Source organism: Triturus cristatus, chromosome 8, assembly GCF_964204655.1.
Source record: "Triturus cristatus chromosome 8, aTriCri1.1, whole genome shotgun sequence".
NCBI lineage: Eukaryota > Metazoa > Chordata > Amphibia > Caudata > Salamandridae > Triturus > Triturus cristatus.
This window is the reverse complement of record NC_140591.1, coordinates 100,500,780-100,789,137: the sequence shown is the minus strand read 5'-3', so window position 1 is coordinate 100,789,137 and position 288,358 is coordinate 100,500,780. Positions and strand designations below refer to the sequence as shown.

Below are 288,358 nucleotides of genomic sequence, written 5' to 3'. Positions count from 1 at the left end.
ACATTTACCATAAATTCTGAAAGTTAGCACTCTAGTTGCTCATTAGATCACTGTAGTAAAACTACTGTTCACCATGGAAGTCTGCTCCTGGTATTAAAAGTGCATGTTTCAGTCTGCATGTCAGAATTTTTTAATGAAATAGAAGAGGATTTGAGAAGTCACTCAAAATGTGCCCTCATTTTCTTTCTTCAGCATTAATCATAATTTCTATGGGAAAATGAACCCCCTCATTGTGTTCCTTTTTAAATTAAATGTTTTAAGTGTTACCAGTTTATTCCAATCAAGATGGCTTCAGGTGTGCCATACTTTTGTCATATGAAGTTTCCTAATTTCCTCATTTACTGCAGTCTCCTCAGTAGGAAATACTTTCAGTTTTTTACTTTGATTCCACCAAGAAGGCATTCAGATGTGTCACACATTTGCCATAAATTCAGAATGTTAGCACTCTTTTTGCTCATTAGATCACTGTAGTAAAGCTACTGCTCATCAGGGAAAACTGCTGCTGGTATTGAAAGTGCATGTTTCAGTCTGCATGTCAGATTTTTTTAATGAAATAAAAGAGGATTTCAGAAGTCAAAATGTGCCCTAGTTTTTCTTTCTGCAGCACTAATCATACTTGTTATGGAAAAATGACCCCCCTCATTTTGTTCCTTTTTAAATTAAATGTTTTAAGAGTTACCACTTTAATCCAAGCAAGATGGCTTCAGGTGTGCCATACGTTTATCATAAGTAGGACTGTTAGCCTTCTAGTTGTTCTTTGGAACACTCTGGGAAGCTGCAGTAGAACACAAAGGAATCAACTGACAGTCTCTGCCCTTGTTGGATGTACATGTTTTACTGAGAATGTCAGACTTCATTCTCACATGACTGAGAAAGATAATGTGAATTTACAGAAAATAAGCTCTGTTTAGCTTATAGATCACCTTCCAAACCTCTGTGGGAAAAGCATGAGAAAATATTTTTCTCTCAATCATGATATCCCAGCAGAAGGCTTTTTCACATGGTGAAATCACCTTAGAACATACCACAATTCCTAAAATGAGTATGGTACCTTCAACAAATGATTTATAATGTAACTAAAGTCTTAAAACCTTCTATTAACTGCAATGCTTTTTAATGAGGTGCTATCATGTATATTGGTCCCAAGATGGCTGTCAACACTTCTTGGATGAAGTGCTGACAGCCAATCAGATCTCGGGATGAGATGTGTGGTTAGGCTCCGCCCACATATATATATGATTTTACTTTTGATTTTCTCAGGAACTACTGAACAGATTGACACCAGACCTGCAAAAGGCACTTCCCTGAGCTGAGGACTACCTCTCTGCCAAATTTCAAGTAATTCTGTTCAGCCGTTCGGGCTGTACCTTGGACTAAAGGTCCCTATGGAAAATTGCATGGGGAAAACGCGTTTTGGGACCCCCCTTTTTTCTCAGCCCCCTGCTTGACGAATCCCCCCTGAGACTTTCAGGGTAGGAGCGGTGCGCCCCACGTATTTTGAAAATTTTGCGAGGATTCGTCAACCGGCGCCAAAGTTATTCCAAATACAATGTTGCGGATTTCCTATGGAAACACGGTCCTAGCTATAACTATCTACTGGCGACCGCCAGTAGGTAATATATATATATATATATATATATATATACACACAAACACACACACACACACACACACACACACACACACACACACACACACACACACACACACACACTAGTGCCAAGGAACGGTCAATTGATACCCCCCAAATGGAATAAAATCCTTGGGCGCAAGCACCCATATACATAAAACTCCTCCCTAGGTCGAACTCATTTACTATATATCAACACAAAGTCCGCGGGTCCACTAAAATAGAACTGAGAGCTAATGGCGACAAAAGAACGCATTCAAAGAAAAAGTCTTCTTAAAGAGGACAGAGTCCCATCACCCACCAAGGTGGCATGCTAAATCATTTGGGACCTCCTCTTAACCGCACCTGGTGCAGTTAAGGAGCTGCAACTCCTTTGTTCGTGTCTAAAGGAGGAGCTCGCGGATGTTTTAGATATGAAAACAGAGGATTGTATCTCCTAAAGATCAATGAAGCTGCCTACAGTGTGGTGAACAAAGTGTAAGAAAAGTGCAGTGTGTATGAACAGTGTATTAAAATTGACTACCTAAAGAAAAATATATTTGAGTATCTAAAGGTGTCAAAGAATAAAAACCAGAAAAACGTGTTCTCTGTAAGTCTCCGAGCACGTTAATGACAAACGCGGTCTACATGTTTCAGCCAACTATGATCTGACAATATGACCATGGCTTTCATCAGGACCATATGGTAATACTACTGTAAAAAAGTGGATAAAGTGCAAAAAGTCACAAAGCAAAAAGATATAAGGAACAATACAACCTACAGATATACCTGCTTATTCAGAAATAGGCTGAACTGCAGGGGTACAGAATGATCACCTGTTAGAAAAGGCAGAAACAGGAGAAAACACAGATATCATATGTTATGTTGGGTCATAGCACTCAGTCACTCAAACAACAGTATGTGTAAACAATTGTCATGAAAAGGTCACCAAATAGCCTTCTTACCCGCAATGAGTCGGGGATATAATCCTACACTCCTGGTAACGACTCAGGGCGTGAGGCAACGCTCTATTTAAACATAAAAAGAAAAGAAAAAGCTAATACCATAGAGGAGCCAGGTATAAGGTGCTTAATTCCTCTCAGTAGCAGTGCTACAGATAAACATAAATCAAGAAAACCAGGAAATCACTCAACGAGACTGTCAAGGCCCACGTACTAGACCTAGACTCAATAGGTTGTGCTACCATCACTAACAACAAATCAAAGGTGGAGCAACCTATAGTGAATAAACATCAGTAAATATTATCCAGCCCTTGGGACAGAGCAAAATTGGACATAGCAGGCAAAAAGCCAAGACCCACCATTAATGAGGGATGACTACTACAAATATTGGTGCATCCATTTCTCAAAAATCAAGCGGTTTAAGGCTTAAGATGTGACGCCATGAAAAAATGATTAACCACAAAGCATGCAGTCGCTCTTGCAAACAAACTCATCTGGAAAAGTCTACCTAAGCTAATGGCGAGCTGGCTGCCTTACCTGTCCGTCGTTACCCCGGACGTTCTTCCTGATCGTTCCGAGTGGTAACCGGACGGGGACAGGCGCGTCTTTTAAAGAGCTTGAAAATGCTAGACACCTGGGAACCAGCATACGAAGCGTAGGAATGAACCCCGTCACGTGACTATGGCATATCTGCGTCACACGCTCATGCGTATGTGAATCAATCTCAGGCATGCTGGGAAATGTAGTATCTGATGTCAATACTAAAGTGTGGCATGCTCAAAGAGGCCAAAAGAATATTTTATGAAAGATGTTTGGCTGTAAGTAGGGCGCATAGTTGAAATCCACCCGACAACCTGCACACATGACTATATTCAGTCACGTAACTCGGGCATATCGGCGGCACATGCTCGTACGTCACCGAACAGTGACCGGTATAAGCGAAGGTATAATATCAAGAAGCGGTTGAAAAATTCGACGTGCCCCGCATAAAGTGTACTTCTCATTATTGCACTGTAAGTAAGAGCCCTAGTCAAAAAGCGTACACCAGTCTATACTCACTAGAGATGCCATGGACCCTCTGAACAGGCTATATACGCGTACATGCTGCTCTCATAAGAGGCTCATAATAGCGCTATAATTGTGGGTGCAGTTCTCGAACCTAAACTCAAACCATGGGCGAGTAGGTAATCAATGGCAATGTTCCAAAAGAGGAAATCAGGAGTGTAACCAAAAGACCAAAAGACACACAACTGCCTCTAGGAGGTCAAACACCTCTACAAATGGAGTACAGGTGGCCAAAATGGAAATGAAATGTACAATATCACACCTCCGCTAATGACTAGTGCAATAGTGTTTGGAAATCTTATCACAGTGCTGCACACTAGGGACAAACCACCCAACCAAGGCAAATGTATACTTTAGCGCAGTGCGGTCCAAGGAATTGCATCATTAAGCCCAACCACATCACTATGTAATTTGAACATCCAGCGCTGGTCATTTTTTAACAGAAAGAACGATATGTCTGTGACATGTGTGGGAATAAAAGGTTGTTCAAGGATAGCCAATGATACTTCATCAGGTTTGTGATTGAATTCCACAAAGTGGTTGGTCAAGGGAGTCGATTGTTTTTTTACACCTAATGGTGCTCTTGTGTTCCATGATTCTCAGCTTGACTTTCCTAGTCGTCATCCCCACGTATCTCTTGTTGCAAAGGCATGTGATTAAATAAAGCACCTTATCACTGTTACAATTTGTGTGTCTTGTTTGTCGCCAAGGTTTAACAGTGCCAGTATCAATCTCAGTAGTATGTTGTGTTTGTGGACACACAGCACAACTGCCACAAGCGAAATGTCCCTGTACAGGTGGCATATTCCAAAGAGTATTCAAAGGGGCAACAGCTACACTCCTAGGACGTGTGTGGACTAGCGTGTCACGCAAATTAGCACTTCTCTTGAAAGAGAATAGTGGAGGTGGAAGTTGGATAGGTCCGATGTTTAAAATGCGCCAGTGTTTCCGTATAATCTTTTGTATTTGATTTGATTGAGTACTGAAAGTGTTTACACAAGTGTTCTGCTCGATTTTCCCGGCCTTCTTGTGTTGAAAAGTAATTGAATGTGACTTCAGTCTCTTACCATTCAAGTCTAAGGGTTAGAGTAGTGAATGGAGCCTATTTACTAGGCACTTCGACATGATCCTGTGCTCTTCCCCATAGATCAGGGCTTGCACACATAGCCTAGGGGATAGATTCGTTAGTATTAGGGATAACCTGTCCTGCAGTGAGGGTATTTCATGGAGCCGTGCTGAATTCAGGCCTGGTAGGCCTCAAACGGGAGAGACTCCATCTTTCTTTCTGCTCCGGCAGCTTGGGATGCTTCTAGGTCAAATGTAATGTTTTAGTTATGAGGTGTTATTCGCTTGGAGAGAACCGGTTCAGGCCGGCCCTTATCGAAGGATTGTATTTTTCTTCATGCCGAAGACACTACATCAGGCCGGCCGGCTGGGAACGTGTCCTTGGTACGGGGAGGTACAAGAATTTGGTGGGCGGCAGGTTACGGGCCGGAATTTTCCATGAGGAAACGCACCTCTATATTAGTGAAAGTCTGAGGCAGTTACATGTTCAGTCCGTAGGCGGCATCTGGCCGTTAGCAGTAAAGCTACTACTTATTCCAGGGAAGACAGACGCCATCTTGAAGGCGGAGAAGAACCGAGAGACAGACACTCTCCTAGCAGAATAGCCAGAGAGGAGAGAGTAGCCGATAAGGAAGAGGTCCCAGTGACTCGGAGAAGGGTGAAGAGAACAGCGCATAGTGGTGCAGACATGTATCCGTGACTGCGGAGGTGTGACTTCCAGGCGAGCCGAGGCACAGACGAGAAGGGAACCTAGATGACCACTGAGTGCAGGCTACACACTACTAAGGTGATGTCGACCCTTTCTTATTAGAGTGTACGACTTAATCTTTCACTTTTCTTTGCAGGTTATGTGTTATATTGTAATGTTATGTGATTGCGTATGTAATGAGTAATAAAGTACCCAGTTTGTAGTGAACCAACATGTGCTGCGTGTTCTTGTATGAGAGGGTAGCCTATTCTTCTAGTCAGCTGCGGCTACATGAACAGATGTTAACCCTGATCAGGTAAGTGGTAACTGAATAAGGGAAAGAGGAGCCCCTCGAACCGGAGAACAGGCTATGCTGGAACTGGCAGTCCTTGTGTGATCTGATGAATAGTGAGACTGATTCCCTTTGTGTATGTTATGGTGATCATAGGATGAACTGTTGTATGAGACTGCCGTCTGGGTAGAGAGGTCTGGATTCGTATGGGATCGCGAGGCCGCCACTTGTGATACTGTCGTATGGGCAGAGAGGTCTGGATTCGTATGGGATCGCGAGGCCGCCGATTGTGCTGAGACTGCCGTCTGGGTAGAGAGGTCTGGATTCGTATGGGATCGCGAGGCCGCCACTTGTGACACTGTCGTATGGGCAGAGAGGTCTGGATTCGTATGGGATCGCGAGGCCGCCGATTGTGCTGAGACTGCCGTATGGGCAGAGAGGTCTGGATTCGTATGGGATCGCGAGGCCGCCGATTGTGCTGAGACTGCCGTCTGGGTAGAGAGGTCTGGATTCGTATGGGATCGCGAGGCCGCCACTTGTGATACTGTCGTATGGGCAGAGAGGTCTGGATTCGTATGGGATCGCGAGGCCGCCGATTGTGCTGAGACTGCCGTCTGGGTAGAGAGGTCTGGATTCGTATGGGATCGCGAGGCCGCCACTTGTGATACTGTCGTATGGGCAGAGAGGTCTGGATTCGTATGGGATCGCGAGGCCGCCGATTGTGCTGAGACTGCCGTATAGGCAGAGAGGTCTGGATTCGTATGGGATCGCGAGGCCGCCGATTATAAGAGGTCTTGGTATGTATAGTAGGAATTCCCTGTTCTTAGGTGATAGATATATGTGGTTGCACTATTGTAAATAGGCCCTAGGGAGGGGGTAACGTTCTGGCTGGGTTAGTGAGGCTCTGATGAGCGGGTTCTATCTGATCCGAAAACCCAAGCAGAACATTTGGCGTCACGAACCGTTTACGAAACCTGTGTGCGTTGTGGTTGTATCGTGTTTGCTTTCGGCGCGTGCGTGGTTTCGTTTGTATATTATTTGTATATAATTGTGTGTAGTTTTCTTTTCTCTTTCTTCTTTCTCTTTTTCTCTTTTTCTTTCTTTTCCGAGATGTTTTCTAGAAAGTCGAAATCTACTTTTAAGTTGCCCGTTGATATTCCCGGCTGGGATTCAACGCCTTATGAAGCCTTGGCCCGTGAGTGGGCTGATTCTACTGGTTTGAGTGAGAATTGGAATTCTTTTTTGGAGCTGGCGGAGCCGGCTAATGTGATTACTTGTTTACAGAAGGCGCCGGTATCTAAGGGTGATGAGCTTCCCGTTTTGGGGCGCAGAGGTTGGATTGTTCTGTCTGCGTACAGGATTCTGCATGAGAGGTTGTTGAAGTTACAGACATTGCATAAGGATGTGGAAGCGAACTTTGTTGAGATTCAGAATGCTCATACTTTGTTGCGGTGTCAAAATAAGTTGCTTGCTGACAAACTTGAGACGTACCAAACTATTGCCGAGAGGGCGGCTGTGCGAATTGCTCGTTATAAATACAAGAATCGGCGTGGTCGGGTTTCGACGCGAAAGGTGCGTCTGGTCGTGGCGAAAGCCGGACTGGATTGGAATCCTGATGAATGGGATGGTAATATCTGGAACTCGAGTGATTCTCCTTCCTCGGGTGAGGAGTCTGCCAAGCGCGAGTCCTCTCGCTCCGGCCGTGATTGTAAGTCTGCTTCTTGCGCCTCTGATGGTGCACCCCATGATTGCGCTCGTCCTTCGAGTGGGGTCGATGCTTCTTACACTGATTGTTCCTCTATGTGTACTGGTCGAGCTCCTTGTGTTGCTCGTCCCGCGGTCTCGGTGCATCCAGTTTTTCGGCAGAAGTTGCAGCAGGCTCCCGGTGCTCCGAATGGTATTGCTTTAGACTCTTTGGAGGATTTTACTCAACAAGAAATTAGTGATATTTTGCAGCGATTTCGGCAGCGAGCTGGTGAGACCTTACTCACATGGATGGTGCGCCTTTATGAACTAGGCGCTGCTGGCATTATGTTGGATGCTGGCGATTGTTTGAAGTTTTGTTCCTTGAGTTCGGATTCTACTGTACAGGATCATTTTCATAACTTTAATGTTGGTGGTCAAATTTCTTTGCTTCAATTGGCGACTGAGGGTTGTAATCAAAAATATCCTACTGAGTCTGACTGGCCTGTGAATGACAAACCGTGGTATACTTTGCGCGATGCTGCACAACGTCTCAAAGAGGAGGTGATGAAAACGGAAATTTTTCTGAATACTGCTGACAGGTTGCTTGATGGTTTGTTGACATCTTCTGTGCGGAATCGTATTATTCGTTCTTCCCCTGTTGCTTATAAGCAGGTCATGATGACTTTATTGATTAATCAGACTGGTAACATATTGTCTATGGTGCTGGAATCGGTACGCCAACTCGGTGAGTTGGGTGAGTGGTTTAAACCTGAACGGCAATCCCGGCCTGACACTCGTACTCCTGGTGACAATAAACTTACTAGACGTGATATGTTTTTTGGTCTTATGGCCGATGGTGTGCGGAAGGAGGACATTGACGGTGAGACTACTTCTCGTTTGTGGGAAATGTTTCGCAAACGTGGCTTGGATCGAAAGGAGGGTGCCCGGCGTGTTCGGACGACTGAGTGTGATCGTGGTTTTTCTGACGGTAGCGGTGATGACGACCGCCGTGGGCGCTCTGATCGTCGTGATGATCGACGTTGTGTACGTGATTTGTCCCCCCGTCGTGAGAGAGACAGGGAGAGAGAGGGGGAAAGAGAGAGGGGGAGAGATGATTATGTTAACAGCAGACGTAGAGATGATAGGGATCAATCCCCTGAGTTGAGAAGGAGAGAGGATCGACACAGATTGGCCGATCGAAACCCGCAGTACAGTGCAGAGGACAGGAATCCATTTCGTAATGGAGATGGATATGAACAGGAGGTATCGATACCTGGGAAACGTGAGAGTCTTTATCCTGATTTATCCTGGTACACAGAACGCAGTAAAAATGACTAGGAAATAGGTCAAACTCCAGTACACAGATGGGCTCACAGAGATAATAGACCCTATGTAGATATTGATATTTATTGGAGACATCGTAATGTCCAAAGGGCCCGAGCATTGGTAGATACAGGAGCGGAGGCCACTCTTATTCATGGAAAATCAAAGAAGTTTAAAGGTCAGCCTTTTACAATTACCGGATTAGGTGGAAAGGAAACTCCCGCAGTTCAAACTTTACTTGAAATGAGAATAGGTAGAATTCCTAGAAAAGAATACCCTGTATTAGTGGTACCACTCTTAGAATTCATAATGGGAATTGATATTTTGAAAGGAATGACTTTGCACTTAGATGATGGATGTTACCAATTTGGAACTAAACATTATATATCGTCCAGGCCTGTACGGGTTGGTCGTTTAAGAATACCCCCCATAAAAGTTCCCCAGGCGACAAAAGTGGTTCGTCAGAAGCAGTATCGTATTCCAGGTGGTCATGAAGAGATTAGTTCCACTATTCAGGAGTTGGTGGATGCAGGAGTTATAACCCCAGTTACTTCTGCTTGGAATAATCCTGTTTGGCCTGTACGTAAGAGTGATAATTCTTGGCGCATGACTGTTGATTATCGAGAATTGAATAGACACACACCCTCTTTGACTGTTGCAGTACCGGATGTTATTACCCTAATTGAAAGAATCCAAAAACATCCAGGTACATGGTATGCGTCCATTGATATTGCTAATGCTTTCTTTTCGATTCCGATTGCCCCTGAGTGTCAGGAACAATTCAGTTTTACGTGGAACGGGCGTCAGATGACGTTTAGAAGTCTTCCCCAGGGCTATGTGCATAGTCCTACGATATGTCACCGGCTGGTGGCAGAGCATTTGACTGAGGTACCGGTTCATCCGCAAATTCAGATATGTCACTATATTGATGATATTTTGATCCAAGGCGAAACACAAGAGGAAGTTCAGACCCAATTGGACAGAGTCATTGAGTGCCTGCGTGAGAAAGGTTGGGAAATCAACCCGGATAAGTTACAAGGTCCGTCCCAGGCTGTGAACTTTTTGGGTATTAATTGGCATGAGGGGCACCGAGAAGTGATCCCTCAGGTTAAACAGAAAATTCTTGATTTTGCAGTTCCGAGGAATAGGAAAGAAGCCCAAAGCTTCATTGGTTTGTTTGGTTTTTGGCGCCAGCATATTCCTCATTTGAGTCAAATATTGGCCCCTTTGTACCAGGTCACTCGTAAAAAGAATGCATTTGAATGGGATAAACCACAGCGAGATGCGTTCAGTCTGGCAAAAGAAGCAATTCAGCATGCTCTGGATTTATGGCCTGTATGTGATGGTGATGTGGATTTGAATGTGTCTGTACAAGGCCTTTATGCGAATTGGAGTTTGTGGCAGAAACAAGGCAAGAGTAGAGTACCGTTAGGTTTCTGGACCAAAAAGTTACCTGATGCTGGTGAGCGTTATACACCTTTTGAGAAACAGTTACTTGCATGTTATTGGGCTCTGGTGGATACCGAGCAATTGACTTTGGGACATGATATAGTTTTGCGACCTGAAATTCCTATCATGCAGTGGGTTATGAGTTCGCCGAAAACTCACCGAATTGGACACGCTCAAGAGGCGAGTGTGATTAAATGGAAATGGTATATACAAGACAGGGCACGTGTGGGACAAAAAGGAGTTGCATCTTTGCATGAGCAGGTGGCGCGGGCGCCATCGACTGAGACTGAGAGTGAATGTTCCGTACCTTTAGTACAGGAGTCTCCTGTTAAGTGGGGTAGACCTTTTGATGATTTGTCCGCAGAGGACAGAAACCATGTCTGGTTTACGGATGGTTCAGCAAGGTTCATAGGGACGAAACGGCATTGGAAGGCGGTGTCCTATAATCCGATCACACAAAAATTGCTGAGTACAACTGGTGAGGGTAAGAGCAGTCAATTTGCTGAACTCTATGCTGTTTATCAAGTTCTGAAACAAGAGTTACCTGGCACATGTCATATTTTCACCGATTCTTGGTCTACTGCCAATGGACTGGCAGTTTGGTTACCGACTTGGCATTCCCATAGTTGGAAAATCCATTCAAAAGAACTGTGGGGAAAAGAATTATGGCAGGAGATTTGGGAAATGCTCCCACAGAGTACTGTTACAATCTTCCATGTGGATGCTCATACCCCGATAGACTCTCTTGACAAATTCTTTCATAACATTGCAGATGAGAAATCTAAAATTGCTGAGGCAGTGGTGGACAGGCAAGATTCTGATATTGCGGGATTGGCGAAATGGGCCCACCAGAAAGCAGGACACTTTGGAGAGAAAGCCACTAGCAGGTGGGCTGCTGATCGAGGAATTTATATTCCCCTAGATTTAATCAAAAATGTTATTCTACATTGTCCCATTTGTCAGCATATCAGGCAGCGCAAAGTGCCCCAAACTGTTAAAGGTCATTTACATCGCGGGAAATTGCCCGCTCAAATTTGGCAGATTGATTACATCGGTCCACTTCCTATGAGTAGGAATTGTCAATATGTTTGCACTATTGTTGATACATACAGTGGCCTGTTGGTGGCCCTTCCCTGTAAGCAAGCTACCCAATTGAATACTATTAAAACATTGGAATTGATTATGATGTATTATGGTGTGCCATTCCAAATTCAATCTGATAATGCATCCCATTTTCGTGGAAGATTGGTACAGGAATTCTGTGTGGAAAACAATATTGAATGGGTGTTTCATATACCATATTATCCACAGGCCTCGGGTCTTGTGGAGAGGTTGAATGGACTGCTGAAAGATCAGTTACGTAAATTAACAGATGACAAGTATAAGAATTGGCGAGACTTTTTGCCTCAAGCGCTATTGATTTTGAATAACCGTCCTTTTCTAAATGCTGAATCCCCACTTATGCGTTTGTTTCCTCCGAATGTTGATGCTAAGCCCAATGAAATCAGAGAGACTGTGATGTACTGGGAGATTACTCCCGGAGCTTTGGCTCCATGTAGAGCGACCCCAGGGTCGGCAGGTTTAGACTTGCATGCCATGGATGACACCGTTATAAAAAGTAAGGATCGAGTCATCATTGAAACTGGTGTTGGTGTTCATATACCAACTGGGAATTTCGGATTAATCGCCCCTAGATCGGGGCTGGCTGTAAAAGGCATTCAGGTGCTTGGAGGAATCATTGATAGTGATTATCAGGGAGAGATTAAGGTGCTCCTGCTGAATAGCAGTGAGGTTGACTTACTGATACACCAAACTGACCGAGTGGCTCAATTGCTAATAATGCCTGTTTTCAGTGGTGAGATCACAAAAGGCACTGCCCCAACGTTGCTAACTGTACGAGGCCAGAAAGGTTTTGGCTCCACAGATAATCCTGGGGCCAGAGTTTGGGTGCAGTCGCCTAAGAATCCCCCTGAACAAGCAGAAGTCATTGCAACCGGTCAAGACAACACCATTTTAGTTATGAGACCAGGGAAAGATAGCTGGGAAGCAGTCCCGGCTGACAAATGTTACTTACGAGAATGAATAATGCCTGTATTTGATTCTCTTTCAGATCATTCTTTGGACTGTTGCTGCAGGATGTGTCGGCGTTGGAATCCTTTTGGGCTGGTACGACGAGAGAGGAGGGATCCCATCAACCCGGGCTGAGTTGAGAACCCGAGTGTCGCGTTCCTTCGCTGCGTGGGATTCGTCGTCGAACTTTTGGACTACGTTAGCCAAACGAGTAACTAAAGCCCCTCATTTCTGCTTGACACCGATGAGATCGGTGACTGACATTCTAGCGACTTGTTTAGTTGCTGTCCCTGCTTCATTGGAGACTTTGACTCATATTTTTAATATATCGAATGCTCGCCCCAATGTTCTTCTGGGCGATTTTGCTACCCATGAGTATTGCCCCTTGTGTACTGTACTGTCAGACCCGATACCCCCCATCCAGTCCCAAATAGTTACCTATAATATCACACAGGGTGATTTTTGTTTTTTCCTTACTTGTGATCCTAGTGCGATTTCTGAATGTATGCGTTTAAGATTGAAAGGTGCCACTTCATTCACCGCTCATGAACGTACTTTGTGCCTTCAAAGGACACCGAAAACATGTACTTCTGTTCAGAATAACATGACTTGCAAGAGTTTGGTAGTTACCGCCAGTCATTATCGCACGATGTTACTACCTGCCGGATGGCTTTTCTCATGTGGTAATACTTCCTGGCCATATATCCCCGCAAATATTTCTGGAGGCCCTTGTGCCATTACTAGACTGAGCTTGTTGATGTTTTCATCACATCCGAATGCCAACTCTCGTGTGATTCGAGATACAGTGAGGTTACAGGAGGATTGTGACTCATCTTTGCATTTATATTCCAAGTCTGAATACCTTAGCCTGGCTATTTCAATTGTTGGTGTTCCTGCTTTGGCAGTTTATAATGCCAAATCTATTGGGAAAATGGCCTGCTGGATGGTAAAATCCATTAATCATACTTCTACAGTCCTGTCTGACATGCTATTAGACGCCCAGGGTGAACGTAGAGCTATCTTGCAAAATCGAGCGGCCATTGATTATCTTTTGCTTAAACATGGACACGATTGTTCTGATTTTGAGGGTCTTTGTTGTTTTAACTTGTCGGATCATACAAAATCCATTCAAGCTCACATTGATAAACTACATGACTTGACAGAAGAAGTTAGAAAACACATTGACCAGGGCTGGTTTGACTGGCTCTTTAATTGGTTACCTGATTTGCATATGTTACGTCAGATATTAGGAGGTATTCTGATTACTATCGGCATTTTGATTTCTATCTGTTGCTTTATTCAGTGTATTCCTTCACTATTTCAATTCTGCACACCTGGTACTAGACATAGATCAGTTAGTCTTGTTTCATGTTATTCTTCCACAGATATTAGTTCTGTTTAATGAATGTATAATAGACTGAAGTCAAGGGTGAAATGTTCTGCTCGATTTTCCCGGCCTTCTTGTGTTGAAAAGTAATTGAATGTGACTTCAGTCTCTTACCATTCAAGTCTAAGGGTTAGAGTAGTGAATGGAGCCTATTTACTAGGCACTTCGACATGATCCTGTGCTCTTCCCCATAGATCAGGGCTTGCACACATAGCCTAGGGGATAGATTCGTTAGTATTAGGGATAACCTGTCCTGCAGTGAGGGTATTTCATGGAGCCGTGCTGAATTCAGGCCTGGTAGGCCTCAAACGGGAGAGACTCCATCTTTCTTTCTGCTCCGGCAGCTTGGGATGCTTCTAGGTCAAATGTAATGTTTTAGTTATGAGGTGTTATTCGCTTGGAGAGAACCGGTTCAGGCCGGCCCTTATCGAAGGATTGTATTTTTCTTCATGCCGAAGACACTACATCAGGCCGGCCGGCTGGGAACGTGTCCTTGGTACGGGGAGGTACAAGAATTTGGTGGGCGGCAGGTTACGGGCCGGAATTTTCCATGAGGAAACGCACCTCTATATTAGTGAAAGTCTGAGGCAGTTACATGTTCAGTCCGTAGGCGGCATCTGGCCGTTAGCAGTAGAGCTACTACTTATTCCAGGGAAGACAGACGCCATCTTGAAGGCGGAGAAGAACCGAGAGACAGACACTCTCCTAGCAGAATAGCCAGAGAGGAGAGAGTAGCCGATAAGGAAGAGGACCCAGTGACTCGGAGAAGGGTGAAGAGAACAGCGCATAGTGGTGCAGACATGTATCCGTGACTGCGGAGGTGTGACTTCCAGGCGAGCCGAGGCACAGACGAGAAGGGAACCTAGATGACCACTGAGTGCAGGCTACACACTACTAAGGTGATGTCGACCCTTTCTTATTAGAGTGTACGACTTAATCTTTCACTTTTCTTTGCAGGTTATGTGTTATATTGTAATGTTATGTGATTGCGTATGTAATGAGTAATAAAGTACCCAGTTTGTAGTGAACCAACATGTGCTGCGTGTTCTTGTATGAGAGGGTAGCCTATTCTTCTAGTCAGCTGCGGCTACATGAACAGATGTTAACCCTGATCAGGTAAGTGGTAACTGAATAAGGGAAAGAGGAGCCCCTCGAACCGGAGAACAGGCTATGCTGGAACTGGCAGTCCTTGTGTGATCTGATGAATAGTGAGACTGATTCCCTTTGTGTATGTTATGGTGATCATAGGATGAACTGTTGTATGAGACTGCCGTCTGGGTAGAGAGGTCTGGATTCGTATGGGATCGCGAGGGCGCCACTTGTGATACTGTCGTATGGGCAGAGAGGTCTGGATTCGTATGGGATCGCGAGGCCGCCGATTGTGCTGAGACTGCCGTCTGGGTAGAGAGGTCTGGATTCGTATGGGATCGCGAGGCCGCCACTTGTGACACTGTCGTATGGGCAGAGAGGTCTGGATTCGTATGGGATCGCGAGGCCGCCGATTGTGCTGAGACTGCCGTATGGGCAGAGAGGTCTGGATTCGTATGGGATCGCGAGGCCGCCGATTGTGCTGAGACTGCCGTCTGGGTAGAGAGGTCTGGATTCGTATGGGATCGCGAGGCCGCCACTTGTGATACTGTCGTATGGGCAGAGAGGTCTGGATTCGTATGGGATCGCGAGGCCGCCGATTGTGCTGAGACTGCCGTCTGGGTAGAGAGGTCTGGATTCCTATGGGAACGCAAGGCCGCCACTTGTGATACTGTCGTATGGGCAGAGAGGTCTGGATTCGTATGGGATCGCGAGGCCGCCAATTGTGCTGAGACTGCCGTATGGGCAGAGAGGTCTGGATTCGTATGGGATCGCGAGGCCGCCGATTATAAGAGGTCTTGGTATGTATAGTAGGAATTCCCTGTCCTTAGGTGATAGATATATGTGGTTGCACTATTGTAAATAGGCCCTAGGGAGGGGGTAACGTTCTGGCTGGGTTTGTGAGGCTCTGATGAGCGGGTTCTATCTGATCCGAAAACCCAAGCAGAACAACAAGTCAGTCTGTTCAAGGATTTTTTGGGTACAGAGGGTTCCAACAAGGCTTCCCAGTTGTTATTTGAAGCCCGTTTGTACGATTGCCGTATAAGTCTAGGAGGATATTGTCTGGCTTAAAGGTTCTGAGAAGGTGAATCGGCATGCTTCCTAAAGCTATCAGTCGTGGAGCAATTCCGTCTCAACCTCAGAAATTGCCCAAATGGTAAGCCAAACTCATTTACTTTCACAATGACTCAGGCTAACACGTTGCACCTTAAAAACAAGCATTGGCATAGCCAATAGGTCTCGCCTTTGGGACCTTATAAGTGTTTAACTATGCAACAGTTAATGTTGTTGCACCAAGGATATTATGCTGCATAACTAAATACTTATAAGGTCCCAAAAGCGAGACCTATTGGCTATGCCAATGCTTGTTTAATTAAGCAGTATTGCACAATAACTATAGCAATTGCGTAAAAAGCGCAGATTACATCTATAGGCAATTTAAGTTGTTACTTTTATTTATTCTTAACAACTTTCATCTTCTACATCATTTTTGTAGGTATTCCATTTATAAATGTGATTTCATGAAGTTGTCATCATAGTTTTAATATAGCGCCGCTCTACTGTGTTCTGACAGATGTAAGTTACATGACACCGTAGCCACTGACACAGAATAAACATATATCTCCTCACAGAACCTGTCATTTTCAGACTGTCATCGCCTTTAATACTTTAAAAATATGCCTTTGTTGGTAAAATAACCACGTTAATCAATTAAATATGTAGGGTTACTGGAGATCCAGATTGACCTGTACAGTTCTGATGTTTTTTTTAATGAAACTGGCGTTTTTGTATATAAACATGATGTTACTAATATTTTTTCCACATAGAAACATGAAACAGATAGCTTTATTTCATTTGAAGAGTAACTGCATGTTTGTCAGCTAGAAAACGACATGGTGCTTCCTTGCAGTGCTGCTGGACAATGAATGCACAATGTAGGCTTACAAGAATAAAATAAGAACAATGTGCTAATAACTTAAAAAGCGTGGGAAATCCTCGCGCACCCCCTAACCCGAGTATTTGTTTTTTTAGCTTTGGCAGGCAAGAGCTCTTCGCAGAAAAGCTGCCGCCATTGTCCTCCGAATTTACATTAAACATACCGCGTTGTGATATGGTTCGCATGTTTAAAATAAAGTCGGCGCAGCCAGGCTGCCTCGAACACGGGCACCTACGTGCCATCTGTGTCAGTCCTATTCCTGGGTGCCCCGGCCCTGCAAATGAACTCGGTGAATGGTAGATGTCAGGCATTGCGTGATGGGCCATCATCAATCAACCATTGTCAGTTATTTATGTCTCAGTGAGCAAGCCTTTATTTAAAGCAAGCAGCAAGAATGCTGCCAGACCACAGGAACAAGCCCTGAGCTGTTTGCAGGTGCTGCTATTCACAGCTGTCAATTAAACCCCTGACATTGCCATAATGGCCGAGAGGCAAAGCATATGCAACTGACAAATATTATTTTAACAGAAAAATAAAAAAAATACGAACAAGTCAATTCAATTCATCATTCTCTCTGAGACGTGCCGCCTTCCTGCTTGGCGGAATGTGGAGATATCTGAGAGGCAGCACGAGGCATGAGAAGAAAATGAAACAAGCAGGAAAAAAGTGATTGCGCTTGAAGGGTGCCGCAAACAATGCACGGGTGCCGTGAAAATGACACGCCCGTGCGGCCCGTGAAAGTGATCGCGGACGCGATCAAGCACGGCGGAGGTAAGACACATGGCGGCTGCGCGCGTGCATGCTCACGTGCACGCAAGCTTTAGCCCACAGGCAGTACTTGGAAAACCCGCATACAAAATGTCTCAGCCAGATCAGCGCATGCGCTGGATCAGGCGAGACCTAATGAATGAACTCTCTAATAACCACATGCAACTCAACACCACCAAAACAACAACCACTAATTTGAATGATGTCCCTCCTAAATCTGCAGGAAAGGGAGACCAGTTGGAGACTAGCTATGATGCAACAATGCTGATATTTAGTGCTATACAAAGATGAATAGTGTATAGTCCATAGTTTAATATTTGTTCTCCTCATGGTTGCTTCAATTTGTGCTGCTGTGCTTTCGTTGTGTACGATCTCAATGAATGCTTAATGTAACAGCTAAGTCGCACACATGCCTCTTAACTCACCCTCATCTAACAACTTTACTTGCTTGGGAGGTATTTTCACCATCCCAGAAAATTCTTTAAGTAAACTTCACCACCCTCATCTTCCAAACAATCACATACCTTTATTGACTTCAACAAACTCATCCTCCCAAAATCACCTGCCTTCACATTCTTTAAGAACAAAGAAGCTTGAGTGGAACGCCACTATGGTCTCAAATGTTATTGACGCATCTGGAAGAGAGGTGAATCCAAGTGCACCACAAGAGGCTTGTAAAATTACTACTAGTGACTTGTGGCATAATCATTTTACATAAATGTTTATGCAACAGAATTCAGATGTAATAAAGAAACATTTGGCAGGCATTCATAGTAGGCACTATGGAGCAGATAAATGTTATTGAAATTTCACCAATATAACTGCAACTGCATTTATATAGTGCTTCAGGCCCCAGGAGAGGTGCCCATCCCATTAGCAGACAGGTGGTATCAGTCGCAGCCGGCATGACTTGAGGGTGGGGAGGGGAGACATGGAGAAAATGGCAGAGTGAGCATAACTGATTTGGTCGGCTTCAGAGGGCCGACCAAACAGTCAAGGCCACCAAACATTGGGCTAGCGGCAACTCCCCTGCCCTGCTGCAGGAAGACCCACCCACCCACCAGCCCCCAAACAAATCCTTCTGCTTTCTAGGAGTGCGAGAAGCAGTAACAAAGTGGTATACCAATTTATGTTACTGCTTCTCACACTGCGAGAAAGCAAGTGGGGCGATGCTCCTCCGCCCACGTGGAGGAGCTGCCCCTGTGCATGCTACACTGTTGGGGGATGGGAGTGCTTAGATGGGAGTGTTGAATTGCAAAGTGGTCAATGTGGGTGCTGTGCTTAGGTGAAGAGAATGGTGCTCTCATACTGTCTTTGCTTGCTACGGTTATGCATATAACAGTGTGAAGAGTGACAGGTGTAATGCGTGCATGTTCTATTGTTGCTAATGCTTGAGCAGGCCTCTATAGAATTCACCTAGCAGGGGCAGTCCAAAGCAGGCAAGATCAACATGCAGTCACGGCTCAGTGTTACAGAAAAGTATATTGTAATTGGATTTATCTAGCGCTGACTACCTCAGACTATGCGTTGAAGAGATTTACAGAGAGTAGTGCGCTACTATGGAGCCCAAGGTTAGCTCGCCGTTAATCCAGTGGTTATTGCTGCTTACTGCAATTAGTCATGTGTTCTCAAGAAAAAATTGCATACATATAATCCAGTTACGTTGTGTTATTCTAATACCGGTTAGGTATGATCATTAGTAGGGACTAGGTAGCTTCAGGTGAACGATTGGTGAGATAGATAGGCTGCCAGAGATTAGACAATGTTAGATGGTAGGTTTTTAAAGAGAAGAGGTTGTGATTTATGAAATGAGGTATGAGTCAATTGCATAATTACAATAAGAAGGACTAGGGCAGGCAGGAGTGAGAGTAAGAGGAGACTACAGTCAAAAAAGTACGGTATGCAGAGGATGGAAGGTATGAAGAGGGTCATATTGAAGATAAAGTGCACCACAGTCAGTTTTTCATGCAGGATTTTAAGCAGTGGCAGCTCTCTCGGAATGGGGGAGGGGTTAAAAAAATGACAAAACTGAACTTACCTTGTCCACCGTGCTGCTGCATGCCTCTCCCACCACCGCACACTTCTCCTCTGTCTGGTGGAAGTGCTGCAGATCAGAACTTCTAAATTCTCCCTACTTCCACGGACAGAGTAATTCCACAGTCATACGCACATACACTCATCATGCGCTGGTGGGGCCCATAACACCATCATTAATTCTATCATTCTATCCACACTGAATATGAGAGAGAACTCCTTGATCAATCTGCACCTAATCGGAGGTCAATGCAATCAAATTGAATTGTCTCGAGTCACGATTTAAACAGTTTAAACACATATGAGATCTCAATAATATGACAAAGAAATAACCACCCGACACTGTAATTTAACAAACTATTTTATCTAACTTAATTCATAAGAAAAGCCATTCAATTGCAAAATCATTATTCTCATATTTACCTATTCTGGCTAAATGTCGTACTCTAAGTTAGGACAGGTCTCTCAGTAAAGAATCAAAGTCTCTCGAGTCACCGTCCTTTCAATCAGCATCGATCCTCTTGAGCATAAGTTCAGGAAGAAGTGGCCTTAGACCCTCTCTAGTCATATTTATACCAAAACTTACATATTAAAAGTTACAAACAAGCTCTAAAACGTCCGTTGAGCAGAGCGAGCAGGAAAGGATGTTAGCTTTCAACATTAGAAAAATCTCCGCTCTCGGATATCTCAAAAATAAAAACAAGGAAATAGGAAGTCCAAACTAGTTTTGCAACATCCATGGATGCTCTTCTCCGGAATTGTATCACTCACAGTGAAGCCACCGCAAGTTTATCAAAAATGTTCATTTGTGACAAATGTTCTCCTCCAAGGATATTTGGCGACCATCCCAGAGTTGTCGTCTTTTCATAACTTTTAGCTCAGACAGAGGCCGAAGTCTCATTCAATGAGGCCTCCCTTCATATTTCCTCTACTCACATGCAGGCTGTAGATGTCGGCCATTTTCTCAACAGGCCAAAATGGACAACTTAATTAAAAAGAAACATAAAACAACGTTACTACATTGTATTGATTATACAGTGTTAATTCCCACTAATACCCTTATGTGTATGTATTTATCTAGCCATTTGCGACATAAAAAAGCATTAAAGCATATTATTTTAAAGCGCAAACACATAACAAATAGCACATTAACCACACTTATTTAATTAATTTGCTCACCAACTTAGTTCACTTATTAATTTAGCCATGCAATTGCATTCCCACGTGTAATTCTTTCATTAGTAAGGTTGATTAATAAAAAAAACTTAACAAAACTTAGTATTTAACAATTAATTATTAGTATTTTTAATTATGACATACAAAAATATAAGCTGATGTTTGGGTTTAAATAAAAAACCCTGCTCCAGCAATCCCCCCTTTGGTGATATATCATCACCACAAAAATCCAACCCAAAAAATTTAGTTCCCCTTTTAGGAAAAATTCAAATGTCTTTTTGTTTATTCATTAAACACCAGTTTCTCTTTCATCATCTCTTTTAGTTTCTAAGTACATGCTCTCTCTAAATTCTTTCAATTCTATTTCTTGTGGGTCTCTTTTTGACCTCTTTTGTCTCTTTTCAACATTTTCTTTTATTATTTTCTTTTTATTCCTCCTATATCTACAGCATAAACACCCTAATCTAAGAATCAATAAAGCAACAATCACACATGTCAAAGGAAATAATATCTTACCAAAAATGGTACTACCTATCTTAGCAATAAAATTCTTAACAGCAATCAACTTATTAGCCATTTTAGTCCAGATACTTTCAGCTTCCAGTGGTACTAATTCTTCATGCAAATCAGTAATATTTTTGATATAAACCTTTAGATCTTTGCTTTCATCAGGAATGTAAGTGCAACAATGTTGAACTTTCAGCATTCCACAGACTCCACCCTCTTTTGCCAATAGAATATCAAGGGCAAGTCGATTTTGCATAGACATGGCGCGTAAGGCAACCATCTCTGTATTTACCAATAGAAACCCTCCAGCGGTGCTTGTCGATAAGCGATCCACCACTGTTGACAGCTTCCGAATTCCATATGCATTTAATGAAATTCCCACTGCTGGTATCAAAGCTCCAAAAATATCTCCTACAATTTCTGACCAAGATTCTCTCTTAAAACGTGTTAGTAGATTAATTTGTTCTGCATCTTCTATTCTATCCATATGAAAAATCTTTGGAAAGACCAGGCCAACATAACATGTGCCATACCAATGGTCCGGCAACCTGTAATAAGCCTTATTCCCACAAATATAATACACTCCCGGGAAAACTGGACCTTCTCCTCCTTTAAATCCCCATCCCGTTGCAATAAAGTATGTATCATGGCACTCACTAGTCCCAACAAAATAATTATCATACTGGGATTTCCTTCTGGTAATGCATAGTTTACCCTTCTGGGGTGCATCTAAAGCCAAAGTTGGACTGGCCCCATTCTTCAACTCCTTTCCCATCTCAATGTTCCACATTGTCTCACTCATTTTATATCCTCCTGCCTTTTCATGCATGTTCGTTCTCCTTTTCTCTACCATGTCTAGGAAAGCTTTTTCCTCTTTCTTCAAACTACAAGTTAAATTGTTTCTAAAAATTTAATCTAACGTTAATTCTTCTGTTTCAATAAAAATCTCACCAAAAATGTTAGCTTCTTTAGCAGGATTCAGTTTCTTATTCATAGGCAATTGCCCAAAAATGTTATCCTTATTTGACATCTCATAATCTATTTTCCCTAACAAATAAAAAATACTACTCAACACACTACATGAAATTCCATACGTAGCTGGAAGATGATGATAAGTAACTCCCTCTGAAAAGGATGCAGGTAATTGCATACAGACGTAGCAATCCCTTACCTCCATTGTCTTCACGTATTCATACAATAATTTTGAAAAAACATTGCTAGAAAAATCATTAATTGATCTATCCTTATGTATGTACATATTGCTAATTCTAGTTGGTACTACTTTCTGTAAACTCTTCCCTATGTTAGTCATATTCTCGGTATGTATTCCCAAGATATCTACTGTAACCCTAAAAGTAACTAATAAAGCAAGCACACTCCATAGTAGCATTAATAGTCCTGTACAGCAGCAGCACATTCTGCACCATCTTTTCAGGAAGGTACATCTACTTTGATTATTTTCTGTGTTAGCCATCTTATTACTTTGACTGTGTCTTTTGACTTAGCCTCTACTACTCCACTACTGAATCTCTAGAACACTAGATTATTACAATCTGTTAATTTTCAGATTTCTTCTTCTTCACCCTTCTCCAAGTGACTCCTTTAGTTCACTCAATTTGGATTTTCATCACTTTTTACTTCTTCTTCATCAACATCAAATTGTATCAGATCCTGAACATCTGTCTCTTCTCCAATGTCAGACAAAATAACTTTCAGGATTCCAACAGTTTCCTTCTCCTCAACCACTTTCAGTAAGGTCTCCTCTGGATTTCCTTGACTCTCTGCCTCTTCTTCTTCTTCAGGCAATGCCACATACGTCCATTCCGGTGACCTGTACTTCTGGTTAGGCTTTCTAATTCTTTTGATCACTTCTGGTTCCTTTGGTTCTTTTGGTTCTTCTGCTTTCGCTTGATTTTGGCTTGACACTTCGTTCACCTGTTCAGCTTTCGATTAATTCACTCGTGTCAGTCGATATCTCAGCCTCTTTATCTTGTTAGGCCAAAGATCTCCTTTCACACTTCTTTTCTGTTTCACTTCTCTATTGTTTCTTTCTCCGATTCAAGTTCTCTTTCTCAGAACTCGACCCTCTGGTTTCTCATTCTCACTCTCATCCGATTCTGTCTCATTTGCCTCTTGTTCATCAACAATTCTCTCTTTTTCCACAGTCTTCTTCTCCACCAATCGAGATTTCCCTGCTACTGTCCCTCCTCGGGTCTCCGACACGCAATCTTCTTGCTGTCTACTTGTCCCTTCACCTAGCTTATCAGGAATGTTCCCTACACCTCCTCGGGGGTCTTCCGCAATCTGTCCCTCTCTATCTTCTTCTGACCCTACTTCTTCAGAAGTTGTCTCAGATGAATTCTCAATCTCCTCATTTGACTCAGGTGTAGTCTCTGTGGAATTGCTCTTTTCTTTTCTTCCTTTCTCTTTATTTTCTCCACTGCTTGTTAGAACTTCAGGCACTCTTCCAGAATCCGAACTCTCCTCTGAGGTTCGCAATGTTCCTCTTGCAACTCTTGAAACTTCTTCTGGTAAGAAAAAAGAATCACCTGACTCTCTTTCTGACTCTCTTTCCCCCCTTTCAGGATTCTTTTTTCTTCTCACTGTTTCAGTGTCTGCATCATCACTAGAATCTGACTCTTCAAAGTACTCTTTCCCAGTCCCATCCTTTGGATTTGGAACTCTCAGAGTATGACTTGCATGAATCCAGTTCTTCACTCCAGCACACTTCACAGCAGTCGTCGTAGTCAGAATGACTTGTCTTGGCCTTCCCCACCTTGGAACCAAGCAATTTCTTCTCCTGTGCACTTTTATTCTCACCCAGTCCCCTGGGCTCAGATCATGGGCTTGCTTCTTTTCAAGTGTAGTGGCGTCTTCTCCAACCTGGTGAAACACAGAATGAACTGCGTCACCCAGGCCTTTACAGTAATCCAAAATCATGTCATCAGTAATAGTCATCAGCTTGTTAACGGGCACGAATGCATGTCTCATTGCTCGTCCCATTATTATTTCATGTGGACTCAACCTCGTAGTTCTGTCTGGAGTAGATCTAATAGTCATCAACACTAGAGGCAAGACATCAGGCCATTTCATTCCAGTGGCTAAACACATCTTGCCAATTCTGTTTTTGATTGTGCCATTCATTTGCTCAACAACGCCAGACGCCTCTGGCCTGTATGCACAATGTAGCTTCTGCTGTATACTCAATGCTTCACAAATTAAACTCATGAGTTCATTGTAGAAGTGTCCTCCTCTGTCTGACTCAATTGTCACTGGGAACCCGTACCTAGGAATCAACTCTCTTAACAGCAACTTGGCCACTGTTATTCCATCATTTCTCCTAGTCGGATATGCCTCCACCCACCTTGAGAACAAACAGACTACCACTAGAACATACCTCAATCTATTGACTTGGGGCATTTCAATTAAATCTATTTGCATTCTGGTAAAAGGACCTCCTTCTCTGCCTATTGTTCCTAGGCTCACCACTGTTTTCTTTCCAGTATTGAATTGCTGACAAATCAAACATCTTTGACAGATGCTTTCTGCTATCAGCCTAAACTTTGCATTGTACCAGGTCTGTTTAAAGGACCTAATCATAGCATCCCTCCCCAGGTGTCCCTGGCCATGATACATTCTCGCCATTGTTGACAACATAGAATTTGGCATGACTGGTCTTCCATCCCTATAGATCCAAACATGATCTTTTTCTCGTGGTGCACAACCTGCCTTGATCCAATCTCTCATTTCCTCATCTCCTGCTTCATCCTGCAACTGCCTCACCTCATCCCATGTTTCCAGTACATTAGTAAACATCACAGAACAAAAAGACATCTCCTTCTCCTTTCACCTGTTAATGGAATGATTGTTCTTTGCACAATACTGTGCTATGTCATTTGCAAACCGATTACCAAGAGTAACAAAATCATCACCCTGTCCATGAGCAGCACATTTTACAACTGCTAGTTCTTTAGGCAGCTGTATCGCCTCAAGCAATTTCCCAATCACTTCAGCATTCTTTATAGCAGTTCCACTTGAAGTCAAGAAACCTCTCTGTAGCCAAAGCTGGCCAAAATCATGAACCACTCCAAATCCGTACTGACTATCAGTCATTACAGTCACTATCACATTCCTCCCAATCTTACAAGCTTTTGTCAGCGCCACCAATTCAGCTACTTGAGCAGACTTAACTCCCTTCAAAGGTGAAGCTTCCATAACTTCTGAAACTTTACACACCGCATATGCTGCACTCAGCACACCTTCTTCTGTTCTCAGACATGATCCATCCACAAACAACACATGATCACTCTCAGGCAGTGGCAGATCTCTTATGTCTGGTCTCGGTTTTGTGCAGTAATCAAGCACATCCAAGCAATCATGATCAACATCATCTCTCACACTCACATTTTCAGCATCTGGCAAAAGTATCGCTGGATTCACATTCACACATCTCTCAAGAGTCACATTTGATGCTCCCAGAATGATTTTCTCATATTTAGTCAGCCGACTATGTGGCATATATTGAGTTCTGCTTCTTGTCAAAAGAATTGCCACATCATGAGGTACGAACACCCGTACAGGATATCCCATTATTATACCCTCACTCTGTTCCAAGCTTCTGCATGTAGCAGCTACTGCTTTCAGGCAACCTGGTAAACCCACAGCTACTGGGTCAAGTGTTGATGAGAAGTACGCAATTGGCCTTCTCAATCGTCCATGTTTCTGGATTAACACTGAAAGTGCACATCCATTCCTCTCACTACAGTACAGTTCAAACTCCTTCTCATAGTCTGGCATTCCTAGAGCAGGAGCTTCACACAATATGCTTTTTAATTCTTCGAATGCTGCCATTTGTTCTGCATTCAATTCCAATGGGTCTTTCACTTCACTTTTGGTCAATTTAATCAATGGCTTTGCTATCAGGGAAAAATTACTTATCCACTGACGACAATAACCCACCATTCCCAGAAACATTCTCACTTCTCTCTGGGTAATTGGGGCTCTCATTCCTCTGATAATTTTGATCCTGTCAATGGTCACTTTTCTTAGACCTTTTTCAATATTGTGTCCAAGATAATGTACTTCTTTCTTGCAAAATTGCAATTTGGCTGGAGATACCTTTAATCCTCCATCAGCCAGATGATTCAGTAAAGCTATGGTATCTACTTCACATGCTTCACGTGTCTTCGATGCCACAAGTAGGTCATCGATATATTGTACTAGTACTGAACTTTCAGACATGATCAGACTTTCCAATGATTTCTTCAGCAACTGATTGAATATGGAAGGGCTCTCTGTATACCCCTGTGGGATTCGGCACCATGCCAAATACGCTGTCCAAACCGAAATGCAAAAATCGGCTGGCTGTCATGATGCAATGGAATTGATAAGAAAGCATGGCACAAATCAATTACTGTGTACCATTCAGCATCATGAGGAATCTGATACAAAATCACTGATGGATTTGGCACAATGGGACAGCATGATACTACAATTTTGTTAACTTTTCTCAAATCTTGCACTATTCTGAACTTCCCATTAGGTTTTTTCAGTCCCATTATTGGTGAATTACATGGGCTACTCAGTAACTCTCTCAAAACACCTTGCTGAATCATTTTGTCAATTATAGGTGTTATCCCTTCAATTCAATTATCTCTGGTGTCAGTCTGTATTGTGGGATATTAGGATAAGAGATTCCCTCTTTTACTGTAATCTTTACTGGATCTACATTATTCATCAATCCCACATCCTCTCCAGTAAAATCCCAAACTGCTGCTTTTACTGTGTGTCACAACTCTTGAGGCAAATCATCTGGATTAAATACAGCATATGTTCCAACAATCTCATTTTCTCTATTATCTAGAGTTACTCTGTATAAAACATCCTCATCTGGTGTCTCAAAGGCTATTCCATCCGGAGTACAAAAAATTGTGCAATTCATTTTACACAATAAGTCCCTACCTAACAAGTTCACTGGACTAGTGTCACACACTACAAACCTGTGCATGTCCGAAAATTTCCCTATCCTTACCCTTGCTGGTTCAGTAAGACGAGTCTTAATCTGTGTATTAGACACACCAACCACTTGGATTGCTTCGTCCGAGAGAGGAAGATTTCTTATATCTGCTGACCTGACAGTTGATCTTGTCGCTCCTGTGTCTACTAAAAAAGTAACACTTTCCCCATTTATTTTCCCATCTACAAATGGTCCTGCCTGGTCTATTTCTAGAGTTGCTCCAAGTATGCACTCCTTCTCCTCTCTTCGGCACCGTCAGTAGTCCCCGTCAGACTCACTCCCCTCATTCTTTAGCCAGTATTGTTGTACTGGATTTTTACGTCTCGGTTTGTTTACCTGTTCATCATTGTAGAATCCCGAGTCTTGATTGTATTTCTGGGATCCTCTGTTCTGCGGCAAGGGCGGTTTGGGCTCCTGATTCTGCTGCTTGACAACCTTCTGCTGTTGCTGCTGACGATTACACCCCTCGTTCTGCACCTGTTGATTCAAGGATTGATTGTCATTATTCACTAATGGTGGATTTGTACACTTTGATCTCCAGTGCCCTAATTTTCCACAGTTGTGGCACGGAAATTTCTTCTTCGCCTCTTCGATGTTCCCCTTTCCTTTTCCTGTACCATATCTGGGCCTATTTCCTGGATTATTTGCTTGTTCAACCAGCTGTGCTTCTTGTCTTTCTGCAACCTTCACCTGTGCCCACATCGCTTTTTCCTTCAGCTTTCTTTGTTTTGCCTCAATTTCATCACTGAAGTACTTCGCATGTCTCAAGATCTCATCAATCTTCTTACTCTGCCAATCAACTGTGTGCTCATGTATCATTTCACTGATTTCAGGTCTCAAGCCATATACAAATCTGTATACAAAATGACTCAAATCCTTATCACCCAGATGTTCATCTCCACTGAACTGTTTAAAAGCCAGTATCAACCTTTCATAAAAAGCATGAACTGATTATTTTGCTTCCTGATGTGTTCGATCTATCTTAACCCAATCTGTCTCTTTAGGGGGTACCTTATTCTTCAGGAACACAATAACCTGCTCATATTTTTTCATTACCTCCGGGTCTGGAGCTCCTGTTCTTTGATCTCTCGGGTATTCCTTAGCAGGACAATCTACAACTATTTTACATTCTGCCCACAAGTCTGCTGGAACAATTATATCAAACAGACTATTCAGGTCAATCCACAGCACCTTTGACAATTTCACAAACCTATCTACCTGCCTATACCACTCGACGGGCTTTTCTCTCAGTCGAGGGAAATCATTCGTAAATGACAAAATATCTTGCCTAGTCCATGGGACATATCCTCCTCCAGGAATCTCTCTCATAGGATAGGCATCCACTGTTTTTTCCTTTTCTTTCATGGGAAACGCTGAGTAAGTCCTGTCCACTGTATCTTCTCTTTTCTTGTACCATCTATCCTTCCACCTTTCCACATCACCCTATTTTCGCAATAATCCAATCATTTCCTTAATCTGCCCTGTTCGGCCAACATCATTTAGATTCTCAATGTCCTTATCCGAAAAATCCACTCGGTAAGGCTTCTGTAATGCTTTCACTTTATCCATGTCAATTCCCATTTCACTCGCTATTCCTTTTAACCTGTCATGCATATTCCTAGCCCTCCATGTGATACTCTTACACATAAATAACAACTCTCCATCATGATGATCTTTTAACGTCTCTGTAGGAATTGTTCCTGCTATAAGCTCCTCCAGTTCTATACGCAACCTGGCTACATCAATTGCCTGAGAATCTTTGTCCCTCCTTTGGAGAACTCTCATCCAATCATTCAAATCCTCAGCTGTTATTTCTGTAGTTTTCTTCCCTGCACTCACTTGTCCTGCCATCCTCTGTGATTCCAAAATTGATCCTCCCATCACAACATTTCTTTCTACACAACCAGTATTCAATCCCGAATTAGGCTGTACATTTAACTCTCCACCACATGTGTCATGTCTCAACGGTCTCAAATGATTCTCTTCCGTCCTCATTCCTGACTCTCCCGGAGAACCAACTAGTCCATTTCCTATATATGGAACTGTTAAACCACTTTCACCCATTCTCTGCTTATCAAAAATAGGCATAACCGGACCTATGGTTACAGGCACTGTAACAGCTTCTAGATTCTTGGTTAATTCTCTGATCTTCTCTGTCAATTCAGATGTTGTTCTTGCTAACTCTCTTGTTTTCTCATCCTCGATTTCATTCTCTCTTCCTCTCTCTCGCTCTCTCTCTCTTTCCTTTTCCGCGAAAGAGCTACCACTTTTCAGATCAGGTGTCACAACTTCTGTTTTAATGATTTGCAAAGTATCTCTCATTGGGGTAGCAACTGGTGTTCTCACTTCTGGTTCTTGTCTATATGGAGGTGGTCTCTTGTAAATCATATCATCCAAGACTTCATCCTCATAGTCATTAGCCCCATACCTTCTCAATTTTGCATCATGTACCTTTTCCGTACCTTTCCTCCCTTCTGCTTCCTCAACAGTTTTCATCGGATATAGTCTCTCTGACATACTAGCATCTCGCCATCTCCTCATTCGATCATGATGAGTTTCACGATCATATTTCCTCCCAAACATATACCTATAATTACCTCCACTCCTCTGCTTTTCTCGCTCATGCACCTCATCTTCCCATTCTACCAATGCCTCGAACTGTGTCGGCCTTGGTCTAGGCTCTAGACACATCATTTTTTCCCTTAAATTTCTCAACACGGCCAGATTAAATGAACCATGTTCCGGGAATGCTAGAACACCATCTTCTCTAGTATACCTAGCCCAATTGTCTAACCAAATACAGGTATGATACCCATATTTCGCAACCATGAAGGATGCAGGAGTTCTTGTCGGAGGTAGTAACTCACCTTCTCTAGTTATTATATCCTTATCAAACCATTTTTTAATTTTACTGAACAAGGATTTCTTTTTCTTTTCCTCTGTTTGGTGATACATTTTTGCGTTTACCACAACTCTCTAGTCCTTTCTACAACTGTACGATCTTTTGTCCAATAATTGCGCGACTCACACTAACGCACCAATCCTGGAGCGTCTACGTCACCCTGTACTTCTTCCAATCCCTGCGCGGCTCACACCAACGCACCAATCACAGCGCTTTCGCTGTTCTAACCCACTGTCCAATCACAGCGCGGTCTTTTCTGACGTCAGTAGTCGCTGCAGTCGCTTCTACTCCTGTCTCCTGTCACTCGTCTACCCCTCCTTTACAAAACCTTCTCAGTAGACTTTGTTTCAGATTCTAGTCATATTTATACCAAAACTTACATATTAAAAGTTACAAACAAGCTCTAAAACGTCCGTTGAGCAGAGCGAGCAGGAAAGGATGTTAGCTTGCAACATTAGAAAAATCTCCGCTCTCGGATATCTCAAAAATAAAAACAAGGAAATAGGAAGTCCAAACTAGTTTTGCAACATCCATGGATGCTCTTCTCCGGAATTGTATCACTCACAGTGAAGCCACCGCAAGTTTATCAAAAATGTTCATTTGTGACAAATGTTCTCCTCCAAGGATATTTGGCGACCATCCCAGAGTTGTCGTCTTTTCATAACTTTTAGCTCAGACAGAGGCCGAAGTCTCATTCAATGAGGCCTCTCTTCATATTTCCTCTACTCACATGCAGGCTGTAGATGTCGGCCATTTTCTCAACAGGCCAAAATGGACAACTTAATTAAAAAGAAACATAAAACAACGTTACTACATTGTATTGATTATACAGTGTTAATTCCCACTAATACCCTTATGTGTATGTATTTATCTAGCCATTTGCGACATAAAAAAGCATTAAAGCATATTATTTTAAAGCGCAAACACATAACAAATAGCACATTAACCACACTTATTTAATTAATTTGCTCACCAACTTAGTTCACTTATTAATTTAGCCATGCAATTGCATTCCCACGTGTAATTCTTTCATTAGTAAGGTTGATTAATAAAAAAAACTTAACAAAACTTAGTATTTAACAATTAATTATTAGTATTTTTAATTATGACATACAAAAATATAAGCTGATGTTTGGGTTTAAATAAAAAACCCTGCTCCAGCAATCCCCCCTTTGGTGATATATCATCACCACAAAAATCCAACCCAAAACATTTAGTTCCCCTTTTAGGAAAAATTCAAATGTCTTTTTGTTTATTCATTAAACACCAGTTTCTCTTTCATCATCTCTTTTAGTTTCTAAGTACATGCTCTCTCTAAATTCTTTCAATTCTATTTCTTGTGGGTCTCTTTTTGACCTCTTTTGTCTCTTTTCAACATTTTCTTTTATTATTTTCTTTTTATTCCTCCTATATCTACAGCATAAACACCCTAATCTAAGAATCAATAAAGCAACAATCACACATGTCAAAGGAAATAATATCTTACCAAAAATGGTACTACCTATCTTAGCAATAAAATTCTTAACAGCAATCAACTTATTAGCCATTTTAGTCCAGATACTTTCAGCTTCCAGTGGTACTAATTCTTCATGCAAATCAGTAATATTTTTGATATAAACCTTTAGATCTTTGCTTTCATCAGGAATGTAAGTGCAACAATGTTGAACTTTCAGCATTCCACAGACTCCACCCTCTTTTGCCAATAGAATATCAAGGGCAAGTCGATTTTGCATAGACATGGCGCGTAAGGCAACCATCTCTGTATTTACCAATAGAAACCCTCCAGCGGTGCTTGTCGATAAGCGATCCACCACTGTTGACAGCTTCCGAATTCCATATGCATTTAATGAAATTCCCACTGCTGGTATCAAAGCTCCAAAAATATCTCCTACAATTTCTGACCAAGATTCTCTCTTAAAACGTGTTAGTAGATTAATTTGTTCTGCATCTTCTATTCTATCCATATGAAAAATCTTTGGAAAGACCAGGCCAACATAACATGTGCCATACCAATGGTCAGGCAACCTGTAATAAGCCTTATTCCCACAAATATAATACACTCCCGGGAAAACTGGACCTTCTCCTCCTTTAAATCCCCATCCCGTTGCAATAAAGTATGTATCATGGCACTCACTAGTCCCAACAAAATAATTATCATACTGGGGTTTCCTTCTGGTAATGCATAGTTTACCCTTCTGTGGTGCATCTAAAGCCAAAGTTGGACTGGCCCCATTCTTCAACTCCTTTCCCATCTCAATGTTCAACATTGTCTCACTCATTTTATATCCTCCTGCCTTTTCATGCATGTTCGTTCTCCTTTTCTCTACCATGTCTAGGAAAGCTTTTTCCTCTTTCTTCAAACTACAAGTTAAATTGTTTCTAAAAATTTAATCTAACGTTAATTCTTCTGTTTCAATAAAAATCTCACCAAAAATGTTAGCTTCTTTAGCAGGATTCAGTTTCTTATTCATAGGCAATTGCCCAAAAATGTTATCCTTATTTGACATCTCATAATCTATTTTCCCTAACAAATAAAAAATACTACTCAACACACTACATGAAATTCCATACGTAGCTGGAAGATGATGATAAGTAACTCCCTCTGAAAAGGATGCAGGTAATTGCATACAGACGTAGCAATCCCTTACCTCCATTGTCTTCACGTATTCATACAATAATTTTGAAAAAACATTGCTAGAAAAATCATTAATTGATCTATCCTTATGTATGTACATATTGCTAATTCTAGTTGGTACTACTTTCTGTAAACTCTTCCCTATGTTAGTCATATTCTCGGTATGTATTCCCAAGATATCTACTGTAACCCTAAAAGTAACTAATAAAGCAAGCACACTCCATAGTAGCATTAATAGTCCTGTACAGCAGCAGCACATTCTGCACCATCTTTTCAGGAAGGTACATCTACTTTGATTATTTTCTGTGTTAGCCATCTTATTACTTTGACTGTGTCTTTTGACTTAGCCTCTACTACTCCACTACTGAATCTCTAGAACACTAGATTATTACAATCTGTTAATTTTCAGATTTCTTCTTCTTCACCCTTCTCCAAGTGACTCCTTTAGTTCACTCAATTTGGATTTTCATCACTTTTTACTTCTTCTTCATCAACATCAAATTGTATCAGATCCTGAACATCTGTCTCTTCTCCAATGTCAGACAAAATAACTTTCAGGATTCCAACAGTTTCCTTCTCCTCAACCACTTTCAGTAAGGTCTCCTCTGGATTTCCTTGACTCTCTGCCTCTTCTTCTTCTTCAGGCAATGCCACATACGTCCATTCCAGTGACCTGTACTTCTGGTTAGGCTTTCTAATTCTTTTGATCACTTCTGGTTCCTTTGGTTCTTTTGGTTCTTCTGCTTTCGCTTGATTTTGGCTTGACACTTCGTTCACCTGTTCAGCTTTCGATTAATTCACTCGTGTCAGTCGATATCTCAGCCTCTTTATCTTGTTAGGCCAAAGATCTCCTTTCACACTTCTTTTCTGTTTCACTTCTCTATTGTTTCTTTCTCCGATCCAAGTTCTCTTTCTCAGAACTCGACCCTCTGGTTTCTCATTCTCACTCTCATCCGATTCTGTCTCATTTGCCTCTTGTTCATCAACAATTCTCTCTTTTTCCACAGTCTTCTTCTCCACCAATCGAGATTTCCCTGCTACTGCCCCTCCTCGGGTCTCCGACACGCAATCTTCTTGCTGTCTACTTGTCCCTTCACCTAGCTTATCAGGAATGTTCCCTACACCTCCTCGGGGGTCTTCCGCAATCTGTCCCTCTCTATCTTCTTCTGACCCTACTTCTTCAGAAGTTGTCTCAGATGAATTCTCAATCTCCTCATTTGACTCAGGTGTAGTCTCTGTGGAATTGCTCTTTTCTTTTCTTCCTTTCTCTTTATTTTCTCCACTGCTTGTTAGAACTTCAGGCACTCTTCCAGAATCCGAACTCTCCTCTGAGGTTCGCAATGTTCCTCTTGCAACTCTTGAAACTTCTTCTGGTAAGAAAAAAGAATCACCTGACTCTCTTTCTGACTCTCTTTCCCCCCTTTCAGGATTCTTTTTTCTTCTCACTGTTTCAGTGTCTGCATCATCACTAGAATCTGACTCTTCAAAGTACTCTTTCCCAGTCCCATCCTTTGGATTTGGAACTCTCAGAGTATGACTTGCATGAATCCAGTTCTTCACTCCAGCACACTTCACAGCAGTCGTCGTAGTCAGAATGACTTGTCTTGGCCTTCCCCACCTTGGAACCAAGCAATTTCTTCTCCTGTGCACTTTTATTCTCACCCAGTCCCCTGGGCTCAGATCATGGGCTTGCTTCTTTTCAAGTGTAGTGGCGTCTTCTCCAACCTGGTGAAACACAGAATGAACTGCGTCACCCAGGCCTTTACAGTAATCCAAAATCACGTCATCAGTAATAGTCATCAGCTTGTTAACGGGCACGAATGCATGTCTCATTGCTCGTCCCATTATTATTTCATGTGGACTCAACCTCGTAGTTCTGTCTGGAGTAGATCTAATAGTCATCAACACTAGAGGCAAGACATCAGGCCATTTCATTCCAGTGGCTAAACACATCTTGCCAATTCTGTTTTTGATTGTGCCATTCATTTGCTCAACAACGCCAGACGCCTCTGGCCTGTATGCACAATGTAGCTTCTGCTGTATACTCAATGCTTCACAAATTAAACTCATGAGTTCATTGTAGAAGTGTCCTCCTCTGTCTGACTCAATTGTCACTGGGAACCCGTACCTAGGAATCAACTCTCTTAACAGCAACTTGGCCACTGTTATTCCATCATTTCTCCTAGTCGGATATGCCTCCACCCACCTTGAGAACAAACAGACTACCACTAGAACATACCTCAATCTATTGACTTGGGGCATTTCAATTAAATCTATTTGCATTCTGGTAAAAGGACCTCCTTCTCTGCCTATTGTTCCTAGGCTCACCACTGTTTTCTTTCCAGTATTGAATTGCTGACAAATCAAACATCTTTGACAGATGCTTTCTGCTATCAGCCTAAACTTTGCATTGTACCAGGTCTGTTTAAAGGACCTAATCATAGCATCCCTCCCCAGGTGTCCCTGGCCATGATACATTCTCGCCATTGTTGACAACATAGAATTTGGCATGACTGGTCTTCCATCCCTATAGATCCAAACATGATCTTTTTCTCGTGGTGCACAACCTGCCTTGATCCAATCTCTCATTTCCTCATCTCCTGCAACTGCCTCACCTCATCCCATGTTTCCAGTACATTAGTAAACATCACAGAACAAAAAGACATCTCCTTCTCCTTTCACCTGTTAATGGAATGATTGTTCTTTGCACAATACTGTGCTATGTCATTTGCAAACCGATTACCAAGAGTAACAAAATCATCACCCTGTCCATGAGCAGCACATTTTACAACTGCTAGTTCTTTAGGCAGCTGTATCGCCTCAAGCAATTTCCCAATCACTTCAGCATTCTTTATAGCAGTTCCACTTGAAGTCAAGAAACCTCTCTGTAGCCAAAGCTGGCCAAAATCATGAACCACTCCAAATCCGTACTGACTATCAGTCATTACAGTCACTATCACATTCCTCCCAATCTTACAAGCTTTTGTCAGCGCCACCAATTCAGCTACTTGAGCAGACTTAACTCCCTTCAAAGGTGAAGCTTCCATAACTTCTGAAACTTTACACACCGCATATGCTGCACTCAGCACACCTTCTTCTGTTCTCAGACATGATCCATCCACAAACAACACATGATCACTCTCAGGCAGTGGCAGATCTCTTATGTCTGGTCTCGGTTTTGTGCAGTAATCAAGCACATCCAAGCAATCATGATCAACATCATCTCTCACACTCACATTTTCAGCATCTGGCAAAAGTATCGCTGGATTCACATTCACACATCTCTCAAGAGTCACATTTGATGCTCCCAGAATGATTTTCTCATATTTAGTCAGCCGACTATGTGGCATATATTGAGTTCTGCTTCTTGTCAAAAGAATTGCCACATCATGAGGTACGAACACCCGTACAGGATATCCCATTATTATACCCTCACTCTGTTCCAAGCTTCTGCATGTAGCAGCTACTGCTTTCAGGCAACCTGGTAAACCCACAGCTACTGGGTCAAGTGTTGATGAGAAGTACGCAATTGGCCTTCTCAATCGTCCATGTTTCTGGATTAACACTGAAAGTGCACATCCATTCCTCTCACTACAGTACAGTTCAAACTCCTTCTCATAGTCTGGCATTCCTAGAGCAGGAGCTTCACACAATATGCTTTTTAATTCTTCGAATGCTGCCATTTGTTCTGCATTCAATTCCAATGGGTCTTTCACTTCACTTTTGGTCAATTTAATCAATGGCTTTGCTATCAGGGAAAAATTACTTATCCACTGACGACAATAACCCACCATTCCCAGAAACATTCTCACTTCTCTCTGGGTAATTGGGGCTCTCATTCCTCTGATAATTTTGATCCTGTCAATGGTCACTTTTCTTAGACCTTTTTCAATATTGTGTCCAAGATAATGTACTTCTTTCTTGCAAAATTGCAATTTGGCTGGAGATACCTTTAATCCTCCATCAGCCAGATGATTCAGTAAAGCTATGGTATCTACTTCACATGCTTCACGTGTCTTCGATGCCACAAGTAGGTCATCGATATATTGTACTAGTACTGAACTTTCAGACATGATCAGACTTTCCAATGATTTCTTCAGCAACTGATTGAATATGGAAGGGCTCTCTGTATACCCCTGTGGGATTCGGCACCATGCCAAAATACGCTGTCCAAACCGAAATGCAAAAATCGGCTGGCTGTCATGATGCAATGGAATTGATAAGAAAGCATGGCACAAATCAATTACTGTGTACCATTCAGCATCATGAGGAATCTGATACAAAATCACTGATGGATTTGGCACAATGGGACAGCATGATACTACAATTTTGTTAACTTTTCTCAAATCTTGCACTATTCTGAACTTCCCATTAGGTTTTTTCAGTCCCATTATTGGTGAATTACATGGGCTACTCAGTAACTCTCTCAAAACACCTTGCTGAATCATTTTGTCAATTATAGGTGTTATCCCTTCAATTCAATTATCTCTGGTGTCAGTCTGTATTGTGGGATATTAGGATAAGAGATTCCCTCTTTTACTGTAATCTTTACTGGATCTACATTATTCATCAATCCCACATCCTCTCCAGTAAAATCCCAAACTGCTGCTTTTACTGTGTGTCACAACTCTTGAGGCAAATCATCTGGATTAAATACAGCATATGTTCCAACAATCTCATTTTCTCTATTATCTAGAGTTACTCTGTATAAAACATCCTCATCTGGTGTCTCAAAGGCTATTCCATCCGGAGTACAAAAAATTGTGCAATTCATTTTACACAATAAGTCCCTACCTAACAAGTTCACTGGACTAGTGTCACACACTACAAACCTGTGCATGTCCGAAAATTTCCCTATCCTTACCCTTGCTGGTTCAGTAAGACGAGTCTTAATCTGTGTATTAGACACACCAACCACTTGGATTGCTTCGTCCGAGAGAGGAAGATTTCTTATATCTGCTGACCTGACAGTTGATCTTGTCGCTCCTGTGTCTACTAAAAAAGTAACACTTTCCCCATTTATTTTCCCATCTACAAATGGTCCTGCCTGGTCTATTTCTAGAGTTGCTCCAAGTATGCACTCCTTCTCCTCTCTTCGGCACCGTCAGTAGTCCCCGTCAGACTCACTCCCCTCATTCTTTAGCCAGTATTGTTGTACTGGATTTTTACGTCTCGGTTTGTTTACCTGTTCATCATTGTAGAATCCCGAGTCTTGATTGTATTTCTGGGATCCTCTGTTCTGCGGCAAGGGCGGTTTTGGCTCCTGATTCTGCTGCTTGACAACCTTCTGCTGTTGCTGCTGACGATTACACCCCTCGTTCTGCACCTGTTGATTCAAGGATTGATTGTCATTATTCACTAATGGTGGATTTGTACACTTTGATCTCCAGTGCCCTAATTTTCCACAGTTGTGGCACGGAAATTTCTTCTTCGCCTCTTCGATGTTCCCCTTTCCTTTTCCTGTACCATATCTGGGCCTATTTCCTGGATTATTTGCTTGTTCAACCAGCTGTGCTTCTTGTCTTTCTGCAACCTTCACCTGTGCCCACATCGCTTTTTCCTTCAGCTTTCTTTGTTTTGCCTCAATTTCATCACTGAAGTACTTCGCATGTCTCAAGATCTCATCAATCTTCTTACTCTGCCAATCAACTGTGTGCTCACGTATCATTTCACTGATTTCAGGTCTCAAGCCATATACAAATCTGTATACAAAATGACTCAAATCCTTATCACCCAGATGTTCATCTCCACTGAACTGTTTAAAAGCCAGTATCAACCTTTCATAAAAAGCATGAACTGATTATTTTGCTTCCTGATGTGTTCGATCTATCTTAACCCAATCTGTCTCTTTAGGGGGTACCTTATTCTTCAGGAACACAATAACCTGCTCATATTTTTTCATTACCTCCGGGTCTGGAGCTCCTGTTCTTTGATCTCTCGGGTATTCCTTAGCAGGAAAATCTACAACTATTTTACATTCTGCCCACAAGTCTGCTGGAACAATTATATCAAACAGACTATTCAGGTCAATCCACAGCACCTTTGACAATTTCACAAACCTATCTACCTGCCTATACCACTCGACGGGCTTTTCTCTCAGTCGAGGGAAATCATTCGTAAATGACAAAATATCTTGCCTAGTCCATGGGACATATCCTCCTCCAGGAATCTCTCTCATAGGATAGGCATCCACTGTTTTTTCCTTTTCTTTCATGGGAAACGCTGAGTAAGTCCTGTCCACTGTATCTTCTCTTTTCTTGTACCATCTATCCTTCCACCTTTCCACATCACCCTATTTTCGCAATAATCCAATCATTTCCTTAATCAGCCCTGTTCGGCCAACATCATTTAGATTCTCAATGTCCTTATCCGAAAAATCCACTCGGTAAGGCTTCTGTAATGCTTTCACTTTATCCATGTCAATTCCCATTTCACTCGCTATTCCTTTTAACCGGTCATGCATATTCCTAGCCCTCCATGTGATACTCTTACACATAAATAACAACTCTCCATCATGATGATCTTTTAACGTCTCTGTAGGAATTGTTCCTGCTATAAGCTCCTCCAGTTCTATACGCAACCTGGCTACATCAATTGCCTGAGAATCTTTGTCCCTCCTTTGGAGAACTCTCATCCAATCATTCAAATCCTCAGCTGTTATTTCTGTAGTTTTCTTCCCTGCACTCACTTGTCCTGCCATCCTCTGTGATTCCAAAATTGATCCTCCCATCACAACATTTCTTTCTACACAACCAGTATTCAATCCCGAATTAGGCTGTACATTTAACTCTCCACCACATGTGTCATGTCTCAACGGTCTCAAATGATTCTCTTCCGTCCTCATTCCTGACTCTCCCGGAGAACCAACTAGTCCATTTCCTATATATGGAACTGTTAAACCGCTTTCACCCATTCTCTGCTTATCAAAAATAGGCATAACCGGACCTATGGTTACAGGCACTGTAACAGCTTCTAGATTCTTGGTTAATTCTCTGATCTTCTCTGTCAATTCAGATGTTGTTCTTGCTAACTCTCTTGTTTTCTCATCCTCGATTTCATTCTCTCTTCCTCTCTCTCGCTCTCTCTCTCTTTCCTTTTCCGCGAAAGAGCTACCACTTTTCAGATCAGGTGTCACAACTTCTGTTTTAATGATTTGCAAAGTATCTCTCATTGGGGTAGCAACTGGTGTTCTCACTTCTGGTTCTTGTCTATATGGAGGTGGTCTCTTGTAAATCATATCATCCAAGACTTCATCCTCATAGTCATTAGCCCCATACCTTCTCAATTCTGCATCATGTACCTTTTCCGTACCTTTCCTCCCTTCTGCTTCCTCAACAGTTTTCATCGGATATAGTCCCTCTGACATACTAGCATCTCGCCATCTCCTCATTCGATCATGATGAGTTTCACGATCATATTTCCTCCCAAACATATACCTATAATTACCTCCACTCCTCTGCTTTTCTCGCTCATGCACCTCATCTTCCCATTCTACCAATGCCTCGAACTGTGTCGGCCTTGGTCTAGGCTCTAGACACATCATTTTTTCCCTTAAATTTCTCAACACGGCCAGATTAAATGAACCATGTTCCGGGAATGCTAGAACACCATCTTCTCTAGTATACCTAGCCCAATTGTCTAACCAAATACAGGTATGATACCCATATTTCGCAACCATGAAGGATGCAGGAGTTCTTGTCGGAGGTAGTAACTCACCTTCTCTAGTTATTATATCCTTATCAAACCATTTTTTAATTTTACTGAACAAGGATTTCTTTTTCTTTTCCTCCGTTTGGTGATACATTTTTGCGTTTACCACAACTCTCTAGTCCTTTCTACAACTGTACGATCTTTTGTCCAATAATTGCGCGACTCACACTAACGCACCAATCCTGGAGCGTCTACGTCACCCTGTACTTCTTCCAATCCCTGCGCGGCTCACACCAACGCACCAATCACAGCGCTTTCGCTGTTCTAACCCACTGTCCAATCACAGCGCGGTCTTTTCTGACGTCAGTAGTCGCTGCAGTCGCTTCTACTCCTGTCTCCTGTCACTCGTCTACCCCTCCTTTACAAAACCTTCTCAGTAGACTTTGTTTCAGATTCTAGTCATATTTATACCAAAACTTACATATTAAAAGTTACAAACAAGCTCTAAAACGTCCGTTGAGCAGAGCGAGCAGGAAAGGATGTTAGCTTGCAACATTAGAAAAATCTCTGCTCTCGGATATCTCAAAAATAAAAACAAGGAAATAGGAAGTCCAAACTAGTTTTGCAACATCCATGGATGCTCTTCTCCAGAATTGTATCACTCACAGTGAAGCCACCGCAAGTTTATCAAAAATGTTCATTTGTGACAAATGTTCTCCTCCAAGGATATTTGGCGACCATCCCAGAGTTGTCGTCTTTTCATAACTTTTAGCTCAGACAGAGGCCGAAGTCTCATTCAATGAGGCCTCTCTTCATATTTCATCTACTCAAATGCAGGCTGTAGATGTCGGCCATTTTCTCAACAGGCCAAAATGGACAACTTAATTAAAAAGAAACATAAAACAACGTTACTACATTGTATTGATTATACAGTGTTAATTCCCACTAATACCCTTATGTGCATGTATTTATCTAGCCATTTGCGACATAAAAAAGCATTAAAGCATATTATTTTAAAGCGCAAACACATAACAAATAGCACATTAACCACACTTATTTAATTAATTTGCTCACCAACTTAGTTCACTTATTAATTTAGCCATGCAATTGCATTCCCACGTGTAATTCTTTCATTAGTAAGGTTGATTAATAAAAAAAACTTAACAAAACTTAGTATTTAACAATTAATTATTAGTATTTTTAATTATGACATACAAAAATATAAGCTGATGTTTGGGTTTAAATAAAAAACCCTGCTCCAGCAGAAGCACCGGAAGCACCCAGGCTTCCGAACTCTCTCAGCCAATCACAACACTGCAGGAGCAGCTTCGAGATTAGTCTGAGCGTCCTGTTTGGAAGCACAGGCAGTGCCTGGGAGGCTGGGCATGTTCTCCACAGGGCTGTGCAACACAGCCCAATGGAGAACATGGCAAGTTCGCATGACGGTTTGGCCGGACCCTGGAGGGACGGCTAAACTGCCATGCGCACTTAGATGAGTGCAAACCACTACTGCCCTGGCATCACAGAGCCAGCCCCGCCCTTTCTCCTCCACAGAAGAAGAAAATGATATTAACGTCCTGTTATCATTTTCTTTTTTGCACTGCTGAAATAGCAGTGTGGCAACGCTCCTACACCACTGATTTTAAGAGTATACTGGGAAACTGCTTTCTGAGATAGCAAGCAACTGGAGAATGTAAGCTGTAGAAAGAAACGTTATACATAGTGCTCCATTACTGGGGCAGGCACAATAAACGTGAATCCGAGCGTACACGTCATTGAACTATTAAGAGTCTTAGTTTGTTGTCTGCCAAGCCTAGGACACCCCTTTTAAATATAGTCGGGAGTATCCCAGCCTTAGACCACCAAAGAAACTCACTCAGGTATAAAGTAACTTATTTAGCAGAACCTGAGCGAAATACCATTTGCCTGGTAAGTGTTTCTCAGACAGCTCTATGTCGTCAACCCTACATGACATATGTGGTATTTGTACAACGTGAACCTAGCCAACAGATACTTTTCCACCCAGGCGCGCAACACCCATTGGACTCAAAGGGCTTCAGCCACCCCCGTCGTGTGTGGCAGCCCAGGATGAGACAGCTTCACGGGCAGACACACAGCCGCACCCGAGCACTTTACAGGTCTTTAAAAGACCATTTGCATGTTAATGAGGCCTTGCTGTTGTCTCACCCCTTCTAAGAGCCCCTGCAGCTCCACTCTGCCTATTGCTTAAAGATTCAGCCTCCCCCCCCCCCCCCCCCGAAATTTGGCTCTAGTTGCGCCTCTGTTTCCACCCTTTGTGGGCATATTCGCTAATGACTACCTAACATGACCACTGTAATGCTGTGTGTCAACCCTCATATCAACATTTGGGGGTTAGACACGAAACTACGTGAGCTAACACGGAAAAAACTATAGAAATGCAAATGCTTAAATAATAATAAAATAAAAAATAAACAGAGATATGTAGAGCCTGGATCACTAGCTCCGGGATGGAACCACAATTTTCACTACAACAGTTGAACCGAGGGTTCAAAAAACAAAACTCTAGCCACTGAGAAAGCTAGAAACCTTTGGCGGCTGGTTTTTAGGTCGAGGACTACCGGTCTGCCGAAGGCAGAACCGGAAGTCGGGAGATTTAATGATTTCTAGAGTGGCTATTTAGCCCGCCTCTCTTTTAGCTTCTCCTCCATTGGCTGGCTTCCTAAACGGAGGCCAGCCATTGGAGGAGAGAGCCGTCCCTCCAAATAGGCTCCGTCTTTTTCAGATTCGGGGGCGTGTTTTTTGCTGTTCTTTCCACTTTTTAGCCACGCCCTCTTTAGAACAGCAGGAACACGCCCCCGAATCCGAAAAAGTTTTGGAGCTTCCATCCGCCATTTTTCAGGTATCGTCTCGTCTGGCCGTGAGGATCTTCTTGCTGTTGTGCACGAGTAAGGTAAGCCATCTGCGCAGATCAGAGGCTGCTGTCCGCAATCCGATGCCATTCGCACACCGCCGCCGACAAAATCTCAATTGCTGGTGTGCTACACGAGGTCAGTGATCCCCATGCAGTTTTATTACATCGGACCACCTTTCCAGCGATAGTCCGCTTTACAGTGATGCCGCGATTTACCCCGCCTGAACATCTCTAGGGACGCTGCACCTAGACAACGCATGGCTCTCGGTCCTGGGGATTGTGAAAATGTAGGTTTAAATTCACTTGTTGAATACTCCCTGCCTGCTGTGCCACACGCGACCCTGGGTTTACTAATGAAGCTTACAACGTTATGTATGTGACACACTTTCAAACTCAGGATAAGCTCTGACATTCTTTTTCCGTTCCCCCCCCCACCCCCCCTCATATGCATGCGCAGATCAGAGGCTGCTGTCCGCAATCCGATGCCATTCGCACGCCGCCGCCGACAAAATCTCAATTGCTGGTGTGCTACACGAGGTCAGTGATCCCCATGCAGTTTTATTACATCGGACCACCTTTCCAGCGATAGTCCGCTTTACAGTGATGCCGCGATTTACCCCGCCTGAACATCTCTAGGGACGCTGCACCTGGACAACGCATGGCTCTCGGTCCTGGGGATTGTGAAAATGTAGGTTTAAATTCACTTGTTGAATACTCCCTGCCTGCTGTGCCACACGCGACCCTGGGTTTACTAATGAAGCTTACAACGTTATGTATGTGACACACTTTCAAACTCAGGATAAGCTCTGACATTCTTTTTCCGTTCCCCCCCCCACCCCCCCTCATATGCATGCGCAGATCAGAGGCTGCTGTCCGCAATCCGATGCCATTCGCACGCCGCCGCCGACAAAATCTCAATTGCTGGTGTGCTACACGAGCTCAGTGATCCCCATGCAGTTTTATTACATCGGACCACCTTTCCAGCGATAGTCCGCTTTACAGTGATGCCGCGATTTACCCCGCCTGAACATCTCTAGGGACGCTGCACCTGGACAACGCATGGCTCTCGGTCCTGGGGATTGTGAAAATGTAGGTTTAAATTCACTTGTTGAATACTCCCTGCCTGCTGTGCCACACGCGACCCTGGGTTTACTAATAAAGCTTACAACGTTATGTATGTGACACACTTTCAAACTCCGGATAAGCTCTGACATTGACCGTCGGACTGCCGACCAGTTTCCCTTCATTGTATAGTGGTGAGCATCAGGCTACTTGGATACAACCTCCCTGGGGTCTGGTGCACGCTATGCCTACCGTCTAGGCGGCACTGTCGGGAATGCATGAAACCCGATAGAAATAAACAGTCACAAAGCACTTCTGAAATACATTGCAGGGCTGGTGCCATCGACGTTTCCCTGCATTTGGCTTGGGATCGCCGGGGCTGCTGGACCCCCCACTCCCCTGCTTCTCATAGCATCGCTATTGCTAGCTGCAGTCTTTAGCCCGGCCGCCAACATCCAAATCTTGGCTTCGTTGATGCAGTCAGGCTGGGTGGCAACGCACGCACAGGCTAGTCCAGCAGGTAACCCGATACATCCCGTCCTCCACAGATCCGGAGGCAGCAGGGGCGTTCAGCCACAGAACACCCATTACAGGTCCAACGCATGTCCAAGAGAGCTAAATCTATGGCCCATGTTCAGGTAGATACAAAATTAAATAAATGAGTCGTGTTTAGTTTGTATTATTTACCACTGCATCTCGTTTAAATATGTCTTCAGCCTGAACCAACACTGGGCACTCCTGACTTAAAAAATGAGGGGAGACTGCAACCGGTTGTATTTTTTTCTTTGTTTTTAAAATTTATTTACCATCCGCGAAAATCTAAAGTGTTTAACCAGCACCACACAAGCGTTCCTTGCACATAAATAACTCTAGTCACCCTAGCAGCTCTGTGGAAAACCTTTAGATATAATTTGCAACAACTGCTGTTGTCATTTCGAAAATAAAAAAAGGTTAAGGGTGGTGCACAATGCTCGCTGCATTTTGGCACTGTAGACCTTGTTTTCAGACAGTGCTTTTCTGGTATCAAGCATCCTTAATAATGTACCTGCTGCGCCACTTGTTTTAGTGGAAGCAACCCAAGACTACATTTCCCAGAATGCATCCCTCTGACCGGTCCAACAGAGAACTGACTGCACAGAGGCCCCTTTCCCTACCCTGGCTCCACAAATACCCTATCCTGGCTCCACAGATGCCCCTTTCCCTACCCTGACTCCACAGAGGGCCCTTTCCTGGTTAACAGATGCCCCTTTCCATACCCTGCCTCCACAGATGCCCCTTAGCTCCACAAATACCCCTTTCCCTACCCTGGCCCCCCAGAGCCCCCGTTCCTGGTTCCACTGATGCCCCTTTCCATACCCTGACTCCACAGATGCCCCTTAGCTCCACAAATGCCCCTTTCCCTACCCTAGCTCCACAAATGCCCCTTTTCCTACCCCCACAAATGCCCCTTTCCCTACCCTGGCTCCACAGATGCCCCTTTCCCTACCCTGTCTTCACAGATACCACTTTTTCCCTGTCCTGGCTCCACAGATGCTTCTTCGTTCCTGCATGGACCGCTTTGCCTGTCCCTCACTATCTACCTCACTCTCTATCTCACTACCTCACTCTCTATCTACCTCACTCTCTCTCACTACCTCACTCTCTATTTCAATACCTCTATCTCACTACCTCACTCTCTCTCTGCTAATGCAATAGGTATCACATATGCAAAAAAAAGCTAATGACAATGCCATTTATTTAGGGATACAAAAATGATAAAAAAATAATGAGCAATACCAATAGCTCTACCTATAATATTGCCGAGACCATTGCATTGTAAATGCTTGTTTCCACCTGTTATTAAGTGAAAAAAGTGTGCAAAGCACGATTTAGTTTCACTTCCCTATGGGTGCAACAGGTTGATTTAAAGAAAAAAAATGTATAAACAAACTTGAACACAAACTGGGTTTGTCTGGATAAACTGGTTTGTGCATTGCTTTCCCCCACGCCATGGGGCGGGAGGAGAGAAAACAACTTAGGTTTTGTTTCAGTTTATTCATGAAACCGAGTGGTGGGGGGAGGGTTGGAGGATGCTTTCAGACTCCCATTGTTAAGGGAAAGCGAGGGATCGCCAGTGAGGGTTTTACAGGCCGAGCTGGGTGGAGTGCGGAGCAGGAAACTGGAGCAAGTTATTTGGCAAAATACTGCTGACAACTGCGGGCTTGGAGATGCAAAAGAGGGGGAGTCGATACTTAGAGAGAGAGAGAGGGAGAGGGCTGTCCTGCGATCATAGCAATAAACAGAGCTCTTACAGGAGGAGGCCAAATACCTGTGTGTACACATGGGGGAGGGCCCAGAGCCTGCCTGGGAGGTGACCTCAGCGAGGAGGGGTGGGAGGGGCTGAACACAGTAGCTGGGGTTTGTGGCTGCTCGTGGAGAGGTCAGGAGAAGCAGCGTTCAGGGTGGAAAGTTTATGCGCGGGCATCACTCGTTTTCACTTTCTCAGCAGGCGCTGGGAGCATCAGGAGGCGCTGAAGAGAGCCCCCCCGCCCCAGGGAGAGACTGCCAGTGGAGTTTGTCTTCTTGCCTCAGGTGGGGTCACTCCCTGCCCAGCCCCCGGGGGCAGCTGCTCGAGAGGGGCGGTCAGGCCCGAGCACTCCCTGCGCGGGGGCCGCCCTTCCCCGGGGCGACCCGTCATGGCCGCCGGGCTGCTGCTGCTCTTCCTCGGCGCCTGGATCCCCACAGGTGAGTCCAGCTGCGCGGCCTGGGTGGGTTGTCCTCGCCGGGGCCCCGAGTCCTGCTCTGGAGCCGTGTCTTGGTTGCGGCTCTTCCGGCGGCTGCACCGCGGTCCCGGCAGAGACAGGTGGAAGCCGACAGGTGTCTCCACCGCCCCAGGCGCCGCCCGCCGCCATATTGGGTAGGAGGGGGCGGGGCTAGTGACCTCAGCGAGGTCAGAGGTCACTCGTGTCATCCTTCTCATGGGAGTACCACAATGCACACCTCCGTGCCTACCTGTTTGTTTTATTTATTTCCAATACTAGGCTTTTGACTTGCATATCACGGTTGACCCCAGAGAGTTTGTGCCTTAGGTGAAAATGCACAAGTATGGCCCCTTGGCATCGACCCCTTACTGGCTGGTGCACTGGCACACTTAATACCAACACATTCAAGCAATCCACTGCCATGCTTACCTGTTGGAAACAACTCGTCTCTTTTCACACCTGGGCTGGGCTCTCGTTCTGTTCCAGGTGCTAATACTCAGACGGTTTTGGTGCAGGGGTTATTCTCTTGTAGTTTGCAGTACCCCGAGGCGCTATAATTACTGAGACCACATTGACCCATTCTGAGTTTTGTACCCGGGAGTGTGAGGTAATGCACACATTGTTAATGATTTCCCTGTTCCGAAGTGCGTGAAATAGAATAGTGAGTGATTAGCCAACAACGTTTACACAGACTTTTACCTGATGGTAATAGTGCAATGCCACCACTGCAGGTGATCACAATTGTGTACCTTTGTTACAAATTCCCATTCAGCAGCAAGCTGGCCCGGGAATTCGAATTAACATTAGCGCTGGGGTTAGAACTAGGCCTATAGAGGAAAAACTGAACCCAGAACTGACAACGATATGAGATAAATGACTAGTTACCTTTGTTATAACACAATACAATGTAGTTAGTATATTTGGTTGAAAGTTAATGGGGTTGTATGTTAAGAGTGTAGTGTGGTACACAGATCTGTAATACTTTTTTATTTATCTATCACAATATGTAAATCTTATAACTATGCATCTACAATTGCTTCACTATTGAATGATAAGGAAAAAAAAAAAAATTTTGTTTAAAGTTCAGCAACACTTGAAAGTCTGAGTTTATTAAATACTTCAATTGAAAAACAAAACTTCCTACACTATATCACTTAAGTATAAGGCAATATGTCCATATAATGAAATGATACCCACAGCAAACGGTATATAAAACTGTATTATTTCATTTATTAATTATTTTTATCATTTTTTTATATATAAATCATTTTTTTTGAACAATTTTTGTGTTATAGTATATACATAGTGTGGTTTACATCAAACTGTAGAAGCACAATTTGTAATTAATTGTACAACCATTGTGCAAATAGCAAAACATCAATACCACATATAGACACACAATAAAAGACAATAAATCCACAACAATCAACAGTTAAAAATCATTGGTTGTAAATTATGACCATAGGACCAACGCCTACGCGCGTTTCGGAGCTCAAATAGGATCTAAACTGGCTCCTTCTTCAGGGCGTGTAACTGTGGTCTTTCAGAAGAGAAAAAAGGCTTCAAGAACTAGTTTGATGTCCAGTACTCCTATATATCAGTTAAACAGAAATCTTTTTTACAGCCGTAGATCTGTGGGTACAAAAAATCACAATGAGTGATTGGGAATTTATTTAACTACCTTTACCTTAATTAAAGGCTAAAATGGAGCAAGAGTCATAGAAAAAGACAAGAATACCGACCACAATTTATATCCGTGTTAATGCAAGCACCCAAGGGTAGAGGTAAATGTGTGTAATAGTCCCAAATCACCAAAACTAAGATAAAATGAAACTGAAGGATAAATAGACGGAACATGTTTAGAGAAAAAAAAAAAAAAAAAAAAAAAAAAAACTTTAGTAGTGAATGATAATCTCAACATACTTGCCAATGGCAGGTTCTTATATACAAGGGAACCAATACAGATGATCCTAAATCTTTAGCTAAGAAATTGTACCCTATAGAGGGAAAAAAACAATGACTAGAATTAATGATGATGGCATAATGGGCTCCCAGAACCATGCTAATTAGAGTTAGCCACGAGAGTACAAGGCGTGGAAGAGTTCATTATAAGCTGGGGGTTCTTTTACAATCGAATGCTATACCTTCAGAGAGGAATATAGTGATATTTGTTTAATTATCCTCATAGTGCGGGATTTACACTTCCAGTAAGATGCTAATATTATTTCTCGCAGTAAGCTGGTCAGAGATGTTCCGTAACTTATCAACTTCCTTAAAAGCTACATAGAGTTCGATTTCAGTAAAGATAATAGGGGAGCGCGTCCTAAACGATGGTATAGATGAATGCACGGTTTAATTAAGGGCAGACAGCTGGATTACCTGTTGTTTTTCTTGGTGTAGTATTAACAGACGACTGAAAATCTCAGGTGTAGTTCTGGTCGGTCATATAATGATCCAGGCACGAAACCGTCAGCCTAAAATACATTTATAATGGGGTTGTCTGAAATGCCGGCATGAGAGTGAAACTGACATTGCTATAGGAATAAACAAGAAATAAAAATGATAAAAGGAGCCTCTTACCGGGCAATGGGGCCGAAGCTAGTCAGGAATAGACCCGTACTTGTTTAAAGTCTGGATTTCACATTTGGTGGTTCGTCCATAGAGTGACGAAGGGTCGCTAAGCGTATCCGTTTTAAAGTAAGATTGCGGATGCCCAAGTAGTACTTCTGTAAGAGAATAAACTGGCGTTTAGAAATAATTACTTAACTAAACCTGCAATGGTTAGTTTTAGTATTATACACGGACGTAGGGATAGAGAAACCGGAGCTACATGTAATTCTTACCGTTACGTTCGGCTAAGGTTCAGGAAGGATGCCATAGCTTGCGCTCTTCGTCAGTAGCAAGTGAAACCTGGCGTTTCCCTTATAAGGAAAGCCAGGGAGTGGTGATTACGACGTGGACACTGAGAAGGGACTACAGATTAGACTGGGACGCGGCCCAACAGTGCATCCTCCATTAAAGGTGCAGAGCTGCAGATAGTCTATATCGGCAGACATCTTGAAAGTGTATTAAAAATCAATATCAGAGTAGAGCAGAACCCAAGCACGATATATCATCCTTTATAGGGAGTAATCGCAGCCAGGTATAGAATGCAAAGATTATCATTGTCCATAAAAGACACTTAGTAATTACTATGGTGCGTGTAAGGGATATATATATCTCAAGACAGAGTATGGCTCTTTGATGATATATAGACCCTATATGTATGTGTAAAAAGCGCACGTGGTAAGTAACACGGGTGTGGATAAAGAAGTCGGGATATAATACGGACCGGCATCATCCAGATGTATTAGAGATAAACCTCTCTAGGTGAAGAAATATAATTTCTAATAATGCCTATACCAAAATTGGTTTCAGCGTGGTAAATATAGTACCCTCAATGTAAACTAGATGGGACCAACAATATTCTTATAATGTTGTATATATCCTTTAGAGGATTTTGTACGTATCCGGCGGGCGTGTATCCAATCCGCTTACCTACTGTGTCTAATGGAGTCTACCTCAAGGCTAAGGGGAAGGGATAAAATCAATGTATAGTGTGCTGGTTAGATCCACGGAATCCTCAGAGAGTAGTGCCAAAGAAGGGGGCAATTTATATAATAGCATTTTCCCAGGGCAGATATTCATTAAGGCCTTTTTCTTGTGTCTTAAGGACATATATCCAAAATACTTCTCTTTTGCGTCTGATGGCATCCACATTGGTATTGTTGGAGGGATGTATGTGTTCCAATATGAGCCACCTTAGTTCAGAGATGTTATGGTTTTTCTCTGTCCAATGGGCCACCAAAGGTGCTCCTGCGCGTTTATTGAGAATAGCTGACTTGTGTTCGCTGAAGCGTACACGGAACTCTCTGCTTGTTTCCCCAACGTATCCTTTTTCGCATGGACAGAGGATAAGATACACTACATTTCGAGTGCGACAATTGGTCATTTCTTTGAACCTATATTGCTGTTTGTCCCAGATCAGTTCATCCATCACCATGGCAAATGGGCATGCGTGGCAACTCCCACATTTGTGGGTACCACTAATAGGCTTATTTCCAGTGATGGATTTCTGTACAAATGAGTTGGTAGTGGATATTTTGGATTTGACCAAAGAGTTCTTTAAGTTTTTGTTACGTCTGAATGCAAAGATCGGCATCAGGAGGTTCTTTTTGGTGCAGTCCGTGTTTAGAATATGCCATTCTTTATTGATGGCTTGTCGGATTTTATGATCAATGTTGGAATGAGTCGTAATGCAAACCAATTTCTCATCGGTTTTAGGTTCTTTAGGTTGCAGCAATATGGTTCTGTCGTGATATTTAGCTCTTTTGTAAGCATCTTTGATTAGTCTATGGGGATACCCTCTGCTAGCAAACTTTAGTTTGAGTTCCTCAGCATGTATCTCATAGTTGGATATAGTGGTACAGTTCCTGCGTAGCCTTAAGAATTGGCTAAAAGGGATGTTGTCCTTTTGGCTACGGGGATGAAAGCTGGAATATTGGAGGAGAGTGTTTTTGGCAGTCGGTTTAGTATACAAACTCACCTCAATTTTGGCATCAATAATTCTTATCCAAATGTCTAAGAATTCTATTTGGAATTTGCTGATATTAGGGCTAAACTTTAGGTGAACATCGCATAAGTTAATCCATGCCATGAATTCATGCAGTTGTTCTTCCGGACCCCTCCATATGAAGAAGATGTCGTCAATAAAGCGATACCAGTTTTTTATGTTTTCGCTAAATGGGGCTATCTCATTGAAAATGAACTTGTATTCAAATTCACCCATATATGTATTCGCCACATTGGGTGCACAGGCGGCGCCCATGCTTACTCCAAGTATCTGTTTGAATATTTGTCCGTTAAATTCAAAATAGTTTTCTTTTAGTACAACTGCTAAACATTCTAGTAGGAATAATCGATCAACCATGATATTATTTTTATCCAGAGTGTGTTTAACAGCTTCTAGAGCCCCTAGCTGTGGAATATTGGTATATAAGGCTTCGATGTCCATAGACACTAGAAAATCTGTGTGGATATTAAACTGTATGCCTTCAATTTCCCTAATAAGGTGTCCCGTGTCTTTTATGTGCCCTTTGAGGTTAGATACCAACGGTTGTAGAATTTTGTCCACATATATAGACAGGGGTTCAGTCAAGGACCCTATAGTGGACACGATGGGTCTGAAGGGTGGGCTGGAGGTATTTTTATGTATTTTGGGCACTCCGTATAGAATAGGTATTCGATGATGTTCTACGTTGAGGTAATTGAATTCTTGCATGCAAAGAGACCCCCTCTCGAGGGCTCTTTGTGTGATCTCCAGGATATCTCTTTTGATCCTTAGTTCTGGATATGATCTGCATTTAGTGTAGTGTTCTGGAATAGCAAGCATAGCCTCCATTTGTTGTATATATGCTGGGCTATCCATAACAACAATACCACCACCCTTATCCGCGGGTTTGATGGTTAACTCAGTGTTATTAGCCAGTTGTTTAAACGATTGGTATTCTGAATAATTCAAGTTGTAATCAGGTTTAGGGACAAAAGAAAGAAGTTTCTGGACTTTAGCAGTGACTACCTTTTCAAAAACTCCCACTTCTGGGCCAACTTGGTCCAGGGTGGGGGTGAAAATGGATTTAGGTCTAAGTCCTGTGGAGTTGTCATTAGTCTGGATGGGATTATCCTCAAAAAATCTTTTTAATCGGATTTTACGGAAGAATGATTGAATATCTGTCATCAACTTAAACCGATCAAGATAGGTGGTCGGAATAAAGGTGAGTCCTCGAGATAACAGGTCGATGGTAGTTGTGTCTAATTTAGTCTTCGAGAGGTTAAATATGGGTATGGTTTTGCTATCTCCGGTGGTGTTATTTTCAAGCGTATTTTTAGTCCCTATAGAGAGGCAGTTTTTAGAGGTACTGGGTACAGGGCCTGGGTTGTAATGAGACGATATTTCTGTGAATTTTTCTAGGCTATTTTTAGTCCCTATAGAGAGACAATCTTTAGAGATGCTAGGTAGAGGGCCCAAGTTGTAGTGAGGAGATATTTCAGTGATACTATAATTGTCATCAAAGTTTGTATCTATTCTCTCCAATATTGGTTTCTTCTTGTTTGAAGGAATTGGGGGGTGTTCTCTGATTGTTGGTAGGATCCCCTTTCGGAATTTCGATACCGAGTTCTTGTTTGGCCTCGTCGGTTGCCTAAAAAATGAGCATTCCTTCTAGGGCCTTGATAGTTGGCCCTTCTTTGTCCATAATTGTCAAAAGAATTGGGTCCACTATCTGTATCTGATCCAGAGGTATCTGAGAATCTAGTTACTTTTTTATTAGACCAATATTGTCGATCATTAGAGAAAGGTTGATCTATTTGATTTCTATAGTATTCAGGTGCCAGATATGGATAAACTCTTTGCTCACTGAAATATCTGATATCCTTCTTAAGTTTCTCCGTCTTTTTCTTTATTAAATATTCACAGAAGGAATTCATCTCGCCATTAATTTCTTCTAATTTGTGTTTGGCTTCTTCCAGTGAGTTATTTTTCTTTAAGTTTTCTTCCATCTCAGCTATTTCTTTTAGTAAATCTTCCACTACCTCTCTTGCCGTTTCTATAATGAGTATCATTAGGTCTCTTGAGCATCTGTTGGCTATAAGAGACCATTTCTCTAGAAACTTCCTCACCTCTACAAATAGACCCGGTATATTCCTTATGCGAAGTCCATTAGGAATAACTCCTGCTCTGAGGTACTCCAACATGAACTCCGCATGAGACTCAGTCCTTCTGGTTTTCTTTTTTAGGTTGAGTAATTTAAGCCAGTCATCATTAAAATTATTCCCTGTGGCAAATTGTTTCTCTGTGGTGGAGCTACCACCCAGGAGTTTAGAGAAGTCCTCATCCGAGAACCCAAAGGTTTTGATTTTATCCATATTGGGTCTACTGTAGTCAGTCAAAAAGGCAAACAGCCCTTAGTGAATGTTAGTTGTAGAATAGAGTAGAAGTGTGTCCGAACAGAGGGTTTAATCATTTAGAACAAAAATACAAATGTGTGTAAAATTAAAAAGAAAAGGAAAATAAGGAATAAAATGCAGAGAGACTCAAAGCTCCAGAGAAAGAGAAGGACCCTCACAGCAACGTGCTGGGGAATTCTATAAAGTACAACAGAGGGACCCTGAGTAAATAGATAAGCAAGGAAGGGCTCAGGGAAAGTAACAATTGAAAAACAAAACTTCCTACACTATATCACTTAAGTATAAGGCAATATGTCCATATAATGAAATGATACCCACAGCAAACGGTATATAAAACTGTATTATTTCATTTATTAATTATTTTTATCATTTTTTTATATATAAATCATTTTTTTTGAACAATTTTTGTGTTATAGTATATACATAGTGTGGTTTACATCAAACTGTAGAAGCACAATTTGTAATTAATTGTACAACCATTGTGCAAATAGCAAAACATCAATACCACATATAGACACACAATAAAAGACAATAAATCCACAACAATCAACAGTTAAAAATCATTGGTTGTAAATTATGACCATAGGACCAACGCCTACGCGCGTTTCGGAGCTCAAATAGGATCTAAACTGGCTCCTTCTTCAGGGCGTGTAACTGTGGTCTTTCAGAAGAGAAAAAAGGCTTCAAGAACTAGTTTGATGTCCAGTACTCCTATATATCAGTTAAACAGAAATCTTTTTTACAGCCGTAGATCTGTGGGTACAAAAAATCACAATGAGTGATTGGGAATTTATTTAACTACCTTTACCTTAATTAAAGGCTAAAATGGAGCAAGAGTCATAGAAAAAGACAAGAATACCGACCACAATTTATATCCGTGTTAATGCAAGCACCCAAGGGTAGAGGTAAATGTGTGTAATAGTCCCAAATCACCAAAACTAAGATAAAATGAAACTGAAGGATAAATAGACGGAACATGTTTAGAGAAAAAAAAAAAAAAAAAAAAAAAAAAAACTTTAGTAGTGAATGATAATCTCAACATACTTGCCAATGGCAGGTTCTTATATACAAGGGAACCAATACAGATGATCCTAAATCTTTAGCTAAGAAATTGTACCCTATAGAGGGAAAAAAACAATGACTAGAATTAATGATGATGGCATAATGGGCTCCCAGAACCATGCTAATTAGAGTTAGCCACGAGAGTACAAGGCGTGGAAGAGTTCATTATAAGCTGGGGGTTCTTTTACAATCGAATGCTATACCTTCAGAGAGGAATATAGTGATATTTGTTTAATTATCCTCATAGTGCGGGATTTACACTTCCAGTAAGATGCTAATATTATTTCTCGCAGTAAGCTGGTCAGAGATGTTCCGTAACTTATCAACTTCCTTAAAAGCTACATAGAGTTCGATTTCAGTAAAGATAATAGGGGAGCGCGTCCTAAACGATGGTATAGATGAATGCACGGTTTAATTAAGGGCAGACAGCTGGATTACCTGTTGTTTTTCTTGGTGTAGTATTAACAGACGACTGAAAATCTCAGGTGTAGTTCTGGTCGGTCATATAATGATCCAGGCACGAAACCGTCAGCCTAAAATACATTTATAATGGGGTTGTCTGAAATGCCGGCATGAGAGTGAAACTGACATTGCTATAGGAATAAACAAGAAATAAAAATGATAAAAGGAGCCTCTTACCGGGCAATGGGGCCGAAGCTAGTCAGGAATAGACCCGTACTTGTTTAAAGTCTGGATTTCACATTTGGTGGTTCGTCCATAGAGTGACGAAGGGTCGCTAAGCGTATCCGTTTTAAAGTAAGATTGCGGATGCCCAAGTAGTACTTCTGTAAGAGAATAAACTGGCGTTTAGAAATAATTACTTAACTAAACCTGCAATGGTTAGTTTTAGTATTATACACGGACGTAGGGATAGAGAAACCGGAGCTACATGTAATTCTTACCGTTACGTTCGGCTAAGGTTCAGGAAGGATGCCATAGCTTGCGCTCTTCGTCAGTAGCAAGTGAAACCTGGCGTTTCCCTTATAAGGAAAGCCAGGGAGTGGTGATTACGACGTGGACACTGAGAAGGGACTACAGATTAGACTGGGACGCGGCCCAACAGTGCATCCTCCATTAAAGGTGCAGAGCTGCAGATAGTCTATATCGGCAGACATCTTGAAAGTGTATTAAAAATCAATATCAGAGTAGAGCAGAACCCAAGCACGATATATCATCCTTTATAGGGAGTAATCGCAGCCAGGTATAGAATGCAAAGATTATCATTGTCCATAAAAGACACTTAGTAATTACTATGGTGCGTGTAAGGGATATATATATCTCAAGACAGAGTATGGCTCTTTGATGATATATAGACCCTATATGTATGTGTAAAAAGCGCACGTGGTAAGTAACACGGGTGTGGATAAAGAAGTCGGGATATAATACGGACCGGCATCATCCAGATGTATTAGAGATAAACCTCTCTAGGTGAAGAAATATAATTTCTAATAATGCCTATACCAAAACTGGTTTCAGCGTGGTAAATATAGTACCCTCAATGTAAACTAGATGGGACCAACAATATTCTTATAATGTTGTATATATCCTTTAGAGGATTTTGTACGTATCCGGCGGGCGTGTATCCAATCCGCTTACCTACTGTGTCTAATGGAGTCTACCTCAAGGCTAAGGGGAAGGGATAAAATCAATGTATAGTGTGCTGGTTAGATCCACGGAATCCTCAGAGAGTAGTGCCAAAGAAGGGGGCAATTTATATAATAGCATTTTCCCAGGGCAGATATTCATTAAGGCCTTTTTCTTGTGTCTTAAGGACATATATCCAAAATACTTCTCTTTTGCGTCTGATGGCATCCACATTGGTATTGTTGGAGGGATGTATGTGTTCCAATATGAGCCACCTTAGTTCAGAGATGTTATGGTTTTTCTCTGTCCAATGGGCCACCAAAGGTGCTCCTGCGCGTTTATTGAGAATAGCTGACTTGTGTTCGCTGAAGCGTACACGGAACTCTCTGCTTGTTTCCCCAACGTATCCTTTTTCGCATGGACAGAGGATAAGATACACTACATTTCGAGTGCGACAATTGGTCATTTCTTTGAACCTATATTGCTGTTTGTCCCAGATCAGTTCATCCATCACCATGGCAAATGGGCATGCGTGGCAACTCCCACATTTGTGGGTACCACTAATAGGCTTATTTCCAGTGATGGATTTCTGTACAAATGAGTTGGTAGTGGATATTTTGGATTTGACCAAAGAGTTCTTTAAGTTTTTGTTACGTCTGAATGCAAAGATCGGCATCAGGAGGTTCTTTTTGGTGCAGTCCGTGTTTAGAATATGCCATTCTTTATTGATGGCTTGTCGGATTTTATGATCAATGTTGGAATGAGTCGTAATGCAAACCAATTTCTCATCGGTTTTAGGTTCTTTAGGTTGCAGCAATATGGTTCTGTCGTGATATTTAGCTCTTTTGTAAGCATCTTTGATTAGTCTATGGGGATACCCTCTGCTAGCAAACTTTAGTTTGAGTTCCTCAGCATGTATCTCATAGTTGGATATAGTGGTACAGTTCCTGCGTAGCCTTAAGAATTGGCTAAAAGGGATGTTGTCCTTTTGGCTACGGGGATGAAAGCTGGAATATTGGAGGAGAGTGTTTTTGGCAGTCGGTTTAGTATACAAACTCACCTCAATTTTGGCATCAATAATTCTTATCCAAATGTCTAAGAATTCTATTTGGAATTTGCTGATATTAGGGCTAAACTTTAGGTGAACATCGCATAAGTTAATCCATGCCATGAATTCATGCAGTTGTTCTTCCGGACCCCTCCATATGAAGAAGATGTCGTCAATAAAGCGATACCAGTTTTTTATGTTTTCGCTAAATGGGGCTATCTCATTGAAAATGAACTTGTATTCAAATTCACCCATATATGTATTCGCCACATTGGGTGCACAGGCGGCGCCCATGCTTACTCCAAGTATCTGTTTGAATATTTGTCCGTTAAATTCAAAATAGTTTTCTTTTAGTACAACTGCTAAACATTCTAGTAGGAATAATCGATCAACCATGATATTATTTTTATCCAGAGTGTGTTTAACAGCTTCTAGAGCCCCTAGCTGTGGAATATTGGTATATAAGGCTTCGATGTCCATAGACACTAGAAAATCTGTGTGGATATTAAACTGTATGCCTTCAATTTCCCTAATAAGGTGTCCCGTGTCTTTTATGTGCCCTTTGAGGTTAGATACCAACGGTTGTAGAATTTTGTCCACATATATAGACAGGGGTTCAGTCAAGGACCCTATAGTGGACACGATGGGTCTGAAGGGTGGGCTGGAGGTATTTTTATGTATTTTGGGCACTCCGTATAGAATAGGTATTCGATGATGTTCTACGTTGAGGTAATTGAATTCTTGCATGCAAAGAGACCCCCTCTCGAGGGCTCTTTGTGTGATCTCCAGGATATCTCTTTTGATCCTTAGTTCTGGATATGATCTGCATTTAGTGTAGTGTTCTGGAATAGCAAGCATAGCCTCCATTTGTTGTATATATGCTGGGCTATCCATAACAACAATACCACCACCCTTATCCGCGGGTTTGATGGTTAACTCAGTGTTATTAGCCAGTTGTTTAAACGATTGGTATTCTGAATAATTCAAGTTGTAATCAGGTTTAGGGACAAAAGAAAGAAGTTTCTGGACTTTAGCAGTGACTACCTTTTCAAAAACTCCCACTTCTGGGCCAACTTGGTCCAGGGTGGGGGTGAAAATGGATTTAGGTCTAAGTCCTGTGGAGTTGTCATTAGTCTGGATGGGATTATCCTCAAAAAATCTTTTTAATCGGATTTTACGGAAGAATGATTGAATATCTGTCATCAACTTAAACCGATCAAGATAGGTGGTCGGAATAAAGGTGAGTCCTCGAGATAACAGGTCGATGGTAGTTGTGTCTAATTTAGTCTTCGAGAGGTTAAATATGGGTATGGTTTTGCTATCTCCGGTGGTGTTATTTTCAAGCGTATTTTTAGTCCCTATAGAGAGGCAGTTTTTAGAGGTACTGGGTACAGGGCCTGGGTTGTAATGAGACGATATTTCTGTGAATTTTTCTAGGCTATTTTTAGTCCCTATAGAGAGACAATCTTTAGAGATGCTAGGTAGAGGGCCCAAGTTGTAGTGAGGAGATATTTCAGTGATACTATAATTGTCATCAAAGTTTGTATCTATTCTCTCCAATATTGGTTTCTTCTTGTTTGAAGGAATTGGGGGGTGTTCTCTGATTGTTGGTAGGATCCCCTTTCGGAATTTCGATACCGAGTTCTTGTTTGGCCTCGTCGGTTGCCTAAAAAATGAGCATTCCTTCTAGGGCCTTGATAGTTGGCCCTTCTTTGTCCATAATTGTCAAAAGAATTGGGTCCACTATCTGTATCTGATCCAGAGGTATCTGAGAATCTAGTTACTTTTTTATTAGACCAATATTGTCGATCATTAGAGAAAGGTTGATCTATTTGATTTCTATAGTATTCAGGTGCCAGATATGGATAAACTCTTTGCTCACTGAAATATCTGATATCCTTCTTAAGTTTCTCCGTCTTTTTCTTTATTAAATATTCACAGAAGGAATTCATCTCGCCATTAATTTCTTCTAATTTGTGTTTGGCTTCTTCCAGTGAGTTATTTTTCTTTAAGTTTTCTTCCATCTCAGCTATTTCTTTTAGTAAATCTTCCACTACCTCTCTTGCCGTTTCTATAATGAGTATCATTAGGTCTCTTGAGCATCTGTTGGCTATAAGAGACCATTTCTCTAGAAACTTCCTCACCTCTACAAATAGACCCGGTATATTCCTTATGCGAAGTCCATTAGGAATAACTCCTGCTCTGAGGTACTCCAACATGAACTCCGCATGAGACTCAGTCCTTCTGGTTTTCTTTTTTAGGTTGAGTAATTTAAGCCAGTCATCATTAAAATTATTCCCTGTGGCAAATTGTTTCTCTGTGGTGGAGCTACCACCCAGGAGTTTAGAGAAGTCCTCATCCGAGAACCCAAAGGTTTTGATTTTATCCATATTGGGTCTACTGTAGTCAGTCAAAAAGGCAAACAGCCCTTAGTGAATGTTAGTTGTAGAATAGAGTAGAAGTGTGTCCGAACAGAGGGTTTAATCATTTAGAACAAAAATACAAATGTGTGTAAAATTAAAAAGAAAAGGAAAATAAGGAATAAAATGCAGAGAGACTCAAAGCTCCAGAGAAAGAGAAGGACCCTCACAGCAACGTGCTGGGGAATTCTATAAAGTACAACAGAGGGACCCTGAGTAAATAGATAAGCAAGGAAGGGCTCAGGGAAAGTAACAATTGAAAAACAAAACTTCCTACACTATATCACTTAAGTATAAGGCAATATGTCCATATAATGAAATGATACCCACAGCAAACGGTATATAAAACTGTATTATTTCATTTATTAATTATTTTTATCATTTTTTTATATATAAATCATTTTTTTTGAACAATTTTTGTGTTATAGTATATACATAGTGTGGTTTACATCAAACTGTAGAAGCACAATTTGTAATTAATTGTACAACCATTGTGCAAATAGCAAAACATCAATACCACATATAGACACACAATAAAAGACAATAAATCCACAACAATCAACAGTTAAAAATCATTGGTTGTAAATTATGACCATAGGACCAACGCCTACGCGCGTTTCGGAGCTCAAATAGGATCTAAACTGGCTCCTTCTTCAGGGCGTGTAACTGTGGTCTTTCAGAAGAGAAAAAAGGCTTCAAGAACTAGTTTGATGTCCAGTACTCCTATATATCAGTTAAACAGAAATCTTTTTTACAGCCGTAGATCTGTGGGTACAAAAAATCACAATGAGTGATTGGGAATTTATTTAACTACCTTTACCTTAATTAAAGGCTAAAATGGAGCAAGAGTCATAGAAAAAGACAAGAATACCGACCACAATTTATATCCGTGTTAATGCAAGCACCCAAGGGTAGAGGTAAATGTGTGTAATAGTCCCAAATCACCAAAACTAAGATAAAATGAAACTGAAGGATAAATAGACGGAACATGTTTAGAGAAAAAAAAAAAAAAAAAAAAAAAAAAAAAACTTTAGTAGTGAATGATAATCTCAACATACTTGCCAATGGCAGGTTCTTATATACAAGGGAACCAATACAGATGATCCTAAATCTTTAGCTAAGAAATTGTACCCTATAGAGGGAAAAAAACAATGACTAGAATTAATGATGATGGCATAATGGGCTCCCAGAACCATGCTAATTAGAGTTAGCCACGAGAGTACAAGGCGTGGAAGAGTTCATTATAAGCTGGGGGTTCTTTTACAATCGAATGCTATACCTTCAGAGAGGAATATAGTGATATTTGTTTAATTATCCTCATAGTGCGGGATTTACACTTCCAGTAAGATGCTAATATTATTTCTCGCAGTAAGCTGGTCAGAGATGTTCCGTAACTTATCAACTTCCTTAAAAGCTACATAGAGTTCGATTTCAGTAAAGATAATAGGGGAGCGCGTCCTAAACGATGGTATAGATGAATGCACGGTTTAATTAAGGGCAGACAGCTGGATTACCTGTTGTTTTTCTTGGTGTAGTATTAACAGACGACTGAAAATCTCAGGTGTAGTTCTGGTCGGTCATATAATGATCCAGGCACGAAACCGTCAGCCTAAAATACATTTATAATGGGGTTGTCTGAAATGCCGGCATGAGAGTGAAACTGACATTGCTATAGGAATAAACAAGAAATAAAAATGATAAAAGGAGCCTCTTACCGGGCAATGGGGCCGAAGCTAGTCAGGAATAGACCCGTACTTGTTTAAAGTCTGGATTTCACATTTGGTGGTTCGTCCATAGAGTGACGAAGGGTCGCTAAGCGTATCCGTTTTAAAGTAAGATTGCGGATGCCCAAGTAGTACTTCTGTAAGAGAATAAACTGGCGTTTAGAAATAATTACTTAACTAAACCTGCAATGGTTAGTTTTAGTATTATACACGGACGTAGGGATAGAGAAACCGGAGCTACATGTAATTCTTACCGTTACGTTCGGCTAAGGTTCAGGAAGGATGCCATAGCTTGCGCTCTTCGTCAGTAGCAAGTGAAACCTGGCGTTTCCCTTATAAGGAAAGCCAGGGAGTGGTGATTACGACGTGGACACTGAGAAGGGACTACAGATTAGACTGGGACGCGGCCCAACAGTGCATCCTCCATTAAAGGTGCAGAGCTGCAGATAGTCTATATCGGCAGACATCTTGAAAGTGTATTAAAAATCAATATCAGAGTAGAGCAGAACCCAAGCACGATATATCATCCTTTATAGGGAGTAATCGCAGCCAGGTATAGAATGCAAAGATTATCATTGTCCATAAAAGACACTTAGTAATTACTATGGTGCGTGTAAGGGATATATATATCTCAAGACAGAGTATGGCTCTTTGATGATATATAGACCCTATATGTATGTGTAAAAAGCGCACGTGGTAAGTAACACGGGTGTGGATAAAGAAGTCGGGATATAATACGGACCGGCATCATCCAGATGTATTAGAGATAAACCTCTCTAGGTGAAGAAATATAATTTCTAATAATGCCTATACCAAAACTGGTTTCAGCGTGGTAAATATAGTACCCTCAATGTAAACTAGATGGGACCAACAATATTCTTATAATGTTGTATATATCCTTTAGAGGATTTTGTACGTATCCGGCGGGCGTGTATCCAATCCGCTTACCTACTGTGTCTAATGGAGTCTACCTCAAGGCTAAGGGGAAGGGATAAAATCAATGTATAGTGTGCTGGTTAGATCCACGGAATCCTCAGAGAGTAGTGCCAAAGAAGGGGGCAATTTATATAATAGCATTTTCCCAGGGCAGATATTCATTAAGGCCTTTTTCTTGTGTCTTAAGGACATATATCCAAAATACTTCTCTTTTGCGTCTGATGGCATCCACATTGGTATTGTTGGAGGGATGTATGTGTTCCAATATGAGCCACCTTAGTTCAGAGATGTTATGGTTTTTCTCTGTCCAATGGGCCACCAAAGGTGCTCCTGCGCGTTTATTGAGAATAGCTGACTTGTGTTCGCTGAAGCGTACACGGAACTCTCTGCTTGTTTCCCCAACGTATCCTTTTTCGCATGGACAGAGGATAAGATACACTACATTTCGAGTGCGACAATTGGTCATTTCTTTGAACCTATATTGCTGTTTGTCCCAGATCAGTTCATCCATCACCATGGCAAATGGGCATGCGTGGCAACTCCCACATTTGTGGGTACCACTAATAGGCTTATTTCCAGTGATGGATTTCTGTACAAATGAGTTGGTAGTGGATATTTTGGATTTGACCAAAGAGTTCTTTAAGTTTTTGTTACGTCTGAATGCAAAGATCGGCATCAGGAGGTTCTTTTTGGTGCAGTCCGTGTTTAGAATATGCCATTCTTTATTGATGGCTTGTCGGATTTTATGATCAATGTTGGAATGAGTCGTAATGCAAACCAATTTCTCATCGGTTTTAGGTTCTTTAGGTTGCAGCAATATGGTTCTGTCGTGATATTTAGCTCTTTTGTAAGCATCTTTGATTAGTCTATGGGGATACCCTCTGCTAGCAAACTTTAGTTTGAGTTCCTCAGCATGTATCTCATAGTTGGATATAGTGGTACAGTTCCTGCGTAGCCTTAAGAATTGGCTAAAAGGGATGTTGTCCTTTTGGCTACGGGGATGGCTCATCCCCGTAGCCAAAAGGACAACATCCCTTTTAGCCAATTCTTAAGGCTACGCAGGAACTGTACCACTATATCCAACTATGAGATACATGCTGAGGAACTCAAACTAAAGTTTGCTAGCAGAGGGTATCCCCATAGACTAATCAAAGATGCTTACAAAAGAGCTAAATATCACGACAGAACCATATTGCTGCAACCTAAAGAACCTAAAACCGATGAGAAATTGGTTTGCATTACGACTCATTCCAACATTGATCATAAAATCCGACAAGCCATCAATAAAGAATGGCATATTCTAAACACGGACTGCACCAAAAAGAACCTCCTGATGCCGATCTTTGCATTCAGACGTAACAAAAACTTAAAGAACTCTTTGGTCAAATCCAAAATATCCACTACCAACTCATTTGTACAGAAATCCATCACTGGAAATAAGCCTATTAGTGGTACCCACAAATGTGGGAGTTGCCACGCATGCCCATTTGCCATGGTGATGGATGAACTGATCTGGGACAAACAGCAATATAGGTTCAAAGAAATGACCAATTGTCGCACTCGAAATGTAGTGTATCTTATCCTCTGTCCATGCGAAAAAGGATACGTTGGGGAAACAAGCAGAGAGTTCCGTGTACGCTTCAGCGAACACAAGTCAGCTATTCTCAATAAACGCGCAGGAGCACCTTTGGTGGCCCATTGGACAGAGAAAAACCATAACATCTCTGAACTAAGGTGGCTCATATTGGAACACATACATCCCTCCAACAATACCAATGTGGATGCCATCAGACGCAAAAGAGAAGTATTTTGGATATATGTCCTTAAGACACAAGAAAAAGGCCTTAATGAATATCTGCCCTGGGAAAATGCTATTATATAAATTGCCCCCTTCTTTGGCACTACTCTCTGAGGATTCCGTGGATCTAACCAGCACACTATACATTGATTTTATCCCTTCCCCTTAGCCTTGAGGTAGACTCCATTAGACACAGTAGGTAAGCGGATTGGATACACGCCCGCCGGATACGTACAAAATCCTCTAAAGGATATATACAACATTATAAGAATATTGTTGGTCCCATCTAGTTTACATTGAGGGTACTATATTTACCACGCTGAAACCAGTTTTGGTATAGGCATTATTAGAAATTATATTTCTTCACCTAGAGAGGTTTATCTCTAATACATCTGGATGATGCCGGTCCGTATTATATCCCGACTTCTTTATCCACACCCGTGTTACTTACCACGTGCGCTTTTTACACATACATATAGGGTCTATATATCATCAAAGAGCCATACTCTGTCTTGAGATATATATATCCCTTACACGCACCATAGTAATTACTAAGTGTCTTTTATGGACAATGATAATCTTTGCATTCTATACCTGGCTGCGATTACTCCCTATAAAGGATGATATATCGTGCTTGGGTTCTGCTCTACTCTGATATTGATTTTTAATACACTTTCAAGATGTCTGCCGATATAGACTATCTGCAGCTCTGCACCTTTAATGGAGGATGCACTGTTGGGCCGCGTCCCAGTCTAATCTGTAGTCCCTTCTCAGTGTCCACGTCGTAATCACCACTCCCTGGCTTTCCTTATAAGGGAAACGCCAGGTTTCACTTGCTACTGACGAAGAGCGCAAGCTATGGCATCCTTCCTGAACCTTAGCCGAACGTAACGGTAAGAATTACATGTAGCTCCGGTTTCTCTATCCCTACGTCCGTGTATAATACTAAAACTAACCATTGCAGGTTTAGTTAAGTAATTATTTCTAAACGCCAGTTTATTCTCTTACAGAAGTACTACTTGGGCATCCGCAATCTTACTTTAAAACGGATACGCTTAGCGACCCTTCGTCACTCTATGGACGAACCACCAAATGTGAAATCCAGACTTTAAACAAGTACGGGTCTATTCCTGACTAGCTTCGGCCCCATTGCCCGGTAAGAGGCTCCTTTTATCATTTTTATTTCTTGTTTATTCCTATAGCAATGTCAGTTTCACTCTCATGCCGGCATTTCAGACAACCCCATTATAAATGTATTTTAGGCTGACGGTTTCGTGCCTGGATCATTATATGACCGACCAGAACTACACCTGAGATTTTCAGTCGTCTGTTAATACTACACCAAGAAAAACAACAGGTAATCCAGCTGTCTGCCCTTAATTAAACCGTGCATTCATCTATACCATCGTTTAGGACGCGCTCCCCTATTATCTTTACTGAAATCGAACTCTATGTAGCTTTTAAGGAAGTTGATAAGTTACGGAACATCTCTGACCAGCTTACTGCGAGAAATAATATTAGCATCTTACTGGAAGTGTAAATCCCGCACTATGAGGATAATTAAACAAATATCACTATATTCCTCTCTGAAGGTATAGCATTCGATTGTAAAAGAACCCCCAGCTTATAATGAACTCTTCCACGCCTTGTACTCTCGTGGCTAACTCTAATTAGCATGGTTCTGGGAGCCCATTATGCCATCATCATTAATTCTAGTCATTGTTTTTTTCCCTCTATAGGGTACAATTTCTTAGCTAAAGATTTAGGATCATCTGTATTGGTTCCCTTGTATATAAGAACCTGCCATTGGCAAGTATGTTGAGATTATCATTCACTACTAAAGTTTTTTTTTTTTTTTTTTTTTTTTTTTTTTCTCTAAACATGTTCCGTCTATTTATCCTTCAGTTTCATTTTATCTTAGTTTTGGTGATTTGGGACTATTACACACATTTACCTCTACCCTTGGGTGCTTGCATTAACACGGATATAAATTGTGGTCGGTATTCTTGTCTTTTTCTATGACTCTTGCTCCATTTTAGCCTTTAATTAAGGTAAAGGTAGTTAAATAAATTCCCAATCACTCATTGTGATTTTTTGTACCCACAGATCTACGGCTGTAAAAAAGATTTCTGTTTAACTGATATATAGGAGTACTGGACATCAAACTAGTTCTTGAAGCCTTTTTTCTCTTCTGAAAGACCACAGTTACACGCCCTGAAGAAGGAGCCAGTTTAGATCCTATTTGAGCTCCGAAACGCGCGTAGGCGTTGGTCCTATGGTCATAATTTACAACCAATGATTTTTAACTGTTGATTGTTGTGGATTTATTGTCTTTTATTGTGTGTCTATATGTGGTATTGATGTTTTGCTATTTGCACAATGGTTGTACAATTAATTACAAATTGTGCTTCTACAGTTTGATGTAAACCACACTATGTATATACTATAACACAAAAATTGTTCAAAAAAAATGATTTATATATAAAAAAATGATAAAAATAATTAATAAATGAAATAATACAGTTTTATATACCGTTTGCTGTGGGTATCATTTCATTATATGGACATATTGCCTTATACTTAAGTGATATAGTGTAGGAAGTTTTGTTTTTCAATTGTTACTTTCCCTGAGCCCTTCCTTGCTTATCTATTTACTCAGGGTCCCTCTGTTGTACTTTATAGAATTCCCCAGCACGTTGCTGTGAGGGTCCTTCTCTTTCTCTGGAGCTTTGAGTCTCTCTGCATTTTATTCCTTATTTTCCTTTTCTTTTTAATTTTACACACATTTGTATTTTTGTTCTAAATGATTAAACCCTCTGTTCGGACACACTTCTACTCTATTCTACAACTAACATTCACTAAGGGCTGTTTGCCTTTTTGACTGACTACAGTAGACCCAATATGGATAAAATCAAAACCTTTGGGTTCTCGGATGAGGACTTCTCTAAACTCCTGGGTGGTAGCTCCACCACAGAGAAACAATTTGCCACAGGGAATAATTTTAATGATGACTGGCTTAAATTACTCAACCTAAAAAAGAAAACCAGAAGGACTGAGTCTCATGCGGAGTTCATGTTGGAGTACCTCAGAGCAGGAGTTATTCCTAATGGACTTCGCATAAGGAATATACCGGGTCTATTTGTAGAGGTGAGGAAGTTTCTAGAGAAATGGTCTCTTATAGCCAACAGATGCTCAAGAGACCTAATGATACTCATTATAGAAACGGCAAGAGAGGTAGTGGAAGATTTACTAAAAGAAATAGCTGAGATGGAAGAAAACTTAAAGAAAAATAACTCACTGGAAGAAGCCAAACACAAATTAGAAGAAATTAATGGCGAGATGAATTCCTTCTGTGAATATTTAATAAAGAAAAAGACGGAGAAACTTAAGAAGGATATCAGATATTTCAGTGAGCAAAGAGTTTATCCATATCTGGCACCTGAATACTATAGAAATCAAATAGATCAACCTTTCTCTAATGATCGACAATATTGGTCTAATAAAAAAGTAACTAGATTCTCAGATACCTCTGGATCAGATACAGATAGTGGACCCAATTCTTTTGACAATTATGGACAAAGAAGGGCCAACTATCAAGGCCCTAGAAGGAATGCTCATTTTTTAGGCAACCGACGAGGCCAAACAAGAACTCGGTATCGAAATTCCGAAAGGGGATCCTACCAACAATCAGAGAACACCCCCCAATTCCTTCAAACAAGAAGAAACCAATATTGGAGAGAATAGATACAAACTTTGATGACAATTATAGTATCACTGAAATATCTCCTCACTACAACTTGGGCCCTCTACCTAGCATCTCTAAAGATTGTCTCTCTATAGGGACTAAAAATAGCCTAGAAAAATTCACAGAAATATCGTCTCATTACAACCCAGGCCCTGTACCCAGTACCTCTAAAAACTGCCTCTCTATAGGGACTAAAAATACGCTTGAAAATAACACCACCGGAGATAGCAAAACCATACCCATATTTAACCTCTCGAAGACTAAATTAGACACAACTACCATCGACCTGTTATCTCGAGGACTCACCTTTATTCCGACCACCTATCTTGATCGGTTTAAGTTGATGACAGATATTCAATCATTCTTCCGTAAAATCCGATTAAAAAGATTTTTTGAGGATAATCCCATCCAGACTAATGACAACTCCACAGGACTTAGACCTAAATCCATTTTCACCCCCACCCTGGACCAAGTTGGCCCAGAAGTGGGAGTTTTTGAAAAGGTAGTCACTGCTAAAGTCCAGAAACTTCTTTCTTTTGTCCCTAAACCTGACTACAACTTGAATTATTCAGAATACCAATCGTTTAAACAACTGGCTAATAACACTGAGTTAACCATCAAACCCGCGGATAAGGGTGGTGGTATTGTTGTTATGGATAGCCCAGCATATATACAACAAATGGAGGCTATGCTTGCTATTCCAGAACACTACACTAAATGCAGATCATATCCAGAACTAAGGATCAAAAGAGATATCCTGGAGATCACACAAAGAGCCCTCGAGAGGGGGTCTCTTTGCATGCAAGAATTCAATTACCTCAACGTAGAACATCATCGAATACCTATTCTATACGGAGTGCCCAAAATACATAAAAATACCTCCAGCCCACCCTTCAGACCCATCGTGTCCACTATAGGGTCCTTGACTGAACCCCTGTCTATATATGTGGACAAAATTCTACAACCGTTGGTATCTAACCTCAAAGGGCACATAAAAGACACGGGACACCTTATTAGGGAAATTGAAGGCATACAGTTTAATATCCACACAGATTTTCTAGTGTCTATGGACATCGAAGCCTTATATACCAATATTCCACAGCTAGGGGCTCTAGAAGCTGTTAAACACACTCTGGATAAAAATAATATCATGGTTGATCGATTATTCCTACTAGAATGTTTAGCAGTTGTACTAAAAGAAAACTATTTTGAATTTAACGGACAAATATTCAAACAGATACTTGGAGTAAGCATGGGCGCCGCCTGTGCACCCAATGTGGCGAATACATATATGGGTGAATTTGAATACAAGTTCATTTTCAATGAGATAGCCCCATTTAGCGAAAACATAAAAAACTGGTATCGCTTTATTGACGACATCTTCTTCATATGGAGGGGTCCGGAAGAACAACTGCATGAATTCATGGCATGGATTAACTTATGCGATGTTCACCTAAAGTTTAGCCCTAATATCAGCAAATTCCAAATAGAATTCTTAGACATTTGGATAAGAATTATTGATGCCAAAATTGAGGTGAGTTTGTATACTAAACCGACTGCCAAAAACACTCTCCTCCAATATTCCAGCTTTCATCCCCGTAGCCAAAAGGACAACATCCCTTTTAGCCAATTCTTAAGGCTACGCAGGAACTGTACCACTATATCCAACTATGAGATACATGCTGAGGAACTCAAACTAAAGTTTGCTAGCAGAGGGTATCCCCATAGACTAATCAAAGATGCTTACAAAAGAGCTAAATATCACGACAGAACCATATTGCTGCAACCTAAAGAACCTAAAACCGATGAGAAATTGGTTTGCATTACGACTCATTCCAACATTGATCATAAAATCCGACAAGCCATCAATAAAGAATGGCATATTCTAAACACGGACTGCACCAAAAAGAACCTCCTGATGCCGATCTTTGCATTCAGACGTAACAAAAACTTAAAGAACTCTTTGGTCAAATCCAAAATATCCACTACCAACTCATTTGTACAGAAATCCATCACTGGAAATAAGCCTATTAGTGGTACCCACAAATGTGGGAGTTGCCACGCATGCCCATTTGCCATGGTGATGGATGAACTGATCTGGGACAAACAGCAATATAGGTTCAAAGAAATGACCAATTGTCGCACTCGAAATGTAGTGTATCTTATCCTCTGTCCATGCGAAAAAGGATACGTTGGGGAAACAAGCAGAGAGTTCCGTGTACGCTTCAGCGAACACAAGTCAGCTATTCTCAATAAACGCGCAGGAGCACCTTTGGTGGCCCATTGGACAGAGAAAAACCATAACATCTCTGAACTAAGGTGGCTCATATTGGAACACATACATCCCTCCAACAATACCAATGTGGATGCCATCAGACGCAAAAGAGAAGTATTTTGGATATATGTCCTTAAGACACAAGAAAAAGGCCTTAATGAATATCTGCCCTGGGAAAATGCTATTATATAAATTGCCCCCTTCTTTGGCACTACTCTCTGAGGATTCCGTGGATCTAACCAGCACACTATACATTGATTTTATCCCTTCCCCTTAGCCTTGAGGTAGACTCCATTAGACACAGTAGGTAAGCGGATTGGATACACGCCCGCCGGATACGTACAAAATCCTCTAAAGGATATATACAACATTATAAGAATATTGTTGGTCCCATCTAGTTTACATTGAGGGTACTATATTTACCACGCTGAAACCAGTTTTGGTATAGGCATTATTAGAAATTATATTTCTTCACCTAGAGAGGTTTATCTCTAATACATCTGGATGATGCCGGTCCGTATTATATCCCGACTTCTTTATCCACACCCGTGTTACTTACCACGTGCGCTTTTTACACATACATATAGGGTCTATATATCATCAAAGAGCCATACTCTGTCTTGAGATATATATATCCCTTACACGCACCATAGTAATTACTAAGTGTCTTTTATGGACAATGATAATCTTTGCATTCTATACCTGGCTGCGATTACTCCCTATAAAGGATGATATATCGTGCTTGGGTTCTGCTCTACTCTGATATTGATTTTTAATACACTTTCAAGATGTCTGCCGATATAGACTATCTGCAGCTCTGCACCTTTAATGGAGGATGCACTGTTGGGCCGCGTCCCAGTCTAATCTGTAGTCCCTTCTCAGTGTCCACGTCGTAATCACCACTCCCTGGCTTTCCTTATAAGGGAAACGCCAGGTTTCACTTGCTACTGACGAAGAGCGCAAGCTATGGCATCCTTCCTGAACCTTAGCCGAACGTAACGGTAAGAATTACATGTAGCTCCGGTTTCTCTATCCCTACGTCCGTGTATAATACTAAAACTAACCATTGCAGGTTTAGTTAAGTAATTATTTCTAAACGCCAGTTTATTCTCTTACAGAAGTACTACTTGGGCATCCGCAATCTTACTTTAAAACGGATACGCTTAGCGACCCTTCGTCACTCTATGGACGAACCACCAAATGTGAAATCCAGACTTTAAACAAGTACGGGTCTATTCCTGACTAGCTTCGGCCCCATTGCCCGGTAAGAGGCTCCTTTTATCATTTTTATTTCTTGTTTATTCCTATAGCAATGTCAGTTTCACTCTCATGCCGGCATTTCAGACAACCCCATTATAAATGTATTTTAGGCTGACGGTTTCGTGCCTGGATCATTATATGACCGACCAGAACTACACCTGAGATTTTCAGTCGTCTGTTAATACTACACCAAGAAAAACAACAGGTAATCCAGCTGTCTGCCCTTAATTAAACCGTGCATTCATCTATACCATCGTTTAGGACGCGCTCCCCTATTATCTTTACTGAAATCGAACTCTATGTAGCTTTTAAGGAAGTTGATAAGTTACGGAACATCTCTGACCAGCTTACTGCGAGAAATAATATTAGCATCTTACTGGAAGTGTAAATCCCGCACTATGAGGATAATTAAACAAATATCACTATATTCCTCTCTGAAGGTATAGCATTCGATTGTAAAAGAACCCCCAGCTTATAATGAACTCTTCCACGCCTTGTACTCTCGTGGCTAACTCTAATTAGCATGGTTCTGGGAGCCCATTATGCCATCATCATTAATTCTAGTCATTGTTTTTTTCCCTCTATAGGGTACAATTTCTTAGCTAAAGATTTAGGATCATCTGTATTGGTTCCCTTGTATATAAGAACCTGCCATTGGCAAGTATGTTGAGATTATCATTCACTACTAAAGTTTTTTTTTTTTTTTTTTTTTTTTTTTTTTTCTCTAAACATGTTCCGTCTATTTATCCTTCAGTTTCATTTTATCTTAGTTTTGGTGATTTGGGACTATTACACACATTTACCTCTACCCTTGGGTGCTTGCATTAACACGGATATAAATTGTGGTCGGTATTCTTGTCTTTTTCTATGACTCTTGCTCCATTTTAGCCTTTAATTAAGGTAAAGGTAGTTAAATAAATTCCCAATCACTCATTGTGATTTTTTGTACCCACAGATCTACGGCTGTAAAAAAGATTTCTGTTTAACTGATATATAGGAGTACTGGACATCAAACTAGTTCTTGAAGCCTTTTTTCTCTTCTGAAAGACCACAGTTACACGCCCTGAAGAAGGAGCCAGTTTAGATCCTATTTGAGCTCCGAAACGCGCGTAGGCGTTGGTCCTATGGTCATAATTTACAACCAATGATTTTTAACTGTTGATTGTTGTGGATTTATTGTCTTTTATTGTGTGTCTATATGTGGTATTGATGTTTTGCTATTTGCACAATGGTTGTACAATTAATTACAAATTGTGCTTCTACAGTTTGATGTAAACCACACTATGTATATACTATAACACAAAAATTGTTCAAAAAAAATGATTTATATATAAAAAAATGATAAAAATAATTAATAAATGAAATAATACAGTTTTATATACCGTTTGCTGTGGGTATCATTTCATTATATGGACATATTGCCTTATACTTAAGTGATATAGTGTAGGAAGTTTTGTTTTTCAATTGTTACTTTCCCTGAGCCCTTCCTTGCTTATCTATTTACTCAGGGTCCCTCTGTTGTACTTTATTAAATACTTCAAGCCTGATATATTACCTTCCTTATGCATATATACCTTCCATGGCCTTATGTATCAATATATGTATTACTTTGCTCCTACTGTTAAAAACGTAAAAATAATTTAAACTCCAATACACTACCCTATATCTCTCTCAATATATCATCTACCTCTCCGACTCACCCCAAAACTCATTCTATCTATGATCTCCAAAATAACTCTTTCTAGACTCCTCCCTTCTCTGTCCTTCCGTGCATCACCTCAAACCTCATTTCACTATTTAGATCTCACAAACAAGCTTTTCTACACCCTTGCACCATGTATCACTCCTTAAACTCATCCAAGAAGTAACTTTTCCCTAATCGACTTCTAGAGACTCTAGCAACCCTCCGTCTCTTCTTTACTCATCCCAAACTTCCACCTACTACTATGATCTCCAAATTAACACTTTCTATGCCCTTCCCTCTTCTATCCCTCTATTATCTTTTGCAATCCAACTAACAGACTCATATGTCCACCGCTCAAACTAATTCATATTTCCCTATACTAATTCCACACTAATCCACAAATCCTTTTTGGGTTCTGGAGTAGTGTGCTACTCGCCGAAAAGCACTTTGACGCCTCATCAGGGGTAGTAAATACTATCACAAAACCAAGCCTGGGGCATTCTGAATGTATTCTGTTAGGTGACATCACAGAACCTGAAATACGTTTCACTTGTGACAGGGAGAGGTGGTGCCACCCAAAGCATAGCATTAAATAATTGATAAATACAAATATATAGCTAAAAAGTAAGATCGCAAAAGATAACTGCAGTGCTTAATTTGTACCAGCGATTTCTGGTGCTCGGCGCCTGCAGTGAATTGTCATCACCGGCACTTATGACAGTCTGCCACCCTGTTTGTCTGATTTAGATTGAGCATGACAACAATTGTTTTCTAATTCAATATACATTACAAATGACTAACACCTGCTGCTAATCAGTGGCAGACAATATTTAAAAGTGTGGGGGGTGCACGGGGAGAGGGGTGGTGCACAGGGATTAATAAATAAAAACTTACCTTGTGACGACAGCCACCTCGCCACTCGCTGTTGCTCTGCTCCTCCCAGCAGTCCCAAGCATGGGAGCAGCGTGGGGATTGGCCTGAGCGGTGTGAAGAGATGCTCGCTCAGGCACAGCGAGTCTGTGCTATTTCTCCATCCGGGCTGTACAATACAGGCGGGTTGGAGAAAGCAAGGGGCGCATGTCAGTTTGGCCGGGCTAAGATGGCCAGCCAAAGTGTCGTGCTTACTTACAAGTGCACATACCACTCCTCCTCACCCTCCCATGGCCCAGCCCCTCCCTACAGACGCTGGCTCAGAGCCAGCAGCTAAAAAATAAAACAATAGTAAGATATTGTTTTATTTTTCAGCTACTGGTTCTGAATCGGTGGGGCGACGCTCCTTCGCCGTTGCTGTTGAGCCTCCGGTGCCGCCAATGCTATTCTCATCGCTTCGGGGGCCTGGAATACTCTGAATTTTCAGGAGTGTGATGATTTGTAGTTGGTTTTGTTAGTCATTGGCAGGACCAATGGCAGTGGGCTCATGATAAGGGCCCTGGCACTTGTATTTTTTTTTACAAATTTAAGCACTGGATAAGTGACCAGAGCGACAGTGTGTGGGGTTCTGGATAATTTAGATATCGCCAGGAGGTAAACTTGTAAACATTCGCATGTAATTAATGGTCGTCTTTTCAAATCTTTGGTAATAATATTTTGAATAATCTAAATGTTCGAAAGTGACACGCGGGAAAGGACAGTGTAAACCCCTGGGAGAGGTGGATCCTGTGTGTTGCCTAGCAACCAATAGCTCTGCCAAGAATACAAGGTGGGCTCAGCCACCTGTTACCACAACCGCTTGGTAGCCAGACAAGGTTTATCAAAGTCCCTACAGGTAAACACCAGCGTCTCAAACAGGGGAAGGGGGTACAATATAAGGACAGGGGGGTGGGGGTGTACTGGCCGGCCTTCGGGTTGACGTACTTACAGGGCGAATTTTATTTTCTGATTAATTAGCATTGGAGAGATGACTGTTGAAAAATGCAGAAAGCTAAAAATGCAGGGGCCTATTATCAAGAAACGGAGTTAAAATTATCGCCGCTTTAGCGGCAGAAAACTGCCGCTAAAGCGGCGATAGTGGGCTTGATAATATGCCCGTGAGAATTCCCATAGGAGCCCATGTTCTGGTGTCAACAATTTTAACGCCGTGCTTGACAATATGCCCCACAATTTCTAGCAGAAAAAAGCATTTCGACAGGTGTCAGACACACTGCGGGGAAAGGGGGTGCCTAGTAGAAGTGTATTATTGTTAACGTGTGTGCGTTCTACATGGGGGGGGGGGGGGTTTGTATATACTTTACGTCTATACCAGCGAGTAATAGTGACATCGAGTGTTTTTCTCGGCTTGTACTTTTGGTTTATTTGAAGAAGCTGAAGATTTCGATGCACAAAACGGTGGCTTCATTGCCCATATCTCACATCAAAGATTCTTACACCTGAACTATTTTTAGTAATGTTTATAAATTGCACAATTCTTGTGTTGAGTAAAATTTATCCTCCACCAGTTTCTCTCAGCGGTTGTTGCATTCAAACGTTTATAATTGAGAAAGGGTGTAAAGGCGGGAGGGAATGCTGCTTACAGGTGTGTAAACAACGGTTATCACGGGTTTCGTGAGATCATCCGTTCTGTCTTTGCACCGTGCAGCACTTTGACTCTAAACGAAAGAAAACAAACACACATTTCTGCTTTTGGGAGCCTCCTTCTTTCTGCACCACCCAACTTGTGGCCTTTTCGCACTGAAGTTATTCAGAAATGATCTTCTCCGTCTCTCTGTCCAGACCGAGCCCCTCCTCTCCTCCTGGGCGGAGTGCGCGAGCCGAGCCCGCCCGAGGGATGCCACCCGCACAGGGACTCGCCCGCCTCGCGCCACCGAAACTCCGCGTCGTACCCGGAAGTCATCACAAGATAGCGAACCACTTGTTCACCAGTTTCAGGATGTGTTTTGTGCAGCTCCCCGCGCCTGCTTCGAGGCGCGTAGTAGGTAGTCCAATACCATTATATAACGCACGTATTGAGCAGGATATTTCTGTTTGGCAGTAGATGCACATTTTGAGCACAGGATTCAAAGCCTGCAGGTAGATACTCGTTATGCCAGAGAAGCACCTATTTGCTAAAGAGCAGGGGCGGTACCCGCCCTTTAAAAGCATTGCGGCCCTGTTGAGAAGTGCAGGTACTCCCCTGTTCAAATTAAACACGTGGAGGTACTCGGTGCTCGCACATTTAAGAGCACTGCTAAAAAGCGATAAAAGATGCGCTACCATGTGCAACTGGCCAAAGCAAGGAAAATGGGGCCCTGACAGCCAGCTGATCATGCAGTGAAATACACGAATAATCGGGGTTCACTGTGACGCTTTAGACTTTTGCCCCACCGCCCCGTGTTTCGTATCTGCAGCACCATTGATGGGTATTCCCCTGAAAAGAAGAACAATCGGGCTTCACTGGGCCCCTTTAGACTTTTGCCCCCAGGTGCCACTGCACCTGCTGCACCACTGATAGCTATTCCCCATAAAAGACGCAGGCTGTAAACGCAGTGGGTATAATCAGATTAAAACGTGCGCACCTTTTATTCAAATCGTATATAGCTTGTCCTCGTCATGTTTTGTACGTAACTATGGACATTTTAAACTGAATTGAGCTGACTCGTACTTATACCTTCACCCCTTGCGTATCCATCAAAGCCACAGGTGGTTTCTTGCCATCCCGTGGGCGGCAAAGACCTGAGACAAGTACGTTCTAAAGGAAAACGGGCTGTTAATTGGTGAGGTTTATTCTCTGGTGCTTTCTCAGAAGGTGGTCACAGGAACGCATCAACAGGGGTGCTTTATGGGATGATTAGTAACCGGGTAGAGATCAGGGCCAGTCGCTGGCACACGTGGAGACACACAGCTCTGCCGCCATGTTGTGCTGGTCTCCATCCAGTGAGTAAGTCCACCCGTGGCAGCCACAATTGTTTGCTGCTTGTTTACTCGGCGCCCTGTGCAGGCGGTGGTGGCGTCTATCAGTCACCAGCCTGTAGTTTGCAGAAAGGCCTATTGCCCTGTGTCTGTCAGGCAATGGTTTCTTGTGGGATTAATTTGTATTCTATTAAACAAGGATTAAAAGCTGTTATTTAAATAAAACCACAACCGCATGTATGCGGGTTAGAGGGGGAAGAGGCTAAAAAAACAGACGGGAGCCAAACCTCGGATTGTACCCTTTGCTGCTGGAAACCTAGAACCCTGCTTACGTGCACGAGCAAGCACCAGCATCCGGGCACTGTGGGTGGCGCCGCAGTGTTAAGTAGTTACAATACGTGTTTGGTGAAGGCACATGGAAGTTTGGTCCAGGACCGGCTCTAGCGAGGAGGCCCTGTGTTGAACTGTGGTAAATTTAAATTACCTGGACTTAATTTATGCGGTAAACTTCAATAAGAATAACTCAGTAAAAATAAGAGGCAGAATCCGTGGTATTTGAGGTTATAAAAGGGAATTTATTCCTTACAAAGGAATGATGGTTCGAACCAGGCAATCGAGTTCCGTCACCACGAAGGTTCAGGAAGGGATCAGCAATACATTATTGACAGGTTATCATATTTATAGTAAAATGCATTACAGTAAAGACATATGCAGAAGGCGTTACAGCTGAGAAGAGAGATAAGAATACACCTACGTAATAAAAAGGCGTTACAATAGGCGTGCATAAAGGCGTATACTAGAAACGTCATTATGATGATGACACAAGTGGGTGGATCCATAAGAGAATCCTGCAAAGTCAGCAGAAATACATAGCAAAGATGCGCGCGCAGCTGCATGACGTGTGATTGACGTGTAACTAGATGGTGAAGGGAACTTGACATTTAGCCCTACATGAGGAGACAGAAGTCTGGGATGTCAGGACAACCTAATCCCAAATCGTATCTTGTGTTTAAGGAACTATATTATCTAGAAGGAAAGGTCTTTCCGGACAGAGCCTATTCTATACTGACTGCTAGTGCGTGTACAAGCGTCTAAGTGTCTACATGAGATGTGAGGGGGCATGGGCCTACCATGGTAACGAAAGTCATGAATTACTTGCACGGAGACAGTAAGGCCGGGCCCTTTGCTCTGCAGCTGGAGGGATGTTTACCTAAGCTACTAGACAGGAATGCATTTCTCGAAGAGCGGAGCAGATAACTTGAAGGCTGAATACAGTTTTGGCAGGCAACAGACCGGGCTAGGCACCGTTAACCGCGCAGGGAGTAAGACAAAGTTCATGGGTACAGATACAGGTCCAGGCTGGAGCATTCAGAGGCAGAAGCAGGAAAAGCTCGATGGCAGAATTCAGGGCCTACCTTGCCAGAGCTGGAAAACGTGAAAAGTATACCATATAAAGACGGTGGCAAGGCATACTTAGGAACGGAATATCTGACCCATTCATGGCAGATCTGAAAGATGACATATTAACGGTGGACACAATTGTATTTGCGTCTTCATAGCTTGAAGTGGAGGGAACATACATGTACTTGCAGCGTGTACATGGAGCCGTTGGGGTCTAGATAGGGGACACAATTGATCATAAAAATTCATATTTCAACATTCCCTCCTTGTCCCCTACGGACCCTTCATGAAATATCGATCTTCAGGAATCCATCAATCTGTTCATGTAACATCATTTGCTCTTCTTTCTTCTTCCGGGATTTTGAATGAGAACTTGAACGTGGAATACACGATGTGGCACACAGGCCGCAAATCGCTGGTCCACATTGTAGACACAGGCAACAACTGAATACTATGAGAAGGCCAATACCTAGGAAGGATAGGACTTTCCATCCCCAGGCTGACAACACGCTCCAGAACCAACCGGACCATGTCCAGGTACCTGGATTCTGATGTATCTGGTTTGCAATCTTGTGAAGACGAGTTATGGCTTTATATACGGATGGCGCGTTTTCTGGAATGAAAACACAGCAACTTGGTCCGATGACCCTACAGGCTGCGCCCCTATCTGCTAGGATGACGTCAAGGACAAGACGATTTTGGAGAACAACAATCCGCATCGCAGACTGCTCCTCTGTTAAGTTGCCTAGGGCAGAGGTAGTTTCATTCACTACTGCTTCAAGGGTTCTGGTTAATCTACGTATCAGTTTACTATTTGAGACAACACCTATGTAAGGAAAGAGACCTTTATTGAAGTCTGTATATTGTTCCCATGCTGTTTCAGTGTAGTCAACAATCGGGATATCTCTCTGGGGTCTATGGTGTACTAGATTGGTATTTCTATGATAATCAGGAGGGGCTAGGAAAACAGGTGGCAGAAGGAATGCAATGTAACAGGTACCATCCCAATCTAGAGGTAGGCGTATATATGCGGTATGACCACATATGAAGTAGGAATGACGGGAAGCTCTAAATGTAGACTTGCCTTTATCACTGAATTCGATCACAGTAGTACATTTACTATGACCCAGGTGTACTGAACCATTCTTTCTTACACATAATTCACATTTGACTGGTAATACTGACATAGCAGGCAAGACTAGTGCAGCTTCAGATTCAACATTCAGAATCATGAGGTTAAGTGTAAAATTACCTAATCCATATACTTCATTTTCTAGGTCAGTTCCTGTTCTTTTGGGAAGTCCCTCCTTGTTAGGATAACAGGCTTTAAGCAAAACTAAGTTCAGGTTTCCCCATACCCAGTTGCTCTGGTAAACTACAGTGTTTGAATCTAAAGAGTTAATCAAACTAAACCATGCTCCACAGGAACCATTGTGTGTGAACGGGTACGGAAAGAGAGGCAGAACTCCTTTGTATTTCTGATAGGGAGGGAGTCGGCCACATATCCAACAATTTGTAGCATTGCTGGTCTGATGGAAATGATGTAACATACTAATGAATGTGTTGTTGCGCAGCGCAAATCTATAGGACAACTCATGTGGAGGTAGTTCACTAAAAGAATGTTCGGCAGTAACATTGTAAGCAGAATGAGCACGCTTGAAAATAGGATAGTACATGTGCAACAGTATACTTGCAGCAATAATAAAAAGACTTAGAAAAAACATAATCAACAATGTCACTATACAGTGACTATGAAGTGATTTACAGTATGCATGTTTCTTGAGCTGTTTCTGTCTATTTCTCTCTCTAATTCGGTCTAGAGGATACATGTCAGAGACTTAATTCAACCGATTCACCTTGGAGAGGACTTAAACAATCGAATTGTCTGACTTGCTAGACCTTAGTTTCAGTTTATAGTCTTGAGATTCGGTCTGTTCAACCAGGGGGAGTTTTGAATCAGTCTGTGGAAGGGGGCAGGGCTGAGAGTTCAAATCAGATGGTAGTCCATGAAATTTCTTGATATGGCTCGAGTGTAACCAACCCTTGCGACCCTCGACCTTCACTGCTGTCCTCGTGGTTAGAAGTACCAGCTTTGGCGTTTGCCAGCGAGGCTCCAACGGGCTCCTCCTGTCGAAGTTTCTTATGAAGACCAAGTCTCCAGGAACCACTTCATGGGGCTTCACCTCGGTGTTGTCGGGAAAGGCTGCAGCTACCTGTGAACGGCAAGATTGTAGTGCAGACATCAAGGAAGCAAGGTAATCTGTCAGCATATTACAATCAACATCAGTGATTTTACGAGGTATAGGCGTCCCCCACATATTTGGTGGCCTACCGAAGACCACCTCGTACGGGGATAGCCCTGTGCGAGAATGTGCTACCATTCTCATGTAAAAGAGTGCAACTGGTAAGGCTACTATCCAGTCGACGCCTTTCTCTCTACAGATTTTAGAAAGTCGTATTTTCAGAGTCTGATTATGACGCTCCACGAGACCTGCTGCCTCGGGATGTCGGACACAGTGGAATTTCCATTGATAGCCTAACAAGAGTGAAATGTGTTTCATTAGCTCGGATGAGAACGGCTGGCCATTATCTGAGTACACGATACGGGGCAAACCATACCGTGGGAAGAATTCACAAACTAACTGTTTGGCAGTAGTCGGGGCAGTGTAATCTGAGACGGGATATGCCTCTGTCCAACGGGAAAGAGCGCATACAACTACGAGGACATATTTGAATCCTCGACATCGTTCCATCTGGATATAATCCATCTGGAGGACTTCAAAAGGATGATCGGGAGGTTGAAATCCACCCTGCTCTACAGGTACGCCTTTACCTGGATTGAACTGACAACAAATCATACAAGTTCGGACTTTCTGTTTGGCTGCAGCTCGTAAGTGTTTGTTGGACCAAATGTGTTGAATACTGTCTAACATAGCTTTTTCTCCTAGATGTGCTGGACTATGTATTGTGTTAATGATAACTTGAACCATTGAGTCGGGGAGAAACCATATAGATTTTCCCTTCGTCATCCGTCCCTGATCTGTTTGGATCCCTCCTAATTCAGTCCATTTCTTTATTTCCTCTGGTGTAGCATGTGTCTGTATGTCAATTACATCAAGGGCGGGATCCCTAACTGTCATGCAGTGTGTCGGCGTCGGAACTATTGTCTTTGTCAAGTCAGTTGCATGAGTCCTATTCTGTGCTGTTTGCTTAGCTGTTCGGTCTGCTAGGTCGTTACCCTGGGAAATAATATCGGTGACTTTTGTATGGGCCTTACACTTCATGATAGATATTGAAGTAGGTAGATGTATTGCATCTAACAGAGCTTGAATGAGGGGACCGTGTTGAATGTTGGCACCGTGAGAAGTCAAATAACCTCTCTCTCGCCAAAGGACTCCGAAGTCGTGTACAACTCCGAATGCATAACGTGAATCTGTGTATATGTTAACTTTTCTATTTTTGGCTTGAATACAGGCTTGTGTCAGAGCAATGAGCTCTGCTGCTTGAGCTGATAATGTGTCAATACAATTTGTTTCAATGACTTCGGTGTCTGTCGTGACTGCATAAGCGGCCACTAACTCTCCTGTACTTGTTCTCATACATGAACCATCTACATAAAATGTCAGGTCTGGGTCTGGTAATGGGACATCTGTCAAGTCTTGTCTGGGTTTCGTCGTAATAGTAATGACTTCGATGCAATCATGTGCCAGTGGGTCTGTTCCACTTAATGGCAAAAGTGTGGCAGGATTTAATGTACTACAACGTCTGATTTCTATGTGTGGCTGAAATAATGTTAGTTCGTAACCTGTCAGTCGTGCTATAGTCAAGTGTTGTGTTTGTGTCCGGTTCAAGAGAACCTCTACTGCGTGTGGTACTTGTACTGTCAATTGATGTCCTAATACTATGGAATCGCTTTGTCTGATCGCTAGAGCTGTCGCTGCGACTGATTTCAGGCACGCAGGAAGAGCCTGAGCTACGGGATCTAATGTGCTAGAAAAGTAAGCACATGGTTTGTGTGATCCTGCTTGTTCCTGAGTGAGTACTGACAAGGCAGTACCTTCACGTTCTGTAACAAAGAGTGTAAAAGGCTTACTGTTACATGGTGTCGCTAAAACAGGTGCTTGGCATAAAGCTTTCTTTAAGTCTTCAAAAGCTTGTATATGTTCTGCAGTCCAAGGGAGGACAGTCGATGTCGCTGCCTCCTGGGTTGTCAACTGAATAAGTGGTTTTGCTAGAAATGCATATTGGGGAATCCACTGCCTACAGTACGAAGTGAGGCCTATGAAGGCCCGTACCTCCTTTTGTGTCTTGGGTGGTGGCATGTTTACAATTAACTGGACACGGTCAGGTGTGAGCTGTCTCCCCCCCCTTGGACAGCAAGTGCCCTAGGTACACAACTTGCTGGGCACAGAATTGCAGCTTCGAAGGGGACACCTTGTGCCCCTTGTCGGCCAGAAAATGTAAAACCGTCAGTGATGCTTTTTCACATTCGGGTTCGCTTCGGGCGGTGATCAGTAGATCATCGACATACTGAAGCAGTGCAGTGTTAACTGGCATGTGGATACTGTCAAGTTGTCTTTTCAGTGCTTGGCTGTAGATGCTAGGACTTTCTGTAAATCCTTGAGGTGCGCATGCGAATTTAAAGCTTCGTCCATTTAAACTAAATCCGAACAAATATTGGCTTTCCAGATCGATTGGGACGCTGAAGAAGGCGTTCTTGAGGTCAATTACAGTAAAGAACGTTGCTTCTGAATCAATAGCTGTCAGTAATGAAGAGATATCTGGGACCACGGGATATTGTGGTACAATGCATTTATTCAATTCGCGCAGATCAATAACTAATCGATATACTGGGGGTGCTTTTGGATCAGTTCGTTTAAGAATCGGAATGATCGGAGAATTACATACATTGGAGTCGGTTTCCACAACCACTCCTTGTGTAATGAGCTCGTCAATGATTTGCAGTAAAGCCACTACAGCATCTGGAGGTAACTTGTATTGTCGCATTCGTGGTAATACCACTCCTGCTTTGAGTGTGACTCGATATGGTGTAATGTGCATACAACCTACATCAGTGGGGCCTTGTGCCCATAAATGTGCAGGTATATTCTGTAACCGGTGATCCATGTCTCTTGACACGTAGTGACCGTTAAAGTCACGCAAAAATAGTCGTACTCCGTCCGGAGAACAACATATTATAGCTCCTAGAGCTTTCAATGTTTTTATACCTAACAAGTTTTCTGGGCATGATTTTGTAAGCAATAGATCTGTAGTTCGTGTCAATGGACCAACTGTAAATGCAAGCGGTTGCGATACTTCGTTAATAGTAGGCTTTCCTGAGAAACCAAGGGAAATATTTTGTGAGCCTGAGAGGGGTGCCCCTGGGACTTCGTCGTGACTTATAGTTGTTCTGCTTGCCCCTGTATCAAGTAAAAACTTTCTGTCTTTCCCTAATACTTGACTCTGTACATAAGGACCCTCTTGATCTACAGGAACCTCAATAAGGGGTAAGCCAACTTCCCTCTCTAGGCTATTTCATGTGTAGCGCTGATAATCTGGATAGTCATTTTGTGCATACTGGTACATCTGTTGTGTCATGTTTTGTGTTGCGGCAATAGGTTGTGGCTGTGGTACCACTACGGTCTGTTGTGGAACCGGCATAGGCTGTACATGTTGAGGTGCTTGTTGTTGGATCTGATCCTGTCTAGGCGGACGTGGTCTCTCCTTGGTTTTACCCGTAGAGATATTATGTTTCAGAACTGCACAGTCGTTTATATAATGACCTGGCTGTTTACAATAGTTGCATGTCCCTTTAACGGGAACCGCTGAATTACTGGACTGTGTCGCACCCTTTTTATGACCGTCAGCTGGAATTGACTGAGCGACGAGCATTTTCATTTTCGTGTCTTTCATACGTCTTTGTTCGTGTTCTTGTTCTTCTCTAATTCTATTCTGGTGATACTGTAACATTTGTAACATTTGTGAAGGAGTGTTAGCTTACCAAGTGCTCTCAACTTTCAATACTCTATTTTTAACCTGTGGCAGGGAATTCTCGACTAATTTTGTTACAAAAAGATGTGGATATGACTCGCTACTTGCTTTCAGGCCGCTATTAATACCAAAACATTTTTCAAATCGGGAATAAAAATCACTAGTGTCTTCATCGGGTTTCTGTTTGCAAGCTGAGATTGCTCCCCAGTCTTCCTTTTTCGTAGTTAATAAACGTGGCAATACTTGTACTAATAATCCTGGTAATGCTTTAGTTTTTTCCCCAAGCCCTACGCCTGCAGTTCGGGCATTTTCTTCGGTTTCTAATGCGGTCCAATCAATCTTTTGGTCTCCCACTTCCCACTCTTTTTCTTTGAGTTTCTCGTAAATACCGGCAGGCAATAATACTTTCAATATTTTCATAATGTCAGGATAGGTATAATCACCCATGAGTAACATGTCCTTTAGTTCACGGTGAAAACCTGCTGGATCTTTGTCATGGCTGGGCACTAATTTTTTCATTTCCAATAGTTCTATTTTAGTTATGGGCGTGTACACAAACACGCGTCTAAACGTATTATCATCATTTCTAACTGGGTGTACTTCGCGTAAGGGATTCTGTCTGTCTATGTAATACGTTTTTCTTTCCATGGAAGGAGCTGGATCATGTTCTGGACACAAAAAGGCACTATATCTATGTCGGTATTCTAGAATTACTTTAATTAGATCGGTACCTAGACCTCTCCATTTATTCAGGAGTAGTTCTATCAGTATATCAGGTAGGGGACCAGGATCGGAGTGTTGGCCTTTATATAATATAAGGAGATGTTGTATCATGTATATACTAGCTAAACGCTGTTCATCTGGGGCGAGATTCAGAAACGTATGTGCTAGCGCATCATCACTGTATTTTTCAGAGCTGTCAGCCCATTGTACTGCTGACCTGGCTAATTCTTGTTCATCCATAGAATCGAGCACATGGTACCCCCTTCGTTCTCGAAGTAATTTATCAGTTGCCTGGAATAAGTGTTCAGGAGTCCTTGGATTTGAGATAGCTGTTTGAAAAATTCTGTTACATTCTGGACGCATCGGACGCATTGTATTATTAAAAGATCTTCCTTTTCCTACATAAGCTATCGTTTGTCTGGCTGGTAATTCTAATTGTCCTGTGTTCATTTCTGACTGTTCCTCCTCCTCTTCTTCTGATTCAGTTTTATCTGCTTCTAATCTTCTTTCATGTATTCGTTCTACTTCTTTTCTGATCTTTCGGCACATGACTTCTATATACTTCTGTTTATCATGTTTTCCGTCTGCTATATTCTGACCCCATCTGGTAAGTACTTGCATTTCCTCCGGATCTACCTCAGGCCTATCTCTGTTTCTGATCAAGCAGTTTATGAAAAAGCGTAACAATAATTTCTGCATGTCCACCTTCTGGTATTCCATGGCCTCGCCAATACTTTCAGGACCTTGCCCTGTTTGGACAAAGCGATATATTTTGTCTAGATGTTCAACCATTCCTGGTAATGTCATTAAATAGTTTGCAACTCGTCGTAAACGTACTGAAGATAGCAACATTCTGTCGTGTTTACCTGGCACTGGATCATATCTACAATCTGTAAGAGGCTCATTTAATATATTGTCATTAGCTCTTTGGGGTGTACGTTGATGTGCTAAATCCCTATAAGTCAATCTAGATGCTGGCGGTGGCGTGGAAAAACCTCCTGTCGCACCTCCTGAGGTGCCAAGTCCAAAAGTATTTGTTGGGTGTAGGATAGAGAGTGTAGATGCAGGAAGGACTGTAGAAACAGGTGGAACGGTTTGAACGTGAGGAGGAGTTTGTTGCTGCAGAGGTGGGGGCAGCTGATCTTGGGGTTGAGCGTCGTTAACAGGTGGTGTGCGTGGCTGCGCACCATTAGCATATTCGGGGGCTGCATCATCTAAATAGGAAGAAAGGAAAATGTCCTTTGCGGTCTTGGGATGTACTTTAATCGGGAGTAATGGAGGTGGCAGATCTTTTGGTACCTCCAGGGTGGCCTTAGGCAAACCCTCGGCCAGAAGAGGATACATACCACTCATAAGAGTGTTTCGTTGTCTGTCTACTTGTTCTGTTTTTACTCGGATACCTTCGTCAATTAATATGTTTTCTCGGGCTCTTTCTGAATCTTCCCTACTTTTCTCTTCTTTTCTGAGCGCTTTCTCTGTGCGTCTATGCGATTCTTTACGCCATAGTTCAATGGCATCTTTCTGTGACTGTCTGGCTTTCTTTTTCCATAATACTTCTTCTACTCTCATGATGCAATCTGCATCCCATGTTCCAGCAGCGGGCCATCTCTGACTCTCTGCTAAATCCTTGGTGTAGTCCACCCATAGATCAAGATATAATACGGCATCTAGGCCATGTTTATGGTACATAAAGTACCCTGGAGTGTCCCTAGGTGGAATGGGAACAGCTTCCTCGAGTATCCCTTTTCTAGTTTTTATCTGTCTTAATTTTGAAAATAACGGCATCTTGAACCTTGCTACTTAATCTCGGTCTTGAACACAATAATTACAATAAACACAATAATGAAGATCGAACAATCGCTCATACCACGACATTTAAAACATATCAAAAACTTTTTAGAAACGAACAATAATAATTAGAATAAAACTAGTTAACTGCATAATACTAAATATACTGGATGTACTGCTAAACAGTACAGATACACTGCTGAAACAGTGCAGACCAGGTCTGTGTACCCAGACCCGTCTTGACCGGCACAAACTAATGTGCACGTCTAGATGCGTCCCCAGCAACGGTACTCACCGGGAAGCACGGAACGGAAGGCCTCGGAAGTCTGGACTGGACTAGACCAAACTGGACTGGACTCGACTCGTGACTTAGATACTTCGGAACTTCGGAATCTGGTGGGCCTCTGTATACCTCGGATCTTGCTCTCTCAGCTAGGCTCTGGTCGGGATTCTCCGCACTCCTCACCGCCTCGTCTGGGTGTTGATCGCAGCCTCAGTCGCCCCCGTTGCCTGAGGGAGATACAGGAAATCCTGCGGGTACGCGTAATTGTCCGTCCGGCTGTGGCAGGAGACCGGGTCTGCAACGCACCTCCGGCGCGTGGGGTGTGAGAGGTGTCCCTATTCGGGCGCCAATTATGTGGTAAATTTAAATTACCTGGACTTAATTTATGCGGTAAACTTCAATAAGAATAACTCAGTAAAAATAAGAGGCAGAATCCGTGGTATTTGAGGTTATAAAAGGGAATTTATTCCTTACAAAGGAATGATGGTTCGAACCAGGCAATCGAGCTCCGTCACCACGAAGGTTCAGGAAGGGATCAGCAATACATTATTGACAGGTTATCATATTTATAGTAAAATGCATTACAGTAAAGACATATGCAGAAGGCGTTACAGCTGAGAAGAGAGATAAGAATACACCTACGTAATAAAAAGGCGTTACAATAGGCGTGCATAAAGGCGTATACTAGAAACGTCATTATGATGATGACACAAGTGGGTGGATCCATAAGAGAATCCTGCAAAGTCAGCAGAAATACATAGCAAAGATGCGCGCGCAGCTGCATGACGTGTGATTGACGTGTAACTAGAGGGTGAAGGGAACTTGACATTTAGCCCTACATGAGGAGACAGAAGTCTGGGATGTCAGGACAACCTAATCCCAAATCGTATCTTGTGTTTAAGGAACTATATTATCTAGAAGGAAAGGTCTTTCCGGACAGAGCCTATTCTATACTGACTGCTAGTGCGTGTACAAGCGTCTAAGTGTCTACATGAGATGTGAGGGGGCATGGGCCTACCATGGTAACGAAAGTCATGAATTACTTGCACGGAGACAGTAAGGCCGGGCCCTTTGCTCTGCAGCTGGAGGGATGTTTACCTAAGCTACTAGACAGGAATGCATTTCTCGAAGAGCGGAGCAGATAACTTGAAGGCTGAATACAGTTTTGGCAGGCAACAGGCCGGGCTAGGCACCGTTAACCGCGCAGGGAGTAAGACAAAGTTCATGGGTACAGATACAGGTCCAGGCTGGAGCATTCAGAGGCAGAAGCAGGAAAAGCTCGATGGCAGAATTCAGGGCCTACCTTGCCAGAGCTGGAAAACGTGAAAAGTATACCATATAAAGACGGTGGCAAGGCATACTTAGGAACGGAATATCTGACCCATTCATGGCAGATCTGAAAGATGACATATTAACGGTGGACACAATTGTATTTGCGTCTTCATAGCTTGAAGTGGAGGGAACATACATGTACTTGCAGCGTGTACATGGAGCCGTTGGGGTCTAGATAGGGGACACAATTGATCATAAAAATTCATATTTCCTCAGAACGCCCACCCAAGGGAGTCCTCCTGTCTGGCCCTACCTCATGTCCGACTGGACACTGCTCTGTTTTGATTTTTAAGGCTTCCTGTGAGACTGTCCTGTCCTTTACTTGTATGCCAAGACGGAATGACTCCGCCTTGGAGTGGTTGAGGCGTGAGAAAGCAATGGATGAGCAGGAGGGTAAGGAAACCATACCAAACGTCCGCAGGGGGGGGGGGGGTATTGTTAGTAGAGGGGGAAAGGAGCACAACATGAAGGGACCTAGATTACCCCTGCACTCTCAAGAAGTACTGTAAGAAAAAAGTAGTTCCTTGAATGTGAGCAGTGGAAGAATATAAGTCCTCTGATGAAAAGCATGGTAAAGAACCTATGGGATGGACAAACGCAAGAAAATGACAAGCAAGTTGTGGTATACATAGACAGCGTTCTAACCAATCAATAGTAAGCGGAGGGCTCAAGCTAAGAATGTTTTTTTTTTTTTTTGGTATGGTGTGCAAAAGTCATCTCCCTTACATTACCGACTGATCATTAAAGATAAACATTGATTTAAACAGAGTTGCAGCAAGTTTAGGTGTAAAAAGAGAGCAAATATCTGGTCGATTTGACGGTAAGGCACTTTTGCAACACAATAAATAACGAAAAACACAATGCTAGATGCACCATTAAAATGGAGACAAGATGGCTTATTAACAAAGTTATGTCTGGTAAGAGAGTGGTTTCAATCCGGAAGCACGTGACCTGGTTTTATCATTTCTCATATTTCTTAGCAGAATGCTACAGGTGCTTGTATTGAAACATGCTTTTGGAATATTTACAGAACTGGGCATAAATTGTTTAACCGCTTGTATTCTGGGGTGGTGTTGCTTTGTCTAAGGTGCTGTGTCCTTATCGATGCCTTGTTCGCATACCTCCAATGTTACACTGAGCAAGCAAGGCAAATCAACAAAACAGGCGATCACACCAACCCAGGAACTGTAATTAGCCTTTTCAGGGGATATTCAACTCCCGGTAAGTCATTGCCCGAGGGCTGTCTCGCTGAGTGGAACGCCCGAAGGCTGTCTCGCTGAGTGGAACGCCCGAAGGCTGTCTCGCTGAGTGGAACGCCCGAAGGCTGTCTCGCTGAGTGGAAAGCCCGAAGGCTGTCTCGCTGAGTGGAACGCCCGAAGGATGGCTTACTGAGTTGAACGTCCGAAGGATGGCTGTATGTCTTCGCACTCTTCAAATAATAGAATATATATCTCTCCCACACAGAGGTTCACACATGCCAAGAAAACACATGAAAAGGCATTTCACTCATAAAATGAGGCACATCCAAAGACCATTTCAGAATAAAGGGTGGGGTTTTATTTGTGCAACACTCTCTAATAATAGCACACTTACAAGTAAGTAATGCTATCAACATCTGTCCTCAAAGATGGCCGCCTGGTGAGGAGCTCCGGCCTGGGGCTCCCGGCCAGACATAGCCTTTTTGGCTAAAATCCCTGGATTCCCACCTCCTCCGGGGATCAACCTACTCACCTGGGTTTCCGTCCTCAATGCTCCATTCTTGCGCTTGTGAGCCTGAGATTCTCGACACAATCAGCGCTTGAGGCTTTCTCCCACGGAGTTCCAGTGCCAGCATGTCCGATATCCGGTGGAGCTGCTCAGTTCAGCTATAGGGGAGTCTGACCCAGGTATCTCGCTGCGGCAGACTCCTACCCAGCCGGGCATCGGGCATTGCTCCCCTTTTAAATCCGTTGCTCGTCTTCGTCTCGCCCCCGCTTTTTCCTCTTCATTTCCTGGTGAAGAACGTTCGACGGAACCCTTTGCTACTTAGCTGATTCCTCTTTGATCTCTCCGGAAGGATGCAGAAGAGCCGGGCGGAAGCTCTCCCTTCTGTCTCTGGGTCCGATTGCCGCTGTCCTTCCCTACAGCCAGCCCGCCTGCTTTACCTTCTCGCAGGACATCTGGACCGATTTGGGGGCATGGCGGAGGTGAGAGGTCCAGGCACCGCTCTCCGTGGCTGTCTGAGATCATCGTTCCTTGACCGTGCCGCAGAGGCGCCACCTCTGTTTTTTTTTTTTTTATAACGTTGCTGCCTGCTTCGCCACTTCGTAAGACATCCAGGCCGATTTGGAGACATAGCGGAGGTTTTTAAGTCTCAGCACCGCTCTTCGTGGCTATTTAAGCCCATCTCTCTGTGACCGTGCCGGAGAGGCGCCCCCTCTGGTTTTCCTTAGACTTTGTTTTGGACTTTGCTGCCTCCCGTTCTGCGAACTGCCGCTTTGGCGCCTGGGGTCATTCTTCCCTGACCCATTGACACCAGATCGGACACTGCTGCCCGAGCCTTTGCTCATGGATGGTGCGGCTGTGACTTTGGGGCCGACTGCCCCCCCCTCCCTCCTAACTCTCTGGCTCGTTTCCCCTTCTGTTTGCCCTCTGCTAAATTTGCTCTTGGTGTTTTGGGCTATTTGTTCCCTTGACTCTCTGACTTGGACCCTTGTGCTCCCCGCCATTTTGCGACTTGCTTCTTTTACTCCCTTGTACCTGATCTGCCATCTTAGCGATCTCTGGCCTCTTCCTCTGTCCCAGCCGGGCGCCCTTTCTATCGTCTCTCCTGTGCCTCTGACCCACTCCTCGTTGTCGATCTTACCATCTCTGGTTCCCTCTCTCATTTTGTTTCACCCTAACTTTCCTGTCCTTATCTGCCTCCCTGTCCCTTTCTTTCTGTCCCCCCACTTTCTTGCCCTGCCCCTTAGATTGTTCTTGTCTCCTATTTTCTGCCGCTTTTACTGTTATCCCAATGCCTTTTCGTTGCCTCACCTAGCGTCTCGTTTGCCATCCTCGAGTATTCTCATGCCCTTGACCCCTGTTTTTACTGTGTAACTTTGTGTAATTTATTGTATCTCTGTAGATACTCTTATAAAGCTCTCTGATACCTCCGGGTCTAGCCAGCGCTATATAAGACTCATAAAATAAATAAGTAAGCAAATGCAACTGTTGAATGCATGGAATAACATGCAACAGATAATAATGATAATACTGGACATACACTGCAAGATATAGGCACTCTTAAATGGAAGTAATAACACACAAGGAATAAAAGGAAAGCATGAAAAGATATAAATATATATATATATATATATATATATACACACAATACATCAGATGATTATAACCACTGGAGCTTGAATGTGTACACAGACATACTCGCACATCACCATGCCAATAATCTGAGAAAATACATCACCGGCTGCAATAACTTCATCTTGCTCACTCTTGACTGGGGGATTCACAGCCGGGGTCAAGAGATTCAGCAAGCCAAGAACTGCTACATTGCATTAAAAGCATCCGTCCTTCATTCAGGTCAATACAAAATCCCACTTTCCAAGTCAGCAAACCCCAGTTTTATAATCTCAATCCACTAGAAGTTTCTGAGATGACCTCCCCTATGTGGAAATGTGGATTTTCCTGATCAGTTATGTCCCCTATCTTGGACCCCAACGGTTCTATATGCATGTTACAAGTACATGTATGTTCCCTCCAGTTCCAGTTTCTAAGAACGCAAATATATGTGTGTCTACCGTCGACATGTTCTCTGTCAGATCCGCCATCAATGGGCTGGATATTCGATTCCTAAGTATGAAAGGCCACTGACTTTATATGGCTAAGTTACTCCATTTTTACAGTTCAGGCAAGTAGGCCCGATTCTGTCCTCAAAGCCTTTCCCTGCTCTCTGTCTCTGACAGCTTCAGCTTGAGCTCGCATCTGTATCCATGAACTTTGTCCTACTCCCTGTGCAGCTAACGGTGCCTGCCTCGGCCAGTTTTCGCCTGCCTGCCAAGAAGCTGTATTTCACCTTCGAATTATCTATTTTGCTCTCTAGCCGATGCATTCCTGTCTAGTGATTTAGGTAAACATTTCCTTTAGCTCACAAGCAAAGGACTCAGCCCTTCCGTCCTCCTGCAAATGATTCATAGCCCTGTTGCCATGGAAAGTTTTCTGCCTCTCGCATCTCATATAGACACTTAGGCGTTTGTGCACGCACACAGTCAGTATAGACTAGATTCTGTCCGAGAGTCCTTCCTTGTGGATAACATAGTTCTCTAAACATAGGATGTTAGATATGATTTGGGATTAGGTTGACTTGACCCCCCAGACTTCTCGTCTCCACATGTAGAGCTAAATGTCAAGTCCCTTCACCCCCTAGTTGCACGTCACTCACACGTCATGCTGCTGCGCGCGCATCTATGCCAAGTATTATCTTATAGATCCACCTATGTCTGATAATCCTAACCAATCATGTTTCTTTTATTCCTTATTACGCCTAGTTTCGATTACGTACCTGTTTTGTCACTTTTCTTATCAAATGTTACGCCTTCTACATTCGTTTCATTGTAATGTACTTATTATAAAAATGCATGTCTGTCAATAAAGTATTGTACTTCACTTCCTGAACCCTCGTGGTGACGGAACCTGAAGGCCGCGACTCGAGTCGGCCATTTTGAGTGGAATAAAGCCCATTTAGAAAACCTCTTATACCACGGATTCTGCCTCTTGTTATTTTGAGCTATTTTACTTTATTTTAAGATTCCGTATGAAATTCAGTCCGGTAAAGAAGATTTTATTTACCACATAATGGCGCCCGAACAGGGACACTTTCTCATCTCACGCGCCGGCGGTGCGTTGCAGGCCCGGTCTCCTGCCACAGCTGGACGGACCATAAACGCGTACCAGCAGGATTTCCTGTAAGCTCCCTCCGGTCAAGCGGGGGCGACTGAGGCTGCGATCAACCCAGACGAGGCGGTGAGAAGTGCGAAGTATCCCGACCAGAGCCTAGCTGAGAGAGCAAGATCCGAGGTATACAGAGGCCCACCAGGTTTTTCGAAATCCCGATGTCCAGAGGGTCCGCTGTCCGCAGTCATCGAGTCCTGTCCATTCTCTGAGGCCTTCCGTTTCAAGGAGCTACTCGGTGAGTACCATCGCCGGGGAGGCGTGTTGACGCGCACATAGGTTGTGCCGGTCAAGACGGATTTGGGTACACAAATCCGGTCTGCACTGTTTAGCAGTGTATATGTACTGTTTAGCAGTATATCAAGTATTCCGAAGTATTCAGTTACTGTCAAGAATTCAGCGTGGTGATTAGTTAGGCAGACTGTCATCATTGTCGGTCATTGTTAAATGTTTAATGTTTAATGTTTTCAGAAATGTCTTGCATATTGTGGTATGAATGATTGTTCATTGTACACTGTTCATTATTGGGGTTTTTTTCGTATTAAGTAAGTTCAAGAGTAAGTATCAGATCAGTTGTCAATATGCCGCTCTTCTCGAAGTTAAGACAGATTACTACCAGAAAAGGGGTGCTTGAAGAAGCAGTTCCTATTCCTCCTAGGGACACTCCAGGGCATTTTATGTACCATAAGCATGGCTTAGATGCCATATTGTTTCTTGATCTATGGGTAGATTATACCAAGGGATTGCCGGAAAGTCAAAGGTGGCCCGTAGAGGGAACCTGGGATGCAGAGTGCATCATGAAAGTAGAGGAAGAGTTATGGAAAAGAAAGGTCAGACAGTCACAGAAAGACGCTGTTGAGTTATGGCGTAAAGAATCTCATAGACGTACAGAAAAAGCACGTAGACAAGAAGAGAGGAGTAAAGAAAGTTCAAATAAAGTTCAAGAAAATCTATTAATTAAGGAAGGTATCCGAGTGAAATCAGAACAAGTAAATAGACAAAGAAATGCTCTTATGAATGGTATGTATCCCCTTCTAGCCGAAGGACTACCTAAGGCTGTTACAGAGATGCCAAAAGACTTGCCACCCCCATTATTTCCAATTAAGGTACATCCAAAAGGGCATCCCAGAACCGCAGAAGATGTTTTTCTTTCCTCATATCTAGACGATGCAGCTCCCGAGTATGCTAACGCCACACCACATAGACCGTCTGGCGGAGGGGTTCAACGTCAGGATCAGGTATCTGTACCCGTGCAACAGCAAGTCCCGACGCAAGCGTCGGCAAGCACATCTGTTTCCGCATCTGTCTCCGCAGTCGATTCTACAGGGGTGTCGACGCCCATAGTTGCTGTGTCACGTTCAACGAACCCATTCACACCCGACGCCCCAGACGGGGCCACGGGAGGTGCTAGCAGTACCTTTACACCACCCAGAATAAATAAACTTGTTTTTCAAGAGTCAGCGCATTCTCGTACACCTAAATTCGTGAGTGAACGTACGCTTAAAGAACTCCTTGTAAATTGTAGATATGACCCGGTGGTTGGTAAAGAGGATGAAATGGTCCTGGCATCATTACGTATCAGGCGAGCCGCAGAGTATTTAGCGAGGTTACCAGGGATGATTACGCATCTAGATAACATATATCATCTTGTTCAAACAGGACGAGATCCAGGATGTATTAACAGAGCTATGGAATTCCAGAAAGTAGAGATACAGGGGGAACTGTTACGTTTCCTCATAAACTGTGTGATCAGAAATCAAGACCGCCCGGGGGTAGACCCGAATGCAATGCTTATTCTTACAAGATGGAGTCAGAATATATCAGAAGGGAGACACGATAAGCAAAATTGTATAATAGCCATGTGCCGAAAAATCCGTAAAGAAATAGAGCGTATTCATGAAGAAAGATTGGGAACAGACGAGTTTGAGCAAGATGAAGTGTCCGAATCAGGGAATTCCGCAAGACAGTCAGAGACCATAGCCTATGTAGGCAGAGGAGGGTCCTGTGATAATGCTAGATGTTTTTCTGATCCCATACACTCAGTATGCCCAAATAATAGCAGAACGTATCCGACGCCTATAATAAATCTGAAGTCTCCTGAACATTCGTTTCAAGCCGCAGATAAAATACTACGAGAACGAAGAGGTTACCACCTCCTCGATTCCATGGATGAGCAAGAATTAGCCAGATCAGCCGTTCACTGGATTGACAGTCCTGAAAAATACGGTGATGAGACCGTAGCACACACGTTTTTTAATCTCAGTACAGATGAACAACGTTTAGCTGGAATCTATATGATTCAGCAACTCCTCATATTATATAAGAGCCAACATGCTGACCCTGGTCCTTTACCTGATATATTAACGGAACTACTCACGAACAGATGGAGAGGTTCTAGTAACAAGCTAATTAAAGAGATATTAGTGTCACGTAAGCAGTATGTCCTTTTTGTAAGTCCGGATTCTCTCTCGCTGCCCCGCAGAGAAAGAGCGCCGTACTATATGGATAGACAAAATCCTTTACGAGAAGTGCACCCAATAAAAGGCGAAGACAATGAGTTTCACCGTGTATTTGTTTACACACCCATATCAAAAATGGAATTATTGGAAATGAAGAAAGTAGTACCTACTCATGACAAAGACCCAGCGGGTTTCCACCGAGAAATTAAAGACATGTTACTAATGGGAGAGTACACCTTTCCTGATATTATGACGATATTAAAGGTGCTTTTGCCTGCTGGCATTTATGAAAAACTGAAAGAAAAAGAGTGGGAAGTGGGAGACCAAAAGATAGACTGGACAGCATTAGCAGAGGAAGAAAGGGGCCGAACTGCAGGTTCAGGGCTCGGGGATAAAGTTAAACTGTTACCAGGTTTACTAGTACAGGTACTGCCACGTTTATTAACTACAAAAAAGGAAGATTGGGGTGCAATCACAGCCTGCAAACAAAAGCAAGATGAAGACACAAGCGATTATTATGCTCGATTTGAAAAATGTTTTGGTATAAATAGTGGTATAAAAGCAAGTAGTGACTCATATCCACATTTATTTGTGACAAAATTAGTGGAAAATGCATTGCCTCCAGTAAAGAATAGAATATTGAAATTCGAGAGTACCTGGCAAAGTAACACTCCGTCGCAAATGCTACAAATGTTACAGTATCATCACAATAGAATTAGGGATGAACAAGAACACGAGCATAGACGCATGAAGGATACAAAAATGAAAATGCTAGTTTCTCAGACAGTACCAGCAGATGGTCACAAAAAGGGTGTGACACATTCTGGTGATTCTGCAGTTCCTGTAAAGGGAACCTGCAATTACTGTAAACAACTGGGCCATTATGTACACGATTGTCCAGTCCTGAAACGTAATATAGCTACAGGCATTGCAAAGGAGAGACCACGATTAGTTAGACAAGATCAGAATGAACAAGGAGCTATGCAGCATGGACAGTCCATGCCAGTTCAGCAACAGTCCATGCCAGCCTCACAGCAACCCATACAGTTTGTGCCAGCTGCACCACCGTTGCCTGCTACTGCCACACAAACCACAACACGACAAATGTATCAGACTGCACAGTATGAATACCCTGAGTATCAGCGTTACGCATGAACCAGCCTAGAGAGGGAAGTTGACTTACCGCTTATCGAGATTCCTGTAGATCAAGAAGGACCTTATGTACATAGTGAATTATTAGGTCAAGATAGAAAATTCTTACTCGATACAGGGGCAAGTCGAACAACCATAAAACGTAGTGAAGTTCCAGGGGCACCCCTCTCAGGCTCTCAAAATGTTTCCCTTGGTTTTTCAGGAAAACCTATTGTTAATGAAGTATCACAGCCTCTACCACTTACGATAGGACCTTTGACACGAACTACAGATTTATTGCTTACTAAATCATGCCCAGAAAATCTGTTAGGAATTAAAACTCTGAAAGCACTAGGAGCCATAATATGTTGTTCTCCGGAAGGAGTAAGGTTGTTTTTGCGTGATTTTAAAGGTCACTATGTGTCTAGAGACATGGATCCCCGACTACAGACTTTACCAGTACATCTATGGGCACAAGGCCCTACGGATGTTGGCTGCATGAACATTACACCCTATCGAGTCACACTGAAAGCAGGAGTGGTACTACCACGAATGCGACAATACAAGTTACCGCATGATGCTGTAGTGGCTTTGCTGAAAATCATTGATGAGCTGATTGCCAAGGGAGTAGTTGTAGAAACAGACTCCAATGTATGTAATTCACCGATAATTCCGATTCTTAAACGAACTGATCCTACTGCCCCACCAGTGTACCGATTGGTTATTGATTTGCGTGAACTAAACAAGTGCATTGTACCACAATTCCCTGTGGTCCCTGATATATCATCATTGTTGACAGCAATTGATTCCGAAGCAACATTCTTTACTGTAATCGATCTCAAGAATGCCTTTTTCAGCGTCCCAATAGATCCGGAAAGCCAATACTTGTTCGGATTCAGTTTAAATGGGCGCAGCTTTAAATTCTCACGCGCTCCCCAAGGATTCACAGAAAGCCCCAGCATCTACAGCCAAGCACTGAAACGAGAACTTGACAGTATCCACATGCCAGTCAATACTGCACTGCTTCAATATGTCGATGATCTGCTGATCACAGCGAGAAGCGAGCCAGAATGTGAAAAAGCTTCTCTGACAGTTTTACATTTCCTAGCCGACAAGGGGCACAAGGTGTCTCCTTCTAAGCTGCAATTCTGTGTCCAGCGAGTTATTTATCTTGGTCACTCGCTGTCCAAGGAGGGAAGGCAGCTTACACCAGATCGCATCCAGTTAATTGCTAACATGTCAATACCCCAGACACAAAAGGAGGTGCGGGCTTTCATAGGCCTCACTTCATATTGTAGGCAGTGGATCCCTCAGTACGCATTTCTAGCAAAACCACTCATTCAGTTAACCACACAGGAGGCAGCCACATCGACTGTTCTCCCTTGGACTCAGGAACATACACAAGCTTTTGAAAGCCTAAAGGAAGCTTTATGTCAAGCACCTGTTTTAGCAACACCATGTTATAGCAAACATTTTACACTCTTTGTCACAGAACGCGAAGGTACTGCCTTGTCAGTACTCACTCAGGATCAAGCAGGATCACGCAAGCCATGTGCTTATTTTTCCAGTACATTAGATCCCGTAGCTCAGGCTTTGCCTGCATGCCTGAAATCAGTGGCAGCGACAGCTTTAGCAATCAGACAAAGCGATGCCATAGTATTAGGACACCCATTGACAGTACAAGTACCACATGCAGTAGAGGTTCTTGTGAACCGAACACAAACACAACACTTGACCATAGCAAGACTTACCGGTTATGAACTGACATTGTTTCAACCACACATAGAGATCCGACGGTGTAATACATTGAATCCTGCTACACTATTACCTGTAATTGGAACAGACCCACTAGCTCATGATTGTGTTGAAATCATTGAAATAAAGACGAAACCTAGACAAGACTTGACAGACGTTCCATTGTTAGATCCAGACCTGACGTTGTATGTAGACGGATCGTGCATGAGAACAAGTACAGGAGATTTAGTGGCCGCGTATGCAGTCACAACAGACACTAAAGTTATTGAGACAAATTGTATAGATACTTTGTCAGCCCAAGCAGCAGAACTTATTGCTCTAACGCAAGCCTGTATTCAAGCCACAAATAAGAAAGTTAATGTATACACTGACTCACGTTATGCATTCGGAGTTGTACACGACTTCGGCGTGCTGTGGCGAGAGAGAGGTTATTTAACCTCCCATGGTGCCCACATTCAGCACGGACCCCTCATTCATGCCTTGTTAGACGCAATACATCTACCCACTGCTATATCAATTATGAAATGTAAAGCACACACGAAGGTTACTGATATCATTTCTCAAGGCAATGATTTAGCTGACAGAACAGCTAAACAGACTGCTCAGAATCACACATTAGACATGACAAAGCCAATAGTTCAGACACCAACACAGTGTATGACAATTAAGGATCCCGCACTTGACGTAATTGACATACAGACACATGCCACAGCAGAAGAAATAAAGAAGTGGACTGAACTAGGAGGGATCCAGACAGATCAAGGATGGATGACGAAGGAGAAATCTGTATGGTTTCTCCCTGATTCCATGGTTCAAGCCATTATAGCTACAGTTCACAGTCCAGCACATTTAGGAGAGAAGGCTATGCTAGACAGCATTCAGCACATTTGGTTCAACAAACATTTACGAGCAGCAGCTAAACAAAAAGTTCGTACCTGTATGATATGTTGTCAGTTTAATCCAGGAAAGAGTGTTCCCGTAGAGCAGGGTGGATTTCAGCCTCCTGACCATCCTTTTGAAGTCCTCCAGATGGATTATATTCAGATGGAACGTTGTCGAGGATTCAAATATGTTCTCGTAGTTGTCTGCGCTCTCTCCCGTTGGACAGAGGCGTATCCCGTATCAGATTACACTGCCCCGACTACTGCCAAGCAGCTAGTTCGAGAATTCTTCCCACGGTACGGTTTACCACGTGTTGTATATTCAGATAACGGCCAGCCTTTCTCATCCGAATTAATGAAACATGTCTCACTTTTGTTGGGATATCAGTGGAAATTCCACTGTGTCCGACACCCCGAGGCAGCAGGTCTCGTGGAACGACATAATCAACTTTTAAAAATCAGATTGTCTAAAATATGTCAGGAAAAAGGGGTGGACTGGATAGTAGCCTTACCAGTTGCGCTATTTTACATGAGAATGGTAGCACACTCTCGAACAGGGCTATCCCCTTATGAGGTGATCTTTGGTAGACCACCGAATATGTGGGGGACGCCTATACCCCGTAAAATAACTGATGTTGACTGTAATATGCTGACAGATTACCTGGCTTCCTTGATGTCTGCACTACAATCTTGTCGTTCACAGGTAGTCGCAGCTTTTCCCGACAACACCGAGGTGAAACCTCATGATGTAATTCCCGGCGATTATGTTCTCGTCAGGAATTTCGATCGGAAAACCCAACTGGAGCCAAGGTGGAGGCTTCCTAAGTTGGTCCTGCTGACGACCAGAACAGCTGTGAAGATCGAAGGGAGAAAAGGCTGGGTGCATTCCAGCCATATCAAGAAATTTCATGGACTTCCTCCTGACACAAACAGTACTCCCCGTGTGTCTTCCCCCATTGACTCAAAGCTACCTTTGGCTGAGGCCAGTAGCACCGAACTCTATAAGCAGAAACTCAGGTCCAGATCCAAACTGTCGGACGATTTGATTGTTTAAGTCCTCTCCAAGGTGAAGCGGTTGAATCTGTCCCGACATGTATCCCTTAGGTCTGAATGATGTAGAGTCCAGAATCATAATGAAACGACATGCTTATTGTAAATTACTGCGTAGCCACTGTATTGTGACTTTATTAATTTTGTTTTCCTTGAGTTTTTTAATAGTTACTGCAAGCATATTGTTGCATATGTATTATCCTGTTTCTAAACGTGCTTTCAATGTAACTGATGAACATTCTTTTAATGAATTACCCCCACATGAGTTGTCCTATAGACTTGCGCTGCGCAATAACACATTCATTAGTATGTTACATCATTCCCATCAGACTAGTAATGCCACCAATTGTTGGGTGTGTGGCCGACTCCCTCCCTATCAGAATAACAAAGGAGTTCTGCCTTTCTTTCCACATCCGTTCACACACAATGGCTCCTGTGGAGCATGGTTTAGTTTATTAAATTCCATAGACCCAGACACAGCAGTTTATCAACAACATTGGATATGGGGAAATCTGAATCTAGTTTTATTCAAAGTCTGTCACCCTAATAAGGAGGGTCACCCCAGTAGAACAGGAACTGATTTAGAAAATGAAGTGTATAAATTAGGTAATTTTACGCCTAATCTTATGATTTTGAATGTCAAAACCGAAGTTGAACTAATTCTGCCCACTATGTCAGTATTTCCAGTTAAGGGTGAATTATGTGTAAGAAAAGTTGGTTCCATACACATGGGCCATAGCCAATGCGTTACTACAGTAGAATATAGTGATCAAGGTAAATCTTCATTTAGAGCTTCTCGCCATTCTTACTTTATATGTGGTCAGACTGCATATATGCGTCTGCCTCTAGATTGGGATGGTACCTGTTACATAGCATTCCTTTTGCCACCTGTTTTTCTAGCTCCCCCTGATTATTATCGAAATGTTCATTTAGTACACAATAGAGAGCGAAGAGATCTCCCAGTTGTCGATTATACTGAGACGGCATGGGACAAGTATGTAGATTTCAATAAAGGTATCTTTCCCTATATAGGTACCATATCAAATAGTAAGCTGATACGCAGACTCACCAAGACTCTTGAAGCTGTAGTAAACGAGACTATAGCCGCCCTAGGCAATCTGACAGAAGAACAATCAGTGATGAGAATTGTTGTTCTCCAGAATCGTCTTGTCCTTGACGTCATCCTGGCCGATAGGGGCGGAGCTTGCAGGGTCATCGGATCCAGCTGCTGCATATTCATACCAGAAAATTCGCCATCTGTATATAAAGCTATAACACGCCTTCATAAGATTGTAAGCCAGATACACGAAAATCCAGGCACTTGGACGTGGTCCGGGTGGTTTTGGAGTGTGATATCAGCCTGGGGATGGAGAGTTCTATCCTTCCTAGGTATTGGCCTTCTTATGCTCTTCAGTTGTTGTTTATGCCTGCAATGTGGACCAGCGATTTGTGGTCTGTGTGCCACATCATGCATTCCATATCACAGTTCTCGTTCAAAATACCGGAAGAAGAAGGAAGAAGAAATGATGCTCCATGAGCAAATCGATGGAATGATGAAGATTGATATCTCTTGAAGGGCAAGTAGGGGACAAGGAGGGAATGTGGAAATGTGGATTTTCCTGATCAGTTATGTCCCCTATCTTGGACCCCAACGGTTCTATATGCATGTTACAAGTACATGTATGTTCCCTCCAGTTCCAGTTTCTAAGAACGCAAATATATGTGTGTCTACCGTCGACATGTTCTCTGTCAGATCCGCCATCAATGGGCTGGATATTCGATTCCTAAGTATGAAAGGCCACCGACTTTATATGGCTAAGTTACTCCATTTTTACAGTTCAGGCAAGTAGGCCCGATTCTGTCCTCAAAGCCTTTCCCTGCTCTCTGTCTCTGACAGCTTCAGCTTGAGCTCGCATCTGTATCCATGAACTTTGTCCTACTCCCTGTGCAGCTAACGGTGCCTGCCTCGGCCAGTTTTCGCCTGCCTGCCAAGAAGCTGTATTTCACCTTCGAATTATCTATTTTGCTCTCTAGCCGATGCATTCCTGTCTAGTGATTTAGGTAAACATTTCCTTTAGCTCACAAGCAAAGGACTCAGCCCTTCCGTCCTCCTGCAAATGATTCATAGCCCTGTTGCCATGGAAAGTTTTCTGCCTCTCGCATCTCATATAGACACTTAGGCGTTTGTGCACGCACACAGTCAGTATAGACTAGATTCTGTCCGAGAGTCCTTCCTTGTGGATAACATAGTTCTCTAAACATAGGATGTTAGATATGATTTGGGATTAGGTTGACTTGACCCCCCAGACTTCTCGTCTCCACATGTAGAGCTAAATGTCAAGTCCCTTCACCCCCTAGTTGCACGTCACTCACACGTCATGCTGCTGCGCGCGCATCTATGCCAAGTATTATCTTATAGATCCACCTATGTCTGATAATCCTAACCAATCATGTTTCTTTTATTCCTTATTACGCCTAGTTTCGATTACGTACCTGTTTTGTCACTTTTCTTATCAAATGTTACGCCTTCTACATTCGTTTCATTGTAATGTACTTATTATAAAAATGCATGTCTGTCAATAAAGTATTGTACTTCACTTCCTGAACCCTCGTGGTGACGGAACCTGAAGGCCGCGACTCGAGTCGGCCATTTTGAGTGGAATAAAGCCCATTTAGAAAACCTCTTATACCACGGATTCTGCCTCTTGTTATTTTGAGCTATTTTACTTTATTTTAAGATTCCGTATGAAATTCAGTCCGGTAAAGAAGATTTTATTTACCACACCTACGCCAAAGAAACATACTGGAGTTGACCAAACTCCCACAAGCATTCCAAAGGCAAAGGAGTTCTCACGTATTCTTCTGCACTCCCACATGTTCCAACTCCTTATCTTAGCGAAGCTTGAGAAAGAAAACCTCTCCAAAATTACAGAAAACAATCTTGAATGTGAAAAGCCTAAACAACTTGAGTGATCTGGGGGCCTGTTTCTGTACGCAAAGCTCAAGCTATACAGAGTCCGAATTCAAGATGGCATGAGGCATGTTCAAGCCAATAGTAAAAACTTCATAAAACTTCCCAATTTATAACACAATGCACTTTGTGCACCACTGCCTATAGCATCACACACTTCATTTCCCAATGTACAGCATAATGCACATTTGAGCACCACTGTATATAACACTATATTCCGAGACAGAGAAGTACATTCCACACCTTTCTCCCTCTCATGCTTTCAAATGCACATCCCGCATGTTCTGTTCCTTTCAAGGCTGCTCTACTCTGTGAAAACACTCCCACTCTGCAGCTTTAAGGAGACACAAAATGCAATTCAATTAAAACAATGGTAGTCAAAGGTCATCACTTGGTCCAAATACATGCGAGTGCCTGAGGCACTACAATGGGTCCCTGAGTCAAACATCCATATGATGGCTCACCGAGTTGAACGTCAGTTCATGAAACTTGGTGATTAGCTGGTCATGACAAATCCTGGCAGGGTTCGGGTTTGATCCTCCTTAGGTAGGTAAATTGAGTTCTTTAAAATGGGCAAATGTAACATTTGGTTCCTGTAGTGTTTAATAAGCATTGGCAATGCCACTGGGTCTAGCTTTAAAGAAATTATGTATGGTCCTGTGTAGATTAAAGGGTCGGGTGACAGTTGCACCGCCAAGCCAGACCTAAACATCCATGTAGGTTTAAGACTGCCCTCCCATCTACAGTTCTGCCAGAGAAGAACTCAATAAATTATCTAGTTATGAAAGACACTTTAATAGCATTGCAATGTCGTGTGTGTGCCCCTAAAGTTGGAGCTCAGGCAGCTGGATAAATAAACCAAATGATGCCAATTTGGTGGAAGCACACAACATCTGCCCACAACATCTGCCCAATCAAAACATGTACTCCTGTCTCCCAACATGTAGGCAGAGCCAAAGCCCCTCTATAGTGGCGCTCACATAATTGTCTGCTGAAGGCTCTGCTGTTAAGGCACGTTATCAAAATAACATGTGCTGCATGAAAGGCTATATAAGACAAGCATTGAAAATGCAATAGACCTCGCCTTTTATTAAGTTAAAGCCATTTGCTTTGCTATAACATACCATTAGCAAAGCAAATGGCTTTAACTTAGTCAAAGGCAAGACCTATTTCATTTTCAATGCTTGTTTTAACTCCAGTGAAAAAACACGCCAGAGCTGTCCCCGGAGCCTGTGTGAAGAGTGGCTTTGGGTAGAACGATTTGCCTTTGCCTGTTGGTGAAATGGCAGCTTGGGAGGTGTGACTGGTATGGAGATTAACAACTGAAGAGTGGTTTTCTATCGCCTTCATTTATTCCTAGGAGCTGGCTGGGGGACTTAAATGCGGTGTTTGGCGCTCCTGAGGTAATTTCAAATTTCTTTTACTTAACATTTTACCTCTGCGCCTGTTGAAATAGTTGGAAACCGTTGGCTTACCTGATTAACCGCCGTCCCGTGTGGTGCCAGCGTGAGCCCTGTTTTCTTCTCGCGCACCGTCCTGCAGCTTCCATGCTATGCTGCATGGACGTGCTGGGAGCCACCCAGCTCTCTGTCGTGCCGCCATTTTGTGTTTGGCACCACCGGTGCATAGTAAGGTTTTAAGTGTCTGTGGCATTCTGCCTTGCAGTTCATCACCGCCAACCAAGTTGTTCATTTTAAATAAATTTACGGTCTTCAAGACATGACCGGAGACATCGTTACAGCAGAGTGGACTGGGGATCGTTTTCACCAAGGTGAAAGAAGGCCCGCAGCATGGGCCAACAAATGCCCCGCTTGCCGAGTTGTGCTGCTGGGCTATGACCTGGGGACACCGCATCGACATTCACACTAACATGAGGCTAAAACATAACTTGGAACAATAAAGCCGGCGGTAACAGCTCCGCTGACGGCATTCTGTGTACCTATCTTCACATCTCAGCAAGTAGATATTTCCCATGGACACGAAGATTAACAACTTCCTGCAGCGACGAATCTCTAATCCACAGGATGGAGTCTGTTCGCCTTCTAGAAGATGGCTGCTCAAATCCTCCGGACAGCTTCATTGTTGGAGGCCGTGAAGCACCACAGTTGCTTTGGAAACAGACCTAGGACGCTTTCTGCCTGACTTGCGCGATCCGATGTTAGACATTTAAAGCCGAGGATTGGATGGAAAGTCTCATGGAAACGTTTCTTGTAGGTCGCGCGGTAAAAGCTGCAGATGCGGGAAATGTGATACATTTGGCCCGCCGCAACAACTCATATTTACTTAACGGTGTGACCTTCCAGAGCTTGAGCCTGCTCGACTCCATTTCTAACAGCGTAATGAGACCAAAGATAGTCATCAACTCCCGACTCGAGATGAGAGAAATCACGTCATTCAATATTAAATGACTGTTGTACTGTGTTGTACTGTGCCACGTCTGGCAATCACTAATCCACAGGATGGAGTCTGTTCGCCTTCTAGAGACAGTAAAACTCCAGACTAAATAAAAAATACAAGGAAAAAACGCACGCCGGTCAGCCACTGTTTATTTTTGCATCGCGCTGTCACTTTAAGCGCGATGCAAAAATAAACATGCGGCCTGCTTTCCTTCTGACATGAAAGCTTTTCTTGTCTTTATGGGGCCATATGTTTGAAACACATGGCCCCATAAAGATAAGAAAAGCTTTTACCACAAACGTAAAGGAACCGAGCCAGTCCAACTGGGACGGCTCTAAAAGAAAAAAGTGTACGTCACTAGACGCTCTTTTCCAATGGCTGGCCACCGTTTAGCATAAACGGTGACGCCAGCCAATGGAAAAGAGGGACGGGGCTTAAAGCCCACTAGAGAAATCTTCTCTAAATCATTAAATCTCGCCAGCGAGACTGCGCATGTCTGCGCAGTTTTACGCCTGGCGAGACCTAAAAACCAGTCAGTACTATAAAGGGTGTACGCTCCGAGTTCCCGCTGGGGGAGTGTTAGAACTGGTCAACCAGTGAGTGCTTCCAAGTTCTCTCAAAGGCATTGCTTTTGGAGTGTGTCCAGTCCTCAATGTTGACTTTTCTCCTTATGTTGGGTTACTCGGTCCAAGTCAATGCGCACAAGTTTACTGACTACATTCCTGCTTTATCAGGACTTGCACTTTCCACCTCTGCTCTGCAGCGTTTGTAAATAAACTGCTGGGAAGTGTGCCCTGCTCACGCTGTGCTGGTTATGGATGCCTCCCTACGAAGGGTGTGCAGGCAGGGAAGCGTGAGACAGTGCCCTGTCCGCTACAGAACCAATGCCCCACCCTTCAGCATCTTTAGGGAATGCTCCCCACAGCTCCTGTGAAATCAGGAACCATGCTGGCTAGCCACGCGAGGACCTCTGCAGCCACTCGCACAGATGCCATATAAACATTTGCAGACCCTTCACTCCCATTTTAATCCGCCAATTATGTGAATTGCTGAAACCGGAAATGACCTCACAACGCAGTGAATTCTCACAGATAGTGGTATACATTTCTCTTATTAACTTCCTTTTTAAAGGTTCAGCACCTCCTGACCTTGGATGGATACTAGTAACAGGCGCTGACAGTGGAAGGGCACCTGGGCCAAGTGGGGAACCCCTGCCACCGCCAGCATGGTCCGTTCTAGTACAATGCCCAGGAGGAAGAACAGACCAATAGGGGGCGCTACTTGATCCCCACACACAGCTTTGTTGCAAAAGGACGGTGGCAGAACATACATTTTCCTGAGAGGGGGCAGGCACCAAGAGTGCGGCACAGACTGCAGCCCTTGTTCAAAAGGCTGCATTCTTCTTGCTGCCTTGTCTGGGGCGGGCTCTGTGACAGCGTGACCACAGACTTTTTTGACAGACACACTCTAGTTTTTGTCTCAGTGCTTACTGTCGCCAAACAATCTATGCAGGAAGTAAAATAAATTCAGCTGCCGAAGAAAGAAACCCGGTAAAACGTGTCGGGTCGGAATTACGAGTTGAGTGTTATTTAACACATCGGATGCGTTGAATCCCTCAACCTTCCTTGAATTTCAACAGGTCAAACGTACTGAAATTCAACTGGAGAAAACCATACAGTAATTATTGTATCATGCACATTTTGATGCATTAAACCCCAAAATCCGCTCGTTATTCCCCAGAAACTCGAAATAGGTGCTCTTGATCTCACCCATTTACTAACAAACCCGTGGTATTGTTGTTTACCAGGTGCGATACATGCCACCCTTGCTTGTAATCGGGCCACACATGTTCTATTCAGTAGAGGTACAGCAGCCGCCCGTCATGGGACGCGGGCTGTCCAGAGTGGTCACTGGCGGGTCTGTACATGCGGCTGTCCTGTGTCCCCAGTATGGTCAGCTGGGTGTGGTGCCGGGTTCTTGACACCTGCTCTGGGCATGCTGGAGAGGATTGGTCTCTGCTGCCTCGAAGGCAGTGTTTACAGAGCACGCGGAAAGGGGGAGTTGCCAGTTCCTACATCCAGAGGCCTCAGAGCTGCTGAAGTAAAGCACAAGATGTCTCTGTATTTCTGTAGGATGTATTGAAAGTTGTGAAACACAGCTGCAGGTTTTATTTACAGATGCCTCGACATTGGCAGCAAGTAAACACCACCAGCCTTTATACTTGGCAGATGCTCTAGTCTTAAAACTTGTTTCCAGCTGTGTCTCTATTCTTGCACCACTATGGGCCTGGTGTAGAGTTTTGTGGGCATGCAGTCCGTCTCATCTCCAGTCTTACACCACTATGGGCCTGTGTAGAGTTTTGTGGGCATGCAGTCCGTCTCATCTCCAGTCTTACACCACTATGGGCCTGGTGTAGAGTTTTGTGGGCGTGCAGTCCGTCTCATCGCCAGTCTTACACCACTATGGGCCTGTGTAGAGTTTTGTGGGCATGCAGTCCGTCTCATCTCCAGTCTTACACCACTATGGGCCTGTGTAGAGTTTTGTGGGCGTGCAGTCCGTCTCATCTCCAGTCTTACACCACTATGGGCCTGTGTAGAGTTTTGTGGGCATGCAGTCCGTCTCATCTCCAGTCTTACACCACTATGGGCCTGTGTAGAGTTTTGTGGGCATGCAGTCCGTCTCATCTCCAGTCTTACACCACTATGGGCCTGTGTAGAGTTTTGTGGGCATGCAGTCCGTCTCATCTCCAGTCTTACACCACTATGGGCCTGTGTAGAGTTTTGTGGGCATGCAGTCCGTCTCATCTCCAGTCTTACACCACTATGGGCCTGGTGTAGAGTTTTGTGGGCATGCAGTCCGTCTCATCTCCAGTCTTACACCACTATGGGCCTGTGTAGAGTTTTGTGGGCGTGCAGTCCGTCTCATCGCCAGTCTTACACCACTATGGGCCTGTGTAGAGTTTTGTGGGCATGCAGTCCGTCTCATCTCCAGTCTTACACCACTATGGGCCTGTGTAGAGTTTTGTGGGCATGCAGTCCGTCTCATCTCCAGTCTTACACCACTATGGGCCTGTGTAGAGTTTTGTGGGCATGCAGTCCGTCTCATCTCCAGTCTTACACCACTATGGGCCTGGTGTAGAGTTTTGTGGGCATGCAGTCCGTCTCATCTCCAGTCTTACACCACTATGGGCCTGGTGTAGAGTTTTGTGGGCATGCAGTCCGTCTCATCTCCAGTCTTACACCACTATGGGCCTGTGTAGAGTTTTGTGGGCATGCAGTCCATCTCATCTCCAGTCTTACACCACTATGGGCCTGTGTAGAGTTTTGTGGGCATGCAGTCCGTCTCATCTCCAGTCTTACACCACTATGGGCCTGGTGTAGAGTTTTGTGGGCATGCAGTCCGTCTCATCTCCAGTCTTACACCACTATGGGCCTGTGTAGAGTTTTGTGGGCATGCAGTCCGTCTCATCTCCAGTCTTACACCACTATGGGCCTGTGTAGAGTTTTGTGGGCATGCAGTCCGTCTCATCTCCAGTCTTACACCACTATGGGCCTGTGTAGAGTTTTGTGGGCATGCAGTCCGTCTCATCTCCAGTCTTACACCACTATGGGCCTGGTGTAGAGTTTTGTGGGCATGCAGTCCGTCTCATCTCCAGTCTTACACCACTATGGGCCTGTGTAGAGTTTTGTGGGCGTGCAGTCCGTCTCATCGCCAGTCTTACACCACTATGGGCCTGTGTAGAGTTTTGTGGGCATGCAGTCCGTCTCATCTCCAGTCTTACACCACTATGGGCCTGTGTAGAGTTTTGTGGGCATGCAGTCCGTCTCATCTCCAGTCTTACACCACTATGGGCCTGTGTAGAGTTTTGTGGGCATGCAGTCCGTCTCATCTCCAGTCTTACACCACTATGGGCCTGGTGTAGAGTTTTGTGGGCATGCAGTCCGTCTCATCTCCAGTCTTACACCACTATGGGCCTGGTGTAGAGTTTTGTGGGCGTGCAGTCCGTCTCATCTCCAGTCTTACACCACTATGGGCCTGTGTAGAGTTTTGTGGGCATGCAGTCCGTCTCATCTCCAGTCTTACACCACTATGGGCCTGTGTAGAGTTTTGTGGGCGTGCAGTCCGTCTCATCTCCAGTCTTACACCACTATGGGCCTGGTGTAGAGTTTTGTGGGCGTGCAGTCCGTCTCATCTCCAGTCTTACACCACTATGGGCCTGTGTAGAGTTTTGTGGGCATGCAGTCCGTCTCATCGCCAGTCTTACACCACTATGGGCCTGTGTAGAGTTGTGTGGGCATGCAATCCGTCTCATCTCCAGTGCATTATATTCTACGGCGCATGTAATATGGCAGGCAGGGTATCCATGGCGGTAACCCGTCCCCCAGAATCTAAATCCGGCCCTATGCCTTTTCCAGAACTTCATGACTACCTGTGCTCTAAGCAGCCTCCCAGCAGGTGGAGAGGGAGCGGCTCTAGCTTCTCCCACACAGCCTGGCCAGGGAAACCCTTCACAGTCCACCAAAAGGCTACTTAAAAATGTATATGTCTTGTCACTTAAGCTCTCTTTACAAGCATAAGGATTACAAGTTGTGTGGTAACGCGCACTCACACATTTTTTTTTTCTCGCGATGCACTTTTTGTCTGAAAAAACCTGCAGAAAATGTGCATGGTGAAACTGGCAAAATGAAGAGAAAAACTGTGGCAAACGAAGTTAAAACACCAAATCTCAGTTATTCCCCTTTCTGGGTGAGAAACTCACAATGGACCGCTAAACATGTCGCCCCTCAGTTTTGCTAGTTCCAGATGTGGGATTACTAATGTTGCCATGGGCCTTAATTGTGTGTGCCGAGCCAGGGAGATGGCCAGCTCACAGGAACAACCACAGTCAGGGCTTTAAGTGGGATGAAAAAACTGGGGAGTCTCCCAAAGGGGCGTGGCCAATGTAATTAAAGGCGTGGCTTAAAACGCGCAAACTAAAAATCTGTGCTTAGCATAGTGTGCCGCCCGACTTGTATTTTGCTGTTTCTGTCATCGCTTCCAGATATATGATACACAAAGTAACATAACTACAACCGGTCAGGACTATTGGCTTTGTCAATGGTTGTTAGTTGCATAAGATAAATAAGCAGCGACTATGGCTTGTATATAATATTGAAGAAGGTTCCACTTAGAGTCCTGGTGACACCATGACAACGTTGTTGCTCCTGAGTTTCAAAAAGAGAAGGGAAATCCAGAGAGAAAATGACTTTCTTTAAAGGATTTCCCTTCCCTTACAACGCTCGCCTGGCATGATGCCATGCGGTAACTTATTCACTAGTGAGAAGCGAGCCGTGTGAGCAGCGCACATCGACGTGCCTGCTGTTATCGACGTGCCTGCTGTCACTGCAGTCCGAAAGAAAAAAACGGACCGCCTGTGCCAGGGCACAAAACAGAGCCCGATAGAGACCCGTTTCGAGGCCCCCTTTAAAAAACTGCCGGTGCTCAGCACCGGTGAGACCCGGCCCACTTAAAGCCCTGACTACAGTGTACACCGAAGTAACAAATCAAACAGTAATACACTTAACACAACAAAGAATGTGATATCAACCAGGCAAATAAAGGAATGTGCATTAGGTACTCCCCAGTCTGGGGTCTGGGTAAAGCAGCAGGCAGGGTACCTCCGTGGTGCCAGGGGGGAGTTGTGGGGTCCAACTCTGGTCAAGTTCAGCCGAGCAGGGACGGCCACCCACCACCGAACCTTAAAAGTCCAGAGCTGCTACAAAGCCAGTGAGTAATAGGAAGGGGCGGTGAAAGGGAAGAATTCAAAGGAAAGGAGAGATGAAGTGAGAAATTGAAAAAAAAAGGAAGGTTGTGAGGACCGGCAGCTAAGATAGGAGGAAGACATTAGTGAGGAAGAGGAGCAGTGAAAGGAGTAATGGTAACATCAGCAAACGAGTAAAATAGGAAAAAAAACATAAAGAAATAACGGGAGAGGGGAAAAGAATAAGGGATGATGGAGTTGAAAGTAAGGTGAAAAACATAGGATGAAGGAAGAAATGATACAAGGAATGAATTGAGGAGGGGACTTAGCATTTTGTATATATGTTTATTTTAAGGTCATAAGACAAGGCTATTGTTTTTACCATAAACATATTTTACCTGGACATACTTAAGTCTTTTTAGTGGGCTCTCTTCATCCATTGGTTTGCTGCAGTGTCATTCACATTTTTTTCCGCCCACCATAGCATAAAGCATGGGTCACAGCTTATCCCAGCCAAAGACTTACCTCACTGTGGCTGTGCAGTGTGTATATGTGCACAAAAAGTAGCCCCCTTCAGTCCTAACTACTACTGGGCCAATGTGTGCCTTTTCTTTTTTTCTATTAATTTTTGGTTTTATATTGTCTGTGGCAAGGAGCTATGAGCTCCTGAGACACCTCTACGGGGTCACTTGCATGTGTTCATGTATCATGCACATACTTCATTATTTGTAACTAAAATGGCCACCTGTGCTAGCATAAGTGTCTGTAAACATACACACATTGAGGCGGCCATATTTGAATGGTCTTTACAGAACTCACATACACATGCGTGCGCATGCCAAACCCATCCTATATGCAATTCTTCCAAAACCATTCACAAACCAATGTGAATTTGAGGTTGTGGTCTCAGGGCTAGAGCTGCTGACTTTGGAGTTGGGGAACCAGGTTCGAGTCTCGGCGTTGGCGCAACATCCTGTAATTCTGGGCAAATCACTTCCTCTCCCTATGCCTTCCAAAAAATGAATGTGTCCTTGTGTAACGTAACTGCTGCTTATATAAAGCGCTCCAATACCTTCGGGTCGAGTTCACGCTATATAAATCTGCAACAAAACAAACAAAACGTTAAGAAAGCCCAGATGTCAGTAGCCAGAGGTGGACTTTGCGAATGCTGACAGTCCATGCGTTGGATTTTGCTATTTGAGAAATAAATTGAGGTAACGGAGCGTCCCTGACTGGGGTGGAAAGAGGGAGGGTCTCTTTCTGTCCCTCTTCTGGAGCAGACCAGAATAGTCTTTGAATGGGGCATCCTCTCTGTTTACCCTACGGTGTGACCCTACATCCACTGCACTGGTCCGAATCGTGAATCGGTGCCAAGCGTATCATAGGAGCCTAAAAACATCTGGTCTACGCCCGGAGCAGTTCAACCATAGTAAACCCAGACCTTGCACATGGCTTTGCAGTTTGTGTCATTGTACACTTTACACCTCGAATATTAGCTACTCCTCTTACAGAATCTCCAGTGTCCTGTTGAGATTTTTGGAGTCTCTTGAAGTTGTTGGCGATGAAAGGCTGCTCTGTAGGGTAGAGATTAGAAGTAGGTTAGCATGGGACAGGAAAGTGGTGAGATATGATGGAAGCCCCGCCGCTTTTTAATAGTGCACACATGGTCGGTGGGACCTTAGAAGGGGATCCGTGTAGGATTCCCTAGGCGCATTATAATGTGTAGGTTGTTTGTGGCCGCAAGTGAAGTCTTTCTGAGTCAAGATGTAAGTGGGAGCCAGTTACTTTCAGAGACACGCTCATCCGTTGGGTATCCATCTTATGCCAGGACCACGTCTCCTGTACCTAAAAGGGGCACCTACTAGTTGGTCCTACTGGTTAGAAAGTAGGGTCTGAGATCTTATTATCCTCTCTTCCCCCCCCTCCCTTAGGCTCCGCCCCCTCAGCATCTGCTCTTCTCCTTCTCTCTTTCTGTCTCAATAACTCTTACTTTGCCTCCAGCAGACCTTCAACAATAAAAACAAACTTCGTTTTTCTAGAAAAACTACAGAAAACTACAATCTGTCTGAAAGACCTTGGTCAGTCCCTCACCCTGCCATGCCCTGCACGGGCCGCCAGTGCTGCCTGCATCTCTCTGCTGCTCTGAAGCTGGTCTGTCAGTCTTTGTTTTAGGTCTGTGTTGACAACGTGCATATTATGTGGACCGGACCTATTGTTAAATTACGGTGGTATTTTTTAATTCAGAAACCCTCGGTTTCTCATTCTTTTAAGAACCCACGCATTTGTGACGGGTTTTAGAGTCATAGGTGAGTTATAGGGTCACTGAACTGACTCCAATGAAAGAAATGGTGAAACTGAGCGGCCTAAGTCCGAGAGGTGAAATACGGGTCTTTTATATCACCATTTTTCATCCTCTGTTTGTGCCCGCTGAAAACAAACAGCTCGGGTGGTTAGTGTGCCTGCTGCATAAGTTTGTTTACAAACTGCTGGTCACCGGTGTCTATCCTGGTGGATTAACTCGGCCTCCCCTGCCTACTGAGGCCACACAATGAGGACAGATGAGATGGGTCATAGTGTCCGCTGGTACCAGATCTTCAAAGGTTCCAACATTTCACAACCCAGGAATGGCTCCCTTGGCCATTTACATCCTGGTGCTAAAGTCTCGCACAAAACTCTGCTTTTCAACTACAGATGGTGAGTTGGTGTACCTGCTGAGTTTTTGCACCATTTGTGTGACGTTGCAGCACGTTTCCAATATTGCGCTTGCTCAGAAGACCACATGCAAAAACCCAACCAAGTGATGTTTTTTCGCTCTAGGCACGAGCTCAAACACCGTTCACAGCCTTTTTAGTTCACAGCTTCACTGTAGATGAGCGCCCAAATATTATTGCAGCAGAAACCCTAAGCTAGCGTTAGCATGGATGAGAAATGTTTGATGTTGTTCCATCGAAGCATCACTGAACCGCCACCGCCTTATGCACAAATATCCGACTGTACAGGCGAAGAAGCGGTGCAGGGAGTCGGGTACCAACCTGGACGTGGATAAGTAAAGGATGAAATTCTGCTGCTAGAGGTGAGGAGGATTAGGTGTGGAGTTGTGAATGGGGCTCCATCATCCTGCTGAGGTGAGACCCCTGAGCAGCTCAGCTCCTCTGACCTCAGAGTAGAATGACTTAAAATCTTAAGTGTACAGGCTCAGGCAGGAAGACTGTCAGCCATGTCTGCTGCTTCCTGCCGGGGTGAGGTCACTGGATTTTACAAGATTTACCACCCGCAACCCCTAATAACTACTTTATGAAGTTCATTGCATAAGCCGTCTAGTCTCCCGCACAGACATGTCGGCAGCCTTGGCTAGCTTGTCATCGGTGAACAGCCACAGAAGCGGACTCTGGGGATAGAGGTGACAATGTAAAGATGATGTCTCTCTGGTCGCAGAGATTACTCGGACGTGTTGCTTGAACATGAAGTGCGCTTTTGGCTGGATGCCAGGTTCGCTTCGCGTATCCTGCTGACACCTATGCCACTGAGCACACAACTTAAAATGGCGCCCCAGTATGTACCAGCCAGGAACTTCCGCTCGGCTCCCTGTCCTGTGATTCAAGAAGGCTGCTGTCAAGAGATTAAAGCATGATGGGAGATCTTTGTGGGACCAGGGCCCAGGCGCACACTCAGCCCTCCCCTCCAGTATGCATGCAGCTGTTTTTAATTCGAGAAACTCCTGAAAACTGAGTTATTCTGATCAAGAGTCCAACTAGTCACCCCCTACACTGAAGGGGCACTAAACCTGGCCGGATCCAAGACCAGTGCATGCACCCGTGGAAGTCAACTGCTCCAATAATTGTATCTCAAGTGTCCTCTTCATTTTTGTAACTTCTAACGCTCTGTTGTGGCCCACAGGACATATGGCACTACATAAAATGCCTAAAAAAAAAAATCATACATTTCTGATTGTCCTGTTGTTTTGCTCATCTGTCTAATATGTAAAGTAACAGTCAGTTGTTTGAGGCGATGGACTTGGCCCCTAGTATCCTCGGAGGACAGCATTATCTGTCCACAAACCAGCTCTCTAGCCTATCACTCGCGGACGTCATGCTGGTCTTTGACGTTGTACAACGCTGTGCTGCCTTTGGGCCAGCTTTGCGCTATAGAGATCCTACATCCATAGTAGGCATCTGTGACGTTGCTTCATTGTAGACTTGGCAAGTGGGACCTCTGTGTAGTTGCATTTATGATGATTCTGCTATGGTGAACATGTCTACCTAAGCTGTGGCCTCCTCTCCACCTCCTAGGCCGTCCTCAAGTGAGGGCTGTGGTTCACAGCTGGTGCCGCAGGGCCCAGGGGCTATCAATGCACAAAGGGCCAAAGCCCCCATCCCAGCCTTGACTCTTCAGGAAGGAAGGAGGGCCGAGCAGTCGAGGCTGAATCTAGTACGTGGTACGTGTTGGGATCAAAGACGCAGTGTGAAACAATCCAGTAACGCTTCGTCATTGTCCGGCCAGAACTGTAGTTTAGGAAATATGTCTTTGTGTACAGTATACATTGATGACCCAGTAAAGCTGATGACCAACAAAGTGAACCTGAAGCTTCCAGCCCCTCTTGAAACTGCAATACAATAACCAATGATCAATCAGTATTTGTATAGCGCGCTCATCACCCAGGGGTATCCAGGCACTGCGTGGAGTGGGGCTTAGCTGAACAAGCATGTTTTGATGCCACCCCTGAAGGAGATAGAGGCTCGGAGGCGGATGAGAATGTCTTTCCACGCCTTGGCGGTGAGTTATATGTGTGTGTATATATGTGTATGTATATGTGTGTATATATATATTCACTGAAAAAACCATAGGTTTCACACACGTTATAGTTAGGAATTAGCATTTAAAAAACCTTGCAAATTCACTGAAAAAACCATAGGTTTCACACATGTTATAGTTAGCTGGACATTTTACTGATAAAAAAACCAATGAAATTCCCCCGTTATAGTTAGTGCAAGCAACTATAACTCACGCGACCGCAATCCTCTGCTGATGCTAATACTGTATTTAGACACTTATTTGCCCATGTCTTCTTCCATTAAATTTTAGCTATACATATATTACAAATATTTTTTTTTCATAAAGACACATATGTCATCAGCAGAGGATTGCGGTCGCGTGAGTTATAGTTGCCTGCACTAACTATAACGGGGGAATTTCATTGGTTTTTTTATCAGTAAAATGTCCAGCTAACTATAACATGTGTGAAACCTATGGTTTTTTCAGTGAATTTGCAAGGTTTTTTAAATGCTAATTCCGAACTATAACGTGTGTGAAACCTATGGTTTCACACACGTGAACCTATGGCAGTTCGTTCCGTGCGCGCACGGTGCGCTTCGCGCACCGCGCGCCCACTTTACGCAGTTAGTGCCGTGCACGCTCGGTGGGCACGCGGTGCGCTACGCGCACCGCATGCCCACGTTACGCTGGATGGGCCATGTACGCACGATGCGCTTCGCGCACCGTGCGCACATGGAGGACATATTATGCGCTTCGTTGTGAAAGGGATTCTTTTACTTTTTCTTATATGGATAGGAGTATGTGCGGTACGGATAGGAGTATTCAGGGTATGGATAGGAGTATACGCGATACGGATAGGATTAGGGATGGTACGGATAGGAGTATGCATAGGAGTAGCCACAATTTCAAAATTGTGTGTTTTTTTTGTTTTGTTTCATGTGATATTGTTGCAGCGGATACCCTGATTTCTAGACCCCAACTCATGATTTCAGTAGTTAATGCCGCTGTTGAATCAAGAATAGATTATGGCCCTTCCATCCTCCAGGCAGCTGCTAGGAAAGATCCAGCTCGGTTACAAAGCATTCGGAGCTCAGCTGTGCGTCTTATCTGTAGTCTGAGAACAGGGGACCCAGTATCCGGAGCCAGGAAAGCCCTGCATTGGCTCCAGTCCATGCCAGAGTCATGTTTAAGGTCATGACAAAGCGATCGATCCTCGAGCACTTGAACCTATGACCGCAGGTTTTTGCTGGCGCAAGGTTTCGAGGAGTCGGGGGTCCCACTGGCGGTGTCTTCTACTTGTACCCGAACTGCTGACTTTGGTGCAGGAAACCAGGGTTTGAGCCTGGGGTCGCGTCCACATCCTGTGATTCTGGGCAAATCACTTAATCTCCCCGTGCCTGAATGTGTAATGTAAATACGGTGCTCATGTACTGCGCTCCAATACCTTCGGGTCGAGTTCGCGCTATATAAATATGCAAAAAAAAAAAATACAAAAAAAATGGAGATGGTCTTTTCTTTAACTGCAGCTAACCTGTCTACATCCCTTTGCAGTCACCCATCCATTACTCTTCTTAGAAAGGATTTTAAAAACATTCATGTTCATTCAATAATTTATTTGTTCAGCAAGCCTTGTCTTAGCGCCAAGAAACCAACTTATGTCCTCATTGCTTTAAAATTCTGCTTGATTGACTGAGTATGCGGAGTCCAAGGCAAGTTCTCTTGGCTGCGCGCGAGGAGGCGTGGGCAGGTTTACAGAAATAGTCTTTTACCTTGAAGAAGTCCAATGGCAAACAAGCTGAAGTGCAGGTCACTTTAACACCTAGATTCACGTCTCTTAGCAACCGCAACATCAAAAGGAAATGGCTACCAAAGAGTCCGCGAGTCCCTGTCCAATCCGCACTTCAGTACCTCAGACACCAGAGTCGGCCCTTCAGAGCTTCGTCCCGCTAACAAACGTGTCACGTGATGAGATCACTGGGGCCACGTTCTTTAAGGATGCTAACAGGCTGCAGAAGTTTGGGGCACAAATAAACTGAAGGCAAAGGTTAGGATTGCATATGTTTTACTCTGTTCAGAGGCCCATCTCTCACAATGGACCACATCACAAGAAAGAAGGAGGGATGCTGGGAGCCTGGGAGTCGATGGGATTCTCCTCCAGCAGGAGACACTAAGTGGGGGTTCAGGATAGAATCTTGCATCCTCCAGTCTTTGCTCCCACATCTTCGTGAGACCGGCTACCTACATTTCAGACTGTGGTAGCGGGGTATGCAAGGAGAAAACATGGGAACTGACTCACCAAGTGAGCGTTGTCTTCTGGGACCTCCTCTAAAGGATTCTAGTTGATTGTTAGCGTATGTGTTTCGGCCACGCTGTGTAGAATACCTCCTGGTCTTGTGGGGTCTTGCCCCCTAAGCTGGCTCTTACAGTTGCCCTCTGTTGGCTGGGCCTCTTGTCTGGTCCACCGAGCCAGCCTTCCCAGCTGGGTTCAGCACCCGAGGCAGTTCCAGAGGTCTGGGCCTCTTTGTTGTATGGAGGTTCTCACCTGAGGTCCTGCAACTCTCCAGACGCTGCAAGACCAGAGATGTCAAAGCGAAACTCGACCGATGTCTCGGGTGCAAGCTCATATCCAAAGCTGTGGGTACTGCTGGTGGGGGGAGTCCAGAGCCCAGTCTTGGGGGATGCCACCTTTGTAATTGGGGTGCACCTCCAGCCTTTTGAAAGGGCCTCTTCTGGTGCTTGCGCCACAGGATGTCAGTGAAGGTGGAGGACTATCAAATACCCTAGAAATATACATTTGGTGCCCACATCCCAGACAGCTTTTTATTGGCATTTGTTATTACAGTAGTTGGGCATGTGCATTTTGTATGCATTAAGATTGAACATGTGCATCTCCCCGACAGCTCTTTAAGGATGTTGTTGCTGAGCAGGTCTCTCTGGCCCTCTTCACATCCACAGTAAGTGGGGTAGAGGGGGTGGGGGGGGGGGTTCCAGCTTCCTACCATGCAGTTGACTGCTCGATATCGGTCTGCCTCCTGTGAGGCGCTCGCTCTGCCGTGCACGAGGGTCTATGTCTAAAAAGTGCACTTGGCATTTTTTTTGTCTCCTTTTATTTTTTTTATCTCATGTATGTGTTCTATACAGAAAGCAATACTTTTTTTTTTCTTCAGCAGTCACCCGTACTAATACCACTTTCGCCATTACTAACTGGACCAAAACCCTCACCAATAATAATACCAACGTCACAATACCAGTATACTGTCCACCAATACCACACCACCATCACCACTGCCACCACCATCACCACCACCATCACCACTACTGAGGATTTGCAAAACCAATCGATCTGACTTTAACGAGGCACTGCACTGTAGCAGCATCACTTCTGCACGCCTGTGTTGCAGGCGTTCTCACATTCATCCCAGCCTTGCTAATGCTTGATATTTTGCTACAGCCTTCTGCCTTCCGGTGACCCGGTGCCATTTTTGCACTGTTCAGTGACGGCAGACTGTAGTCTGGGGCTACAAACTAGAGGTCGAGCCTCTCCTCGCTGTTGTCAGTCCCAGAAGGCTCATTCCGAATTCTGCTTCCTACGTCATTGGTGCAGTCACTCTAATTCCCTCCCATTTCTGCAGTCACATTTTCCAACTACCTCTGTTTCACTGCAAAAGTGCTTAGTTTTTTAAAAATGTTTTTCATCAAATTAAGTTTATGATTGTGTTTTTTTTTTCTTTTGGGTAAGTTCGTCATAATCACAAAAGGCTTTACGTGAGTGAACCCACAAATCTGAATCCATGTTAACAACCTTCCTGTTTGTACCTCGGAGGAGACGTACTTATTTCATAAGTTTTTGTTTTACCTGCAGACGCAACCTGGGTATTTTTGGGGGATTTGCTACAAGCGTTGCATTTTTACAGTCGGAGTCTACTGCGAGCTGCAGAGCTCGTTCGCACCTCTCTGTGCATTCACACACTTCACTCTCTTCGCCCTGGGAGCTGCCTCTTTTGGACATGTGCAAGGACCGCCTTTGTCCCCGAGCCTCTTGTGCTTCAAGAAGTAAATCTTAAACTTTTCAGTTCGGAGTAGTTTTCGAACACCGTTCTACAGCTGTAAGTGCGGCTCGACTAATAACATATCGAAGTGATGAGAATGTGCTTGACTCGACCAATCCACGTGCCAGGAACTCCCACCTCTCTTCCAGGTCATTCCACGCAGAACAGCGGGTCTTAACCTGCGGTCCCTGCACCCCTCGCGGTCCCTGCCACCCACTCAGGGGCTCCGCGATTCTTAAAGATGTTTAATATTAGCAGATTATTTTAAATATATACACCTTAAAATAGGGGATTTCAAAAATGTAAAAAGTTTTGTCAATGTGAAGGAATTTAAAATTGGAGGCTAAAAATTAAGTTGGTGTCCTTGCCTTGGTTTGCAGGTGCAGCGCAAGTAGAGAAAACTGTAGTGTGGGCGATTGGCGACCTCAATTGAAACCCTGTGATGCGCTGCCACAAAGAGAGCACGGATTAGGAGCTAAAAGACAAGCTGATATATTAGATGTGATGAAGCCTTGCATGTGGCTTTGTCGTTTAAAAATAAATTCAAAGTTTGAAAAGCTCCAATTTTCCCATTATAATTTCGATTTTCGTATATATATTTTTGTTAGTCGATTTTAAAGAAAATATTTCATAATTAGAGCATTAGTTTGATGTATACGTAGTTCTGTATTCCTATGTATTTTTGAGGTTCAGATCATGGTGGTTCAGTGGGCGTCCACAAACGTCAAAAGGTTAAGAACCACTAACGTAGAACTTACTGCAACCACAGGCACGTAAAGCCATACAGGTCTGTCCGTCCTCCTATAATACCCCTCAATAAGTTAGGAAGCCAAGACGCCAAACTAGCATCAGTTAAACACTCTACAGATTGCAGATAACATAACCTGTAGGTTAAAGCAGGATAATATGTTATAAGCACACTGAAAACATAGCAGTCATTAGACTTGTTATTTAGCGTCTTCAGTGCTTAATTTGAGCCGGTGGTTTCTGATGCTCAGCACCATCATTTATTTGTCAACACCTGCACATATGACATCTTGCCACATGGTGGTGCTGTTAGTTTAATTTAAACAGCAGCACAAAAACAGTTGTTTATTAATTCGATTTACATTAGAAATAACTAAAACCTGTCGCCCGAGCCATTTTTATAGCTGAGGGGGACTGGAATTGTCACACTTGTAGAAGTTTGCCGGTTAGTGGTTTAGTATTTATGTTGGTACTGTCATTTGGCAGCACTGGCAGGGAAAATGTTTGGTGCGAGCTGCAGAGGCCCCCTGAGGAGGGCCCTGGCACTTATATTGTTACAAATTAGACACAGATAAACAGGAACTAAAATGGATTTACAAACTGAGCATCAAAAGTTAGAGCTAGACTTCTTATTGTAGATTCCGCATATTCTAGCGTTCCTCCACTTTCCAGCCTTCGTATCAGAGAGCAGTGTTTAATTAGCATATCTAGTCCACCAGCTTCAGGAGGAAATGTGGACAGTAAAACCAATTCGACCACTGCCATCCAGGCGTGTGTCCAAACCATAGAAGAGGCAGACTTGGAAGGAAGTCATCACCATAACAGCTAGACTTTTAGGTCCCACCGATGTCCTGAATTATGAGACGCGTTTGAAGTGCATGCGGGGGAGACCAGTTTGCATTGAGTAGATGCTGTGATTTCTTTTTCGCAGCAAGTGAAATTCTTCTATGGAGAACCTTGTCCAGGCAAATCTGATGAAGAAGCAGATGGACGGGTGGTGGTGATGGGGCCTGAAATTTTAAACATCATTTCTTAGCCTTTTAGGAATTTATACCAAACTCATCGGCTTTACTTTCGCCGAGGGCTCAGTTGCGCATCGTTGGATCTTTTCTCAGAGCTCGAACCTCCCAGTAACCACCAGTGGTGTTCACCTTGTGTTGGGCCACGGCTTGGACTTGAGCCGAGGGCCTCCGGGTCAGTCTCTCCTCCACCATTGATGAATGGCCCCTTGGACAATTATACCTCAGCATCCTAACATGCGAAGAGAAAAGTGCAAGTAGATCTTAATAGCACTTAACCCTCTTGGCTTGACTTTAAAATCCTGACAATACGCAATGCCCTTAGCTCCTCATTAAACCTTCAAAATCATGGTGATTCTTACCCGGTCTCATTTACAGCAGTCACCTTCTTCATCAATTACATTTTTTCCAGTTTTATATTGTGCAAATATGGTCTAGGTACACTTTAGAACACTTTATATTCATGCAGAAGCAAAGTGTGGAGTTATATATTTCTGGATAAAAGTCATAAGCAGTGAATAATTCCATGTAGCAAATTCAACTGGAACAATGTCTACTGGTGTATATACAATATCAGATGTAAATATATCCGTTTTTGAAGTGGGCATGCTATATATCCATGCGTCGTGTATACATTGGTTGCCAGTGGAGACATATCCGCACATTGTGGACTCTTCTGTTGACTAATTTACATCAGAAGTTTAAAGGCAAAGGAAATTAGTGTAGGATCGCGACTTGAAGAAGACCGGGCAGGAGGGGAGATGGAAGGCTGTATTGACTGTCGTGTGAAAAGAAGCTCGGGGAAGGGACGTCAGTTCAAAATGTTGACAGTCGGGCAAAAATCCCATGTAGAGAAAGAGGTCAGTCTGCAGAGGATTAGCTAGTGACCCCCGGCATGTGTCTGCATGTTGTTGAGATCCCTATAATCCACTCTTCTGTAAGCGAAGATTTTGGAGACAAATTTCCTGCATCCAGTCATCTAAGGAACAGCAAACCTCACAACTTGGGGGAACATTACGAGTCGGGCGGGCAGAGTGTGCTTCCTGAAGAGGGACTAACGCCCTCCCAATTACAAATGTATCCAGGTTCTGGAACAATTCTGGTAAAACCAAATGGAAAAAATAGACGACACATGAAAAGCCCAACACAGATTGAGATCCTGTGGGATTAGGTACAGGAGTGGGAGCGAGATCTATATTGAAGTGCACGGCAGCAGGCAGTTGTACATAGGGAAGGTGCGTCTCGCCCGGAATTCACTATGAAGAGGGTAAGGAGGGGGAGATTGTGGGAAAATGGAGCTCACTCTGCAACATAAAAAAACAAAGTAAAGTTGAAATGGGTTTTGTCTAAAATCATTTTGGGAATATTGTTATAGGTCCTCAACTGCACATAAAAAGTTTTCTAAGGAATATATACACAATGAAAAAAACAAAGGTTAAAGCTTATGTATATGTAGGAACATGTATTTTCTCTATACAAACCTACTTTAAACTACACACACTTTGAAAATTCTAAAGTTCTAGTTATAACTTTCATTTATAATTTATCCACCACCTTCAAATTAATATATGTAGCAGACCTTGTTACACACCATTTCTGCACGTTAACCAGACATCACGAACCATAAGTCACCACTCTATTGTGCACTGTGTTAGTGTGGTGAATAGAGTTGGTAAGAGGAGTGTACGGGTATAGAATGGAGTAGAATGTCGTAGAGTGCCATGAAGTGTGGTAGACTCTTACAGAGTGGAGTTATATGGAGTGGAGCAGAAAGTCATACAATGGGGTGGCGTAGAATGGAGTGGCATACACTGTAGTGGCATAGAGTGGATTACCGTAAAGTGGAGTAGCATGCAGTGAAATACTGTACAGTGGAGTGTAGAAGAGTGGAGTGGCATCGAGTTGAATAGCGTAGAATGGAGTGGTGTACAGTGGAGTGACGTAGAGTGGAATAGGGTACAGTGGATTAAAGTAGAGTGGGGTGGTAGACATTGAAGAGGCGTAGCGTAGAGTCGAAGTAACTGTTATAAATTGGGGTGCCTTCTCATACAGTAGAGTGGAGTGGAGTGCTGTGTCATACAGTGTTGTAAACTGCCGTAGAGTGTTGTGCAATAGAGTAAACATGCATAGGGCTGAGTGCAGATTTGGACTGTGGAATGTACGGGAAAAGAGTGGAGTAGACTTTAGTAGAGTGGCATAGAGTTTTGTGGAGTTATATAGAGTGGAGGAGAGTACAGTGGAGTGGAGTAGCGTAGACTGGAGTGGTGTACTGTGGAGTGGCATAGAGTGTAATAGCGTACAGTGGAGTGGCGTACAGTGAAGTAGTTTAGACTGGATTGGTGTACTGTGGGGTATAGTGTAATAGTGTACAGTGAAGTGGGGTAGAGTGGAATACCACACAATAGCGAGCACAGAATAAAGTTGCGTACAGTGGAATAGCGTAGAATGGAGTGGCGTAGAGTGGAATTGCATAGATTGGAGCGGCGTACAGTGAAGTGGTGTAGACCAGAGTAGTGTGCAATGGAGTAAGGTAGAATAAAATAGCATATAGTGGAGTTGCATCCAATGGACTAGTGTAGAATGGAATGGTGTACAGTGAAGTAGCGTATAGTTGAGTGGCTTACAGTGGAATAGTGTGGAGTGGCGTAGGCTGGAATAGTGTATAGTGGAGTAGCGTGCAGTGGCATACAGTGGAGTGGTGTAGACTGAAGTGGCGTACACTGGAATGGGGTAGAGTGTAATAGCATACAGTGAAGTGGTATCCAATGGAATAACGTAGAATGGAGTAGGGTAGAGTGAAGTGACATACACTGGAGTAGCGTAGAGTTGAGTGGCACACAGTGGAATAGCCTAGACTGAAGTGGCATACAGTAGAATGGCGTAGAGTGGAATAGCATATACTGCAGTAACATATAGCAGAGTGGCATACAGTGGAGTGGCGTACACTGTAGAAGTGTACAGTGGAGTTGCATATAGTATAATAGCGTTGAGTGGAGTGGCATAGATCAGAGTGTTGTACACCGGAGTGGCGTAGAGTGTAATAGTGTATAGTGGAATAGCGTAACAGTGGAGTGGTGTAGACTGGAGTGGCGTACAGTGGCGCGAGGTACAGACTAATAGCATACAGTATAGTGGCGTACATTGGAAAGGGGTCCAATCGAATAGGGTAGAATGAAGTGGTGTAGAGTGGAGTTCAATACACTGGAGTGGCTTAGAGTGGAGTAGTGTACAGTGGAGTGGCATGCAGTGAAATAGCATACAGACAAGTGTTGTAGAGTGGAGGGGCATACTGTGGAAAAGAGTGTTGTAAGTAGAAGTGGAATAGCGTAAAGTGGAGTTGCGTAGAGTGGAATAGCGTGTAGTGGAAAGGCTAGAGTGGCGTGGCATGTGAAATTTAGCAGCAGTGTAGATTATGGTGTGCCGAGTAATGCAAAACAGAGAATTCCGCTGCCTTGTGTTTCTCCAGGTTTGCAAATCAACACAGGGCCATGAATGGTGGCCTTGTGTTCCTTTGTAAATCTGAATTAAGTATTGCATTGCCCAAGCGACCCCATGAGTGACACAATGGTACCACGATCCAATAATACAGCTAGGCCTTGGGTATATTTTGGGTCATAGCATATCGTGATAACTATGCAGTATACCGTGGTACATGGCACTGACCAGTCAGTATAAAAATGGATAATGGCTGTTTTTTGAGAATGAAAAGGCAGCAATATTGTTTTTACTACACTTTGGCTGTGGTCAATGTTTGGGCCTTAGATATAGGGAAGTAATAGGTTCCTAACCATTACCACTTTGTTAAAGTGGTAATAGGTAGGGAAAGGTATTTTAAAAAATATATATATATAAAGTAAGTTTACGGCCAAGTACTGCAGTAGTTTAGCAAAATTTTGTGAAGTTCCGCAAAAGTACCGTTGTGACAGATGTCTCTAACTTTAAATGACTTATAACGTAAAAAATACTTCACGTACTTAACTGCAGCACTCAAAAAGCATAATCTCTGCACCACAATGTAAAATACTGGATAAATATGTAAATAAACTCCTCTCTGAGCACCAGGAGAACCACTCTCTTCTGCATCCCACCCAGACATGCTTCCGCCCAAACCATAGGACAGAAACAGCTTTGTTAGCAGTCGTGGAAGAATCCAGAAAGATTCTTGATCAGGGAGGGACAGTGGTAGTCATCTTATTGGACCTGAGCTCCGCATTTGACACTGTCAATTATAAAATTCTGATTGACAGGCTCAGAGTGGTCGGAATCTCTGGCAAGGCCCTGTCTTGGATCACATCTTTCCTGAAGGATAGAACTTTCCAGGTGTTCGAGGGGTAGTGCACTTCAAAATGTTTACAGCTCTTGAGCGGAGTCCCCCAGGGCTCGTCATTGAGTCCCACTCTTTTTAATATATACCTTAAACCACTGGCCGAATTAGTCCTACCTTATGGGATTCAAATTATCACCTATGTGGATGATACGCAATTGGTGGTAGCCCTAAAGCATCCTACGAAGTCACGGATCAATATTGAATCATGTACGGAAGCGGTGGACTTGTGGATGGATCAGTCTTGTCTCACACTCAATGGAGACAAGGCGGAGCTAATGGTTTTAAGTAACCGCCCCGGGGTGGCTATAGAGGCAGCAGGAATAAGCTGGCCCAAATACCTTGGTCCTCCACCAACTCCCAAAGAGCAGATAAAAAGTTTAGGAGTATGGCTAGATCAAGCTCTTAACTTCAACAGCCAAGCAATTAAGTTAGCCGCCACATGTTTTGGAATTATCAGAATGTTAAGGAAAATCCTCCCACTTCTCCCAGTCCAGGCTCGAAGAGTGATAGTACATACATTGGTACTCTCACGGCTGGACTATGGGAACTCCCTTTGCTTGGGCACCACAAAGGCCACTATAAAGAAAATACAGGTGGTACAAAACTGTGCAGCTAGGCTTCTCTCGCCTGTGCCCTAAGGTGAGTCAGTGAAATCTGTGCTAAAAAAACTTCACTGGCTGCCAATTAAAGAGCAGATAAAGTTCAAAGCTTTGTGTATAGCTCATAAAACGCTTTGGGGAACTGGTCCCAAGATAAATCAATCTCTGGTGGCTTTTTACCAACCCACGAGACGCATCCGGTCTGCAGATCAATTTTTGGCCGTGGTCCCAGAGAACACGATCTGGGGGCCGCATGTTCTCCTATAATGCAGCTAAGCTCTGGAACGCCCTCTCGTTTCCATTACGTTCCACCCCACACCATCTTACCTTTCGTAAACAGCTGAAGACATGGCTGTTTAAAAACTCGCCATAATCAGCCTGCCTTCGACTTTTCTTGTCACTGACAGCGCAGGGATGCCTAAGGATAGCCAGGCGCTCTATAAATACTTAATAATAATGAAGCTCAAGTGAATGAGCGCCTATAATTGCTATTATAAAAATTATGATTTTTCTTTCCTAATGGACAATTATCATGTCTTCCATATAATAGTTAGTGTAGCTTACTGCTAGGGCAATTTTTCATTTTATTGCACAGGGTACATAAAGATTTTTTTGTTTAGCTTGTTGGCCCTCTTTTATTTTGTGAGCCAGAGAGAATACAAAGAAAATTTATGTAGATTAAGATGTTTTCTGTTTATGTATTTGTTTATAGCTTTCCATTAGCATGTGATTTTCAATGCTTCTTTTCGTTGTTCATGTAGTAAATCTGAAACTATACATATGCAGTCTAATAATTTTTTGGGCTTTCTTGATACTTTTAGTATTATTGTGCTACAAGATATAATTTAACATTTACTTACTCTACTTACCTGCATCACCCCACAGAATCATCTGCTCCCCCTAACATGTCATACTGCCTAATTTCATAAAAATCCAGCTGATGGTTTCTGCGCTATGCGAAATCCAAAAGTCGATTGAAAATGCAATGGATTTATAGCCTGTTTTGGGACCCCCCTTTTTTTTCTCTGCACCCCCTTGACCAAACACCACAACATTTTCAGTCCTCCCAAAATGAAACTGGGGCAGTAGGTCTGCAAGGTTTCGTGCACATTCGTCAAACGGGCGCGTACCGCAAAGCCCACGCTGTTGGATACCTGCACTGAACATGTGGGGCCTATTATAGCCTGCTGGGAATTCAAATATGGCTGTCTCATACAAGATACTTTAAAGACTACGCATACCTTTCAAAATTGAACTATGGAATGAGGAGATTCCAACAGGGGCAAGCATATTTTGGATCTTGTCCTTTGGGCTTTGCAAACATACGCTGTATATAGAAAAATCTGACATACAAACAGAAATCTATGGTACATATTCTCGGAACTACCTGTTAGGTAGATTTCTGGTATTCCAACTTGTGAGATAGGCGGACATCGCTTATAAACTAGGAAACTATCGGTCATATTCGGACCGTGTCTGGCAAATTACCTTGGAGTAATAAGAATGTTATAGCCACAGTAAAGAATACTTTTTGAAAGCCTTGAGGAAGTCACTTGATGTGACGAAACACGTGTCGGCTGTTGTGCATTCGGATCAAGACTGTAAAGCTACAAATACCCTTTATAAATGGTCTCCTCAATGTCATACTTGTCTAGGGACAATGGGTCTTTATGGTCTTGCTTGAAAACACTGATGTTTACACTATCTTTTTTAAATTAAAAAGAACATTTTTGGTATGAATCCATCTTTGTCGCCAGTGATATATTGACACAATTAAATGTAGTTTGCTTATAATGGTTATATACAGGAGAAAATAGGGTATCACTTTTGAGTGCCGGGATTTTTGTATATTGGGGTGTAAAGTTATAAAGGGACAAAAATAAAAAATACCACGAATCCTTATGTCTGGTCACCCCAACTATAAGTTCAGAGTTACTTTTACTAAAATAAAAACGTCTTGACTCACACTGGATCCAAAATCAGAAATAAAAAAAATACATATATATGCATGCACGGTGGGGCTTTGGGTCGGCCTTCTTCATCCATTGGTCTGTACAGCCATCATACACATTTTGATTCCATGTCCCATGGTGTATATTATAGTTGGTGGAAGCACCGTCAGTCATTGATTCTCTTACATTGTGGGTTATGGCATTTTTTCCCGATCACGTGCACATCCCCCTAAAAACAAGTGCACTTTAGTGCTGGGGCTGGTGGGCCAATATTTTACTTTGCAAATGCTCACTTTCTTTCATTCTTTATACTGTATTTATATGTTGTAGTCATCTGTTGGAATTTTAGTGAACAGCCAAATTAACAGCTTTTCTGGAGTACAATATTATCCTTCATTCATCCCAGTCCGGCCTATGTGCTGGATCAGCACGGAAACTGCTCTCTTGGAGGTTTACAAAAACATCAGAACCAATGTCGATCTGGACTGGAAGGCAGTGGTTATTTAATTGGATCTGTCCGCTGCCTTCGATGCGGTGTCACACAAAATTCTCCTTCAGAGATTAGAATAGTGGGCAGGGCCTTTGACTTTCTGCACTACTTTCTTTTCTGAAAGACAACCAGCTGTATTTCTGTCTCCTTTCACTTCCCAGTTTAGACCCATTGGTAGTGGTGTCCCAGGGGGCCCAGCTTTGAGTCCCACTTTATTTAACATCTACATGGCCCCTTTGGCCCCTGTGGTGCAAAAATGGGGTGTGGACATCGTGTCTTGCGTAGATAACACTCAAATGATGGCCTTTCAACAGCTTGACGATTCGGTGACCTGTGACTTCCAGGGCTGTCTTATGGTGGTTGTGGGCTGGATATATTACAGCTGCTTACAGCTTAATGGCGGAAGAACTGAGATTCTTACGTTCGGTACACCGTCCCCTATTGATTGATTATTCATTACTCTGGCTACCCAAATTGGACCTTGTTCCTACTCCATCTACTGTTGCCAGTAATCTGGGGGGGGGGGGGGGGCGGTTTGCTGGATTCAACTTTGTCCTTTAAACCTCAAGTAAGTACTATGGTTGCTGCTTGCTTTGGCTTGTTGAAGTCTCTGTAAAAGTTCTTAAAACTGCTTCCTTTAGCTACACCATGATAATCTCCAGACTGGACTACGCATATGTCCTTTAGCTGGGAATTTGACAAGATCTGCTTACACGGCTCCAACGAGACCAGAACGCTGCTACTCGCCCTCTACTGAATATTCGTAGAAGACATTAAATTAGATCTGGCCTAAAATCTCTTCACTGGTAACCTATTAGATCTAGAATTAAGTTTAAAGCGCTTGTAATCACTCACAGAGCCTTTTTCAGAACGGTCTGCCCTATATTCAATATAGGCTAAAAAAAATATGTTCCCTCTAGGGCGCTTCGCTCTACAAACCAAAATCTGCTTTTTGTCCTAAAAGTGTGTAAAGATAAATCTGGTGGTAGATCTTTCTCCTTCTTTTCACCCATTATTTGAAATTCTCTAGTAAAAGTGTTTTAGAGCTCAGTTGAAAACTCTCTTGTTCCATGAACCTTAGATTCTCTCTCTTTACTTGTATTTCAGTGACGGGACTCTTCTTCTGAAGCAGCAGCTGAGCTTTATAACTTCATTCATTCATCTTTGTATGTTTCAGGTTACAATAATTCAAATCCAGTAGAAACATAATACTCCTATTTCCCAGGGATGTCCATCAACACCAAAGAGTTTCTACTTCTGTTCAAAGTATACTTACCTACTGTGAAGCACCAATTATCTTCTATGTAAAGGTATATGGGCTAGCTTACACACCTCACAATAACTGAGTATTATAAAGTCACAAAAAAGTACTAGATTTGGATGCATTTCTGATTCAAGATTATTTCTCACTCTTCACTGGCATAGAAGATTGACACATTGCAGATTCCTGATTACTTCAGTGCACAGTGCAGGTAATTCCTTAGGCACTGGGACGGAAAATGTATTGTAAGTAGAAGCTTGCAGAGGTGATAATGTAAAGGTGCCTCACAACATTAAAAAACTCCCAGAAATAATGTGCCCCGCTTTGTCCTTCAGAAACCATTAGACTGCCTGTGTGAGTTACCATAGAAGTTCCCATGAGTATTTTGAAGAAGGGAATGTAATTAGATTGTAATTAGCAAGTGACGTTAGGGAGCTGTCGGAACATGGCTTCGTGTGTAATGCTGCGGCATAGTGCGTACGTGCTCGCCCTTGGTACGTCGCTGCTGTTCAGCGTTTCAGCTTAATAGTTTAACACTTACCCATTCGATCTCTTCTTCTCTGACTTTAATATTAGCCTCTGTTCAAGGATGCAGAGCTCCCAGGTGCTGCCTTATAAATGACGTATTAGGAGCTATTGTAAGAACTTCTTCTATGAATTTATTCTCTTTTATATTTTTGCAGTTTTATGTGGTGCAAACTTGCTCACAGGGCGTTATATATGGTTAAAGTAACTGTATAGTTGGGTGTTAATATGAAATAAGAAATAATGTTTAAAAACCACCGTAAATCTACCAGTTATAACTTACTGAGATACCTAGTGCTTGTGCCTCCACCAAGCACTGTTTATGATCTCCAATATTACAACGCTCATAACGTATTTAATTACATAATTGATTATAGGAGTAAATGGGGCGTATTATATGGTCTGGTAGTGCAACCTCACTGTGTACTACACTTACCAACCCCTTACGGACCCTTGGAATTCGTCTGTCAAACCCTCAGCTCAATCCTGGGTAACTATGGCACTGAGCAGCAATTCTTACATAGGGGAACACGTGTTAAGCATTTAAACTGCACCAAACAATTACAGAAGAAATTGGCACAACACTTAAGAAATGCCACCCCAAATTATAAAAATAGGTTGTATTTTTATCAGAATTTAGACACCAGAACAAAAAAAATTCACTGGAGGGCTCTGGAGATATAGATTTTACAAGCAATAATAAATTAGTTTAATTTCACTCCACTGCAAACAAATTTTGGCAAAGTCAATGACTGGACACTTTAAAACATTTTCAAAGAAAACTTGGGTATGGGTCAATGCAGTCGGTTAGAAGTGCTTAGGGCGGCAACTCTGGCAGGGAGCTAGTCAGGGGGACTAGCAAGGTCCCTTCACAGGAGGAGCAGTCCTTCAACAGTTCCAGGCCCATTATCCGCTTTGCAATGGATTCCTATTGAGTGGCCCTAATGCAAGAGATGAAGGGTGATGAAAATGCTGTGGATGCGACACGGTCGATGGGGGTCTTTCTGCAGGGATTTCTTGGTCCATGAATGTGATGATGGGGTTCTTGTTGCAGAGTTGACGTTCCACGAAATCATCTCCGGTCTGGCCAAAGTCCAATCACCACTGGACTACCAGTCGTCCATTGTCACGGTCACGGTCACAGGCCAGTCCTTCCTGGGTCTTTAACTTCCCTTCTGAAGGTCCCAACAACTCTCTGACAGCATTCCTGGGCTCTGCGAACTTGAGTGCAACTCTGCGTCGGGCCTTGGTTGTCGTTGCTGCTCAGTGATGATGGTAGTGGCTTAAAGACTTTGGGCTACCAACTTTCCCCTGCAGGCTTCTTCAATTGTTGTGTCCTGTGCTGTGAACAGGAAGCCAGTCAGCTGGCCCTTGGAGTTCTCTTGGTTTGAATAGGCTCTGGAGAGGACTTCTTCTTTAGCAGGACACGGCAGAGGCAGTCTCTCTCAACCTAGGCCACCGGGTGTAGTTCTCGTCGGTACAGCCTCCCTGCTGGTCCCTCTGTGCAGCACTGCAGTCATTCTTTGGTCCTCCTTCTGGGTGCCAAGTGTGCCTGCTTTATGCTCGGAAAGTACCCTCAGGGCAGAATACGGAGTGTGGTATCTGGCTATCCCAAGATGCACCATTCTGCCCACTCCCAAGATGGCGAGACCCCTCTCCGGGTGTACAGATCTCACTGCCCATGCCTGGAGTGTGGCTACCTCAGGGCTACACGCCCCTCTGGAAAGCGGTTTGGCAACTGGCTACCCCTCTCTGACTCCCATGCAAACCTGTCTACCTCAACAATGAGGCAGCCCTCCCCCTGGTGCAACACATCTGCCCTTCAAAGGCTCCTTCACCTTTTGGTGCTAACACACAAGTAGCTTCCTGCATCAGTGAGCTGACCACTCCCTGGCCTGCAATCCCTCATTGTTCTCCTTCCTGCGAATCGTTAGCATATTTCTCCAGGAGGGCAGAAAGCTGTCTCGTGGAGCAGGCGCCATGTGTGCGCGGGAAGACACAGGAGTTTCAAAGGCAACAAAGTGCTAAAGCTACACACTGTGACAAGTTAAATTAATTTTGACTTGAGTTACAAGTTGGACTTAATGTAACCAGTTGTTTGATACCTTGGAGTGCCCACTTTGGTTGCACTGTTCCAGAGTTGGCACAGCCGAGGGGCTCAGCGTGTAACCCTGTGCGTCTTGGCGCTAGCTGAGTGAACAGATGCAGGAATGAGGTTAAGAGGGAGGTTAGCATGTAGAGGAAAGACCTATTTTTAACTCCTTCTTAAAAGCCAAAAGATTAGGCATGGCTTTAATGTGTAAAGGAAGGGCATTCCATGTTTTGATGCTCCACAAAGACTGACTTGTGAGCACCAAGTAAAACTCCTCCTCAGGAAGTCCAGCTCTGTCTTGTGCAGTGCCTTAAACACTGTGCACAAAGCCTTGAAGGCGACCCTCTGTCTCACAGGGAGCCAGTGGAGTTTAGTGATATATTTTTAACTCGACTGATATTTGGGAATTTTGCTCAGCACCCGGGCGGTAGCGTTCTGTAATGTTTGCTACTTACTGAGAGCTTGCTGATGAGCATTGAGAAAAAGCCCATTGTAGTAATCGACCTTTGAGAGAACAAGAGCAGTGAGAACTGTTTTCTGAAGATGGCCAGGTATAGGTATAAAAGGAAGGATTTTCTTAATCATTTTTAAAAGGAAGAAAGCGGCCGATGTCACAGCATTGGCCTGGTCAATGTAAGAAAATTTGTTTATTAGAACTCCCAAATTCTTGACACATCTAACAGGTGAAGAAAGTGAGCCAAACTCAGATGGCGACCAATCCAAGTTCCAGAAGGAGGGCTGGGCTCCGAACACCAGCACCTCAGTTTTCGCGTAGTTCAATTTAAGACTGCTCCTCGCCATCCAGTGGCCCACCACTTTCATACAGTCACAAAATCACGCCTCCACTCCCCTGTCCTCAGTCGCCAATGACACCGCAATTTGTGTCTCATTGGCATATGATGTCAGTGCAAACTCAAAGGATCTTATTAGTTCGGCAAGGGGAGTGGCATAGATGTTAAACAGAAGAGGACTGATAGAAGACCCGTGCGGCACCCCACAAGGAAGGGAAAATAAGGGCAAAGAGAGCCCACCAAATCTGACTGATTGCTCTCGACCTTAGAGAAAGGAGTTTAGTAGCTCCCAAGCTCTTCCAATCACACCGATCCTGCTCAACCGCTCCATCAGCAGCGCATGATTCACAGTATCAAAGGCTGCTGATAGATCAAGCAGGATCAGTGCGACCCGACCACCCTGATCGAAAGTCAACCTGATCTCCTCCGTAGCCTTAATAAGAGTGGTCTCTGTACTGTGACCAGCACGTAAAGTACACGTCCTGCCTGTGTTATATGTTGCACCTGCCTTTAGGGCTCGGTAGGCCTGCCAGAGGATTGACTTACAAACATGTCCAGGGGAAGTGGTAAATTTGCCATTGCATTCAATTGCAAAGTAGGGCTTGCAGTACACAACTACTCTACCAGTCTACAGTGGCTAACTGGGGACTTGTTTTACTTGGGGGACATCCAGGGTGTAACATTCAGTGCTGCAAGCTCTGGGATACCCCTCTTACTTACATGCTATGGGTACCAGGGTACCATTTAAAAGGGAGTTACAGGTGAGTTAGCCATTTCCAATTGGGTATAGCCAGTTCAACCTACATCTTAGGGTCAGGGCACTGGCACCGAGGTCTGGTTAGCAGGCTGCAGTGCACTCTGTGTTGAAAAACCAGCAACATCAGTGGAAAAACCTGGGGGTGACCATACAAAAAGAGGCATTTCCTTACAGATTACATCACTGATTATATCATAGTCCAAACATAGGTACTGTTTGTACACAAGTGGTTGCATACAGTGGTCATAGTGTAAGTCTTGGAGACAAGTGTGCTTGTGCATGTTAAAAGTTATATGGTGCATCGTTTATAAACCAGTTAAGTTTGGAGTGCAAATGGTACTCCATGTCAAACAAGGTAAAGACTGAGTGCCTCTGATGTGGGCTTCAGATGAATGTTTTAATGTAGATTGTGGCTTAAAGCCTCAGCCTGTTGGCTTTGACAAGGTCTTATTTTGACAATATATTGTACACCTGTTGCTGTGTGGGCACCTGCCTGTGTTAAATAGTTGTGATGCAGTCAGTGGACAAAATCTATGTAACAAGGACATTTATAATGTGTTTATTTCCAGAACTTCTCTGAAGATTTTGAGTCATTGCAGATTATTAAATAATGTAGTGGTGACTAGGCTGTAAGCATAGCTCTAAAGTTGTATGCCATTGTGCTCCTCTCAGGAATGTGTGTAGTGTATTTTCGCAAAGTACACAGTGTTGTCCACAGGGCCTGGCAGAAGGTGTCTTATTAGTGGTAAATGCATACCTGTCAACCTTATGACGTAAAATTGCGGATCATGTGAAATCTTTAAGAGGGCCATCATGTTAAACGGAATAATGTAAGAACTTAATTTTTTTGGAGGGTTTTCAAAGTTTAAAAATGGGGTGACCACATTAAAGTCCACGGAGGCATTTTGTTTCTTAGGTGGGGGAATACCAGTAAAAAGAGAGCAGCATTCACCAAATGTGGTCATGTCACAGTATGCTATGTCTCCAGCATGTGGTCAAATGTTACGTCTGTTGTCATGTGACTGGCGATAGGAAAATGACCACATGCATAACATGATGAATTACTTAAAGTGCACAATCCATATAGGACGCTGCCACAGTGACTGGATGATGTCATCACTGATATCAATGATGTCATTTGAGATGACAACCGTGATGACATCAATGATTTCATTTAACATGTCATTAGTGATGTAATATGTGAGGTCATAAGCAGTGCATGGCGGAGGCGCAAGTTATAGTGGACTCAGTAAAATATATCCGGGACATTTTAGGGGATTTTCTGGTTTCAAACATTAGTTCCTATCTCATTTCTAACACCAAACTATAAGGTCACTTTGACCTTCGTGTTTTTTTTCATTGAATTTTTGTTTGGTGCACTTCTTATTTGAAGTGGGAAAGAAATGCGTGATGTCTGGGGACAGCAGCCTCCAGCTCTGGTGTCGTGGCTGTCCTACCAAGGCAGAGGCAGGGCAGGGAATGGCTGGTGCCAATTGAATCAAGCACTTTAAGGGCTGCAGAAAGGAATTATTAAGTCATTTAGTGAGAGGTGCTGGTTTCTGTACAAGCAGTGGACCTTTATAGAGCATTATATTTCTACCTGGAACTTATTCTAGCTCTGGGTAAGTATTTACCATTGATGTAAACATTGACATAATTTCATTTAGCTGCCTTCATTCCAGTATTTGATGGAATATTTTCCTGGTGAAGAAAATGCACCAATTGATTGCTAGACACAGTTGCCCCTGGAAGGGTTAGGTGATAAGGAGATACGGCCCAGGGGCTTCATGAGACCCTCCGGCCCTTTACATGCAGGCCCCTGGTCAGCAACAGCACTGGGCCGCTGTTTACTGACTCAAAGATTAATTGAAGTTAAAGGAAGGAAGCAACTAGGTTATCCTGCAATGCCTAATTTTAGAAACCCATTTACTTGTCAAGACATCTTGCAGCTGAAGTGAAAAAAATATTATGAGGTCTCTTCAAAATTCAAAAAGTATATTTCATTAACATGCAGAACCGTTTCACCATAGTACATCGCATTATATCAGTGCATTGAGAAGTATTTTTTTTTTAAGCAATAGTTTTCTAACATTAATTTACAAACATTCATTCTTTCCCCCACCCTGTCAATAATGTCAATAGTGAAATAAGGTGCAAGTCAGTTAAGTGCACTGTTAGAGCTAGGTTCCTATTACACATTTAACACATTATAGTTTATTACATCAGACACAGGAGACGGTTTTGTACAATGCACATCCAGATGTCATGAATTTTGACGTCCTTTTTATATATTATAATGAAGAGAAAGGAGGAAAAGTGAAATGAAACAACTGCCTAGGATCACACAATTTGGTAGAGTGAGTAAGCCGGGATTAATCCCAAATTTTCTGCTTTCCCATTGTGCAATTCAGGCACTCGATATATATGCTTTGCTTCATCTATACCCACTTTACAGGCACCGCGCCCCTCAACCCCCAGTTGGTATTGAATTAAAGGTTGGCTTATGTTGCGTTCGGATGAATGGCCAAGTAGGAATGATATGTAGAGTGTTAAAAAGAATCGATTTAATTGGCGTAATGACTGGAGTATCCAGAGAAAGAACTCTTCAGTCAATTCTTTTGGCTGATCCAAGCACTTCTCCTTCATTTCTTTTCGAATCACTCTGGAGTAGGAAAATTTCAACAGATTTTTTTCCATGTTGGTTTTTTTGGAAAAGACTAAAGGTGTTTGGTTTATTAATGGTGTAATTTAATGAGCGAGGACAAGGTTGACATGTGCCTGAAAGTAATGAAAAGCAAAATTGACAAAAAGAGAATCTTGAGGGCGAGTGATTGTGCAGCGAGAGGTATCAAGGGTCGAGATTGGTCCTAATGAAGAAGGCTTGTGATGCGGGGATGGTTCCCCTTGGTGGTTTGATCCAATGGAGGCGATGAAGGGTTGGGCTGGGTTGGTAAACTCGAGGCTGGTCAGAGCTGGAATTAGGAATTGTATCCAAGTGCAGAGGGTGATGGAGAGTGATTGTGCGGTTTTTAGGTCGAGCCTAGCACAGCGCACATGCGCTGCTCTATGGTAGGCTCAAGTACTCAAAACTTCTCTGAGGGTCTGACTCCTCCCACGCATCGGATTGGCTTTTGCGTTTGTCTTTCACTAATGAAAGCACGCAAATGGCTAAAGGCGGTTGCATGTCCCACCTCTTTTTGTAATGTTAACTCCCACAGCGTTTTGCTCTCTGGAGTGAGCAGCGGCGTGCAGGGCGGCAGCTGTATTTCTGTGCCTGCCCCCACTACTCCTCTTGAGCTGCATGTTTTCATTAGCAGCCTGCGCTCCATGTTTGCACCCCCTCCCACTCTTCTTTGTTTGTTATTTGTAGCGCGGTCTGAGTCTCAGCTTCAGCTCAACATCCTGTGATCCTGGGCAAATCACTTCATTTCCCCGTGCCGGTCTTCCTCTGAAAAATTGAACGTGACCGTGTGTAATGGAACTGGAACTTATGTGAACCACTCAGATACCGTCGGGTAGAGTTAGCGCTATATAAAAACTGGAAAAACAAATAAATACATGCAAGCCCATTCTGATTCAGGATAAAGACTTTTGAAAGCTAAAACACTGCTGTACTGTAGATTTTCATAGCGCTTACTGCCCGTGACGAGGCGCTGAAATGTCATTGATCGAAAAGCGCCCGTCCCTTTTTTTTAAACGACTTTATTGAGAAGTTGACAAGAGATTACAGGACACCAGCAAAATGTTTACAATAAAGTGAATCTCCCCAAAACAAGCGGGTGACAGTCCGGTGCATCTTATAGGTCCATTGTTGACTCGTAAGTATAACGTGATGTCAGTAGGAGTCAGCTGCCCCAGCCCACCAGGACATATACTACCAACATACACACCAGCAAAACACACTACACACAAACATCTCACCTACACAGATCATATCACAACTCACCACTGCATTCCACACCATGCCACTGCCCTTAAGTCACCACACTAAGCACAACTTGCACACAAACTTTACAGTACTGAACACAGCAGCTACATTGCTCTACAATATACCTTAAAAACATTGCCAATATCTCTGACCAAACACTTATAAGGTCCCAAAGGCGAGATTTATGTGGGCCTGGAAGAATCTGCAGAAGAACTTGCAGTGATGAATAGTTCAAATGAGAGAGAGGAAAAAGTGGTAGGAGAGGTGCCAATTTTGGAATGGCTGAAAGCGTTCACATAGTTGATGTTGCAGGGCTTGGCAGGCAGCAGAAGTGAAACAGAAGTCCATCACGATTGGATGATTTTCTGGTAGTTTCGGTTGCTTTTTTGACATGGTGGTGTGTGTTTGGATGCGATCCCTGTGCTTGTTGGATGTTTGTGTAGTGTCAAAAATCGGGAAGATATTTGGTATTTTGGCAGTTTGTAGTAGATTGTGAAATGTAGAGTGAAGTCACGTTTGTGTGGGGGAGGGTGATGGGGGGGGGGGTGGAGGTTCTAGTTTTGTTCAGGTCGTAAACTTCTGTTGTACCTTGACAGCCATAAGCTGGTTTTACAACTTTTTGTTTTCAAATGTATATTCTTCTGGAAACAAGCTTGTGTTGGTATTGCTCGACTGGTTACACACACCTCAAAGGCGTGGTTGAGTTTTTATTTATAAATGGGGTGGAAAGTTGTTTGAAATCGAAAGCAGATTGCTGTTGGTATGTAAAGGGTTCAAGTATTTCCCACCACAAGAAGAGAACCGGAAATATGCCAGAAATGGATGAGGGCTTCCTTGGCAGTCTGGGTTGGTGGGCTCCTTTTGGGAGGGCCTGGACTGATATGCATATTTTTGGCACCACTCTGCAATGGCAGACAAGCTTAAAAAAAGGTGGAATTGAAGGCTACTGAAAGGAATTGGCATTGGTTGAAAATGTTGGCTGATCTCTTTGATCCATCACGTCTTTCTCGCAAACAGTCAAGAGACAACAAAGATTGCAGTGAGTTGTAAAGATGCCAGCTAGTAAGGAAGAGAGGGAAGCTGGGAGGAGGACTGAGAAGGAAGATGTTTCTCAGTCCCTTAGGCGATGAGGCTACTTGCTGATGAGTCACAAGGCAGAGGTGGGAATGATGGGAGATGCCATTTCGAAGAGGTGGGAGGAGCTCAGAGAGGACAACATTACCTTTCAGCACGGGTGGTGGGTATGGAGGTTTGAAGAATGGGCTTGCTTCTGGCGAAGCAGCGTGTTGAGTGGTGAAGAAGCTCAATGTAATACCAGGTGACTTGGGCCATACCATGGATTCACCTCTTGGCCAAACTGCGTGATCTTGGGCAAATTGCATTATCCCTTTGTGACTTCCTATTTCTGACATATTTAGAAGCACTTGAAAAGGACGAAATACCTCTAGATTAAACTGCACATATATGTGTGAGTGTGGGTACATATACACGTATATACATAAACGTTGTGCTAGTCCATGCATGTGCGATGACGGATGGGCGCTCGTGCGACACAACACATGAGCACCAGCTGAACGATGCAGGCACCATTTGCTTTACTATGTATTTACTAAACCAAGGTAGTGAATCGGTAAATAATTTTATTTTTTAAAACAAATTTTTTCTCTCGCAAAACTGGAAGAAAAAAAGATTTTGGAAATGGGATAATGGAGGAGCGGGTGGGGGGAGTTGGTGGGTGGAGGAGGGGTAAAGAAGTGCATCACGAAGCCAGCACCACCAGGGACTGGGAAGAAGCACACGATGGGGTGGGTTTAACACGGAGCACAGATCTGGGGAGAAGTTCACGGGAGAGAGGAGAGCACACATGTGAGGGCAACACAAAGCGCGGGACGAGCACTGAGGTGGAGCATGAAAGAGAGCTGGAAAACACATGCATTCTTATGGAGAGAAAAAAGTTCCCTACAAGTGAGCATTGGAAGGATAAAAGTCGGCCAATCAAAGGGATGATAAATAGGCTGTTCTCCTGGGGAGGGACTAACACCAGACGAACAAGCTGGGACAAGAATAGCTCTTAAATAAGAAGCAAGCAAACGAGTGCCAAAGCCACCCAGTGGTAAACAAAGGGCGGGCTGTAAGCCCCCTTTAAGTTCTTGGTAAGACCACAATGCATCTTTTGCAACCAGTCAGCTTTGCACTGTCTGGGTGGCGAGACTTAATTTTATGGGTAATAATTAGTTTAATAACAGAGCAGTGCATCATGTAAGATCAAATAACTCTGCATCAACCAGTCTGCTGGCATGATGAACCGGCTTCATGGCCATTACCTGCACCAGTGCCCTGTCTGGGTTTAACCCTTCACCATTAGCTAGGGTGCTCTATGGTTATGTGAGGCAGGCATTGACTAGCGACACTGCCTTCCTGGCATAGAGAAGGCGCTGCGGTACAACCTCCTGGCTGTGCACACACCCCTTCCCCGGACCACCTCTTTCATCGCAGTGTGAGTTTGAAACTGCAGGTCATTAATGTGTGACTCCTTATGTGGTACCTACTGCTGTGTATCCCTCTATGGCCGGGTCTCTTGTGTTATATCATAGGAGGTGAATATTTTATACTTTATATAAACTGGCATCATGATGTAAATGTGAATAATGTGTTTTTAAATTGCTCTTCGCACCGCAGATGACATCACAAACTTGTAATTAAAGTTTTACTGTTACTCAATTAATTGGTCCTCAGTTTACCAACATCAGGAGGATGGACGGCAGAATTGGCCTTGTAGCAATCAATCAGCTTGTGACCTACTACTCACGGAACATGCAAACAGTTGACTCTGTGGAAAGACTTCTGAAAGAACAATGGAAGTGCGGTGGGTACTTAAAGGCCCACATGTGGTGTCCACCGGTGGACGACGAAAGCCGGGTCAGTGATAGAGTTTCAGGATGTTCTTATGTTCATAATGAATATAGATGGGAATTATTTCCATTACCAGTGGTTTTCCTGAAAATCTAACATGGATCCCGGGTCTCATTGTAAGTTGCAGGCAGCCTTCCAGGATGGTCGAGGCCTCACCTATGTCCTCCCAGTGGAGGTCCACCTGCCCATTGTTGAGACTTATGCCATGTTGGAGGCGGTCTTGATCCCGAAAGTACATCCATGGGTTAGGTAGATGCACCTACGGCAAACCTCAATGGGAAGCAGTCTGCCATGATATTCTGGACCAATCCCCACTCTTTTTACTTTTAGAAAGCAGCACCAGAACTGTGGTTTAGTTCTTTAAAAAAAAAAAAAAAACACGCCTCTGGTGTGGAGGAAGTTTTCTCCTTGTGCATGGAGGACTTTGTTGATCTTCATGGTATTGGGCCAGGGTGCTTGAAATTGTGCTCCAGGGTCAGAAGAGTCTATATTGTGAGGACCACTTAAACATGGCGTACATCCTGATGCAGTAAAGGGAAGGCCCTTTGGTGGGCGGGCTTCCGGCGCTGATTGACGGCCAGTGGAGGCTCTATCTATTGTCATTCAACGTTTACCACACCTTTAAATGAGACAGGCAACCACAGGTTTTGCGGGGCAAGACCCACTAATTTTCATCATTACTCCCTCTTGGCAAACCCTCATTAAAGCCCTTGCAATAAAACTGAAATGTAGGGAGAGAGAGTACAGGCAATTCATGCGCCAGGGATTGCGAATCCACTGTCAATGCTGGGCTCCCTTCTGTTGCTTTCTATGTAAATCTCAGGAGCCAGTTGATAGTTACCACTTTAGAGCCTGTGCTTGATGCAGTAACTTCCTGCTTTTGAAGTTGAGCCTACCAGATTGTGCAGCTGTCTGGTTTTGAAGGACATGTTGTGGGCTTCCCATGCACCTAGAGGGCCTGCTGCCCACCCATAGCTTAGCTTTACTGTCACTCTCATTTACCTGCTTCTTATTTGATAGCCTACCATGTCCATCTTGTGTCTGTCCCTCCCCTGGAGCATAATCAATTTACTTGTGTCCTTACACTGTTCACTTTTAGGGAACTACTTTTTTTCCTTTTGTCTTAAACACTCTATGAGAACGCATGTATTTTCTAGCTGTCTTGCTAGTGTGCTCCGGTGTTGCTGTCTCTTGCTTCTCCCTTGCCTGTTCCATGATGCACTCAACCTCATTTGCTTCTCGCCCATAGCTTTCTCCGTCCCAGCTCGACATTGCTCTGTTACTCATCTGTTTGCTTTTATCCATTAGCACATGGTGGTTAAGGTGTTGTCCTGGAAGTGAAAGGGCTGCTTATGAAACATGGCTGCCCCACTTGATCACATTGTGTGACCGTTGGTCCTCTGCTTTAGGTTGCCTGCAATGAGCACAGCAGCAATGCACTGATTAAAGCAATACAAGTTTGGGTGCGTGTGCTTACCTTGCACAGATGCTTCCTGCGCTGTAACTGTTTTGTGTCTGCAAGGGAAGCTTGCACTGCTACTGCCCATGCCTCATCTGGTGTGTATATGTGAGGGAAGGTCGCACTGTAGCTTCACATGCTGCACCTTGTTTATGTGTGCTGGTAAGCTTGCACTGCTGCTGCACATGTACTTGGTCTGCCTGTGAGTGAAGCGTGTGCTGCTGCCTGGTCTGTGTGTGTGGTAGAAGCTTGCACTATTATGGCACATCTTGTACCAGGGCTGTATTATGAAAAGTGTCCCGGGGGTGCAATGGGCATGTACGCCCGCTTTGCGCGGCCCCGGGCACTTTGATATTACAGAAAGGGCCGCAGACGCTTGTGCGGCCCTTTCTGTAATACAGATAGCGCTGGCACAAATGTAGACCCAGCTCTATCACCAGAGGATGTTCCCTAATTTGCATGCGGGTGGCCCCATGAAAATGAGGGAATCCCTTTGCCTCTGCTCCAACACCGTATTATAGACGCAGGCGCAAAGGCAAAAAAACTGTCAGGAGGTGCACTGACAGTGCGTCACCTAGAATGTGGCGCACTGTCAGTGAGACCCCTGATGGAAGCCTTCTGGAGGGGTGAGTCACTCACTGTACCCACCTGCAAGGGGATCTCTCTGATCTCTTAAATTTGCAGGCCGGTTGCCGCCTGCACAGTGAAACACAGAGCGGCTGCTTCAAAGCCGCTCTGTCGTTTACTTAAATTCAATGCGCTGCCCAGGGCTGCACAATTTCACGGCTGCCCGAGGGCAGCGCGTTCAGTGTAGTAGGGCGCACTTTCCCTGTTTGCGCATGGTGCACCTGTTTTAAGTGCAACGTGGCGCAAACGGGTAAAGTGCTCCCTATGTGTAATAAGGCCCCAGGTCTTTGTGAGGGAAGCAGGCACTGCTGCTGCAAATGCTGTACCAGATCTGTGTGTGAGAGGGAAGCTTGCATTGTTACAGCACATGTCCAGCACATGTCCAGGTATGTGTGCATGAGGGAAACATGCACTGCTGCTGCACGTGCAGTACCCTGGTGTGTGCATGTGAAGAAAGCTTGCACTGCTGCTGCTCATTTCCTTGGCCTGTCTGTGACAAAGCTTGCACTGCTGCTGCACGTGCAGTACCTGGTGTGTGCATGTAAAGAAAGCTTGCACTGCTGCTGCTCATTTACTTGGCCTGTCTGTGACGAAGCTAGCAGTACCTGGTGTGCACGTGTGAACAAAGCTTGCGCTGTTACACACTTTATTGGTCTGCCTGTGAGGAAGCTTGCACTGTTGCTAGGTTGGCCCATGAGAGAAGCTTGCACTGCTGCTGCTGGTATAGGTTAAGGAAGCTTGCACTGCAGCTGCACATGCAGTACCTGGTCTGTGCGTGTAAGGGAACCTTGCACTGCTGCACATGTACTTGGCCGTCCTGTGAGGAAACTTTCACTGATGCTAGATATGCCCACAAGGGAGGTTACACTGCTGCTGCACATGGTCTGTGTGTGAGGGAATCTTGCACTGCTGCTGCACATGCAGTACCTGTTTTGTGTGTGTGTGGGTATCTTGTATTGATGATGCTCATTTACTTGATCTGTCTGTGAGGGACGCTTGCACATGTACCAGGTCTGTGTGCATGAGGTAAACTTGGACTGTTGCTGCACATGCAATACCTGATGTCTGTGTGTGTGTGTGTGTGTGTGTGTAGAAAGCTTGCGCTTTTGCACGTTTTATTGGCCTGCCCGTGAGGAAGCTTGCACTGGTGTTTTGGTCTTCCAATGAGAGAAAGGGAAGCGTGCATTACTGCTGCATATGGTGTACCGGGTCTGTGTGCGTAAGGGAAGCTTGCACTGCGGCTGCACATGTTGTATCAGGTCTCGGTGTGTGAAGGTATCTTACGCTGCTGCACATGTTGTACCAGGTCTCGGTGTGTGAAGGTATCTTACACTGCTGCACATGTTGTACCAGGTCTCTGTATGCTAAGGAAGCTTGCACTGCTGCTGCACATGCTCTACCTGGTGTTTGCATGTGAGGGAAGCCTGGCCTCCTGCCCCAGTGCTGTATCCCTCCTGGTGTTAGGGCCGCTCGCGTGCCGTGCTTGTGCAGAATGTGTAAGCGAAGCATTGTGGATATTTCACTACTCGGAAAGCCTCGACGATGGGCGCTACATGTCAGCAGCACATTACCTGGGGGTAGGCTGGGGTCCGAGTCGGGAGCAGCGAAATTCAGCAATTAAAACGGAGTTCATACGATACGAGGATAATCGCAGATAATGTTGCCATTTAGGAGCTGTTAAGTGGTATTAATTTGCTGCAGTTCAGCAGATTTTCCGCCTGCGAGCGCACCCAGCGCTAGAGGGGTTCACAGAAAAGGAAAGCTCTTCCCGCCTGGCTTTAGACGCGGGCGTGCACGCGGACTCGGCAATCACCTGGTGTGTGTGCGCACCACTGCGGGGGCGTGGTTCACGTGCACGATGACTCGATAATCACCTGGTGTGTGTGTGCACCACTGCGGGGGCGTGGTTCACGTGTACGATGACTCGATAATCACCTGGTGTGTGTGCACCACTGCGGGGGCGTGGTTCACGTGCACGATGACTCGATAATCACCTGGTGTGTGTGTGCACCACTGCAGGGGCGTGGTTCACGTGTACGATGACTCGATAATCACCTGGTGTGTGTGTGCGTGCACCACTGTGGGGGCGTGGTTCACGTGTACGATGACTCGATAATCACCTGGTGTGTGTGCACCACTGCGGGGGCGTGGTTCACGTGCACGAGGACTCGGTAATCACCTGGGGTGTGTGTGCAGCACTGCGGGGGCGTGGTTCACGTGCACGAGGATTCGGAAATCACCTGGTATGTTTGCACCACTGCGGGGGCGTGGTTCACGCGCACGTTTGTTGTATCCATTCAATGAAGCATCCAGCGCGCGACCTGTGCAGGCCACCGTACCGAAGAGGCTTTAAGGGACAGACCTGAGGCCAGTGCATGGCAAGTGTGACAAGGCATATAAGGAGGGGTGGGGGAATTCATATCAGAAGTAGCAGAACGAGTTATACCAGTGTGCTTAAGCATCCAATGTGATTTGTTTTGAAGCTCATGAATGTAACTCAGTGGGTTAGGGTGCCAAACTCAGTGGTCCAGCTAAGCCTTTAGTTCACACGAGAACGATTGAAGATGGCTCAGTGAGAAAGCACCCGATCTGATGTGATCTGCAGATCACCGTTTGAATCCCATCTTGGCGGACTCAGCCTCCCATCCTTCTGAGGTCGATGCATGAAATGCCATTAAATTGGGTGACAGTCACATCTGTAGTGTTAAGAAAGTGTAGTAGTGTGGAATGCAGCTGTGTAAAGGAAGTTATTTACGTTAAAATAATATTGTAACACCTGTCATAGTATCACTCCAAAACTGTGAACTTGTGGAATCAGGTGATACAGAAACATATTATGTGGTATTATTAATATGCTAAGACTAGGGTTCAGCCTAGTTAAACAGGCTGTGAATTATGAGGCACTTTCACGTGGGTGGGGTCTCACCCGGCTGTGGTCCCACCCTCGAAGTGGACGTGTCCTGGTGATTTTCCCTTCTTACAGCAGTGGCCAAGGTCCTGGAAAAACAGATCAACAATCAACCATCTGGTTTTGTGGAACTGCATGAACAACTTCATCCTGCTAAATCGGGTTTCAGATCTTCACACAGCACGTAATTAGTGCTGGTTGAAATATCTGAGGCTATGCAAGAAACCTTAGATTCAAGGGGGCAGGGCAGCCTTGATCCTTTCGGAACTATCGGCTGCGTTCGATACTGTCCAGCATGCCCTGCTCCTGGCCCGCCTTTGGGAAATCGGCATGGTAGGGTCATCCTGGAACTGGCTTAAATCCTATCTGGAGTATAGAAAACATGAAATCTGGATCCCGCCCTTTGCGGCTGTCCCCCAGAAACTGATTACGGGGGTTCCTCAGGGCTCTGTATTGAGCCCCCGGCTGTTTAACATCTATGTGTCCCCCAGAAACTGATTACGGGGGTTCCTCAGGGCTCTGTATTGAGCCCCCGGCTGCTTAACATCTATGTGTCTCCCTTCATTCAGCTAGCGGATAAACTTGGAGCCAAAGCCATCTCTTACGCTGATGATACTCGGCTCCTTTTCTCCTGGAATAAAAGTGAGACTAGCTGTATCTATGCAAAAACTTGCCTGAGCGCAATCTTTCAGTGGCTAGCGCTAGCCCAATTGAAATGCAATTAGGACAAGACAGAGATCCTCTTTTTTGGTAACTTCCCCCTGCAGTTTTGGCGCTCCTTTTGACCTGAAGAGTCTTCCCTACCTTCACCCCACGGGGATCCCACTAAGAACTTGGGGATCTGGTTCGATGCAAAATTTTGCTTTGGCCTTTAGATAACAAAATTCTCGGGAATATGCTTTGGTAACCTGAAAGCACTAAGAAAATTCTTACTGCTGCTCCCCATAACTGCAAGGAAAACTGTCATCCAAGCCTTGATCACATCCTGCATTGATTATGCCAACGTGTTGTATGTTGGTCTGCCTGGTTACCTCTTAAATAAACTTCAGGTTATTCAGAATACAGCAGCCAGACTACTATTGAACCTCCCTAAGAGGGTAAGTGTTGGGTAGCACCCTCACTGGTTGCCAATGAAAGAGAGGGTGAAGTTTAAATCTCTGGTAAATGTTCACTCCGCCCTCTATGGTCATGGTACCTCTCTCTATGGTCATGGACCGGCCTATCTGAGAGCAAGATTCAGCTTCCGACGCTACGGCTAGGCAGTACGCTCCTCTACCAATCTTATGGCATGCATCCCTGGGATTCGCAAGCAGAGGAACGGTGGCAGCTCCCTCTCACGGATGGGGGCTATAGCCTGGAACCAAGTCCTAGAGGAGTTGCGTGCTCTGAGTGACCCTAAGCTTTTCAGAAAGAGACTCAAGACCCTACTTTTTAAATTGTTCTCTGTCTCTTGTCTAATCACCTACAGGGCACGCGCTGGGACTCTCCTTGGAGTAGCTGTGCGCGATACAAGTGCTGCTAAACATAACATAACTCGCTGACCGCGGAATCGAGAGACATTTCCAAGGCTATGTTATATAACATTAATTGTGCCAGGACACCCCCTGCCCTCCTCCCCATGCTGTCTTCCCTCTGTTGAGAGCACGCAGCTGACCTCCTACTGTGCTACCTGAAAGACACAGATAATAAAATAAATCACTTTACAGGAGTTTCTTGAAAGGCTAGTTTCATTTCTGCTTTGCAGAATGACTTGACCTTTGTCCCAAAAACCGGCACATGTATTGAAAATTAGGAAAAAAGGGTCAGCCCGCTGGGACAATCCTCTGAAAACCGGGTCTGTCTGGGAACTTTGGGACATCACCATACCTTAGGTTGTCAAAGGGTTCTTTATGTTTTTTGATTCTGCGTAACCTTTCAAGGTTTTTGAGCCCAAGAGTGGAGTGGTGCACCACCTTTTATATGTGAAGAAAGTTGTTTAAGTAAGTATCACAGCCAACGCGTTTCGTTCATAGCAATGGATAGTGTCCATCAGAGCTGACGGCTGCTCTTCACTCGTCCGTACAGATCCTGCAGCACAATAGCCCAAAGGAGGCCCTCGCAGCTGCTCTGTTTTATGATTACCACAACTCAGATGCCACGTATACTTTTGCACTGAAGAAGTTCATTGCTATGAACGAAACGCGTTGGCTGACAATTTTCTACATTTGGATTTTCACAATAAAAGACTGTCTAAAGACAAATTCCAAAAGTCTGTGATACTTACTTAAACCACTTTCTTCACAAATAAAAGGTGGTGCACCACTCCACTCTTGGGCTCAGTATCTCTCTGCGTTGCAGTTAGCACCAAACAACGGCAGGTGCTGGAGTAGCTTGTGCACACCAAACCGAATTGACCATTGATCATCATACTAAGGGAGCACAACAGGGAAAGTGCGGTCAGTGTGTCCGCCGTTGCAATCTGCTGGAACCTTTTAAGTTTTTTGGATGGCTATAGATGGACCTAGGTGGACCCAGCTGCCAAATATTGCACATCTACATTTTTTTGTGAATCTAATTTGCCTTGTATCAACTCGCCCTGGTCTGGGCTAAGAAAGTCAACGGGCTTCATCCGGATAGACTGCGTCTGATTGTCAAATTGCATGACTGTACTATGAATGGATGCACAGTATACTGAAGATATGTCAAACCCAGTGAACAGCAGAAAACTATCTTTAGGGTGAGGTCCACTTTGTACAGTGGACCATGTTGGTTTGTTATCTTGCCAATAAGGCAATAAAAACAGTACATTGATATACAATAAGATTAAAAAAAAACACATATTTCTTAAAACCTGCATACCTCACAAATGAATTTCATTGCACCTATATACATATTTAAGAAGATGCCAACATACATACATAGTATATTAAAAACCCTAATCGGGGATTTACCTATTATAAGACACTAACCTCATTATTTGTGCAAAAAAAACAAGATTCACATACTTGTGCAAAATATTCAACAAAACCGCAAACAGGGATTTACCTACAATATGACTATCTGTATTGTTTGTGCAAAATACAATTGTTTAGGTGTAAAAATATAATTATAGCAGGACCTCAGTGGACGAAGAAACAATCTAAGTGGCGGTGCAGGCATATGATAATACATTTATCACACCTGAGATCTTCTCTGCAGACGGAGCACAGATCCATGCCTTACACAGGCTTGACCAGGACGCGTGTGAATCACACTGAAAGACTTTACATTTGGAGGCAGAGTCCTGACGAGGTCCTGTTGCACACTCTCTCCAGTAGTTTTCCAGCACACATGATATCTGAGCTGTCGCGCGTGGCATGGTGGGTACGAGTCACACCAGGCGTATCCGCGTATTCTTTACCTCCGAATCTCCCTGCAGTGCACCCCTCTGCACGGGTGTCCGTGTAATGATCCTCAGACGCTTGAGATGTCTCCTCAACCCATTCCCTGGACTCTTTACGGGCCTGTCACTCCCAGCGACGAGAGGAGCTGGCGCAAAGCCGCCGCCAGCGGCCGACTAGCTGGCGGCAAACATCTGCTCCTCCTGTCAATCCTTCGGAGTTTCCCCCGCTCAGCAGAGCATTTCAAGAGTAATAATCGCTCCTCCTGGTTCCTTCCCGAGGGAGCTCCTGACTAAAGTGTGCAGCCATGTGAAGAGGAAGGGGAGAAGGAAGGCCTCCTGGGGCCCGTGGAAGCAGCTGCAGCGGGCCCTGGCCTCCCCGTGCCCTCACTTGGCCTAGCTGGTGGTCATTAGCCAGGGTCAGTTCTGACATGGCCCCGCCGTCGCTGCTGCCTACCCCAGCCCGCTCCTGGCCGCCATGTTTGTTTGGGAACCTTATCTGACCTATTGCTGTTATCGGTTAGCGCATTGTTATTTAATCATGTTCTCGCGCGATAAGGGGAAACCGCAGTGTTTGAGCGTTTTGTTTGCCGTGATATTAATCCAACATGACGAGCTCAAGAGAGGGAGCGTTTGCAGAGCCCCGAGGGAGCAGCTGTTGGATTGCAGTTTAAGTGAAAAGGCAGGCTGTGCACCAGGGAACCCAATTCTGACAGGCATGTTCGAAGTCACAGGCTTCAGAGCATGGCAATTTATTCCTTGTAAGTGCATACAACACGCCCCCCCCCCCTCCCTACCCACCCTGCATAGATGTGTACGCACACGTGCCTCTTTCCTGTGTTGTATTCTCTGCTAATGAGATAATTGGAAGCCTGCTAGTCCAGAAGGGGGAGCCCTACCAGGTTAGGGCACTCTTCTCCTTGCGCATTTGAGATGTCCACATGTGCCCTGGCCAACCCAACCACACGCACTACACTCAGATGGTGGCAGCGATAGCTTATTTGCAGTTTCTTTTCCTCCCAACAAGGTTTTGTTTTTTATCTGTCGCAGCATTGTTTTGATCCGAACAAAATACATGGGCAACTCTTGTGTTTGTTGTCTGGGCAGCCTGCAGGCACTGTTATGTCTCAGTCGAGGCGAATGCTCTTGCGATTTGTGAACCACATCAACAAAAATGTGTGCCAGGACCTCGGGGAAGTGGAAGTTTGATGGCTGTGAAGTGTGAACTAGCTGCAAAACTCGATGAGCTATCCCCCACTGGGCTTCTCCCATCTGCATACTACAGGCTTTGCTCTGCCTTCTCCCATCTTCTTACTACGGACTTCCCTCTGCCATCTCTTTCAACTGCTTACTGCAGGCTTCACGCCATCTCTCCCGCCCACTTACTACAGGCTTTGCTCTGCCATCTCCTGCCCACTTACTAGAGACTTCACTCCATCTTTCCTTGCTCTGCCATCTCCTGCCCACTTGCTAGAGACTTCACTCCATCTTTCCAGTCCACTTACTACAGACTTCAATCTGCTTATCTTATCCACTTATTACAGACTTCACTCTGCTTATCCCATCCGCTTATTACAGACTTCACTCTGCTTATCCCATCCGCTTACCACAGGCTTTACTCTGCCCGCTCCCACCCGTTTACTACAGACTTCACTCTACTTATGGGATCACTTACAGCTCCTGCCTGCTTACTACAGACTTCACTCTAGCTTCTCCAGTCCACTTATCACAGACTGCACTCTGCTTTCTCCTGTTCTCTTATTACAGAGCTCACTCTGCCTTCTCCCATTCGCTTACTGTAAGAGAAGATTACAACATAAGCTTCACTGTACCTTCTCTCGTCTGCTTACTACAGGCTTCACTCTCCCTCCACCCTTCCGCTCACTGCAAGATTCACTCTGCCTCCACCCTTTAGCTCACTGCAAGCTTCACTCTGCCTCCACCCTTTAGCTCACTGCAAGCTTCACTCTGCCTCCACCCTTCCGCTCTCTACAAGCTTCACTCTGCATCCACCCTTCCGCTCACTACAAGCTTCACTTTGCCTCCACCCTTCCGCTCATTACAAGCTTCACTATGCCTCCACCCTTCCTTTCACTGCAAGCTTCACTCTGCCTCCACCCTTCCGCTCTCTACAAGCTTCACTCTTCATCCACCCTTCCGCTCACTACAAGCTTCACTTTGCCTCCACCCTTCCGCTCATTACAAGCTTCACTATGCCTCCACCCTTCCTTTCACTGCAAGATTCACTCTGCCAGTGAACACAACAGTCTCTTCGGTCGAGGCAATGGAGTCAAGTGTTTCATCCGGGTGGCTGGGCAGGCAGTGTGCAAACATGCAAACAGGAGCACGTGCGTTCCCAGGGAGGCCAAAGGTCAAGAGAAAGCAGTGAGTTCACCTCCAGAGAAGGGCTGATACATATTCTGAAGTCTGACCTGACATAGGGACAGTCTGGAAGTAGAGAAAGTCAATGGAATCTATTGTGCGAGCCCTAGTGGAAGTGATATCGGTGGAAAACCAGGGACAGCTGTGAATTAACCTAGATTACGAACTAAACTACTCAAAGTGCAAACCCTTGTATGCGGTCCCTGCACACTTATTACATCTAAAATCAAGCCTAGTGTTTACAGTTTCATGCAGATCTGTAATCTTAATTCGCCCTTTTTCTCAAAGTGGGTTTATATATTTTGTCAAATATTTAATTGTGTTGTGAAATGGATTTCCAAGTTGGTGTAATGTCTAGAATACAGTACAGATATAACTCTCAACGTATTCCTGCCCCGAGGACGTTGATTTGATTTTTAGATATGTATTGTGGGTAATGCAATCGATCTGCAGCAGCAAATATTGCAATAAAAATGTTGCACATTAGAAATTGTATTCCTCTTAAATTTTATAGTGCCTGAAAGAAATAATGTCCATTGAAAACACTGTGCCAGAATGAAAGGCACGCTTATCAAATGTACAGCACCTTTTATACTTGAATCCTTCCAAGCACACTCTGCCATTTACATGTTGTCCAGCAACATTACATTGAGTATGAAAGGGGTACATGTGACAGTCTCTGCCCACGAATTGTGTAGGAAGACAGTTCATATATTAATTCTCTCTGAAATATTTGTACAAGCAAATTTATTTATGAGATCCTCCAGCATAGAGCCACTAAATAGTATTTGAACACGATTGGGTATGTAATGTTTAAAAATATATGACTGTGTTGACAAGTGGCTATGTCATGATGTGTGCGTATATGTGTGTATGTATATATATATATATATCATTTGAATTATCCGAACTAACCAAGTATATAAAATGAACACATTACCGGGCCAGTAGTAAAAGTATTCCTCAAAATGACTATACAGTGAAGGGTAATGGCCATCAGAAATACTGTGGCATAACAAATAATGCCTCAAGGCAGGGAAAACTGTGTCGGGAGAAAAAATGTAATTAGAATACAGTGGGTATACAATATGACAAGAGAACCTTTGTGGCAGTAGTTAAATGTCATAATATACTAAAACAACTATGAGTCTCAAAAGATAGAAGACCTAGACACAAGGATAAAGGTAATGCTGAAATTTAATGAAGCTGTGGATTCATATATGCATATATGTGTGTATGCATCGGTATTAAAATTCCCATCATCAACCTCAAGAGGTTAGCTTCATCATCTGGGAATGGAGGACGGACACCCCCTCATCAGACTCAGAGGGTTCTAGTACATCGGCTCCGTCGCAAAGACAAAACTATCAACGTTCTCGCGCCAGTAGGAGACGCGGTACACAAAATTACTATGGTCAACCGAGCCCTTGGTGGCCCCCAGCACCTTGGGGTTATCAATCTTCACCTTTCAATCCACCTATGCCCCCCTTTCCTTGCCAGCCGCCCCCTGCACCTACCTTTTTTGGGCAGCCTCCTTTTTTAGGGCAAGGCCGTGGACGCAACAGAGGCAGGAGAAGAGGAGGACAAGTACAACAAGTACACTGGCAAACAGACCAACCACCACAGAACCCATAGAACATAACGAACAAACAACCGCGAAGATTATAGATGACAACAATCATCTAGTGGTAAATCTGAGCCAACGCAACCTGACTTCAATTGAACATGAGGTTCTAAACAAAGGTTTGGGCTTCGTCCCCACATGTGTGGGTGATCCTTTCCAACTGAGGTGCGAACTTGGAAATTTTTTTCGCAAAGTTCGGCTTCATTTCTTTTTTAAGAGCAAAGACAAGGGAACTAACATGATGAGTCTAGATGATCTACCTCCAGAATCTAACACAGGTCTTAAACCAGCTTCCAACTTCAACCCACCAGTGCATTTGGTGCCAGACCATGTAAAGGTGTTTGAACAAGCTGTTACTAATGATGTCACCACGCTTTGTTCCACCAGTGAGAAAGGACATTCTAACTTTTCTCTTTCACAAAGAAAAGCCTTAACGTCTCTTTCCAATGACAATACCATCACCATCAAGCCCGCTGACAAGGGGGGCGCTATTGTCATAATGGACTCAACAGCATATCGAAATGAATGTCTAAGACAGCTGAATGATGGTAAATCTTACCAGGTTCAGTCAGAAGACCCGACAGCCAGATTGTCTAAAGAAATATATGATCTGGTCTATGAAGCCAAAGAGTCAGGCTGGATTACACCACAAGAGTCTGATTTCTTGATCACGAAGTTTCCGGTGATGCCCTATTTCTACGTCCTCCCTAAAATACACAAAGCCACTAGACCACCACCAGGACGCCCCATCATATCGGGGATAGGATCACTCCTTGAACCTTTGTCCACCTTTGTGGATTTCTTCCTACGCCCGTTGGTCAAAGAGATGCCAACATTTTTACAAGACACCAAAGACGTCCTGAGACTGTTACCTGAGACTACTTTTGACACCGAAACAGACCTTCTGGTGAGTTTCGACGTTGAATCCCTTTATACCTGTATTCCCCAGGACGAAACTTTGGAATCCATCAGGGGCTTACTTGATACTAAAGATCTAGGCACGAGCACGCCTATTAATTTCATCATGGAGTGCGCCAGATTAGCAATGAAAGAGAACTTTTTTAAGTTTGAGGACACCATCTACCTTCAGACCTCAGGAACATCAATGGGCAGTATTTTTGCGCCGAGCCTGGCGAACCTTTACGTCCATCTTTTTGAACAGGACACAGTACTGAATAACATCAATCCTTTCCACGACAGGATTGTCGTTTGGAAGAGATATATTGATGATATCTTGGTCATATGGCGCGGCAATGTGACCACTTTGCTTGATTTTCATACATGGCTCAATGCACAAAACAGGTTCTTGAAATTTACAGTGACACATGATAAGATGAGGTTGCCTTTTTTAGATATTGTCATCTATCCTACAGAAGGCACTCTGGGGAGTGAATTGTACAGAAAACCCCAAGCAAAGAACTCACTATTAAATTTTCAAAGTCATCATCCTAAGTCTCTCAAAGAGAACCTGCCTGTTGGACAATTTCTGCGGATACGCAGAAATTGTTCCACCAAGGAAACTTTTGACAAACATGCAGCGGACTTGTCCCAACAACTGAAAGTTAAAGATTATCCTCCTTTCTTGATAAGACAAGCTAAAAAAAGAGCGGCGAATAACAACAGAGACGCCCTCATTGCTCCCTCAATACCAAAACCACCACTGACGAGATTAACCTTTGTCAACACTTTCAGCACACTGTCCAACCAGGTGCAGAAAGTAGTACGAAAACACTGGCGCATTTTGAATCTCAACAATGAAGAAATTCCTCCCCCACTGTTCTCATTTAAGAGAGGGACGAGTTTAAAAGACAGTCTTGTACATACACGACCCAAAACTATGAGGAACCCTGCTACATCAACACTCTGGGACCTGCCACCTGTACAAGGTCACTATCCCTGTGGTAGCTGTTCAGTGTGCCCACAGACAACACACACTAAATCAGTAGACATTGGTACCTCAAGACCATGGGTGCTTCATAAACATACAAACTGTAACTCGGAGAAAGTTATCTACCTTATTACCTGCCCTTGCTCACTTAAATATGTAGGGATGACCACCCGCAAAATTAAAATAAGAATAAGTGAGCACAAGAGCACAATCAGGCGCAGGAAGCAGTCAACTAAAATGACCACACATTTCCTGACATCAAACCACAAACCAGAAGACATGCAATGGCTCGTCCTGGAACAACCTTTCATTCCACCACATATCACAGATGTCACGAACTACCTCTTTCAAAAAGAACAGAGATGGGTGTTTAGACTACATAGTGATCAGGAGGGGCTCAATGATGATATTCCTTGGGCATCAATCTAGGCTGATACACATTTGGTTCCTATCGAACAGTGTGGCTCAGGTCGATATGACCCGATTAGCATGCGCCTCTATACCATCAAGTCATTCGGGCCTGTGTTTGGTTACACCCACCCAAGCGGCTGCCTTCTTTATGTATATATATATACATTTTTTCTGATACTCCTGCAATTTTCATGGATAATACATAATATCGTCTTCATAGCCCCTTTATCCAATCGGGTAATATGTATGAGATTTGGTTCTTTAGCCAACCACCAATTACGCCTTCTTATTAAAACTACATTTCCCAGACTCTCTCGACGTGACGTGACGACGCAACTCCCCAGCGTCTCACTCACTGGGTTGCCTTGACAACTAACACCGGCTTTCTTTACTTTAGCTGTGTGTTTCCACCCCGCTGGTTGCCTCCCCTACGAGCTCAGCTCCATTCTGAGGTACCGACGGAGAGGTGAGTAGGAATCCCCTCTATTTTGTTTATTTTTTAAGAAAGAAGTTTATCGCTGCCTCCGCTCGTGTACTCAGGAGACTAGAGCGGAGCCACAGCTATGTTTGATTATATCGTTAAAAGACAGAGTTACCTTCGGTAGTGGAGCTTTTCGCCTCAACTGTTACTATGGCGACCACTTAGCATAATCCGTGGGAACTTTTTTAACATCATGTAGCACTCGAATGTCATCATGTGAGTCTAGTCGTTTCTGGCAATTCGCGGAGTGAGCGACAGCGGTTTTTAGAAAAGAGCCCATATTTTGAGCAATAATTTTTGTGAACCCTCTGATTTTCTTACAGAGCGGGGCCTCCCCTAACCTGAGCAGTAGCCAGGCGAGGTGAGGCGCACACCCACAACATTTTGGGTAAGTGCCATAACCTTTACTCACTTCACCAAATTTACACAGACTTATTATAGTCTTGATATATTTAAGAGTATTTGCATACTTGATATAATTACTGAATGCTATAAGGTTGACCTTGAAAATATCACTTTCTAAAAGGTTTTTGCTATGCTGTGTTTTCTTTCTCTTTTTGTGTTTGTATCTCTGTAGGTCAACGGAGTAAAATTACCTCCCACAGAGTTTCTTGGCCCTTCGTTTGGGTCCAGGTTGTATCATTCACTTCACTGCTCATTCGAGCACTGTTCAATTTCTGCAGTAGCTAAATTGGTCCTGAAGAATGCTTGGGTGAACTCCACCCGATAGCAGAAACATGTAGACCTTTTTTGTCATCACAGTTATTATATTTTTTGAAACTGTTACCGCACTGTTTTTAGTCATTGCTAACAAGGTAGCGATTTAATAAAATGTGTTTAGTGCCTTGCTAGACAATTTTTATCGAGCACCCTCACACTATCACGTTTCACGAGCACTGCAACTATTATATCTCTCCATCATCGAATAACAACTAGTATATCAGCCACTGGTTTGGGACACATAAGAGACCAAAATCTACCAACTGCTAAGTAGAAGATGGTACTCTTTCCGTCCTCCATTCCCAGATGATGAAGCTAACCTCTTGAGGTTGATGATGGGAATTTTAATACCGATGCATACACACATATATGCATATATGAATCCACAGCTTCATTAAATTTCAGCATTACCTTTATCCTTGTGTCTAGGTCTTCTATCTTTTGAGACTCATAGTTGTTTTAGTATATTATGATGTTGATTTGGGGATACCACAACTATTAGAGTCTATAAACTTTTTCCCTTTGACCCCCACTCTATTTTGAGATACTATAAGACAGTAGTTAAATGTCACCATAATATGCAAACAGAATTATTGTTCACTTAAAATTCGTCCTTTAGAATTTTGTTACGCTGACTATGGCTCCTGAATTAATGCCGGGGACCGGTCTATTCACCGACCTGACTTTACTGCAATCTTAAAGTAATTATCACCTGCTATTTATATAGCACCTACGTCGAAGCGCTATATGTTGCAAAGATTTGCATTATCAGTTAGTACCATGTAGTATTTGTTGTTCATTTTAAGGTTCTCTGAAGGATGGACCTGTAAATATCTCAGGCAACCTTTACAGGATTGAAAACCTGTGAACACATCCTAGCAGCGAGTGTTTAACTCGCTGTGCTGTCTTACAGACTTCTGTATAAATACCCATCTTGCTATAGAACCACATTTTTGACTATTCAAGTATATTACCACAACATTTATTTGACATGGGACTACAGTGCCATAAATTGACAATCAGATTATGCTGACACAGGATGAGAAAATCACAATCTCAGTATTAAATGAGGCCTGGATGACCCAAGCCGTTGGCCCGAATCTTGCTCCAGCCATCTAAATAAAGTTAGAGGAGCCCCTTGTAACACAGGAGCCACCTAAGTTGTTGGTAACATTGCTGTTCAAAAGATGATTCAAATTCCTGTCTATTCATTCTTCTGCTTGTGAACAACTAGAGAGTGAGGAATTTGAACGGGGCTGAGTCCTTTTCCCCGAAATTATAAAAAAACCCAACATGGACAAGTCCCTAGAGGGTTTTAGTCCTCGTTAGTGACAAGTACCCTTATAGGGGGGGGAGGAGCGCAGACAACCAGCGGTTGTTTTAGAAGAGCCCTCACCCACCCACCTAGTAGGTGGCATGCTTCATCATCGGGGTCCCAGCTGGATTGGCGAGTGCAATCCAGCTGTGCTTCAACGCCTGAATTACAGTAGAGCGGGGTTTTTTTTGTGATAATGTGAAGTGCTATGTGAGATGTGAATAAATGATAATAATGTCGCTAAGAAATGCCCTTGTAATACGTTTTAATAAAAGGGTCTTAGGACATGAGTAAAAACAAAGTCGGGATATTGTTGAGGTGAAAAGAGGTGCCTCAATATCCCTACAAAGTGTAGGTCAACTAGTTTCAGCCTTCTGCGTTATTCGTGAGGCTTTCGTCAGGACCAAGAGTGGGAGTGTGGCCAAAAACTAGACAGCCACTCCAGGTGTATTTATCAGCGCACACCCTAAAGTGCGCTGTGAGTGTAGTGAGATCGTTTTACTTGCAGATCCTTCGCGGTGAGTATCTGAAAAGGAAAAATTTGATGGACACACATAATTGTAGACATGTTGCTCAATGTATGCGCGTTTAGTACTTCTATACTCCTCCGTGCTTAGCGTTGCCCTGTAAATTGAAAGGCTGTGAACTAGAAACATCATGCATGTGGATGGATGTGGGCATGCATGATGACTATCTAGTGGTTGACCATCCGTGGCTACAATGTGCCGCAAGAGCACACACTAAAGGTTTTATCAGTGAACCTAGCATGGTCGCAATGATGCTGTTAAATACTAAATGACTCGATACGGGTATGTCGTGCCTATAGGTGATAGTATCTGGGAATAGTGGCGAAAGGTGTCGCATTAGGGTACACATGGTTGCCGGAATTTAAAAACATTTGCTTATCTGGTGACATTAATACGTGTGGTCTGATTAAAAACATGGAAATGCACAGTGACATGGCAAAAATTACATGCACAAGACAGACATAACATAAATGCGGCTTACTTTAACTCCGCGTTATGCGGACCAACTGATCCTGTCACAAAGAGGAGCTTCCTGCAATGAGTCCCTGGTGGGGAGTGAATGAATGCGGTAAAGAGCGCATACGGGGTATGAGCGCTAAAGACATACTGGACTGTTCGCCGCTTCTACTTACTTCGTCTCGGATAGCTACCGCTACGACCTACGTTGTGGACAGGATCCCGCTGGTGTGGCGTACCCGGTGTTTAGGATGAGGAAGTAGTTTCCTGAAAGGCCACGTCTTTAGGCCTGCGGCCACGTCTTTGGGCATGCCTGATGGTGTCTAAAAAGGCTAGAACGTTGAGCCACAAGAGGGTGGTCCCCGCGACGGAACACTTCCGCCTGGGAGTGTAATTGAAGGGTCTTGCAAGATAATGGGACGAGTAATACTGGAGAGATTAGAGACTTGGGTCACAGAAAAAGGGAAGTTCTCCGCTGTCCAGTATGGCTTCAGGAAGGGCCTGGACACTGTAGAACAGTGCCTTAACCTGCACCTTGGCATTGGCAAATACATCATGGCTAAGTCAGGGTTCCTATACCTGGGGTTTATGGACATGACATCTGCCTTTGATTGGGTGCAGAGGGGGAAATTGTGGGAGAAAATGCTCCTTATGGGCATTGATCCCTCCATACTCTATTTTATTTTAACTGCAATGCATCAGGGTGTCACAGGTAGAGTACGCTATGGAGCATCTGGAGAGCTTACCCGACCCATAAAGATGGATTGTGGGGTCCGACAGGGATGCGTACTTGCTCCTTTCCTTTTCTGCCTATATATAAATGACTTAGAAAGCCATATCAGAATTGGAAATATAGATGCACCAACAATAGGCCGTAGGACCTTACCAGCCCTGTTATACGCGGACGACTGCATTTTAATGTCAAGAACTGGGGTGGGCTTACAAAGGCTTTTAATCAGTTTTAACGAATTCATGAGCGATCTTGGGTTAAAAACAAATGTTGCCAAGTCACACGTCTTGGTAGCAGGAAAAGCTCCCTCTAAGACAAAAACTTTCTACATAAAGAATGAAAAAATATGTCAGGTGCCAATTTTTTCATATTTGGGCATTCTTTTTAACGAAAAAACTCTTGGTCCCACCTAGTTAATGCCAGGATTGGGGGCTTCAATAAAAATATGGAGGCCATTTTTAGATTCACAAAAAAATTAGGTACTCGCCCCATAAAAGTAATTATTGATATTTACAAAGCAAGAACATGCGCCGTTACTTTATACGGCGCTGGAGTTTGGGGTTGCTCAAACACATCGGGTCTCCAAAGAGCTGAGAACTTAATGTTAAAACGTGTGCTGACATTACCTAAAAGCACCCCTGCCACTATGTGTCATAATGAATTAGGTGTTATACCAATATCCTTTCGCATGCAATTAGCACCATTGATGCTTTGGCGTAGCATCTGTGTAAAAGAGGAACCAGTTCTGAACCGTGACATAATTTTAGATTGTTTAAAACTGGATTATGCAAAAAAAATACCATGGCTCTCTTACTTGTAAGAACAACTGGAGAAGTTGGGATTGCAGGATTGTTTTAACAGTCCCGGAAATATATCTGCAATTCCTAAGGCCAAGCTCAAAAGTGATTTTCTTTTACTCCTGAAGCATGAAAGAGATAGCCAAGAGATGGTAAAAAAAAAAGGGTCGTTGAGCATTCACTACTAATTAGCTCCCCACAAATTAAATCCTATCTCTAATTCTACTTTAATCAAGTAAAGATGTTTTATTTGATTAGGTTCAGAATGGGTATTGCTCATTTACTGGTATCGTACCCACGTGATGCATATTGTGATGCCAAATTAGAATTGTATCCATGTAATTCAATTTCTGCACAAAGCACCTTGCACTTTGTTTTTTTGTAAATTGTATCTTAACCCTAGACGCACTTTTTTAAAACCATTATTAAGATTTTTAAATATTAGAAAGTGTCAACCCGCACAATGTCATCTACTTCTTTTAAATAATGAATTCACCTGTCTTATGGTCTATAAGTATATCTCCGCTGCAGTTCGACTTTGTAATGTTGTCGGAAAATGAACTCTTGGGTATCGCTCACATTTGTTAAAATCTTAATATGCATATTATTGTTAAAACAATGTTTTGTTTGTTATTTTATGGCTGTCATTAAGCCGAATAAAGATTTCTTGACTGACTGACTGACTAATTGAAGGGTCTAAATAGCGCAAGTGGATTTTGTTTAGACACTTACAGCGTGTATACATTAAGAAGCTTAAAAAATAAGGGTAATAGAAAAGGAGCCTCATAAGCGTGACTGGATCTTTTTGAAGCCTCAAACGCTGCTAACCAATGAAAGCGCTCGTAACATACTTATTGCAGATAAGGCAGGAGTTTCTGAAAGGGAGCCTGAACTGATCATAATACTGCACATACAATAATAAAATGCTCATAACATAATGGATGCAAATTAGGTGGGATATCTGAATTGGAATATCGGAGGGGAGCTTATCATTATTCTGCAAGTGCCATACTCCTATGTGTCAGTATTACCAATGGTGGAGCACCTCCGGTTGAGCAGATGGTTGTTTTTGTATTCATTCTTCTGTACATGAAAGGATATATAGTTACCCAACATCCAGCCCCCTCCTCTCTCAGCATTCGGACCTATTTATACCCATCCACTATGAAGACCTCCCTGGTCCTCCGTAGAGACCTCTCCTAATAATATGTGAAAGATTACAGCCCCCCTTCGAGCCAGGGACATTTCTCACTCCACATACACCATAATTTGTGGAAGGAGGTATCGTGAGCTTGCAGGAAGGTCCCACGCTTTAGCCATTGGCGGTGGAATACATCCCACGCTTTAGCCATTGGCGGTGGAATACAGAGAGGCTTGGTTTGTCTTTACGCATTGCTCATGCCAAGCTTCTTTAATGAGCAGCGACTGGACGGTTTCTTTCCTCCTAGAGTCCATGGGTTCATGGTCCTTTGTGTGGATCTGAGTGTTGTCCAGCTTCCATCAAGTTTCAGTATCTAACTTGCACCCATTGCCAGCTTGATGGTAATCCAGAGACATCCAGTTGACAGAGTTAACAATTGAAATGTGTTTGTAGTATGACCTTAGTCATCCATCCTCTTTGATGTCACCACATGTGGTAGTGTGGATTGGTCAGAAATCCCAGCTATTAATCCACAAATTTCCACGGTACCTGCTGGAAAACGGGTGGACAGAACACATAAACACTGTTGCGTCCTATCCCATAGAAATTCTACTATAGACTGGGGTTGAGCGGAGACTTTTTTGACCGGATGCCTCCAATCAGATGCCTACAGAATACTGAAAAGATCTACGGCTGTGGGACGACCAAGGGTTTCGACTTTCTCATGTAACCTGACTTGTTTTGGAAGAAACTAATCAATCCGGGCATGTAGAGTTTGATGGGGTATGGATTGAGGCTGCAGGGCTTTCCTTGTGCTCTGGTTTGATATAATAACATCCGATCGTGTCATAGACAATATTCTCATTGTGTAGAGATTAATTGTGCTTACAGTGGTAGAATTAATCGGCGATGTTGGCTAGCAGAGGTGCATGCAATGCAGAACACCCTGCAGTAGCTTAGACAGCTTGGCTCCAATCAAGCTATCTCAACCTACCTAAATATTCTGACTGCAGAATGGGAGGGATATTGCGATCCACTTGCACAGCGTACATTGCCTTGAACCTAGGTGGCGGTTCCCAACAGGATGGCTACAACCATTGCTGCGAGTGCTCGTCAGATGGGAGCACCGGTTAGATGCCAGTAATTTTGGGGGTTTTGTCTGATCTCATCTGATATAGAAGTAGACTCGCGTGTTGTTTAAGCCCTCCGGTTTTGTTTTTTCTGCTTGTGAACATATTAAAAAAAATGCAGTAGCAGTTAATCACTTTCTAAGTCACTCAACCAGGTTCCAGCTAATTTGGTTTCTGTCCATGGATCATTGGTTACTACACTGCTTATATTTCCTTCTGAGTTTCTTCATAGTTCTAGGTGGGAAGCTTGATGCAGGTTTTGATATTTACTTGCCCATCCCAGCCTCTTTTTTAAATTTGAAAAAATAAATAAATTCTTTTGATTGAATTCAAGTATGACATAGACAATGATCATCAAAACCACAAACATTAGTACTGTTACAGCGAGTGCGTGTTCGAGAGGGAATAGGTATGGAAGAGGAACTTCAGCTACGTTATTTACATTTCCAACATGCCCAGGCGTTGTGCAACTGTTTAGTCTCTAGTCAACGGGGGTTCGCATATCTCACCCCTATCTACATTCCACCTATCCCAGACCTGTGACTATTTATTGGGGCAGCCTCTGGCAACATATACCGCTTTCTCTGTGACCATGCACCAGTCCATGTCTTTGCTCCATTCCACTGTACTTGGCGGTTCTTGGGCCTTCCATAATCTTACAATGTTGCGTTTCGCCACCATCATTCCCAAAGTTACCCACAGGTGCTCCGTGGAGGTCAGGTCAGTTGGCCCCTAGGCATTCAGGAGAGCCAGCTTTATGTTACCATCAAACCCATGACCCAGTGCATTCTCCATAAGACTTACAACCCCAGCCCAGTGTCTCTGAATAACTGTGCACTCTCAAAGTGTGTGTATGAACGTGCCCACCTGCCCACACCGCCTAGAGCAACTTTCGTCGGGGCTATATCCCATGCGGACCAAAACTGATCTTGAGAGGTATACCCTATGCAGGGTTTTGACCTGCACTAATCGCAGTCTGGAAGATATGGCCACCTCCCGAGGAGAGGCCACAGCAGCTAGCCAATCATCATCATCCAGACCCGCCACGTCGTGGTCCCATTTTTCCTGCAGCCGGTCCACAGGGTCCGGCATGTTATTTATCAGTTTCTTATAGATAAGAGATATAGCTCTCTCCGGTTGTTCTCCATCTAGTACCCTATCTTCCAACGGCGAGTACTCCTGGATCGGTTCCCCTCTAGGGAGGATTGCAAGCGGGCATGCCTTATCTGCAGGTATCTAAAGTGTTCGGAGCAAGCCATGTCATAATCCTGTTGCAGCTGCTCAAACGTGACCACATCTCCCGACCTCCACAAATCACCCACCCTGGAGATTCCTATAAGATCCCATTGATCGCCATCCCAGCCTCTTAATGGCAGACTGCCAGCACAACATAGTGAACCCCAAATGGCAACCCCAGACTGGTATCTTCCTTGTTAGGCTTCATCAGTGATGTATAGTTTGAGTCCTATGGCACAGCTAACAAGAAAACCACATCTGGGCTGAGCATTGCCCACTTTAGGTGTTACATCCAGCACACAAAGGTGATGGGAAGAGTGCTTTCAGACAGTTTACCCACCAGCAATTGATCTGGGTAGTATTCCAACCCATCACCTTTCGCCCACTGTGCCACTGTGGATCTTAAGCAAATCAGTACTGACCCCACTCAACATGGGAACAGTGCAGTCAGAACTACCAGATGAGCCCCCCTCTAGAAAGGAACACAAGCGACCCCAGACAGCCCAATCATGTTTCCTGGTCAGCAGTCTAAAAGGCAGCTGTATCCCCCTGTAAGAGTCCTTGGGCCAGGCCTCAACTATGTTCACCTAGGGTGTTGATTAGGCTCCTGTTCATTTGGAAGCCTACCTTACCTGTTGGTAGGCATGTCCACTTATGTAATTTTGTATGTAAGACTGAAGGTACTAAGAGGTATGCAGAAAAGGCACAAAAAGTTAATGGCCATGTGAAAGCTGGCAGTAGCTATCGCTGCCTTTGTGGAAACTGGAGTATGTTACCTGCCAGGTAGAAAGGTAATATCCACATGCTGGGTGTGTGGAAACTTGACTGTGTGTTTGCTGGTCATGTGAAATCCTGTAAAACACTCCACTACTCCTATTATCACTGCGCAGATTTCTACATAGTGTAGAAGTCCGCACAGGAGAAATTGAACTCCCCTTGCAGGAACACACTTTTTTTTCTCCCGGGGGAAACATTGCCCCAGTGGAAAAAGTTCTTTGCCTTCCCATCCTGGAAAGAGAGTTACTGCAGCACGTGGCTGACCATTTCCAGGGTGGAAAGGGGTTGGATTGAAATGTGGGCATTCCCAGAAATGTACGTTTATAGGTGTTTTCAAAGCAAATCGCCCCTTTAATTCATGAACTTTTAAATTAAAAGTGGTAATTCATGTGCAGACTGGCCAGTTTTGTTGGAACTCAAGAAAATATTCATGGTACCTACGACTCCAGGGTAGACCTTTTACCTGAAACACATAAAATGTGATGGGGAAACTTGCAACAAGTCGGGTAGCATTCTAAGCCATTATTCTTTTGCCCGGCAGCCCACCTCCGATGAGGTTTAGCCATGTGACAATCAGTCTTGGTCCTGCTCCAATGAGAACAGTCCAGCCCAAACTGCTAAGCCAGGTCCTCTCTGAACCGGAACACAAGCAATCCAGACTAATTTCGTCTTATTTGGAGCTCTTCAGTGGGGGGCAGCTTGGTTACACTAGCACAGTGAGCACGAGACCCATGCCTGGGCATACTCTTCGCCACTTTACACGTTACATCAAACACACAAAAAGTGATGCGAGAATGCTTACAACAAGTCTAACTACTTGCAGTCGCTCTGGTAGCATTCCAACCCATTGTTCTTTTGCCCAGCATGCCACCTCAGATTAAATCCCGGCCATATGCAAATCAGTCTAGACACTGCTTCAACGGGAGCAATCTAGCCCAAGCTGCCAGGCCAGGTCCTCTCTGAACTAGAACACAAGCCACCAAGACCTTTTATCTCCTATCCCCAGAAGAGGCAATGGCCACACACGACTATTCAATAGCAATGGTATCTGTAAAAACGAAAGACAAGAAACTTCTAAAAGTTTGCTCAGTTCATATTGGCCTTTACCCTCTCCAAGCACCACAGCCGTACACAGTTTTTCAGCGCTCTCTTCGGCGGAGGGCGCATTGAGCGTAGGCTCTAGAACCGTGATTGAGCCAAGTGAGCAGATGGTGGTGTTTGTGGATTGGAGCCAACAACATGAGGAAATCCCAAGTAGGCTTGGAGCCTTTGGCTGATTTACCAGAGGGGTTTACAGACTTCTACATACTGCAACTGTAAGATCGACGCAAAAGCCATTCGAGCCAAGAGGAGAGTGGGAACTTTTCATGAAGCTATGAGGTTTTGCTATTGTATCCGACAGATGTGACTCTCGCGGAGTGAGCGTTGCATACTCCCCTGTCCGCCTCTCTTCAGTTTGAAGACGTTAGTAAATAGGCCATGCTGCTCACTGATGAGCAGGAGTAACATACAACAATTACAGAGGGAGCCTTCTCTTGCAGCCTCTGTCTGCAAGAGCTTGACTCAACCACTATACAGAGATTTCCCAAACTTCAAAGATTATATCAATTGTAAAATATTACACGATGCTCACACCACATGCCAAATAATACAGGGTTTAAATTTGATTCAAAACAACTAACATAACGGCCTATTTTGTCCCTAGTGATTTCTGATGAGGTTTTAAAGTACCACCAGATAAGTAGTCCTTAGCTGATGGTCACCATTGCCACTCTCATGTGCATAGACACTTTTAATGTGTAAATGGCTGCAGGTATTCTGCGTCTGCAGGCCATGCGTCCGGAGTACTTCCCTGCCTTATTCTACAAAGAATGCTTTCTTAGCTGTAGATTATGCTGGTTTTGCACTGGAATTGCAAGACACGTATTTTGTCTCGCTCTGCGTTTGACTGAATCTTTGTCCAGTGGGTATTCATGTAAAATATGCGCTGTTGCACTGGCAAATGGCATCTGTTTTCTTATTATTGGTAACCTTGTATGTGCAAAATTCTGGAGCGCGTCCACCAACCTTTTTAATTTTGTGACATTATTGAATTCGCAACTATCAATCGGGGTGGCTGGTTGGATTACATTGACCACTAGTCTGTGCTTTCTCTGATTAGAAGCGTGATCAGGGTGTCACTTCTGCAAGAGGAGCTGTATGTGTTTTTTTTATTACAACTATGGATTCATGGCTTTTGTTCCTTCTAAAAGGTGGTGCTGTGTGTTTGTTGTATGGAGTTACGTGGATTTACTCTTTTTTTCAAGTTTTCATAAGAGATGACTGTACATTTGAATTTAATGAATATAATTAACTGCACTATAAATTTAACCCCTTGCGTGCGCACGACGTCTCCCGGCCGTCGTGCATTACGGTGGGCGTGTGCGCACGACGGCCGGGAGACGTCGTGTTCCCGAACGCCGTTTATTTCTCCCGCACAGCGGGAGAAATAAACCTGCACACAAGGGGTTAAAGTGTTACAAAGGGACGAAGGGCCTGAGTTAGAGTGGGGTGTAATGGAAGCGCCTTCTTGTGCTGGAGATGCTGGGTTAACCTTAGTCGAAGACGTGCCACCAGAATTACCTGCACATGCTATCCCCACTGCAGAGGGTCCACCAAGTAATCCACTATTTATTTATGCATATTTACATAGCGCGGACATTACCCTAAGGTGCTAGAGCGCTTTACAGGAGAAATATTTAATTACATGGAAGTTGCAGAGATTTTGAGATGAACTAACACGACTATGAATAATTACAAAGGTTGAGAATTCAACATGGTAAATCATTGCACTAAACAGAACATGTCTGTGCCAAGAGTTGATTGCAGTGTGTTAGCTAAATAAAGTGCCAGTTGCTCTGGGATGCCCTGTTTGCTCGGATTGCTGCTCGTGTTCTCAGTGGTGAACAGTTCATCCCCAGGCACTCTTTTCTGCTTTAAAAAATTGCAGCATATTCTATTTTTCGTGATTAAAAGTAATTTGTAATTAAAACTCACAGTACATGTCATCAGTCTGAGGTGTGAAGTGGGCGTTTGAATGATAGCATTGTTAGTGTATTTGTTTTTAGGTCTCACCTGGCGTTGGAGCGCATGCGCTCCTCGCCTGCAAGAGCTATAGTAAACAAGTTACTTTTGAGAAGGGGACTCAAGCCCAGCCCCTCATTTCCATTGGGTAGCGTCAGCGTTTATGGTAAACGCTGGCTTCCCATTGGAAAGGAGGGCTTTTCGTTGCCTCTCTTTCGCTTTTTACCAGACTGGCTTGCCTGATTCACGGCTGTGGTGAAGACTTTTCTTATCTGCTTGTTTATTTAACAAGCAGATAAGAAAAGGCTTCACAACAGCTATGAAGCAGGCACGGAGCTCAGAGGTGCACAGGGAGGACAAGGCAATGGCGAGCGCTTGTTCTAATTGTAGCTAAGCATTTTTTGGACTCAATTAGACATTTTACAACCCTGAAGCCTCATGGCACGGGGCAGATAAACACCGCAAGGTGTCTGGCTGCTGGATTGGCAGGGAGAGAGTTATGGGTAAATGTTTAAATGATAGAATGCTGCTAGTTTAAAGGGAGAGTGGCTCAGACAGCATGCTCAGTGCTTACTGTTTTATTGTAATTGCATTTATATAGCGCTTACTACCCCTGATGAGGCGTTGAAGCTATATTTGGAGAGTAGCGCGCTACTCTGGAACCCAAAAAGAATTAGTGGGGAATTAGTATAGGGAAATATGAAATTAATTTGAGCAGCGGACATGTGAGTTTATTTGGATTGAAAAAGGATAGTGGAGGGATGGAAGAGGGAAGGGTTTGAAATTATATAGCGATTGCTGCGGATAGTGGAGGGATAGAAGCGGAAGGGTCTAGAAAGTGGGTTTTATTTTGGAGCTCATAGCAGTAGGAGGAGGTTTGGGATGAGTAATGGGAAGGTAGAGGGGGAAAGAGAGGGAAAGGGTTTAGGAAGACTTGTTTGGAAGAACTGAATAGTAAAAGGTTTGAGATGCTGCAAGGAGGTGTAGAGGAGGGAAGTCTCTAGAAAGAGTGATTTTGGGGATAATAGTAGTAGAATGGAGTTTGGGATGAGTCCGAGAGTAGCGGTAGAGGATATATTGAGAGAAGTATAGGGTGAGAAATAGGGTAGGGTATTGAAGATGCTGAATTGGAAGTAAAGTAATAAATATAAAGATACATAAGTACATGGAAGGTATGTATGCGGAAGGTAATATATGTAGTCTTAAATTGTAGTTAATAAACTCAGACTTTCCAGTGTTGCTGTACTTTGAGTTAATTTGTTTGTTTTTATAATACGTTTTTTGTTATTCAATAGCGAAGCAATTGTAGATAAATAGTTATGATAAAAATTTACTTTTTTATGCAGTGACCTATATACATTAGGCCTCTGAAAAATCTGTTCATCCACTCTCAATTGCCTTAGCCTGGAAAGGAATAGGTGTTCTGCTCATTCAGAAAGTGAATGAGCAATAAAGATTCCATTAAATCTTGTTGTTATCTTGACACATTTGCTGTCTGTTCAAGGAAAGAGATCTAATGTCAGTTTGTCTGTTAACTTATTGCTGCTGGGAAAATAAGGTTTTTTTTTCTCTCTTACTAGAGTTAAAGGTTTTTGTCAAGTGAGCTGTCCGAAGATGTCAGTTATTTTTCTCTAACACATAACATTTAAATAAATACCCTGGAAGTTAATATTACAAATATTTTAATATATATCAGAAATTCCAAAATTATAATTAAAAAGTGTGATGCAAACAAAATAGTTAAATAGGAGAAAAACAAACCAGAGCACTTTACTTGGTGATGTGCAAATGACACATTTTTGCAGACACTCTATTTCCAAACTTTGTTTGTACACTGTATGGTTTTATCAGTAAAGCTGCATGTCATTGGGAAAGTTTGTGGCCATTTCAATGTAAAATTTGCTGATTACATATAACCGTGTTCTACCACTTCATGCTTTAGTTATGTATTTATTAAAAGTGATAGTTTTTAAACCTGATTTGAGAAATATTCCTGCCCCCGCTCTGATGAAAGTGCTGTTGGTGAGCTGGGAGGCAAGTCGAGGGTCCTGTGTATACTATATGTGGCTAGATTTGTATTATATATGGAAAAAAGTTTGGTCTATTAAATGAAACAAAAGAGATTTTTTTGTACAGCAGACATGCTCACTTACAAGTTTGGGGGTGCTCTCATGTGATAATGAGGAAGGTGGCGGCTTAAAATATTTGCCCCCGATCACATCATTTGCTACCAGTTTAAAGGTCAAGAGCACTACAATTAGGCCAAGTAGATTATTTAAGTCGCTAGACCTGCAGGTCTAGTAACATTTTTATGATTTTTCGAGGCCTGTGCATGTTAAACATAATAGAAGAAAAGTAATATGAACATTTGTTAAGCAGAACTAACGAATATCTATATATTGTGCACATTTGAACACAGGAATACACATATCTAGGTACACATATATAGTCCAAATAAATGCTTACATACACAGAGATATGCTGTATATCTATGTTTGAGTATGGTGTTTACGTGGGGAAGAGCCATCTCTTGAGTAGTCTTCTGAAGATAAGGTGGTAGTCCGTGGATCTTACGTTTGGGGGTTGAGTTCCATGGTTTGGCAGCTTGAACAGAGAACGATGTGTCACCTATGATTTTTTTCTTGTATGGTGGGATTTTGAGGTGAGGTGCCAATCTAGAGTGGAGGTTCCTTTGTTTAAATGTATTTGGTGATTTTATTCCTGTTCCATGTATCTCTTTGTGGCTGTTCCTGTGACATCCTGCGTCACAGGAGGCCTGTCCCCATTGGTGGTTGACTCCCATATGATGGTTGACTCCCGTATGCTCCCTCCTGTTCTCTCACCATAGGTTTTGACCGTGTTCTCACCCCCTCTTGTCTCCTCTTGTCACAGGGTGTCTCTCGATACAGGTATCAGTACAGGATAAAGAGCGCTACACCCTACTCTTTTCATCCGTCATCCTCAAGTGTGATTACAGCACCTCCGTCGAGGTAAAGGATGTGTCCGTCACTTGGCGCTTCAAGTCTTTCTGCAAGGACCCCATCTTTGATGTGTTCTCTGCCTGTGAGTATATCTTTCCCCTGCTCCTTGCAGGAGCCGGGCCACTGGAATCATTTGATTCTACGACCACTGCGTTTTTCGAATAATTATGGATTTGGCTTATTTCACACAGTTCGTCATCTTACTGCATAATTTGCAGATTTGAGAAAAAAATATATTTCTTGCTCAAATCAATCAGAAGTTACTAAAACACAGCTAGAAGTGTTGCCACACAGTGGAAGGCGCTTGGCAAAGTTCGACTGGTTATCTTTCAGTTGCTTAATGCTGTATTTGGGTGGAAAACTGGCAGTGAAAAGGTAAAACATTGCCCAGTGAAAGTTAACGTGTACAAATGCCAAAATAATGAAGTACTGCTATCACTGAATGTGCTGTTATGCCACATATTTATTTTTTACTGCCGTATAATGTAGTCCATGCTTCCACATAATTTGATCCTCCTCGTCGCATAAATACAGTGGCCCTGATAAGAACAAGGCCACTGGAATTATGCGATTGCGCGGCCGCGTTGATTTTCGCATAGTTATAGATTTGCCATGTAATCCATCATCTTCTGCATATTCTGGAGATTTTAGCCCCAAAACAATGTTTCTAGCTCAAACAGTTCAATTGTTACTAAAAATGCAGCGATACGTAAAAAAGGCCCTCTGCATAGCTGGACCTTTTAGGTGCTTGTTGGTATGTTTGGGACTTGAAATGGTACTAATGAGATGCCACCAATGCCCAGACAGTGTTACCAAGTTTAAAAATGAAGAAATAATGAAGCAATGCTATTACAAAATGTGCCGCTTAATTTGCTTTTTCTTGCCACATAATTTACTCAACTTTGCTGCATAATTTCAATCAATCAATCAATCAAGGAAATTGTAAGCACACTAGTGACCCGTGAGGGTCTCCAGGAAGGAGGGGTGGGGGGGGGGGGGGGGGGGTAAGCAGCTCTGTTCAGTCGAAGAGCCAGGTCTTGAGTGCCGTCCTGAAGATGTTCAGGGAGGGGACACATCTGATGTCGATCGGTAGTACGTTGCAGGTCTTGGCCGCAAAGTAGGAGAAAGGTCTTCTCCCCCTGTTCTGGCTCTGTGGAGCCGTGGGATAAGGGCGACCTCGGCGGATCGGAGGTTTCGCTTGGGTACGTGGAAGGAGATTCTCTCGTTGCTCGTGCTGTGAAGGCATTTGTAGGCGTGGGTGAGTACTTGAAGGTGATTCTCTGTTCTAAGAGGAGCCAGTGGAGGTTCCGCAGGTATTTGGTGTTGCGCTCGTGTCTAGCGATGCTGTGGACGAGTCTGGCTGCGGTGTTCTGTGTGGTCTGGAGTTTGCGGAGCAGAGACTTGTTGATCCCGGCGTGGAGGATGTTTCCCTAGTCCAGTCTGCTGGTTATGAGTGCGTGGCTGGCTGACGGTCTTCCTTGATTCGGGGGGAGGATCCATTTGAAGGACTTTGGAAGGATGCGGAGGGTGTTGAAGGAGCTGGAGGCGACGGCGTTGACCTGTCGGGTCATGGAGATGGTCATTTGGCCCCCTCCTCTCGCATAATTCCACTGGCCCTGCCCATGAGTCACTCGTCATCATGCATTCTTTTTTCTGCATGGGTGTATCGTATTCCAACCAAAAACTGTACTGGCGGTTTTACACCGTGGCTGAGTGGAAACAAAAAAAGGTGCTTGGCATTGGCGGCTTTAATTAAATAATAAATGATCATTTGTGTTTTTCTTAACGCTGCAGTTTTTTTGCTGCCTTTGATCCCTGAAAATGTCATCAATTTAATTATACACAGTATATGAAGGCCTAAAGGATGGGAGGCTGATTTGAATTTGTGAGCTGCAGGTGTCAGCAGCGAGTGTTTACCTCACCGTCTTATATTTCAGAGCACATCAATGCCTACAGTAGCCCTTTTAGAGCATAGTTTCACAGTATCAGTATAGCTCAACTGTTCCACCTTTCAATAAAAATAAACATGGCTTCAAGTCTCCCTGCTATTACACATGAACAATGTAAAAAGAAATGTCTTCGTAGAGATGGTGGAGAATTTATGGAACCACCTTCTGGTCAGCCAGTAGGTTAGGCTCAGTGAGCTATGCACTCGCTGCTTAAATCTGCGTCCATGCTGAAGGTCACTGCTATGAGTCCTGGTAGGACCGACTCAGCCTCTCATCCTTCTGAAGTCATTCATTTGAGTAAAGCCTGGTTGTGCAACAGTGTATGTTTAGTTCTTTTTACAGCAGGGCTTTGCACCTTAAAGGCTTTTTGTTATGGCGGGCACAACGTATACTTCTTTGACACTGCCGTTTAAGCCAGTGGTCTTCCTGCCCCTTGGGGGAGGGGGACGGCCTGACTCGATCCGCAGGGCTGGGGTGGCGCCAGGCACAGGCCGAGAGCAGCAGCACTTCGAACGCAGGCCTGTGTTTTAGGTAAAAAACAGAACCTCTCTTGTCTCTCGCGTCCTGGCCGGGAGTAGGTGTCAGACCCTCTAAGGGCCTCCCGTGCGTATGATAAAAGATCGCCCAAGGATACCTCTACACTTTAGGGAGAACAGGCCCAAAAAATGTTTGAAGCCCTTCATTTGCTTGCGTTTTAAGAGGGGTGAGCATAACCCCAGGGTTTGAATTGTTAAATAGGATTAGAGCTCCCAATTTTACATTATGGTTGCTAAAAAATATGTGTGTCATTTTAGGGGGGGGGGCCTAACTATTATTTTTTTAATAAGAGGGGCTGCAGTATTAAAAATGTTGAAAACCCGTGGTTTATGCAGTGACCATGCTGCCATCGTGTAGACTGAGACGTGAATTGTGCTTAGCAGCGAAGGTTTACAGTAATGGAATATTTAACACCGGCCTCAAACAAACGTAGGTGTCCAGCTCTGTCCCAACAAAGAGACTGACCACTGGTTCCATATGACCATTACATGGACAGTGGTCATTAGCTCAGCCTCTGCATCGCGGACTGTGCTAGTTTACTGTTCTAAAGCCAGTCCTTCCAGTGTGGACCCTGCAGTCGAGGCCATGCACTGGGCATGGGGATGCTGGTGCCAGGCTCGAATGGGGGTCAAGGTGAGGGGTTACACTGTGGATAATGGGGCGAGGGGAGGGGTTACACTGTGGATAATGGGGCGAGGGGGGGGGGTTACACTGTAGATAATGGGGCGAGACGAGGTGTTGGACTGTTGGTAATGGGGCGAGGGGGCTACACTGGATAATGGGGCGAGTGGGGTTACACTGAGGATAATGGGGCGAGGAGTTAAACTGTGGATAATGGGGTGAGGGGGTTACACTGTGGATAATGGGGCGAGACTAGGTGTTACATGGTGGATAAGGGGCGGGGTGAGGGGGTTACACTGTGGATAATGGGGCAAGGAGTTAAACTGTGAATAATCGATCGAGGAGTTACACAGTGGATAATGGGGCAGGCGTAACACTGGATAATTGGCCGAGGGGTTACACTGTGGATAATGGATCGAGGCGAGGGGTTACACAGTGGATAATGGGGTAAGGCGAGGGCTTACACTGTGAATAATCGATCGAGAGGTTACACAGTGGATAATGGGGCAAGGCGTAACACTGGATAATTGGCCGAGGGGTTACACTGTGGATAATGGATCGAGGCGAGGGGTTACACAGTGGATAATGGGGTAAGGCGAGGGGTTACACTGTGGATAATGGGGAAAGGAGTTACACTGTGAATAATCGATCGAGGAGTTACACAGTGGATAATGGGGCAGGCCTAACACTGGATAATTGGCCGAGGGGTTACACTGTGGATAATGGATCGAGGCGAGGGGTTACACAGTGGATAATGGGGTAAGGCGAGGGGTTACACTGTGGATAATGGGGCGAGGAATTACACAGTGGGTAACAGGGCGAGAGGTTACACTGGATAATGGGGCGAGGGGTTACACAGTGGGTAATGGGGCGAGGGTTTACACTGTGGATAATGGGTCGAGGCGAGGGTTTACACTATAGATAATGGGGCAATGCGAGGGGTTGCACGGTGGATAATGGGTTGAGGGATTACACTGAGGGGAATGGATCGAGGCGAGGGGTTACACTGTGGATAATGGGGCGAGGAGTTACAAAGTGGGAAAAACGGCAAGGCGGTACACAGTGGGTAATGGGGCGAGATGTTACGCTGGATAATGGTTACAACAAACAAATGATGGACGGAATGCTGACAATGCAGACATTCTCCCCCAGTCAAGAGATCTGGGTTAAATCCATCGTTCTTTTGCCCACTACACCACCCCAGTTTAGACATGGCCATATGCAAATCAGTCTTGACCCTGTGCCTCATGGGAACAGTCCAGCCCGAACTGCCAAGCCATGTCTTCCCTGGACCGGAATCAAGCATCCTAGGACCGGTTTCTGGCTATCCGCCGTCATCAGCCAGGATAGCTTGACTCCAGTGGCGTAGTGAGCACGGGTCCCACGTCTGGGAGTACCCATCCCACTTAGGGCGAAAAGCGTTACAACAAACAAATGATGGACGGAATGCTGACAATGCAGACATTCTCCCCCAGTCAAGAGATCTGGGTTAAATCCATCGTTCTTTTGCCCACTACGCCACCCCAGTTCAGACATGGCCATATGCAAATCAGTCTTGACCCTGTGCCTCATGGGAACAGTCCAGCCCGAACTGCCAAGCTGGATAATGGGGCAAGGGGTTACACTGTGGGTAATGAGGCGAGGCTTTACACTATGGATAATGGGTCGAGGCGAACGTGTACACTATGGATAATGGGGCGAGGGGTTGAACTGGTGAGGGGGTTACACTGTGGGGAATGAATCAAGGCGAGGAGTTACACAGTGGATAATGGGTCAACGCAAGGGGTTACACTGTGGATAATGGGACGCGGACTTACACAGTGGGTAATGGGGCAAGCGGTTACACTGCGGATAATGGGGCAAGCGGTTACACTGCGGATAATGGGGCAAGCGGTTACACTGCGGATAATGGGCCGAGACGAGGGTTTACACTACGGATAATGAGGCAAGGTGAGCGGTTACAGTGTGGATAATGGGTCGAGGAGAGGGGTTACACTGCATAATGGGTCGAGGAGAGGGGGTTACACTGTGGACAATGGATCAAGGCGAGGGGTTACACTGTGGATAATGGGGCGCGACGCTACACTGCGGATAATGGGGCAAAGCGAGGGGTTACACTGTGGATAATGAGGCGGGGATTACACTGGATAATGGGGCAAAGTGAGTGAGGGGTTACACTGTGGATAATGTAGTGAGGACTTACACAGTGGGTAATGGGGCGAGAGGTTACACTAGATAATGGGGCAAGGGGTTACAATTTGGATAATGGGATGAGACGAGGGGTTACACTGTTGATGGATCGAGGCGATGGTTTACACTATGGATAATGGGGCAAGGCAAGGGGGTTACACAATGAGTATTGGGCGAGGGGGTTGCACTGTGTATAATGAGGCACGGGGTTACACTGTGGATAATGGGGCATTGCGTAACACTGGATAATTGGGCGAGGGGTTACACTGTGGAGAATGGATAAAGGCGAGAGGTTACACAGTGGATAATGGGGCAAGGCGAGGGGTTACACTGTGGATAATGGGGCGAGGGGTTACACTATGGATAATGGGTCGAGGAGAGGTATTACGCAGTGGATAATGGGTTGAGGCGAAGGGTTACACAGTGTTTAATGGGTTCTGGCGAGGGGTAACACTGCGGATAATGGGACGAGCGGTTACACTGCGGATAATGGGCTGATACGAGGGTTTACACTATGAATATTGGGGGGTGGGGGTTACACTATGGATAATGGGTCGAGGTGAGGGATTACACAGTGGATAATGGGTCGGGCGAGGGGTTACACAGTGTATAATGGGTTGAGGCGAGGGGTAACACTGCGGATATTTGGGCGAGGGGGTTACACTGCAGATAATGGGCAGAGACTAGGGTTTACACTATGGATAATGGGGCAAGGTGAGGGGTTACAGTGTGGATAATGGGTCGAGGAGAGGGGTTACACTGGATAATGGGTCGAGGAGAGGGGTTACACTGTGGACAATGGATTGAGCCGAGGGGTTACACTGCGGATAATGGGGCAAAGCAAGGGGTTACACTGGATAATGGGGTGAGCGGGGGATTACACTGGATAATGGGGCAAAGTGAGTGGTTACACTGTGGATAATGGGGCAAAGTGAGTGGTTACACTGTGGATAATGTAGTGAGGACTTACACAGTGGGTAATGGGGCGAGAGGTTACACCGGATAATGGGGCAAGGGGTTACAATGTGGATAATGGGGTGAGGCGAGGGTTTACACTATGGATATTGGGGCAAGGCAAGGGGTCACACAATGGGTAATGGGGCTAGGGGGTTGCACTGTGTATAATGAGGCACGGGGTTACACTGTGGATAATGGGGCCAGGCGTAACCCTGGATAATTGGACGAGGGGTAACACTGTGGAGAATGGATTAAGGCGAGGGGTTACACAGTGGATAATGGGGCAAGGCGAGGGGTTACACAGTGGATAATGGGGCGAGGCGTTACACAGTGGGTAATGGGGCGAGATGTTATGCTGGAAAATGGGGCAAAGGGGTACACTGGATAATGGGGCAAGGTGTTACACTGTGGATAATGGGGCGAAGCGAGGGGTTACACTGGATAATGGGGCAAAGGGGTTACACTGGATAATGGGGCGAGGGGTAACACTGTGGCTAATGGGTCAAGGCGAGGGGTTCCACTGGATAATGGAGCGAGGCGAGGGGTTCCACTCTGGATAATGGGGTATGGGGTTACACTGTGGGTAATGGGGTGAGGGGTTACACTGTGGATAATGGGTCGAGGCGAGGGGTTACACAGTGGTTAATGGGTCGATGCAAGTGTTTACACTATGGATAATGGGGCAAGGCGAGGGGTTACATTGTGGATAATAAGTCGAGGCGAGGGGTTACACTGTCGATAATGGGTCGAGGCGAGGTGCTGCACTGGATAATGTAACCCCCTTACCCCAATGGGTATTGGGGTAAGGGGGTTACACTGTGGATTATGGGGCGAGGGGGTTACACTGTGGATAATGGGGCGAAGAGTTACACTGTGGATAATGGGGCGAGGAGTAACACTGTGGCTAACGGGTCGAGGCCGATACTGTGGATAATGGGACAAGGCAAGGGGAACACAATGGGTAATGGGAAGAGAGGTTAATCTGTGGATAATGGGGCGAGAAGTTACACAATGGGGAATGGGTCAAGGGGGTTACACTGCGGATAATGGGGCGAGGGGTTACACTGTCGATAAGGGGCGAGGAGTTGCACTGGATAATGGGGCAAGGGGTTACACTGTGGATTTGGGGCGAGGAGTTCCACTGGATAATGTGTCGAGGGGTTACACTGTGGATAATGGGGTAAAGCGATGGGTTACACTGTGGATAATCTGTCGAGGGGTTATACTGTGGATAATGATTTGAGGCGAGGGTTTGCACTATGGATAATGAAGCGAGCGGTTACACAGTGGGTAATGGGGTGAGGGGTTACACGAGGGATAATGGGTCAAAGCGAGGGGTTACACAGTGGATAATGGGTCGAGGCGAGGGTTTACACTATGGATAATGAAGCATGGGGTGGGACTGTGGATAATGGGTCAAGGCGAAGGGTAGCACTGTGGATAATGTGTCGAGGCGGAGGTTACACCTCAGATAATGGGCCAAGGCGAGCGTTTACACTATGGATAATGGGGCAAGGTGAGAGGTTACACTGGATAATGGGACGAGGGGTTACACTGGATAATGGGATGAGGGGTTACACTGCGAATAATTGGCAGAGGCGAGGGTTTACACTATGAATAATGGGGCAAAGTGAGGGGTTACACTGTGAATAATGGGTCAAGGGGTTACACTGTGGATAATGGGGCAATGCAAGGGTTACACTGTGGATTATTGGGAAAGGCGATAGGTTACATGGTGGATAATGGGGAGAGGGGCTACACTGGATAGTGGGTCGAGGTGAGGGGTTACACTGTGCATAAGGGGTTGAGGCTAGGGATTACACTATGGAGAATGGGGCAAAGTGAGGGGTTACACTGTGGATAATGGGGCAAGGGGTTACACTGGATAACGGGGAAACCAAGGGATTACACTTGATAATGGGGCAAGGGGTTACACTGTGGATAATGAGGCAAGGGGTTACACTGGATAATGTGTCGATGTGAGGGGTTACACTGTGGATAAGGGGTTGAGGTGAGGGGTTACACTGCGGATAAGGGGTTGATGTGAGGGGTTACACTGTGGATAATGGGTCGAGGCGAGGGGTTACACTGTGGATAATGGAGCGAGGCGAGGGGTTACACTGTGGCTAATGGGGCAATGCAAGGGTTACACTGGATTATGGGGAAAGGCGAGGGGTTACATGTTGGATAATGGGGAGAGGGGTTACACTGGATAGTGGGTGGAGGTGAGGGGTTACACTGTGGATAATTGGTGCAAGTGAGGGGTTATACTGTGGCTAATGGGGCAATGCGAGGGTTGCATTTAGGATTATGGGGAAAGGCGAGAGGTTACACGGTGGTTAATGGGGTGAGTGGTTACACACTGAATAATGAGGTCGATGCAAGGGTTTACACTGCTGATAATGGGGCGAGGGGTTACACTGTGGATCATGGGGTGAGACGAGGGTTTGCATAATGGATAGTGAGTCGAGGTGAGGGGGTTATACTGTGGATAATGAGTAGAAGGGTTCCCTGTGGATGATGGGTGGAGGTGAGGGGTTACACTGTGGGTAATGGGGCGAGCGGTTACACTATGGAACATGGGGTGAGACGAGGGGTTACACAATGGATAGTGAGTCGAGGCGAACACTGTGAATAATGGGTGGAGGTGAGGGGTTACACTGTGGATAAGGGGTTGAGGCTAGGGACTACACTATGGAGAATGGGGCAAGGTGAGGGGTTACACTGTGGATAATGAGGCAAGGGGTTACACTGTGGATAATGTGTTGAGGTGAGGGGTTACACTGTGGATAATGAGGCAAGGGGTTACACTGTGGATAATGTGTCGATGTGAGGGGTTACACTGTGGATAAGGGGTTGAGGTGAGGGGTTACACAGTGGATAATGGGTCGAGGCGAGGGGTTACACTGGATATTGGAGCGAGGGGTTACACTGGATAATGGAGCGAGGGGTTACACTGTGGCTAGTAGGGCAATGCGAGGGTTACACTGGATTATGGGGAAAGGTGAAAGGTTACATGGTGGATAATGGAGAGAGGGGCTACACTGGATAGTGGGTGGAGGTGAGGGGTTACACTGTGGATAATTGGTGCAGGTGAGGGGTTATACTGTGGCTAATGGGGCAATGCAAGGGTTGCATTTAGGATTAGGGGAAAGGCGATGGGTTACACGGTGGATAATGGGGTGAGTGGTTACACACTGGATAATGGGTCGATGCGAGGATTTACACTGCTGATAATGGGGCGAGGGGTTACACGGTGGATCATGGAGTGAGACGAGGGTTTGCATAATGGATAGTGAGTCGAGGTGAGGGGTTATACTATGGATAATGAGTAGAAGGGTTCCCTGTGGATAATGGGTGGAGGTGAGGGGTTACACTGTGGGTTATGGGGTGAGCGGTTACACTGTGGAACATAGGGTGAGACGAGGGGTTACACAAAGGATAGTGAGTCGAGGCGAACACTGTGAATAATGGGTCGAGGTGAGGGGTTACACTGTGCATAAGGGGTTGAGGCTAGGGATTACACTATGGAGAATGGGGCAAGCTGAGGGGTTACACTGTGGATAATGGGGCGAGGGGTTACACTGTGGATAACGGGGAAACCAAGGGATTACACTTGATAATGGGGCGAGGGGTTACACTGTGGATAATGAGGCAAGGGGTTACACTGGATAATGTGTCGATGTGAGGGGTTACACTGTGGATAAGGGGTTGAGGTGAGGGGTTACACTGGATAAGGGGTTGATGTGAGGGGTTACACAGTGGATAATGGGTCGAGGCGAGGGGTTACACTGTAGATAATGGAGCGAGGCGAGGGGTTACACTGTGGCTAATGGATCAATGCGAGGGTTACACTGGATTATGGGGAAAGGCGAGTGGTTACATGGTGGATAATGGGGAGAGGGGCTACACTGGATAGTGGGTGGAGGTGAGGGGTTACACTGGATAATTGGTGCAGGTGAGGGGTTATACTGTGGCTAATGTGGCAATGCGAGGGGATACACAGTGGATAATTGGTGCAGGTGAGGGGTTATACTGTGGCTAATGGGGCAATGCAAGGGTTGCATTTAGGATTAGGGGGAAAGGCGATGGGTTACATTGTGGATAATGGGGTGAGTGGTTACACACTGGATAATGGGTCGATGCGAGGATTTACACTGCTGATAATGGGGCGAGGGGTTACACTGTGGATCATGGAGTGAGATGAGGTTTTGCATAATGGATAGTGAGTCGAGGTGAGGGGTTATACTATGGATAATGAGTAGAAGGGTTCCCTGTGGATAATGGGTGGAGGTGAGGGGTACACTGTGGGTTATGGGGTGAGCGGTTACACTGTGGAACATGGGGTGAGGGATTACACTATGGAGAATGGGGCAAGCTGAGGGGTTACACTGTGGATAATGGGACGAGGGGTTACACTGTGGATAATGAGGCAAGGGGTTACACTGTGGATAATGTGTCGATGTGAGGGGTTACACTGTGGATAAGGGGTTGAGGTGAGGGGTTACACTGGATAAGGGGTTGATGTGAGGGGTTACACAGTGGATAATGGGTCGAGGCGAGGGGTTACACTGTGGATAATGGAGCGAGGCGAGGGGTTACACTGTGGCTAATGGGGCAATGCGAGGGTTACACTGGATTATGGAGAAAAGCGAGTGGTTACATGGTGGATAATGGGGAGAGGGGCTACACTGGATAGTGGGTGGAGGTGAGGGGTTACACTGTGGATAATTGGTGCAGGTGAGGGGTTATACTGTGGCTAATGTGGCAATGCGAGGGGATACACAGTGGATAATGGGTTGAGGCGAGGGGTTCCATTGTGGATAATGAGGCAAGAGAGTTAGTTACACAATAGGTAATCGGGCAGGGGAGTTACACTGTGGATAATGGGTTGAGGCGAGGAGTTCCACTGGATAATGGGGCGAGGGGTTACACTTTAGATAATGGGGCGAGGGGCTACAATGCCGGTAATGGGTCGAGGCGAGGGGTTACACAGTGGATAATGATTTAAGGCGAGGGTTTATACAGGAGGTAATGGTGCTAGGGGTTACACTATGGATAATGGTTCGAGGCAAGGGTTTAAACTGGATAATGGGGCGCGGTGAGGGGTTACACTGAATAATAGGTCGAGGCAAGGGTTTACTCTATGGATAAAGGGACTAGGTGAAGGGTTACACTGTGGAAAATGGGGCGAGGCGATGGGTTACACTGGATGGTGGGTCGAGGTGAGGGGTTAAATCTGCAGATAAAGGGCCGAGGCGAGGGTTTACACTATGGATAATGGGGCATGGCGAGGGGATTACACTGGATAATGGGTGAACTCGAGGGGTTACACTGACTGGGTCGAGACGAGGGTTTACACTATGGATAATGGGTCAAGGTGAGGGGTTACATTGTGGATAGTGGGGCGAGGGGTTACACTGTGGATAATGGGTTAAGGTGAGGGGTTCCAATGTGGATAATGAGGCAAGGGAGTTACACAATAGGTAATGGGGCAGAGGGGTTACGCTGGATAAGGGGTGAGAGGTCACAATGCAGATAATTGGTCGAGGCGAAGGGTTACACAGTGGACAATGGTTTGAGGCGAGGGTTTTACACAGTGGGTAATGGTGCAAGGGGTTACTGTGGATACTGGGGCAAGGCAAGGGGTTGCACTGTGTATAATGGGTCGCGGCGAGGGGTAACACTGGATAATTGGACGAGGGGTTTACACTATGGATAATGGGGCACGGTAAGGGGTTACACTGTGGATAATAGGTCGAGGTGAGGGTTTACACTATCAATAATGGGCCAAGGTGAGGGGTTGCACTGGATAATTGGACGAGGGGTTTACACTATGGATAATGGGCACGGTAAGGGGTTACACTGTGGATAATAGGTTGAGGCAAGGGGTTACATTGTGGATAATGGGGCAAGGTGAGGGTTACACTGTGGATAATAGGTCGAGGTGAGGGTTTACACTATGAATAATGGGGCAAGGTGAGGGGTTGCACTGGATAATGGGGCGAAGTGATGGGTTACACTTGATAATGGGTCGAGGCGAGGGGTTACACTGTGGATAATGGGGCGAGGTGTTACATTGTGGATAATGTGTCAAGGCGAGGGATTACACTGGATAATGAGGCAAGGGGGTTACACTGTGGATAATGTGGCGAAGAGAGGGGTTACACTGGATAATGGGGCGAGGGGTTACACTGGATAATGGGGCGAGGGGTTACACTGGATAATGGAGCAAGCCGAGGGGTTACACTGTGGCTAATGGGGCAATGTGAGGGTTACGCTGTGGATTATGGGGAAAGGCGAGGGGTTACATGGTGGATAATGGGGAGAGGGGCTACACTGGATAGTGGATGGAGGTGAGGGGTTACAGTGGATAATTGGTACAGGTGAGGGGTTATACTGTGGATAATGGGGTGAGGTGTTACACTATGGGTAATGGGGTGAGGGGGTATACTTTGGATAATGGGGAAAAGGGCTACACTGGATAATGGGTTGACGTGAGGGGTTAAATCTGCAGATAAAGGGCCGAGGCGAGGGTTTACACTATGGATAATGGGGCATGGCGAGGGGATTACACTGGATAATGGGTGAACTCGAGGGGTTACACTGACTGGGTCGAGACGAGGGTTTACACTATGGATAATGGGTCAAGGTGAGGGGTTACATTGTGGATAGTGGGGCGAGGGGTTACACTGTGGATAATGGGTTAAGGTGAGGGGTTCCAATGTGGATAATGAGGCAAGGGAGTTACACAATAGGTAATGGGGCAGAGGGGTTACGCTGGATAAGGGGTGAGAGGTCACAATGCGGATAATTGGTCGAGGCGAAGGGTCACACAGTGGACAATGGTTTGAGGCGAGGGTTTACACAGTGGGTAATGGTGCAAGGGGTTACACTGGATAATGGGGCGAGGGGTTGCACTGTGGATACTGGGGCAAGGCAAGGGGTTGCACTGTGTATAATGGGTCGCGGCGAGGGGTAACACTGGATAATTGGACGAGGGGTTTACACTATGGATAATGGGGCACGGTAAGGGGTTACACTGTGGATAATAGGTTGAGGCAAGGGGTTACATTGTGGATAATGGGGCAAGGTGAGGGTTACACTGTGGATAATAGGTCGAGGTGAGGGTTTACACTATGAATAATGGGGCAAGGTGAGGGGTTGCACTGGATAATGGGGCGAAGTGATGGGTTACACTTGATAATGGGTCGAGGCGAGGGGTTACACTGTGGATAATGGGGCGAGGTGTTACATTGTGGATAATGTGTCAAGGCGAGGGATTACACTGGATAATGAGGCAAGGGGGTTACACTGTGGATAATGTGGCGAAGAAAGGGGTTACACTGGATAATTGGGTGAGGGGTTACACTGTCGATAATGGAGCGAGGCGTTACACTGTGGATAATGGGGCGAGGGGTTGCCCTGTGAATAATGGGGCAATGCAAGTGTTACATTTAGGATTATGAAGAAAGGCGAGGAGTTACACGGTGGATAATGGGGTGAGGGGGCTACACTGTGGATAATTGGTGCAGGTGAGGGGTTATACTGTGGATAATGGGGTAAGGGGTTACACTGTGGGTAATGGGGCGAGGGGTTATACTTTGGATAATGTGATAAAGGGTTACACTAGATAATGGGTCGACGCAAGGGGTTATACTGCAGATAATGGGGCAAGGTTTTACACTATGGATAATGGGGCAAGGCGAGGGGGTTACACTGGATAATGGGTCGACTCAAGGGGCTACACTGAATAATGGGTCGAGGCGAGGGTTTACACTATGGATAATGGGGCAATGCAAGGGGTTAAACTGTGGATAATGGGTCGAGCGAGGAGTTACACTGTATAATGAGGTGAGGGGTTTCACTGTGGATAATGGGGCGAGGCATTACACTTTGGATAATGGGGCAAGGCGAGGGGTTACACTGAATAACGGGGTGAGGGGTTACACTGTGGATAATGAAGCATGGGGTTACACTACGGATAAAAGGGCGAGAAGTTACACTATGGATAATAGGGTGAGGGCTTACAGTGGATAATGGGTCGATGCGAGGGGTTACACAGTGGATAATGGTTCGAAGCGAAGGTTTACACTCTGGCTAATGGGGCGAGGGGGTTACAATATGGATAATGGGTTCAGGCAAGACTTTACACTATGGATAATGTTGCAAGTTGAGGGGTTACACTGGATAATAGGTCTAGGTGAGGTTTTACACTGTGGCTAATGGGTTGAGGCGAGGGTTTACACTATGGATAATGGGGCGAGGAGTTGCACTGTGGATAAGGAGGCGAGGGGTTACACTGGATAATTGGTCGAGGCGAGGAGTTACACTGTAGATAGTGAGGCAAGTGGTTACACTGGATATTATGGGCGAGGAGTTACACTGTGGATTATGGGCGAGTGGTTACACTGTGGGTAATGGGCGAGTGGTTACACTGTGGATAATGGACCGAGGTGAGGGGTTACACAGTGGATAATGGGGCGAGGGGTTGCACTGTGGATAATGCTTTGAGCGGTTACACAGTGGGTAATGGGGCGAGGGGTTACACTGTAGCCAATGGGCAAGTGGTTACACAAGATACTGGGGTGAGTGGTTGCACTGTGGACAATGGGTCAATGCAAGGGTTTACACTATGGATAATGGGGCAAGGCATGGGGTTCCACTGTGGATAATAAGGCAATGTGAGGGTTACACTGTGGATTAGGGGGTAAGGCAAGGGGTTACACAGTGGATAATGGGGAGTAGTGTTCCCACTGTGGATAATGGGGCGACGGGTTACTCTGTGGATAATGGGATGAGGTGAGGGGTTACACTAGATAATGGGGCGAGGAGTTACACTATGGGTAATGGGGTGAGGGGGGGTTACACTGTGGATAATGGGGTGAGACTAGGGGTTATACAATGGATAGTGAGTCAAGGCGAGGGGTTACACTAAATGGGTCGAGGTGAGGGGTTGCACCGTGGATAATGGGGCGAGGGGGTTACACTGCGGATAATGGGCCGATGCGAGGGTTTATTCTATGGATAATGAGTCTAGGCGAGGGGTTGCACTGTGGATAATGGGTCGAGGCGAAGGGTTGCAATGTGGATAATGGGGCGAGGCAAGGGGTTACACTTTGGATAATGAGGAGAGGGGTTACACTGCGGATAATGGGGCGAGGCAAGGGTTAACACTATGGATAATGGGGCGAGGGGTTACACTGGATAATGGGTCGAGGCGAGGGGTTACACTGGATAATGGGTCGAGGTGAGGGGCTTCACTGTGGATAATTGGTTGAGGCAAGAGGTTACACTGGATACTGGGGCGAGGAGTTACACTATGGCTACTGGGGCGAGGGGTTACACTGTGGATTATGGATCGAGGCGAGGGGTTACACTGGTTAATAGGGCGAGGGCTTACACTGTGGATAATGGGTCGAAGCGAGGGTTTACACTATGGATAATGGGGCGAGGAGTTGCACTGTGGATAATGAGGCGAGGGGTTACACTGGATAATTGGTCGAGGCGAGAAGTTACACTGTGGATAGTGAGGCAAGTGGTTACACTGTGGATATTGTGGCGAGGAGTTACACTGTGGATTATGGGCGAGTGGTTACACTGTGGATAATGGGCGAGTGGTTACACTGTGGATAATGGACCGAGGTGAGGGGTTACACAGTGGATAATGGCGCGAGGGGTTGCACTGTGGATAATGCTTTGAGCGGTTACACAGTGCGTAATGGGGCGAGGGGTTACACTGTGGCTAATGGGCAAGTGGTTACACTGGATACTGGGGTGAGTGGTTGCACTGTGGACAATGGGGCAATGCAAGGGTTTACACTATGGATAATGGGGCAAGGCATGGGGTTCCACTGTGGATAATGAGGCAATGTGAGGGTTACACTGTGGATTAGGGGGTAAAGCAAGGGGTTACACAGTGGATAATGGGGAGTAGTGTTACCACTGTGGATAATGGGGCGACGGGTTACTCTGTGGATAATGGGATGAGGTGAGGGGTTACACTGGATAATGGGGCGAGGAGTTACACTATGGGTAATGGGGTGAGGGGGGTTACACTGTGGATAATGGGGTGAGACTAGGGGTTATACAATGGATAGTGAGTCAAGGCGAGGGGTTACACTAAATGGGTCGAGGTGAGGGGTTGCACCGTGGATAATGGGGCGAGGGGGTTACACTGCGGATAATGGGCCGATGCGAGGGTTTATTCTATGGATAATGAGTCTAGGCGAGGGGTTGCACTGTGGATAATGGGTCGAGGCGAAGGGTTGCAATGTGGATAATGGGGCGAGGCAAGGGGTTACACTTTGGATAATGAGGAGAGGGGTTACACTGCGGATAATGGGACGAGGCGAGGGTTAACACTATGGATAATGGGGCGAGGGGATACACTGGATAATGGGTAGAGGCGAGGGGTTACACTGGATAATGGGTCGAGGTGAGGGGCTTCACTGTGGATAATTGGTTGAGGCAAGAGGTTAGACTGGATACTGGGGCGAGGAGTTACACTGTGGCTACTGGGGCGAGGGGTTACACTGTGGATTATGGATCGAGGCGAGGGGTTAACTGGTTAATAGGGCGAGGGCTTACACTGTGGATAATGGGTCGATGCGAGGGGTTACACAGTGGATAATGGGGAAAAGCCAGTGGGTTACACTGGATAATGGGGCGAGGGGTTACACAGTGGATAATGGGTAGGGGGGTTAGACTGTGGATAATGGGGAGAAGCTAGGTGTTCCACTGGATAATGGGGAGAGAGGTTACACTGTGGCTAATGGGGAGAGGGGTTACACTGTGGATAATGGGGCGAGGGGTTACACTGTGGATAATGGGGTAAAGCGACGGGTTACACTGTGGATAAGGGGGTGAGGGGTTACACTGTGGATAATGGGTCAATGCGAGGGTTTACACTATGGATAATGGGCAAGGCAAGGGGCTGCACTGTGGATAATAGGTCAATGCGAGGGGTTACACTGGATAATTGGGCAATGTGAGGGTTACACTGTGGATTATGGGGTAAGGCAAGGGGTTACACCTATAATGGGGAGAAGGGTCCCCCGTGGATAGTGGGTGGAGGTGAGGGGTTAAACAGTGGATAATGGGGCATGGGTTTACACTGTGGATAATGGGGCGACGGGACACTGTGGATAATGGGGTGAGGTGAGGAGTTACACTGTGGGTATCGGTGTGAGGGCGGTTACACTGTGGATAATGGGGTGAGTCGAGGCGAGGGGTTACACTGAATAATGTGTCGAGGCGAGGGGTTACACTTTGAATAATGTGTTGAGGCAAGCAGTTACACAGTGAATAATGGGTTGAGGTGAGGGGCTTCACTGTGGATAATGAGGCGAGAGGTTGCACTGTGGATAATGGGTCGAGGTGAGGGGTTGCACTGTGGATAATGGGTTAAGGTGAGGAGTTACTCTTTGTATAATGGGGCGAGGGGTTACACTTTGGATAATGAGGCGAGGGGTTACACTGCAGATAATGGGCGACGGTGAGGGTTAACACTATGGATAATGGGGCGAGGCGTTACACTGGATAATGGGTCGAGGCGAGGGGTTACACTGGATAATGGGTCGAGGCGAGGGGTTACACTGGATAATGGGTCGAGGTGAGGGTTTACACTATGGATAATGGGGCAAGGGTGATGGGTTACTTTGTGGAAAATGGGGCGAGGCTATGGGTTACACTGTGGATAATGGGGCGAGGCGAATGGTTACACTGTGGATAATGGGGCGAGGATTTACACTGTGGATATTGGGACGAGGGTTTACACAGAGGATAATGGGTCAATGCGAGGGTTTACACTATGGATAATGGGCAAGGCAAGGGGCTGCACTGTGGATAATGGGTCGAGGCGAGGGGTTACAGTGTGGATAATGGCAATGTGAGGGTTACACTGTGGATTATGGGGTAAGGCAAGGGGCTACATAGTGGATAATGGGGAGAAGGGTCCCCCGTGGATAGAAGGTGGAGATGTTGGGTTATACTGTGGATGATGGGGCAAGGGTTTCCGCTGTGGCTAATGGGGCGACTGGTTACTCTGTTGATAATGGGGTTATGTGAGAGGTTACACTGTGGGTAATGGGGCGAGAGGGGGTTACACTGTGGATAATGGGGTGAGATGAGGGGTTGCACTATGGATAGTGAGTCGTGGGGTTACACAGCGAATAATGGGTCGAGGTGAGTGGTTGCACCGTGGATAAGGGGGCGAGGGGTTTCACAGCGGATAATGGTCCGATGCAAGGGTTTGCACTGTGGATAATGGGTCGAGGCGAGGGTTTGCACTGTGGATAATGGGTCGAGGCGAGGGTTTGCACTGTGGATAATGGGTCGAGGCGAGGGGTTGCACTGTGGATAATGGGTTGAGGGGAGGGGTTGCACTGTGGATAATGGGTCGAGGCGAGGGGTTGCACTGTGGGTAATGGGTCGAGTTGAGGGTTGCACTTTGGAAAATGGGGCGTGGCGAGGGGTTATACTTAGGATAATTAGGCAAGGGGTTACACTGCGGATAATGGGCTGAGGCGAGGGTTAACACTATGGATAATGGGTCAAGGCAAGGGGTTACACGGGATAATGGGTCGAGGCGAGGGGTTCTACTGGATAATGGGTCAAGGTGAGGGGCTACACTGAGGATAATGGGGTGAGGATTTAAACTGGATAATTGGGTGAAAGGTTACACTGTGCATAATGGGGTGAGGCAGGGTTACTCTGTGGATATTGGGACGAGGGGTTACACTGGATAATGGGTCAAACATTGGATAATCGGCGAGAGGTTACACAGTGGGTAATGGGGCGCGGGATTACACAGTGGGTAATGGGGCGAGGGATTACACAGTGGGTAATGGGGCGAGGGGTTACACTGTTGATAATGGGGCGAGGGGGTTACACTGTGGATAATGGGGCGAGGGGTTACACTATGGATAATGGGTCAATTCGAGGGTTTCCACTATGGATAATGGGGCAAGGCGAGGGGCTGCACTGTGGATAATTGGGCAATGTGAGGGTTACACTGGATTATGTGGTAAGGCAAGGGGTTACACTGTTGATAATCGGTCGAGGCTAGGGGTAACAATGGAAAACGGGGCAAGGCGAAAGGTTACACTGTGAATAATGGGGCGAGGAGTTACACTGTGGATACTGGAGCGAGGGGTTACACTCTGGATAATGGGGCAAGGCGAGGGTTTACACTGTGGATAATTGCTCGATGCATGGGGTTTACACAGTGTTTAATTAGGAAAACATGGGGTTACACTGTGGATAATGGGGCGAGGGGTTACACAATGGATAATGGGCAGGGCGAGGGGGTACACTTTAGATAATGGGTCGAGACGAGGGGTTACTCTGGATAATGGAGCGAGAGGATACACAGTAGGTAATTGGGTGAGGGGTTACAATCTGGGTAATGGGGCGAGGGGGTTACACTGGATAATGGGGCAAGGGGTTACACAGTGGGTAATGGAGCAAGGGGTTACACAGTGGGTAATGGGCAAGGGGTTACACTGGATAATGCGTCGAGACGAGGGGTTACACTGTGGATAATAGGTCACAGAGAGGGGTTACACTGTGGATAATGGGTCGAGGTGATGGGTTATAGTGAGCAAGGGTCCCACGTCTGGGCATACCCATCCCACTTAGGGTGAAAAGTATTACGCAAACAAATGATGAACGGAATGCTGAATAAATCATACATTCACCCCCAGTCAAGAGATCTGGGTTAAATCCATTGTTCTTTTGCTCACCATGTCACCCCAGTTTAGACCCAGCCATATGCAGATCAGTCTTGACCCTGTGCCTCATGGGAACAGTCCAGACGTAACTGCCAAGCCAGGTCCTTCCTGGACCGGAAACAAGCATCCTGGGACCGGTTTCTGGGTATTACCCTTCATCAGCCAGGCTAGCTTGAATCCAGTGGCAGAGTGAGCAAGGGACCCACGTATGGGCATACCCATCCCACTTAGGGTGAAAAGTGCTACGTAAACAAATGATGGACGGAATGTGAGGGTTACACTGTGGATTAGGGGGTAAAGCAAGGGGTTACACAGTGGATAATGGGGAGTAGTGTTACCACTGTGGATAATGGGGCGACGGGTTACTCTGTGGATAATGGGATGAGGTGAGGGGTTACACTGGATAATGGGGCGAGGAGTTACACTATGGGTAATGGGGTGAGGGGGGGTTACACTGTGGATAATGGGGTGAGACTAGGGGTTATACAATGGATAGTGAGTCAAGGCGAGGGGTTACACTAAATGGGTCGAGGTGAGGGGTTGCACCGTGGATAATGGGGCGAGGGGGTTACACTGCGGATAATGGGCCGATGCGAGGGTTTATTCTATGGATAATGAGTCTAGGCGAGGGGTTGCACTGTGGATAATGGGTCGAGGCGAAGGGTTGCAATGTGGATAATGGGGCGAGGCAAGGGGTTACACTTTGGATAATGAGGAGAGGGGTTACACTGCGGATAATGGGACGAGGCGAGGGTTAACACTATGGATAATGGGGCGAGGGGATACACTGGATAATGGGTAGAGGCGAGGGGTTACACTGGATAATGGGTCGAGGTGAGGGGCTTCACTGTGGATAATTGGTTGAGGCAAGAGGTTAGACTGGATACTGGGGCGAGGAGTTACACTGTGGCTACTGGGGCGAGGGGTTACACTGTGGATTATGGATCGAGGCGAGGGGTTAACTGGTTAATAGGGCGAGGGCTTACACTGTGGATAATGGGTCGATGCGAGGGGTTACACAGTGGATAATGGGGAAAAGCCAGTGGGTTACACTGGATAATGGGGCGAGGGGTTACACAGTGGATAATGGGTAGGGGGGTTAGACTGTGGATAATGGGGAGAAGCTAGGTGTTCCACTGGATAATGGGGAGAGAGGTTACACTGTGGCTAATGGGGAGAGGGGTTACACTGTGGATAATGGGGCGAGGGGTTACACTGTGGATAATGGGGTAAAGCGACGGGTTACACTGTGGATAAGGGGGTGAGGGGTTACACTGTGGATAATGGGTCAATGCGAGGGTTTACACTATGGATAATGGGCAAGGCAAGGGGCTGCACTGTGGATAATAGGTCAATGCGAGGGGTTACACTGGATAATTGGGCAATGTGAGGGTTACACTGTGGATTATGGGGTAAGGCAAGGGGTTACACCTATAATGGGGAGAAGGGTCCCCCGTGGATAGTGGGTGGAGGTGAGGGGTTAAACAGTGGATAATGGGGCATGGGTTTACACTGTGGATAATGGGGCGACGGGACACTGTGGATAATGGGGTGAGGTGAGGAGTTACACTGTGGGTATCGGTGTGAGGGCGGTTACACTGTGGATAATGGGGTGAGTCGAGGCGAGGGGTTACACTGAATAATGTGTCGAGGCGAGGGGTTACACTTTGAATAATGTGTTGAGGCAAGCAGTTACACAGTGAATAATGGGTTGAGGTGAGGGGCTTCACTGTGGATAATGAGGCGAGAGGTTGCACTGTGGATAATGGGTCGAGGTGAGGGGTTGCACTGTGGATAATGGGTTAAGGTGAGGAGTTACTCTTTGTATAATGGGGCGAGGGGTTACACTTTGGATAATGAGGCGAGGGGTTACACTGCAGATAATGGGCGACGGTGAGGGTTAACACTATGGATAATGGGGCGAGGCGTTACACTGGATAATGGGTCGAGGCGAGGGGTTACACTGGATAATGGGTCGAGGCGAGGGGTTACACTGGATAATGGGTCGAGGTGAGGGTTTACACTATGGATAATGGGGCAAGGGTGATGGGTTACTTTGTGGAAAATGGGGCGAGGCTATGGGTTACACTGTGGATAATGGGGCGAGGCGAATGGTTACACTGTGGATAATGGGGCGAGGATTTACACTGTGGATATTGGGACGAGGGTTTACACAGAGGATAATGGGTCAATGCGAGGGTTTACACTATGGATAATGGGCAAGGCAAGGGGCTGCACTGTGGATAATGGGTCGAGGCGAGGGGTTACAGTGTGGATAATGGCAATGTGAGGGTTACACTGTGGATTATGGGGTAAGGCAAGGGGCTACATAGTGGATAATGGGGAGAAGGGTCCCCCGTGGATAGAAGGTGGAGATGTTGGGTTATACTGTGGATGATGGGGCAAGGGTTTCCGCTGTGGCTAATGGGGCGACTGGTTACTCTGTTGATAATGGGGTTATGTGAGAGGTTACACTGTGGGTAATGGGGCGAGAGGGGGTTACACTGTGGATAATGGGGTGAGATGAGGGGTTGCACTATGGATAGTGAGTCGTGGGGTTACACAGCGAATAATGGGTCGAGGTGAGTGGTTGCACCGTGGATAAGGGGGCGAGGGGTTTCACAGCGGATAATGGGCCGATGCAAGGGTTTGCACTGTGGATAATGGGTCGAGGCGAGGGTTTGCACTGTGGATAATGGGTCGAGGCGAGGGTTTGCACTGTGGATAATGGGTCGAGGCGAGGGGTTGCACTGTGGATAATGGGTTGAGGGGAGGGGTTGCACTGTGGATAATGGGTCGAGGCGAGGGGTTGCACTGTGGGTAATGGGTCGAGTTGAGGGTTGCACTTTGGAAAATGGGGCGTGGCGAGGGGTTATACTTAGGATAATTAGGCAAGGGGTTACACTGCGGATAATGGGCTGAGGCGAGGGTTAACACTATGGATAATGGGTCAAGGCAAGGGGTTACACGGGATAATGGGTCGAGGCGAGGGGTTCTACTGGATAATGGGTCAAGGTGAGGGGCTACACTGAGGATAATGGGGTGAGGATTTAAACTGGATAATTGGGTGAAAGGTTACACTGTGCATAATGGGGTGAGGCAGGGTTACTCTGTGGATATTGGGACGAGGGGTTACACTGGATAATGGGTCAAACATTGGATAATCGGCGAGAGGTTACACAGTGGGTAATGGGGCGCGGGATTACACAGTGGGTAATGGGGCGAGGGATTACACAGTGGGTAATGGGGCGAGGGGTTACACTGTTGATAATGGGGCGAGGGGGTTACACTGTGGATAATGGGGCGAGGGGTTACACTATGGATAATGGGTCAATTCGAGGGTTTCCACTATGGATAATGGGGCAAGGCGAGGGGCTGCACTGTGGATAATTGGGCAATGTGAGGGTTACACTGGATTATGTGGTAAGGCAAGGGGTTACACTGTTGATAATCGGTCGAGGCTAGGGGTAACAATGGAAAACGGGGCAAGGCGAAAGGTTACACTGTGAATAATGGGGCGAGGAGTTACACTGTGGATACTGGAGCGAGGGGTTACACTCTGGATAATGGGGCAAGGCGAGGGTTTACACTGTGGATAATTGCTCGATGCATGGGGTTTACACAGTGTTTAATTAGGAAAACATGGGGTTACACTGTGGATAATGGGGCGAGGGGTTACACAATGGATAATGGGCAGGGCGAGGGGGTACACTTTAGATAATGGGTCGAGACGAGGGGTTACTCTGGATAATGGAGCGAGAGGATACACAGTAGGTAATTGGGTGAGGGGTTACAATCTGGGTAATGGGGCGAGGGGGTTACACTGGATAATGGGGCAAGGGGTTACACAGTGGGTAATGGAGCAAGGGGTTACACAGTGGGTAATGGGCAAGGGGTTACACTGGATAATGCGTCGAGACGAGGGGTTACACTGTGGATAATAGGTCACAGAGAGGGGTTACACTGTGGATAATGGGTCGAGGTGATGGGTTATAGTGAGCAAGGGTCCCACGTCTGGGCATACCCATCCCACTTAGGGTGAAAAGTATTACGCAAACAAATGATGAACGGAATGCTGAATAAATCATACATTCACCCCCAGTCAAGAGATCTGGGTTAAATCCATTGTTCTTTTGCTCACCATGTCACCCCAGTTTAGACCCAGCCATATGCAGATCAGTCTTGACCCTGTGCCTCATGGGAACAGTCCAGACGTAACTGCCAAGCCAGGTCCTTCCTGGACCGGAAACAAGCATCCTGGGACCGGTTTCTGGGTATTACCCTTCATCAGCCAGGCTAGCTTGAATCCAGTGGCAGAGTGAGCAAGGGACCCACGTATGGGCATACCCATCCCACTTAGGGTGAAAAGTGCTACGTAAACAAATGATGGACGGAATGCTGAATAAATAATACATTCACTCCCATCAAGAGATCTGGGTTAAATCCATCGTTCTTTTGCTCACCATGCCACCTCAGTTTCGACCCAGCCATATGCAAATGGCGGCCCATCCAGACCCAACATTAGCATGGCATGAGGAATGCTAAACTCCAGGCACGCCTACGCCCACTAAGCCACCCCTATAGTGCCCGCCACTTTTTTAGCCCCTTTCTCGGCATACTGAGGCAGACGGTGTTTCCTCAGTAGCCCTCTGGTGCCTAGCTGCCTGTACCGCCTGGGTACCTGTGCACGGCTCTTGGGGTGCCTGTATTCCTAGCTGGGTCTCCACTCTGCCCGGGTAATATTGGCAGCCGTCAGCTCTGACTTAAGGTTTCCACCCCGAATTATACGCATCGTTGTCCCGTCAGTTTATTTACAGCAGAAACATGTATTGCAATTAAGACTTACAAGTGAACAAAAATCAGCAAAACGGTCCTAGCACCTACTGAGGCAGTGAGACGACCCCCAAATATTCGTCTAGTGCTTATGCAGTTAGGCGCTATAATATGGCGGCTAATGAACCGTGTTAGTCCATGGAGAAAGATCACAAACTCAGAAGTTCTGAGCTCTTTTCCTGGAGTTGATTCTAGTTCTGAACAAAGCCGATTCCCACACTTGAAGGTCACTGGAATGTGGTAGCCATGCAGAAGTGACACGGTTTGTGTGAGGGCTCTGAGCCATCTTTCCTTTCTCGTTGTTTTTTGCTGCCCAGGGTTCAAGTCTGGTTAGTTCGTTTGGCCTGAGCCAAGTCTGCAGCACCCAGGACAAACCAGACAACCCTGCAGCCGGAACTGGCCCGGTGCCTCTAGTCCATGTTCGTTCCGGGAAGTTACCAGACACTGGCCAGGGACCGGCCTTGACTCCAGCTGATCCCAAAGTATTTTCCGATGCAAAAGGGTTCCCGGAAGTGGATTTGTGGTTGGCACCAATTGATATTAAAGTATTTAAGGTGCCCGATCAAGCGGGTGTTCGTTGCTGTGGTGGCGCCCTCTGGGTTGTTCAGCATTGCGCTCTATTTACAGCATAGGGAAAAAGTGGCACACATTATCTCAAATAATTCATTAACTCCAAGTCTCTGAGGCTAAATCTTGGGTCTATTTTTCCTGCATCACGTTTTCTGTACTTTACTGCGTGTGAGAGTCTGACCAGATCTTTAAACAACAGTACCTAACCTACTGGGGTTTCGATTCCTGAGCTTTACTAATAACATGCGTATTTGTAAAGCTCACGTTCACCCCCAATGGGGCATCTTGTTTCTGAATAACAGATGTTTTTTGTTACCCAACTCAATGGTACTCATTTCATCGACCTCAGACCAGGCTAATGTGAGAGTCTGACCAGATCTTTAAACAACAGGGGGCTCTGTTTCTGGCCCGCCCAGATCTTTAGACCACAGTACCTAACCTGGGGGTTCTGTTCCTGTGCTTCGACGCAGGTAACACGCTCCTTGCCCCCTCTAGTGCTCAGACACATAACCCCAGCTGTGACTGGCAAGTCACAGATGAAATCTTTGGGATTAACTTTCGCCCTTGCCACGTCCGGGCCGCGGCTACTCTCCCGACGCTTCTTGTGATCTTCGGGCATTTGCTGGCTGCACCGGTGACTCACTTGAACCGCGTGCAGTTCCTTCTGACTAGAAACATTTAGTCTATCGACTGGAGAGTACCCCGGCTCCAGAAGCGGCTGCCCCCTCTCGCGCCTCGCCGAGTGATGCCTCTTTCATCGCGCGCTGCCTGATTTCTCCCGGGGCCGAGGCCCGCGTGCGCAGAGCTGCTGGATGTAAACGCGCGCGCTGACCCTGGCAATGCATAGATTACCCGGAGGTGCTGGAGAGAGCTGCTCTGCATGCCAATGTCCATAGGATGCATTATTTACTGATATAGAGGCCGGGGCTTCAATATCAGAAATGTAACTATTGCAGAAGGATTGCCTTGCCCAGTCCAGATCAGTTCTGTAACCTCTCCGCCCACCTTTACCCGCAGTGGCTGACCACAGCCTCCTGCCTACACTCCATAGATCTTCTGTAAACAGTCTCTTTTAGCCATCACACACCCGCTTCGGCACTAGGCAACCCCTCTTGAGATAGCACAGGGTGAAATAAATGAATAAATCAACAGGCATCCAGAGGGTTCTGGACGGTTTTGTAACATTCTGCGCTTCGAGGGGACTTGAGATCAATCTAGAGAAGACGAAGTATATGATCTTCGGTCCACCAAAACGCACCCGTCCCTGCCCACTCTTGAATGGCACCCCGCTAGAAAGGGTTAGAACTTTTGTTTATCTGGGTGTTACCCTGACTGAAGATTTCAGCTGGGGCCCCCAGGTAGTCAAATCTGCCCTGAGGCTCACACAGATAGCGGGTGGCATTAACAAGTTCCATAGGAAAACACAATTCAAGCCAGTCTCGCCAGCTCTTGAAATGTACAGGGTTCAAGCTAGACCTGCCGCTTTATACGGCGCAGAACTCTGGGGTCATACTCGCGTATCGACCCTTTCTAAGGTTGAACATACATTCACTAGAAACCTGTTAGGGCTTCCCCAGAGCACACCGCTTACACAATTGAGACTAGACTTGGATCTAGAGCCCATCTCTGAACTTTTATCGAGTCGACCCCTTCTGTATTGGAGAAGGCTATGGACAGTGCCCGAGCTCGATGATTATAGAGCTGAATTTTCAGCAATTTGGGACCAATTAAAGACTAAAAATATACCTTGGCTATCTCATATCAAAGCTGTAGCATATCAGATAGGCCTGCCACGATTATGGGAGACCCCTGGGGAAAGTTGTAAAGCGGTCCAGAAAGTGGAACTGCTAGCCCTACTTAGACAGCACAACCTAGCTCTGTTATACCGTTCACAGTCCATGGGCAGGTTGACTATAGACTTTTTACAAGTGAAATTGGCACCCAGTAGGGAGGAGTTTTTAGACTTGATCCAGCCCCCTATGGCAAAAAAGCTATATATCCAGTTAAGGTATGGTTGCCTTCCAATTGGGGAACTGACCTGCAAATGGGCAGGGAGAGGTGAGGGGGCTTGCCCTGGTTGCAACGAATCTAAAGAAGACCTAGCCCATATTTTATTTTTTTGTCCCGCCTATAAGGAAATACGTAGATCTTGGATTGTGCCACTGTGTAGAAATCTGGGTCTAAAACAATGTGCGCAAGCATGCAGGATATTACGTTATGATACTTCACCACCTATTGTGTTCACTGTTTCCCGTTTCTTATATGGTATGTGGCGTAGGAGGTCTGCCCTGATTAACTGACTGTAAAATCTGATTGTTCTTAATAATGATGTACAAAAACTGTGTATCATCTCATCTTTGATAACTTCTGTTTAATAACTTTTTATCTTGTATGCATAATTATTTATGTTTTATCTTGTATGTACATATTTTATCTGTGCTTTTATGGTCATTGACCGAAATAAAGCTATCAAAGGACTTGGAAAATGCTGAAATAAATGTGAGTGGCGTTGGTTCCTGTTACTACTGCAAAGGGGATGGTTTCCCCTTGTAAATTCTGCCCATGTTCCGTAGGAGCGCCACTGTGTAATGCTTCCTAGGCCAGTTTTTAGGTCAAAGCCTCCCAGACAGTGGAGCTGCCTGGTTTGCTAAAGACATCTTTGGGAGATTTAGAAAGTTGGCCTAGGAATACATCCCTCTTGTTGCTTACCATTGGATTTGTGGTTTGTAACTCCCATTTTCTGCCTTTCTATTTGCTGGCTTTAGTTGCTGTAGTCTGTCCACCTTAAGTTTGTCCCCCCCCCCCCCATTGTCCAACACGTGTTTAGTGTATTCTTCCACAAACTCACCTTCTGTAAACAGGTCTTTAAATCCTGTTCTTATCTTGTCACATTTGCTGAGCATTCAAAGACAGAGGTCAATTGTCAAGCTCTCTCTTCCAAGGGAACTTGGTGTTTACTTTTCTTTCTCAGAGTTCAACGTGAGAGAATTTATGTGACAATCCTTCTGAGTTTCCAAGACAAGGATGTTTTTTTTCTAGCAAAGTACAACAAAATATATACTGTGTTGATGTTTCAGAATATAGCAAAACCAAAGGGGATTATGGACGGAGTGTTGAACATTGCAAGCACTCACCCCCAGTCAACTGATCTGGGTTTAATCCATCATCATTCTTTAGCTCACTCCGCCACCCCAGTTCAGACATGGCCATATGCAAATCAGTCTGACACTGTGCCTCATGGGAACAGTCCAGCCCCAACTGCCAAGCCATGTCGTCCCTTGACCGGAAACAAGCTCAGGTCCAGGGAAGACCTGGCTTGGCAGTTCACAACTCTACTCCAAAACTACCCCACTCCCTCCAATCTACCCACTGCAATCTACTACACTCCACTCAAATCTAACCCACTCCATCCACTCTAATCTACCCCTCACCTATCTACTCCACTCTAATCTACCCCTATCTACTCTACTCCTGCCTACTTTACTCTGTCAATATACCCAACTCACCCCACTGTAATCTACCTCACCCCACTGTACCCCACTCAAATCCGACCCACTCCACTCTACCACACTCCGCTCCAAACTACCCCACTCCATTCTACCACACTAGATTCCAATCTACCTTACTGTAATCCACCCAGTTTACCCCACTCCACCCTCATCTACCGCACCGCACTGCACTCCAATCTAACCTACTACACTCTTCCACAATCTCTCACTCCACTCCAAATCTCGACCCCAATCCATCCAACTCCACTCCAATCCACTCACTCTACCCACTCCACTTTGCCCCAATCAACCAGACTCCATTTCATGCTACCCAGTATACCCCACCCTACTCCACTCCAATCTACCACATGCCACCCAGATCTATCCCACTACAATCTAACCCACTCCACCCCAGTCCTCCCATTTCCATCCCACTCCAATCTACCCCACCCCCCACAACAAACTACCTTACTTCAATCTACCCCATCCCAATCTACACCACACTGTATCCAGCTCCACTCTAATCCACTAAATCCACCCCACTCCAGTCTACTCCACTCTACCCTGATCTACTCAAACTACACTCCACCCCATTTTGTCCCACTCCACCCCATTCTGTCCCACTCCACCCCATTTTGTCCCACTGCACCCCAATTTGTCCCACTCCACCCTATTGTACCCCCCAATCTACTCCACCTCACCCCAATCTACCTCACTTGCCCACTCCAATCTACCTCTCTCTACCCAGATCTATCCCGCTACAATCTAACCCACTCCACCCCAGTCCTCCCATTTCCATCCCACTCCACCCCACGTCCCACAACAAACTACCTTACTTCAATCTACCCCATCCAAATCAACACCACACCACTGTATCCAGCTCCACTCTAATCCACTCAATCTACCCCACTCCAGTCTATTCCAATCTACCCTGATCTACCCAAACTCCACTCCACCCTGTCCCACAGCACCCCATTTTGTCCCACTGCACCCCATGTTATCCCACTCCACCCTATTGTACCCCCACCCAATCTACTCCACTTCACCCCAATCTACCTCACTCTACCCCATACCAATCTAGCCCACACCATCCCAATTTAGTCCACACCGGTCTACCCACTCCCCAATATACCCCATTCAACCCCACTCTTTTTCATTCTACCCTACTATAACCTACCCAACTCCACTCCAGTCTACCCTACTCCACTCCAGTCTACCCTACTCCACTCCAGTCTACCCCAATCCACCCTACTGCACTCTCTCCAATCTACCCCACTCCACTCCAATCTACCCCAGTGTATCCCATTCCACTGTACCCCAGTCTACCCCACTCCCCTCCACCCCGATCAACCCCACTCCAATCTATTGCACTGCAGTCCACCACACCCCACCCCAATGTACCCCACCCCAATTCAATCAACCCTACTTCAATCTACCACACTAATCTACCCAACTCCCCCACTCCAATCTACCCCACTACACCTGCACTCCAATCCACCCCCCTCCATTTTACCCCATTCCACCCCACCCCACTAACTTTGAGCCAAGATGAACATCAGCTGCACTGTTGTGCATAATGGCTAAAACTCATTGCCAAAGCCAACCGGTCTCGCATAGGCGAGGCCTGTTGGCTTTGCCAATACCGGTTATGTATGCATGCAGGCTTCCTTCCTCACATAACCCCCTGCCTTTCGCTGGGTTCTTTGGTTTTGCTCCTTCTTTGGGTAACTTTTATTAAAATACCCTCTTGTTTTAATTTCACCATTCACCCTGCTGCCACTGGTCTTCCTCAAGGATGATTGTGGTGTGCGAGGAGGCGTCCCGGCAGGAAGCAGGTCTGATTTACTCCCGGGTAGCCGCTACCTGGATTGCCTCATTCGCTCACATTACAATCTACATTTTCTTTGCTTTCCCGTCCAACATAGCTAAACGTGCCTTACAACTCACTGATAAGAGAAGAGTATGGCTTGTAAATGCCTGCTCCCCTAAAGCAGTAATACGTGCATGATACTTAAAAAGGCAGTTGGGGGAATTATTTTGCTAATATACTGGTGATGTTTCCACATTCTTTGCAACGAGTTTTACACATTAAAACCAAGGTGTGCAATGTGGTTTCAACGGGATTGATGAATGCCAGTCCTCCAGGGTAAATTTGTATACAATAAATTTAATTGGGAGACATGCTCATAGTCCATCATGGATCTGACCCTTGCAGGCATACACTGGAAGCAGTGCTTAATTTGAGCCGATGGTTTCCAGTGCTAGTCACCAGCACTCTATTGTCAACACCGGCACACATGACTGCCTGCCACATGGTGGCGCTGTTTGCCTAATTTTTTAGTAGCACAACCACTATTGTTAAATAATTCAATATACATTAAAATCATTAATACCTCTTGCTCGGCTCCACCTCCTCCGCCTGGGACGACTCCTGGTGGCTGGCCACGCTGGGAGCTGCACCAAAACCCACCAACCACGCACGCATCCTGGGGTTCATCCTGGACTCAACACTATCTATGACCCAGCAAGTCAACGCTGTCTCCTCCTCCTCCTGCTTCAACACCCTCCGCATGCTCCGCAAGATCTACACATGGATCCCCACCGGAACCAGGACGGTCACCCAAGCCCTCGTCAGCAGCAGGCTGGACTACAGCAACGCCCTCTACGCGGGAACCATGGGCAAACTCCAGAAAACACTGCAACGCATACAGAACGCCTCTGCACGCCTCTGCCTCGACATCCACAGCCACATCACTGCCCACCTGAGAGACCTGCACTGGCTCCCTGTCAACAAGAGGATCACCTTCAAGCTCCTCACCCACGCTCACACAAAGCACTCCACAAGACCGGACCAGCATACCTCAACCACCGCCTCACCTTCTACACCCTGAACCGCCAGCTTCGCTCCGCTGACCTCGTCACCGTCCCACGTATCCACCGAAAGACCACCGGCGGCAGATCATTCTCCCACCTCGCCACCAAGACATGGAACACCCTCCCTACCCACCTGCGACAGACCCAAGACCTTCTGACCTTCAGAAGACTTCTCAAGACCTGGCTGTTCGATCAGTAGCAGCACTCCCCCCGCCCCCCCGCCCTCTTTTCAAGCGCCTGAGTAGTGCGCTCTAGAAATGCTATGATTGATTGTCACCCAAAGCTATAAGAATAGCTTGGGCATCAGGTATTAGTCGTTTTTAATGTATATTTAACGTCTTAATTCTCACACTTGTAGGATTGTGATGGTTAGTAGTTGTGTTGGTACTGACACTGGCAGCGCTGACGAGGGCAATGGGTGGTGCAGCCGCAGTGGTCCCATGGCAAGGTCCCTGGCACTTATTTATTTCTTTTTTTACAACTTAAGCACTGTAAGGCACTTATCACCACTTCTGGCCTAAAACATGAATTTCTTATCAGAGCATTAGCTTTCTATTGTATATCTCCTTCTTTTCTCCTAAAGTTCTTAACATTTTTTAGATAAGAAACACCCACTTACATTGTATGTTTAAACAAAATTAAGACTGGTATTGTCCAACCCTGTGATGAATAATGCTTTTTAAAATTAATGTATTTTTGCTTGCAGCTTACCAGGCGGCGTCCAGCCTTGGACAAGACCCAACGAACGACTGCAATGACAACCAGAGAGTTGTGCGAACCATTATTCAGAGGCGTGGACAGAACGAACCAATGCTGGGGGCAGACTACCGCCAGCGCAAGATCACCTTGCGTGACCGTAAGTAGAGGTTACGTCATGGAAGCAAACTCCATGGCTACTCCACCAGTGTGGGTGATACAGAAAATAGTATGCACTACAATGGCTGTTTAGGATATCCATGAAAAGTACTGGTACTGCACCTAAAAACCAAAATATAGTACAGGGTGCTATGAAAACGCATTAATTCACTTTCTAATTGATTTTCTTATGATCTGGTTCCTGCAGCGTTTCTTATGTCTCGAAAGAAAGGAAAGCAAGTAATTTGTACAGTGGGGCATTTCAAAGTTCCACTCTCCAGAAGTGAAAAACTACTAGCACGATCCCAAAGATAGCTGGGTATTTGATCACCATTTGCTACTAACATTTCTGACACTGCAGAAGACTATGGGACTGATTATGATGACTGCTGTAGCCACGGTGGCAGTGCGGGCACTGGCGGTCCGACCGCCCTATTGAAAGTTGGGCGGTTGGACCGCCGTGGGGCCATCGCTGTCACCAGGTATCTTTGATCCCTGGCGGTCTTGCAGCCTCCAGAAGCCCGCAATATGCCGGCGGTGCCGATGCCGCACTATGATGGATTCAAACCAGATCTGTGACTGAGGGTGAGTGTCTGAAAAGTTTCAGCGCTCCGTCCATCATCTCTTTTGTGTTTGCTTTGTTCGCCCCAGGTTGGCAGGGTATACCCAGACGTGGGTCCCTTGCTCACTTTGCCACTGGTTACAAGCTAGCCTGCTGATGTGGGGTGTTACCCCGAAACCGGTCCCAGGATGCTTGTTTCCGGTCCAGGGAAGACCTGGCTTGGCAAGTCGGGCTGGACTGTGCCCATGAGGCACAGGGTCAAGACTGATTTGCATATAGCTTGGTCTGAACTGGGGTGACGAAGTGAGCTAAAGAACAATGATAAATTCAACCCAGATCTGTGACTCTGGGTGAGTGTCTGAAAAGTTTCAGCGCTCCGTCCATCATCTCCTTTGTGTTTGCAATGCCACACTGCCAAGCATATTATGAGTTTTCTCACCGCCATGAAAACTGTGATAGTGAGGAAACTAAGGAGGCCCTACAGGCCCCCTGGTGTCTCAGGGCCATGGGGATACATGCAGAGGGCATGTGGTGTTCCTTAACAGTCCAAGATCAAACAGTCCATGCCGTGCAGGAACTTAGAAAGGCACCGCAGAGAATGCCAAATCAACGCTCACCGCATAGGACTGGCAAAGCACTGCCCGCCAGACCAGGAGAAAACTCCTAATCTGCAGGGCGGTGTTAGTATTGCTTTGGCGGTGTGGCAGCAGGGCGCTGGCATGGTGGCGCACTGTCACACTGCCAAGTCATAATCAGGCCCTTAGTTATAAATTGGATTTCTAGTTGTATTGTATGTATTTTTTTACGTTTCCACGTGTATTGAACTATATTTAATTTTTTGGTCTGGCTTTAGCCCAGACCTTTTGATTTTAATATATTTATACTTCTAGTCTATTTACCTATATGCTTTTTCAGCCAGCTCTCTTCATTCATTGGTGAGTTCGGTCATCACTTTTTTTGCCCCACCCACTGCAATATTGCCTAACCATGTGCCCTTTCACAGGGAGTCCATCTGCACACAAATAGTTGCCTTCAATGCCAGGGACTACTGTTGACTTGTGTTCTTTTTGAGGCCCAAAAATATTTTCTGATTTGAGCCAGAGTCATCATTTTAGATTAAGAAGAGCTCAACTTTTCCTCCCCATAATAACAGCATTCAAAAATGATGACAAAAGGACAGCTGCATTAATAAAACTTAAATCCCAACAGGCAAGCCCTACTGGCTTTGACAATGCTGGTTTAGTATTTATCCATATTTTTGTTTGTGGGCTGGAATAAAATGTTGTTGCAAGTAGCATATTTGATTATTTATTTTACAGATAAATAGACTCATCCCAATTTGAGATCTGCAGGATGTTACATTCTAAGCGCTTTACATTACAGTAGTCCCATCTCCAGGAAGCCGTAGCACTGTATTACTAGTACGTGCACTGTGTAAAACTCTTTAGGTTTTAAAGGTCTGGAAAGAGAACTTAGAAAATAGATCCAGAAAAAGAAACAAATTAATTAAAGATCTGGAGAAGGAAGTAGGGGGAAAACATCAATACTCTTACAACTAAGGCTCGCAGTTTTCCTTTTTTTTCTTTCTTTTTTACACATTTGAGCTCTTTAGGCATTGTTAGATAAACTCATCTTTAAAAAAATCTGTGGAATATTACTATTCACATTTATTTTATTTCACAACATGTCATAAATAAACATAACTTCTCTGGGTCATCAAACAAAATAATGCATGGCTGTGATCATGCATAGCCCGGTAGATAGATAACATTTTGGATGATAAATAGGGTAGGTGTTTGCAGAGATCGGAGGTGAACGAGATATACTCAGGGCATCGAGTCGACTGGTGCATTTCTTCTTCTTTCTTGGCTGACTCTTGAACCTACTAAGCGCTATAATGTGCATTAGGCACTAGATTCGAAAGAAGTGTTCCTGGACAATCTAGAATTCTGTTATGTGGTCCGAATTGGGAGTTTTTCCAGACTGGAAGTGATTTGTAAGATAGTTAAGTGTCAGACCATAGACGGAGTGTCCGATAATACTAAGTTTACTTATCTTAATCCGTGTGACCCGCCCTCAAACCAAGTTTGCTTTGGAAACATGGTGGTGCTTTCTCTGACCAAATATTCCAGCCGACCCATTTGCTCGGGTGTAGTTTAGCATTTAGTTGTGGTGACTTATTCAGAAAGAGAACCACACTCAACCACACTGAAGTGTTGTCCTAAACGTCATGAATGACACCATGGTGAAACCCACAAATGTAGACCTAATTTCTGTATTTTTTTTAAAGATAAATACAGAAAACTGATTTTCAGTTTGTATTTGTATGTAAAATGTGTAAAAAAAAAAAAAGGAAAACTGTGAGCCTTAGTTGTAAGAGTATTGATGTTTTCCCCCTGCTTCCTTCTCCAGTTCTTTAATTAATTTGTTTCTTTTTCTGGATCTATTTTCTAAGTTCTCTTTCCAGACCTGTTTAGGATCTAGTTCGCCACACCAGTGAGTGTCCTGAAAACCACAACATCTGACGCCTTGTGTACGCAGGTGACACCATAACTCCCCTCGTGCTGAAACATGGATCTGAGGGCCAAGACTGGATGGAAAGTAGCCGGCCTTGTCACAACCAGAAACCAGAACTCCTGCTACGGGGCGCCTCATGTCCTGGCTTTTTGGGAATGCCCTCTCCACCGTCAGACAGTTGGAGAAGCTTGCAGCCTGGGTGGCCTTTCCTACCCTCCTGACCCAAAGGGGTTGCTGACCGCTCCCTTCACCGGCTAAAACACGTGTGTTGAATGTTCTGCATCCAGCACCGCATCTCCTCCCAACATGACCTCACACTTGTCCTTTCTGTTGTAATTTCTGCAGTTGCCTGTTGCAGGTATCTTTACGAAGAGAATCAATAAAAGGACTCCATACATTGCAAAGATCCTAGAACCATGAAATGTGAGAATAAATGCCTTCCCTCTGTGACAGTTGATCCATCCTGCTTTTTCCCAAATTCTTGGTCATTGTAGTCTGACCTACTCAAGCCCGCGCAGAGTATCGAATTCAGCTGGACTGTGGGTATACCCAAAGTGTACCCTGGCATGATCCATATTGCACCGTGGCTGCTGCTGTGTGGGAAGGCCACAGAAGGTGCGGTTGCACTCTCAAGGATATGTGCCAACTGGCACACGCCACTTGGTCTCCCGTAACAGGGTTCTGTCTTGTGCCACTGTGTGTGTGTGTTTGTGTATATATTGCATGTAATGTATGGGGGTCCCTCTACAGCATGGAATATGACTGCCCTATGGAATCAGTGGTCACAGCATCTCAAGGACATGTCACATGCAGGCTGAGGATCTGCTGGTGTCCCCCATGCCTGGACAAGCATCACTCCATGCTACTGCGTGGCAAGAAGGCGTAGACCACATCGCTCCAGGTCTGTTCTGCCCAGCATCAACACTTGTGCAAATACCCTGGCTTTGTACAGAGTTGAGCCCTGTTCATTCTGGAAACAACATTGTGTGAAGGATGTTTGGGTTGGGCTTTGCCATTCTCATTCCACTGGTTGTCTGTTTTCCTTCCTCTCTGCCACGCAGAAAGTCACGAAGGGTACTGTAAAAATGGTCGCTTACTTTGGTTGGCTGGTGAGTCTGCATTTGAAGACAATTCTTCAGTAGGGGCGCTGTCATCTCACCAGTTCCCCAAGTCCACTCTGCTTGTCTTGACTTTAAAAGGTTTTGTAGAACTCCAGCGAGAGCCACGGTCACCCCAGTTCCAATGCTTTATCACTCTTGAGTCTAGGACCCACCGTGTAAACCTGAAGGAACCACCAACGATTCCGTGACCTACCTGGAAGACGAGGAGTTGGACTCCTCGGTGAGAAGAGAACTGTCCAAGGGTTCAGCCTGGATTGCACGGAGCAGTGACGCAGCGAGGAACCTGTCTAGGAGCCTTGACTCAGTCATTGTAACCAAGCTTGAAGGAATAAGAGCAAAGGCAGACCCTGGCTCAGTTGGTACCTCACCTGTATCTTCCATTGGAGGGATCCTCTGCATGCAGCCCCCCCCACCCCCTCTGAGTTTGGTAGAGGGCGCTGGACCCACACCCAGGGGGCGCTGGACCCACACCCAGAGGGCGCTGGACCCACACCCAGAGGGCGCTGGACCCACATCTCCCAGAGGGCGCTGGACCCACATCTCCCAGAGGGCGCTGGACCCACATCTCCCAGAGGGCGCTGGACCCACATCTCCCAGAGGGCGCTGGACCCACATCTCCCAGAGGGCGCTGGACCCACATCTCCCAGAGGGCGCTGGACCCACATCTCCCAGAGGGCGCTAGACCCACATCTCCCAGAGGGTGCTGGACCCACATCTCCCAGAGGGTGCTGGACCCACATCTCCCAGAGGGCGCTGGACCCACAGGTCCCAGAGGGCGCTGGACCCACAGGTCCCAGAGGGCGCTGGACCCACAGGTCCCAGAGGGCGCTGGACCCACTTCTCCCAGAGGGCGCTGGACCCACAGGTCCCAGAGAGGCGCTGGACCCACAGGTCCCAGAGAGGCGCTGGACCCACAGGTCCCAGAGAGGCGCTGGACCCACAGGTCCCAGAGAGGCGCTGGACCCACGGGTCCCAGAGAGGCGCTGGACCCACGGGTCCCAGAGAGGGGCTGGACCCACGGGTCCCAGAGAGGGGCTGGACCCACGGGTCCCAGAGAGGGGCTGGACCCACGGGTCCCAGAGAGGGGCTGGACCCACGGGTCCCAGAGAGGGGCTGGACCCACGGGTCCCAGAGAGGGGCTGGACCCACGGGTCCCAGAGAGGGGCTGGACCCACGGGTCCCAGAGAGGGGCTGGACCCACGGGTCCCAGAGAGGGGCTGGACCCACGGGTCCCAGAGAGGGGCTGGACCCACGGGTCCCAGAGAGGGGCTGGACCCACGGGTCCCAGAGAGGGGCTGGACCCACGGGTCCCAGAGAGGGGCTGGACCCACGGGTCCCAGAGAGGCGCTGGACCCACGGGTCCCAGAGAGGCGCTGGACCCACACTCAGAGAGGGGCTGGACCCACACCCAGAGAGGGGCTGGACCCAGCACCCAGAGGGCGCTGGACCCACACCCAGAGGGTGCTGGACCCACACCCAGGGTATGCTTGGCATGTGACTCCTCGACCTGCACCCTGGTGTTTACTGAACCTGCCTTTAGCTCTGAATGAAAGTAACACCCACAAGTCTTTGAAGTGCAGACATTCGAGAACATAGGTTTGGCTGAATTGATCTTGAAATCTTTTCGTCATACGATGTGTGGTTTCACAGTAATCTCAGTGTGAGAATTGTCGCGTTTCTCTTGTCTGAGGCTGACCGGCCTCGAGTAAAGATGCCCAACGGCCTGGATTTAGTGAATCCTCCCTTGACTCCAGCTCGGTCTGCAGTGGAAGAATCTAAGCCGTGTCCATCGCTCATACCAACCCGCGACTGACCGCCTGCCACGAATCAACACACATTCACCCAGATTAGTGAGCAGTGGAAATAAACCTTTCTCCACCCAGCCGTGCCCAGTCTCTTGGACAACCTTGCAAAGCGCATCGATGCCCAACCAACCCTCCCCTTTAGGCGCGTCTTCAAAGCCTTCTCTGCCTCATTCACACTGACCTCTCAAAATTGGGCAAGTAAGGAGGCCTCGATGCGCCTTCAGAATTCAGATAGACAGTACTCAAACCCTTTACTCCAGTATTGTGGAGTAACTTTTGGCCCTTTATGTTATCTCCTGATTTTTGGACTTGACGCTTGCGTATTTACACCTACGTTGTTTCTTTCTATATCATTCTACTGTTTCTGGTTCAGTGCTTTCACACCCGCAAGGGGATGGTCTCTGCTGTCTAAGACCTCAGCACAGAAACAGTTTAGCTACGGATCAGCCATAGTCTCTTCCAGGATATTCTGCACAGTGTGTGCAGCTGTAGAAGCAGGATGGCTGATTATGTGCCCTTTCTAAATGTCTGTATTGTGGCGATATGAGAATTTCCAGTGGGATAAAATCATATTGGTGGCACAACAGCCCCGAAAATGTCGTCTAAGGTCTGGAGGTTGCACCGCACTGGTAGATCTGGTGAGACTGCCCTCTTCGGTGGCATCCCATAGCTCCTGGAGTCCTTGCGCTTGTTCCAATAGTAGGATCATAGCCATGGGCTAATGCTTTGGTACGCTCAGAGCTGCTTTTCGAGTGGCCAGTAACATAGGCTCGCTATGGGCAGGTGTCTTTCAAAACACAACATATGCTGCATGAATAGCCACTTTCATTGTTCAGTCTGAGCTGTTTCACGTTTTAGGGTGCTGCTGCACCACCCGCACCCGTAGTTCGAGCGTCACTGAGTATATATGCATTTCGCTAAGGCCTCGTCAACCAAATGGAAGGAGGGTGTATTGTTACCAGTAGTTGCTTTCCAGTAGGCCCTTTAACTCGAGGTCAGCTATATGGCTGCAGTGCTCCCACCCCCATGCTGTGGAGCTGATGGTCGTCTCCTGTTTTCCCTTAAGGACTCATTTGGTAGACAGCAGCGGAGAAGTCAGTCATTGAGGCGTGGCCTTTAATGCTGTCAGATTTAACCTGGCAGTTCTGATTTTTGGATGGGAAACAGCCTTTACCACGAAGGCTTTTCTACGCGTTACGTTTACAACGGTACACTTACCTCGTAAACGTCTTTACAACGCGTATTGCTTCACGACCGTCTTTACCACGCAAGCAACGTCTTCACGGAACGTCTTCTTCCTCATCTGAAAAAATGCTTCAGTCCTTTTTTAGTATCGGCGAAGACTTGAGAAAAAGGAAAGAAAAAAGGGGGCTTGGGGGGGTATCCCCCCCCACCCCCAAAAAAAGCGTGGTAAAGGAAAAATCGAGGTAAAGGCTATCGTAGAAAAATCATTCCGTTGTAACGCATGCGTGGTAAAGGCATGCGTTGCAACGGAATGCGTAGTAACGACATATATTCTTTTTGGCTACCAAACCTCATTTCTCTCTATTCAGGAAATTTTATTGCAGTTTATTGAGTTCCTCTTCTTTGACGCCTTGCATGGTTTCAATGTTTCTGTGCTGTGAGCAGCTCAGAGGGGTTTGTCCCCAAATTGCTAGATTGGTTGGTTTTCTCGATGATCCGGTTCTTAAAACAATTTCTTGTTGAGCTTTAACAGCTGTTCATTCAAGACCTGGACACTGCTCTCTGGCGATTTACTTTTGGAAAGCATGACATACATGTTGCTCTTCTTCGGGCCTTGTTTAGGACTTTTGCCGAGTTTTGGGGTGGCACCTTCACAGGGGCCTGTAGGTCTGATAATCACATGGATTGCATTGACTTTGCTCTGAAGGGTCATCGCCTTCATCTTCAGTATTGAGGTCACCGCTGCCGGGTCGCCGACGCCTTCCTGTGGAGCTTAGAGGCCAGTGTCACGCCTAGGGAGGAGGTGCTTGTTGGACTATTGTATTGAACGACTCTCAACAGTTCCTTCTTCAAGATTTGTATTATAACACATTACACCATCGAGTATCATCACAGGCAGGGCTTTAAGTGGGATCAAAAAACTGGGGGGGGGGTCTCTCAAAGGGGCGTGGCCAGTGTAAATAAGGGCGTGGCTTAAAAACACCTAAACTAAAAAATCTGTGCTTATTACAGTGCGCCGCCCGACTTGCATTTTGCTGTTTGTCATTGCATCTAGATATAATACAAGTAACATCATACCTACAGCAAGTCAGGACTATTGGCTTTGTCAATGGTTGTTAGTTGCATTGGATAAATAAGCAGCAACTATGGCTTGTTGTATATTGTATTGAAAAAGCTTCCACTTAGAGCCCTGGTGACACCAGGACAGTGTTGCTGCTCCCGAGTCTCAAAAAGAGAAGGGAAATTCAGAGTTAAAATGACTTTCTCGAAAGGATGTCCCTTCCCCTACAACGCTCACCTGGCATGACATCATGCCGTACCTTCTCCACTAGTGAGAAGTGAGCATTGTGAGCACGCGCACATGATGTGCCTTATGTCACTGCAGTCCGGGAAAAAACGGACCGCCTGTGCCAGGGCACAACACAGAGCCCGAAAGAGACCCGTTTCAAGGCCCCCTTTCAAAACTGCCGGTGCTCAGACCCGGCCCACTTAAAGCCCTGATCACAGGACATTCCCAGCCCAAGTTGGCTCCTCCTTGCCGTGGGTCCTTCAGCAAGTGATGTTCAGTGAATCCCACCCGTTCTCTTTAAGAGCATTTCACAGGTGCCACCTGACATCACCTGACCATCCCTAGGAAGAGCCTACAACAGTACTGTCTTCCTGTTTTATTGCATCTCCATTGAGCTGGGTCTGTGGCTCTCATATTTGTCTCTTCGGAACAGTATTGTTGTTGTTGTTGAGTCAGACTGACTGGGTGCAGTCTGTTAGAAAGGAGCAGATCCAGCGTAGTGCGGGACCTTGTATGGCAGCTTCGTGGAGGCGATGAATGAGGATGGGGTGGAAGGCGATGTTGAAGGCAGCAGATAGGTCTAGTAGGACGAGTGCAATGGTGTCCCCTCTGTTCATGATCAGTCAGAGGTCATCTGTAGCGGTGATGAGGGTGGTCTCTGTCCCGTGGTTGGGCCTGAATCCAGTATGAGTGGGATCTGAAAGAAACACGTTAGTTAGATTCCTTACCTTAGAATGTCCCCAGGCGTCAGGCTGGATCCGGAAAGATTTTTAGTCAGCAATACCCTTGCGCGTCGCTAGGCGTCGTATGGGGCTCCGCGTCCGTCTTCGGCGTCTTGATCGCCGGGATGACGTCATCGGAGTACTTAGACGCCGCCCTCGCGCCCTGACGTCAGTTCTTCTATTTCCGCGCCAGTAAGCGCAGATCCAAGAAGAGCATACCCTTAAGTCACTTTTTGACTAAACTTTTTGAACTTTTTTGGTTCCTCTTTCGAGTCGTCCTCGACTCCTGGTGCCGGTAGGGATGCCTGGTTTCAAGCCGTGCGACGCCTGTCACCGACTGATGTCGGTTATGGATCACCACTGTCGGTGTCTCAACTGCCTTGGGGCCGACCATGATGCCGAGTTGTGCCCCGACTGCCGGGCCTTGACCTCGAAGGCTAGGCGGGAGCGGTCCCGCAAGCTCCTTGAGATCCGGCAGTCGGCTCTGCGCCGTTCACGGTCCCGGTCGAGGGACCGGTCGCGGAGCCACAGCCATCACTGCTCGTCCGGTTCGAAGTCCTCGCATTCAGGTAAGTCGAGGCACAGTAAGAAAAAGTCAAAGAGGCGACATCGCTCTTCGGACTCCCCTCACCGTTCGCGCGACTCGGCTGAGGGTTCGGGTGGCACCAACCGCGCGGCTCCATCTGAGCCGCAGGAGTCGCATCCGGCCCCATACCCTCCGGTCCCTGGGCCTAATGCGACTCCGGGCGAGACCCAGGACTTCCTCGTGGCCATGAGGAGTCTCGCTCTGCCGTCGAGGCCCGCCGGCGCGCCTACGGGCCCCGCAGGTCCAACTGGGAGGCCTAGCGAGCCGGCGGCTCCGGCGCCGTCGTCGACTTCGGTCCCGACGCCACAGGCCCCCGTGGGATCCAGGCCTGGATCCCGGTTGACGCCGACCCCTTTGGTGCCGCCCCCGGCGCCGTCTTCGGACGACGTCGTCCCCAGGATCAGCCCCGGTCCGGGTCCGGCGTTGGAGCGGCGCCGCCCGGCGCCGATGGATGAGCAATTCATCTACCGCCCGGCTCCGACCTTTCAGCCTGTCTACCAGGAGTCGGATGACAGAGACGACTGGGAGGGGTCTGAGGACCCTCTGGCACAGCAGTGCCAGTTTGATCAGGACTGGGCAGAAGAGCTGGGGGATGCCAGTGGTCTCGACACCTCCCCTGACACTGGCTTCATCTTTCCTCCCACCGTGGCTACGGAGGAGGGTGCTACCTATTCTGTGGTGCTGCGCTAGGCTGCCGAAACCCTTCATCTGGAGCTCCCTGCAGTGGCCGTGAGGACTAACCTCCTCACTGAAGTGCTTCAACCGCCAATAAGCTCTTCGGAGCCTCTACTGCAGTTCAATGAAGCATGACTGACGTTCTGCTGGGCACCTGGTCCAAGCCCTCCACAGTCACTCCTGTGGACCGGAACGTGGCCCGGCGCCACCGTCCTGCACCAGGTGACCCCAGCTTTCTGTCGGTGCACCCCACCCCTGAGAGCCTGGTTATCCAGGCCTCTACACCCCAGACCGCCTTCCCGTCCGCTCCTCCGGATCGGGAATCCAAAAGGTTGGACCAGTTTGGGAAGAAGCTATTTTCCTCCCTTAGTTTGGGGTTGCGGTCTATCAACACTGCGTGCCTTTTGGACCGTTAAACCCACTCCTTGTGGGATACGGTGGCGGACGTGCTGCCCCAGTGTCCGGAGGAGGCCCGGTCACAGCTCGCGCAGGCTCTTGCTGAGGGGCGAGATGCAGCCCAGTACTCGATTCGATGTGGGCTTGACACCACGGACTCGCTGGGTAGGGCAATTGCGACGACGGTGGCGATTCGTCGCCACGCCTGGCTGAGATCCACAAATTTCTCCGGGGATGTCCAGAGCACCCTCATGGACATGCCCTTCGATGGCCGTCGCCTTTTTGGCGACAAAGCGGATAGTGCGCTGGAGCGCTTTAAGGATTCCAGGGCTATGGCCAAGTCCTTGGGCCTCTCGGCCCCGCGCCCGCAAACTTCCGCTTTTCGTGGGCAAGGAAGGGGCGCCCCCTCACGTACGATCTTTTCCCGCGAAAAGCTTTTGCCGACCGGACCGCCTTTATCGAGTACGCTGACATTGTATCCCTTTCAGCTACCCTAGTGTTGGATTGTTCATACCTAAAGAAATCCTGACTTATCCGTTTACGCATTTGATAGCCCTTATTTCATCTAGGAAAGGCCCGTCTGAATCCAGACTCCGTCTTCATCTCTTGTGGAGACTTCCCCGATCCGAGTGTGTATGAAACAATCACAAGAGTTTTGCTGGCGGATCGGTGTGTTCCCAAAATACATGAATGGTTTCACCGATGCACGGTCGACGGCTCTTTAATCTAGAGAGCGATACCAAAGGGTTTCTTCATTTTGCATGGATCTGCATCTTTCTTCTTTGATTATCACTTTTCACATACACAGGTCCCAGCCTGTGTGTGGGGGTTTGTCTGCTACGCCCTGAGGAAGGTGGTACTCCTGGTTTGGAGTGTGTTTCACCGAAACGCGCGTCGGTGTTTTTCTTTGGGCCTGTAATTCCCGCCCTTGAGACTCTCCATACAGCTTGATTTCTAGCTCACTGTTACCATCTTGTCCTATTGCTAGACTTCCCTGTGATCACCTCTCTGGGAATGGGCCCTTTAATGGCTGTTTGGCCAATGTTGAATGATTTTTTGGAATGATGTTTGAATGTGAGCTGTTTGAAGTTGAGTGTTTGTCCTCTGATTGAAAATCGTCCCCCCTTTTTCATATTTTCCCTTTTTTTCCCCCCCCCTGCCTGGGAACCTGTTTTCTGTGGCTTATTTTTGCATTATATTTTTTTGTTTTGTGAATAATTTTGTGTATGTCCTATGTATTATTGATTTTGATATAAAAAATACATAAGCGAGCAATCTAATGCTTATGATAATATGTTTCTAAATAAAAAGGAAACTTTTTTCTATTTATTGTGATCATCTTTATATTTTGCTGCACTTGTATTGTTTCTTTATCTTTCTTTTGTTATTTCGTCACAACACCCTCTTTCTTTTTCTTGAGTGCCATACCCTTTGGGGATTTAATAAAAATATGATACGTAGTACTTTTTAAGCATAGGGGTAGAGTGACTTGTGTTTTTTGCTTGGCTGTTTATTCCCCCATATCTCTACCCATATTGTGCTGTTTGGGGGTGCCCCTTGTTCTTTGGATACGCGCCCCCTCACGTACGTCTAGCCACAGGCCGCAGAACCAGCCTCAACGCGGTAGCGCACGTGGATTCCGCCAAGGCGGAGCAGGGGAACAGAGAGCCGGTCAGCCCACATCTGCCGCAAAGCCTTCCTAGTCCGAGCTATCAGGCCCATTTCACGCCAGTGGGAGGCAGGGTTTGCCATCACCTGCTCCACTGGCGTACCATCACGTCGGGCAGGTGGGTGCTGCAAATCGTCCGAAGGGGCTACTTCCTCCCCTTCGAGGCGACCCCTCCAGCCATGCCACCGCAGTACCACCGCATGTCGAGGGATCACGTGCAACTTCTGCAGGAGGAAGTTACGGCCCTCTTGGCCAAGGAGGCCATCGAGCGCGTTCCTGGCCCAGAAGTAGGTCGGGGTTGTTACTCCCACTACTTTCTGGTTCCCAAGAAGGGCAAAGGGGGCCTACACCCTATCTTGGACCTCAGGAGCGTCAACGCCTTCCTCCGGAAGGAGAAGTTCAAGATGCTCACCTTAGCTCAGGTTCTGGCTGCCCTAGACCCTGGAGACTGGATGGTAGCGTTGGACTTGCGTGACGCATATTTCCACATCCCCGTCCTGCCGGCCCACCTGCGGTTCACGGTAGGCCACGAGCACTTTCAGTTTACCGTGCTACCCTTCGGCCTCACCAGTGCCCCTCGGGTGTTCACGAAAGTGATGACAGTGGTCGCAGCTCATCTGCGCAGATTAGGGGTTCCAGTCTTCCCCTATCTCGACGACTGGTTGTTGAAGGTGGGCTCGCCCCAGGCAGTCGTCTCCCACCTCCAGACTACGGCCGACCTCCTCCAGTTGCTGGGGTTCTCCATCAACGTGCCGAAGTCTCATCTGAGTCACTCTCAGAAGCGCCTTTTCATCGGAGCGGTTCTGGACTCGGCGCAGTTTCGGGTCTATCCTCCGGAACAGCGGTTTCGGGATATTCAGGCTCTGATTCCGATCTTTCAGACTATATCTCGAGTTTCGGTCAGGTTGGTGCTGCGGCTGCTGGGTCTGATGGCCTCCTGCATCTTGCTGGTACATCACGCCAGGTGGCGGATGCGGGCTCTGCAGTGGGACCTGAAGTTCCAGTGGGCTCAACATCGGGGCAACCTGTCAGACCACGTCCTGATCTCGGAGGGCACTGCAAGGCAGTTGCAGTGGTGGCTCACGGACCGCGATTGGGTCAGTGGCAGATCCCTCTCCCTACCCCAACCGGAGCACGTAGTGGTGATGGATGCGTCCCTCCTGGGATGGGGGGGCCACATAGGAGAGGCGGTGATCAGAGGCCTCTGGTCTCTGGCGGAGTCCCGGCTCCATATCAACCAATTGGAGCTGCGGGTGATCCGGCTTGCACTGAAGGCATTCCTTCCCTCCGTCCGGGGAAGTGTAGTGCAGGTGTTCACGGACAACACCACTGCCATGTGGTATTGCAACAAACAGGGCGTGGTGGGGTCCTGGACCGTTTTTCAGGAGGCTCTGTGCCTCTGGACATGGCTGGAACATCAGGGCATCACCCTGGTGGTTCAACACCTGGCGGGCTCTCTGAACGCCAGGGTGGACAAACTCAGCCGCCGGTGCATGATGGATCACGAATGGCGTCTTCACTCGGACGTGGCGCAAGACCTATTTCGGCAGTGGGGAGAGCCTTGGTTAGATCTATTCGCCACCGGAGGGAACGCGCAATGTCATCAGTTCTGCGCGTTGGGAAGCACCCACAGCTGCTGGCTGCAATCAGTCTGATAAAAAATATTTGCAGACGGGTGTTTAAGTGGGATGAGAAAAGTGGGGGCTGTCTAAAAGGGAACATGTAAAATTAATTTCTGTGATTCCTTTAGTGTGCCACCCGACCAGTATTTTGGTTTCCACCCAGATATATTGCACAACAACTGACATACCTAAATCCTGTCCGTGCGATTGGCTTTATCAATGGCTGTTAGCTGCTTAAGATAAATGAGTAACCAGAATGATTTGTTATAAATAATTAACATTGGAAATGTTTCAATTCTGAAATTGTGAGTCTGTGAATTAAATAAAATTGAGGTCTGTGGAAAGAGTTTTGGCCTTTAGTTATGTGCATGTATGCTCTTTTTCTCTGCACATCTTGTCGATCTGCACATCTTCAACCGCCTCTTTCCTCTTCAGCACCCTCCTTTCTCTCTTCCTCGAATGCACTTCCTCACATCTACCTCGCTTTACCACTTCGCTCACATTTAAGCAGTTTATTTCCTTTTGCTTTTGCCTTGCACATATTTTGACATCTGTGTATCTCCTTCACACACATTTACATTGAATTTCACTTGCAACTGGAATACATGGTCCTTGTTCTGCGAGCTCTACAGACGCCAACCCTCTGACAGGCACTTCAGCCTCCGCGCCAGCGCTCTCAAACAAAGCCCCTCATAAGCACCTGGCACAACTCAAAGTATACGCTATGCAGGAGCAATAAGATGCACAAAAAAATACAGAAACACTGTATAACGAATTAGAGAATATCTTGGGAATGCAAGATTAAGTAAAACGTGAAATAAGAGAGCAACTAAATCTAACATGCATTACCTTAACGTTTTCAATTTATTGCTCGTAAATCAATTCATGTTTTTGGCATTAATGTGAAGGGCATGAAGATGGGACCAGTTTTATCGCCATGCAGCAAATAACTGTCTCTACTATAAGCACATATTTTCCCTTTGTGCTTAACTTAGATATTTGGGTCAACTTCGCAAGGGAACAAAAACCCTCCTTGTCTTTTGGATCAGTTTCGCAGGGGAACAAATACAGCCACACCCTTTCTAAAGAGGGCAGCGACGTGCAGCCAGGGCCTGGGGTGTCACAGTGGGGTAGGTTAGCGTGCCCAGGGGTCTCAGCACAATAGACATAACACAAGAATGGCATTATAACAATTAACCATTACCGTGGGCAAGGCACCAAATCACACATGCTTACATCCACTCCTGTGTGTGGCGAGTGGGAAAGGGTCGGATCTATGCCTGTGAATGGCGGATGTAAGGAATCACACCGGGATAGAGACTCCGCCGCCCGAAACCGTGACGCTGAAAGTGTCACTGGCTTACAGTGGATACCACCATTGACCGCAATGGCAATGGAGTGCTTTAGAAAAGTAAGCTCTGCGTCATGGGTCAAAAATCAGATAGTTTATTTACTGCCTAGCTTCCATCTCCTGCTTCAGAGCGAGACTTATAAACAAAGCAGGGTACAAAGTTCCTCTGGTATATAGAAGAGATCACTAAGGAGCAGAAAGTGAGTGTGGGAAGGTCAATCCTCCATTCATTCCCGGGAGTGGCCGGGGAGCGACTTGGGAAGTTCCCTTGGTTGAACTAGAGCTCTCACACACCCAGCAAGCTAGGTGTCATGCTTCATCATATGAGCTCTGCCCCTCGTCAAGTCGGCGCTGCAATCCTTGAAGGGCTCCCGAACCGGGGCTCTTTGTCGGGGATCTTTTGTTCCTGCCGGTTGGTGCTTGGGGGTGAGGGGCCTAGTGTGTGTAGATGTGAGACGGAGTGAGTTTAAAAACGGGTTAGTTAGTCCTTATCAGTATTTATTCAGAAGGTAAACTACCCGATTAAAATGGTGTAGAGTGGCTGTGTACTAGAGAAAGTGTCTAGTCATGAAGCTCTACTCTAAAGATCAACATGCTTCATGCCTTGTGTGTCAGGAGGATCTAGGCACTTCTTCAGGATCAGAACAACTATCTACACTACGTGGTAGGGTGCATTCTACATACCACGTCCTCAGGTCCGTGACCTAGTGGGTTACTAGAAATTGCTAGCAACAGTCCTGGCGGTAGCTAGAGGACACCAGTTGGATCCCGCGTCTGTTCACGCTAAGCTGGAGCACCTACCCAAACCGCCAGGAACCAGGGCTTGTCAAGCAAAGCAGCCTGTGACAGACCACCCAGACTTAAATACATTGATTTGTTTAGAGATACAATCGTATCTCTAAATAAATAGATCTGTTGAAAATGTGAGCACGAATGTGTAGGAATTTCAGTGGTGCGCAGCCCCAGAGCCATATGGGGAAACCGCCCCTGGTGGAGAGCTGGATCTGCCAGTGGTTTCCATGGCTCAGAAAACAAGCTGACTCCTGGTTCTTCTCCAGACTTGGAGAAGCGCTGGTATCCTAGGCATGCTTTGAAGAGAAAAATGGCCCATAGTAGCAGCTGGGAGCTTCTCAATGCCAAGGTTTTAGAGATCAAAGGACACACAAATGATGGACGGAATGTGGAACAAATCAAACGTTCACCCCCAGTCAAGTGATGTGGGTTAAAACCATAGTTTTTTGCTCACCATGCCACCCCAATTTAGACTCAGCCATATGCAAATCAGTCTTGACCCTGCTCCTCATGGGAACCGTCCAGCCAGAACTTCCGAGCCAGGTTCTCCCTGGACCAGAAACAAGCATCCTGGGACAGTTTCGGGGTATCACCCCTCATCAGCCAAGCTAGATTGAATTTAGTAGCACAGTGACTCCAGGACCCAGGTCTGGGCATACCTGGCGCACCTAGAACGAGAAAGCAAAAGACACACTAATGATGGACGGAATGCGGAACAAAGCAAACATTCCTCCCCAGTTAGGAGATCTGGGTTAAAACCATCGATCTTTTGCTTACCACGCGACACCAGTTTAGACCCAGCCTAAACTGGAATGGCATAGTGAGCAAAAAAACAATGGATTTAGGCCTAGATCTCTGTACTGGGGGTAAATACTTGACATTGTTCAATGTTCCATTCATCAACTGTTCTTTTTGCATTTGTCATCCCGAGTGGGACGGGTATGCCCAGACGTCGGTCCTGTGTTCTCCATGCCACTGGAGTCAAGCCGGACTGGCTGATGAGGGTTGATACCCCGAAATCGGTCCCAGGATGCTTGTTTCCAGTCCTTGGACCACCTAGCCTGTCATGTCGGGCTGGATTGTTCCCATGGGTAGCAGGGTTAAGACTGATTTGCATATGGCTAAGTCTAAACTGGACTGGAATGGCATGGTGTGCAAAAAAAAAGATGTATTTAGGCCCAGATCTCTGTACTGGGGGTGAAGTTTGACATTGTTCAGAATTCCGTCCATCAATTATTATTTTTGCAGTTTTTAGAGATGTTGGATATTTTTGAAGGGCACCCCATAGGTGAGATGTGGATCCATTGTATAGGACACCCAAGGCTGAGTTACAGTTCATTTTTGTAGGGCACCTACAGGTGGAGGTAAAGGAGAGAACCTGTCACCCCTCTGTCACCAGGAAGAGGCGACTGATGAAGATTACAAGTCACTCAACTCATTTTATGGGCACCTAGTTTATAGGCGACCAGCTGAAGTATTCAAACTTTGGAAACACTAGGCTTTATGTGAGTTTCATGCCTCCTCTGCTGACCTGGAAGACATTACGACATTTCAGGATCGGTGGAGTGTGCAAGGGATTCTGGGGGCCAGGCTGGGAAGATATCTAATTAGATCTTGTCCCCCATTCAAATGCAGTTATTGCGCATTTAATATCGACCAAATGCATATATCTGCTTTTGCGCTTGATACACAGGAAGGGTGTTCTGAAGATTCTGGGCTACAACTGTGCTGTCTGCTGTTTCCCATGGTGCAGGTACTCCCTTGCTTCTCATTGGATCACTCAACAGATCTAAATAAAGGGTCTGTAGACAAGGCAAGAAAGGTCGTGCTGCTTAGCACAGGCGGCTGCATGTTATTAATAGGCAAGCCTTAGAATGTTTTTGATTGTATCACGTTTCTCTCCGAAGCCTTTGCAATAGCATAATAGTTGTAGTATTACAAATGAGTGACACGTTATTGAACATGCACACGGATGCACTGGCGATATACTGGCGCTTTCGATTCAGAAGAAAATTGTAGAAGTTTCGAAACCGTTCCTGTTCCTGGAGCGCTCCCTGGTGGTAGCACGAAAGTACTGCTCAAACTCTAAGTTCTGAAAATATCAGCTAAGACTGCACAAATCAATGGGACTCCATTTGATGGGCCCTGGGTGATGGAAGTCGGAGTTGGTCTTCCCAGATTCGAACTCATGACCTTATGTCTCGGCTCAAAACCTTGAGTGGACTGTACAGAAAGTGCCTTCTGTTCGAGTGTCCTGCCGAAAACAGCCCAGCTGCCACCTCCATGTAAGCCGTCACGCAAGCCACCAGTAACCTTAGTTTCTCGATGAACTTAGAAGAGTTTGTCACTTAATGAATGGCTGGCTTCTTTGCGGATTGTATGGGATGGGTTGTCTGTTGTTACCGATCATTTGAAGTGAACTGTATTTAATTTATGTTGATGCTGACCTCGCAAAAAGGTCGTCAAAAGATTTTATAATCGCATTTCCTATGTTGACTGACATATGATGTTTGACAAAACTAAAGCAGCCTTTTGCAACACTAGAACGGCTTTCATATGCATGTATTTCAGCATAAACTGTTGGTGTTTCATTAAACTATAGGCTGTATCATTGCAGCGTGCTTCCTTCGTTGCTGGTTAGGCTAAAACATACCATTTCTGGCATCTATCATACAGCCAAGCATCTCTGACACCAGTTATTTATTGCAACAATGACAATGACATTAAAAGTATTAATACACATCTTAAATCTTATGGAAGCATTTAAAAGCACTGCGATACTTTGTTAGAATCGGTAATAGAACACGTTTTAGGGCTTGTTTGACAAAGCGCAGTCCATTTCTTTAAAGTGGAATATAGAAGTGCAGGTACTCACTATTTAAAGTACTTGTTTGCTTATGAGAAGTGCCGGTACTCGTCCTTTATATGTACTTAAAGTGTGCTGTGAAGTGCAGGCACCCCCCCTTTAAATGGAGCTGGGTGAAGCCACAAAGTGCGACAGAGATTAGTGTAGCGGTGAGGTTTCTAGAGCCTGTATGGCCATCGAGCAATCATTAAGTTGTGTATACCTTGATGAAGTGCCAATCCTGCAGCTTGAAGCCCCTTGCATCACACTAAGACCTATAGAAAATCTATAACAACCACTTTCAGTAAAAGGCAGTAACACAAGGAAGACAGAAATACCTAACAAAAATAAGCAGACTAGAGTAGATGATACATTAAAATATAAATCGGTCTATAGTGACTGCAGATGTTACAGAAGGGAAATGCCTGCAAGTGCGAAATCTTAAATAGGTTGCATTTATGGTTTTGATAAGCTCATTTTTAGTCTGTGTGCAACAAATTAAAAGACCGCCATTTTGATTGTGTGAAGTTCACTCTGGGTGTGCACACAGAATATCGACGCCAGAACATCGTGGGAGGTAATATCGAATCTAAAATATAGAAAGGCAAATATCGATTCTCTGCACCTAACTGCACGTATTTGTACCGTGACGGGTGTATAATATATCTTCAGGGCACGTAGATGTGGAGTTGGGAATAGTAAATCTCTCCTTCCTCTATAAGCACTTACCTCTCGATATTTTAGTGTTTGATATTCTATCCACAATATTCTTGCACCACGATAGCCACTGCGTCGATATTTAGAAGTGCAACCACAACTCTGCAAATTTAAGAAGTGCTCCAGTGACGCTTTCTTCAAAATGTTTTTCCCTGCAAAGCTGTGTTGTGGTGCGCATCACCTCTCACCTTGATGTTTTAAACCAGCTGGTACCGAGGGATCGCACTTCTTAGGTTTTATTTTTTGAAAATTGTTTTTATTCGTCAACAAACACATATATTGCCGGCCCCTGTAGCCCAGAGGTATCGGCCCAAGCAGCACACTAATCATGACATTGACAGTTTTATCATAATAGGATACTTGGAATGCATTTCAGATGAAAACCAACCCCCAAACTCTCCCCCCCCGCACTTCTTAGGTTTGAGAGGCCCAGCCGGAGTGTTCCCAAGGCTGGAAGCATAGGAAGAGAACAACCCGCAGCATATGGTGTTGTGTCTTGTAGCGTCTCGTGAGATGTTTGTAGGCCACGGAACCTGTGAAACTAGGCGCTCTGCAGTGGTAATCCAAGTATGTGCTGAGAAGGGTTCACAGGGTGAGATGTTGTTGTGCCAGGTGTCTCTGAAAGTGCTCCCCTTTCATCTGCCAGTCACAGTGAAGAAGTGACCTGCTCACCTTTATTTAGTTATTTTATTTGTGCCTTTTGTATCGTGCACCGGGGTCGGACAATGCTGTGGCATTTCACAGAGAACATAAACTAACAGGGCTACATTGAGATGGGGGAGGGATTGGAATACTGAACAAGCACGCCAGCAGTTCATTGCAACGTAATGTTTCCAAGCCTTTGCTTTTCCCAAGGCTCCTTGGTGTTGGGGCCAAGCACAAGCCCACATGGAGCTCATACTTTGCGTCAGTGCTTTATTGGCAGATTTCAATAATAATTCCTGCCGCTACTCAACTTTCTTAAGCTGATTGTATTTCTGATGTTATTAAAAGGAATAGTTTGGCCCAGAAATATCTAGGTGTAACAATATAGCAAGGCATAGCATTTAATCCGTCTGTGGCATGCTGAGGGATGAGTCGTCAGGCGGCTGCTGATGTGGTTAACTTGTACTTTCTAGGTGGCTTTCAAGTGGATTTGGGATTTGCTGCTACTTTGATTAATTACTACTCAAAAGAAGATTGAGGTTAGATTTATGGATTATTTTTATTCAAGATCAGTTCTAGACTTTTTGACGTATATCTTCTTGCTTGTGGGTATCACAAAAACGGTCATCTCTAGCAGTGGATTTTAGTTTCTTTCAAGAGGAATGTGGAAATGTTTAGGTGCTACAGGCATTGTACATAACAAGTGTAGCTTGTACCATCCTCAGGTTAGAGGCTTAGTTGAGAGGGCCAATATGGTGTTTGGGGAATATTCGTTCAACGTCTGTGATTAATATTCTTCTGGTTGGTGGCTTGCAAGCGTTCTTCTGGGCTTATTGCAGTATGTCTCAGTCCATGCCAGGGATTACTCTTCTTAAAGTGTTAAGAGGGTGTAGGGCCATTGCGCTTTTCAGTTGTTGATGGGTGCCTAATAGGGTTATTTATTGAAGGATTAGTAGTTTGTAGAGCACTCAAACACCAATAAGGGTGGTTTGCGCTAGGCTGTTGCAGTAAGTTTACCTGAAGAAAGGAAGGAAGAGTGAAATGCATCAAGAAAGAAGCAAAAGTAAGTATGACAGTAATATCTGTGCAATGAAAGGTTATCTAGCGGTCTGTGAGAGGGGTAGAGTAAGAGTGACAGAAAATGGTAAAACGTTTTATTTAAGTTTGGACTTGAAGAGGTGGTGAAGTGAGTCAAACATAACGAGTATATGGTATCTAGGCAGTAGTGGAAAATGGAAAGAGTAACTAAGACAACAACCACTGTCAAAGCCAATAGGTCTGGGCTTCACGAGCGAGCACATGCAGAGTTAGCACATTAGAGTAAATCCCACAGAATGGAGCCAGCAGGAGCTGACGGAGAAGGCTGACGTGGTAAAATAGTCCCTCAAGCAGCTTAATGTACGCATTGGATTGGAGGTGGAAAGATACATTGAACAATCCAGTAGCTTTAGGTAAGGAGATGAATACTCCCAACAGGCTGAACCGTGATTGACAACATTTCAAGCCAACGTTGAAAGGGGCTGTTCGAAGAAAGTCAATTGTAGGAAGAGCAGATCAAAACCTCACACTGTTGACTGTAATCAGTAGATATGTTTGACACCTCTGTGCCAAAACCCAGACCTAAAACGGCCACCAGGAACCATTCCGCAGGGTGTTGAAGCTGGTGATGGAAGTGATATGGGTTCCAAAATAAGTTGTATCGGTGGCTCCCAGCTGGCTCAGTGTGTTCATAGCAGTGCTTTTGTCGCACATACCCATGCTTCAGTTTCTGGCCCTTTTCCTTTGTGCGTGCATGTTGTAGTGTGCTGCTGCTGCTTTCTGAAAAGGTGGAGTGTACTCCACCCTGCTGAATGCCTCCAGGTCATGGACTCGCTAAAAGGGCTCTCTGTGTAGTGCTTGTTCGATGCATGGTCTGTCCAGGCCTTACAGATGGTATTTGAGATACGGCTGAATGGAGTCTCTGGTAGGGCTCTTGGTTGTTTCTCAGGGTCACATTAAAGGTACCCGGGTCTCTTTTACAGAACATCTCCTGGCAAAATGGACCCAAAGTACACATATACTCAAAGACACTTAAATGGTAACAAATGTTAACGTTCTTCTGCTTTCATTTGACAGTGTAGTGCATTTTGGGATTTGTAGTTTTAGTTCACTTCCATTGAACCAATTACTAATGCACCCAAAAACAATGACTTGTGGCAGAAAATCCCAGGATTAGAAATATAGTATCCTGGCGACGAGGAGCATGGTGGCCACCTAGGAGTCCATCAGATGCAGTGCCCTCAGTGGGTGGGTCTTATGGTTCATGTGAAACAGAAAGCTAGCAAGTAAGATGATCAGAAACAAAAAACTGTGAACATTTGGAGAAGATAATAAAACACCAGCAGTTTAGCTGGGCAGATAAACTTGACACCACCTGGGCATAGCCTTACGTATGGGTGTGCGTGAAAACTGACTATGTAAGAGATGTGGATGTCTAGAACCACTGCTTATGCACCAGGAGACGCTAACGGTTCATGTTCCTTCTAATTAGGCGCAGATCTAGTCATTAATGAGGTCATGTGGTGGGACCACGGTGTCTACTTCTGCTCTGTCGATGCTCCAGGGGACTCCGTGGGTGACAATGACAAGGAAGTCAAGCTGGTTGTGTTACGTAAGTTCTACCTTTTTCCACTTCACTCTTCACCCTCTTGGTTGGGTTTTGATGTTTCTTTCTGCAGATCTGTTCTGGCGCTACCAACACTTGTCCTTGTTGAGGTTTTGCACCTGCAATTTAGGAAAACCTATTATTCTTAGTAGTAGCTCTTAAACACAGTGATTAAATGATGCTTCCCTTTCTATTCCTCTGAGACCTTGGTGTTCGATGAAGGGGCAGCGTCTTGGTCAGGCAGACTGCAAACCACTGAAATGAGGCGCCTCTATCATCTTTGAAAAAAGGACCAACAAGCACCTGGCAGATGGATGGTGACCGCATCAACACAGTCTCAGAATGCAAATACCTAGGCATTTGGCTGCATTCCAGAGGCAACTACCTGCAGGAAAAAGAATCCATCACAACCAAATCTCATGCCCTGCAAGCCGCTTTTATGGCCTCTTCCAAAAACCTATTGGGACCTCGCTCGGATCCAATTCTTCAGGTTATGAGGGCGAAACTCACTCCAACAATCACACACGGAAGTAAAACCATGTTGGGTGTGGATGCGAAGCTGCTGGATCTGCTGGTGTCAAAAATCTACAGATCCGCCTGCCTTCTATGAAAAATGTCCTCCCCTGCACGAGGTCATGAGCAAAATGTTGGAAGGCAGTGTAGGTGCCTCAAACTTTGCCACAACTTGAGAGCTTCATTGCCCAGCACGCTGGATATCCTCACATGGCAAGAGTTAGGATCCTCAGCAGAGCTTCGACTCACGGCTGTTATTTAGAAGAAAGTCTTGAGAACTTGCAGGCACAGGAGATATGGAACCGGCATGTTAATCCCAGAATTTTTCAAAAGCCGCGAACGTTTGTGCTCGGCAGTTGAGCAGACTGCAGGACAAGAACGCAATGGCGCAGCGCAGCCATGCATGGACAGTCAAAAACACTTGTAATGCGACAGGGAAACAGCTACACTTGGGATCCAACTACCCCAAATCCATAAAAAGCAAGTTCATGGGCTTCTGGTTTGGGGTACTGCCCGCACTGGCTGTATACCTATGTGGCAACAACCACCTCCAACGGGGAAATGTAGTCTGTAAAAGAGAAACCGAAACAATTACACACCTCTTGTGGCTGCACCCCTCGCTCCTAGAAGTGGCGCGGACACCTGCTACATAGGCAGTTTCACAGCTTGAAGGTCCGGGCATGCAGGCAAGCTGGTGCGTTGGTCTTAAATCCCACCAGTGCAGCACTGAACACCTCTTGAAGGTCCGTACATGGAGCCAAACTGTCGCATCGGTCTTAAACCCCACCAATACCACCCTGAACACAGCTTGAAGGTCCGTACATGATGCCAAACTGTCGCATCGGTCTTAAACCCCACCAATACCACCCTAAACACAGCTTGAAGGTCCGTACATGGAGCCAAATTGTCGCATCGGTCTTAAACCCCACCAATACGACCCTGAACACAGCTTGAAGGTCCGTACATGATGCCAAACTGTCGCATCGGTCTTAAACCCCACCAATACCACCCTGAACACAGCTTGAAGGTCCGTACATGTTGCCAAACTGTCGCATCGGTTTTAATCCCCACCAATACCACCCTGAACACCGCTTGAAGGTCCGTACATGGAGCCAAACTGTCGCATCGGTCTTAAACCCCACCAATGCGACCCTGAACACAGTTTGAAGGTCCGTACATGATGCCAAACTGTCGCATCGGTCTTAAACCCCACCAGTACGACCCTGAACACAGCTTGAAGGTCCGTACATGGAGCCAAACTGTCGCATCGGTCTTAAACCCCACCAATACCACCCTGAACACAGCTTGAAGGTCCGTACATGATGGCAAACTGTCGCTTCGGTCTTAAACCCCACCAATACGACCCTGAACACAGCTTGAAGGTCCGTACATGATGCCAAACTGTCGCATCGGTCTTAAACCCCACCAATACGACCCTGAACCCAGCTTGAAGGTCCGTACATGATGGCAAACTGTCGCTTCGGTCTTAAACCCCACCAATACCACCCTGAACACAGCTTGAAGGTCCGTACATGATGCCAAACTGTCGCATCGGTCTTAAACCCCACCAATACCACCCTGAACACCGCTTGAAGGTCCGTACATGATGCCAAACTGTCGCATCGGTCTTAAACCCCACCAATACCACCCTGAACACAGCTTGAAGGTCCGTACATGATGCCAAACTGTCGCATCGGTCTTAAACCCCACCAATACCACCCTGAACACCGCTTGAAGGTCCGTACATGGAGCCAAACTGTCGCGTCGGTCTTAAACCCCACCAATAGGACCCTGAACACAGCTTGAAGGTCCGTACATGATGGCAAACTGTCGCGTCGGTCTTAAACCCCACCAATACCACCCTGAACACAGCTTGAAGGTCCGTACATGATGCCAAACTGTCGCGTCGGTCTTAAACCCCACCAGTACGACCCTGAACACAGCTTGAAGGTCCGTACATGATGCCAAACTGTCGCATTGGTCTTAAACCCCACCAATACGACCCTGAACACAGCTTGAAGGTCCGTACATGATGCCAAACTGTCGCATCGGTCTTAAACCCCACCAATACCACCCTGAACACAGCTTGAAGGTCCGTACATGATAGCAAACTGTCGCATCGGTCTTAAACCCCACCAATACCACCCTGAACACAGCTTGAAGGTCCGTACATGGAGCCAAACTGTCGCATCGGTCTTAAACCCCACCAATACGACCCTGAACACAGCTTGAAGGTCCGTACATGATGGCAAACTGTCGCATCGGTCTTAAACCCCACCAATACCACCCTGAACACAGCTTGAAGGTCCGTACATGATGCCAAACTGTCGCATCGGTCTTAAACCCCACCAATACCACCCTGAACACAGCTTGAAGGTCCGTACATGATGCCAAACTGTCGCATCGGTCTTAAACCCCACCAATACTACCGTACATGATGCCAAACTGTCGCATCGGTCTTAAACCCCACCAATACCACCCTGAACACAGCTTGAAGGTCCGTACATGATGCAAACTGTCGCATCGGTCTTAAACCCCACCAGTACCACCCTGAACACCGCTTGAAGGTCCGTACATGGAGCCAAACTGTCGCATCGGTCTTAAACCCCACCAATACGACCCTGAACACAGCCTGAAGGTCCGTACATGATGCCAAACTGTCGCATCGGTCTTAAACCCCACCAATACCACCCTGAACACCGCTTGAAGGTCCGTACATGATGCCAAACTGTTGCATCGGTCTTAAACCCCACCAATACGACCCTGAACACCGCTTGAAGGTCCGTACATGATGCCAAACTGTTGCATCGGTCTTAAACCCCACCAATACCACCCTGAACACCGCTTGAAGGTCCGTACATGATGCCAAACTGTCGCATCGGTCTTAAACCCCACCAATACCACCCTGAACACCGCTTGAAGGTCCGTACATGGAGCCAAACTGTCGCATCGGTCTTAAACCCCACCAATACGACCCTGAACACCGCTTGAAGGTCCGTACATGATGCCAAACTGTCGCATCGGTCTTAAACCCCACCAATACGACCCTGAACACCGCTTGAAGGTCCGTACATGATGCCAAACTGTCGCATCGGTCTTAAACCCCACCAATACGACCCTGAACACAGCTTGAAGGTCCGTACATGATGCCAAACTGTCGCATCGGTCTTAAACCCCACCAATACGACCCTGAACCCAGCTTGAAGGTCCGTACATGATGGCAAACTGTCGCTTCGGTCTTAAACCCCACCAATACCACCCTGAACACAGCTTGAAGGTCCGTACATGATGCCAAACTGTCGCATCGGTCTTAAACCCCACCAATACCACCCTGAACACCGCTTGAAGGTCCGTACATGATGCCAAACTGTCGCATCGGTCTTAAACCCCACCAATACCACCCTGAACACAGCTTGAAGGTCCGTACATGATGCCAAACTGTCGCATCGGTCTTAAACCCCACCAATTCCACCCTGAACACCGCTTGAAGGTCCGTACATGGAGCCAAACTGTCGCGTCGGTCTTAAACCCCACCAATAGGACCCTGAACACAGCTTGAAGGTCCGTACATGATGGCAAACTGTCGCGTCGGTCTTAAACCCCACCAATACCACCCTGAACACAGCTTGAAGGTCCGTACATGATGCCAAACTGTCGCGTCGGTCTTAAACCCCACCAGTACGACCCTGAACACAGCTTGAAGGTCCGTACATGATGCCAAACTGTCGCATTGGTCTTAAACCCCACCAATACGACCCTGAACACAGCTTGAAGGTCCGTACATGATGCCAAACTGTCGCATCGGTCTTAAACCCCACCAATACCACCCTGAACACAGCTTGAAGGTCCGTACATGATAGCAAACTGTCGCATCGGTCTTAAACCCCACCAATACCACCCTGAACACAGCTTGAAGGTCCGTACATGGAGCCAAACTGTCGCATCGGTCTTAAACCCCACCAATACGACCCTGAACACAGCTTGAAGGTCCGTACATGATGGCAAACTGTCGCATCGGTCTTAAACCCCACCAATACCACCCTGAACACAGCTTGAAGGTCCGTACATGATGCCAAACTGTCGCATCGGTCTTAAACCCCACCAATACCACCCTGAACACAGCTTGAAGGTCCGTACATGATGCCAAACTGTCGTATCGGTCTTAAACCCCACCAATACTACAGTACATGATGCCAAACTGTCGCATCGGTCTTAAACCCCACCAATACCACCCTGAACACAGCTTGAAGGTCCGTACATGATGCAAACTGTCGCATCGGTCTTAAACCCCACCAGTACCACCCTGAACACCGCTTGAAGGTCCGTACATGGAGCCAAACTGTCGCATCGGTCTTAAACCCCACCAATACGACCCTGAACACAGCCTGAAGGTCCGTACATGATGCCAAACTGTCGCATCGGTCTTAAACCCCACCAATACCACCCTGAACACCGCTTGAAGGTCCGTACATGATGCCAAACTGTTGCATCGGTCTTAAACCCCACCAATACGACCCTGAACACCGCTTGAAGGTCCGTACATGATGCCAAACTGTCGCATCGGTCTTAAACCCCACCAATACCACCCTGAACACCGCTTGAAGGTCCGTACATGATGCCAAACTGTCGCATCGGTCTTAAACCCCACCAATACCACCCTGAACACCGCTTGAAGGTCCGTACATGGAGCCAAACTGTCGCATCGGTTTTAAACCCCACCAATGCGACCCTGAACACAGTTTGAAGGTCCGTACATGATGCCAAACTGTCGCATCGGTCTTAAACCCCACCAATACCACCCTGAACACAGCTTGAAGGTCCGTACATGGAGCCAAACTGTCGCGTCGGTCTTAAACCCCACCAATACCACCCTGAACACAGCTTGAAGGTCCGTACATGATGCCAAACTGTCGCGACGGTCTTAAACCCCACCAATACGACCCTGAACACAGCTTGAAGGTCCGTACATGATGCCAAACTGTTGCATCGGTCTTAAACCCCACCAATACCACCCTGAACACCGCTTGAAGGTCCGTACATGATGCCAAACTGTCGCATCGGTCTTAAACCCCACCAATACCACCCTGAACACCGCTTGAAGGTCCGTACAGGATGCCAAACTGTCGCATTGGTCTTAAACCCCACCAATACGACCCTGAACACAGCTTGAAGGTCCGTACATGATGCCAAACTGTCGCATCGGTCTTAAACCCCACCAATACCACCCTGAACACAGCTTGAAGGTCCGTACATGATGCCAAACTGTCGCATCGGTCTTAAACCCCACCAATACCACCCTGAACACAGCTTGAAGGTCCGTACATGATGCCAAACTGTCGCATTGGTCTTAAACCCCACCAATACGACCCTGAACACCGCTTGAAGGTCCGTACATGATGCCAAACTGTCGCATCGGTCTTAAACCCCACCAATACCACCCTGGACACCGCTTGAAGGTCCGTACATGATGCCAAACTGTCGCATCGGTCTTAAACCCCACCAATACCACCCTGAACACCGCTTGAAGGTCCGTACAGGAGGCCAAACTGTCGCATCGGTTTTAAACCCTACCAATGCGACCCTGAACACAGCTTGAAGGTCCGTACATGATGCCAAACTGTCGCATCGGTCTTAAACCCCACCAATACCACCCTGAACACAGCTTGAAGGTCCGTACATGATGCCAAATTGTCGCATCGGTCTTAAACCCCACCAATACCACCCTGAACACAGCTTGAAGGTCCGTACATGGAGCCAAACTGTCGCGTCGGTCTTAAACCCCCAATACCACCCTGAACACAGCTTGAAGGTCCGTACATGATGCCAAACTGTCGCGTCGGTCTTAAACCCCACCAATACGACCCTGAACACAGCTTGAAATGATGGAAAACTGTCGCATCGGTCTTAAATCCCACCAGTACAACCCTGAACACCGCTTGAAGGTCCGTACATGATGCCAAACTGTCGCATCGGTCTTAAACCCCACCAATACCACCCTGAACACCGCTTGAAGGTCCGTACATGATGCCAAACTGTCTCATCGGTTTTAAACCCCACCAATGCGACCCTGAACACAGCTTGAAGGTCCGTACATGATGGCAAACTGTTGCGTCGGTCTTAAACCCCACCAATACGACCCTGAACACAGTTTGAAGGTCCGTACATGATGCCAAACTGACGCATCGGGCTTACATCCCACAAGTACGACCCTGGACACAGCTTGAAGGTCCGGACATGATGCTAAGCTGTCGCATCGGTCTTAAACCCCACCAATACCACCCTGAACACAGCTTGAAGGACCGTACATGATGCCAAACTGTCGCATCGGTCTTAAACCCCACCAATACAACCCTGAACACAGCTTGAAGGTCCGTACATGATGGCAAACTGTCGCTTCGGTCTTAAACCCCACCAATACCACCCTGAACACAGCTTGAAGGTCCGTACATGTTGCCAAACTGTCGCATCGGTCTTAAACCCCACCAATACAACCCTGAACACAGCTTGAAGGTCCGTACATGATGCCAAACTGACGCATCGGGCTTAAATCCCACCAGTACGACCCTGGACACAGCTTGAAGGTCCGGACATGATGCTAAGCTGACGCATCGGGCTTAAATCCCACCAGTACAGCCTTGAACATTAGATTCGTCAAATTTCTCTCTTTATTTCCGCAGCGACAGCTAAGAGCGGTAGATGATCAAGACACTTAAGGTGCACTTTAGCTGCATATAAGGATGCAATCCCCAATAGGCAACCCAATCGGAAGCAACTTTTAGCTTAAACTATTTTGTAAAGCACGTAGCGGGCTGATTTATATTCGTGTGCTCCAATGTGATATTTAACAACAATTTAATTGTAAGTTGCACCTTTTTGTTTCTTCTACTGTGATTATCATCATTTATAGTTTTAACCCCTTCAGCGCTCATGACGGAACCACTCCGTCATGAGCCACGGGTGCCGTGTGCTCATGACGGAGTGGTTCCGTCATGCTGCGGCCGTTGGCCGCTGCTCCTCCCACGCTGCGCTGGTTCCCCGCCTGTGCGGGCGATTAGCGCAGTGGGCGGAGTCATGACGGAAACACTCCGTCATGAGCACAGCTCAACCGTGGCTCATGACGGAGTGGCTCCGTCATGAGCACAGCGCCACCGCGCTGCCCCCAAACCCCCCCCCCCCCCAGCGCAGCGGCGGAATTCCTGCCGCGGCGAAGGGGTTAATTAGCTGAAGCATGAGAAATAAACGCACTTCCTTGTTTACTAATAAGGCACCTCAGTATGTGGATGTCGTTCAGAGAGACTTTGTTCTTTCTAGTAGGAGAAGCAATGCTTGTTTCTGTGGTAGAATGGTGGCTTCTGCATGGGGCGGGATGGGTGTGACCGGAGCCGGGGTCAAGGTGTAAACTTGGAAACATTTGTATAAAATTAAGAATAAAAAGATGTCTTTCTGGACCTCTGGCCGCATCCGCTTTCTTGGCAATGAATGTATATGATACAGTGGAGGGAGCACTCGATGTCCACCCTTGTTAAAGTGAACAGCACCAGTTTTAGCTCTTCCAAGAGTTAAAACAAAAGCTATAAACATCCTTCCACGCTGGCTCATTGGTAGCCAAGGATCATATGTTTGCAAGCCTCGATGGACAAGCTGAGCGGGCAGGGTGGAGGGGCACCGAGCCTTACCACAGTGCTATGAATGCAGTGATTCCACCCCAGGGATGGAGCCTGGATGGAGTGCGGAGTGCATGTTGCAGATGCAAAATGTTTGAGGTCTCTGTCAAGGACCCCAGGTGGGTCAGATGAAGGGGAATGCACAGATGCAGGCAATCGGAATCTCCTTATCTTTGTATCGCTCTTTAATTTCCTTAGATTGGCTCACGGTGATCTTCATCGTCCTGGGCGGGCTCCTGCTCTTCACCCTCTTCGGCATTTGCTGCTGCCAGTGTTGCCCCCAGTGCTGCCCGTGCTACGTCCAATGCCCCTGCTGCCCCACCAAGTGCTGTTGTCCTGAAGATGGTGAGACTCGATCATCCAAGCATTTTTGGAATATCATTGTTTTTTTTGTAGAAATTGATTAAAACATTTTAAAGCACACATTCCCCTGGATGTTACCTGTGTCGGTGTTCTAGCCTGGGTGCACCTTTTCACTTTCATATTCTCAACTTACCTACAACTACCACAATGACCTCCAAACACTAACCATACTTAATCATATCTTACAAGACACCGCCTCCTTACATTGTTCAACGCGCCTGTGCGTATCTTATGACACTGATCCTTTTGCAACAAAGGGTCATCACAAGTCCATTCCTCCTCTCCCTGGTTCTGGCACCTTTGTCGCTTAACATCACGAGATCCAACCCTTTCTCACGCCTGTTGCCTCCTTTCATGTCCCTGCAGAGAGTTAGTAAGAGTTTGACACTCTAAGGCAAAGTCTCAGACCTGTCCCAGTGGGTGCCTAAGTAGGTGTTCTCCTTCAGACTTAGAAAATCTGTTCTGAAGAGTCTGTATCGTGGCATGCTGTTTGCAGTAAGACCCCAAATAAACTAAAAAAAAACTTAAACTTTTTGCCATTCCCATTAAGTACAGTTGCATTAATTTCCAAAATGTAGACCAATTATTGTGGGTTACATTTTGAGCCCAACCATGATTTAAGTTGAAGATTCAAACTTACCAAAATATCTTGAGCTCACCAAGATTTGGAGAACATCAGTGGCCTAAAACCTGGAGGCCTGGCTATCTAAGAAGTAAAGACCCTTTCTTGAGGGGTGCCAGAGGGCTCAGCCCAAGCCTCGGCTAGTTTAACCTCTACTCTATTCTGCTAATGAGCCCATTCAGCCTCAGATATTCTGCCTCCTTTGATGACACTCATGGAGCCTGGCAGGCAGACTGGGCCTTATCACTCTCCATGTTCCAATGCATTTCGTTCACCCGCGGAGACCTAACATAAATAGAGTACGACGCAACGCCTACGCTGATTGCTTAGCAGGTCACAGGATATACTCTTTACACATAGGTAAGGTCTCCTAGTCCCTGCTTTCCAAGAGTCACTCCGCTCTCCATAGAGGATAGTCTCACTCGTTTGGAAAACTTGTGTTTCTGGCTCCGCTGAGGGATTTCACCCAAGGAAATTAAACAAAGGCCCCAATCGTCTGCATTTTGATAAATTAATCTCCACTAACAAGGGCTGTTACTACAAACCTAAAAAACTAGTTTCATCACTCTAGAAATGTGTCCATAGATTCATCTGATGCGTCCAATTCTCAAATTATTTCTCACAGTGCCTGCTTAGCAACAATCTTCTAAACTGTTGCACCATCTCTACTCAAAGCCTTTTAGGAGTCTTTTATGTTGGGCGACACCTTTCAAGGGGGTTTGTGCCTGGTCGCGACACTGTATTTGTGTCCGTGGCTCCAGTGGACAAATTCCATCGGATTGGGGACATTAGTAGTGTCGGTGCGATCATCCATCCGGTTCAGTCCCTGGAATTTCACCAAGATGACTGTCTCTCTTGCCATTCTTAGACACCAGGACCCTCTAATTCTTTAATGCCCATCTTTGCAATCTTGGCTTACCAGAGTACAATTTTGGATAACATTAAAGTTTTTAAAGCTAATTGGCAATAAAAGCCATGTATTTATTTTTGAGGGGCACAAACACCCCTGGTTGTCTTACTATTGCCCTCCATGTGTAAGCTCCTGCTTTATTGCCTTGCTCACAGACCCAAATTGATAAAGAGTTTTCTTTATCCCAAAAACCGATCCCACAGCCAAATTCCGCTTGCGTTAACTCTTAATTCTGAAGTAAATTGTAACTTTCCATCCTAAAATGTGTTCTGTTAGTGCTTGCCCTGATCACAGCACTATTGGATTATAGAACGTGGCCCTACAACAGTAGCTATTGACCCTCTTTCACCACCTCCAGAACATGGCGGTTTCAGGGACCACGTTTGAGACCTGAAGAAGACACGACACCCTCTCGCCAGGACTTCAGTTTACTGGTTTCATATGAAAGCCGCTGCACCGGGCACTGAGCAGTCTTTAATCTGAACAGTTCTTCTTATCCAGTGATTTTGGCCTTTTGAATTACTTCAATAACATTCAGCCAAGCTCTTCCTTCTCCCTTCGCTTGGGCGTACAAGATTAAACAAGGGCAAGCAAAGGACAACCATTCTTCAGGAGTACGCGGCTCATCGACCTCACACATCGCTGATAATTCTGTGACTCTGTGTCCAACTTTCCCTTACTTAATCCATTCAATTTTAAAATAAAACTGTTCTTTGCAGTTTTTTGTCTTAAATTTAAAATAATCTTTGGTTGAACTCAGAATCTGGGCTAAATTTAATGCATTTCCTTGATCTCTTTGAGTTGGTTCAGGTAATAGCATCCGTATGGTTACACATCCACCCAACAATCTCGTAATAAATATCTACAGGCACTGTTATTCTCCTTATCCTAGCATTCATTCATTCATTTAAACACAATGTCTATTGTGTGTCCCTCAATCAAGGAGCCGAACCTCATGTGGTGGAGAACAATGAAAGATGACATTTTTGCAATAGGGAAGAGGACTCCACCTGAGCTCAAAAGATTTTTTGAGTAATGTAATAGACTCCATCAGGGGATCTTAAACAGTAAACATCAGCAGATTGGAAATGCATTCATTTTGTGCCTATATAAATATTTCACAAAATCCATTCTTTACAAACCTGTATTGAAACCCAAACCATAAGAGTACATATTTTGCCCCAATACGCTGCCGTCCAATAAAGCTTAATTTATAGTTTGCTTTAGAGTCCGATTCTGTGATAAATAAGAGTCATATCCAGGGGGGAGTTTTTTTAAAACAAAAAAAAGATTATAAGAAACGATTATGATAAAATAAAGAGCATAGCCTGCAAAACACAACCTAGTTTAGATTTTAAAATGATTAAGTAATGAAAAATGAGAGAATGGCAAATCATTATTTGAAAGAGTATTACTCCTGTGTATTTCGTCTTGTATTGCTATGACTTGCTACAAAGGTTTTTAGTGCTATTAGCACTAAAGTATTCTTCCTATACATTACCTGGCTGGTATACTGTCCAGCTGTTAGAAATATAAAAAACAAAAATAAAGAAAACAAACTGTTAGATAACCTGAGCTACAGGGTTCCTTACATGCCGGGGTGTAGTTCGCCGAGTTTTACTCCGCGAAGTTACAAAAGAAACTCTGCAAAGTTCCTCGAGTGGCAGAGTGCAGTGCGATCTGCAGTTTGTGCTGGTATTCCTGCCGCTCGGGTAGAAATTTTACCCGAGCGGCAGCTCGCGCTCGCGATCTTACTGTTCGCGAGCCGGGAAAATACTGTGCTGCACATTGTGAAGCGGAGTTTTCTGCACTCTGTGAGCTCCGCAAAAAATCCAAACATACGTGTGTAGGCGGGTGGAGATGTACAAAGGGCAGAGAGAAAGAAAACTCATGCACCACTATAGGGCGCTCAAAGAAAAAGAAAAAGTAGTTTCCATGTAAGCAGTGGAAGGATACAAATCATTAAATTAAAAAAATGGCAAAGAAGCTATGATCGATCGGAGTGGAATAAACACGAAGAGGAAGGAAGGCCCTCCAATAAGAAGCGAGCAAATGAGATTGACTATAAAGCCAATAAATGATAATCAGTGGCTCACCTAGAGCCCACTGTGAGTATTGGTACTGTACACAGTAGGTCTTCGACAGCATGTTTAGAGACTACCGTATTGTCTGCTAAATTATGTTGGAAATGCTGCGTTCGCGTGATAATTTGACAGAAAACTGGGCAGCGGAATAATCCATTAGCAGTTATTGCAGAAGCAAAGTGTGGAAGTTGTAGCCGGGTGTGTACATTATACAGTACAGGAAAAGGGGCTCCAGTACCCCCACACCCCCTAAAGCGGCAAGTGCTCCTAGCAATGCTCATCAATCCACCAGTGACACTTAGATGTGCACACTCACATGCCAGGGGGTAATCTAGTTATATTATTGTTGTAGTATTTGGATTGTTAAGATTCTCAGTTGTGCATCCAAGAAATAAAACAAAGCAACGCCTGTCAGATGTTCTGCTTTCGTTGGAGTTCATAAAGAAGTAGAATAAACCCAGAGGCAGGCAGACTTCATTAAACATAAAAAGACTCTGTGGGTCATGGAAGGCTGAACACATTGACATGGTGAAAACATCAAACATTTTTTGTGCAGTATCTCAAAGGAGAGGTAACCACCAGAATGCAGTCTCTTAACTAAACTCCAACCATAAAAAGAATAGGTTAATGCCATTTTTGACAATGAATTCCAGAGCTGGGAAGGAGCATGAATGGGGGAGTTCTCTGACAACAGTGCGGTGCCACACATTCTCACTCTACGTGCACAAGGATCACAGATCAGTGATTGGATAGTCCCTGAAACCCCTCCCTCGTTGCCTGCTTCCTTCCCTACATTCAGCTGCTGTTTGTACGATCATCTTGTGCGACATTGGACTTGGAGAGCAGTGTTTTATACCCGACATGCTTTTACCATAAAGAGATGAATAACTGAATTGCAATTAACTACTGCGCCTGTCTCTTTCTGCAGCCTTGGAACGCCACAGGTATATGAAGGAAGTGGCAAGTGGGAGGCCCTGGTTGATGGAGAAGCCGATATACTTGGGCGGCGACAGGAACTCAAAGCACTCGAGCTACCAGCTGAACCCCCTCCTTCAAAGAGGTTAGCAGAAACCAGTGACAGTCTCCAAGTCTGTGTGTACCATACTGTGGAAGAACTTGGTTGTGAGATGTGTGCCGGGCAGGGTATTGATTATTATGCAAGTCAGAGGTGTTCAGAAAATCCACTCATCCATCCAGATAATTCATTCATCACTAGGCAGAACCAAGCGTTAGCATCTTATGAGGGACATCGCTCTTGTCTATTGACTTTTTACGATAGAACATACCATTCTGGTGCTTTGTTTCACAGTTATGAGGTTTTCTTTAGCCTTAAAATGCTGAATGTCTTCTCCAAAGGCAGTTCTAGTGGGGTTTGATCTTCTCACAGTTGGTCTAGTCTGGTTGTGTCTTTAGTACTTGGGGGCAGTGTGTTAGTCCTTTGCATGACCATTGCTTGCGTTATGTAGCAGGCTCAGGGTGAATGGTCAGTGTTTCCAGATTGCTTCTGGTCACAGGTACTACCATCTGACCAGAGTATTGTATTTATGTTGCTTGATCATCCATTGATCACACAGAATCCATGTTTTCTGACCCAAGTACTTACTGCGGGTGAGTAAATGTTTGATGCCAAGCCTCCCAGACCAGCCCCTAAGTACATTATTTATGGATCAACCTCCAGTCCCCCTCCCCCACCGCCTTACCAAGACTGTCTTAGCATCAAGCAACTAATGTTTAAAGCCGTATGCCCTGCTTGTACGTCTTGCTTGGTTTCAGCAGTGTTGGGTCAGCTGTGTCTTGCTTGTTCTACACCTGTCCTTACTCAATCTCTCATCAAACAATTAAATCTCTGTCCCCTCAAAACACCCTGCTTAGTCCCACACTTTCTGCATCAGCCAGGTGTTTCTCCATACTTTGAAAACACAAAAGATGAGAAAGGAATTGTTACCAAGGAAAAATTCATAGGGTTTAAGTCCCACAGAGGCTGGAGGACAGTGATGACAGAAATGATCAGTGATTCACTTGGTGGTTTTGTAAATCCTTTTATTCATTATTTAATACACAACAGCCAACGCGTTTCACCTTTGCGGGCTTCTTCAGGGAAAGTAAATGGTTCACACAGTCGAGAAAGGGAATTCCAAAAGGTATTAGCTCAATGCGGTCGGCACTTTCTTAAGTGTTTGTTCAATCGCAGAGTCTGAAAGAGTATTTTCGAATTTCAAAATATCTTTATTGAGAAATTTTATGCAAACAAAAAGAAAAAACAGAACAGGAGTTGGTGTCAGGGCCAAAAGCCCCTAAGTACATATGACGGTGCTTCACCGGGTCAGCAGACAACTGCCATCATTAGACGAACCCCTTGCCAGTGATGTCGCCCCTTAGTCCCCAACTCCCGAAGAAAGAGAGGAAGAAAAAAGAAAGGGAAGAAGGTGAAAGGAGAGACAGAAAGGGGGGAGAGAAAAGAGAAGGGAGAGTTATCCGGCGCCTGTGCAAAGATCCGTGTTGGCTATCCCTTTCAAGGACCAGGGTGTATGGGGTTTTTCCTGAAACACTCCATCTACAAAACCACCTAGTGAATCACTGACCATTTCTGTAATCGCTGTCCTCCAGCCTCTGTGGGACTTAAACCCTTTGAATTATTGCCTTTGTAACAATGCCTCTCTCATCTTTTGTGTTTTCATGTTGTATTTGAAACCATAGTGGGTGGCTGGTTTCGGGAGGTGGGCATTGGTTGTTAGCAACTGTACGGAGCATTTTTGAATTATTTATAACAAACATTGGTAGTTGGTGCAGCAAGATGTACCCTGCCTCCGTGCTTGTATGTAGCTTCTCCATACCTTACCTGACCTCTGCCTCATCAAGTAACTAAAGACCCCCATCCCAATGGAACCTGCCTAATCCCAATAGTCCTGCATCAGTTGCTTACTAAAGGGATTCGCAAGGCAGAGCGTTCACATCCTTGTCGTTTATCTTCAAACATCCTTCTTCCTTTAGACACCATCCACTATCTGTTGAATCGAACTATGCAGAAGAATTTACTGCATCTTTCTTTGTGCACGATCGCTTTTGAGAACCCACTTAAATTGAGGTGGCTGTTTGTAGGGCCTGGTGTTCATATGAAGCAGTTATTGGCACCACTGCTTTTCTTGGAAGGAAATCTTGTTATTCTATTGTAGCTGTGAGCGTACAGTCTGGTGTGCCTTATTGATTTGTCATTCCGTGTTTGTGTGTTGATGTGTGGCTGATCTGTGTGCAGGTTGACGTGGGATAGTATTGAGAGAATCTGTTCAGTAAGTATCCTCATGCAGTCAGCGGGTGGGATAATTTATTCATCCTTAATTTGAACTCTCTGGCTGATGTGGTGTCACATATGGTCCAGCTTTCTCATAGCTTCATGTATTGTTTTTCGTACAGATATTTCCCTGCAGAGCAACTTCCCAACAAACTATCAGCCACCGAACCCGCCCATTAGCAATAAAATGCTGGATTTCCTCGAGTCTGAAATTAAAAACATGAACACTGTGCAGCCCATGTTAGCTGGTGCACCTTACACTGGTGGCAGCCATCACCCGAGCATGCTCTCGTCCCTTGGAGATGTGGGAATTAGAGAGCTGGACCGTAGGGTCATCCAGCTGCCACCCATTGTTGAGCACATCACCGTCTCACAGAGAACAAGCAACGCGTCACATCAACGCAGCAATGCAGGTGGATTTTGGGACCCATTGGCGGAAGAAAGAGAGAGGCGCAGAAACCGCTTCATGGAGGAATCTCGCTCAGGTGGGAGCAGCGGAAGCTACAATCGGGGCGGCCACGATCAGCTGAGAGATGAGCGGCCTCTAGAGAGAAGAGGAGACACTTACAACAGTGGCCGGTCTAGAAGAGACGATTCTCCTGTGCGTAGGCAGGGCCCAGTCAATCACAATGAAAACTTTCCTTACAGTAGTTCGCGGGGACGCTCCAATCAACGTTCAGATAGACGGTTTTCCCCAGACAGGCGAGAGCACCATTCAGCAAGGAGGGGGAGTCCCGACCGCCCATCTGGACCTCGCAATCACAGGCGGAGCTACTCCCCGCCATCACGGCGCGACTCGTGGAGTTCAGAAGATGAGTACGAACGACCGCGGGGGCGGGGTGGACGACGCCATGAACGCTCCTATGATGAAGAAAAACCGCCCAGCTATCGTTCATTGGACGTTACAACAGGGAAAGGCCTCAACTTAAGACCTGGCACAGAGCGACAATCGGTGAGTCCATAACCACTCTTTCTTTATTGTCGAGGACCTCAGAACTCGGTTATTTTTCTGACTTTAAAACATTATTCAAATCAGCAAACTATTTGTTTCCCTGTCTGTATCTAAAAAAAAATAAAAATTGAGGTAGCGGGCCTTCCTATGAGTGACTCTGCATGCTTTCCATTGTGATTGTCAGACTCGCATCTGTGTAGATTGCAGCAAAGGGAGGTTAAAAATGTAAATTTATATTTTCAGATTTGGTTTTAATACATTTGGATATTAAAACCAGAAAGGCATTCAAGTGTGAGCATAGATGCATTGTAATTACTGTGAAAACATGCTATACAATTTTTTTTCATAAAATTCATGAACATATGGATATTGATAAAATGAGAAACAAGTGTCCTAAAGAGGTGGAAATGTTTAAGCATAAAACCGAGAACTCGATTTGCTATTTTTTTTAATATCAAATATATTGCTTTCAGGAAACTTGATGAAACCATGCTCTCTGCGGTAATGACATGTTGTGCTTGCACATTTTATACATCATATGAGGTCCAAAGCAAGTTATCCTAGACCATAATAGTCCTGTAATTCCCCCCATATTTTTGCCTGTTTTCGAGGGCATCCCCTTGCTACTTATACAGGTTCCCCCTGTTTTGCGCACCAGTCCATACCGGCTTGTCGTTGAGTCAAAGAGGAAGGATTTGTGGGGTTCCAGTGCTTAGTGATGAAACTTTTAGCAATGACCGTCCCAATCCCCACCAAGGTGTGTTTACCGCGGCCACCTCCCATATCTTTGAGAATGCCCTACAGAGCAATTTGAGGTATGGGGTGCTAATATTTTGGTTTTATGACTAGGGTAATAATTTTGAGCTATGATTTCCCCAGGAATTATATGCGGCAATTTACCACCAGGTCCCGCGTGGCTCCCCTTGGCTAATAGTGCAACGTGTGCCATTTCTTTTTGCATGCGTTATTCCCCATTTGTTACCCCCTCCTTTAAAAAGAGGGCAAAAAACAATAGGAACATCTGGCACAAGGTTTCCCCATCCATTTGCATTGCCTGTCCCCATGAGTCTGGGAGTGTCCTTGTTCATTTTAAGTTGTTAATAGAAGTTTGCAATCATTTGAGGGATAATGTAATGAAGATGCTATGGAGGCAAATAGAAATGTCTTTCACAGAAACAGAAAACACCCACTAAACACTGATGCCTATTAAATTAACAATGGCATTACATGGGTTTCTTTATGAGAACAAAAGCCAGCTCATTTGTATATAAATTGTTTTGAAAGCATGTAATCTGCTGGCTCCATTCTCAGAACAGAAAGACTGTCACAAAAAGGCAGCCTCATTCATTCTGATTCGTGTAGCTTTCCGCTTGGATGTTTGTAAGCAGTTTGATTCTCCGGCTCGCGAATTATAGGGTCACAGTAATTATTTTAGGATTAATGCCTCGCAGAAAGAAAACATTATAGACGTCTTCATTCTGTCGCAAGAGTACATCAAGCTTAGCCTCATTGATTGACCGTGTAATTTGACTAAGTCTAGGTTTCCTGGAAGGAACTGACCCACCAGCCCTACTTTGGGGCTGCAGCCCCTCTGGATGTTCAGCTCCTTCCAGTGAATAACAAAGGCCATCCATAGCAAAGATCTTCAGCTCATGGAAAGCCCTTGTTTGTACAGGCATGGGCAGAATTTTTATTTTTTATTGAAAGAATGCTTGAATCAAACTACACATTTTGAGAAGAGTAGAGGAGAATCAGTACATTGAGAGAACATTTTCAAAATTGCTGGTCAGGCAGATATATAAAGGTCCACATGACTACCTCGCTAGGAACTGAAGAAAGCACCTTCTGCAAGCTCCTCCCACATAAGTCATGCCATGGTGGTCAACTTGAAGGAAAGATGTTGTGAGGCAAGCTGCAGAGGGGATGCTGTGAGAGTTATGTGTTCTGTGTGCCAGGCCGTAATTACTTATTGTGGGAGATAGTGTGACCTGCCATCCCCTGCTGGTCCCGGAAGTGCCAGTATCTTAGGTTTAGTCCACTAGTCAGGAGAAAAATCAGTGGGGTAGGATGGCCCCGACTCATGCGTGTGAAGGTCTTTCTGGCCTAACTCTGCAGCATCCTTGCAGGATGAGGAGACAATCCTGCGAGGATCCACACAAGCTGTTTTGTTGTGTCCTAAGTCCCTTTCAGGATACAAACACAACTCATGGTTTCTCAAAAGCATTTTCAGGGTTGTGGAACAGCATCACCTTCACCATGAATTCCACATCAGATCTTCAAAAATTCAGGAAGAACAATGTCTTGGGTGCAAATGGCGTTTTTTTACTTCATACCTTTTTAATATTTATTTACACTAAAATAGCCCTGCTCACCTTCAGGATCCCAGAACACTTTTCATAATAAGAAATTTCTCTCCCCAAAAATATTTTTATTGCAGTATCTACTTGAGACTGCATTTTCCTGATCTGTGCTTTTGCAAATTAAAATGAAAACGACTTAAGACTTGGTCTATATAAGCCCTCTTTTTTTATTTCACCTTTAACGGCAAAGAAAACAGGCTGGCAGGCATCACATAGAGGAGAATGATTGTTGATCACATTAAAACAGACGGGCATGGAAAAGCACTGCTGTGGAAGTTGGCCCTCGGTTCATTTTAGCTCTGGGTTTAGACAGCACAGCTATCATCAGACCTATTGCTGATAATATCAATCTGATAGAGAGTACTAGCCGCAGATTCCTTAACGTAGAATTATCCCCAGGCGTGAGACTGGATCCAGAAATTTTTTGCCACAGCTACTCTGCGTACCGGGGGAGGTACTACGCGACACAGCCCTGACGTCGTCCGCGGACGTGACGTCAGCGAGGTCACATAAGTCCCACCCTGTCGCGCTGACGTCAGTTTCCTTCTTTTCTGCGTGCAACACAGATCCAGAGTGTGCTCCTTGGCCTGTTTTCGGGCCTCTTTAGTGCCTTGAGTTGGGAACAATGTACCATGCCTTCGGGCTTCAAGACGTGCACTTATTGTGCACGTCACATGTCGGCGACGGACCCTCACACTATTTGTATGTGGTGCTTGGGCGAGCACCATGACTCTACGGACTGCAAGGCTTGTCAGCATCTCAAGCTGAAGTCCCGGCGGGAGCGCCGCATGAAGTTGCTGTCGGCCCGCTTGTCCAGATCAGTGTCGTCGCAGCGTCCATCTCCTACCTCGGAAGGGCCCAGGGGCCACCGTTTCCAGCTGCGGCATAGTCCTTCGCCGAGGTCCCATGGGCGTCGTTCGCCCACCGGTAAGTCTTGCAGCTTGCCGCCGAGGTCTTTTCCTCCTTCGGCAGAGGGCGCCGGTTCCTCCCGGGACGTGCGCCCTCGTTTGTCGCCACCCTATCTGCCGTTTCCCGGCGTTGGGGCGACAATGGCCCAGATGAAAGCCTACGCTACGGCTCTGCAGGCTTCCTTGAGCCGTTCTCTTCCTGCGATGTCCGTTGATTTCTCGCCATGCGTGGGGCCTTTTGCGGACTCGCCGACGAGTTCGGCTTCAGGGTTTGGAGGTGTGGTGCCGTCGAGGTGCGGTGCCGTCTAGGTGCGGCCCGTTGGGGTTCCCCTCCTCGGCCCATGGCATACCGGCCTCGCCGCAAAGCCCCGTGGGGTTCCCTGTGGTGTCGCAGGAGGTCCCCAGGACTCAGGGCTCAAGTCCCCCTCAGTTCTCTTGGCAGGCGGCTGTCTTCCCGGAGGCCGAGCCGACGCCTCTCCGATGTCAACGGCTTTCCTCCCCGGCGCAGGCGGTGCCGCAGGTGGAGGCCGGGTCCTGGGACGCCTCCCCGGGCCCCTCTTGGTCCTCGGCGCAGGCAGATGCCTCGTCGGGGGCTGAGCGGTGCCTTTTCGGTGCCGTTCATTGGCCGCTTCGGCTCCGACCCCGCCCCCCTCTCCGATGTGGCACGTGGTGGTGGAGGTCTACCCGGTGCCGCTGGTGAACACGTCCTCAGCCCCCAGACCCGCTCTTCCGTTCCCTGCCATGCAGGCTTCTTCGCCCTCTCCAGAGACCCCTCAGGTTCCCCACTCGTCCGTGGGTTTCCCACCCTACAGGGGCTGGTCTTTTCTCCCTCCAGCGGGGCACGGGATGGGCGTCTTAGTTTGCAGCCTTCGCCCACGGAGAGTTGCTTTCCCCCCACGACATCCTACAGATGAAAGTGTGGCCTTTGTCCTGGCCATTTCCACGGCCACTGGTATTCTGCAGATGGGCAATCCGATTGCCCCTACGGACCACTTGTTAGAAGTTCTCCACCAGGAGGGGAGCCGCTTCTCCCTTTTGAAGCATCGCTCCATAACTCTCTTCTAGGGGCGCCCTACCACCGGGGATACGGTGCCTCAACCGCTCCTTCACCGCCACGTCCTGCTCCGCATGATCCAGTTTGCCTTTTTTCCCATCCCTTAGCCCAGGACCCTGTCCTGCGGGCTGCTTTCCCTGCCTTGCCTTCAGTGCTGCTTCTGCCGTCACGGGAGGCTCGGTGGCTGGACTCCTGGGGTCGTAACATTTTCGCCTCCAGTAGCGCTGCTCTGCGTGCACTCAACACTCTTTGTGTGCTGGCCATGGCTACTTCTGATCTGTGGGATTCCGCGGAGTCCCTTCTGTCTTGCGCCTCCCAAGAGGGTGCCCGCGCTGATCTGCGACACCATGTGCGGGATGGTCGGGAGTTAGCTACTTTCATTCTCCGTTCGGCCCTGGACATCTCTGATTCCCTCTGCCGTGCTATGGCGAGTTCTGTGGCCCTCCGCCGCCATGCTTGGCTGTGGGATGGTGTCTTTCCAGAGAATGTTCGGTAGTGTCTTGTGGATTTACCTTTTGACGGAACTCTGTTGTTTCACACCCACGCGGACTCCGCTATTCAGAGACTCCTTGCGGGGCTCCGTCCTCCTCACCCTCCATAAGCTCGGCCCTGCGGCGCTTTATGGGAGGCGTTATCCCTCCTTTCTCTTTGGGGCCTTAGGTTTCGGTTGGCCCGTTGTGTGCCGTGTGCAGCTTTGACTGCCTTCAGGGTCTTTCAGTTGGCCCCTCTATTCTTTTGGCTGCTGGTGCAGCCCTTCAGCTTGTGGTGTGTGTTTTTTGCTGTTAAGTGCAGCTGTATAGGTCCTCAGGTTGGGCCCTATGTGTCTTTTTTGGCTGATTAGTAAGCCGTCTGTGGTGTTTTTCACAGGTCTGTTATGTTCTTGACCTCGGCTGCGGATTTCCCCAAGAGGTGTTTGGCTGCTTGGCAAGCCGTCTGTGGTGTTCCCACAGGTCTGTTATGTTCTTGACCTCTGCTACGGGTTTCCCTAAGAGGTGTTTCCCTGTTTTTGTTCAAGAATGATTCATACCCTAGGTGGGGTATTTGTTGGCTATTGTATAGCTCTTTCTTAAGCTAGGCGGGTATGGCTACCTTCTCAGGTTCCTCGCGTTTTCCTGGCATCACAGTATACCGCTTGATGCAGTCTCTCTTTTATGTTTCTATCCTACTTCTATGAGGTTCCTTTCCTCTCAGCCTCTGTATCGTTGGACCGACCCTTGTCATGCTGGTTACAGCGTTGTGTCTTGGTGTTTCCACCTAGTTCTCCGCCATTCCGGCTGGGGCCTGTCTATCTTCGTCTTGCGCTCGCCTTGTTCTGAGCCGCTGCTTCATAGTGTTTGCCAGGTGTTTTGCTGCGCGCGCCTGGTAGTTTGGGTCCCCCTCCGTGGGCCTCGCTGTGTCAGCGTTTGCTCCTGTCTCTTGTTTGTTGGAGCTTTGCGCGTCTGTGACTTCTTTCTCATGTCTGCACTTCTCGACTGTGGAACCGTTCCGGCCTTGTTCCCTATTTCCGGGTAGACACCCATTCAGCTGTGCCCTTTGCTGTGTGTGTGTTCTTCTGGGGTAGGCTCTACCTCCGTCCCTTCTCTTTTCCCTGGCTTTGAGGGTGGTGATTTTCTTCCTCTGGTACTCGTGGGGTGCCCTTTGCTCCTCGGGTAGGCTTGTGGTATCCTGGCCTTCCCTTATCCCTGTTCTTGCTTACTTCTGCTTGGTGGGGGCTGGGCCGTCCTTTCTGTCCCCATGACACATCCCCTGTTGGAGCCCTGTGTTCTTCCAAGCTGGTGAGGTTCTCTCGCAGACCCTCCTCCCCTCTGGGTATGGCTAGGGTATCTATTCTACATTAAGGAATCTGCGGCTAGTAGTCTCTATCAGATGTACAAGTTACTTACCTTCGGTAACGATTCTAGCTGCAGATTCCATCTGAAAGAAACACGTTAGTTAGATTCCTCACCTTAGAATATCCCCAGGCGTCAGACTGGATCCGGAAGATTTTTCGTCAGCAATACCCCTTGCTCGTCGCTAGGTGTCGTCTGCGGCTCCGCGTCCGTCGTCGGCGTCGTGCGCCGGAATGACGTCGTCGGAGTACTTAGACGCCGCCCTCGCGCGCTGACGTCCGTTCTTGTTCTTCTTTTTTCCGCGCCAGTAAGCGCAGATCCGGGAGAGCTACCCCTTTAGTCACTTTTTGACTAACTTTTTCGATCCTTTTTGATCTTGTCTCGACTCCGGTGCCGGTAGGATGCCTGGTTTTAAAGCCTGTGCTGACTGTAGCCGCTTGATGTCGGTTACGGACCATCACCGCCGGTGCCTTTACTGCTTGGGCCTCGACCACGACGCGGAGTCGTGTTCGGACTGCAAGGCCCTGATCTCGAAGGCTAGACGGGAGCGGTCCCGTAAGCTTCTCGAGATTCGCCACTCGGCTCCGCGCCCCTCTCGATCCCGGTCCAGGAGGAGGTCCAAGGATCGGTCGCGGAGCCGCAGCCGACATCATCATCGGTCGTCGGGATCCAAGTCTTCGGGTAAGTCGAAGCACTCCAAGAAGTCCAAGAGGCGACACCGCTCTTCGGACTCCCCTCGCCGGTCGCGCGACTCGCCGAGGGTCAGGGTGGTTCCACCCCCGCGGCTCCGGCGGAGCCACAGGCGCCGCGCAAGTCCCCATACCCACCGGTCCCTGGGACTGACGCGACGCCGGCGGAAGTCAGTGCCTTCCTCTCGGCCATGAGGAACCTGGCTCCGCCGTCGACGCCCGCTGGCGCGCCTTCGGGCCCCGAGGACCCGACTGGGCAACCTTGCCTGCCGGCGGCTCCGGCCCCGGCGCCGTTGACGGCTCCGACCTCGACGCCGCAAGCGCCCGAGGGACCAGTTCCCGAGTCCCCGCCGACGCCGGTCGACCTCGTCACGCCTCCTCCGCCGGTCGACCTCGTCACGCCTCCTCCGCCGGCGTCGACACCGGTACCACCTCCGACGCCGACTCCGCTCGGCGTCGAGCCCCGGTTCAGCCCCACTCCGGGCCCGGCGCCGATACGGCGTCGATGGACGCCGCGTTCGGCGCCGCTGGAGACACATTTTGTCTATCGCCCGGCTCCGATCCTTCCTCCTGCATACCAGGAATCGGATGATGGGGGTGACTGGGAGGGATCCGAGGATCCTATGGCCGCTCAGGCTCAACTGTCACAGGACTGGGCAGATGAACTGGGGGAGGCCAGTGGTCTGGATACCTCTCCGGACACTGGATTCATCTCCTCCGACTGTGGCTTCGGAGGAGGGTGCTGCTTTCTCTGTGGTGCTGCGCAAGGCGTCCGCAGCCCTTGGGCTCGAGCTACCTGCCGTGGCTGTGAGGACTAACGTCCTCACTTAGGTGCTTCAGTCTGCAGCAAGCTCCACTGAGTCTCTGCTGCAATTCAATGAGGCCCTCATTGACGTTCTGCAGGGCACCTGGTCCAAGCCCTCCACAGTTCCTCCTGTGGACAGGATCGTCGCCAGGCGCCACCGCCCTGCTCCGGGCGACCCCAGTTTTCTGTCCCAACACCCTACCCCCGAGAGCCTGGTTATCCAGGCCTCTACCTCCCAATCCTCCTTCCCGACCGCCCCGCCGGACCGGGATTCCAAGAGACTGGAACAGTTTGGCAAAAAGCTGTTCTCCTCCCTTAGTTTGGGCCTGCGGTCTTTGAACACCGCCTGTCTCTTGGACCGTTATTCCCACTCTCTGTGGGATACGGTGGAGGACGTGCTGCCCCTGTGTCCGGAGGAGGTCCAGACACGACTTACCCAGGCTCTGGCCGATGGGAGGGATGCAGCACGGCATGCTATCCGCTGTGGACTTGACACTACGGACTCGCTGAGTAGGGTGATTTCTACCACGGTGGCGCTTAGACGTCACGCCTGGCTGCGGTCCACATCCTTTTCGGGTGATGTCCAGAGCACTCTCATGGACATGCCCTTTGATGGCACTCGCCTTTTTGGTGAGAAAGCGGACAGTGCGCTGAATCGCTTTAAGAACTCCCGGGCTACGGCCAAGTCCTTGGGCCTCTCGGCCCCGCGGTCGCAAACTTCCGCTTTTCGCCCCTTTCGTGGCCAAGGAAGGGGTGCCTCCTCACGTACGCCTAGCCACCAGCCGCAGAACCAACCTGCGCGCGGTCGCGGACGTGGTTTCCGCCGAGGCGGTTCTGGAGGACGGCGAGGTCAGCCCACATCCACCCCGGCAGCATCCGCCTCAAAGCCTTCCTAGTCCGAGCTTTCAGGCCCATTCCACGCCAGTGGGCGGCAGAGTTCGCCATCACCTGCTCCACTGGCGGTCCATCACATCGGACAGGTGGGTGCTGCAAATCGTTCTAAGGGGCTACTCCCTCCCCTTCGAGACGACCCCTCCAGCCATGCCACCGCAGCACCACTGTATCTCGGGGGATCATTTGAATCTTCTCCACGAGGAAGTTTCGGCCCTCTTGGCCAAGGGGGTCGTCGAGCGCGTTCCGAGCCCAGAAGTAGGTCGTGGTTGTTATTCCCACTACTTTCTGGTTCCCAAGAAGGGCAAAGGGGGCCTACGCCCTATCTTGGACCTCCGGAACGTCAATGCCTTCCTCTGGAAGGAAAGGTTCAAGATGTTGACTTTGGCTCAGGTTCTAGCTGCCCTAGACCCTGGAGACTGGATGGTAGCGTTGGACTTGCAGGACGCATATTTCCACATCCCCGTCCTGCCGGCCCACCGGCGTTACCTGCGGTTCACGGTGGGCCCAGAGCACTTTCAGTTTACCGTGCTCCCCTTCGGCCTCACCAGGGTGTTCACGAAAGTGATGGCGGTGGTCGCAGCTCATCTGCGCAGATCAGGGGTTCCAGTCTTCCCCTATCTCGACGACTGGTTGTTGAAGGCGGGCTCGCCCCAGACAGTCGTCTCCCACCTCCAGACTACGGCGGATCTCCTGCATTTGTTAGGGTTTTCCATCAACGTGCCGAAGTCACACCTGAGCCCCTCTCAGAAGCTCCTCTTCATCGGAGCAGTTCTCGATTCGGCGCAGTTCCGGGTCTTTCCACCGGAACAGCGGGTCCGGGATATACAGGCCCTGATTCCCATCTTTCGGCCTCTATCCTGGGTTTCGGTCAGGCTAGTGTTGCGGCTTCTGGGGCTGATGGCCTCCTGCATCCTCCTAGTGCATCACGCCAGGCGGCGCATGAAGTTTCAGTGGGCCCAGCATCACGGCAACCTGTCCGACCATGTCTTGATCTCGGAGGGCACTGCACAGCAGTTGCAGTGGTGGCTCACGGACCGCGATTGGGTCACGGGCAAGAGCCTCTCCCTTCCCCAACCGGAGCATGTCGTAGTGACGGATGCGTCCCTCCTGGGATGGGGTGGCCATATGGGAGAGGCGGAGATCAGAGGCCTCTGGTCTCCGGCGGAGTCTCGTCTCCACATCAACCTGTTGGAGTTGAGAGCGATCCGACTTGCACTGAAAGCCTTCCTTCCCTCTGTCAGGGGAAGTGTCGTGCAGGTGTTCACGGACAACACCACCGCCATGTGGTATTGCAACAAACAGGGCGGGGTGGGGTCGTGGACCCTTTGTCAGGAGGCCCTGCGCCTCTGGACATGGCTGGAACACCAGGGCGTCACCCTGGTGGTTCAACATCTGGCGGGCTCTCTGAACGCCAGAGCAGACGAACTCAGCCGCCGGTGCATGATGGATCACGAATGGCGTCTGAACTCCGAAGTGGCGCAAGGTTTTTTTCAGCAGTGGGGAGAGCCTTGGTTAGATCTATTCGCCACCGAAGAGAACGCGCAATGTCAGCAGTTCTGCGCGTTGGAATTTCCAAGGCGGCACTCGCTCGGCGACGCTTTTCGTCACGAGTGGAGTTGCGGTCTGTTGTACGCCTTTCCGCCTATACCACTTCTGCCCAGAGTGCTGAAGAAGATCAGGCACGACCGGGCCCAAGTCATCTTGGTGGCTCCGGATTGGGCACGAAGGTACTGGTATCCCGAGCTACTCAGTATGTTGACCGATCCTCCGATACATCTGCCCCTTCGGGAGGATCTTCTGTCGCAGCAGCAGGGGACGTCCTCCACCCGAACCTGTCCAGCCTCCACCTCCATGCGTGGAGATTGAGCGGCGGCAGTTGATGCCATTTGACTTGCCTCCTGAAGTCTGTGATATCATTCTGGCAGCCAGGCGTCCCTCCACAAAGACGGTATACGCCTGCCGGTGGAACAAATTTGTGGCATGGTGCACAGCAAAGGCTGTGGATCCCCTTTCCGCCCCTCTTTCTGAGGTTCTCCTCTTTCTTCTTTCTTTGGCCCGGCAGGGCTCTGACCTGGGCACCTTGAAAGGTTATCTTGCTGCCATCTCTGCCTTCTTGCGGCTTCCTGATCAGCCTTCTCTTTTCAAGTCCCCTGTAGTTACACGCTTTCTAAAAGGCATTACTCACACGTTCCCTCCTGTCCCTTTTGTAATGCCTCAGTGGGACTTGAATCTTGTTCTCACATTTCTAATGTGCGCTCCCTTTGAGCCTCTTCATAATTGTCCTCTTCGTCTGCTGACGCTTAAGACTGCTTTTCTGGTAGCCATCACCTCGGCTAGACGGGTGAGTGAGCTCCAGGCTTTATCTTCAAAGCCTCCTTTTCTCTCAGTTCATCCGGACAAGGTTGTCCTTTGGCCTCGTCCCTCCTTTCTTCCGAAAGTGGTGACTCCATTTCATCTTGGGCAGTCTGTCACCTTGCCCACCTTCTTTCCGCCTCCGCATCCTTCCAAAGAGGAAGAGAGGCTCCACCGTCTGGACCCAAAACGTGCGCTCTCCTTTTATCTGGACCGCACAAAGCAGTTCCGGGTGGACGACCAACTTTTCGTTGGATACGTGGGTGCTAAGAAGGGGAAAGCTGTGCACAAACGGACCATCTCTCGGTGGGTCGTTTTGTGCATCAAAATTTGTTACTCCTTGGCAAAAAAGGACCCTCCTGTTGGGCTGCGCGCCCATTCTACTTGGGCCACGGCGGCTACCACTGCTTTGGGACGGGGTGTCCCTTTGCAGGACATCTGTCAGGCGGCAACGTGGGCTTCGCTACACACGTTTGCCAGGCATTATTGCCTTGACAGCCAAGTCCGGAGGGATGGCTTCTTTGGCCGTTCTGTCCTCCAGGACTTTCTGGTGTGATCTTGGTTCGCAGACCCATCACCGGGGATGGTATTGCTTGGGTATCTATTCTAAGGTGAGGAATCTAACTAACGTGTTTTTTTCAGATGAACAAGTTACTTACCTTCGGTAACGATGTATCTGTAAGAAACATTAGTTAGTTAGATTCCTCACCGACCCACCCATCCTCCCCGTTCTGCGAACTGACATCTAGCTAGGGTTAAGGTTATCCTTTTCAGGCCCCTAGATTTTATTTTTGCCACCAGTGTCGGTCTTTGCATGGCTCTGCGTTCCTGGCGCGGAAAGCTATATACAAGAACTGACGTCAGCGCGCGAGGGCGGCGTCTAAGTACTCCGACGACGTCATTCCGGCGCACGACGCCGACGACGGACGCGGAGCCGCAGACGACGCCTAGCGACGCGCAAGGGGTATTGCTGACGAAAAATCTTCCGGATCCAGTCTGACGCCTGGGGATATTCTCTAAGGTGAGGAATCTAACTAACTAATGTTTCTTACAGATACATCGTTACCGAAGGTAAGTAACTTGTTCTTCACGACCCGCCCTTCCTCCCTGGTCTGCGAGGACCCTTCAGCTTGGTCTTCTGCGCTCGCCTCCCTTCGGGTGCCATTTGTCTTCTGCGGTGCTCTTTCTCTTCCTCCCTGGCGGGATGCTTCGTTCTGTTTCATTGTCCCACCCCTTCATTTTTGGTGATTGGACGGTAGGTTCATGAGCACTTTTGCATCCCTGCACCCTGGTTCTTCCAGTGTGGGGCCTATTCATAATTTCCTCCGCAATCCTCTGGGTTGGGGTTTCTTAGCTGTGCCTCAGCCCTTAGCTTTTTACAGTGGATATGACACTCCTTGATGGTGTTGACTTGGGGTGCTGTTTCGGACTTGTTGCCCTTCCCTGTTATAGATTGTGTTTGCAGACTTTGTTGTCTGCCATGTCATTTTTAACATGTTTTTTCTGCCTCCAGGGAGGTTATCGCCTTCGCTTTGCAGGGTTGCTTCTCAGAGCGGTGCTCTGCTCTTTCCTTTCGATAACTTTCAGTAATACAGTGCTTGGCACTGTCCCTAATGGTGCTGTTCCTCACCATTTGCTTCTTCCCTTTTTGTTTCACTGATTTTTTCGCACATTGTTCCCATACTCTCACAGTTTTGTTTGTGATGGCTCCACAATGTAGCGCGGATAATGTCTCCAAAGAAAATTGACGTCAGCGCGCCGGGGTGGGACTCGTGACCTCGCTGATGTCACGTCCCCTGACGACATCAGGGCGGGGTCGCGTAGTACCACCCCCGGCGTGCAGAGATGCTGTGGCAAACATTTTCCGGATCCAGTCTCACGCCAGGGATAATTCTACGTTAAGGAATCTGCAGCTAGAATCGTCTCTACCAGATACATCGTTACCGAAGGTAAGTAACTGGTACTTTGAGTGAGCTTTGGGTCCATCCTTTTAAATAATTGGTTTTCCTCAAACCAGCTCCTTTCAACAATTGGCTGGAAATTTCGTCCATCATGTCTTGGCTCAGCAGAGTGGCATTTTCCTCTCTCATCTAATGCTATTGGCTATTTGGGTGTATCTATCCCTCTCTACTTCAGGGCTTGCATTGAATTGGTGCTTTACAACTATAGCACTCACGTTCTGCTCCTGCTGGCTCCCACTCCAGTGTCTTGCTATAGGGTGCTATCCCTGCAAATGTTAACAAATGAAGTCCAGCCCTACTGGCCAATGCTTGTTCCTCTCTGTCTTCCCAGAATCCCTGAATACATGTATTTAACTAATTGCCTTTTGAAAATTGGATTTAGGCTTTGCCGGACACTTTTTGTGAAATCTTTATCAATCCTGTAATAATAAATATCAGAGATTATACCTCTTCAAAGACATACACCTTACAGTTTGTTAAATTCAAAAGAAATCACTTGCAAAAAATGCATAATTTAGAGTAACAACAGTTACATTTATGAACTTCTTTTCAAGTTGAGCCCACTAGACCGCACAGCTGTCTGGTTGTGAAAGACATATAGTGGACTTACCAAGAACATAGAGAGGCTTGCAGCCCGTCCATTGCTTAGTATTGGTTGGCTTTATTGTCACTCTCATTGGCCTGCTTCTTATTCGATGGCTTGCCTTTTCTATCTTGTGTCTGTCCCTCCTCTGGAGCATTTCCCATTTACTTGTTCCTTTCCACTGATTGCTTTTAGGGAACGACTTTTTCTGTTGTCTTAAGCACTTCACAAGAGAACATGTGTTTTTCAGTCCTGTGTTTCCTTTCCTTTTGTGCTCAGTGTTGCACTTTCTCGCCCGCCCTCTTCTCCTCCACCAGTCACCATTGCTTTCTTACCCGTGTGCTTCTTCACTCCCTATCCCGCCACCTCACGTTGCATTCTTTCCAACCAGTTTGCTTTTCTTTGCACAACTACACATTGTTCTCTCTCGTCCATTTGCGTTTTCTGCCTCCAGGAACTTTACATTGCTCTTTCTCACATCTTTTGCTTTTCAGAACCCCTTCACACGTGCCTCCAGGGTTGCAACTGCAGCCATGTTGATTCTGCCCCATATATTGCTCCTGCCCCACATATTGCTCCCCTATCTGCTTTATTTAAAAAAATGCTCATGCATGTTTTTTCTTTTTATTTGTTGACCCAACTCGGAATGATAAATAATAAAAAAAAAGGCTTTGCATCTTTTTGTAAGCGCATGCATACTTTTGCGCACTCCTACAAAATGCCGTCGCCAGCTCGTCGGTTCATTTTTTATTTTTCCTTAGCCATGCTGCACAGCATAGGGAAAGCTGTACAGCATCACTAAAAATCATTGGCAAAGACAATAGGTCCTACAGGTGCATCCTATTAGCTTTGCCAATGCTTGTTTGTACTAGTTAATAGGCAGTTCCTTGATTTTTATTTTTTTTACACAAATGTTATACAAACATCCACAGTAAATAGTAGGGTAGTATGCAGCAGTTAATGCTCAAAAAAGTAAAATTCGAAGTCTCGTTCTCAAAAGTTAATTTCTCAGTTTTCTTTCTACAGCCATTATTTAGGCCAGGCGATAACCTCTGTTCAGCAAATGTTCTGAATGGATTTTTCTGGGTATATATAAATAATTGTTTACAAATGTCAGGCCTTTTTTCCTATATATATGTAAAGCCCAAAAACTATATTCAGAGGATTAGTCCACCGACATTTTCTGAAGCTGTTTTGAAAATAGATTGTGAACCCCTTAACATTACTAAAAACATGATAAAATTTGCTCATGCTGTTAGAATTGGAGATGTTAAATAGTGCTCCAGCCTTATCACCTGCAACCCTATAGAAGCCGCTATCCCACAAGGTGTTCTGCGAAGCCTCCGGTAGGGTCAGTTCTGAGAATGCGCCTAGCCAGACAACAGACTATAAATTGAAATACTTTTTTGATATAGCCTTTCTCTGAGGGTTCAACTTAGAGGCCACCATATGTAGTATTTAACTAGTATGGGCCCATGCACTGCTAATAGAAAAATTGGCCTTGCTTTGAACACTGCAGAAATTTTGTAAAAACATATCTATATAGGTAATTTATTTAGTGTCACTCGGCCACCAGGTGTCCATGACCACTAATTTAGCAAATTAAAATACTATTGTTTTACTAGTATTGATTCTACATTTACCACCTGTATAATAAGTATGTACAAATTTAAAACGGAAGTTCTTCTTTGCAATTCTTTAGTGAATTTATAACATGTATAAGTAGATTTAATAGCCTTATTACAAGTATGGCTGTAAAGTATGATCCGTGGCCAAATATGAGTTTATGCAGTTTGGAATAACTATCTCTCAGTTTTTCGCTGACATTTCACCAAAAAAAAACCTAGTATAAATTATAGAGAAAACACAGAAGAATGAGGCAAAAGCTTGAATTTCGTGGCACTTAATATTGCATGTGCACGTTGTACCTTATTCACAGAAACATGCATATTTCCTGCGCCCAAGAAATGCTTACCCTGAAATAATATTTGCTGGCTGCAGTAAGTACCTGAGTTTTTCTCAACTTTCAATCTGACTCTTAATGATTTCCTCAACACTGGGGGAATCTCCTGCTTTTTCTCCCACCTGGTGGTTGGTTAGCTTGATGAAAACTGAATACATGATACACCAGTAAACAGGGGTGTGCTGCTACATCCTGTCTCGTTTCCATTCCCAACCTATGGGTAGCCTGCCCTCTGGTGGCAGGATGTGAAACTGCTGTTCACTAGAGAATTGCTAGGCTAGTACCGTACAAGAAAGAATGTGTACGTCATATAGAAGCACATTCCGCTCCCTCCCTTGCAGGTGCACCCTCATGCCGGTTCCCTTTTCCCCCTAATGACTGAACATTCTCCTCTCACCAGACTCCTTTTCCGAGCCCCAGTCATCTTTTTCCACTGGATGAGATTTAACTACTAGTGCCGCCTTCAGGGTTTCAAAGCAGGGAGATTAAATAAGCTATTGCCCAGAGTCACATGATGCTGAGCTGCCGTCGGCGCCGGGATCGAACTGCGAGCCCTGTGCTCTGGAGTCAGGCGCTCTGGCCGCTGCGCCCCAGCTCACCTCTATTTCTAGCAGCCTCTCTCGCCATACCACCCTCTATCTCTGTCCTTCTCTCTCTGTCTCTCTCATCACTTCGCCCTTCCGCTTAGGCAGCCTGTGTATCGACAGCTGTTTGTCTGGTGCCCAGTGGGCTTCTGTCTTTAGTACATCCCTCATAACCCTGCTGTCGTGCATGCTGAGTAAAGGTGCTCCTGTCCTATAAGAGATGTTGCTTGTCGTCCCCATGAAAACCATGATAGGGGCTTGGCAAATGGTTGCAGTAGTAAGCACCCCCTCTGTCAGTGAGGCAGCGAGACCTCCACTCCAGGGACCTGCTCGTGTGTTGATGTCATCTTCAAGTAACTCCATGAAAAGTGGAAATCAAAAGGTTGGGACACTCCTTTTACTCTGGTGCATGGCTTCCGGTTTCAGCTGGATCTCATTGTCCAGGTCCAAGAAAGCCAGGTCTGGTGGTTTTGTGAACTAATGCTTCCACTGTAGGGGCTTGTGTTTGACCACATGGTCACAGGTTTAAATCACTGCAGGTCCACTCAGCCTTTCATCCTTCCGGGGTCAATTAAATGAGTACCATTGAGTTGAGTAACTATAAGCATCACTTATTCAGTGCAAATATACCCTTCTGGGTGAACGTGCCCTTTAACAAATTCACCTTTTGTTAAGGAAGGGGTGTCGAATGCAGGACTCTGGTACATTTTTTTGGAAGGAGCCCTCCATTACTCTGGTGGGTCTGTGGACTATCCGGCAGCGTCCAGCCATCCTGATTGACTAGAGGTCGTGATACGCCCTCATATCCGTGAACTTACCATTCTCTTCTTATGGTGAGAAGTGGCAACAGGAGGTCGACCACATCTCCCTACACGAGTCTGCATCTGGAGGATCCACACTCAGGCCATCCCGGTGACAGCGGGGTGGAGCGGAAGGCGGTAAGCCAGGGATTGAACTCTGATAAAGGGCTCCTGTCAAAGTCCCACTTTAAGGGGTGTATCTAAAGGATTAGTCACAGCTCCCCTTACATTCAGAGCTCTGCTGAGAAGGAGAAGGTTGCTGGGTACCCAAGCAAGCCTCCCCCAGAGCTTGTGCGATCTCTCACCCAAGACATGAGAGTTACAGGTAGAAAGGCAGGTACAGAGCGGTCGTGGCTGATGCCGGGCTACTCCTGACGTCCGCCATTACCACCAGTCTACATAGCTGCTCCCCCATGTAAGCATCACAAGACCCAGGAGTATATGATGTGACCATCCACACTCTCTGCCAAGATCTTGGAGCAACAAAGGCCACACACAAGTCTCCAGGCTCCAAGCCTTTCAAGGTTTCTGCAGATTCAGTGGCCCATTTCCTCCTGTATCTGTCGCACACGGGTTCTGGCCTGGCTGTCGTGCTCTCCTGAATTGTGGGCTTCATAGCAAAGATGTGAGACACATCTAAAGGTGACGTCACCTGCTCTGCTTCCCCACATCTAAGAGGGCAGCCTTCCTCAGCTAGACTTGTTCCTGGATGTCTTGAGTGTGAAGCCGAAGAAAAAGGGATGCTTTTCGGTGGTGTTGAGTGAAACGCAGCACTGAAACATCAAAAGTGTAAAATCCACCTTGCAGGATTCCCACAGAATTTCATAGTTTTGCTTTCTCTTGCCGATGTATGCAGGCCCTCCATAGAGTTTCAGACGTGTGCAAGCCACTTGAAACACGGAAGCAGTCACTAAACACGGGGCCTCTTTCCACCAAAGTGAAATATTATGATTTACAGATTTTTTGGTACCACACTCATGACGTAAACATTTACTACGGACTACCAGGAAGACGGTTTCAACTCTGGGTGCCCAAAGTGCATGACTGTGTGTTACTGTTAAAGGGTCTTAATATGAGCTTGGCGGTACGGTAGCGGCACCGCCCCACCCCACTCCCGCACTGCCAAACCCATGTACAAACCACCCCCCAAATTAGGAGTTTTCTCCTGTCTGGCGGACAGTTCTTTGGAGTTCCTAGGGCGGTGTCTATGAAATAGGCACTGCAGTGGGAAAAGCAAAGACAGTGTCTGCATGGCATGGACCGCTGCAGTCCATGCTGTGCAGGTACTGGTGTGCCCCCTTTGTGCATCCGCATGGCGTGATGCATCAGGGATTTCTGTAGGGCCCCCTTTGTTTCCTCGGTGCCACACTTTTCATGGTAGTTGCACCGCCATGAGAAGTGTGGCAGTGAGGAAACTCGTAATATGCTTGGCGGAGCCACTGCGGCCCGCCAAGCATATTGCGGGCTCGAAACAGCTGGGCCTCTGCCAGGGATCTCTGATCCTTGGCAGTTGTGGTGGACCCAGGGCGGTCGCCGCCCTGGCCGTAATGCGATAGTCAGAAAACCTCCACCACTGCGCCCCCACAAACGCCAGACTTGTAATAAAGCCCAAAGTTACCAGTTTCAGAGGATAAGCGTTCCTGGCTCCATCCAGCTCCTTCTGCCAGATCCTCTATGACTAGTCTAATTTCCCCTATTCAGGAGAACTCCAAGATGCCCAGGCAGAGCCGTCAGGTTTCCCAAAATCCTTACGGTTCCATCCAACATGCCACCTTTCCACAACAGTGTCCAATTAAAGATTTTTGGGTCCTAGGTAAGTTTGAGTCTGTAATTCTCTTTTTTAAAACTTTCTGTAACAGCGGCACAAAAGATCAGCAAAGCACAAGCTGCCCAACGTCTGCCAGCCAAATAGTAACAAAAGAAAGCTTTTGACGTTTATTGTTGAAGCCATTTCTGTTTTTGCACTGGGATCCATTTTTCGTCTTCCTACAATATTTCATGTGGAATTCGGTGCCTAACTAGCCATTGAAGGGAAGACATGGTGAAGGTGACTTATGGTTAGTGGCTAGTGCCTGACGTTGTAGCTTCAGTAGCTAAGTCGTTCAGAATCATGTTCAGAACCTCCCCCCGCCCCTCATAACTGGCATTCTTGATGCAGTACTGAAAAGGCATAGCACTCGCCGCTTTCATCATTCCATTCAATCGGGGAAATCTGATCATTTTCTCCATAATTCCCTTCTCTTACCATGTGCAGGAGCGGCTCCTCCACAATGGCGGTGGACCGTCGTCGCACTGGCTCAGAGCCAGCAGGTGAAAAATAAAGCGATGTTCAATCTTTGCTTCATTTTTCATTTGCAGGCTCTGAGTGAGCATATGTAGGGAGGGGTGGGGCAGGGCATGGGAGTGGGAGAGGAGGAGTGCTATGTACACTTCTAAGTGCACATGTGTGTTTGGCCGGCCATTTCAGGCCGGCCAAACACATGCACACTTAGATTTCTGTAACCCAATTGAATTGAACATGCAAGCTGGAGAAACCCCAGAGACTCCCTGAGCGGAGCATCTTTCCAGCCTGTTCAGGCCAATCCCGTGCTGCTCTGGTAGCATCAGAGCAGTGCGGAGATTGCAAAGGGAGTTTGTCCCAGTGTCTGATGGGAGCAGGAAGAGCACAGGAGGCGCAATGCGACGCGGAGGCGGCCGCACTTTAAGGTAAGTTCTCATTTTATGTTTTAAGTTTTATTAACTCCCCTGCACCGCGCTCCCCCTCCCACGCTCCCTACATCCACCTCACCCTCCTACGTTTGTGGCGACCGCCACTGATCATGTGCATACTTCTCTAGCTAGAGAGCGACTTCCAGCTCTCCTGAGTAAAATAAGATGGGACGTGAAACATGAGGAAGACAGAGAGATAATGAGTACGCCTTTGCAAGATAGGTGTAGTAAAAGGAGAATGGAATTATAGATGGGTTAAAAGGATACAGGACATTGCTAGAGACCTAAAGTGAAGAGAAAAAAAGTGATGAACCAGAAAGAATGATGCACAGTGCTACAAAGTGGAAGAGGTAGGTATAGAAAGAGTAAGAAATATAGGACCGGTTTTAGAATGCAATAGAGACATAGAAAGAGTGAGTGATAGGGAGATGGAGAGGCATGGGACAGAGGTATAAACAGAGGTATGACAGAAAGAAAGGTGAGTTAGAGCTAAAGAGAGGTAGAGATAGAGAAAGAGAGGTAGAGATGTGAGGTTGTGAGAGAAGTAAAGAGCGAAATAAGATAATAGAGTGATGAGGTACAGGGAGGGGCAATATTACAATTGGAAGGATAGAAAGAGCAATAAGAAATTAACATAGTGACGTAAGGAGAACAGTCAAGCAAGGGGGTGAAGGGCAGAAAATGATGCTAAGAATCTACAGGCAGGTAGAGGAAGAGCGATGAGGTAGAGACAGTATTGAGAGGGTCAAATAGTAGTGAAGTAGAAATAGAATAATGAGGTGGAGAGATGAATTAAGACCGGTGATGTCTAGATAGTTGAAGTCTAGAAGTGCGTACAGGTAAAGAGGAGGTAATGATAGAGGGGAGTGAAACAGGAGTAAGTTAGTGAGAGATGAGATTGGGGAACAGAGATAGAAAGAGGGTATACCTAGACGTAAGGTAACGAGCAAATGTGAGGTAAATTAAGAGGTTTGGTAGTCAGAGGTGGGATAGAAAGAGATGAGGTAGTGAATGAGATGTGAATTAGAGAGTGAGGACGACTAATGAAGTAGCTAGAGGGCTAAGGTAGAGAGGTGAGGTACAGAGAGATTGATAGGTGAGGAAGAGAGACATAAGGCTGCCAGGGATTAAGTAAATGGAAGAGATGGAAGAAGAGCAGTGAGATGCAAATGGATGGGTTAGATTAAAAGTGAGGTGGAGGGATTAAAGAGTTAACAATCTAGAGGTTGGCATAGAGTGGTAGAGAGAGATGAGGTAGATTGCCTCGCCAGGGTGAGGTAGGTTAGTAAGAGTTACATTTGGGAGGGGGTTGAGACAGAGAGAGAGACAAGATTGAGAGGGGTTGTGTTCATAGAGGTGCAGAGATGGGTAACGAGAGGGTGAAAGAGGTGAGTTAGTAGCAAGACAAGAGACAAAGGTAGGTGAGTTAGAGGGTGGTAAGGAGAGGTGACAGAGGTAGTCTCCGAAACAGATTGCAGAGAAATGAGGAAGAGAGAAGGTCAGGGAATTGGGGATTAATGAGGTGGAGAGAGATGTAGTACAAGAAAGACAAGTTAGCGTGGTAGAGATACTTCTGCTGACAAGGTACTCCAGTAGCACAAGGCTGTTCCAGTTGCAGACAAGATGGTGAGTGCCATCTGAGTGGTACTAGTCCGGCCACAATCTTCTATCCAGCTGACAAAGTCTGAGTCTTTCAAGGAAAGAGGCTTTGACTCCAAGCGTTCTGCAGCTGCGATGTCAGTCCCAGGCTAAAGGCTCCTCCAGGCCTCAAGAGAAGTAAAAAAATACCTGTGACCTCCATGGGCTTCTGCTGTCTACCTACACCACCCCAGGAGGCCAGTCCAGCTGGATGTAGGATTCCATTGCATTATCACCACTGGATCTAAAGCATTACAGATGCCTCGGCATCATGCTTGACTCCTTGCTCTCAATGAACCGCCAAATCAATGCCGCCTCATCCTCCTGCTTCCACACTCTCCACCTGGTTCGAAAGATCTTTAAGTGGATCCCCACCGAGTCCAGAAGAATGGTCATCCAGATGCTCGTCAGCAGCAAACTCCACTATGGCAATGCACTCTACGCCGGCACCGTCCAGATAGCTCCTAAAGAAATTGCAAAGAATCCAGAACACTCCCACAAGTCTTATCCTGGACATTACCTGCCTCAGGTTGTATGTTGGTACCACATATTCCCTAACCACGCATGCATTAACCACGCAGTCTTAATAACGACCACGTCTTAACCATGCATGCTTTTACAACACATTTTTGTATTGGCATCATTGGTAAAATCATATGCATGGTTAAGATTATGCCCTAGCGCCTGCCCGGAGTCTTAAAACCCAGTCACCTGCCCCGAGTTCTACCCCGACCCCAGCCCTAAAAATAGCCCAGCCCCGTGTCGTAACTTCTAAAAGCAGACCCCAGCCCTAAAAACAAATCCCACCCCAGCCCCTCTGAGCCCCAAAACCTGGCCCAAGCTTTGAGAATCTACTCCGATCGGCCCGGAGGCCTAAATCCTTGACCCAGACCTAAAAAAAACACCCCGCCCTGAGCCCTAAAACCATCCACTTAGCCAAAAATAGTACCGTGACCACCCGCCATGAGCCCTAAAACCCCTGATAAAATAAAAAAGAATAAAAAAACTTACTCACCAAGCCTTCCCTGCGCCCTAAAACCTTAACCCCAGACTTAAAAAACACCCCGGCCTCCTGTCCTGAGCCCTAAAACCATACACCTAGCCAAAAAAGGAGCCCTGACCACCCGCACTGAGCCCTAAAACCCCATATAAAATAAAATAAAAAATGTTATGTTATGTTAAAGCTACTCCCTGGAGTGCCCCGGCGCTAAAACCAAACATAAGTCACGCAACATAGAACAAAACAAACCACTGCTAAAGAGCTCATAACTGAAAGACCCACGTTTTAAGACTTTTCCTGAAGGTAAGGAGATCAGGACAAATCCTGGGGCTACTTGGCATGCCAAGTACCGAGTGGCTGAGGGCTAAAGAAAATAATCTCGGACTTCTCAGAGTTACATTTTAGATGGTTATGACTCAACCAGGAAAAGACTTTAGAGAGACATGTATTAATTAAGTTGCCATCGAACTCAACTCCTTTCTAATAATAAAAAAAAGTCGTACTCACCAAGACGTTCCTCATCCGGGCAGGAAACCACCTCCAACCCTCCGCCCAGTCTGCAACACCCTTGCTCAGAGTCTAGACCGCTAATGTCTAAACCACGCATATGCATGATAGAAACATATTCGTGGGTTAGACGTGCATAGTACTGCCTGCGTAGTTCAGCCACGCGTTGTTTAGCAGTCGTGGCTAAGGCGGTTCCCCTCCCCCCGCCCCCCTCCCCCCCCCCCACCTTAGCCACATCACCGATCACCTGAGAAACCTCCACTGGCTCCCGATCAACAAAATAATCACCTTTCAAGCTGCTCCCGCATCCCCACAAGACCCTCCACAACATTGAGCTGCATACCTCAACCACCGCCTCTCCTTCTTCAATCCCACCAGACACCTCCTCTTTGCCAACCTGGCCCTGGCCACTATTCCACGGATCAGCAAAACCACGGCCGGAGGAAGTTCCTCCCTCACTGCCCCAATTCAGGAAGGACCTCAAGACCAGGCTTTTCTACTGAACTGCAGAACCCACCTCCCAGCGCCTTGAAAACCTAACAGATGATAAGCCACGCTCTATAAGAACCCCGATTGATTGATTGATCGATCGGGTCCTCTCTACGGTACAGAATTGCTTTTCCTGTACAGTTCTTCTGGTCAACTCCAACCAGGTCAACTCTGCCTCTGTCAACATCATAATAGCTTCTTCATGCTGTGAATGGATCAGTATTACCTTCGGAAAGGCATTGTAATGTCACTCACAATGCTTCCAGGCGTGGAGAAAAAGGAAGAGGAGTCTGGTCATTCCTGGATCTTAATGGTTTCCACCAGTACCTGCTCCGCCATTCAAGATACTGACTTTGGCTCGGATTCTGACTGCAGTGCAGAGCAATGACCATTTGTGTTTGTTGAACCAGCAAAATCTTACTTCCATGGACTTCTTCTTTAGAAACAGAACAAGCCCTACATGGGCTGTCAGTTCAAAGGAGAATTCACCTTAAAGCTCTATGCATTGCACATCGGGTCATCCACAGAAAAGGCCAACTCATCATCAGGAACTTACCCCGTATGTTTCAGGGAGGTCTCTGAGATCTGCTGCTGGTGCCCAAGATCAATATGGTGAGAAGTGGAGGCTGCTCCTTTGAGTACCTTGCATCTGTGCTTCGGAACGCCCTTTCAGCCTCCCTTAGAAGTCAGCAGTTGGAAGTATGTTTTGGAAAATGTTTTAAAACACACCATTTCTAAGAATGGACTTTAGTCAATTGGTTAATTATGGTAGCTCTCTGAGGTTGTTGCAACTAGCAGTGGAATGCCCTCCTGGGTAGCCATGTGCTATATAAAAAACAAACTGAAAAACAGATCATGTACCCCCATTTCACAGTGGGAAACTAAGATTATTATCAGGACAAGATGATCAATGTCCTTTCCAAGGTTGTAGACACTTCAATGTTATCCTTACCTTTGTAAAGTCTGTTCCTCTGTTTCTGTTTGCTTCTTTTTTTTCTTCAAGGTCAAGGTAAGGAAGGCTTCAATAGGTCAGATTCAATTCTAGATTTTTTTTAATGTAAGAGGGAGAACTAAAATGCGGTTTTAGATAGGCATTTACAAGATTATTTGGGAAAGTTTGATTTCCTTTCACAAAGTGTTCTTGGTACCCACACGTAGGCAAAGATAATCTTGTGTTCATGAATTTAATATACATATCTATGATGGATGATCCTTTTGAAATCCCCTTGTCTCCTGACCTTCAATGAGCTTTGCTTCCTTATTTGCCATAGTCATGGTTCCAAGAAGTAATCACTTTGTTCAACAAGTGAAGGTGTATATTACTATTGGAGTAAATCACACAACAGTATTCTTATCCTTGTTTTTGAATGTTTTTATAATGTACTTGTAATGTCTCATCTAAATCTTACCTTTCTCTTCCAGGATCGGGCCAGCTCTCGCAGTGGGAGGAGCGTTGTTATTTAACAAACCCACAGGATGGGAGGGACCTCCGATACAATGTCATTTGCATCCAGTGCCTTTCCTGGAAACGGAACTATTTGTGTTGTTGACTGGATGGCAATCCGACCGAAAACATCAGTGTCTCAGACAGTTGTGAAATCTAGACTGGAAATTTGCATTTTCGCAACTTGCTGATTTTCATTTTATGGATCTTCTCAAGTTATGTTTTGTACTAAAAGTTTAATATTTTGCTACATCATAGTTTGGCCAATGGACCTCTCAGTCTTTTGTGCAAAAACAGCCACACACTGTCCTCTCAGCTACTCTATGATATGTTAGATGTAAAGATGCCTCTTTTCCTCTGTAGACCAACCAAAGCTGACGGATGTGCAAGTTAGCACTGGTAAGAGCTGTGTTACTGGTTCAATCCTCCATGAGACGTGTCTGGTCAGCTGCAGCTATACTGAAAATCATTAGTTCCGTAACACATTTATTGGTGAATCTTTAGGAGCAGAAGAAAGTCTACTTTCTAGGAATACAATTGGAAACCTTTGATTTACAGCCTCAAGTGCCTGAAGACTTCCATTCTGAAGATGCTCATGGCGCCCGGATGCAGCTGAACTAAAAGTCCCGATGCAGGTGCCTCGGGATGGACATATGCCTGTAGATTCCAGTCCTTGTTTTTCAGGCCCCCACCTTCTGAACCAACATTTGCCTTCACCACCTGCCATGCCAGATGCCCGGCTTACACTGTGCAGCAATGAAACCTTTAAAGCTCATTGTGTCCTGACTTATATGTGCCGCCCTCTCGGATGTTTTGCTACATTGCGATTAGTGTTCAGACGATTGAATCCACACTGGAGGAACATGAGAGGAGCCGGTGTATCGTGTTCCGTGCAGCATCCTTATTCTCTTTCCATCTTGGTTCGGGATCACTAATAGTGATATTAAACATTTTGTTAAACAAAAATAAGTGTTTTAGTAAATAATTTAAATTTTTTGTCAATATAGGTGGCACTCTTAAGTTCCTTTTGAGGTTGAAAATGTGAGTGTGACTGGAGGGTGGACGGGAGGCTCTTTCCAGGGATTTGATGAACTCCACCCCCTAGAAATTATTTTCCTTTGGTGATCTTGATGCCTGCACTAAAGGCAGTGTTGCTTACTTTTGAACCGAAATGGATTTGAAAGTTATGTGCTCCATTAAAACCCCGAACTGAATGGTGCATGTCTATTTTTCATACGTATGAGAGAATATTTTTTAAATGATCATAAATGGCTATGATTTGCCCAACCCAGCTGATAAATCTGTAAAATAAGTTGGACTATTCCTGGTATAGCTCCCAGTGTCTGTTGTTGGGAAGACTGGAGGTCCCATGTCAAACCCTACCCTGATATACCCTACCCTAGCCAGATAAACAGCAAGAAAAAAGTCCTTCAGGAAATTCTGCAGGGAATGCTGCGTAAAGCATATCACATTCCAAGTTAGTCGGTAGCCACTATATTGTCTCACAGTTACGGTGCCCTTGTATTGTGTCCATGTGCTCCTCTACTCACCTAACTTGACCCTTCCCTGAGGATGATGATGTAGGGGTAACCAGAAGATTGGATCTCATTTACTCATTTTAATGAGGCACAGAGGCCAGCGTACTTGGAAGAAGGAACTTCAGTGTGCCACCCTGTGCCCCGTGATACTGTGCCAGCTTACCTTTAAATTATTTTCAGCTTTGGTACCTCCACCTTCACTTCTAGTTATCGTCTGGCAACAACCAAGGAATGCAGCTTTACATGCATGACATAGATGTTCAATAGAAAGCGTTATCTGCACAATGCTTTTGTGTTTCAATGGTTCTACTGTATTCACTTGCAGTCACTCGGTGTACATAACTCCTTGCTTATCCTCAGCCATAATACTGAGCGCCAAGATATACTTTGGGATTATTTAAATGAAAAAATAATTTGAATGTCATCGCGACCATACTTTCGCCACTCTTTCAGCTAAGCCCATACAGTTTACTTGAAGGTTCTGCTGGAATTAAAAAAGCATCACATACCCCCTGCCGGATTTTACTTGAAGTAGGATATAACCGAAAAACCAACATGTAGCAGTAACTATTTTAACCTCTTAAGTGCAGTGTACGGTGAGATATTTAACACATTGGGTAAATAATGGTAAAGTGGGATAAGTTATTTATCAGGTGCGATAAATATCACCTATTGGTACGTTATGTTCAAGGCATGTGAGCTGTAGATCACACGCTTTGCATACTCCTGCCATCTAGTGTTGGGTCCGGATGTTTGCACTTCGTTTTTCTTTGAAGAAGTCTTTCCAGTCACGAGGTAGGTGACTCCTCCTTTTGGTGATAGTGCGCATGGGCATCGACTCTAGTGTTAGATTGTTTTTTCCGCCATCGGGTTCGTACATGTATTGCTGCGCTCCGCGTTGAGACCGTTTCTTTGGGTTCCCCTTGGTGCGCAATGCACTCTACCCACATCAGTATTGTTTTGAACTCGTATCCCACCTCTCCGCGTAGCGTATCCGTCAAGGAAAAACCTATCTCGAAGATCTTCGGGAAGGCCGTCCGGCCTAACCGCGTCAGTCCACCTCGCAGTCGATGGAACGGACTCCATTCAAATTCTGTCCTCTGGGCAATGCGAAGTATCCGCGTTCCGACTGACACAAAGTGTGCAACTTGTGCTTGTCTCCGGAGAACAAAGAAGAAGACTGCAACGCATGCCGATCCTTCCGATCGAAGAAAACGCTCCATGGTCATTGGGCTCGACGTCGCGAAATGCAGAGTCAAAATGTCGACTACACGCCATACATCTTCGGTGAGGATTCCAAGCAAGAATTCGACGCACAAGGAGCCGAGGAGGAAGAACAAGAGGAACTTGTTTCCATCCCAGAATCGGACTTTGAGTTGGAAGAAGAGGTGCCACAAGGTCAACGTACAGTGAGTACCGAGTGCCCCTTAACCCAAAATCCAATTCAGCCGAAACAAAAGGCTTTGGTCCCACCCCCGCCTTCGGGCCACGGTCGGCACCGACAAGATGTTTCCAATGCCCCGCCCTCCGGCTCAGCACCAAAACATGTCTCTAAGCCTTACGGCTCGGTATCGAGTCGATCAATGACTGGCACCAAGCCAAAGCCTTCAGGCTCCTATCTGAAAACTGCTTTGGAGCCAAAATCCTTGACGCCGAAGTCAAAGCCTCCTTCGGCATCGAAACCTTCGGCACCGCAAAGGGATTCTACCCAGGCACTGAAATCCTCGGCGCCGAAATCTGAATCTGTGCCTCCAAAGCGGTAGTATCCAAATTTTGATGCCCCAACACCCAAAACCGAAGGAACTCTACATAAATCCTGATACAGGACATGTTCTCACTAAGTCACCTCGAGAACGCAAACCTGAATTAGAAGAACCTTTCTTCGTTTCTTTCAAGAAAAAGAATATGGGTTCTAACCTTACTCCACCTCCTCTTTTACCACATTCCCCTCCACCTTTGGGTCATTTACTAATTACACCAACTAACTCTCCACCACCACATGATGATGATGGGGACAGGGGGGGACAATATTATACCAGCAGTTCCCTGGAAGGATCATCACACAGATTCTCCTACAGATAACGACCCTGATCTTTACCCTACAAAGCCTTCCCCTTCTGACGACAATGTAGGACATATAGAATTACTTGCGAGAGCTGCAGAAAATCATGGGGGGAAGTTAAACAAGGAATCCTTGGAGGAAGATTTCCTATTTGAAACCCTCAGTACCACACATTGGGCTACTCACCCTCTGCCTATTCTTAATGGCATGATGAGACATGCTGATGACATCTTCATAGATCCAGTCCGGGCTCACATTCTCACTCCCAGGATTGATAAAAAATATACGGCTGCTCCCTTAGATCCAGTCTTTAAGAAGGGTCAACTACCTCTAGACGCTTTGGTAGTCTCTATTGCCCATAAACGGGCCAACTCACAGACTACAGGTGATGGTCCCCCTCCAGACAAAGAGTCAAAACTGCTAGACGCGTCTGGTAAACTTGTAGCCGCACAAGCAGCAAATCATTGGCGCATTTCCAACACACAGGCCCTGTTAGCTAGATATGAAAGGCACACTGCGATGAAACGAGCAGTTGATACAGCACCTCCCAGATGAACACAAAGTAAAAGCCCAAGATTTAGTTCAGGAAGGAAAGCTTATTTCCAATTCCTCAATAAGATGCGCTTTAGATGCTGCAGACACCGCAGCTAGAGAAATCAACACGAGTGTGTTATTAAGAAGACATGCATGGTTGAGGATTTCTGGTTTCAAACCAGAAGTGCAACAGTCTATTTTAAATATTCCTTTTGACAAGGAACATCTCTTCGGGCCCGAAGTAGATAAATAATTGGAAAAAATTCAAAAAGACAGAGGTAGCCAAGTCTAAGGGAGTTCTGCAGTCGCCCTCTAATCGGGGCTCCTTTCGTCGGTCCTGCTCCCGGGTGGGGGGGGGAGGTCCAAAACCATGTCCACGGACAATACTGCCACCTCTTACAAGGGCAACAATCAATCTTCCTCTACAAGGAGCTACTTTAGAGGAGGATATAGAGGCAACAATAACAAAGGAAGAGGCAAGGGTTCCGCACTGTATAATTCCCCCTCCCCAACAAGCAGTGACTTTCCTACACTTCCCCCCGATGATTTAACACCTGTCAGCGGATGTGTTTTATAATTTCTCACCATTTGGCAAACTATCACCTCAAACAATAGGGTGTTGGAAATTATCCAACATGGGCATTGCCTGGAGCTTACCAACAATCCTCCAAACATACCACCACGTTCTAACAGAATGTCACCAGAACATTTACTTCTACTTCAGCAAGAAGTACAGTCTCTCCTCTCCAAAGGAGCCATAGAACCTGTGCCGTTAGAATATCAAGGAACATGTGTCTGCTCCCTGTACTTTTTCATTCCCAAAAAGGACGGCTCCTTGAGACCAATTCTGGATCTCAGAGAACTAAACCTCTACATACTGCCAGAACATTTTCACATCTTAACACTAAAACAAGTGCTCCCGCTTCTACAACAGGGCGATTTTATGCCTACTTTAGAATTAAAAGATGCATATTTCCACATTCTAATTCATCCCGCTCATTGCAAATACCTCAGATTCATGGTAGCGGGTCACTATTACCAATTCAAAGTGCTACTGTTTGGAGTCACCACTGCTCCCAGGGTATTTACGAAATTTATGGCAGTAGTCGCAGCGCATCTGAGAAGACAACACATCCATGTCTTCCCATACCTGGACGACTGGCTCATCAAAGCCAGCACTTACCAAATGTGTCTCCAACACACTCAAACCACTATTCACTTCCTTCACCAACTAGGGTTTGCAGTGAATGTGTTGAAATCTCATCTACAGCCTTCCAACACGCAAACTTATCTGGGAGCCACAATAGACGCTCACAAAGCTCTAGCCTCTCCCAACACAGCCTGGATTCATAGTATTCAGTCCCTTCTCACTCAATTTCAGCCCAACCAATCATTGCCAGCACAAGTCTTCATGTAACTGCTAGGCATGATGGCGTCTTGCATTACAATTGTTCCCCATGCAAGACTTCACATGCGTCCCCTTCAAGAATGCTTAGCAAGTCAGTGGAACCAGTCGCAAGGTCGATTAACCAATCTAGTGTTGGTAAACGGCCGCACCCATCGCGCTCTGCAGTGGTGGAACCCACAAAATGTATCCAAAGGGTGGCCCTTTCTCGACCCTGCTCCACAGATAGTGCTAATGGCAGACACATCGCTCATTGGTTGGGGCACTCACCTACTAAGTCACACAATCCAAGGATTATGGACTCTAAAGTACAGGAGCCTTCATATCCATCACCTAGAGCTACTAGCAGTGTTGCTAGTGCTCAAAGCCTTTCATACTCACCTAGTAGGCAAAATTGTCCTAGTCTGCACAGACAACATGACAGCTATGTATTACATACAAAAACGGGGGGGGGCACATTCTCTTCAACTGTCACGCCTAGCACAAGCCATTTGGAAATGGACCATACATCAAAATGTATCTTTTAGCAGAACACCGTCAGTAAGTCAAATAACTTTACTCGATTCATTTGAATCATAAAAGTTTACATACATACATAAAATAATTAGATATACATAAAAACTTATGCAAAAAATCTGACACAAAGTACATATATAGACTTCAAGGTTTAATAATCAAATTGCAGACCTTCTCAGCAGGCAAAGACAGCAAATCCACGAGTGGGAACTTCATCCTCAAATCCTTCTTCCCTACTCTCAGGAATTGGGGTTTCCTCACTTAGACCTGTTCGCCACAGATCAAAATGCCCAAGCTTCGCCTCCAGGTTCCCGCACCCGCTCTCCAAAGGCAATGCCCTATGGATGAACTGGTCAGGGATACTTGCCTACGCTTTTCCACCGCTCCCACTCATTCGGCTGGTAGTTCGGAAGCTGAGGCAGTCATCCCTCAAACTCATTCTCATATCTCCCACCTGAGCACGTCAACCTAGGTTCACCACCCTATTATAGCTCTCAGTAGTTTCACACCAAAAGCTGCATCTCAACTCCAGTCTCCTCACTCGGAGCCATGGAGAAATCAGGCATCCAAATCCCAAGGAACTCAACCTGGCGATTTGGCTCCTGAAGTCATAGAGTTTGGTTATTTACAATTATCACCAGACTGTATGAATAGCCTAAAGGATGCTAGGAGACCTACTACAAGGGCATGTTATGCAGCAAAGTGGAAACGTTTTGTCATATACTGTAACCATAACAACATCAATCCCCTGGATGCTTCAGTGCAAAACATCATATGTTATCTTCGACACTTGCAGCAATCTGGATTAGTTTATACATCCATCTGATTGCATTTAGCAGCAGTAGCTGCTTACTTACAAAACAGACAACACTTCTCTTTTCAGAGTACCAGTGATTAAAGCCTTTATGGCAGGACTAAAGAGAGTAATACCATCAAGAGTTCCACCTGCCCCAGTATGGAACTTGAACATAGTCCTTACAAGGCTAATGGGTCCACCTTTTGAACCAATGCACAGATTTCAATTACAATTCTTCTCATGGAAAGTTGCCTTTCTTATTGCAATCACTTCCCTAAGGAGAGTTGGGGAACTCCAGGCACTAACTAATCAAGAGCTTTTCTTTCAGCTTCACAAAGACAAGGTGGTTCTTCGAACCAATCCCAAATTTCTACCTAAAGTAGTTTCTGCTTTTCACATTAATCAATCGGTTGAGTTACCTGTATTCTTTCCTCAACATGATTCTGTAGCATTATGAGCTCTACACACACTAGACGTTAGAAGAGCTCTACTATATTATGTAGAAAGAACAAAAGATTTTCAAAAAACGAAACAGCTTTTTGTTGCCTTTTCGTCACCACACAAAGGCAATCCCATTTCTAAATCAGGCATTGCAAGATAGATTGTGAAATGTATCCACACATGTTATATGAAAAGAACCTTGACAGTATCCCCTAGAGCGCATTCCACCCGCAAAATAGGAGCCACTATGGCCTTCCTAGGGAAAATTCCCTTAGCTGACATCTGTAAGGGAGCAACATGGTCTACACAGCACACATTCACCAAACAATATTGTGTAGATGTGTTAGCGATGCGACAAGCTATTGTAGGCCAGTCAATACTTAAAACACTATTTCTAACAACTGCAACAGCTACAGGCAAGCCACCGCTTTGGAAGAATACTGCTGTATAGTCTATGCAAAGCATGTGATCTACAGCTCACATGCCTCAAACAGAAAATGTTACTTACCCAGTAAGCATCCGTTCTTGGCATGTAGAGCTGTAGAGTCACATGCACTCATATGTCTTCCCGGGTACCTATACCTGTTGCAATTGTATTTCTTATCTTATATACTTACGCATGGACATCTCTATTCTACCTTTACTACTTCCATTCTCACCCTCTGCGGGAAAACAATCTAACAATGAAGTCGATGCCCATGCGCACTATCACTGAAAGGAGGAGTCACCTACCTCATGACTGGAAAGACTCATTCGAAAAAAAACACAGTGCAAACATCCGGACCCAACACTAGATGGCAGGAGTATGCAAAGCATGTGAATCTACAGATCTACATGCCAAGAACATATGCTTACTGGGTAAGTAACATTTTCCTTATCAGGTGCGATAAATATCGCTTATTAGTACATTATTTATCAGGTGCGATAAGTATCACCTATTGCTATGTTATTTATCAAGTGCAATAAAAGTCGTTTATTAGTATGTTACTTATCAGGTGCAATAAATCGCACCTATTGGTACGTTATTTATCAGGTGCGATAACTACCCCCTATTACAAGTTTTCCCCCCCTTAAAATGGGACATAACAAGCATGTTTTAGTGCTCACCATAACAAAACATGCATGTCCAGTATTTTCCGGTCCTTTTTCTTCCTTTCACTTCTGTCAGGTATAAGCTCCTGAAATTAAACTGGGGATGTGATTTTTAATGCATCTAGTAGTATGTACGGTGTTTGATAAAAACCCGAAACTCTTAATTTGGATATGTGTAGTAACAGGAGTTTTTTTTTTTAACAAACTTTATTGATGACTTTAGCAAATTTGAAATGTATCAGTCAGTCTACAGTGACAGTCTTTTACTTTTGTATGGATAACATTACACATATGGCTTATAGTGGCTATGTGCGGCATTTCGTAAACGATAAAATCGAAGACAATGATCCCCAATAGCGTCGTTAACATCAAAGTAAGTGATCTGGCAATATAAATCAACAATAGGAGATAATTACATTCCAAGCAACAAGCGAACTTCATTAAACCATCCCCTCCCTCCCTAGCCCGCCCACTCCCCACTCCTGGTCAATCGAGTTTCAGTTTCACCAACTATCACTCTGTGGCGTTACAATAAAGGCCACAAAAATAGCATTATCCTCGGGTTTAGCAAAGCTGTGTGTCTGAGTCCCGAAATCTACCACGAAGAGATCGTATAGGACTCCTGTGTGCTACGGGGTTGGGATATTCTGCGGGGGTAGTAGATCGAGCGACTCCAGCTTAAGCAGCAGAGACTCCCGGGCCATCGAAATGGGTTGTTTCCTGAGCCCCCTATCCTCTTCTCAGCGAAGAGCTGCACCCTCCGCCTTCCCCCACTGCACCATGTCGCCCTGCCACGTGTACACCGCTGGGCTCCTAGGAGATTTCCATCGCATGGTAAGGGCTCTCACTGCCACGATAAGGGCTAGGTCTACGAACCGCAACTGTGCTTTCTGTACTTTAGTGCGTCTGCGGAGGCCTGCGAGGCAATACAATGCGTCTTCCGGGACAGGAAGTCCAGTGACTGCTCTCAAAGCATCCCGAACCCCCACCCAGTAATCCCCAAGACAGGGACAGGACCATAACATATGTAGGAAGTCTGCCTCTTCCCCCCTGCAGTGGGGGCAATGATGTGGGGATTCTGGAAATATACGATGAATCCTCTCAGGGGTAAGGTATGCTCTGTGGAGGATCATAGTCTGTATAAACTTCAGTCTTGCATTACGCGACACTTTTTTGGGGTGTTTGACCATACATTCCCATGCTTTATCCGTTAGTGCACTACCGGAGTCCTCGGACCAGCGTGCTCTAAGGGCCGTGAGTGGGATTGCTGCATGTGTTCGGATCCCAGTGTACAGCCATCTGACCAGGTGTCCCCCCTTTCCCATATAATACAGAAGATGTACCAAAGAGTGTTTTGGGGGTTCGCTCCTCTGTGGGGGTGTGTAGTAACAGGAGTTACCGTGTATAATGTTAATTATCGGTCACCTGTAATAACAGCCTTAGACACATAACAAGTAAATGAAGAGAACACTTGTTCGTCACACCCTTCTGATTTCTCACTTTGATTATTTAACACTTGTGTTTATCTTTGTTTTTACGCACTATATACTACATAAATGCTACAGCTGAACAGTAGGTTACAAAAAAATGACGCAAGACAGGTGATACATGGCAGTGCTGTAATTTTCTGCGGATTTACAGGTAGTCATTGATGATAAGCTACAGGTCAGTGTAATGAGTCTCCGCGTATCGTTAAATCCAAGGAGATCCTACGTAATATAAAGATTCCTTCTTTTGGGAATGGGTGGGTGTTTTCTTCCACAGCTTGAGGCCACTCCGTTGTTTTTAGGTCTAGCCTTTTAGCTTTCCTTGTCAAAAAGCCCTTTGTTTACAATACCAATACTCAGAGTAGGATTTTGGTCTGCCCATTGCTTCTCATTGGTTGGCTTTCTTGTTAGTCTTATTTGCTTGCTTCTTACTCAATAGATTTTCTTTCCCTCCTTGTTTGTCCCACGGCTTGAGCTCAGTTTCTTTACAATCCTTTTGGTTAGATTACAATTTCTTTCCCTACCGACTTGCAGGGAACGTATTTTTTTGTTTTTCTTTCAACACTGCATGTTAGTGCATGTGTTTTCTTGGTCTGTGCCTTGTGTGCTCTTCTTCATATGGAACTCAACCCACTGGTCGTTTATTAGCAGCTCTATGAATCAGACATCAATGTAAAATACAACCTACTATATAATTAAGCGCAGTTGAGGAGACAAAATCATGAGATGAGACTACAAAAAATATGGTGTAGATGGACCAGGTATCCCATAATAATTCTTGGCTCCTCCATCTGCAACTAGAAGCAGGGAGGGCTCACAGGTCAAGAGATAGCTTTCAAAACAAAATGTTAACTCCTATTAATACTTTTTTGATCTCAAATATGTTCAGCCTGCAGGTTAAAATTAACCGTTCACAGAGTTTGCTGAGTTTGTCCACACTCTGCGGAATATGCAGAGTTCCCAAAAACACAGCATAGCTGAGTTTTTTCCTCGCTTGCGCTCGTCAATGTCAAGTTGGCGAGCGTGGAAAATACACCTCCCTGGCGAGATTTTTCTTGCTCGCGCTCGCCAAGGTCTAGTTGGCGAGTGAGGAAAATCAACCTCCTGCCATGATTTCTCAACGCAGGCGGTCAGATGTCTCAATGTGAGTGGTTGAGGCATGTCGCGACCACTCGCGTTGAGAAACCTTCCGTTCACGTTGAGCAATCTGCCGCTCGAGTAGAAAATTTACTCTAGCAGCAGAAAGGAAGCTGCCCCCACATGCGCTGCGTGTGGTGCTGTTCGCGATGATTTTACAGCGTGGGACAAACACCGGCACTCAAAATCAATGCAAACGGCATGACCCTAACAAACTCCGCCACTCATGGAAATCAGTGTAGCGCAGCAGAGTTTTTTTTTGCCTTTTTGCAGAGTTCGTCCTAGCGGAATGCTGCAAACTCCACCCAGGCCTAATTAAAATTAAAAACCTGATCCGCATCGTGAAGCAAACTTCAAACCCTTTATTTCAAGTGGCAAAATAAACGGTTCCTGCATGGTCCCTACAAAAACGAGTGCAATATAAGGGACAATCCAAATGCTGCATAAATCTCTGTAGGGTATGCATTAGGGAAATGCATATTTTAAGTCTCCCTTATTAGGTCTGGCTTGACAGCACGGCTGTCGCCAAGACATTATGTGAATAGCCTAAAAGGGCATTCAAGAAGAACTACAGGTAGAGGGATTGTGGCTCCGCCCCCAGGTTGGTAGCCAGAAATACATGTTTTGATTGGCCAGATGTTGAGGGCTGACACAAAAATCTGCTTGCCCTCCTCATAACTTTGACCATTTTTAGTTTATTTAGCCAGCTGCCCGAGCCAGCAGCAGATTGTCTGAGCTTGAAATTTCAGGGGCACACCCATGACAGAGTATTGCTATTAATGTGTCTTTGATAGCGTGATTATGTATTACTTTTTATCTCTGGCAACAGCACAGATGAGAGGAGAGAAGTCGTGAACTTCAGAGTGCAGTTTGGTGTTTGCTATTCCAGGGCTACACTAATCTACATGAAGTTTTAGGTCTGGCTTGACCGTGCAACTGTTGCTTGACCTAATGTGATCAACAAAACAGTGCTTTGAGAGTCCTAGTGAAAGAGGACCTTAGGTCCAACTATATGTTGGCCCCCTTGAGTACAGGATCTGATTGGGCTAAATTTGAGTACTTCAACTTCAAGTCTGCTTGTATTTCACGTTTTGCCTTGTGGCAACGTTTTTTTGTTGTTGATATTTAAATTTTTGTTGATCTTTCAAACAGAAAACAAAGAAAGAAAACGTAACCGGCATAGCAATTCGACCTATCAAGGATATTATCACCACAAATCAACAGCATATTCATCCTAAAGATCCTGGAGACCAAAATAGTCCCAACACTATCCACGGGCCTTACGATGTTAATGGGGGCAGCCTCGTGCTGCGTAGACAGGCTCTTCCATCATTACACACCAGTCCATTGCCCTTTGCCATGCTTTCAAACCCGGACAGAGACGGAGTTTAATTCTGGGCAATGTCTTTTTTGGTGAGCAGTGTTCCCGGGCACACAAGACACCTGTCGGATCTCTTCCCACACACATCTTCCAGCAGGCCTAGAAGCACAGTGTGAGATCAACACTCCACTGGCCTTCCCAACACTTTGGACAAAACCCCCAGTATCCAGGTCCAGTGAAGATGCACAACAGGACACAGCCAGATGACATGATAGAAGTAAGCTGCCAATGCATTGCAGCGAGGATAAGTGGTCGAAGGGAGCCGCCCTACTTTCCAAAGCCGCAATGGGGGACAAGTAAGTGGCATGTAAAAAGTTCACTTGGATTATACGAAGCCTGGAGGATACAACCAGTTCTCTAGGTGCCATGAGTGCCTCCCTCCATTACCTGACTTCTAGATTACCAACCCAGGATTCCCAGCGTTCACGTAGAGAGGAGAGCAACTCCAGGGAATTGACAACCAGTGACCTATATATACTGGAAACACGCCCCTGAACTAAGGGGCTCATAAGCAGCTTGGCTTACATGGAACTAAATTCGGGAGCCTCCCCAATGGAAGTACGATAATGCAACAGGTAATGCCGGAGCTGCAAGAATTAAAACAATTGCGAGTGATACAACTGGAAGTCTGCCTGCAGATCCAGGAAGGACCACATGTGTGGCTCTTGCAATACGCCACCGAGGCAGGAGATACTGATAGGGTCCCACTTCCCAAACCCACTCGAGCCGGCCACCTGGCGAAGCCATGTGCCCCTCCAATGGGGAGTTTGGAGAGGAACCCTCTCATCCCAGCCAGTGCACCTAAACGCTGACCGCCACATCTAAAACAACACCATTGTTTGGGTCATGGAGAGGTAGGGATTGGTGAACCACATAAGCGGTCCATGACAGTCTCCCACAACATAAACATCAGCTACACTCTGTAGGACTGGTCATATTGGTTACCATAGAGCCAGTTGTTCAGGACCACAAGGAGAGACGCCCAGTAATACAGGTGTAAGTGCAGCCGCCAGGGCACCGTCGAAGGTCATTTGCATGCACTTACCAAAGGTGACACGCGGTACCCGGTAAACCCATAAGAAGGAACGCACCACTGCCTGCGTGTTGGTAAACCTGCTATTGGAGAAGGGAAGGGAGAATTTTTTTCAAAACATGAAAGAAGCGTAGCAGAACCATCATCTCAAACAGGGCAACTCTCCCCATGATATTGAACGGCAGAGTAGTCCACCTCTCCGGATCCTTCTTCATCTGGGTGACTAAGGACGTCTGGTTCAGGGACCAAGCAATGGTAGGGAGGAGTGAAATGTGAATGACGTGGTAAAGGAAGCTTAATCTGTGGAGGGGAATACGGGCTTGCCACCTGTGGTCTTGCGTATCACCTGACAAGGGTATCAGGAGGGACTTAAAGTGCGTGATGGGCAGGCCAGAAGCCTGACCTTACAGGTCTAACAAGCGCCTGGATAACCTATTGGGTGATTAGCGGCGCTTTATAAGTCATGATTGATTGTTTGACAAATGGATTAGTCAGTGACTCACCTCTACCAGGTCTGCCAGAAAAAGCAATACATCAACTGCTTATAGGGCAATTCGGTCCTCTTCCCAGCCCTCTCCTCATTGGAACCCTCAGATCTACTCATTGCAATGCATACACACTGCGAGGGGCTCTATTGCAAGAGTGAAAAGAAGGGGGGACCAAGGACATCCCTGCCTACTACCATGCTGAATTGGGAATGCCCGTGGGAGGTCCTCATTCACCTGTATCCTAGCCGTGGGTTCTGCATATAACGTCAAGACATACGAAATGAAACTGGGCTCAAAGCCCAGGTGGCATAGCGCATCCCATAAGAATTCCCAGTCAAGGTAGTCAGAAGCCTTCCTGAAGTCTATAAGGAGAAAGGCTGTAGACCCCAGTATCAGATGGCGGTGAGCCACAGCTGCCTGCACTCCACAAATCCCATGCTGCTTGACTCGGTGTGGAATAAACCCACATTGATTGTTGTGGATTAACATGTGGATGACCTTAGGGACTCGATTGGCCAGCACCTTCGCATATATCTGAAGTTTGGTATTAATAAGAGAAATTGGGCTATAGGACTCGCAGTACACAGGGGACCGCCTGCCACCTCGTTCAGCTCATTGGGGAAATGGCCCTTCTCTATGGCTTCATTATATAACACCAATAAATGAGGCAGCAGTGGTTTCTGGACTCTCCGGTAATACTCCACCAGAAAGCCATCTGGGCCCCGTGACTTGTTGGGGTTTATGTCTGATAGGGCCACGTTGATATCTTAAGAGGTGATGGGCTTGTCCAGATCTCTTGCGTCAGATGCCGTGAGGGTGGACAGTGGCTGGTCTGCTATTAAAGGAGAAGAAAAACTCGTGCAGGGGTCTCTGGCCTTACGCGTATAGAGTGCAGTAGTAATCCACAAATGTGAAAGCAATATCTTCAGCCTCTGTAACCGATCCCTGTGCGGGATCTAAGATGCTGGGGGCCACTCTGTCCGCCAAGCTGTGGGTCACCAACCAGTATAAAAGCTTGCCCGCTTTGTCCCTCCAACCGTAGACTTTACTTTGGGAAGTAATCCAACACAGCCTGGCTTTGTTGAGGCTCCGTTGTCTCAATGACAGCCTATTCAGCATCACCTGACCCGATTTGGTTTCTTCCATGTAGAAATGCTTATCTGCGAGGGCGATGCAAGCCTCTAATCCCTCATATGCATTGGTCTCTGCTTGTCCTGGGCATGGAAATGTGTGCATGCAACACCCTGCATGAAAACGTTGCTGGCTGACCAAAGGGTTCCTAGGGAATTCACTGAACCCACATTCAGGGCCAGATAAACATTGAGTTCCTGTGAAAGATCTCAATGGCATCACCTCTCACTGTATCCAGTGTGGGGAGGGGAGGGGGATGGACATGAACGTTAATCAAGTTTTAAAACCCCTTCAATTGCTCCCTTTACTGTGAGATACCTCCCCTTGGGTCTGTTATTCTATGGAAGATCACCATGGGTAAGCGTTTATGGATCAGAATGGCCACCTCTCTGGAGCCCCTAGTGTAACCAGCATGGTAGACCTTCTCATACCCATATCGGGCCAGGAAGGAGCAGTGGGTGACCAAGTGATAACGTCCGGGGCATGACTCTTTGCAAAAATGGCGCTGTGATCCACTTAATGCGATAATTCAGGCCATTAACATACCACGTTGTTATTTTAAGGGCCATCTGCAAATTAGCTGGATGTAGGAACTGGGGCAACTCCACCATGCGCACTAGTGGGAGAAAGGAATATCCGTATCGTAGCTTGCCTGAAATACAAGAACACGTAGCCAGCCAGTTTAAACCACCCCAACCAACCCCCAACTCCCTGCCTCCCCACACTTCCACCCCAGAAGCATCTGTCGCCCAACAATGTAAACCACATACATTATGAAACTAACTTTGGAGCCAATCTAACCACATTGCCCCACCACAGAGTACTCAGTAAAAGGATCTAATGCTGCTTGCGATAGTCGTTTAAGTCCAGTAGGCGACCTTAGCAGCACTGCAGGCCCGTGCTCAGCAGCACTCGTCTGCTTGGGACAGGCCCATGTCTGTGGGTTATTCTGGATGGGGGTCACTGGCAGCAGGGGCCCCATTGCCACCCCTGCTTGTAGGACTGGGGGCATCAATGGACGAAGAGGCTGGGCAACCAACAGCCTGTGCCCAATTCTTACGGGCCCCCCTCAACCTCATCAAGGGACTGCCCCCACTAAGGAGCTGTTGTTCTGTTGCCCACTGCCAAGCCGCCTCAGGGGTACCAAAAAAACGAAAGCGGAGTATGTAACATAGGCACATCACCCACAGTTTTTGTTTGTCTGCCTCAAAGGATTTACGTTGCTGCTGCACCAACCTGGTGTAGTCCAAAAAGAGCCTTCTCTCCAGAAGTACGGAGGATGATATCTCTGTCTTTATAGTAAAGATCTTAACTCAGTGGCTGCGGATGTGCCCCTGGTGATGGGGGTCTCTGCCAGTGATCTATGTGACCTTTCCATGACAAAAGAGGGAGGTAATTGCCCCTTTGGAATCCATGACAAAATTCACTGCTCCAAAAAGCTTTCAGGGGACGGTGACTGCTTCCTCGGAAAAGCCCACAAAGCGCAAGTTATTCCATCATGCCCTTTTCTGCTCTGTTTTCAAAATGTACGGGAGACCATGGTCATGTGAGTCACTTCTGCCCTGAGGGTAGTCACAGAATCCTTGAGTTCTGAGACTCACCCCTCCATCCCAGCCATGCGGTCTGCAATGCTGCAGAGGTCTTGGACCAATAAGGCGACCTCCCCTCTGACCTCCCCAATACTAGTCATCAGGGCCGTCCATGAGACCTGACGAGCAAGGAGGATATCCGTGATGTTGGGTTGACCAGCTTGTGAAGAGGGAACCGAGTCAGCAGTGTCTATTTTTAGCTGCCGCGGTCTGCGGGGCTGCAAATTTATCAATTTTAGTCTGCCTATGAGCAGGGGTGGCGACACTGTGGCCCATTATGGTGTCAGGTTGTGCTCGTCCGTATCCCCGTGAAGTTGAGTGCTTTGCCTGGAGTCCCCACACCAGGGACCAAAGTACGCCCCACGTAGCACAGAGGCAGAATTTGGGGCTCACTGACCCCACTTGCACGCAATCCCGCCTGTGGCCTTTGGCCTTGGCAGTGTCGTGTCTAGCTAGACACGTTATAGTGTTCAGCCCGCAAATGTAACACACTTTACACCCACCCACCACAGGTGTCACCAGTCAGGTGTATGTTGGTACCACGTATTCCCTAACCATGCATGCCTTAACCACGCAGTCTTAATAACGACCACGTCTTAACCATGCATGCTTTTACAACACATTTTTGTATTGGCATAATTGGTAAAATCATATGCATGGTTAAGATTATGCCCCAGCGCCCGCCCTGAGTCTTAAAACCCAGTCACCTGCCCCGGAATTGAAGCAAGCACTGGGCAGAGTCTAAAGCGGTACCAACACTACACAATCAGCGGCACAGGGGTGGCTGGGTGCAGGGTGCAAAAACCGCGTTGGGTGCTCACTGTAAAGCAATGGAGAAAGGCAAAATCAGAAAAGGGCTGAAGGCTCAAGCCAGGAGGCCGGTCGAAGGAAACTAACAGCTGGAGAGGTAAGCCGCAATGCTTGGGGGTGTAGGGACACCTTTGGTGTGCTTCACCAAGGCCCAGGGCGGGTGGGTGTAGGTGTGGCTTTTGATGTCACAAACGGCTCACCGGAGCAGGTTGAGGAGGTCTCTGTGCAGAGGTTGCAGGTGACGTTGAGTGCTGGAGAACCTCACTGGGACTGGTTGGCCACTTGGACTCAGGCCGGAGGCGTCCAGTGCAGAAGAGTAACCGCGAGCAGGGTTTTGCAGTTCTTCAGGTCACAGAGGCGTTGCTTGAAGTTTGTTGTTGGTGAACAGGTCTGCTGTTCTCAGGACATCTTGATCTTTGTCGAAGGCAGAGAGTGCTCCCAATGTTTTGGAGGTCGCTGGACTGCAGGATGAGTCGTCTTTGGTCGCTGGATCTTTGGTGGCTGCACACAGCCCGGTAAGGCTTGGGCCAGGCCAGTAGTTCTGTGCCGTCCTGGTGCGGCTGGTGTCCAGCTTTTCTTAGGTCCAGCTCTTCTTGGGTCATCGGGAACTAAAGTTCAGGGTCTGAGGATGCTACCTAAATACTAGATTTAAGGGCGTTACAAGGGAGTGAAAGGTAGTGGCCAATGGTCCCTTTACCCGGAGTGTCTACACCCTCTATTATGCCCACCTCCTGTGGGAGGGGGTCTTAGTCCTAGCCCTGATTGGAAAAGTCCCACCATCCTCAAGATGGTGGCCACTGAAATGTGTACTTCACCTGACCTCCAGCACCTTAGCGGTGGAGTTGGCAAATGGGGGCACACCTCTTACTCTTGCTGAGTTTTCCGGCCTGTATTCCCTCCAAAAAGGGGTGAGGACAGGAAGGAGGGCCTGCCCCTTCTTACAGGTGAGGCAGGGGTCACATTACAAACGCAGCAAGTCCTTTGAAGCTACCTGCCATCCACCCAGGAAAGGCATTGTTCTCAAACTCTGGCCACGCAGGCACTCACACCATTAGGTCAGAACACTGTCTGGTGGAAGCAGGCTGGCTTAGGCCAGTCGGTGACCCCACTAAGTGTTGGTGGGTTTCAGGGGGCCCTCTAAGGTGTCCCTTGTGTGCAATTTTTAATAACGCTGACACTGGGTTCAGTGCATGTTTCTTATGACGAGATTCAGTGAAGCCATCATGGAGCTGGGGAACTCATGATGACGAGTGTCCAGCCCATGTACTTTATAAGGCTTCCCTAGTCACTTACAATATCCAGGAATCGACATGGATATTGCAGGGGCATATCTGCTCATGCAGATATGTCTTCACTGGAGATATAGTGCAACCTGCCTTAGGGCTTAGGCCTGCTAGTGGGGTGTCTTACCTATATCTCGTGCAGTGTCTGCACCAAGACACGCAGGCTGCAGTGGCATGTGCTTGGTGAGGGGTCCCTCTAAGAGGGCCTAACAAGGATTTCAACAGTACAAATCTGCTACACCCACTGTTAGTCAGAGGGCGTTATCAGCACCATAAGCATAAGCAGACAGTGGCAGGGTCTGCATTGCTTACGACTCTTTGTGAAGAGGGGAACGTTTTCTTGGAAAAGTAATGATTGTTTTTAACTGCGTTCTTAACCGCTTTGAATAATTAAATTTAGCGCAACTCTGTGTATTTATCTGTGTCGGGACCAAGGCACTGACCAGAAGGATCCAGGGGTCCGATTGATCAGACCTGCATGCCCTCA

General features: G+C 45.7%; 1 protein-coding gene across 1 annotated transcript; it reads left to right on the top strand.

Annotated features, from left to right (window-relative positions):
• The first annotated feature begins 46,456 nt into the window (after window positions 1–46,456).
• Window positions 46,457–270,117, top strand: ILDR1 (immunoglobulin like domain containing receptor 1). Its single transcript, XM_085621101.1, has 8 exons — window positions 46,457–46,988; window positions 172,345–172,515; window positions 204,892–205,041; window positions 228,069–228,188; window positions 236,558–236,704; window positions 241,267–241,398; window positions 243,750–244,579; window positions 269,127–270,117. The coding sequence occupies exons 1-8, from the start codon at window positions 46,940–46,942 to the stop codon at window positions 269,166–269,168; spliced, it is 1,641 nt and encodes a 546-aa protein (XP_085477227.1). The 5' UTR covers window positions 46,457–46,939; the 3' UTR covers window positions 269,169–270,117.
• The last annotated feature ends 18,241 nt before the right edge of the window (window positions 270,118–288,358 follow it).

Coding starts and splice junctions, on each gene's coding strand:
- ILDR1 (XM_085621101.1), top strand. CDS start 46,940: ATGGCCGCCGGGCTGCTGCTGCTCTTCCTCGGCGCCTGGATCCCCACA. Junction 228,189..236,557: donor AGTCAAGCTGGTTGTGTTAC/GTAAGTTCTACC, acceptor TAATTTCCTTAG/ATTGGCTCACGGTGATCTTC. Junction 241,399..243,749: donor GAACCCCCTCCTTCAAAGAG/GTTAGCAGAAAC, acceptor TTTTTCGTACAG/ATATTTCCCTGCAGAGCAAC.